The sequence below is a fragment of the Culicoides brevitarsis genome, chromosome 3, assembly GCF_036172545.1.
Source record: "Culicoides brevitarsis isolate CSIRO-B50_1 chromosome 3, AGI_CSIRO_Cbre_v1, whole genome shotgun sequence".
NCBI classification, from domain to species: domain Eukaryota; kingdom Metazoa; phylum Arthropoda; class Insecta; order Diptera; family Ceratopogonidae; genus Culicoides; species Culicoides brevitarsis.
The window spans coordinates 33140278-33342160 of NC_087087.1; the positions used below are offsets into that span (position 1 = coordinate 33140278).

A 201883-nucleotide genomic window follows, 5' to 3' on the forward strand; every position below is an offset into this window, starting at 1 on the left:
TAAAATGATTAAAAATGATAAATTAGAGCCCTCTGATAAATTTTTATCCATTTGGAGCAAGATTTGACAAAAATTGCTTTGACACAGTTTTTGACACAGTTTTTTTTCTCTTGATTTAGTTTTTAAAACAAAACTATGTCAAAGGAAATTTTTTTTTTCAGTTTCAATTTTTTGGCAGTTTTGAGTTATAAAATGATTAAAAATGATAAATTAGAGCCCTCTGATAAATTTTTATCCATTTGGAGCAAGATTTGACAAAAAATGGCTTTGACACAGTTTTTGACACAGTTTTTTTTCTCTTGATTTAGTTTTTAAAACAAAACTATGTCAAAGGAAATTTTTTTTTCAGTTTCAATTTTTTGGCAGTTTTGAGTTATAAAATGATTAAAAATGATAAATTAGAGCCCTCTGATAAATTTTTATCCATTTGGAGCAAGATTTGACAAAAATGGCTTTGACACAGTTTTTGACACAGTTTTTTTTCTCTTGATTTAGTTTTTAAAACAAAACTATGTCAAAGGAAATTTTTTTTTCAGTTTCAATTTTTTGGCAGTTTTGAGTTATAAAATGATTAAAAATGATAAATTAGAGCCCTCTGATAAATTTTTATCCATTTGGAGCAAGATTTGACAAAAATTGCTTTGACACAGTTTTTGACACAGTTTTTTTTCTCTTGATTTAGTTTTTAAAACAAAACTATGTCAAAGGAAATTTTTTTTTCAGTTTCAATTTTTTGGCAGTTTTGAGTTAAAAATGATTAAAAATGATAAATTAGAGCCCTCTGATAAATTTTTATCCATTTGGAGCAAGATTTGACAAAAAATGGCTTTGACACAGTTTTTGACACAGTTTTTTTTCTCTTGATTTAGTTTTTAAAACAAAACTATGTCAAAGGAAATTTTTTTTTCAGTTTCAATTTTTTGGCAGTTTTGAGTTAAAAAATGATTAAAAATGATAAATTAGAGCCCTCTGATAAATTTTTATCCATTTGGAGCAAGATTTGACAAAAATTGCTTTGACACAGTTTTTTTTCTCTTGATTTAGTTTTTAAAACAAAACTATGTCAAAGGAAATTTTTTTTTTCAGTTTCAATTTTTTGGCAGTTTTGAGTTAAAAAATGATTAAAAATGATAAATTAGAGCCCTCTGATAAATTTTTATCCATTTGGAGCAAGATTTGACTAAAAATGGCTTTGACACAGTTTTTGACACAGTTTTTTTTCTCTTGATTTAGTTTTTAAAACAAAACTATGTCAAAGGAAATTTTTTTTTCAGTTTCAATTTTTTGGCAGTTTTGAGTTATAAAATGATTAAAAATGATAAATTAGAGCCCTCTGATAAATTTTTATCCATTTGGAGCAAGATTTGACAAAAATTGCTTTGACACAGTTTTTGACACAGTTTTTTTTCTCTTGATTTAGTTTTTAAAACAAAACTATGTCAAAGGAAATTTTTTTTTTCAGTTTCAATTTTTTGGCAGTTTTGAGTTATAAAATGATTAAAAATGATAAATTAGAGCCCTCTGATAAATTTTTATCCATTTGGAGCAAGATTTAACAAAAATTGCTTTGACACTTTGACACAGTTTTTTTTCTCTTGATTTAGTTTTTAAAACAAAACTATGTCAAAGGAAATTTTTTTTTCAGTTTCAATTTTTTGGCAGTTTTGAGTTATAAAATGATTAAAAATGATAAATTAGAGCCCTCTGATAAATTTTTATCCATTTGGAGCAAGATTTGACTAAAAATGGCTTTGACACAGTTTTTGACACAGTTTTTTTTCTCTTGATTTAGTTTTTAAAACAAAACTATGTCAAAGGAAATTTTTTTTTCAGTTTCAATTTTTTGGCAGTTTTGAGTTATAAAATGATTAAAAATGATAAATTAGAGCCCTCTGATAAATTTTTATCCATTTGGAGCAAGATTTGACAAAAATGGCTTTGACACAGTTTTTGACACAGTTTTTTTTCTCTTGATTTAGTTTTTAAAACAAAACTATGTCAAAGGAAATTTTTTTTTTCAGTTTCAATTTTTTGGCAGTTTTGAGTTATAAAATGATTAAAAATGATAAATTAGAGCCCTCTGATAAATTTTTATCCATTTGGAGCAAGATTTGACAAAAAATGGCTTTGACACAGTTTTTGACACAGTTTTTTTTCTCTTGATTTAGTTTTTAAAACAAAACTATGTCAAAGGAAATTTTTTTTTCAGTTTCAATTTTTTGGCAGTTTTGAGTTATAAAATGATTAAAAATGATAAATTAGAGCCCTCTGATAAATTTTTATCCATTTGGAGCAAGATTTGACAAAAAATGGCTTTGACACAGTTTTTGACACAGTTTTTTTTCTCTTGATTTAGTTTTTAAAACAAAACTATGTCAAAGGAAATTTTTTTTTTCAGTTTCAATTTTTTGGCAGTTTTGAGTTATAAAATGATTAAAAATGATAAATTAGAGCCCTCTGATAAATTTTTATCCATTTGGAGCAAGATTTGACAAAAAATGGCTTTGACACAGTTTTTGACACAGTTTTTTTTCTCTTGATTTAGTTTTTAAAACAAAACTATGTCAAAGGAAATTTTTTTTTCAGTTTCAATTTTTTGGCAGTTTTGAGTTATAAAATGATTAAAAATGATAAATTAGAGCCCTCTGATAAATTTTTATCCATTTGGAGCAAGATTTGACAAAAAATGGCTTTGACACAGTTTTTGACACAGTTTTTTTTCTCTTGATTTAGTTTTTAAAACAAAACTATGTCAAAGGAAATTTTTTTTTCAGTTTCAATTTTTTGGCAGTTTTGAGTTATAAAATGATTAAAAATGATAAATTAGAGCCCTCTGATAAATTTTTATCCATTTGGAGCAAGATTTGACAAAAAATGGCTTTGACACAGTTTTTGACACAGTTTTTTTTCTCTTGATTTAGTTTTTAAAACAAAACTATGTCAAAGGAAATTTTTTTTTCAGTTTCAATTTTTTGGCAGTTTTGAGTTATAAAATGATTAAAAATGATAAATTAGAGCCCTCTGATAAATTTTTATCCATTTGGAGCAAGATTTGACAAAAAATGGCTTTGACACAGTTTTTGACACAGTTTTTTTTCTCTTGATTTAGTTTTTAAAACAAAACTATGTCAAAGGAAATTTTTTTTTTCAGTTTCAATTTTTTGGCAGTTTTGAGTTATAAAATGATTAAAAATGATAAATTAGAGCCCTCTGATAAATTTTTATCCATTTGGAGCAAGATTTGACAAAAAATGGCTTTGACACAGTTTTTGACACAGTTTTTTTTCTCTTGATTTAGTTTTTAAAACAAAACTATGTCAAAGGAAATTTTTTTTTTCAGTTTCAATTTTTTGGCAGTTTTGAGTTATAAAATGATTAAAAATGATAAATTAGAGCCCTCTGATAAATTTTTATCCATTTGGAGCAAGATTTGACTAAAAATGGCTTTGACACAGTTTTTGACACAGTTTTTTTTCTCTTGATTTAGTTTTTAAAACAAAACTATGTCAAAGGAAATTTTTTTTTCAGTTTCAATTTTTTGGCAGTTTTGAGTTATAAAATGATTAAAAATGATAAATTAGAGCCCTCTGATAAATTTTTATCCATTTGGAGCAAGATTTGACAAAAATTGCTTTGACACAGTTTTTGACACAGTTTTTTTTCTCTTGATTTAGTTTTTAAAACAAAACTATGTCAAAGGAAATTTTTTTTTCAGTTTCAATTTTTTGGCAGTTTTGAGTTATAAAATGATTAAAAATGATAAATTAGAGCCCTCTGATAAATTTTTATCCATTTGGAGCAAGATTTGACAAAAATTGCTTTGACACAGTTTTTGACACAGTTTTTTTTCTCTTGATTTAGTTTTTAAAACAAAACTATGTCAAAGGAAATTTTTTTTTTCAGTTTCAATTTTTTGGCAGTTTTGAGTTAAAAAATGATTAAAAATGATAAATTAGAGCCCTCTGATAAATTTTTATCCATTTGGAGCAAGATTTGACTAAAAATGGCTTTGACACAGTTTTTGACACAGTTTTTTTTCTCTTGATTTAGTTTTTAAAACAAAACTATGTCAAAGGAAATTTTTTTTTCAGTTTCAATTTTTTGGCAGTTTTGAGTTAAAAAATGATTAAAAATGATAAATTAGAGCCCTCTGATAAATTTTTATCCATTTGGAGCAAGATTTGTCAAAAATTGCTTTGACACAGTTTTTGACACAGTTTTTTTTCTCTTGATTTAGTTTTTAAAACAAAACTATGTCAAAGGAAATTTTTTTTTTCAGTTTCAATTTTTTGGCAGTTTTGAGTTAAAAAATGATTAAAAATGATAAATTAGAGCCCTCTGATAAATTTTTATCCATTTGGAGCAAGATTTGACTAAAAATGGCTTTGACACAGTTTTTGACACAGTTTTTTTTCTCTTGATTTAGTTTTTAAAACAAAACTATGTCAAAGGAAATTTTTTTTTCAGTTTCAATTTTTTGGCAGTTTTGAGTTAAAAAATGATTAAAAATGATAAATTAGAGTCCCCTGATAAATTTTTATCCATTTAGAGCAAGATTTGACAAAAATTGCTTTGACACAGTTTTTGACACAGTTTTTTTTCTCTTGATTTAGTTTTTAAAACAAAACTATGTCAAAGGAAATTTTTTTTTCAGTTTCAATTTTTTGGCAGTTTTGAGTTAAAAAATGATTAAAAATGATAAATTAGAGCCCTCTGATAAATTTTTATTCACTTGGAGCAAGATTTGTCAAAAATGCCCCTGACACAGTTTTGAAAAAAAAATCTAAATCAAGCATTACTCTTGATAAACTTCAGACTCATAAAAAATATTTAAAATTAAAAAAAAAAATAAAACAAATTAAACCGTCAATACATAAAAATAAATTTCAAATCAAAGAGGCCCATACCTTATTTCATCGCCATCAACCCGGAAATGCGACAAAAATCCGAACTAACCCCATATAAAAAATCCAAATAAATTGTCACTTACCTTCAGTCTTCTTCCAGTCTTCAATCGCATCGGTTCCTAAATTTATTTTTTTCGCAATTCCCACAGGATTTAAGCCATCCAGGCACTTGGAAATTGCAAAACATCATTTCAGTTGTGACGACAGCCTCGAAAAACCCAAAAGTTCATTGATGAGCAGTCCCAAACACGGTAAATGCGGCTTTTTTGCATGTAAAGATAAACATTGGACCTTGTAAATAAACAGCGACTTTGTTATTTACAAAAGTTCATTGCTCCCTTGCCGATAAATAAATTACTTGAGAATTTATCGATGACCAACGTTGCCAATTTCCGTGCGCCCAAAATTTGTTTATTTTTATTTGGCGAAACAAATTAGCGCTTCATTGTCAAGGTTTTGCAAATTTCTCATTATTATCGATTAATGAGGTCATATAAAAGCAAACTAAATGAAATTAAACATTTTGCGAATTATTTTTAGAATTTCTCGTGTGGCACGTTTTCGAAACACACATATTTTGTAATAACTACCTGACAATGACCTTGATGCTATGCTCTGCATAATAAAAATAATTTAAAATTTCATTCGTCAATTTTTAGTGTCGTCGTCGTCGGAAGATGGAATTTTTCGTCGAAAATTAGAAGGAAGAAGCAATGAAAAACGAGAAATGGACCGAAAAGCCTGCAGCGCAGTCCAGCAATTGCGAATGAAGATGCAAACGCAGTGGGAAAAACTTCCATGGGAGAGACTCAAAAGTGTCAAATGGAAAAATGATCGAGTTACGAAGCAGGGAGCTGCTTATGTGCCCACAGAGGTAATTATTTCTTGGCAAGATAATGTGAATTTAGTTCCGTTCTAGGCGGAATTCGATTAAATAATCGCCAATGAATTATCTTTTCGTCACTGCGCGACAACATGATGGTTATTATCGATAATTCGGTAAAAACGAGACTTGTTGACGATTGTTCGATAACAAATTAATGAGGTGATACTTGATTGAAATCTAATTCGCGGCAATTATCGCGTTGCTTGTTCAAGAGATTAGTTAATAATTGAATTGATATAATTTGGATTGCTGCAAATTATTTTAAAAAATTTAATTTGATGAATTTATTAAAGAATTTGAGCTCAAATTGAGCAAAAAATTTAAAAAAATTAAGATTGAATTTCTTATTAACTTTTTAATTTTTTTTTTTAATTTTTTAATTATTTAAAAAGATTTTTAATTTTTAAAAATTTCAATTATTTAATTTTTTTTAATACTTCTAATTTTTATTATTTTAAATATTTTTTTAAATAATTGATGTCTTACGATATTTCTAAAAATTTTTACATAATTTACTATTTTTAAAATTTTTAATATTTTAAATTAATTTTCGTAATTAAAAATTTCATTAAAAAAATTAAATTAATTAATTTAATGAAATTTATTTAATTTTTTCTGATTTCTGAAAAAAATTAGAAGAAAATTTAAAAATAATTAATTTTTTTTTTTAAATTCTCTTAAAAAAATTAAAAATAATTCAAAAAAAAAAATAAAATATTTAAAAATTTTTAACTAATTTTTTTAAATAAAAATAAAATATGAGAAATTATAAAAAAAATTAAAATTTAATAAAAATTCAATATTATTTTTTTAAAATTTATTTTTAAAAAATTAAAAAAAAATCCATTTGAAACATAATAATTAATTAATTAGCTGATACTTGAATGAAATCAAATTTTGCGATAATTATCATGTCACTTATCTCACTTTTAGTAAATAAATTAATTTATGACGACTTACTCACCGTTTAAAGTTCCTCCAATTCATTATTTGCGACACTCGATGTTATCTTATCAAAATTTTTCATTTTTTTTTTTCACTTTTTAACTAATATTTCACTTTTTTTCCAGATCGAACACATTGCGAATGTAATTTCTCACGGCATCTGGATAATTCCGGCATTTTACGCGTTCCTGCATCTCCTTCTTCGAAGTCAGAGCTCCTCACAAACACTCGCAGCAATAATTTACGGCATCTCCCTCTCGTCCCTATTCTTCATTTCCACATGTTTCCATAGCGTTCATTATTGTGCGGAGCACACGACGCTCAAAGACACCCTTCATCGCTGTGATCGCGCCATGATCTACATTTTCATCGCCGGTTCGTACTACCCGTGGCTCAGTTTAGGCGATCCGCTTCACCCGACGATCTGTTTCGCCTTCAAATGGGCAATTTGGATCCTTGCCGCCCTCGGAATCCTGTATCAGCAATTGTATCACGAGCGTTTCAAGACTCTCGAAACCGTCTTTTACGTCATCATGGGCCTCGGACCGTCTGTCGTGATAATTTTGTACGGACACGAGTTCATGGGCATGTCGGAACTCAAACTGGGCGGATTAATTTACATCTTGGGCATTGCGTTCTTCAAGGCAGACGGCATCATTCCCTTTGCGCACAGCATCTGGCATTTGTTTGTCGTGCTCGCAGCTTCCGTGCATTATTATGCGATTTTGAATTATTTGTATCCAGACTAAAAGTGAATGGAAAATTTGTGAAAAAATTCTGATCTCAATTTTTTTAAGGAATCGTGTGCAAAAAATACTCAACATCACACCGAAAATTAATAGTTCAACAGTAGTGCCAACTAAAAGACAAAAAAATAAACAAATAGTAACTAAAAAGCTTCCTCGTTAAGCTTTCCAAGAAAAATTCACCGATTTTTAGAAAAATATTCGAATTTTGACCAATATTGTTAACGATTTCATAGAAACCAACAAACTACTTATAGAATTAAGATACAAAAAAAAGAGTGAAAACTTTTTTCAATACTCGAAAAAATGATCGAAGATCGAGATTATTTTTTGTAGTTGTAGAAAATACGATTTTATGTTATACTATATGTTTTCTGTGAGAAAATCTTTATTTATATGTGCAAAGAAAAAAAAATGTCTAGAAGAAAAAAGCTAAACTAAATACTTATGAATAAATTTAATTTAATGAAAAATTGTAATTACGAGTTTTTTATTTTTACATAAAATTCTATTAAAATGTATCATTTTATGAAAACAATATTTTTGATATGAAATTTTTTAAATTGAAAAAAAAAAAATAATTATATTTTTTAATATTGTAAATTTTTACTTTTTTTAATAATTTAAATTACTATTTATTAAAAAAATTTTTCAATGGGTTTTTTTTTAAATTCTTGATAAATTTCGTTTAATTTTAAGTTTATAAAATATTTTAGTTTTTTTTTTTCAAAAAATTAAATTTTTAAGCGTTTTTATAATTTTATTATTTTTCTAAGTTTGCCTTTTTATTTTTTTTTTTTAATTTTTTTCCAAAAAATATTTTTTTTAATTTAATAATATATTTTTTATTCTCGTTAATTTAAATTTATACAAATAAATCAAATTTTTTATTTAAAATTTTTATTTTTTAATATTGCATTTTATTTATTTTCTTAAAAAAATTATTTTTAAAATTTTTGGTAAATTAATTAATTGTTTTTTGTTGAAAAAAAATTAATTTATTTAAATAAACTTAAATTTTTATTCATTTTATTATTTTAATTAATTTCGTTAAAGTTTTAAAATTTTTTTGTTTGTTTTTTAATTTTATTTGTTTTCTTAAAAATTTAATTTTTAAAAATTTTCTGACATTTGGTATTTAATTAATTTATTTATTTTTATTTTTTTTCTAACACTCCTTTATTTTTTCCTCAGTCTAACAAAAAGTTTCAAAATTTCAAAATGTAATTTTTATATGACTAAATTTTTAGTAAAAAATTCTATAAAATAAATCAAATAAAGACTAAAATACCGTTTAATCAACTTGAAAAATGAGAAAATTCAAATTCCAATATCACTTCCATTATTCCAGGCTGGATGTCTGTTTCTATACGCATACACGGTACGATGATGTCTGTACGTCGCTACAGAAACCCGTATGTGAGCATAGTGTTTGTACAGAATTTTTTTCTGTGAGCTGGGAAATGTACAAAATCATTTTCTGTGAACTGGGTCACGTACCGACATTTGATTGTGACCTGGTCGGAAATTATTTTCTCTGCATTGGGGTGCCATGAGTGGTTTGAGTTCCATTACTCACCATTTCCCATTATATACCGGTAACTGTAAACCCATATATTCACCAAATTCACCATCGCCTATGTCATGCACTGAAATTCAAAACAATCACACATTAGTTGAAAATCAACCTTTGTCTGTTAGACATCTTTCGTTCTTGCGTTCCTTATCAGACAAGGAATTTCTCATCTGATCGGGATTAATTTGAAAATTTTAAATGTTTACAAGAAAAAAAAAATATGCGGAACATCTGAAAAATACTCAATTTACATAAAAATCTACTCGGCAAGTGAATAAAAAGTGAAAAAAGTAAAAATAGAGAGTTCATAAAATTTAATAAAAATAAAAATACTCACAGTGTTTATACTTGGATTTACTCCGTTCTTCATCGTCTTCTGTTACAACATCTCCTCAGTGCGACGAGAAATAAGAAGAAGAAATGTTTTATGAGATGCTTTTGTTTTGATTATATCATCAATGCACACACGTTCAACTTGCAATGAAAGAAAATCTCTCCATTGAAGAAAAATAGTGAAAAACGTAAAAAAAAGTTTTGTGGCTTGAAAAAAGAAAATAAAATAAAAAAAAAGTTTACATTAGGAATTGGTGTCTAATATAAAGGTTTAAAGAAAAAAAAAATAGAAAAAAATTTAAAATTAAAAAAAAAGTTACACAAAAGGTTTAAAAAATAAAATAAAAAACGAGAAAAGTACTAATTCCAGTTTTATTGAAGCAAATATTTGAACAATAAAGAAAAGTTTGAATTAATGATGTAAAAAACTTAATGGAACATTATACGAACTACTTTAAACTTGACGATAAAAAATTATAGTTTGTACTTGTTGGTTGAGGTAAGTTTGTCAACTAATATCAACTGATTCCTTGTTAAAATAAACAAGTTTGTTGATAAGATTTTTTTTTATTTTTCGTCAATTCTTAAGTAAATAAGTAGCCGGCAAGCAATTTCAAAAAAAAAAAAAATGTCAAGATATCGAGCTCAAACATGAATTTGATAAAAATAAAAAATGTGTCAAATAATCAATTTTTATAAAAAAAAAATTGTGTTAGTATTTTTTTTCTTACTGCATTTCGAGGAAAAAATGTGATTTTATGCTGGAAATGTGTCTGTAGGAATTAATTTTTTTTTAAAATATTTTTTAAAAAATTTTTATATTTTTAATTTTAAATTTTTAGAATTTATCAATAAAGAAAAATTTATGAGGAGTTCTGAAATGAGCCAAATTCAATTTTTTGTCAATTAACTCAAATTTAAAGAATTATAAAAGGTATAAAATGGGCAAATTTTGCAATGAGGAGTACAAAAATGTGAAATTTTTGTTTTTTTTAAATGAAATTCTAAAAAAATTTTGGCTTAGTGGTTGATAAATTACTTTTTTAGAGTCCTGAAGAGTACAAAAATGTGAAAAATTTGTTTTTTTCTAATAGAATTCTTAAAAAATTTTGACCTATTGGTTGATAAATTAATTTTTTTTAGAGTCCTGAGGAGTACAAAAATGTGAAAATTTTGTTTATTTTAATGAAATTCTTTAAAAAAATTGACTTATTGCTCAATAATTTATTTTTTGGAATCCTGGGGAGTACAAAAATGTGAAAAAAAATATTTTTTGACGAAATTCTTATAAAATTTCGACTTATTACTCAATAATTTAATTTTTGGAGCTCTGAGGAGTACAAAAATGTGAAACAAAAATCTTAAAAATTAAGAAAATTGTCTCAAAATGCGGTTAAATGCCCCGATTTTTGAGAAACAATGACTCACAAACATTTAAATAAAATCCGAAACTCTAACAAACGATAAATTCATGTCCAAATATTGTTGACGTTGATGTGGTTTCGTCGAATTGAAAATTGAACATTATGATGACATTTAATGGGATCAGGTCTTTTGTTTGCATAAATAATAATTTAATAATAAATAATCAGCAGATTTGGGTATTTAATGAACTTGCGTTTGTTTGGTTTTGCCGGTTGACAGATTTATAAAAAATTTTTCGCTCGACATTTTGATTAGAATTTAATTAAAATTTATTTTTCCTGGTTCAACAATGTTGCATGCCCTTGACTTGTCATCGTCGTCACTTTGAGTCGCACTGATTTTTTTTTAAATTTCTGTCTTATCTATTCGTTCTGCCGTTTCTTACGAGTGTAATGTCATAAATTTAAATGATGATCATGTTATTGCTCATTATACGTGTTTTAATTGGAGTGATGTTGTGTTTATTGTGAATTTTATTGAGTTATTTGTGTTTTCTCTTCGACAAGTAGCGGTCTCTTTAATCTTTTTTGTTTTCATTTCAAGTGACTTGCATTATGCCGAGTCTATGAATATATTTATTAGATCAGTTCAGTAATGTATGATGATGAGAAATGTGAGTGATTTTTAATAAAAGAAGGCGATGGTTGATGGTTACTCAACCTGAAAAGAAAGGTTTTGTGTGAAATTTTTACTTTTTGTTGTTGAAAATTAAAAAAAATATTTAAAAAAAATTTATAAAAAAATTTTTTATTTTTAATAAAAATTTAAAAATAAAATTTTTAAAAAAATAATTTTGAAAAAAAAGGTTAAAAATATTTTTATTTTTTTAATGTTTAAAAAAAAAAAAAAAAATAATAAAATCAATAAAATTTAATTATTTAAATAATAATAATTTTTATATTTTAGAATAAAAAAAAATAAAATAATATAAAAATATTAATAATTAAAAAAATAATAAATAAATAAAATTAATAAAAAATAATTAAATTTTTACGTAATTAATTAAATTAAAATAAATTTTTAAAATATGTATTAAGATTGAAAATTTTATTTGTAAAATTTTTTTATTTTGAAAATTTATTTTATTTTTTTTTTTAATTTAATAAAATTGTAAATCTCAAAGTTTTAAAAATTTAATTAAATTAAATTTAATTACCTAAATTAAATTATTTAAAATAATTTTTATTAAATTAATTTTAAAAAAATAATTAAAAATAATAATTTAATATTTTTAGTCCTGAAATTTTATCAAAAAATATTATAATATAATAAAAAAAAAATAAATTTTTTAGTGAAAAATTATAAAAATAAAAAAAAATTAAGTAAAATTCCTCATAAAATAAAATTTAAATCCAACTTAAAGCTGCTACTTTAACTGCCTAACGAATAATTTCTCATGATATTAAAACACAAAAAAAAAAATAAATTGATGTCGAAAAAACAACACAAGACTCTCATTCATCACGTAGCTGCTCAATGATGGATCTGGATGTAACAAATTAAATTATTATTCGTACACACATATTTTTCCTCAAACACATACATCATCATCCGCAATCCACAACAACAAGTGACTAACGTTCGAATTCGCACGACCTACGTAACATTTTTGCTCGCAAACGGCAAAAAACTCGCCGTAAAGTTCATGTCTGTCATTCCATTTATGAGAACGCGATGCAATTTTTTTTTTCGTTGTTGCGATGCATTTCCAATTTTGATGTGCGATGTGATGTGACGTGAACAGATAATAACAATTAAAATTAAAATTAATCATAATTGTGCCGCATGTTTCACGCAGAAAAAGACGAATGAATAAAAATTTGATTGGATGAAAGTAAAATGTTACAAAACAATGAGATTAACTCGAAAAAAAATACGACTTGGAGATTTTCTGATGTTAATGGCATGATGACGATGATTGGAACAAGAAGACGTCGAGAAGCAATAAAAGCATTTTTACGACCAACTTATTTTATTGCCTTTTAACGGAGGGAGGTTCATGTTGAGTTCATGTAAAAAATCAAAACTTTGTAACTTTGTTGATTTTTTTTTCGTTTTATGAAGATGGGCCGTAATTAAAACGAAATTTACACAAAATTTGAATGAAAAGTGTTTTGTCACCTCATATTCTAAATCATCATGGAGCGTGACCTGGGCAAATACAATGAGAATTAAAAAGTTCATGATATGGCATAATTTCACCTTAGCTCGTCGTTACTGCGTTATGGCAGGTACATGATTTGAAGTAAATTAATTTTATCTTTAAGGCAAGTGAAATTTTTAAAAATGTTTCATTTTTTATCCTTAATTTTTTTTCAGAAATAATTTTAAAATTAGAAAAAAAAAATTAAAATAAATTTAAATTTTTATAATTTTTAATTTTTTTTTTAAAAATTTTTTAATTTTTAAAATAAATTTTTAATTTTTAAATATTTTTATAATTTTTAATTTTTTTTATAATTTAAAATATTTTTATAATTTTAATTTTTTTTAATTTTTTTTCTAATTTTTTTTTTTAATTTTTTAAAATTTTTAATTTTAATTTTTTTTTTTATAATTTTTAAAAATATTTTTTAATTTTTAAATTTTTAATTTTTTTTAATTTTATAATTCTAAAATTTTTTTTAATAATTTTTATAATTTTTTAAAATTTTTTTATAATTTTTAATTTTTTTTTATAATTTTTAATTTTTTTTATAATTTTTAAATTTTTTATAATATTATTTTTTTTATTTAAATAATTTTAAAAATTTTTTTAAATCAAAAAATCCAAAAATTATTATTTTTATTTAAACTTTTAAATTTTTTTAAAAAAATAAATTAAGTAAAAAAAAGTGAAATATTTTTAAAAATTGCACTTGCCTCATTATGATGTTTTTTCTTTGAACCTGTAAAAAAATCTTTAAACAGGAGTAAAATAATAATAATATGTTCCAGGTACAATATTACAACAAAGGTTATATAATATCGTTGGATATGTTATTAAAAACACATGATTTCTAAACTACACGAACATCAAAGGTACACCAGATTTCGTAGAAGAAGAAAGAAATCAGGAAGAAAAATAATACTGAGACTAATCCATGAGTAAATAAACAAACACACATTACATGCCTTTTACAACGTAGGTAAAACCTTCGTTGGTTCGATAGACAGAAACTTTTGTTTTTTTTTCGTTGTACGAAGAACAAGGCAACATGCTGATGATGAATTACGTTTCATTTTAAAATCATGTGTGTGTCTTATGTGCTGCCTGCGTCGACGTCATTTGAGTTTCTTTTCAAATTATTATTTACTTTATCAAGTTTTTGTTTGTGGATGTGGGATGAACGTTTAAATCATCTTCGGTTTGTGTGTGTTTTGTTCTGTGTTGTACGTGTGGCTTGGCTGGTAGATAATCATCAATTTTTGTTGTGAAGGAAGGATTTTTGGGTCTTTGGATCGATATTCTTGCGATGTTCTTTATTTGTGTGACAAAAAGTTGATGATTATCTCTTTTGTTTGTGGATTTGTCAATAAAGTTGTAAAAAAAATAATTTAAAAAAATTTATTGGATTAGTTTAGAAAAATATAATTTTAATTAAAAAATTTAAAAAGAATTAATTAATTAATTTTTTTTAAATAAAAATTGAAAGAAAATTATTTTAATTTAAATTTAATAAGCAATAATTAAAATTAAATAAATTTAAATTAAAATATTTTTTTCTTTCAACTTTTATTTAAAAAAATTAATTAATTATTGTTAAATTTTTTGAAGACCCAAAAACCAATTAAAAAGTAATAAAAATATTAAATTAAAATTTAATTTTTGACTCACTAAAATTTTTTTTTTTATATTTCTTTAAATTTCAATATTTTTTATTTTTTTTTATTATAAAATAAATTCTTTACGGAAATTATATCAGCTTATTTTTAATTTAAAAAGAAATATTTATTTATTTTTTTTAAATAAATTAATAAAATTAATGAAATAATAAAAATAAAATAAATAATTAAAAAATATTTTACAATAAAAAAAATTGATTGGATTTGAAGAATTTATTAAAAATTTTAATTTTATGAAATTTGAAATAAATTTTTTTTAAATTTAATAATAAATTAATTACTCAAAAAGAAATTAAAATTTTAAATAAAAATGAAAAAAATTAATTAAAAATTTATTGAATAAATTTAAAATTAAAATTTTAGTTTTTACTCACTAAAAAATTATTTTTCGTGATTTAAAAATTTTTTTAAATTTTAATATATGTATTTTTTATTATAAAATAATTTTTTTTAGGTACATTTTTAAAATTAATTAAAAATAAAAATTTTTAAATTTAATAATTATTTTACAGTAAAAAAAAATAATTAATAAACTTAAGAAAAAAAATCTATACTCAGTTTTAACAAATAAAAAATAAATAAAAAAAATCATCATTAGTCAGTAAGAAAGTTTCCTCATCGTCTTCGATCCCAAACTAACAAACCACACAAAATAGTAATATCTCACAAAAAACCAACGAAAAGGACATCTATATTTCATTTTGTGTGTCATTTGTATCGTCCTTACTCCGTCTCGTATATCACAAAACAACAATTAATTGTGTCCTTTTTTGTGCCATTTTTTCTCTTTCTCTCCACATTCGTCTTTCTTTTCCTTCTTCTTCGACGACGACGACAAAAAAAAGTTTCAAGAGATCTTTCTCCAATACGATTTTTTTTTATTTGTTTGTATTTTTTTTGCTATTAACATTTAAAAAGGACTGCAAGTGACGTCAATTTTTGTGGTTTATTTCCTAAACTGCTTCCATATGCTGTGGTCCGTAAAATTTCACATAATAATGATGTTTTATACATTTTTTTGTGTTTTGTGGCAAAAAAAAAGCTGAGAAAAAATATAAAATACTACTTAGTGCGATAAATAAGAAGAAAAAGGAAAATTAAAAGAATGAAAGCCTTAAATTTATGTCACTGGTCGTTTTTTGTCGTGTGTCATCATTTTACGAGTTAAGCTGGAAAGGATAGTTCAAGGACGTCTTTAATGGATGATGATGCTTCTGATGTCACTAATTGCCTTTCTAGATCTTTATGAGGCTTTTTTGTGTGATTTGTGGTCAATTCTCGACTCTTTAAAGAGAAATTTCTCTCTGAAAAGCAAAAATTGAAGCAAATTTCCGCATTCAATTACTCTTCCATTGTATGACATGACCTTTAAAACTTTGTTCAACTCACTGCCATGTCTTAATTACGACCTTTCTTCTTCTTTCTCTCTCTTCATCATCGGCATCATTCACATGAACCTAACCAAGCAAGCAAGCCATAAAACAAAAATAAAAAGGGATCTGCCTCAAAAATTATAGTAATCTTATTTTCGACACGTCTTAGTTGTTATTATTATTATTAAGAATGATGATGGATAAAATGCCAGTAACAAGAAAAGGAAACAACAAATAAATGTGGCATTTTAAATCAATTTCATCGTTCGTTCGTCGGTTGGTTTTTTTTTTCGACAAAAATATAATTATTGAAAATAGACACCGAAACACGCCATGGCATTGAAAAATAGAAATTTTTGAATTAGCAAGAAAATAATCGATTGGGTCATATTCAAAATTTAAAAATTAAATTTGCTTAAAAAATTTAAAAAGATAATTTCATTAATTTAAATAATAATTTTTTTTTAAATTTTTAAAAATTAAAAAAATTAATTTAAAAAAAAAATTAATTAAATTATTATTTGAAAAATAAAAAATTATTTTAATTTAAAATTAATTTAAAAAATATATAATTTTAAAATTTTTTGAAGGTAAAAAAAATATTAATTTTTTAAGGTTAATATTTTTAATTAATTTTATTTAAATTTTCAAAATTCTTAAGAATTATTTTTTTTTAATATTAAATATTTTACTAATTTTTTATTATTAAATTTATTTTTTCAATAAAATTATTTTAAAATTAATTTAATCAAAAATTTAAAAAAAATCTAATTAATTTAGAAATAAAAAAATAAAAATTAAAATTATTTTAAATTTATTAATTAATTAATAAAAAAAAAATTTAAAAAAAATTTAATTAATATAAAAATTATTAATTTTTAAGATTAATTTTATTAATTTAAAATTTTCAAAATTGTTTATAATTTTTTTTTATTTAAATTTTAATTATTTATTATTTAATTTATTTTATAAAAAATAAAATTAAAATAAAAAATTAAATTAAATTAATTTAAAAAAAAAATTTAATTTAATTCAAAAAATTAATTTAATTTAATTAAAAAAATTATTTTTAATTTAAATTTTTGGGTAAGTTAAGTTCTGTTTAATTTATTATATTAAAATTTTTCAAAATTATTTAAAATATTTTTTTTTTTTAAATTATTGTTTATCTGGAGAATTAAAAAAAAATTTTTAAATTAAATAATTTAAACATTGATTAAAAATTGAATTTGGCAGTAAAAACAATGTAGCACATGAAAAATTCAATACAAATAATTTCAAACACAAATTAAAGGGCGCCTCATGAACTGACAATTTAATTGCGCGGCCCGTTACCCATCTCCAAACCCGAAATTAGTCAAAAATTTGCCTACATTTATTTTAATTTGTTGAATTTGTTAATATTTTGCGCAAAATTCTCTTAAAATTTAATTTAAAGCACGATTAACACATGATTCCTCGTCGTGCGTAAAAAATTTTTAATCTCGCTTACAAATTTATTTATAAATGTACATGGAAGTGATCGTTAAAACTCTATTAGAGACTTTTATGGCTGCTGCTGCCTTTTGTTCTTCTTCATCTTTTCATTTTATTTAATTTTACATAATCTTCTTTTAAACCTTTTTTCTTCTTCATAGAGAAAAAAAACCGGAGCAACAATCGTGTCTCGGCGTAAAAATAACCTTCCTCATCATCATCGCATCAACTGCTGTAAAAGAGCGAGAGAAAGAGAGATAAAGACGTTCTTTTTTTTAATGTTTTAATAATCCCTCCGGTATCTAATCAACTTTATTACTGCTAACATCATCTCATTTGTCGCCGCGTTGATTGTTGAAATTTTTCGTCTTTTTTTGTGAAAAAATGAGTCATCGGAGCGAATGTGAGCTAATCCCGTGACGGCGCTTCTTTTGACATGCGAGTACAAATTACGTCTTAATACAGTGTGTAATTTTTCCTGCCAGAGCAGAAACAAACGATGAACTTTACAGTGTGAGAATTTTAAAACCAAACAAATCCTCCTCGTTTATTTACATGTCTGATGCACTTTTTAATTGTTTCGTCGTTGGGTTGGTGCTAAATGCTAATTTTTATGGAGTCGTGCGTTTTGTTCTTGAGCGTGGTGTGGTTTTAATGAGAATAACTAATGGAAATCGAGGAGAATTTGTTTGTGCAAGTAATTTGAGTGCTGGTATGAGCTCGTTGGGGAGCAAATTTTAATAATTTTTTTTTTATTTTTTTCTTGCTTGAAAAAAAAATTCATTTAGAGGAAAATTTCGTTTTAAAAAAAATTATCAATAAAAAAAATTAAATTAAAATAATTTTTTTAAGTTAGAAATTTTTGGGCAATTTTTGACTTAATATTTTTCAAAAAAATTAAAAAATTAAATTTCTTCTAAACTTTCAACAATTCTGTAATTTTTAAGGCTTTTTAAAGGCAAATTTTAATTGAGGAGTACGAAATTGTGAAATGAGGAGTACTAAAATGTAAAATTTAATTAAAAAAAATTAATTAATAATTTTAATTAAATCTTAACAATTTTTTAATTTTAAGTCCTTTTAAAGCAAAAATTTTAATGAGGAGTAACAAATTGTGAAATGAGGAGTACTAAAATGTGAAATTCAATTAAAAGAGGTTGAAATTGATTTTTTTTCCTTTCAATAATATTTTTATCAGATTTTAAATCATTTAGGCTCAAAAACTACTCTTTTAATTATGAGGAGTAACAAAATGTAAAATGAGGAGTATAAAAATGTGAAATTTTTATAAGAAAATGTCAAAAACTAACAATTTTTGAGTAGTTTCGACCTATAAAAATTTTTTTTATAATTATTTTTTGTGACTTAGACATTCGTAAATTTTTTTCTTCAACTTCTTGAGACAAATTTTATCAATTCCTCTTAATTTTTTAAACATTTTATAATTTTTTTTACCAAAGTTGAAGAAGTTTAAGTTTCAATGTCTCCTCATTACCGATCAACTCTCTCCAACTTTAATTGAATTAAACTCCATCAATGAATGAAGTTGTAATTAAAAACGAACTTCTATTCAAACACTTTTTCATTGCATTAATTTAACGTTTCAAGCCTGTCTGTCGTTAATAGTTACCTCATTTACCTTCTGCAGAAATTATTCTCATTACGTCGTTGTTTCGCCGCTTTTTCGCTCATTTACGACTCTTAATCAGCTTTAATTTGAATATGAATTCGGAAATAATTAAATTTGTGTGCAAGCACTTCAAAACAACATTCCGCGCCTTCATTAAAAGGAATTACGAAGAAAATTGAATCAATTCCCTCGCGACTTCTTCATCGATAAATCGTCATTAAATTTTATTTTTTTTTCTTTTTTTTCAGAAAAATTTTCCGTCAACACTTCAGAGAGAAAGGAAATCATCAAAGTGGACTCAATGCATCATCTTCAACGGTGAAAAAAAAATTTTATAAAAAAAATCGTGAAAATAGACGAGATTGAGTGCAATTCAAAGGAAAAAAAAAGTAAAAGAAATGACAAAAGAGTAAAACCGTAATAAAATTTAATTTTGTAAAGAAAAGTCGTAAAAAAAGTGAGAATTGATTCATTGTCGTTGTCGTCGTCCCTCATTGTCATTTATTACGTTTGGATGATACTTCCCAATTTAACAGCGTGAATTTTTTTTTGCTATGCGAAAAAGGGGAGACTCCGGACAAGAATTACTCCGTAAATGAAGAAAAATAATAATAATAACCGTAAAATATACAGAAAAAAGTCTCATTTAAGAAGGAAATGAAAATAAATTCCTCCAAGGCAGTGAAGTTACAAAAAGTTAGGTAAAAGTGTAAAAAAATTGCATTTCCCTCGTTTTTTCTCTCCTTGAGAAATCGTGCAAAAAATTATTTTTATTATTAATAAGTCTCCGACATCGTCATTAAAAGTACTTTCTTAGTGAAAAAAAAGGATTAAAATTAGCATAACTAACGTTCTCGTGTCAATCGAGAGTTAAAAAAAAAAAAAAAAAAGTGACAAAGCTCCTTTAATTAAACTTTAAAATAAAAAAAAAGGATTTGAATGGCACAGTTGCTGTAATTTTCAGTGCAAAAATGGCTTGCATGAATTTCATCATTTTAAAGGTACGTATCTAAAAATGAACGATAAAAAATTGTTTGAACTCGCCGAGCCACAATGTCTAAAAGTGTCGGCGGTTATCTTATCATTTTTGTGTCAATTTATTCCAAGAAAAAAATTGTTTGTAAAAAAATCAATATTTTTCATACATTGAAGTGATAAGAGCTCCTTTTGATATTCTTCGTTTAAAAAGTAAATGTAAATGTTGTCACTTTTTGAAATATTTTCTTGAAGTTTGCTGCGGGAAATTTAAAAAAAAAATATTTTTTTTAAAAATAAAATTAAAATTAATAATTTAATTTTTTTATATATTTTTTAATATTAAAAAATTAATAAAAAAAAATTAAAATTATTTTTTTTTAATTTTAAATTTATTTTTTTTAATAAATTGATTTAATTTTTTCTTAAATTTTTCAAAAAAATATGAATTTAAAAATTATTTTTAAATTTAAACGTATTAAATTAATTGATTTAATTTTTTTAAAATTAAAAATTAAATTATAAAAAATTTTAATTTTTTTTTTAAATTTTTTTATTAAATTTTATTAATAATTTTTATATATTTTTTTATATTAATTTAATTCAAATTTTAAAAAAAAACAAAAATTTTTTTATTTAAATTTTTTTATGTATTAAATTTTTTTTAAATTTATTTATTTATTTTATTTAAAAAAATTAAAAAAAAAAAAATAATTTATTAAATTATTTTCAAATTTTTAACGTTTTAAACTAAAATTTATTTACATTTTTTTATATTAAAAAATTATTCAAAAAAAATTTAAAAATAATATATTAAAAATTTTTATTTTTTTTTTTTTTAAAAAAAAACCATTTATATAAAAATTTTAAATTAATTTTTAAATTTTTAATTTTTTTTTTAAATTTTATTTTTTTTTTAAATTTTTTTCAAATTTCCCGCAGTTGATAAATTTAAAATTCAGTCTGGCTTTAAAAAACATCAACATAACACATAACGTAAGATTGCGTGCCATTTTTCATGCTAAATATTAATATTGTCGTTGTGACACATGACGCCGAGCACGAGGAGTAGGATAGAGATAAACCGAGCATCTGTTTCACTTAATCCAATTCATCCTCTTACCAGCCAAAAATATCGTAGACACTTTTACGATATGTCAAAGTTTTTTTTTTGTTTTAAACTTGGGATTTCTACATGAATTTGCAATATCTTACGATAACATGACGTCGCGTCGTGTCGTACGGAGGAACGCAAGTGCGGCAAAGCCTTTTTCGTTCCCCCAAAAGAATAAAATATTGATGTTATGTTGGAATATTTTCATAATAATAATAATCAAAATAGCTCTTATAATGTACTGCAGTCGATTTTTCTCCAACACTTTCCGGAGATCGATTGAACGAGGATAAAAAAAGAGAAATTCATTCCCAAAACGATGAAACTATTTTCTCCTTTTCTTTGCCTTCGTTTTTTTTTTACTAAAGGGGTAAATGTAAAAAGTTTTTTGCAATAAAACTGAGAAAACATGTGTGGTTAACATCAAGTGGGAGTTTAACTTTCAGAGTTGGAAAAAGTTTAGTTTATGAAAAGTGGTCATGATGCGTGTCTGAGGTAATTTTTCTTATATTTTTGTGAAAATTTTTTGATAAATTGACTTTTTTATGGCTAATTTTGATAAAAGTTACTCAATTTTGAAGTATTTTTATCAAAAAATTTAAAAATAATTACCCAATGCACATTTTAAATTTTTTTCTGAATTAAAATTTTTATTTTACTACAAAATGTACTTTACAAATTTCAAACCACGTGGTCTACTTTTACATTTTTAATAAAAATTTGGGCTCTTAAATGATTTTTTCATAAAAATTTTGAACAAAGTGACTCAGCCCAATGCAAATTTATGTTTAAGTCCCCATAAACATTTTAAAATTTCATCCCAGCTTGTAATTTATAAAAATTGAACCACGTGGTTTAAGAAAATGAATAATTTTAATAAATTAATTATTTTTTTTATAAAATAATTTATTAAAATTATCAAAAAAGGATAAAAATTCGTAAAATTTATTGAATTTTGTCCTTTTTGCTCTTGGCAAAATTTTCATCCCTTCACAAATCCCTTTTCCAGACATTTTTTTAATCGAATAAATTTCATCACTCCCCGACTTTTAAAAAAAACGTCTTTCTTTTTCCAATTCATTAATATTTAATAAATCATAAAACGATACAACACCCTTTTCTTTTCTTATTTTTTCCCGTGTTTCTTTGTCGTCTACCAGAAAATCCTTCGTTTTTCCTTCTTTTCTTAAATTTTTTTTCTCCTGCCACTTCAAAACTTTATGCATTTAAGCCGCTCACAGAAGACGACAAAAAATCAAGATATCAGATTTTTTTCGCAGTTTGATAAATTTCAAGTGCCTCGAAGCGATACAAGATGATACGTGTCGTTTAAAAGTTTTGCGCGCGATGAATTATTAACATAAATATGACAGGAAAAGGAATGAACTTTCTCAGTCATTTCTCTTCGCGATGATCGTATCTACCGTGGGACAATGTCAGATGTTACAATTGTCTTATTATTTAATCATTTTGCATAAACTTTCTTCGTTTTGCTTTTTGCTCGAATTTTGCCCACACTCAAGACACAATTGAATTGTCATGTTCTTTGCGCTCTTTTAAATCTACAGTTGAACAATATCAATATTTTTGTTTTAGTTTCGTGTGTTATGTAAATACCAACAAAAGATTTTCTTTCTGACAGAGATTTATCGATTCATAATCCGGAGAGAGCTTTTCAAATATTGACCCAATTTCTTTCCATACTTTTCAAGTGTTTTATTTTGTGTGGGAAAACTTATCGATCATCGTCTGAAAAAAATACATCAACGCACAATAGATGCGGACCACTTTTTTCTGTTGTTCTTGCCATGAATGAATAAACTTCATTATTTCCTTTTTATTTCTCGTGTGGATTGTGAAATACAAAAGACGTCACGTCTTTCATTATGTTCCATAACTTTGATATATCACTTAGTCATGAGAAGAAGAAAAAAATTGAAAGAGATTAGCTTTAGCTTGAGGCTTCTTTGATTAAGAGTTGATCGAATGTGTCAAAATTTCGCCAATAGACTTAAAAATGCTTGGATTGGATTAAATGAAAAATTCTGAATGAAAATTGTTACAGTTAAGCCCTCAATGTCTTCAAGGTTATTTGAAGGACATACCTTCAAACGTCAATTTTTGAGTATTCTTTAAGAAAAATTTTAAGCTTTCTTGATCCTAATTTAAATTGTTTAATTAAAATCTTTAAAATCCGGCTTTTAAAGTTGTTTAAGAATAAAAAACGCCTCTAACGGCGAGAATTGGAACTAAAATTTACAAATTTTCAACTTAGAAGATTTATTTTTGCTAAATTTAAAGAATTTTTTCTTAATTCAATTAAAAATTAAACTTTAAAAATTCAACTGCTGATCTTCAGAGGGCGCTGCGATCGATTTTGAAAGTTTTCGCAGCGCCTCTACTAAAATGCGTCTAAATTTGGAACTAAATTCAAGTAAGATTTTGGCTTAATTTCAATTATTGAATAGCCAAAAACTTACATGAATCATGATCTTTGAAAAAGTTAGTTCCAAAAATAGACGCATTTCAATAGCGGCGCTGTGAAAAATGTCAAAATCTACCACAGCGCCCTCTATAGATCAGCAATTTTCTCGTTTTGAATTCTAAAAGTATAATTTTTAATTAAATTTAGAAAAAAAATCTTTAAATTTAGCGTAAAAAAGGCTCTAAAGCTAAAAATTTGTAAATTTTAGTTCCAATTCTCGCCGTTAGAGGCGCTTTTTATTGTAAAACCATTTTTAAAACCGGATTTTCAACTCTTATAGTTGATAACTCTCATCGTAATGCGATTTAAAATGTAACAAATGATTGATACTCTTTTGCCATTTATGGTTCTCGCTTCGTAATTTATTCAATTCAATATTGTTCAAAAGTAGTAACGAACAAGCGAGATGAAATAAATGAACAAACAAGAAGACAATAAAGCACAAACAAGCTTTTGTTTTCATTTTATTTTACATTTCATCCTCGCTGTGTGTCGCTGTGCCTCCAATCCACTGAGTAACATGAGTACAATAATAATAATGCCACGCATTAAAATCATCAGCATCATCAAAAGCCGGCTTATTGTGATTTATTTTGCGTTGTGTTTGTTTATTTTCGTGTCTCTTCGCTTCGCTTCTCGTCGAATGGACATGCAACTCCTTATTTGAACGCCATGCATATTTTTGTTTATGACTTGCTACTCTTTCATTTTCGCTGCTGCCGTTAGAGCGGAGAACATTACAAGTTGTTGTTATTTTATGACAATCAATCGTTTTGTCGTTCTCGCATTTTATTTATTTAACGAGAAATTTTTCGTGTTGTCTGTAAATGGATCGTGTTTTAAATTTTTGGATGCTTCTTCGTCTTTTGCTTCATGACAAACATGATTGATGATGATTACCGAAAAAATGTGTTTGAAGAATGTCGTGTTTGAGCATGAGGATGGGCTGCTAATCGATATTTTTCTGCGGAAAGTACTTTTACATCTGTCGTGAAATTGAGAAATTTCTTGGCAGTTTAATTCGTATGAATATGAAAATTTTATATTTTTAGAATAATTTTTGCCATTTTTAATAAAATTTATATTCAAAGAAAAATTTTTTCTTTTAATTAATTTTTAATTTAATTTATTTTTTTTTATTTTCGTTATTGAAGTACTCTAATGATTTTTTTTTATTTTTTTTTATGAAAATTAAAATTAATTAAATTTTAAAAAAATTAAAATTAATTAATTTTTTTTAAATAAAAAAAAATAATTAATTAATTTAATTTAAAAAAAAAATTAAAAAAAGCAAATTAAATTAATTTAATAATAAATTTTGCAAAAAAAAAATTTTTTTGTAGTGTTCTCAATATGTCTATATTCAAAATCATCAAAACTCATTCAAAAAAATTTCCGCATTTTTTTACGTATTTTTTACGTATTTTTTTACGAATTTTTATATTATACATGTCAACATGTACATAAGAAAATACTAAAATTTTTTAATGAAATTTAATTTTTTTTTTGCAAAACTTTCAAAAAATAAAAAATATTTTTATTTCATATTTTTTAATTTTAAACAAATTATTTTAAATAATTAAATTAAATAAAAAAATTTAGTAATTTTTTTTTTGATTTGTGTTAAAAAAATAGATTTTAATTTAAATTTATTAAAAAAATAATTTTAAAAATTAAAAAAAATATTTTTTTAATAAATTTATTACAAAATTATTATTTAAAAATTAATCAATTTTTTTATAAATTTATTTTAGATCACAAATTAAAATACCTTAAAATTTTAATTAATTTGACAAGAAAAAATAAAACTAAGAAAATAAGTTCAAAATATTTAAAAATCTGATAAAATTCAATAGAAACGCACTAAAAAAGAGCCCTACAGCGACGACAAAGTTGTTATCTCGTAAAATTCGTTTATCGATGTTAAACAACGCTGTGTGACACCTGAATTTATTAACAATTATTTTACGATAAATCTCGTCTTTCTCATCATGTTTCACGTTAAACGTAAAATTTCTCCCATAAAGACATAAAATTATTTAACGAGCTTGTAAAATACGACGTCGCAAGCCCCAAAATTCGTCAAAATTTATGTGTTTATAGAAAAATATTTTTGGTAATTAATTCTTAATTACCGCAAATTAATAGCTTTCTGTAATCCGCGCGGTGTGGAATCTTTAATGAAGAAAATGTCAAAGTAATGATAATAAATTTAATGGCGTTGGTCCCGAAAAAAATAAGCAAAGGGGTTAATAAAGGCGGAAATAATTTTTTTATGTCTTCAGTTACGATTCCATTACACAAGAAAAATAAAAATTACTTGAAAGAAGCAACAAACCTCCATTTAGCCATAAATTACAGAAAAAAGCGATACAAATGGAATGTTCGAAGTTCAGAGGAAGGAAAACAAGAAAAGGAGAAACGAAGATGAATTAATGGTTAAACGTTTCTTTCATGCGAGCGCGCAAGTAAGCATTATAAATGTTGGTACATTAAAAGGCCCCGAATATTGAATGAATAATAAAATATAATAATAATTGGGGAGGCGTGTGGCGCGTATTAAAGATAAATAATTTGATTTATCGCTTCGAAAAAGTTGCACCTCGCGTCGTTTGTTTGCCTCGTCATATGAACTAATTGAATTCTGGCATGGGTTGAAAAAAGGACCACACTTGAAAATGTTTTGAAAGGCATTTTTTATTAAAATTTTGAAGAAAATTTTTAAATTTTTTGTCTGTCTTTTGTAATTTTTTTTTAAAGTTTTTTTTTTTTGATATTTTTTTGTCAAATAAAAATTAATTATTTATTAAAAAAATTTAACTGACAAAAAAATTAATTTAAATTAAATAAAATTGAATATTTTTAATTATTTTAATTTTTTTTTTTCTATTAAAAAATAAAACATGAATACAAACAAAAACAACATAAAAAGATAAATACAAAACAAAAATATTTTAAAATTTTTAATAAAAAGTCTAAAATTAAATTCAATTTTTTTTATATTAAAAAATTGAAAATTTTAAAACTTATAGCAAAAAATATATTTAAAAAAATACGTAAAAAATATATTTAAAAAAAATAAATATGAAATATTTTTTTTTATTTTATTATTTTCGTATTGCTTAGATTTTATCATTTATTTAAAAAAAAATTCAATTGTTAAATAAAAATAATTTATTTTTTTAATTATTTATTTTTTTTTTACAATTTTTTAATTTTGAATAAATTTAACCTTTTTTAATCAAAAGTTTGAAATAAAAATTCAAAATTTTTAAAAACTAATGAAAAATATATTTTAAAAATAAAATAATTTTTTTTTCTATTTTTTTTTTAATTAAAACAATGCAATGATTTTAAAATTAAAAAAAAAAAATAAAATCAATTTAAAATTAATTAAATAAAAATTTAGTTAAATTTTTGAAATTAATTTAAAATAATTCAAAAAATTTAGAAATTAAAATTTAAAGGAAAAAAAAACAAAAATACGCTCAAATCCATTGAAATCCTTTCATAAAAACTTTCCTTTCCCAAAAAAATCCTTTAAATCCCTTTTTCCAAAGCAAAACGACAACGCGACGCTGTATTATGCAATAAACCCAACAATGTCAAGCATCTCCCGGAATTTATCTAAATTAATATCTCCCTTTCTCGTGTATCCCATGCACGCGAAAAAGTGCCTTAAAATGACATAAATAACTTTTCCTCGAGCGAGACTGTTGTTTAAAATTAAATAAAATCCTCCGGTACGAGATGAGACACAAAAAAGCAGGATAAGATAAATTTTAGTATGTGTATGAGCAAAAGAATAAAAAGGACACATATGGTCCAACATGAATCTGAACGACTGAAAAAAAAGTGGAAATGACAAGAATTTATCTTTGTACCGAATAACATTTTGCTGTTTTCCAGAAATTTAATTGTATATTCATGAAAATAAAGACAACGCAGCAAAAAATCGTTTCGAGGGATTCGTTTCTTGATGAACCGTCACCGCAAAGGGCATTGATTGTAATTCATGCGGAAAAATGGGACAAACTTACTTTAAAATTTTTTCAATAAGGTTTTTTTATGAAGAAATCCTTTTTCTTTCGGTCGAAAATAATAAAATGAACTTCCATCTTTTGCATGATTGCACAAAAGCAGCTGAAACTTGTCCAGAAGAAGAAGAAGAAAAATTCAGTAAATAAATTTAAAGCACGGAAATAACAATTTTTATGCTCGCTCATGGAAAAGTCGGATGAAAGAAAGAAATAATGGATAATCGCATCAAATTTTCTACCGTTGTTAAGAAGGAAATAACATCCTCTTTACGCTGCTTTCAATTCTAAAGAAGAAAAATTCTATCTCTCCCTATGGGCGAAAAACGGGTCAGATTGATGCCTTGAGAGATCAGGTTGACCCCTCAGGAGTCAAATTCCCTTGGGGAGTCAATTTGACTCCTGAGAAGTCAACCTGATCCCTTAAGGAGTCAATTTTACTCCTGAGAAGTCAACCTGATCCCTTAAGGAGTCAATTTTACTCCTCAGAAGTCAACCTGATCCCTTAAGGAGTCAATTTTACTCCTCAGAAGTCAACCTGATCCCTTAAGGAGTCAATTTTACTCCTGAGAAGTCAACCTGATCCCTTAAGGAGTCAATTTTACTCCTCAGAAGTCAACCTGATCCCTTAAGGAGTCAATTTTACTCCTCAGAAGTCAACCTGATCCCTTAAGGAGTCAATTTTACTCCCGAGGAGTCAACCTGATCCCTTAAAGAGTCAATTTAACTCCCGTTATTCGCCCATAGGGCTCATTTCTAAAGAAAAATTCTCTCTTGGTGAATGCAATTTTCAAAGATTTTTTTTTCAACAAGAAAAGATACTTCAACGGAAAAAAATATTTTTCTCAATTGTCATTTGAGCAAAAAAAAAGTTTGACATTTTTCGTTCGTTGTTAGTCGGAGAAAAGGCATCGTCGTCGTAACTGTCGAAGAAGTAAGAAAATATAAAGTGAACTCCTTTATCCGCAGCAAGTGCATTGGATGCATTTATGTGAAAATATAAGGAGATAAAGCACATGTGTGGTGCCATCAACCGTGAAAAAGTTGATATAAATTACATTTCGAGAGAAAATTTCATTGAGGAGCAAACCCAGCAATTTTTTTTTTTGACTTTAAAAGAACCTCTTGAACATTCATGTGTTTCACTTTTCAACCAAAGAGCATCAAAAAGGTACAAAAATGCATTTTTTTAATTCACAAAGGAAATTTTTCAACTGTGGCTTTGATTATTCATGCAATTATTCATGCCTTTGTAAGTTCTGTACTTCAGAAAAAAATCACTTTTAATGCATTTTCGCCTTTTCAACCACTTGTCACCTTTGAACTTTTTTTCTTTTGGATCAAGAAATAATTTCCGGAAACAATTCATGAGAAAGTTCTTCGAAGAAAGAAGTTTTGCGTGATAATTATTTAATAAACACCTTTCGCGTGGCATGTTTTATTCAATACAAATAATTGATTCTCACACATTAGATTTTAATTGTCTTCTCACTCTTTTATGCATGAACAACGTGCAAGAACTACAACTAGTAATTTGCGGGAGATTATGACTTGAAAGAGACGGGATCCGTTAGAAAATATAATTAATTGAGATGTTTTCGTCTTTTGTTTGTTGTTGTTTATTGTGTAATGAGAGAACAAGCAATTATGTTGTCAGCACGAAAGGAAATTTATGATGCAATTGAAGATATGAGTCACAAGAGTCAGATAGACAACAATGGATGGGAGGTGTCAATTTATTTTTTTTAAAGAAGAATTTACGTTTTTATTGTATTTAGTTTTAAAATTAAGAATTTTAGAAATAAATTTTATTTAATTGAAAAAAAAAAAAAAAAAAAAAATTTAAAAAAAAATTTTTTTTTTTGATCTAAGTTGAATTTCGAAAAAATTTTACTTAATTTAAAAAATAAAAAAAAAATAAATTTTAATTTAAAAAAAAATATATAAAAAATAATTTTAAAAAATTTTTAAAAAATTATTTTTTTTTTTTTTCACTTTTTAATTTAATTTAATTTAATTTTTTTATTTATTTTATTTTTTTTTGTTTTAAAATTTTTTTTAAAATTAAATTTTTTTTTAAATTTATTTAAATTAATTTTGTAATTTTATTTTTATTTTCATTTTTTTTTTAATTTTTTTGTGATTTTCAATTATTTTATTTTAATTGAAAAATATAAATAAATAATTAAAAAAGTCATAAAAAATTAATTTAAAAAATTAATAGAATCTAAATTTCTTAAAAATATTATAAATAATTTTTTTAAATTTTTATTTAAACCATTGGACCCGTAACTTCGTTCTACCAAAGAAACTTTTAAATTGGCGCGAAAAAAAAACTTCTGAAAGTATGCAATGAACCTTACTTCAATAAATTTTAATTTTAAGCTCGTTTGGGTATGCAATGAACCTCACACATCATTTTCTCAGTTTTTCACTAAATTTCTGTTACTTTTTTTAATTTTTCTTTTACACAAACCTTCCTAAAGCTCAAACCGACACATTTCAAATGCTTTTAAAGAATTCCGTAAAGTAATACTTGAGTTATAGCATTTCAAAAATTTGTATGGATTTTCATAAATCGACTTTCAATCAATGACATTTCCAGATATTAACTAAAATTTCTTAATTTCCTGTCATTTCGAACAAATTTCCTTCTCTTAAAGTCTCTTTTGTAAACCAAAAATAAGTTTACCTTAAATTTCTTCCACAAAAGCCTCAAACCTATTTCAAGCCTTACCGTTCATTCAAAATTGAACCACAAACAAAACAAAACAAAAATCCAATATTCGTAAAAACAAAACATGAGACCCCTTATCAATCCTGATACATCTTTAAGCCAATCAAATATTTTATTGTTATAAGTTATTGGATCCCAATTCTGTCGTTTCATGTTGCGAATATTGTTTCTCTATTTTTTTCTTCGTTTTTTTTTTTGTTCAACCATTATATTACTTTATAACATCCATCCAGTGAAAAAAAAACACGAGGATTTGTTGCTCGAAAAAAAAATAAATAGAAGGGATTTAGAGATATTTTTACTTTCGAACCGCATGTCACACTTATGCCAATTTTTCTTTCATTTTATTTTATTATCTTGACAAACGTCTACTTTTCTTTCTCTTGAACTTTCAGCGTTTATCTGTTTTTCCGAGAAAAAAAAGAAATCTTTAAAGTTTTTTTTCCTCTCCTCAGGTTATTTGCGTTGTCTCACAATGAAATAAAATCAAATAACTTTACATCAAATATTATCATTACAAGACGATTGTTGTCTATGCCAAGGCCCAAAATCATCAACTTTTATTGTTATGCGATTATTTTTATTTTTCTGACCCTGTGTTCTTCGAATTCGTTGACGACGTAATAATCGTTAAATCTTTCGGGCAAATTTTCTTCATTAAACGTAAATTTTTGTTAAAAAAAAATTATTTGCGAAAAGGTCAGAATTGTTGTCATGTCGTCAGGAAGTAACTTCTGTGTAAATACGGAGGAAACTAAAAGTGCTTGTTTTTCTTCCTTTCCCTTTTTTTGTTGTTCTTTTCTAAAATTTCTTTTCCGTGCCGCGCTACTGTGAATCGGTAGAAAGTGAGAAACAGATGGTAGTATCGTGCGCTCAATTTTATATATTTAGCAACATATGTTTGAACTAACGTAAAGTGTAAAATGAGTAAGTTGGATTTTATGTTCGATTCCAGTCGAGTTGAGTTGAAGTGTGGAGAAATAACAGGAATTTTGTTTATACAAAACATTGTATAACGCTGGCATGTGGCTATCATGTGTCAATCAGACGGTAGAAATTCTCTGTTTCTATTGCAGCTCGTGTAACGGCAAGTCGATGATGTTCTGGATGATGTGCAATAATAATAAAATAATAATATTTTAACTTGTTTTGAATAGTTTTCAAATGTGGATCGGAAATTTTTTCTATTTTTTATTCTACTGAGGAACATTAAAGTCATCGAAAAACGGAAGTAAGATTTTTACTTTCTTTTACTTTGAATTTCTTACAGTTTTTTTTTTATTTATTTTATGAAAAATAAATAGAACAAATTAAAAATTAATTTAAAAAAAAATTAAAAAAATAAAAAAAAATATTTTTTTAAAATATGTTTTACTTTTTTTTAAAAAAAAATTATTTTAATTTTTAATTATTTGTTTTTTTCAAATAATGAATTTTTAATATAATAAGTATTTTATTTATTTTTTAAAATATTTAATTAATTTAAAAAGTTAAAAATTTTTTTAAAAAAATATTTTTTCAAATTAATTTTAATTTTTTATATCAAAAATTATTTTTTATTTAAAATATTTTTGATTTAAAAAGTTCAAATTATTTTTAAAAAAATATTTTTAATTAAAAAAAATTATTTTAAAATAATTTTTAAAAAATTAAAATATGAGAAAAAATATTTTTAAATAAAATGTTATTTTTTATTAAAAATTTTTTTTAAAATTTTTTTTTATTTAAAATTAAATTCAATTAAAAATAAATAGTAAAAAAAATAATTTAACAAAAATAAAATATTAAAAATAATATTTTAAAGTAAAAAAATAATTTTTTAAAAATTAATTTTTAATTAAAAAATAATTTTTTATATCAAAAAAAAATAATATTTTTTTTATTAAAATATTATTTATTATTTATTTTTTTTTAATTTTTAAAATAATAATAATTGAAATAAAATATTATTTTTGATACATTTTTAAAAATAAGATTAAATTTATTTTTTAAAGCTAAATTTCTTTTTTTATAGTGAAAAAGTTTTAGCAACAAAAAATCGTTGCAATTTTAGTACATCTTCATCTTCTCAGCTCAATTTATGGGAAATATTTACTTTACAAAAATTTGTTTACTCAAAATGATTGTTTGGATAACATTCACAGTACATTTCGAGAACATCGAGTTACATCCATCCACAGAGAGTCGTAAAAAAAAGTTGAAAACATGCAAAGCATCAAGTCCAATGTGGGTCCGAAAAATAATTTATTATAACATGTTCTTCCATAAAATTTGCTTTATTGTCCCACAAATGGATGAACACGAGCATTCGGCAGTGCAAAAGGGTTGAATGAAGAGACACTTAATCTTTTTTTCATGCATTTAAATGAGGATATGTCCCGGCTCGTACCTCCTGTCGTCGTCGTCGTCGTCCCAAATAGCACATCACTCATGTCTTTGCACGTGCACACAAGTTTTAACAGTTCGTTTAATTTACATTTTAAAGTCGGTCAAGCAACAAGGAACACCTTTTTCCCCTCTGAGCTTCATGAAAAATGAAAATCACAAAAATTTCCTTTGGAGACATGTAATTAGGTTGACGTGACATATTAAAGAGACAACGCAAGAAGAAGAGAAGGAAAGGATATTAAAAACTCACATGCCGTCAAATTTTAATATTTTTATCTACATTCCAGGCGTCGTCATCGTCTGTGGCAGAAGAAGAAGAGAATCACAACGATGATAGATGACATAAAAAAATATTTTGTTTACACAATAAGGGTTTAGGAATTCTTTGTTATCGTATACTCTTGCTTGGCATGTTGCTTTCACGATGCTGCGGTGTCTGATGTGTCTCTTTCAGTAATTGTAATATCAACCGCAACGATACTACGATACACAAGTAGCAAGGTAAACAATTTTTTTCCTCTGTGATGTTTATCATCAAGCAGTCATCTGCACGGAAAAAAATGTCGTAAAATCTTTATCCTTGCTTCGTGTTACTACTATCGGGTTGGCATCATAACATTTATCTGGATCGGATCTCATATCATTATTGCTTGCAATATTCAATCAAAGCCTGAAATTGTATCGTATAGTTGGGGATATAATGAGGGAATGAAGAATATATTCGGAGCATGATATTGATAATAACAATAAGATACATTTTTGGATGTGATGAATGCGAATGAAATATTTCTGCCAATTTCGAACAAAATAGTGGCATTTTTCATACGTTTGGAGTGTGAAGTTTGCAACGGATTTTTAAGTAAAAAAATTTTCGTGAAGAAATAATTTTTACAATTTTTATCTGAATATTGAAAAAAGTGCCAAAAAATAATTTTAAACATATTTTTAATATTAAATATACAAAAAAATAAGTTAAATAAATGTGAAAAAGTGAAGTGAGTTAAAAAAAAAATTAAATTTAAAATTAAGTGAGCTTATATCAAAGCAAGTTAAGCATTAAGAAAGTTAAAACTGAGTTAAAGAAAAAAATAATAAAAGCTTAAAGTGAAAAACATGTTTGAAAATTTACAATAGTGCTACATTGTCTTAAAATTGTGCCTCATTAAAAGTGCCCATAAGGCATATCATTAAATAATGTACAATTATGATGCAGTAAACTTAAAATTTATTGATATCCGGTCTGATATAAGAATTCAAGCCTCCGATACGCTTCTTACAAATGTTCCAAATGGTCAATACTACAATCATAATAAAACTTAATACCTGAAGATAAAGAAATCACATCTTCTTCAATGGACTGCCGATTAACAATCAAAGGTTAAACTTCAGCTTTTACATAGGATGCACCAACAAAAAATTTCCAGCAAAGCAACGTTTTAAACTATAAAGACTTAAGAAAAGGATTCAGTCTCTAAGGAAATATTCATGAATGTATTTAAATTTCTTAAACCAAGTAAAGAATCAACCTAAGTTTGAACAGAATTATCCAAATAGCTTTCATGCTCTTCAACAATTTCTAAAAATCTTAGGGAATTTTTTGCAAGAAGCGTTTTTTGCTTAATTTGACATTTTTAGACGTTAATAAGAAATAAAAATTTAATTTATCAAGTTAAAAATTTTAATACAGAGTTTCAGATTAAAAACTTTTTAAAAAAATTTTAATAATAAAAATTAAAATTTAAAAAATGTTAACATTAAAATTTAAAAAAGTTTTAAATTAAAAAATAAAAGATTAATTTTTTTTTACAAGTGCAATTTTCACCCCCATTTCTCGAAACATTTTAAAGACAGAAACATTCAAGAAGAAGAAGAAACGCGCGTGAAAAGCTATGTAAAATATGTTCTAATATCACGTCACTATTATCTTCTCTTCTATATCTCACGACACAACAAACACTCTTTCAACTCTTTCACATTAAAATAATGCTTGCAAACGAACGAGGCGAGATGCCTGTCAAAATTTGCATAGAGACAAGATTTTTTACGGATAAAATATGTTTTTGTCGTGTGTTTAAAATATTTTGAAAAAAAATTTTCAATTCCCTTTTGTTGGCAAGGAAGCCATAAATACTCATTTAGCAATAAAATTTAAAATTTCACACAAATCACCGATTACTAAATCCATCAACAACTCGTTAAATTACGTTCATGCAAATCATGATAGAAAAAAAAAGAAATAAATTGATTTCTTCCTTGCTTGCATGTGTTTCATGCATTTTCCGTTTAACGAAAGAGGTGCACTAAAGACGATTACCGTATGCATGTCATGTGCTTCCCATTTAATGTGACGTTTAATGAATTTATTCGTTTTAGCTGTTAGATGGATGATGATGATACGATGCGATGAAATGACGGAGGAGAGACAGCCTTTTGCATATATATTAAATGAAATTATTTTTTGTGTTGTTGACATGAATTAAAAAGTGGGAAATTTCTAACTATCGAGACAACAACAACAACAACGACGAGCGCTGTGAGAACAAATATTTAATTAATATAGCAATAATAACATCGCATCTTCTTCTTCTTCTTCTTGATTCTCGTTTCTTATATACGGAAAAGTGACATAATGTTTACATTTTGCATTATATTAAATGTGAAATTTGCTTTTAAAACGTCGTCGGGTCGTCAGGCATGCTTCATTACTTCTTGCTCGCTTTATCGATGCAGTTTTTCTTTCTTTTCATTTCTTTTTACTCTATCTCGAGTCTCGTTGAGAGTTCACTTTACTGAAGTTTACTTAATGAAGCGATATAATGAAGAAAATATTTATGAACGTTTCCACTCTCTTGTAATATTATAAATTTAATTTAATAATTTTCAGAAAGAGACTTTTTCCTCGACGTCTTTTCTTCTTCTTCTGTTGCTCAGTGCTAAGTCGAAGACATTCCTCGGTGTAAAAAGTAAATGTATACAAAATGTCTTTTAATTTAGAGAAATATTAAATGTCGTAGGGAGAAGGGAGATTCAACTGTTCTTTTAAAATTATACAAAAAATTAAATTTAGCGATTTTTGTTTCAAAAAGTTATTTTAAATTATTTAAAAATTAATAATTAAAAAAAATAAATTTTAATTAAAAGAAAAATTTTTTTGATACAAAAAAAAAAAAAAAATAATTTTTAAAAATTTATGGCCTTTTAAAAAAAAATAAAAATTAAAAATTTAAAAAATTATTAAAAAATATTTAAAAAAAATTATTTTTGAAAAATTAATTTAAAAATTAAATAAATAATTAAAAAAAAATTTAAATAATTAAAAAAAAATTTAAATAAATTAAAAAAATCATTAAAATAATTAAAAAAAATTAAAATAAATAATTAAAAATTAAACAAAAAAAAAATAAATAATTAAAAAAATAATTTAAAAAAATTAATAATTTATAAAAAAATAAATAATTGAAAAAAAATTAAATAATTTTTTTTATTTAAATTAATTAATTTTTTTGAATATTTTTTTCATTTTTGAAGTTGAAGATCCTTTATTACTTTTTTCGCACAACGACACTTTCCTACAAAATTTATTCCTATTCACGAATTTTCCCAGTCGAATCATTTTACATTTTCTTTTTCTTTATTTTATTCATAATAATTTTATTCTGCTCCATACGAAATTCCATCTCTACATGGAGAAACGAATGAAAAAATAATAATAATGACGTTAAATATTATATTTTTCAAGTAAGTAAAATTTTCATTGAAATAAACAAAGCAGCGGCACTGACACAGAGCAAGAAGGGTATTAAAATGTCTCTTTGTGTATACAATTTAAATTAAGTCACTTGAATTAATTGTTTGTTAAAAGTTTAATGTGTGCTGCGTTTTCTCATGCCATTGCCATGCCTCGAGACGAGAGACGAAGGAAAGGCGTGTGCATGCAGATTATCATATTTAGCATAATAAGCACAATTTTTTTTGAAACATTGGGGATTTGTCACACACATTTCCTTTTTTTGTTTCATCTTGATGCCAATCACGTTTAAAATTTCAATTTTTTCTTGACATGTGTTGTCAAATTATTGATTTTTATGTCATGTGTCAAGCAATTTTTTTTAGAAATTATTCTTGAAAAAAATAAATTATTTGATGAATTCAAGAGATAATTTTTTTTCAGAAGAAACCGCCTTTAACATTGACTCGAGACGAGATTTTATCATTTTTTTCATTATTCTGATTATTATTATTTATCATCTCACAACAAATGCGAAATGCTGCCAAGACTGTCTTTTTTATTTCATTGCTTGATGTTTCGCTCGCTTATGAGGGAGGAGTGTATTAAAAAATATGAAAAAAAAGAACAGGAATTAAATGATGTGTTTACTACTCATTTTTAAATGTTCACTTTTTTATGCGTTTTTTCATCATATTCATCATGAAAGTAATTTTTGTCTCATGTGACTGCCTCTGATGGATTATTTTTCTGGATTGACATGTCTCGTTGGTCACCTACCTTCACATTTCATACAAAAAAGAGGAAAAGGAGAAAAAATAGGAAATGATCCTGACACAAATTTAATGTGCCAGAAGCAGATTTATTTTTTCCGGAGACGTTTTCAGGAAATATTTATAAAAAAATTGTTGAGATTTTTTTTTTTTGAGAAATCATGAAACAGACAGACTTGAGGAATACATTTTTTTTATAAAGTAATGCAGATTTTGTTTAATTTTTTTAGCGTGAATAATTTGGCGCCATTGTCATGCATTTTAGCTCCGTATGCTTTTGATGCCAAGGAGAATGTTCTTGGCAAAAGATTACGAGATTATGATTTTTATTATTTCTTGTTTTTTATTATATTTAGTGCTAAGAGTATCTTAATTTTTATGAAGTCTCTTGCGGTTGTAAAGTATCTTTTACAGAGCTTCAAGTGCAATATTACTGTGTATTTATTTTAATAAAAATTTTAAATTAAAAATGTGAAATTAAAAAAAAAAAAATAAATTAAAAAAAAATTAATTTAAATAATTAATTAAATTTTTAAAAACTTCAATATTTTATTATAAAAAAATATTTCAATATTTTAGGATTTTTTTTATTCTTTATTTTATTTTTTTTTTTTATTTTTTTTTTATTAAATATTATTTTAAATTAAATTTTTGAAAAGAGTAAAAAATTTTTTTGATAAAGAATTATTTTTTTAAAAATTAAATTAAATACTTCAAATAAACCATTTTTTTAAATTAATATTGAAAATTAGTTTTAAAAAAAATATGTAGGTAAATAGATATTTTTTCAAAATTTTAATTATTTTTTTAAGTTTTTAGCAAACATATAACTTTAATTTTTAAAAATTTCAATGATTTATTAAAATTAATATTTCATAGTATTTTAGAAAAAAAAAATTAATTTCAAATTTTTTAAAAATTTTTATTGTTTTTTCTTTTAGGTATTTTACTAAAAATTAAAACAAAAAAAAATTAAAAAATTCTTAAATTTAATTTTTTATTGAATATTTTTTTTAAATTTAATTCTTGATTTAATGTTTAAATAATGAATTATTTTTTTAGAAATCAAATAAAATATTAAAATTAATTTTTTTTTAAATAAATTTTTCAAAATATATTTAAAGAAGAAATAAATAAATAAATTGTTAAAAAAATGTTTTTTTTAAATTCATCCAAAATTATATTTATTTTTTTTTTAATTTTTAGTCAAATAATATTTTATAATATTGGACAATATTTTACAAAAGAAAAATAAAATTATCCATAATTTTTTTTTTGCATTTTTAACACTTTTTTCGAATTTTTTTAAAATAATAAATTGTTTTTTTATTTTTTTTTAAGTAAAAAAGTTCACAAACACTTTAATTAACTTTTTTTTTCAAACATTTTTCATTTCAAGTCAACAATTTTTTTTTAAATTTACTTTTAACCCGTTGTACCAATCTCACTCTTACATTTTGTGGCTTTTCTCGTCAACCCCCATTCAAAAAAAAAAAAAGAAAAATGTCCTGTGTTTCTGCAACCGAGAAGGAGCACTTTCGAGATTGAAGTGCAACAAATTCTCGTTTGTTTTAACAACATTTTAAGTGCTTTCCTCTTTTGTTCTTGAAAAACATCGTCGACATCATCTCACTTTTGGTCTACGTTGCATAATAAATGTGTGTTTGCTTGTTCTTGAAAGTAGAACAGGGAACATAAATTTTCTTCTGCTCTGTCGCTGCTGTTGCTTGATGTTGCTCTCAAGCAAAAAAAAATGTGTAAAATTTCCAGACCGACCGTAAAAACTACAACAACAGCAATTTGTCGTTGACGACGTTGTTTTTCATTTTTTTTTTTTTTTTTGCTTTGTCAGCAAAACAAACCACGACCTTTCTTTTTTTTTTGCTTCAATTCTTGAATAATCCGCCGCACTTCATCATTTCGAATCCCCTGTAATTCATTTGCATTTAATTCGATATAAATTTATAGATTTTGCCCCGAATGTAGATTTATTCCAGGTAATTCATTTTATTTTGTGTGTCTGTGTAAAAAAAAAAATAAAAAATGGGACACGCAACACACCTCTTCAGCAATTTTTTCCTCTCTTCTACATTTTTTTTTCAATCTTGCGTTCGAGTGGGAATAAAATGGGGCACGGAACATTGTAAATAAATAACAAATGTTCAATTTGAAATAATTGCAAAGAGGCGATAAATACCGAGAAATCAATAAATATTTACATTTTTTGTGCCTTCGTTCGTAAAAAAACACACATTTTAGAACGAACGGCTTAGTTTGATTGAAAAAAGTAGAAAAAAAAAGAATTATGGGAATTTAAATATCGACAAAAATTTCAATTTAATGGAGAAATATCGTTTGTAACTAGTTGCGATGAAAAAAAAATTATGATTATCGAAGTGAAAATCCATTAGAGGATCCTCCTGAAATGATGATCGTAATTTGATTGCAATAAAAAATGCCATTTTGCCATCACACGCCGCACTTTTGATGAAATTTTCGTTACATTTTTGCTCATAATCAGAGCTAATGGACTTTTTTTTTGCTGCGATACAAAAATTGGTGATACGTGCTTTGACTGAAAAATTTTTAAGCAGTAATTTTTTGGATCTTTATTGATGATTGGATCGAAATTGTATTGCAGTAGCAATAAACATTTTTTTTTTGGTGTAAAGTTTGGAATCGAAACTGTGATTTATGAGTTTTTTCCTCTGTGAACTTTTTTTTTAATGAATTGACTTTTTTTTTTTGATGAAACTAATTTTTTTCTTTTTTTTTTTGCAGGTAAGAAGCGTTGACTCAGAATTGTCAATTGAGTAAGTAAATCCATTAAAAATGCAAATTCAATGCAAGAAAAGTACATTCAAGTCCATTATCGCCTCGTTATTCAAGTCCTTTGCCGGAAAAAAGCTTTTCTATTCATGGTCGAACAAAAGAAATTTCTTGCCATTCAGCAATTTTTTCACAGTATTTTATTATTATTATTGCTGCATCAACGAAGTAGCGCAGACAATGATGAGTAAATAATGCAGTCGGTCCTTTACTTTTGTTGTCATCGTTGTCGAACCTTTCGTTCGGAATTTTTCTGGAAAATTTCCATTTCCTTCGACCTATGTTTCATAATAAAAAATGATACAAAGCAAAAAATATGAAAAAGTTTCGTTGAAAAAAATTTACCAAAGAAATTATCGCATTTGAGTTTTTAAAAAATTTAAAAATTTTGTCCCAATGCACATTTTAATTTTTTTTGCCCAAATTTACATTTAAACTTTTGTCCCAATGCACATTTTGAAAATTTTCGCCTCAATTTATATTTTAATTTTTTTTCCCAATGCACATTTTGAACATTTTCGCCTCAATTTATATTTTAATTTCTTGTCCCAATGCACATTTTGAAAATTTTCGCCTCAATTTATATTTTAATTTCTTGTCCCAATGCACATTTTGAAAATTTTTTCCTCAATTTATATTTTAATTTTTTGTTCCAATGCATATTTTGAAAATTTTCGCCTTAATTTATATTTTGATTTCTTGTCCTAATGCACATTTTATATTTTTTTTGCCAAAATTTACATTTAAACTTTAGTCCCAATATACATTTTGAAATTTTTTGCCTCAATTTATATTTTAATTTTTGTCCCAATGCACATTTTGAAAATTTTCGCCTTAATTTATATTTTAATTTTTTGTCCCAATGCACATTTTGAAAATTTTCGCCTCAATTTATATTTTAATTTCTTGTCCCAATGCACATTTTGAAAATTTTCGCCTCAATTTACATTTTAATTTTTTGTCCCAATGCACATTTTGATATTTTTGACCACTTTTCATCGCAAAAAGACATCAAATCCTTAAAACCGCATATTTTCTCTGAAATGCGGTAAAAAAGATAGAAATGAAGATCCGGGCAAATCACGTTTCATCATCTTTCGATCAACATAACAACACTCACTGGATTAATATTTGATGAAAATTATTATATTTTTTCTTTCGGGCAGGCAAAAAACATTTTTTTCCGTTCATTCTCAAATCTGGTCACGTGCGATCCATGACAAAAAATGTTTTCCTGTCTTGTATGCCAAAAATTAGCCTTGAATATTGTCATTATATGACGGAAAAGTTAATAATTTCATCACCTTTTTCCTCGTCGTCCCTTATTTCGTTTGGTCAGAGCAAAAAAAAAAATGAACGCTGCAAAGCTAATAATGAGGGACAGGCATAATGAAGCGTGTAATCAACCTTGTCTCAAACATTCCATCTTATCACAATATAAACTAATTTTGTGCCAGAGCAAAAAAAAAAATTTTTTTATCCAAAAGAGAAAATTGCTAAAATTACCAAAGTAAACGATACAAAATATTTTTCTTCCTTTAATGGAATTTTCCCTGAAATGATGAAAAATGATAATAATTTTATATTTTTTTCCGGTCTGCCTTCTATTTATCTATTTTTAGTCCAAAATTGAATCAAATCAAATCAAATATTGAATTGGATATTTTATCGGCATGTTACACGGTCATTTCACTATTGATTTTGGGCCCGAAGATAAAAATTTTCGAAAGAGAGGAGAAAATTGTAAGAATACGAAAAATTATCATTAGTTACGGTCCGTTGCCAATTCAAGTCGCATAATAAATATTTACTTTTTAAATTGGTTTTTAAATTTTATCTGATTTTGATACATTTTAAGCATTTTCCTCTTGTTTCATTCGATTTTTGGTAATTTTTTTCTCTAAAAACACAACAATAAAATTCTTGAGGAAGATAAAAAAAATATTCAAAAAAATGGGAAGTCAAATAAATGTCAAAATGAAAGCAACATGGGACATTTATTGGTTTTCCTCTGTTTTTCATGTTTTTACACAAGCCACTAACCAAAATGTTGTTGTAGGCATTGTGCAAATGTAGAGAAATGCTCTGGTTGTCATGTTATTTAAAGAGGAATAAAAAAAAAACAAAAATCTGCCAAAATATTTTAATTCTGGCAGAGATGAACCTTTATCAGGATTTTTTGGGGATTTAATTGGTAAAATAATTATTAAAAAAAATTAAAAAAATAGAAAAAAATAAATAAATATTAAAAATTAAATTGAAAAAAATAATTAATTAAATTTAATAAATTAGAAATAAATAAATCTTAATTTTTATTTATTTTCTTCTAAAAATATTTTTCAAAAAATTAAATTTCATTATTTTTTTTTTATTAAATTTAAGTCGTCTAAAATTTGAGAGATAATTAAATATATTTTTTTTTATAGAATTAAAAGATTTTTTTTTTAATTTTCGAAAATACAATATTCGAAAATCTTTTCAAATTTTCGAAAAATATTTAAAGATTTGTGAAAAAGTATAAAAATTAATTTTTTAAACAAATAAATAAATTAAAGGGTTAAATAAAAATAAAATGAAACTCAATTTTCACTTTTTTATTCAAATTTCAATTTTCGAAAATTAAATGTTGAAATAATTTTCGAAAATTAAATGATCGAAAATTTTTTGAATATGAAATGTTTAAAATTTTTCGAAAATTGTTTGAAAATAAAATGTTAGAAAATTCTTCAAAAATTAAATGTTTGGAAATTCTTCGAAAATTTAATGTTCGAAAATTTTTTCGAAAATAAAATGTTTAAAAATTTTTTCGAAAATCTTAAAAATTTGAAAATTTTTAAAAATTTTTTTGGTATAAATTTTTTGAAATATTTGAACTTTTAGAACTTAAATTTCGAATTTCAGGCAAAACTTAACAAAAAAAAATTTTTAATAAAATTTTTCGAATTAAACCCTTTTGAACCCCATTTCACTACTTGAACTATGAAAGCTACAAAAAAAATCGAACATCCAAAACATGACAAAAGTTAAATAGGTTAAACTGTGCACTCATGCTCAGCTCATGTTTAAACATCCGAAATGTCTTGGGGGATTTTTAATTCGTTTGGACAGATGCCAACCGCAATTACATCCATTGGCATGACATTCCATGACGCGTCGAGGACTTTTTAGTTGGTTGCCCGAAGTGCTGTTTGCTCGAGCATCGACACTCGAAAAAAAAAGTTGAATCGTTTTCAGTTAAAGTCAAAACATCTCATCAACTATTAAAGTGTCGGGTGAACGTGCAAACGAGCGAAAATTGAAATAATTAGACGTAAAGAGGGGAATTAGGAAAGTTTAGCAACGAACGAAGGAAAAAAAGTAAAATAATTACCATAATGATTATTACTCGTTCGTCGCTTCTTTTCATAAACTTTTCTAATGAAAAATGCTGGAAACGGACTTTGGGGAGCTCTTTATGATGATGCCTCGGAAAACTGCGGAAACAAAACAATTTCTTTGTAGTGCCATCATCATCATCATTATCACTCACCGAGCCATCTTAATGCCTATTTATCGCACCAGTCGACCATTTTACGTGATAAAACTACTCACATCGCAGCTCCATTGTGTTATTACACCTTTTTGTTGTGTTTTGTATCGTTGTCTCCCCTTTTTTCCATTCTTTCATTTTTTTTCTCACTTTCTTCCCTAATAATCGTAAAACACACATTTTCCAACGAGATATTTGTGCAATTTTCCCTCATTCTGCACATTTTCGTGTTGCTTGTTATTACAATAATAATACTAAAAACGATTGTATTGCATGCCAGTTGAGCATAATAATTTTCTAAGGTGCTTGCAAGTGTCTTGTCTGACTACCTATTTCGTATCTCATCATTTGTCGGAACACACAATGAATAAATAATAATAATAAAGTGTGGAAATGTCGCTGCGTGATGAATAAATTTACAGCAAAAAAAGGGTTGGAATTTGATGAAATTCCATCATTTTTATTGCTTTTTCGTGAAATTTAATTTTTTTCAGTTTCATATTCGAAAAAATTTAAAAAAATTTTTAAATTAAAAAAAATAATTTAAATAATTTTAAAAAATATTTGATGAAAATTGAAAAAAAAAAAAATAAACATTAAATTTAACTTTTTTTAAATCGAAAACATTTTAAGAAAGTTTTTAGATTTAAAAAAAATCTTTTAAAAATAATTTTAAAAAAATGTTTGATTAAAATTAAATTAAAATAAATAAATTTTTAAAAAAAATAATTTTTAATTTTATAAATTTAAATTTAAAAATTAATTTTTTTTTATTTAATATTTTTTTTCTAAATTTTTAGTGAATTTAAATAAATAAATAAAGTTTTAAATTTAAATTATAGATCTTTTTGCTTTTTAAAATTCAAATTTGGGTTTTAATTTTAATGAATTATTTTTAATAATTAATTAATAAATTATTTTTAATTATTAAAAAAAAATAAAAAAAATTTAATTTAAAAAAATTAAATAAATAAAAATTTAATAAAATTTAAAAAAAATAATAATAAATTATTATTTCAGAATTTTTTACATTTTAATTTTATTTATTTTTTTTTTTAAATTATTTTTTTAAATTAATGAATTAAATTTTTAAAAACTCTTTTAAAGCTTCATATTGAGTTCAGTCAACAAAGGTCAAAGTTCTTTTTAAAAAAATCTCATTAAAAACCTTTTTACCAAAAATTGTCAAAAAAATGTCACAATAATTGCACAAAATCCTAATTTAATGCACAATTTTAACGAACTCAAAGCTTCTTAAAGTCTTAAAACTCAAAAATTCAAAAAATAAAACTCACACACACGATAAAGAACGATAAAATTTTGCATTCGCATCAAATTCTCCGTTCTCTGTTTACATTCATTTGCATAAACCATGACGGAGATAAAACAGATTTGAGTCACAAAAGTACCGCACAAGAACTTTTTTGCTTTTTGCCGCCTCTCAAGCCAACTATTGTTAAAACATTTGTTAATTATTTCAAAAAATAAAAAAAAAACATTCCTTGACGTGTCCTATTTCCGGTCGGGCGTGATTGTTATCGTGCGACAATGAAGGAAGGATGTGCATCTGCACCGACATCGACAACTAACTTGGCTTGACACAGAAAATGGCGTTACGTAAGACAAGACGACCGACACATAAAATGATTATAATAATAAATGGACGAGCATATCAAATTGCTGGCTATCCATTAAATTGTGTTTATTTGCAACACGTTCGGCATTTACAAGGAGCGATGGAAGGTTGTTACATAAAATAAATTGGATGATGATATTCTGCAATTAGATTAAGTGTTGCAGCAAGTAATGTGATGGTAATTGGGAGAACGGATCGTTCACTTCAAGGAGATTTTGATGGTTTTTGATGTGAGAAATTAGGAAATATGTTACATATTTTATAATATTTTGAGAACTTTCACTAATTTTGAAAATTTTAAAAAATTTTTAAAAAAACATGTTGAAACAAAAAAAATATAACAAACTTCTACATTAAAAAAAATATAGAAAAATTTATTTGAAAAATTTTTGAAAATAAAAAAGAGTCAAAATTTTATTTTTTTATATTTTAAATTTCTTATTTTAAGAAAATTATTTTTTAATTTAAAAAAAATCAAAAATATTTTAATTTTTTTAAAAAAAACATAAGAAATTTTTTTAAAAAAATAGAAAAATTTTCAAAAATAAAAAAAGTTAAAAATTTTAAAATAATTCAAGTTAATTTTTTAATTGTTTTAAAATATTTTATAAAATTTTGAAAAATTTTTCAATAAATATTAATAAAAAAATAATTTAAAAATTTAAAAATAATTTCTTTTTTAATTAAAATATTTTTTTTAAATTTTTTAAATATTTTTTTAAAATTTAATTAATTAATTTTCCAAAATTTTAATTTTTAATTTTTATTTAAATTAATTAATTTTAAAAATAATTTAATTTTAAAATAAATAAAAAAAAAATTTTTTAATTAAATTCTTGAACTTTTAAGTTAATTTTTTTTTAAATCAAAAAAAAATTTAAATCTTAAAATAATTCTGTTAAATATTACTAACAAAAAAATTCAAGTGCTGCAATCGAAACCCGTAATAAAAATCATAAGTTTAAGCAGCATGTTATCTCCTCAACGAGCAAAAAAAATACTAAAAAATAAATCATCTCCACACTCACGGATTTTATTACAAATAAATTGTCATCTGCATATATGAGATAGAAAAATCGTCGACGCGACGCGATCTGCCGATAGGAGATATTCCAACACGTAATTTAATGAGAAAATAACAGTGTCAAATGCTTCTAGCGAGCATGGAATGTGATAACGGAACCAATACAACTCCAACATACGGCACGATATCAATAATATCAATTGACAAGAATTGCCTGCTGTGTGATGCTTTTTATAGATTATTATATGGAAAAAAATAAAAATCGTAGGCAAATTGTGTGTTTATCATGAAAAAAAAATTCACTCGACTCCGGGCATAGAGTGACAATTTTTGTGGAGATTTATGCGAATTTCAACGAGCAAAAAATATGCAGTCTAGTGCATTAATCCAGACTTTATTTCAACGGCGGCATCGTTGTAATGTTGCCTTTCTGCTTATGAAGAGATAAACAAAAATTGAAAAAATTGCAATTTCTCGAGTTTTTTTCATAAAAATATTGATTGCCATGAGCTCGTACTCGAAAGCCATCCATTCATGTCATAATTTAAAAGCAAAGCGATATCTAACAACAACAAATAATATGTCACTCTTTCTCGTTTTCCGCTTTTTTTTGTTGTTGTTGTTGTAAATGTACTTGTCTGAATATTTTTCATATTCGCGGAAAATAATCCTCGTAAAATTTTTTCAAAGCCTTTGTTTTATGAAAAATATTTTTTTTTTTCGAGAGTTGGGTGAATAACTCGAGAAATGGAAAAAGGGACTTGACCCAATTAAATATTAAACAAAAAAAAAATGTTTTCATGTTCATTTCAACTCAAAAAAAAAACATAAAAACGAAGAAATAGAAGATTTGCGTGCCTTTTTATGAATAATAAATGCCAATGACTGCGCTAAATTGCACAACTGAGCCAATAATGTGCCAACCATAAATATCAAAAGAGAGTCCATGTTTCGCAAAACAACTCGCCAGTTTTAATGCATTTTAATAAATAAAAAAAAAAACAGAACAGAAGAATGGGAGGTCGTTGTACTGAAAACTAGGAGAAACATTGTGTACTTGTAGGCAAAAAGAATAAATTTTAATGCGAATGCAACACAATGCGTATTATTATTATTATTGAACGAAACAAAAAAAAAGTATTGAGAATAAATTTGAAAGAAAAAAAAAGTATTAAGAAGAAACCACAGCATCGACGCGGAGTACATGAAAAATAAAAATTAATGAGAAGACATTACGCGTGTTTTCTATGGATTGGGAATTGTAATTTATTTGAATGAAGTTGGCACTTTTATTTGTCTCGATGGAGTTACAGAATCGATTTTAAGATTTTAAAATTTTTTTTTTAGATTTAAAAAAAATAAATTAATTTTTTAATGATTTCTCATTATTTCTTATAAAATATTAAAAAAAAATTTAAAAAAATAATTAAAATAAAATAATTACAAAAATAAAATTAAAAATTAAATAAAAAATGAATTTAATAAATTAAAATAATTGGAAAATAATTTGATGTGAGATATTATTTTTAACTCCAAAAATACTAAAAAAAAATTAATAATAAAATTTTAATTTTTAATTTAAAAATTTTTGATATTTGTAAAAAAAAAAAAAAAACCTATTTTTTTAAAAAAATTCTAAAAATTTTCAAAACAATTTTCTTAAATTTAAATATTTTTTTTAATTTTTAATACGTTATTTAAATTTTTTTAATTTTTTTAATTAATATTTTCTAAAAACCTAAGAAATTTTAAATTTCAAATTTTAAAAAATTTTAAAAAATTTAAAATTAAAAAAATTTGAAATAAAAATTAATTTAAAATTTTTTAATTTATTATTTTTAAAAAAGAAATTTTTTTTTTTAATTATAAATTTATTTTTTTTTCAAAATGTTTTAAATTATTTTTGATTTTTTTTTATTTAAAATTTTTTTTTAATTAAATTTTTTTTTTAAAAAAAAATTAATCAAAAAAAAATATGAAATAAGAAAAAAAAAGTTTGCTTTAATATAAAAAATAAATAAATAAATTATATAACTATATGTTCTAACATTAATCGACATATTTGTGGTTAATAATAAAAAAAATCATCAAATAATGAAGAAATAAAAAAATTAATAAAACTCATAACAAAATGATTAAACCACAAAACGATGGATAAAAATGTCATCTTCATCTTTATTTCTCTTGTCAAGCGTCTCTTTTTAAAAAAAAAAGTTTGAAAAAACATCAACTTTGTATTTTATTACTGTCAACTTCTCATATATGTGGATATTTATTGACATTGATTTATGTCTCTTTATTTCATTTAAAACTTCATTTTTATTGAAGTAATTTTGAATTTTTTAGATGAAACTTTAAAAATGCCTCAAACCATCTCTAAAACTAACAAAAAAAAATCTGACCATATGTGACTTGATTTTTTTTTCGTCGTCGTCGCTTAAAACTAGACACCGCGCGATTATCGTTGTTATTATTATTAAAACACAATGCACCAACACGACACAATATTTGCAAAAAGATAAAATAAATACGCGAACAATGAAAAAAAATCGCTCGTTCGCTGTCCTGAATAACAATAAAAAAAATTGCGAAACATTTTACATTTTTTGTGATTTTTATTCTTCGTCGCAAAATGCACGCACGCATCCCAAACAAAATTAATCGTTTTAACAATAAATATCGCGAAGAGGCACAGCAGCGTCAGTGGCTTATCCCCCAAATCCCACATATGGACTGCATTAAAAAACGTGCAATCGGCAACACGAGTTTTTGTGTCGCGAACGGGATTTTCGCACTTTTTGTCTGTCTCGTCGTTTTAAAAGCGCTTGCGATCGTTTTTTGAGCGAAACTGGAATTTTGACTTTTAATTCCGCTTTTTTTTCAGTCAATTGCATATAAATTTTTGTTATGTTACACATCTGTTTGTCGTGTGCCATTTGAATTATAATACCTGAACAAATATCGCACGCACCGAAAAAAGTAGCAAATGGCAGCGATACATGTGTTTTGTTGCATTTTAACACAGAAAATTTAGTTAAACGAATTATTCGCGAAAAATTGTGATTTAAAGCGTTTAAAGTGGATTTGTTTTTGAAAGTTGCTTGAATTTGCAAGAATATTCGATATTCGCCACTAAAATAATTTTAAAAAAATAGAAAAAAAAAATAAATTTAATAATTAAGTTATTTAAATAATAAATAAATATTTTAATAAATTTTAATAAAAAAATTTTTGCAGTAAATAATTAATTGAATTTAATTTTTTTTTAATTAAAAAAATAAAAATTTGAAAAATATTAATTATTTAATTAAAAAGTATATTTTTTATTCATTTTTTTGTTTAAAAAAAAAATAAAAATTATTTAATTAAATAAATAAATTAATAATTTAAATTATAAATAAATAATTAAATTAAATTAATTAATTTAAAAAATTTAACTAAATAATATTTGCTAATTTTTTAATTAATTAACTATTTTTTTTAATGGAAAAAATAAAAATTTTAAAAATTTTTTTAAATATTTTTTAATTTTTAATTAAAAAATATAAATATTTTTTTGCAGTAAAAACAAAGTAGAATATAGAATAAAGTACAAAAAAAAAATAAAATGTTGAGTCACCTCATATTATGTCTCACTTTTTTACGCGGAAAAAAGTTAAATTTATGATTTGTCGCGTTTTGCCATTTAAATTTATTTACATGCTTAAAAAAGGTACTTGTGTGTGGGAATGGAATAATTTTTTTATTTTCTTCTTTATCGCTCCTTCGTCTTACGCTACAATTGTAGCACTTCCGCCTCTCCTCGTGTCAAACGCCGCACTTGCTATTCCATTTTCGTCGCGTGATACCGCAGTAACTGCTGCAAATCCCGATTCTCCTGTGATATTTTTAACCACGTGTTTCTTCAGTTCCAATGATTTTGCGATATCGACATCAAAGTCTCGTTCATGCTGCACGTACATCGGAGCAAGTTGATGATGAACTCTCGGCGATAAAACTGCTTGTTCGAGACTCTGGTTGAAGTAGAGATGATTCAAGATGGTCAATAGGGTTGAAGTTGTGATTTTTGTACCGCCAGCAGCTCCAACGACAAGTCGAGGGTTGCCTTGCTTATCGATGATGACGGAAGGAACCATACTTGACATTGGTCGTTTACGGGGTTGAATGTAATTCGAAGGAGATGCGGGTACGCCAAACTCGTTAACTGTGCCAGGCGTTGAAAAATCATCCATTTCATCGTTCAAGATTATTCCTGTGCTTGTTGAACGAATTCCAGCTCCAAAACTGAGGAACGAAATTTAAAAAAAAAATTAAGATTTCATTGACTTTCAAAATATTTGAAAGAAATTATATCAAAATTAAAAAAAAAATTTTTTGTTACATTTTTGATAAATTTATAACCAAAAAATGTCAAATTTTCCTTTGAAATTAATTCAAAAGTCAAAATTTTCTTAATTTTTCATAAAAAATTGAAAAATATAAAAAAATTATGACTTTTGAACTTATTTTAAGAGAAAATTAGAAATTTTTTGGTTATAAAATTATTAAAAATTTAAAAAAAAATTTTTTTTTTAATTTTCTAAATATTTTGAAGATCTTCAAAAAAAAATTTTGATCTAAAAAAAAATTTCTTACTAAAGATTAATTGTACTTGTCGCAGCAACAGCATCTCCATTAGGATGCAAAACCGAAATATGAGCAGTTCCATGATCATCAGGTACATAACTGAAATTGGCGCCATAATGTTCATAGTCATTAAACGTTTCAACGTCACTTATTAAAGAACGCACGGAATCTGCATAGTCTGTATTTGTCAAATTCGATAAGAGCTAAACAAGAAAAAAAGTGTCAGCAAAAAATTTCCGACGATAAGATAAAAAAGGAATTTACGTCTTCAATTTCTACAAATGCTCGATCACCGAGATGCGACCTTCGTGCGTACCCAAACTTGAAACTTTCGATAATGCGATGCATCGTTAATTGGTCTTTATCTTTCAGATCGTATCCCGATAAGATATTTAGCATGAACGTGAGTAACACGCCACTTCCCGGGAGAGGTTGGGAATACAAAGTCAATCCATCTCGCAAGTTGCTTTTGTAGGGTTTGTCCCATTCGATCCTTGAAGTAAAGTTAGTTGAAGCTTTTATTGAAGTTTCGAAATATTTCTTACTCATATCGCAGCATATCTTCTTCTGTAATGATTCCTTTCAAGCTTTGAATGTCTTTAATAAAATCTTTTATGAGACTTCCATTTTTCGAGTAAAGTGCATCTGCTCCTTCAGCTGCCATTATTTCCAAAGATTTTCCTAATTTAGGTCTTTTCAGTAAGTCTCCTTCAACCCAAGTCTTTCCCGTTTTTGGATCGATGAAAATTTCGCTCATTGTTGGTTCAGCTAAGATTCGTTTCTCACGAGATTTCAATGCTTCAGCGAGAGTCTTTGATACAACGTGTCCTTCTTTACACAACTTAATTGTTGGTTCCAAAATTTGCTTCCATGGTAATTTCCCATATTTTCTGTGAGCTTCCCAATAACCTTTCAACTCTCCCGGAACAGCAACTGCCAAACCGCCTTGACTTGAAGCTGACGGATCATTCACGAACATATCTTCTGTCGCAGCAAGCGGTGCCATTTCTCTCGCATTCAAGGTCTCAACGTTGCCTGTTGCTTTTGTGTAAATTACCATGAAAAATCCTCCTCCGAGTCCCATACTTTGAGGAGCTGAAACTCCATCGCATAAGAGAGTAGCGATCGCAGCATCTACTGCACTTCCATCTTGGCGTAAGATATCAGCTCCGATGTTGGCGCATTCAATACCATTTGCCGAAACACCTCCTTGACCATGGACAACAGAATCACTCTTAGATTGGTTTTGAACGACAACTATTGGAACAACAATCACAATTGCGAGAATTACAAGAATTGCAGTTAAACATATCGCGATTTTAGTTTTACTCCAATTTGCAAAAAACATTTTTTTTCGTAAAATTTAAATTTGAAGAGATAAGCAAGACGTGTCAGTACAAAACGAGCTGTATCCAAAAACTGAGTAAATAATTGTTACCGAATAGTAGCTAAGATGTGTTCCTCTCTCTTTCTGTCTCGTATCCCTTTAGAGACCAATGAGATTAAATATCAGATAAAATAATTAAAATTAACCTCCAAAGAGCTTGTGATAAGACACTTTCGATTGTTAATTCCGACAAATTAACGACGGTTGTTATCACGATGATTATCGTAACGATTAACAAGCATAGAAAAAAGTTTGTGATAACAGTCGGAGGTTTTTTTATGTCGACACCAATTAATGATGCAGCGATAATAATTGTTGGTGACTTATCAAATCTTTATTACCTGTCGTTATCGTTTCTACGTGGTAATACATCATTTGGGAGAAAACTCACTGATTATACTTGAAATGATAACAAAAGCCTGTGATAACACATTTTTTGAGTGGCTTGTCAAGATGAGGCGTTATGTTATGTAGTAGGAATTCCCACTCGATTTCTTAATGACGTCTCTCTCTCTTAAAATTTTATTGAATTATTAATCAGTAAAGTTCTCTTCTAATACCATCGAACTTTTGAATGTTTCTAAAGGGTAGTTCATGATTTGTATTTGAGTTAATTTGTTTCTCAATTGGAAAAGTAAATTTTTCGTCATTCCAGTCAGTGAGGTAAATTCTTTGAAAGAATTGTTGGCTGTTAAGTTCAAAGTTTTTTTTGGGATTCCTTGAAACATTTATCGTTCTCTAAGTATGAGCATAAAAATGGTAACAACTGAACATCTTCTTCTCTGTATTAAGGTTCAATTCAATACAATTTTTTTAAAAGAAGATCTTGTCACTTCAATATCATTGTTTCTTTATGATGTTCTCCTTTTAATGCCAAGTACAGTTTCTGTACCATTTGTTATACAAATTCTGCGATTGTTCTAGCTCTCTTGAATCTCTGAGGTTTATTTTGACAATAAGATTGTTTAGAAGGCTTTTTATTTTTGAATTGAAGATTGTTTTACCTGTAGAATGCAATTTGGACTATTTTTGTTTTCGATGTTTTCTTCTTTAAGGTTGAAGGCATAATGATTAATTTTTTTTATTTTTTAGGAAAAATGTTTGAACCCAGATTCTTATGATTTAATTTTTTTTGCCGTTAAACTACTTTTAAACTAATATTAGATTCTCTTATTGGATGATTCGTTAATAATTTTGGGGTATCAGTATTTTTTAGTTTCTTTATAAAATTTGATATTTTGAAAGCTTCCTGTAAAAAAAAAAATAATTTTATTACATTTTGAACTTTAAAATTTTTTAAGTCATAACTTAATATCTTACGTTCCTTAACTTAAGCTCCTTTGAAGAAAATGATGACCTACCCTTTAAAAAATATAATTAAATTATTCGAGTCTGTCGTTCACCGTTTAAAAACTTTACTTTACAACATAAGTAGAAACATAAACAGACGAAGAAACTCCGAACGATCCCTTCTCATGAATTTATTAAAAGCTTTTAACCACACTTTTGCTCCAACACTCTTCATTTCTCTCGTTCATTCCATCCTTCGTCGTCGTTTCGTCGTCAGTAAAATGGAAAGTCAAACAAAAAAAAATATTGGTTAGAAAGAATAACAGAGAGACGGAAAATGTTCATCCTTTTCCATGTTTATTATTCCAACAGACAGAGCAACTTGTTCATTGAGTTGCAAATGAAATACTTACGCTTCCGACTAAAGCTGTAAAAACGCCCTGTACATCATCTCGTGTGCTTTATGGTTGCTCCCTGCATTGATGTGATAAAACTTAATCATCTTATCACAACACAATTGACAATTTTGTATGAATATGCAAATAAGGTTCATTTCACGACGTCGTAGTTATTACAAAACGACTCAAAGTCAAACGAGGCCAAAAAGCTTTACAGAAATTAATTATCGCCATTTAATTCAGTGAAAATTTCGTTTGGTGACATTCCCTTTAAAATGCGACATCTTTAACATGTACTTGTAGATTTTCGACATGAAAACTCGAGTACATGCAAATCTTCTTGAAAACATTTTCAAAACTCCTCTTATACAATATTTGCATAAATTTACAACTTTTGTTCGTTTTGTAGAGCGTTTCGCCGCAACAAGATGCGATTATTAAAATAAAATTCAAATTTCGATTCCGGTCAAACTCATAAAACGATCGGGTCACCAAGGTAAAAATTTTACAATTGGACACGCAATCAAGCGTATACCAATTCAATTGCATCGCCAGAAGCACAGAATATTGGTCTAAGAAGACGCAATAACCATTCAATGAACTCTCACAAGTTGGTCGGCGCGCATTTGAATATGTACAGGGGAATTATAAAGTACTTACCCGACGTCGTTGTTGTTTGTTGCCTTTGGTTTCAATTTAATGTTGTTATAAAATGTTGTTGATCGTTGTCGACTACCGCTTTTTTTGTCGTTTAGAGACATTTTTAGCCAGCATTTTGCCTCGCAGTAGTTCACGTACCAACGGAATTTATGAAGAATTAAAGCAATTTATTTATTTACATATACTCCAAATACACAGCTAGACGTTGGAAAACTAGCAGCAACGTAGCAAAATCATAAATCTATATTAGTATGGAATATTTTTTTATGTTTTTTGCTGTAAGTCGATTACATGAGATGATACATGATATCAAGGGAAGAGCCGGAGGAGGAGGAGGAAGATGTTATTATTATTTCGTGTTTTTTTTTCGTTTCTATTGAGCGAAACAGAAGCATGTTAAAGGCGTGAGAGAGCCTTTCTTCGTTCTGCGCTGTAATATTTAGCTATGAAATATGTGTCGAACGTGGGATATTTATCATTTTTTTCATACATGAAACTTTTTTTTTTAAGCTGAAACGCGGCTAATGTAACACGCTTGTTCGATAATTTAAAAGGGATTTCAGCAACGAGATTTTTCATAAGCAGAAGCATGAGAAGCATTTCTAATTTGCAAGGATTGAATTTTAATTTTTTTGAAGTAATTGAGACATAAATAGCAGAAATTCAATTTTTTTATTATTTTTTTTTTCAAAAATAATTTTTTTGATCCATTTGGAACAAGATTTGACAAAAATGGCTTTGACACAGTTTTTGACACAGTTTTTTTGCTCTTGATTTAGTTTTTAAAACAAAACTATGTCAAAGAAAAAATTTTTTTTTCAGTTTCAATTTTTTGGCTGTTTTGAGTTATAAAATGATTAAAAATGATAAATTAGAGCCCTCTGATAAATTTTTATCCATTTGGAGCAAGATTTGACAAAAATTGCTTTGACACAGTTTTTGACACAGTTTTTTTGTTCTTGATTTAGTTTTTAAAACAAAACTATGTCAAAGAAAAATTTTTTTTTCAGTTTCAATTTTTTGGCAGTTTTGAGTTATAAAATGATTAAAAATGATAAATTAGAGCCCTCTGACAAATTTCAATCCATTTGGAGCAAGATTTGACAAAAATAGCTTTGACACAGTTTTTGACACAGTTTTTTTGCTCTTGATTTAGTTTTTAAAACAAAACTATGTCAAAGGAAAATTTTTTTTTTCAGTTTCAATTTTTTGGCAGTTTTGAGTTAGAAAATGATTAAAAATGATAAATTAGAGCCCTCTGATAAATTTTTATCCATTCGGAGCAAGATTTGACAAAAAATGCTTTGACACAGTTTTTGACACAGTTTTTTTTGCTCTTTTTTTTTGCTCTTGATTTAGTTTTTAAAACAAAACTATGTCAAAGAAAAAATTTTTTTTCAGTTTCAATTTTTTGGCAGTTTTGAGTTATAAAATGAATAAAAATGATAAATTAGAGCCCTCTGACAAATTTCAATCCATTTGGAGCAAGATTTTTGCTTTGACACAGTTTTTGACACAGTTTTTTTGCTCTTGATTTAGTTTTTAAAACAAAACTATGTCAAAGAAAAAAAGTTTCAATTTTTTGGCAGTTTTGAGTTATAAAATGATTAAAAATGATAAATTAGAGCCCTCTGACAAATTTTCCATTTGGAGCAAGATTTGACAAAAATTGCTTTGACACAGTTTTTGACACAGTTTTTTTGCTCTTGATTTAGTTTTTAAAACAAAACTATGTCAAAGAAAAATTTTTTTTTCAGTTTCAATTTTTTGGCAGTTTTGAGTTATAAAATGATTAAAAATGATAAATTAGAGCCCTCTGACAAATTTCAATCCATTTGGAGCAAGATTTGACAAAAATTGCTTTGACACAGTTTTTGACACAGTTTTTTTGCTCTTGATTTAGTTTTTAAAACAAAACTATGTCAAAGAAAAAATTTTTTTTCAGTTTCAATTTTTTGGCAGTTTTGAGTTATAAAATGATTAAAAATGATAAATTAGAGCCCTCTGACAAATTTCAATCCATTTGGAGCAAGATTTGACAAAAATTGCTTTGACACAGTTTTTGACACAGTTTTTTTGCTCTTGATTTAGTTTTTAAAACAAAACTATGTCAAAGAAAAAATTTTTTTTTCAGTTTCAATTTTTTGGCAGTTTTGAGTTATAAAATGATTAAAAATGATAAATTAGAGCCCTCTGACAAATTTCAATCCATTTGGAGCAAGATTTGACAAAAATTGCTTTGACACAGTTTTTGACACAGTTTTTTTGCTCTTGATTTAGTTTTTAAAACAAAACTATGTCAAAGAAAAAATTTTTTTTCAGTTTCAATTTTTTGGCAGTTTTGAGTTATAAAATGATTAAAAATGATAAATTAGAGCCCTCTGACAAATTTCAATCCATTTGGAGCAAGATTTGACAAAAATTGCTTTGAAAGTTTTTTGCTCTTGATTTAGTTTACAAAACAAAATTTGTCAAAGAAAAAATTTTTTTTCAGTTTCAATTTTTTGGCAGTTTTGAGTTATAAAATGATTAAAAATGATAAATTAGAGCCCTCTGACAAATTTCAATCCATTTGGAGCAAGATTTGACAAAAATAGCTTTTACACAGTTTTTGACACAGTTTTTGACACAGTTTTTTTCTTGATTTAGTTTTTAAAACAAAACTATGTCAAAGAAAATTTTTTTTTTTAGTTTCAATTTTTTGGCAGTTTTGAGTTAAAAAATGATTAAAAATGATAAATTAGAGCCCTCTGACAAATTTTTATTCATTTGGAGCAAAATTTGACAAATAGCTTTGATTGTAAAAATAATTTTTTCCATAAGAAAAAATGTTTTTTAAAATAAAAAAATAAAATAAATAAAATAAAATAAAAATCAATTAAAATAAAAAATTGTAATTTTTGTCTTCAAATTTTTGTAAATTTTCTATTTTTGACAAAAATTTATTTTTTTTTATTTAATTCATTATTTTTTTATTTATGAAAAAATCAAAAACTACCACAATTTTTTTCAAAAAAAAAAATCTTTAAAAAATCCAGTACCAATCAATAAATTTAAAAACGCTCGTAAAATCATTAGTTGGAAATCCCATTAAATTACTTACTCGAATCGAACTCGTCCATATGTTACAATTTTTTTTTCGACGCAACAAATTTATATACATTTTGTACTATTTTTGGTGCACCCAACTGCAATAAAATAAAGTTATTTGGAGACGACCGATCGTGATTCATGCTCGAACACACAAAAAGTGGGCGATATTCAATAAATTTTGTGCCTCATTGCAAAATTTCACTCGAGTGGAAGTATGTACTTGTTGAAATTTTTTTTTCGTTGTGAAAAAACCCAAAAGTACTGTAATGAAGTGAGTTTTAATTAATGTTTTAATTTTTTTTTCATAAATTTTTGCATGGAGCGTCAAGTTTAAGAAAAAGTATTTAAAACTACTCCACAGTAATAATTATTATTATGTTTTATCGGCTTTTAAAAACTCGTTGTGTTGTTCGGGAAACTTAATTAAAAACTTTTCCTATTTTATTTATTTTTAAATTAACTCAAGGGTATCATCGCATCCTCCTTGTGCATTGAGAAAATTTGCCTCCGAGGCAGTAAAATGTTTTTTTTTATAGAATTGTCGCTAATTACTTCTGAGAGATGCCTTTAACCCTTAAATCCTCGCTTGGTAATGCGACTCGAAATGTGGTCACTAATGAACCAGCAAAATAATTGCGCGCCACAACGTCATTTAATAATCCCATTTATTCTATTTTCCTAACATTTTATTCGTTAATCCAATTTAAAACGGATTTAAACCTCATTTCGATGCATGTTTTATTGCGTCAGAACTTCATTTTAATTCAAATAAATTTTTCAATTATTTCGCGATGCGTATTAGAAATAACGGTATGCGAAAAACATGACAATAAACAACATTTGGGCGAGTCGCAGTGTAATTAAAACAATCAAAAGTGCGGTTTTTGTGAACAAAACTAAATTTTTATACAAAATTTATTGAATTTAAAGTTTCATTTTAATTTTTTTTTTATTTTTTTCTTTTTTCAGGTAAGCCGAGACTAAAATATTGTGTTTACTTCCGGATTGTAGCAGAATTTATGCAAGTGTTTTTTTCAAGTAAGTCATAAATAAATTTTAAAAGTGCAAAAAAAAACCATCAGGGGATTTTTCTTTGAGTTTATTCGAAGAGTTTAAGAAAAATACGAAGAAAGAAAATGATAAAGTGTTGCTTGTGTAAAATATTTTTTTTTTTCGAGAAAGGAGGAAAATTTACAAGACAGACGAAGAAAAATAACAAATCGTAATCAAAACACTGAAGAAACATCAAAGGAGTGTCTGGATGAATTCCCTTTTGCTTTGAATTTCACAGAAGTTTATTCAGTCAACACGATGCGCCTTGTGTGTTCATGAATAATTTGTCTTCTGTTTCGGATTTGTCTTGTCATCGAACGAAGCTATTATCACAAAAACGATCTTTCTTTAAAGATTCGTTCGTCAAAAAAATTTTTTTTTTAATTTTTGTTTATAATAAAAAACGTGCCTTTTTTCATCGAAATGCAACATATGACTTGCTCCGCTTTGATTTCCAAGTGCATCAAAACAAATTTATTTAATTTTATTTGATGTTCAATTTCACTGTTAAATACACAAACAATTGCAGCAATACTGAAAAAAAAATTATTTCGATTTTTTTTTATTTTTTTGAAATTCAATGAGAAAAAAGACGTCACCACAACAACTTTTGTTATTAAATTTTCGTTCAAAAAAACAAGTGAAACTGACGATGCGAGATTATTTTATTTGAGTACTTGTTGAAAATATATCAGAATAACAATCTAACATTATTTAATATATGAGATGCAGACATTGTGCTGTGTTGTGTTGTTAGATCAAAAACACGAGAGTAGAAGAAGAAGTCATACAAACAAACAAACAAATAAAATGTTTGATAAAATGCAATATTTTCATTGTTGTTTGAAATTATTTTATTTTATTATTACTTTTATTCACTTTATTCAATTTTTAATGAATTTTTTGAAGAAAAAATTTAGTTTTGAATTTTTTTATGTCTGTCTGTTTTTTTGAAATAAAAATTAAATTTTCCTTAAATATTGGTAAATATTTTAAATTTTTATTTGAATTTTTAAAAAATATTAAAAAATTAAAAAAAAAAAAAATTAAAATAATTAATAAAATTAATTTTAAATAATAAAAATTAAATTTTAAAAATTAAATTAAAAATTAAAAATTTAAATTAAATAAAATTAATAAAAAATTAAATTTATTGAAAATTAATTAATTATTTAAAAAATTATTAATTAAAATTTATAAAATATTTTTTAAAAAAATTAAATCATAAAAAATATTAAAAATTAAAAAAAAATTATTAACGTTAAAATTTATTAAAATTTTTTAATTATTTAAAATTTAATTAAATCAAAAATTAAAATTAATTTTAATTAATTAATTTTTTAAATTTTTTAAAAATTAAAATTATTAAAATTAAAATTAATTATTAATTTAATTAAAATTAATTTTTTAAAAAAAAATTATAAAATTATTTATGATCAAAAATTAAAAATTTTAATTCTTAGTAATCTTTCATAAATAAAAAAAAAATTATTTTTTTTTTATAATTTAAATTTAAAAAATTTTTAATAAATAAATAAAAATTAATTTTTAATATTTTTTTTAATAAATATTTTTTAAAATAATTTTTAACAAATTTTACAAAATGCGCTTGTTGAACTAAAAATAATTCAAATACAAGTAAAACTTTTTTTGATACAAGCGATTTTTATTATTATAAGCAAACATCGAGCCTTATTTGTATTCTTAGTCATTCAGCGACGACGACAACGACGAACAAATTTAATAGAGCGAAGAAATAGAAAAGTTCTTTTGTTCCGTTTCGAGTAACTTTTGATTATTTGTTCGCTTTTGTAAATAAATGCACTTCGCAAACAATATTTTTTCTGCATTTAAATGTGTTTTATTTTAATTCAGAGAAAAAATATAAAAATATGTTTGAGCAATCAAATTGACGTTGTAAGAATTCTTTTTCATTCAGCGACACAAAGAACCCGATTTTTCTATTATTATTTTACTCGAGAGAGAGAATTCATGATTGATTCGATTAAAATTATTTTATGGCAACGTCAATCAAAGGAGCATCAACTTAATTTTTATTCATTCCGTTTTTTGTTGTTGATTTTTTGCAAAAAAAAACAAACAAAACAATCAAATGACGCTCTCACAGGTTCCGAGAATCGACAGCAAAAAACTGCAGCATAAATAAATCAAATTTTCCTATTCAAATGATGTGACAAAAGTCAATCAACTGTTCCAATTGTTTTCATTGAGAGGAGACCAATACATTTATGAACCTTTCTTATTTTCTCGATTGGATTCGATTTTGATTTGATTTTAATTCTCTCTTTCGTTCGTGCTGTTTTTCCGCATTCGACCTATCATCGCCAATACCTTTCGTTCCTTGATAAAACACACAAAATATATAAAACGCATCACATTTCAATCAAATAACAAATTAAACATGTGTGAGCATCAACATCAACTCTCGAACGTGCTGACATACAGGAATCACGACAGGCATTAATTTGAATTTATATTGATAGAATTAAGTGGAAAATGATATGATTTGAGATACATTTGACCCTAATTTGATATTCACTCCTCCTGGCACGTTGGATTTGGTGCATTGTGACGTGTTTATGAGACGAATTGATGAACTTTTAATTAAGAATTATGCTTTTGTGGAAGCGAGATTTTAATTTTGTACTGAATTTTGATGATTTTTGAATATTTTATTTAATAATAAAGCAACGCCTTAAATTAAAAATGATTCAATTCAGCATTTTAGAGTATTGGAAAGTATCAAGAAGCTTAAATTTTACTGATAAGTAACAAACTATCACGATTTAAAGTAATTCTCAATAAGCTATCGTTAAAGGAGATTATAAAAAGGCGTTGCCTTAAATTAAAAATTGTCAAATTCAGCATTTTAAAGTTATCAAAAGTTTCAAATTGAAAGATGAGAAGCAAACTCTTACGGTTTAAAGTAATTCTCAAGAAATTATCGATAAAAAATTTACAATAAGGCGTTGCCTTAAATCAAAAATAGTCGAATTTAGCATTTCAAGATATCGAAAAGTATCAAAAAGCTTCAATTTTACAGATGAACAGCAAGATCTTACGGTTAAAGTAAATTCTCAATTAAAAAGAAACTCTCGATGAGAAATCTATAATAAGGCATTGCCTTAAATTATTTTGTAAACCAAATTTTGAACATTTCAACTTTTGTAACTTACAAAAAAGTCACAATTAAGAAAGTATGAGGCTCATTAGCTTTATTTTAACATATTTTATGGTTTAAAACTTCAAATTTACTTCGTAAGGCGACGCCTTAAATCAAATATTCATTAAAATGACATGAAAACCATCAAATTTTCTTTCATAAATTGAATTCTAATTCAATAAATTTCACTCTCGTTGAATCCTTTTTCATTTTTCCAACATAAAACATTGCGAATCCCGTAATCTGCGCAAAATTTACGTCTCCCATCCAATATCCCACATTATCATTAATATTGATGTGTAATGTAAATAAAATCGATGCAATCACGGAACACGAAAAAAATCTCCGTCTCTCAAGGGAAATATTTACGTGTAATCTAAAAACATCCGGAAAAATCTCGCTCCAAGGCATGTGTTCATGTGTGCTTGCTGCCTTCGATGATAATGACACTTATTTACATTAACAGCCCACAACTGACAATTTATGCGTTATCGTGGCACATACATTGGCACGCAAGAAGACACACGAAAAGCAATTGTTTCACCATCATCATCCAGATGAATTCTATTTTGATAAGTATGCTGCTGCTGTTTATTGTTCTCGTTCTCGTGGGTTGCCTTACGACGAGTCAATATTGTCAGTGAGTGAAATGGAGGCAAAACCAATGTCATAACGTTACAGAAATAAAGTGAAAGGAGAAAAATAAAGGTAAAGGAGATGAGTAAATATGCGTGTGGTTATCTGTCAACATTTTTTCAACTTCAAAAATGGGATAGAAACAGACTCCATAAGGGAAATGTTCACCCTCGTTTCTGTCGATTACACGAGGAAATGTGCAATAAAATATTATTATTCTTTCATTTAGCTGATGATAGTTGAAACGGGAAAAGCAATATATTTTCTTCCTTTTTTTGTTCTGAAGAAGATTGGCTGGCATTGTTGTCAACTTAGTGCCAACATTACAGAAAATTACCAATACCACAAACATCCGACTACATTGCCAAATACGAGAAAAAGATTTCTTCGAGGTTTTTTCTAAATATTTATCATTTTTGTGTCGATTTTTCTTTTTTTTTTAACGACAAAGATTGTTGAGTCATCAAATTCATTGCCAAAAGAGACTTTTCTAACAGCGTCGCGTCGTATTAAAGATTTTAACGTCAATTTTGGGTTTTTATAACATTCATAAATAAATTTCCAAAGAAAGAAGCATCTTTGTATTAGACAATGAGCACCTGATGCCGCTTTTTTGGGATTATTTTTGTGATTTATAAGACAGAAAAAGCTTTTATTGAATGATTTACAACAATTTTCTGTTAGACTTCATAATACGAGGTAAACTTATTTATCAAAAGCCTAAAAAGAGAGAATTAGCAATTTTCTTACCTGAAAAAATGACAATTTTGAAAAAAAGTAAGGCAACGCTTTAAAATATTTTTTTTTGTATTGTGCCATTCTGTTCTTCAAAATATGACAGAAGGATCAAAATTAACATTTAAAAACAAAATTTGCATTTTTTTATTATGAAATAATGTAAATTTGAGTAACTTTTAAGATATAAGGCAACGCCTTAAAAAGAACATTTTTGAAATTTTACGATTTTAGTTCTTTAAAAAATGTCAATAACTTCAAAATTTATGTTCAAAAACAATATTTGCATTTTCATGTTAAAAATTAAAGAAAATTTCAGACGATTTTTTGATATAAAGCAACGCCTTAAAATAAAAACTTAGGATTATTTTTATTTTTTGACCATTAAAAAATATTTAAAAGCTGAAAACTTCTTTAAATAGATTATAAAAAATTTGACAAGGCACGATATTTTGTTAAGAACTCAAGAAATTTGAAAAAAGGCGACGCCTTATTTTTTTAAATAATCAACTATTAAGTTTTTAATTAGAAAATTATTGAGATGTTTGATATGTAAAATTTTCCAAATAATTTACGACAATTTTCAATTAAACTTCACAAGTACAAACCTGAATTTTCCCACATACCAAAAAACACTTGTTTATCTCGAAACTTGTACAAACAGAAAACTCAGCAACATTCGTCGTTTTTGCGATGTTTCCTTTAGACAAAAAAAAAATGTTAAAAGCCTTGTAGTGTTCTCTTCTGTTTTTGCACGTTCCGCCGATGCGATGAATAACAAGAAATGTGTGTTAAACAAGAACATTTAGCTTGTTTTCTCGCCGGACAATTGTAGAGAATATTTGCCGCACCGCAACAAGAGAATCAATTAGTTTTCCGGGCGGAACACGATTAAAAAATATCTTTTTGCGCGAAAAAAAGAAGTTCAGTTTTGCTCCAGAAAGATAGGTGTGGCAGCAATAAATCTTCTTATTTGTGCAATAAAGTATCACGCTGTAACATTAATTACTGTAATTTCGTGTATAAATTACACACGGAACGCGCAAAAAAAGAGACAAAAGGTGATAATTAAATGCACATCGCGCGCGCAAAATGCAATTCGTTCGGTGCATCGTTCGCTTCTTGCGCCGATATTCGGTAAACCAGCAACAAAGCAATAAATAAAATAATACGTGAATAAAAATAAAGCGAAGAGATAAATTGCTCACAATGGAATTCATTCAACTTTTTTCTCTTTTCCATCCTTTCGCTGCCGTCGACTGTCGGAAATAAATGGCATTTAATGAGAAAATCAAATAATAGGCAAATAGTCGAGGTAAAAACGGAGTGATAATGAACAATTGAGGTGTAAACAACCGAGTTTGTTTGCATTTTACGATTCAAATTCGACGATAAAGCGTAATTTTGTGCCAATTTAGTCATGGTTTTGTTTGAAAGCGAGCGACAGATGAAATTGAATAGAAGCATGCATCCAATTTACGCGAATTATTGCATGTACCTTATTATGAAATGAGCTTGCCCGTGCTACAAAATGCAGCGTAAGCACAAAAAACGGATTGGTAAACACGTTCATCGTTGAAGAGTTTTTGCTCAATGAGATGCAAAAGTGTTAAAATGTGAGAAATTTGTGTCTCGAAATAATTTAAAGTAAAAACTTTTGACTAAAAATGATTTTTTAACCACGTGACCTAATGCACATTTTTTGATATTTTTGTCCCAATGAACATTTTTTGATATTTTTGTCCCAATGAACATTTTTAAAGCTCACATCGATTCAATTCTAACCCCAATGCACATTTTAAATTTTTTCCCAATGCACATTTTTTGATATTTTTGTCCCAATGAAATTTTTGTATCGATTCAATAATGCACATTAAAATTTTTTGACCCAATGCACATTTTAATTTTTTTTATAAAATTTTGTAAAATTTTTACTTTTTGACAAAATATGCTCCAAAAAACTTCAGGTATAAAATTTTAAAGTATGCGAAACACAAATTTATCATACCATGAAAAAATTCGTTAGCTTTAAATGGCTTTCGGTACAAGCTCATGTACAAAACCCAAGCGAAGCCGCCGTTTTGTCTATGTCGCCTTATTTGTCGTCACAATAAATAAGTTTTCTCTTCTTTTTTCATCTCTCTTTTAAATTATTTCATTTTATTGCCGTAACACGACTATTCAAGGTACGAACAATTCGCTTGAAGGATCCAATATTGTTAAAACTTGTTATTTATTTGTTGTAACAATTTTTTTCTACGAAACTTTGCTTGTAATTTGTTCAATTGTTTGCTTACTGCAGATTCTCATCTTCCTTTTATTTGTTCACGAGGCGCTTTTTTACCGCATGATTATCTAGATCAAATAAAATTAGGTAGATGGGGGCAAAAATATCCTGCCGAAAAAATTTTTCATTTCTTGTCCCATGAATACTTATCAGGAGACAGAAGAAATGAACAAAAATTGCACAGCACATTATTCAATTTTATTGGCAATTGCTCTCAAATTGATGCAATTTATTTTATATTTTTGTTGTTTCTTGAGCAAAAACACCTCTTGTTGTTTTTCCTCCTCGTAAAATCGATTTGGAATATTTTAAAGTGTTTTGAATTTATATTGGAAGTCGTATGAATGCCATGGACAAACTATACGAAGCATAGGAAGCACAGAAAAGTGAATTTATAGTTAAATAAAGGACTATTCAAGGCGACACGTGTCATAAGAACTTAGCAAATATTAAAGCAATAAATTTCAAAGGTGTCAACATCTTCGCACTTATTAGGGAGAGTTATTCTGGTGTCGCAGAGTAAATTAAACATGACATCAAAGAGAAGTCGAAGACGCAATTAAATTTGAAATTGATTTGGATGGGTTTGCAAATTACGCGGTAGGAAGGTAATTTTATTGGAAGGTAACTTTAATTATGAATTTTAAATAATTTTGTTCCTTTTTAATTTCAGTTACTTGAAAAGTTACCATTGAAGTACTTTCATGGATTTCAAAGACATTTTCGCTTAAAAATCTTGACAATTGACATCAAGTTTGCTATCTACAAAACACTTATAAGAACAATTGCGTCGTTTTTCAAAGTTTCATAGTTTTATCAATTTTCTGTGAGTTTTTGAAGCTTCTTTGAGATTCTGAAGATCAAAATTAATCAATTTTGAAAATGCTTGGTTTGAATTAATTGGAAAAATTGATCATTCTTGTAGTTAAAGTTTAAAAGGTTTCAAGGTCATTTCAAGGACTTACCTTTTTTTGAATCCATTCTTGAAGTTTTTTGAACCCAAATTCAAGCCTAAAGGTAAACTTAATAAAACTTTGATCATTCCTTTAGTTAAAGTTCAAAAGTTTTCAAGGTCATTTGAAGGACTTACCTTTTTTTTGAATCCATTCTTGAAGTTTTTGAACCGAAATTCGAGCCTAAAGTTAAACTGAATGAAAATTTGATCATTTTTGTAGCTAAAGTTCAAAAATTTTCAAGGTCATTTGAAGGACTTACCTTTTTTTGAATCAATTCATGAAGTTTCTTGAACCAAAATTCAAGCCTAAAGTTAAAATTAAACCTTTATAGCTTGATTTTTCTCAAATTGTTAGATATCCTTCAAGGCTTATTGCTGTACGAAGCTCATTCAAATTCCGAAACTGCAATGAAAGCACTTCATAATGATATTAACAATGTTTGCTTCTGATAGATATCCTCCATAAATTTACATTCCACTTTAGTCTCTCTCTCTCTCTCGTTTTATCTATAATAATTCTATACATTTCCCGCTCTCTACTTGAAAATATTGTCTGTCTAATACATCAGACTTGTTTATTTAAAGTTGCTGTCATGTTTTGCATTATCAAGCACTTTTCCATGGCTCTGTGTTGACTGACCAAAACATGACTATTTAATACGATTACTACTAACAAGAACACATCAATGGCGAAACGAGATTATCTCGGACTGTGATGCGCCTTCTCTCTCGACAAACACTCGGTGATTTATGATTATTATCATTATTATTGCTATTGTACATCTTCTGTTCAGCACCTTGTTCCTTCATTCACAGATCGGTTTAAATGATAATTTCTTTAAATTTATGATATGGAAAGAGTATTTTTTTGACGATTATCATCGCTATTAGCAAGACTTTATTGAATTACATTTCACATGATTTAAATTTCGTGTGGGCTGAAAAAAATTCAAGAATTTAAAAAATTAAGAAAAAAATATGAGATCACGAGATTAAAGCATCTGCATCTGAATTTTCGTAAATTGTTGAGTAATTAAGAAGGAACTTCATTCAAAAATTTTTTTGAGAGTGTATCAGAAAGGGCCATCAATTTTGTTGTATTTTCTTTCTTAATTTCTTTCAATTTTTATTCTAATTAATCTTCGACGGAGATCGAGAATTTTTTTTCGGGGACAAAGCGCCGCAATAATTTAACATCTGCTACGACATGCGATCCAAATACCTTCGTCATTTTTTTTTTTAGTTTTTTTTTTTTGTAAGTGAGACATTTTTGTAGAGACATCCCATCGCGTTGACTTAGGGTTCTGTTCTGAAATGCAGATGTAACAATTTAACAATTTCTTGTCTAGTAAGTCGAAAACAAACAAACAAAAAATTTAAACGAAATAAAAGTTAATGAGCGGCAAATTCTTTGCTTACATGGTTTCTCATTAATAACGGGACGACGAGCGCGGCGTGTTTGAAATATCACTCGGGAACCCCCATCGATTATTGTTATTTTTTATGTCGGAATACCTGTTTTGCGTGTAATTTTTATTTTATTTTTTTTTGTAGTTGAGATATGTGTGAAGCACAATAAATTACAATAAATTTACCCTCGATATAATTTGCGTTGTTGGTGTTTCTTACAATCATCTGGTCTCTTTTTTATTACTTAAATTTTTTGTTTTTTGAGAAATTCTACCAAATTGAATCCTGAAAAAAAATTAAATTAAAATTTTAAATTAGAGAAAAATAATTTTTAAAAAACTTAGAAATTAAAAAAATAATAAAAAATATTAAATTAAAACTCTTTAAAATTTATTAAAAAAATATTTTTAAATTATACCAATTTTTCTTAATATTTTCGGAATTAAAAAATAAATTTTTAAATAATTTATTTAAAATTAATTTTTAAAAATAAAATTTACATTAAAAAATAAAATATATTTTTAAAAAAATATTTAAAAAAATTATTTCAACAAATCAAAAACCAACAATTAAAAATAATTTAAATTTTTTAATTAAAAAAAAATAAAATTTTCAATTATTTTTTTTTTATTTAATTTTATTCATGAAAAAAATTAATTAAATTTATTTTAATTATTTTTAAATTAAAAAAATTAATTAATTTTTTTTATTATTTATTTTATTTAATTTTATTTAAAATTTAATTAAAATAAAATAAAATTTAAAAAATTTAATAAAATAAATAAATAAAAAATTAATTAAAAATTTTAATTTAAAAATTATTTTAAATTATACCAATTTTTCACTTAAAAAATTCAAAAAAATTAAAATAAAATTTTGAAATAATTTTTTAGAAATATTTTTGAAATTAAATTAAATTTTAAAAAATATTTCAAAAATTTATTTAAAATATTGTTTAACAATTTTTCATTTAAAATTAATTTAAATTAATAAAATAAAAAAAAAAATTAAAATACTTAAAAATTTACCTTTTTCTCGCAAATTTTCTAATAAACTATAAATGCGTCATAACTTTGCCTCAACCTCCGAGACTTCAAAGACGTTCCTCCTATTTCCCCCGAATTGATTGTTGTTCAAAATGTCTTCCATTTCAATCAATAGCTCCATGATTGTCTCCACGTGCCTGCGGGGCAATAAAACACATTCCTCAATAAAGAAAAAAAGAATATTCTTACGTCAATTGTTGTCGCGCTTCCCTCAAAAAAAAAAAAAAATATGAGAAGAAAATTGACAACAAAAGAAAAGAAAGGGAAATTGGCTGAAATACCTCAAAGTAATTCCTTTTGATTGCTTTTCGTACCAAAAAATATCGATATTCAATCTTTTTTTTTTTTGTGTTTACGACACAAATTAATGAAAAAGTTCTTCTTTGGCAATAAAAATGTTTGATTAGTTCCGAATTGAGTTAAATCAAAACTTTTTGACATCTTCATTAAAAAATTCTCGTTCACTTATTTCATCAACTCGAAACTTTTTGTCAGGGGGTGACTTTTTATTATTTTTTCCTTGTTTCTGTTTGTTTTTTGTTTTGAGGACAAGATCTTATCACACCTCTTGTCTTGTCTTGTTTGTTCAATTGTGACCTAATAAAGATGTTTGTAGAGAAAACCTGACAGCAAAATTATGAAAGAAAAAGTTTTTTGTTTTCCTTTGAAAAAAAGTTGAAAGAAAAAGTAGAACAAAAAAATGAGCTTTAAGTCGATTTTTCTTTTACGACCTCCTTAAAATCACAAATAATTAGATAAGAAAAGAGAAAAATTCGTGATTTGCTCCAATGGCGTGGAAATAATTTCTTTATTGGAACATTACGAAGGTCAATGAAGCGATTATCGCCGGATTTGTCTCTCGTCTTCATCCAACTTTTGCATCTCTTCAATCATAAAAAACGAGCAAAAATCGAGTACGACCTACTAACAAAGCAATAAATCATCAAAATAACGGCACCCCGTACTTTTTTTATGATGATGATCATCGCACGATAAAATTATGTGAGTGTCCTCTTCATTCGCTTCGCGCTGCTTTTGCAACAATAACAGCGACGATGACTCGATTTCCTTTTTTATTTTGCGCTTCTTCATGTAAATTTTTCGTTGTTTTTATTTTCGTAGGTAGATGCTGTGACTTTTAAATTTTTATTGTTTCATGCTTAGACTTTTTTTTGTGTCAGACATAACATCAGGGAACGGAGACAGCGTTGGGAGACGACGACGTTAATTTTAATAAATATTTATGTGCAACGAAATTGGCACTTTAATGAGAAAAGTTTATGTTTAAATTTAGAATAGCGAGGCGCGAGTAAAGTTGGTTAAGGGTGAATGGCGGATGAGTTATGAGTAAAAGGAGACGGTTGATGAACTGATGTAGTGTTGCTAATATGGGAAAATTTTTTTTTAAAGCTTTTAATTATTTCATTTTTTTTAATTATTAAATATTTTAAGTCAAAAATTTGATTTTTAAAAAATTATTCAAATTTAATTATTTTTAAAAATGTATTTTTAATTCAGAAAAATAGATAAAAATTTATTTCCGTTTTTTAAGAAATTTTATTTTATTAATAATTAATATTTTAATAAATAAAAATTTTCTCAAAAAAAAAAAATAAATTAAATTTTATTATTTATTAACTAATTATTTTTTAAAAATATTTAATTAATAAAATAAATAATTTAATTTTTTTTTCTTCTTAATTATTTATTTTATTACTCTATTTGTTTGTTTTTTTTTTTTGAAAAATATTTTTAAAAATTATATTTTGTGAAAAAGTTACATTTTTTTTATTTATTTTATTTTTTTATTATTTATTTATTTATTTTTTTTAATTAAACGTAAGAAATTTTAATTTTTTTAACATTTTAAGATTTTTAAATTTTTTTTTTTTAAATACTAAAATAAATAAAATAATTTTTCAAAAAAAAAAAAATAAATAAATAAAATAAAATAAAAACATAAGAATTAAAATAAATTAAATTAGTTTTTAATTAAATTATTTTATTTTATTAAATATTATTTTTAATAAATTGTTAATATTTAATAAATTAATAATAATTAATTTTTCTTCTTATTTATTTTTATTTTTATTTTACTTTATTTGTCATTAATTTTTTATTTATTTATTTATTTTTTTTTTTGAAAAATATTTTTAAAAAAAATTTATATTAATTTTTTTTAATGAAATTTCTCGTGTTTCCATTAAATATTTTTACTTATCATAAAAAATCAAATTATCACAAAAACAAATAATCTTCTTACCTTAATTTATATTAAAACACAACTTTTTGCTTCCAATCCGATCAACAGGCTTTTAATTAACTTTTTTAATCCACATTTACTGAATATTTTTTATTTTATCTCATCTTCACACCGAATTACAAAAAAAATTCAAACGACGACAACATTTATTTTTATTTAATAAATAAACAATTTTTTATTGATACGCAAATTTTTTGCTTCTTTCTGTTTTTTTCATATAAATAAACATTTTTTTTCCTGTTCGACTCAAATATCACACGCCATGTGTTCTGATATGCGCCGCAATCTGTGTCCTGATGTGACAATTTGTTATTTCATATTAAAACAATTATCGAAAATTGAATAAATATTTATATTTAAATGAAACACGTCAGAAAGATGCAAAAAAAGGAAATTCGATCTTTTAAAAAAATTTGAAAAAAAAAAATAAAAACAAACTACGTCACAGAAGACAATCAGAAATTAATAAATGATAAAAGTTTGCCAGAAGGCACACAGTCGGTTTTCATTTATCACGACGACGATTGAATTGCAAACGACAAAAAAAGATAATTAAATTCCTTCCAGCTTTTGGGCTTTTCATCATTTGGTAGCAGAGTAAAGCGAAGATGATGAATCATTTTTAATTAACAAGAATCCGGAGCAGCAACAAAAAAAAATTCTCAAATAAATTTTTTTAGTCTGTTTCCGATTTTATTTTATTATTTTTTTTTATGAAAGGCGAAAAAAAATAACAACAAAAAATTGTCAATTAAGATTCATCTCACATTCGCATTCACGAACAAAAAAAATATCTTGATTTTTTTTCATTCCCTTTTGCGATATTGAGATGACTTTCCGCCAGACTTGACCTCAGAATTGCTCTTCCTTTAAAAAAAAAAGTCATACCGCCCACCAATTAAAATAATTTCACTTTCAATGACTTTGTGTCGGCAAAAGGAGTCAATTAGCCAAAAAAAAAAAAAGAAGAAAAAATAACGAGACATCTTTTCATTTTCCATTCCAGCCACGAATTTCGTTTAGGTCTGTATCAGATGTCATTGTTCTCTCATTCCATCGCAACAAACAAACAAAAAAAAAGTTGAAAATGTGTTTTTTTATCAACTAAAGGAAAATTTATGAGACCGTTCTTTTTTCAAGTTTTTTTTTTTTTTTTTTGATAATATGGAAGAAAATGTTCAAATATTCATGCCACGTAAATTTGTTTTCTTTTTCCGTTTTTTTTTGTGTCTAAACCAAAGATGAAAATATTTTGATCGGATTTTGGAAAAAAAAGGCAACAAAAAGTTTTTCTAATGAAATGAAGGAGATCAGACGAAATGAGAGAATAAACAAAAATTTTCTAATTTAGTTATGAAAAGGTAGAGTGTTTGGATAAGGTGATTTTTTTCTTTTTTTTATTCAATATCGTCGTCTTCTTCATTGATACTAAAGTGATGAAAAAAATGTCGAAGGATGAGTTTCATTTCAATTTTAGGTTTCAATCAAGCTTACTATTCAATATGAATTCGATGAGAGAATTATTTTTTTTGTCTGTTTAATAAGATTTTGATAAATTTACAAATTGAAAGATTTTTCTTTTAAAAAATTTTTAATTTAAAAAAAATTATTAAAAAAATTTAAAAATTTAAATTTAATTAATTTAATTTAAATTTTAAAATTAATAAAAAAAAATCTTATTAAAAAATAAAAAAAATTAAGATTTAAAGAAATTTTAAAAAAAATATCAGTTTAGGTACTAATTTTTTTTTTCAAAATATTTAAACTTTAATTAAATAAAAAATTAAATTAATAAAACTAAATTAAAAATATTTTTTAAATTTAAAAATAAAAGATTTTTCTTTTAGAAAAATTTTAATTTATTTTTTTTTTAATTTTAAAACTTTTAATTTTAATTAAATTTAATTGTTTAAGATTTAAAAAAAAAATATAAAATAAAAAAAAATTAAAAATTTATATTTTAATTAAAAAAAAATATTAGAATAAATTTTTTTTAAAGTGTTCTAATTTTTTTCTAAGAATTAAAATTTTAATTAAATAAAAATAATTAATTAAATTAAATTAAATAAAGTTAAATTAATTAAGTTTAAAAAAAAATTAAAATAAATATTTTTAAAAAAAAAATTTGGAAAACTCATCAAATTTTCCATGAATTTTCCAAAATTTAAAAAAAAAATATTTTTTATGAGCAATAAATGCTCATTAAATCCAACATTTTGACTATTCACCAACCTGTTTCTGCCGCCTGATTGCTTAAATTACCTTATTTTTGCATATTTTCTTGTTTCTTTTCGCACGCCGGGCAATTGCCCCATACAGTGTGCAACATTAACAAGCAAAAATGATGTAAAGCAGACGATAAAACGATAAATAAATCAATTTTCAGCAGCTACTGAATCCACGATCTCGTACAGCAAAAATTATTTTATCATTATAATCACGATGCGTTCCCTCCTTAATTTTTCACTTCTTATTTTTTTTCTCCTGTTGTTATTATTTGTTTGATCATCAAGATAGAAATCATCTTCTTCGGTGCAAAGAACAAGAAGTAATATGATAAAAAAAATCAATGAAGAACATGATGATAAAAATGTTTCGTTCACTTTAAAGAAGGAACGTTACCGCTTTCTTGTTTGTTTGTTCGTTCGTGTTGTGTATTGCCTCCAAATTACATTATTTACCGTAAATGAAAGAAAAAAAAGGCAAAAAAGAAGCCAAAAGGAATCAAAACAAGAAAAAAATGCTTAAAGCGAAAGAATTCGTAACGAAATTAAAGATGTACCGAAAAAAAATGCGGAAAGAAAAAAAGAAAGAAAAGATTACAATCACGATTGCCATTGACTTTTAAATGTCAGAAAAATACAAGGATACAATTTACATTTCAATCGCGACAAAAATGTTCATCGGACTGTGATTCGATACTTTTTGACAAAGAAAAAAATTGATTCTTTTCATCAATAATTTGTTTCGAAACATTTAATTTCGCACATTTTTTTTGCAAAGAACGAGGAAAAGAATCAAGCAGGTAACGGTACATAAGCGGGAACAATCGTCATTGTTGTCGACACTGTTGATGTTGAGGTAAATGAGGCAGCTCATGCTGGGCCTTTTATTGCGCGACATGACGACTTAAGATGACGAACACGAAAAAAAATCACAAAGGTTCTGCGAAACTTGAAAGAAATGAGAAAGAAGAAGAAAAGAAATTCAATTGTTATCAAAAAGAATTCCTTTTAAAAAAAAATATTACAATTTGATTTCCTTTTTGACGAATCTTTCAACGTTCAAAAGGTTTCAATTTTTATCACATTTCGAAAAAAAATTGAATTTAGCGAGATTTTATGAGCGTCATTAATTTTTTTAAAAAAGTCACGTGGTTAAAAAAATATTAAAAATTTGCATTGGGAATATGTATAAAATTTGAAATTTTTTCGATCAAAAGTTTCAAATACGCATTAGGACTTAAATTGAAACCCAAGTTCAAATAAATCGGAATGTTCTTGGGACTGAAAATTTAAAATATTCACTTAATTGATCACGTGGTTAAAAAACTCTCAAAATGTGCATTGGGATGAAAATTTAATTTTTTTTTTGGAACGAGAGCTTTAAATGTAAATTAGTTTCAAATTTGAAATTATAACTCAAAAAATTGAAATGTTCATTAGGGCAAAAAATCAAAATATTTACTTTATAGGTCACGTGGTTTGAAAATTTTTTAAATTCTTTTAGCAAAAAAATGTCAATGAATTTAAAAATTTTTTCGATAGAAATTGAATAAAGGTCAAAATTTAAACCAAAGATCTAAAATTCAACAAATTAACAAAGAAAAATTAACAAAATTTATATTTAATTGGTCACGTGGTTAAAAAATTTTTTAAAATAATCTTTTAGCAAATAAATTATTATAATTTTGAACGTTTTAAATAAAAAATCTAATTAGAATCAGAATTTCAACTAAAAACATAAAATTCAAAAAATTTTCATTGGTTCAAATCTAAAATTTGCAATTAATAAGTCACGTGGTTTAAAATCAAATTCCGTTAATATCTTCAGAATTTCTTCTAACGACAACTTTCTACAATATTTTTTTCAATTCTATTGCTTTTTTATTCAATTTCCGTTGAAATCCATCAAAACAGTAGTCTCAAAGTTGCGAGAGGGAAAACAATTGAATTTCATCTCGCACAGTAGTAGGTCACTTTGATGACTCCCGTAATAACTCCAGTTATGAGCATACCGCTGTGAACAATATTGGAACATTATCTGGATTCACACTTTTTTATAACCAAAAAATCCCTACAAGTACTCTCGATAAAAAAAGCAATTAATCAAGAAATTGGGTCAATTTATCGAATCAAACTCAAATGCAGGACGAAAAAAATGTAATAAAGCCGCAAAACATTTCCCAACAGAAAAAATGTTTCCCATAATAAATTCATCAGTGGCAGCGATGCGACATTTATAATAATTATTTGATTAATTGCCACCCCGAAATATTTATGAGATGCCGTCAAAAGTTGTCACTCACTGCTTTTCGGCATTATTAATACATTTATTTGTTTCGCTGCCGAGCATATTAAATCTTTCCCATGAATTTATGTTCCAACACACTTTTAATGAAGCAGCGAGAAAAAAAATAAAAATAAAACTTTCGTATTAAATTATCTGACTTACAGACTAATTTATGATGAAAATATGATCTAATTATTGTGCAACAGGGAAAAAAACAGAAGGAAAGTATTTTGCACACTCACTGGATTTCTGGCAGCGAGTAATAAAAACAACGCACGACATAGGAAAAATTAATTTAAATGACATGACATGACATATCGTTCCTATTTATAGGAGAGAGAAGTGCGTGCTGCTGCGCTGTGTCATGTATCATCAGTAATAATTAATGAAGAAAGTTCCCGATAATGAAGAAAGATTGTTATTTCTCGTGTTACACGTGCATCTGGGGGGAATTCATGGTCAAGGTTGGTAATCTTACGGGACAGGACAAGATTTAATTTGTCACTTTGCGTTTAATTCAATGTGACAAAGTTGCTTCCCCTTTCTTAATAAGAGAAAAAAAATTTTTTTTCATTTATGAAAAAAGAAGAGAATTAAATAAATGAATAAAAATGCATTTTTAATGATGTTGAAATTGATAACAAAACGCGCCCGCCAACGTTTAAAAATTAATTCAAGCAAAAAATAATGAGAAAGAAAAAAAAATAAAAATTATTATTATGACACTTTTTATTACGGGTTTATTATTATAAGCGACACTGCGTTAATCCTCACTTATAATAAATAAAATAGTTTAAACTTTTAAATTTAATGAGCAGATTTTATTCAGTTTTAATGGGGTTTAAATGGTCCAATTTCGAGCTTACGAAATACTTTTTCACTCTTTTTTTCGTTTCTTTTGTATTTTTTGATGTCATGCCAAGCAAAATAAAGGCACAAGACAACAGCGATAATACGCGTAAAATCATAAATAAATTCCACATTTGATGACTTTTGATTATATTTATCGAAATTGAATGTGCGAGGAGGCGAAGAGACAAGCCATAAAGTGTCATGACAGAAAATCTACTGATTTTCTTGCGAAACGGCGCACAAAAGAAATATTGAATGTGAAAACTCAATGAAATGGAAAATCAAATAATGTGGAAATAAATGACAGCACGAGTTGACAATATGTGAGAAAGAGTCTTCTTTCGGAAATTTAGAGTTGGATATTGAATTCAATGACCATAAAATAAATATTTTTGGATGAAATATTTGTTAGAGAATTTTTTGACGCTGATTAATGCATTTTAACATATTAATGAGAGAAAAAATGTTCGTTTTAAAAAAGTGATTAATTTTGCTCCATACAAACATTTTCCACTAAATTAACTTTTCAAACAAATTCGCGTGTGTACATTTTTTCGTTGCCTCTTCGGTCAACGCAAAAACCAGAAAGAACATACTACTTTGTTATTAACTCTAAATATACGAGACTTGTTCACCGACGACTTCATCACAATAACAGCTCAGAGTGCTGTTTTATGTTTTTATTTTCGTTTTTTCTTCTTTACTGAAATGTAAATACAAAGTACATAAATATAGAAGACGAAAAAAAAAATTACATTAAAAGTGTTAAAAATGATGTTCAAAAGTCTACATCTACAATACTAACTACACGGTTTTCCGTGTTATGTTATTTCACACATGTTTAAACGCATGCCGGCATAATAGGCAGGAATGCATAACGATATGGTTGAAGGTTGAGAAGTGAATTATGAAGTATAGTTGAAGACACTGGCTAGTTGAGTTTACATTTTTTTTAAACAAAATTCATAGTAAAAGAAATTTTCTGAAGAAAAACGAATAGTAAATAATCTAGTTCGCTTACACTTATTACATGATGAATACTGGCAGTTAGTAAAAAAGTGTAAAGACTCGACAAAAATGATATGATATGAGCGCTTTTTTTATATCTACATTTGCTTAATAATCTCTTCGTTAGAAGTTTCTTTTAATGTTTTAAGTAAATTATTTCCTTTTACAAACTCTTAACTAAAAAATTTTTAAAATTGAACTTTTTTATATAAGAAATTAAGAAACTTGTAATTTTTTAGCTGTTCAAATTTATCAATTCATTTGTAAAGTTCCATTGTTGTTCAAGTTTTGATATTTTTTTCCAAGCTTAACTTCTTTATCTTTGAAGAGATTTTTTCCGATCCTTTAGAAGGCATTTAATTGAACATTTTCTCATAGACTTTTTGTGCTTCTTTTGATAGTACCTGAACCTTATTTATTATTGAATGCGTGTTGAATGCATGTTGAATGAATGCACTTATTGACTTTCGTAGGTCATTTAGCAACTGCTGATACAAATCGTCTGGTATTGGCTTTATACAACGCTTGATCGAGTTGTGGGACATCGGGATTCTTTTCGTCACATCCTTACTTTCCAATCCAAACTTTTTCATCGCCTTAACGATTTCTAAACAAAACGGCTTAACAATTTTTTCTGGTATACCGTACGGGACTCCCGCTAATTGAAAAAAAAGCATTGAAATCAGTTTATATTACTCTATTTATAATGATGCTTGGTCCACAAATATATTTAACGTGTTCATATGAGTTATTTAAGCTTCTGGGACCATCTTTATGCTTTATAATTTATGCTTTGGAATTATTTCAGAGTTTTGTCCATTAAAATGTTCTTCTTTGCTGATCCAAGATTTTACTTCGATAACCGAAATTCAAGCTTCATATCATTTTTAAGGATAAACAGACAGACATCGAAGTCCTCCATAACGTAATTTTCTTCTAAAATGCCCTTCTGAAACGAAAGAAAAATGAAATACAAACATTAAATATGCAGTCGATTACTTTGCTGAGTGAGTCTACTTGTTTATACCCATCGTATATTCTTGTGCCACGCTGCAATGATATAAAAAAAAGATTTTAAAAAATAATAATAGTAGAACCATATGTTGTTATTTTATTATGCCTAACACACTTTCAGCTAAACTTTTATTACGGAAATTATTTGTTATGAAATTAGAATTACACACAATTATTATCTCTCACTTGATAAATTTTCAGGATGTGAATTTCCTACTTACAGTCAGTCCTTACTCCATTCTCATCCAAGATGGTTGCTTACTTTTTTACTACTCTTCCGCATATTTTACACGTCAATAACTCCGTTACAACTCAACTTGACATATCCTTCATTACCTTTGAAGCGATTATTGGAATCCTCACACTCCTGATGTCATTAATTGTTTTAATTATATTCTACAGTGAACGCCATCATTTTAATGAAGTTCGACATTATTATGTCATCTCATTAACATTTTCTGATTTTCTATTTGTGCTAATTGGAATTCCCGTGTCTGTTGGTGTTTCAATGGGATGGCCCGCAAATCGTACAGGTTGTTTAGCGGAATTGGGAATTTTAATATCAGCTGGTTTAGTATCCGTATTTTCGATAGTAATGGCATCGGCGGATAAATTTTGGGCTGTTTCGTATCCTTTTCATTATTTGAATAATGCAACGATGAGAGTGACGAAAATAATTATTGGATTTACATGGATTTTGGGACTTTTAATGGGATTTTTACCAACTTTTGGATGGAATAACCTGAAAAAAAGTTCTTTTGAGAAATGTTATTATATGGAAGTTATACCGAAATCTTACATGATTTTCCTGCTTGGAGGAATAATTGTACCAAGTTGTCTCGTTTTGATCTATATCTATACAGCAATTTATCACATCTATCGAAAAGCTGTAAGAAAATTTTAAACTAAAAAATTACAAATTAAAAAAAATAAAATTTTCAGACCTTAGCTCCCGGAACATCAATCTTACCAACAGGTTTATTCAAAGCTCGTGAAATCCCAACCGAAAGAACTCGTTTATTCTCAAGTACCGACAGCTTCGGAGATCCTAATCCCGATTTCGAGGCAAACCGAAAACGAGGAGTTGGTTGTTTACTTTTCATTACTGTCTTCTCCTTCATTCTATGTTGGTTGCCTCTCTACATGATCGACGTATTGTACGTTACAGTTCCCAAATTCAAAGTAAACGAACACTTGAAACATTTCCTCATCACGTTACGTCATTTAAACGCCTTAATTGTGCCATATCTCTATGCCTATCACTTGGTAGACTTCAAGGAAGCTCTGGCGAAACGTTTTAGCAGAATCAGAAGATGGAAACGAGTAAAGCTATTATCAAAAGTGATTTCACCGCTGAAACGAAGAGAAGGAAGAGAGTAATGTTGTTTGCAAAAATATACTTAATTGAATTAAATTTTAAGGTAAAACTTTTAGTTTAACGAAAAACATGAAATACACTTGAGATTTTTTTTTTCGTTTTCTGTGAATATTTAATCACTCTTAAAAGAAAAAGTTTTACCTGTGTTTGGTCTCCAGGATATAATCATCACTTCAGACACTCTCGAACATTAACAATAAAAAGTAATAACTTAAATTGAGCATAAATCAGTCTGTGAAGCTGAAAAGGAAAAGCAAAAATTATTATAGCAAAAAAAAATAAATAAATAATAACAAAGTTTTTAACTCCTTTTAGCAAAAACCGAGACAAAAACTCAACATAACACGAACGATATTGTCTTAAAATTCCTTGTTTAACATTTTTATCTTGAAACAAAAAAAAAATGTTAAATTCAAGTGTCCTATGAAGATAAAATTTGCATGCAATGAAGCTTTTTTGCACAGTTTAAATTGAAAATATTACAATATTGTTATTGCACTCTCTAACTTTGTCTTTTCCCGAAAGTTATGAAATGAACAAGCTACAGATGACTTTTAGATTTTAGCTGAGAGAAAAGTCACAAATTTTCATCTGACAGCACTTTCTAACAATATTTTACTAATAATAATTTTTATATCATTTTTTATAATTTTTTGCTTTTTTAGCATAGAAGAGTTATTAAAAGTTTGCTATGATTTTAAAACGAATTTAAAGCAAGAAAAATGTCAAATAATTTTTTTTCTACATTTAGTTTTCTGATTTTGTGGTTCATTGATGCACTTAATTTATTGCAATTTGAGCAAAAAAAAATTCTACTTGAATGCCCATTGAAGTACGCTAATTAATCCTTGTTTCAAATTAAAAATTCCTTCCTACGATTTGAATGATTGATTAGCTTTTAACAAAAAAAAACTGCAGCAAAAAACGGGAAAAATTCGAAAGTATTGTAATTACCATAAAATCCATCCGTTCGCAAATCGTTCGTTATGAATTGCTTCCAACATCGAGTACTACTAAAAAAAATTGGCATTCGATTCGTTTTTTCATATTGCATCGATGCTGCATACAAATTAGCTCCGTTGTTGTAACTCCAGCCCATAAAAAATAGCAAAGAACGATTTTTGATGTGTGTCAGGTGATAAGCCAAAAAAAAAATTGAAATTGCTCGTAGTTTGTTTAACTTTTTTTTATTGTTGAATAACAATTATAATTCTTCTTTTTTTTCGTGCTCGTGCCAAAAAACTGGTCAGGTGTGTCTGTTACGTGCCTTATCTCTGATTAATTATAACGCTTTGTGTTCCGTTTTGTCTTCCAAACACAAAACACGGTTGGTGGCGAATCAAAGCAAAGCACCGTTTAATTATGGAAGTGTCATGTCAGATTTATGATCATTTAATTGCTGCAAGCGATTTAAGCTGTGGTTTGTTAAGTCATTCCGTGTAATATTTCACTTGTGTGCGGTTGTTTGTACGGATACGAAGAGAGAAAAAAACGAGAGAAAAATCCTTTTAACGTCATTATAGATATAAAGAATGCTGAACGACATGCAGCAGTCATCCGCTAAATTAAAGCAACTTTGTCTTGGATTTTCTTTGACGTTGGATCAGTTTGAGGAGTTTATGTTTCGCAAATGAAAATTTTTGCGAGATGAGAAAAAAATCTTTTAATTTAAGCCTAAAAAGGTTCAAGGACTTTTGAAGGTCAAATGTTCAAAAAAGTTGAACTCAAATTTAAAAAAGTTTTGAATCAACCTGATTTTGTCATAAAGTGAAGGTCTTGAAAAAAATCAACCTTCATGATTTGTCAATTAAGTTCTTCTTTTGAAGGTCAATTTTCAAAGAAGTTCAACTTTAGGTCTTCTTTCAACCTTTTGTCAAAAATTGTTCGCTTTCGATTTCAAGGGCTTTTGAATGTCAATTCTGAAAAATTTTGACTTAAACGTTTAAAAATATTTCGCAAATGAAATTTTTTGCGAGATGAGAAGAAAATCTTTTAAATTAAGCCTAAAAACCTCAAGGACTTTTGAAGGTCAAATATTGACTTCAGCGTTTTAAAAGTTCTCAGTTCGTAAAAAATACTTAAAAATCCGAAACTTCAATTTCTCACAATGTTTGCATCTCTTTTCCTTTGTCAATGATCATTATTTTACGTTTACTTTTTTTTGCGAAAGGAACGAAAATCAAAGTAACTTTTTTAATTTAAAATCCAGGATTTTGTTGGATTATTACACAAACCAAAGATAACTCACAAAGAAATCGCAGATAAACTTGGACATTCTTTGGCTTGAGTGTAGTTGAGTTGAACAAACATACACAAATTATCGTAAACGAAAGACTTTCCATCAACTTTTTAAATAAGAAGATTTTCTGCATAGAAAGAATTCAAAAGATTGCGAAATAAATAAACAACTTTAATAAAGAAATCAAATGCAATGCAAACAAAAAAAAACCGCAGAAACTTTTTTTTACCATCGTCAAAATGATTGCAGCGAATGGGATGATAAAGATTTTGTCGCGACAAATTGTCCAGTTACCAGTTGTCAATTTTTCGGTCATTCACCGATCCACGATGGCGTCTTTTAAATAATCGGCACGCCATTTTATGAAAAGAAACCAAAGGAGAAAAAAACTTCACTCTTAATTATTTTTCCTCCTTTTATTGTTTTTATTATTTATTATAATGAAATGAGAAAAAAAGGATTTAATGAAAAAGTTTTTCCTCGCGTTTTCCGTTCAAGAAATGAAATAATTTCCGTACATGATGTGGTTTTTTATTAAATAAAAAATAATTTCCTCTATCTTCATATCACATTCACATCACATATTCACCTCAGAGGAGGACTTCTCATCATCACATAAACTTTTAACGTAAGAAATTGTTTGTTTTTAACCGCGAGTTCTTTGCTCCCCAGTTTCTGCATTCATTATCCTTTCAACGATGGAGCAAAGAATAGGGAAAAAATCGCAAAGTGGTTTTTAAATGAAATTATTTCTTATATAAATAAATATTCTATTATGGAAGCGAACGTAGCGATACTTGTTTGAGTAGTTTTATTAATTATTTTATAATTATTAAAAACGTTATGAAAGACGGCGGAACGAACGATGTTTGTTTATTTATTTGTTATTATCGTCGAGGATTTTTGTCCCATTCCAATGAAAGGAAGTCGGGGAGAAATTATTTAAAAATAAACAACGGTAACTATTAAAAGTCGTCGAAGCGGAAATCTGCGAAAGAAAATGCAAACAGCAATTAAAATTGATATAAATTTATAGAGTTATTTTTAAATAAAAATTTAAAGATCTAGTTTAATGACTGAAGAAAAAAAGGGAAGAAATTAAGTAAATTGACCCTCCAATAAATTTTGTTTAGTTTTTGCTTGGTTTGGATTAATTAGAAGATTTTCCTAATTTTAAATAATTTTTAATAATGTCTCAACATTTTTTTTATTTTTAAATAATTTTTTTTTTGTTTTTGAATATTTTTTTAATTTTTAAATAATTTCAATTCACAAAAAATCTTTTTTTTTCGAAAATTTTTATTATTTTAAAATCTGCTTATTTTTAATTTTTTTTTTAAATTTTTATTTTCTCGAAAATTTTTTTTTTTTAAATTTTTTAAAATTTTAAATGATTTTTTAAACAATTATTTTTTAATTTAAAAATAATTTTAATTGACATTTCATTTTTTTTTTTTAATTAAAAACTTTTTTATAATTAATTGAAGTTTTTTTAAATTTCAAATAATTTTTAATAATAATTTTTTATTAATTTTTTTTAATTTTAAATAATTTTTAATAATTTTTTATTTTAAATTTTAAAATTTTTTATTTTTATGATAATTTTTAATTTTTTATAAAATTTAATTTTTTAGATTTTTTTTTTGAAATTTTATTTTTTTTAAATTTAAATTTTCATTTCAAATTTCAAAAAAATAGGAAAAAATTAGACTTTATAAAAAATTATCGTAAAAAAATTAAATTTCCATGAAAAATTATTCAATGACATTTCAAGGTCATTGTCCTTTATAAAAATTAAATTATTGTTCATGGAATGAAAAATTTCTTTTGACGTTGAATCAAAAGGTCACGCCAAGTCATAAAATTAATTAAAATAATTTTCGCAATTCAATTATGCGTTGATAATTTTATTATTTCATTAAAAACACCAACAAACAATTCCAAACATCATCATTTCACTCGAGATTTCATTGTTTTTGCACAACAAAGCACTTGATGTTCACAGGACTGAATGACTGACTCCAGTTATTATTATTATGAATGAATTAATAGATGAATAAATAGTTTGTGGCATTTTCTGTGTTGAAAGTACTCGAAATTTGCATAGTTGAGATTTTGTCAGATCAGAAATATTAATTTAAAATTGTTTTGTTCATTGTTCTCCGACTAAAGCTAAAGAAAATACGAGAGATGAAGGACAACCACTCGAAAAAAAAGTTAAGCAAACTTATTTCTTGTGGTTGAGCAAAAAGTAATGCGATAAGGAGGGAAAAAAGTTACAAGAAAAAGTCTCATTCAAAACTTTTAACTAGTTCAAGAAGTGAATTAAAGAAAAGCTGCACAATAAACCTTCATTAAAGTCGTTCCCCATGCAGTTTACGATTGCACTCGGATTGCAGTGGCATCCCATTGGGCAACAAAATTACGATAATTTCGCGTTATTTGCCCATTCAGAGCATCATGACCCAAAAAAAGACAAAACTCGATAAAATATTAAAGCAAATAGAACGCAACACGTCGTTCGCCGCAATAACTTGAATATTTCATGGCATCACATGCTCCATGGCAGGATATTAATGTGCTCGTTCTTCGCATCATTTACGTTATAATATATTGTATTACGCGTTATTATTATTATTTTATTTCATTGCAATAAAATTCTGGCTCACTGTTGATTTTTGCCGTACAAAGTTTTCATGTCAGACCACTAAATGATGCACGAATGAACGAATTTTTAATTAGTCTCGATAAATATTTGCCGAAGGATTCAAACTCAAGAGGATCCATCAGCAAGTTTATTGAAGTGAGTGGATTTATGAAAATTTTAGAATGAAATGTGAAAGGAGAGAAAATTGTTGAGAACAAGCGAAAGTAATTTGTTTGGTGATGTGATGCGGTTGCATTCATTAAAATATTAAAATTCACTTTGCATGCAATTATATTTCTATTTTTGAAAATATAATTTCATTTTAATGATTTTTACCTCATCTCTGCACTTCATGTTGAACTATGCGAAAAGTTCACGTGATGCATTTTTTTTTTAATTTTCATGAATTCTCGATTTTTTTTAAATTTTTTTCATTACAATTTTTCACTTATTTTTTTGGATATTTTCATAATCTTAAATTTTACGATTTTTTTTATTTTTAAAAATTTCGAAAAATTTACTCAAAAAATATATTTAAAAAAAAATTTTTTAAATTTATTCAAAAAAAATAAATTTTTTATGGGATTTTCATGATTTTTTTCTTCATTTTCAAAAAATTTCAATTTTTATTAAATTTTTTATTTATTTTTTTTTTAATTTTTATTTTTTTTTTAAATTTTTTTTTTTTTTTTTTTAATTTTTAAAATAATTTTTATTTTTTTTTTTAAATAAATTAAATAAAAATTTTTTATTATTTTTTTTTTATTTTTAAAATTTTTTATTTTTTTTTTAAATAAATTAAATAAAAAATTTAAAATTTATTAATTAAATAAATTAATCGATAAAAATTAAATTTAAAAAGAAATTTATTTCAAGAAGAGAAAAAAATATAAATTTGGTGAAAATTTAAATATTTGTGAAAAATTTAAATTTTTAATGAGATTTTCAATTTTTTTCTTCATTTTCAAAAAATTTTAATTTTTATTAAATTTTTTATTTATTTTTTTTTTAATTTTTAAAATATTTCGTAAATTTAATTTTTTTTAAATAAATAAAAAAATAATTAACTTAAAATTTATTAATTAAATAAATTAAATTTTTAAAAAAAATTACTTCAAGAGGAGAAAAAAATTTGGTAAAAATTTAAATATTTGTGAAAAAAAAAAATTGGCTTCAATTATTTTATTTTTGCAAATATTTGAAATTTATTTTTTTTTTCTTTTTGAATTTATTTCTAATTAAATAAAAAATTTATTTAATTAATAATTTTTTAATTAATTGTTTTTAATTAATTATTTTTTTTTAATTTTACTTTTTCGGAAAAAAAATCCAAAAATTTACCGAATTTTTTTTTATTAAAAATTTAAAAAAAATCACATTTTAATTACGAAACATAAATTTTTCACAACATTGAAAAATATCCTTTGCAAATTCATCGCACATGATAAAATATGAACGCGAGAGAGAACGACTGCAACCATCATAATAATACTCATTATAGTAATTGTGGAAAATATGCGCGTTCAAAATAACAACGATAATAACAATCATAATAATGAAAATATGTTTGCACATTTCACACATATGGCGACTGGCTGCACTTGCTTCACTTGTTGTCTGGCATGATGTTGAAAATTTTTTTTTTTTTTTTTATTCACAAAAATTAATCATTTTTTTTTCTTTATTTCTTTTCAGGTAAGGAAGCTGATCTCTGAGTGATTGTCTCGCCAAGCTGTTAGTCAAGTAAGCGATTCATTACGAAAATTAAATTTCGAAACAACAACCTCATATATCATTTCCACATGCCTAAAACACACGAAAAAATACAAATTAAAAATCCCTCATAAATCAGCCAAAGCCAGACCATTACCGAAAAACGGGGAACAACCGCATTCTACTATTATCATAATTGTTTCGTCGCTATTTTTTCGTCGTTTTAAGTAATTGCCAAAATCACTACCAAACCAAAAAATTATCATTATGTGTGGTTGTTCAATATTATTGCCATTGTTCTGCAATAAAAAAAAAAGTAGACATCAGTTGTCCCCTTAAATGTTGGTCTGGCATGTTTTTTTTTTGTTTTGTTTATTTATGTCTGTTTGTTTATTCGAACACCGCAAAAAAAAAGCAGACTCGCAACAGATATTTATCCTGAAATCGCCTGCGGGATATGAAGAGTCCCCAAGGGATGGTCGACGATGGCGACGAACATTACAATAAATTGTCCAAAAATAACTTCCATAAAAATATTCTCTTCTATTTAGCGAAAAACGAGGAATGGGAAGGAATTTTATTACATTTTTGTTGTTTTTTTTTTGTTTGACCACATACACGTGAATTGTCACGTTCTCATGCTTTATCATTATTTTATTGTAAATGGCATGACTTATGGAATGTGAGAACAAAAGAAGAAATGTCGAGTCATGAGTTTTAGTTGGAAGTACGAGAGTAAGTGAGTGGTAAGTAATCATAAAGATTAGTCCTTGTTGTCAAAATATGATGAACAGAAAAAACTCACACTCTTCAATACAATTTGGAGTTACAAGGATCTTTTTTGAAGGATCTTTTTACAGATGATGTTGACCAATCAGCTTTAAATGTCAGATAGAATTTCAATACGACGAAGAATTATTTCTATCACATACAGTAGCGATCATAAGTATTTTGCAGAAGGCTTTTTTTATACAAAACCCTCAAAATTGGGCTCTAATGAAAAATATTAGTTGCTTTCGGAAAAAATTTTCACATATACGTTTTTGTTATTCAAATTTAAATCCTAACAAAAACGTATAAACGAACAAAAATACCGAAAGCAACTCATATTTTTCATTGGAGCCCAATTTTGAGGGTTTTGTATGAAAAAAGCCTTTTGTAAAAAAAAAACTTTTGATCGCTACTGTAGTTTGAGGTTATAATTATTAATTTTTCGATTGATTTCTTTTGATCTACATTTTTGGGTCAGTTTTTGTGCATGTTTTCCTCATTGGCACAATCTCAGAAACCAACATCATCAGAGAGGGTAAGGGGCAAATCACTAACCTCTGGGATCTAAAAGACCTTGCGAATCGACGAACCAGATGGCGACAATTCGTGGACCGCCTTTGCTCAACATGACGACAGTCTCGAATCTTCGGATTAGAGACAAGGCGTAAAGTAAAAGTAAGTTCCTCATTGGCAGTATTGTGTCAGCAGTGCTACTTCAGTATATGATTCTTAAGGATAACTTTTTAGAAAGAGAAAGTTTCGTGAGTCGATCGATGATGATGTTACTACTCGTTTCATTTTGTTGTATTCGTTTAATCCTTTGTAATAAAATGAGTTCTGTGCTCCATTTGTCAAGTAATTTGGCAGTCTAAAATCACTTCTTCTCCGAAGCTCATATGTTTGAGCTTTCTACTTACCTGATTTTTGTATTCAGCAGTCATGTTATATTTAATTGTATTATACTTACCTGTTCAGCAAAATAAACAACTTCAATTAAAAATTGTCGTTGGTACTCCAAAAGTTGACCTTAACCTTCAATTGCTGAATCACTTCGTTGGGATTTCCCATAAAACTATCGTCGAGTTGCTTTAAACAACTTCAAGTAAGAAAACTCTTAACTTAAGGTCATCTGTAAAAGTTCATTCGCATCAATAAAGAAATTCTCATCCATCAAGGTTGAATACCTCCCTTTTAAAAGCTTAAAACTGTTTCTTTCCTTACATTAATGGTCCATTGGTCATTAAACTATAAACACAAATAAACAAGCAAAAGGTTACTCACCCAACGAGACACGTATGAGACATATGTTTATTGATCATTATAATTCACGAAACGTGCTTAAAAACACGACGACGCTACGATGTATGTAAAGTAGTAGCAAGGTGAACCATTTCTTCCTTGTTACTTTTTTTTAATATGTAAGATTCATTCCTTCTTTCTGAGTCATATTGTTCGGATATTCAATGAAATTCGCAATGCGCGGTTATTAACATGACAACAACGAAGTTCAAGTATGATTATGTAACAGGTTTTTTCTGATTCAGAAGGTAATTATGCGAGACGTGTATAAAAAGAGCTTCAATCTCAACGACTCGATTTAGTATTGTTTGTACCTTAATTCAGTAACTTCCGGAGTCTTTCCTTAAGTTTTTAAGCAAGATGTTTAAGTTATTGATACTCACTGCTTTGTTAGGAGTTTCCTTCGCAGCTCCTCAATTCTTCGATCGTAAGTTTAACTTCTTCAAGGTCTTCTGAAAGTTCTGAAATTTTATCCCTTCAGCTTACTATGGATCTCCTTATGGTCGCCCAAGATTCTTCAATCGAGGTTATCATCCAGCTTTGGGTTATAACGGAGGTTTCTATGGAGGTCCTGAAGGTTTTCACGGAGGTTCAGCATCTCAAGCTCAAGCTGAATCCTTCAACCATGGAGGCTTCGGCGGAAGTAGTTCAGGAGCTCAAGCCAGTGCTCAAAGTTCAGGACATGGACTTGGGGGAGGCAATTCAGCAGCTCATGCTCAAGCTAATTCCCAATCCTTCAACGCTGGCATCCCGGGATTAGTTGGCGTTAATGCTGGGTATTCTCAAGCTCAAGCTGGATCGCATTCAAACTCTGGAGGCGGTTTGTTAGGCTTACTCGGAGGCTCTCAAAGCGGATCTCAAGCCAGATCCGAAAGTTTCAACGCTGGAATCAATATTTTGGGTTTCAATGCGGGAATTAGTTCGTCCAATTCGAATGCCAATAGTTACTCCAACTCTGGTCTATTGGGGGGACTTTTCTAATTAATTGTGTGCCAAAAGTGTTATTTAGGAAATAAAATTTTATGTTACGCTGATTTTTTGAGTGGCTTTTCCCCTTTTTTGAATTGCTTTTAATTAATTTAAAAGTCGTTGAATCAAAAAATTGAAGAAATTTAATTACAAGTCGTCTCCATCGAGTCTTTGAAGTAAAATTTTTCCCTTATCATCTTCGGTTAATTTCATTAGGACTCCCTCCCTCCCATTTTCTTTTTGAATTCTGCATCATTTCCGACGAGCAGCGAGTGTTAGTTAATTATTTATTTTATGTCGCAAAATGTTTACTCCCCATCACTTTGCACACGAAATGTAACACAAATCATAGACGAGTCAGATATCGACGAGCATCGTGTGAAAAAAAGGTTCCAGCTGTGTAATTAAATTAATTATGCAAATGGATGTGATAACCTAATTTTACAGTAGAGAGCGTTCTTCCATCGCCGAGAAAAAAATTAAAGCAGCACAAAAAAAATTGTATATCATCGTAAAAAGATCAAAGGGAAAAATGTTTTACACTAAAAATAAAAAAATTCACCTTCACGGTCGTTTTTTAAACTGTGTTCTGGATTTTTTTTTTCTAAAGGAACCCCTTTAGTGAGTGTTTTTATGTGGGAAAGTACATCAAATACGTACTTGACAGTTTTTTTTTTGTACTTTGAACTACTTTTTCGCATGACATAAACAACGAAGGTAATTTGTTGGTGTAAGCTTATAAGTCATAAAAGTTTTATTAGTACACTATAGTCGGGTAAAGGATTCACTCAAACACTTTTCCGGTACTTGTCTTTAACGTTTTTTGGCATGAAACGTGAAAATTTTCATTTTTAAGAGTTTGAAGGACTTAAGTGTATTTTTAAGGGTTAATTTGTCTCTTTTTTACAAAAAAATAATTTTTAAGCATATTTTCGATAATTTTAAAAAATATATATTAATAAATAAATTAAATAAAAAATAAAAAAAATTAAAAAAAAATAAATAAAAAATTAAAAAAAAATTTAAAAAAAAAAATAATAAAAAATTTAAAAAAATTTTTTTACTTTAATTTTTTTAAAAAATTTTTAAATAAAAAATTAATTAATTAAAATTAATTAATTATTTAATTATTAAAATTTTTATTTTTTTTAAAAATTTTAATTATTACAAAAACAATTTCACAAAAGCAAATTGAAAATATCCTTCTAATAATAAAAATAATAATATTTTTTTCAAATTTATTTTTTTTTTAATTTTTCCTGAATTGAATTTTAAGTAAATTTTGAATTAAATTTTTTACAAGTTAATTTTTCAAAAAATTATGGAAAAAAAAATTAAATAAAAAATAAAAATCATTTAAATTTTGATGAATTTTTTCGAGTCCTTTTAATAATCGATATTTATTTTGTCACTATATTAATAATTGAAACAGTTTTAAATTTAAAAAAAATAAAAAAAAAAAAAAAAAAAAAAATTAAAAAAAAAAAAATATTTTTTATTTAAAAAAAATGAAAAAATTACATTTAATACTTTTATAATAAAAAATTTAATATTTTTCAAAAAAAAATTAAAATAAAAAAAAAAAAATCACTTAAAAGGTTTTCAACTTCTAAAAAAATAAAAAAAATAAAAAAAAAAAAAAAAAAATTAAAAATGAAAAAAAATAAATTCACAACGGACAGACTTCATATATTAAAAAAAAAATTTTTTTTTTGAAAAACTTAAATCTTTTCTTCACGCGTATAAAGGACTTTTTTACGACTTTTAAATCTTCTTTCTTTTACTTTAGTTTTCTTCACATTACCGGAAATTTTAACAAAATTTTTCCCCATTTTACGCGTTTTTTACTCTCTTTTTTATTTTTTTTTTTGTAAATAGTTTTATGATTCATGAATTGCTTTGCTTCCGTCTTGGCAAAACTGAAGATACTCACTTCCTTATCTAATCTTGACATGTCATGTCAATCCCTTATTCTATCAGCAGCTACTGTGGGAATTTAACGCACAAAACCCCCCTTTGTCTTATTTCCTGTCAAATATTGATGGATTTCCTCCTCTTTTCCGTATTTTAACCGAAAATCGATCGAAATTTGGATAACCCAAATATTTTTGAGTAAATATGTGAAAAAGTTATATTGAAAATTTTTGTTTGTTTGTGTACCTTCGATGTTTGTCGTTATTATTTACATTCTTGATGTAATTATGATTATGTTGTTAAAACCGCCGTGAAATTCATTATTCGTCCCTTTATTTGCATATTCACATTTTAATCACATTTCGTATTTTATCGCACACAATGAAAAGGGTTGATATCATTTTTCGATGAATTTCGATGCGTTATCGCGATAAAACAATTTTTTTTATTGCCGACAATGTGAACGAACAATCGATACATGTCATTAATGGTGTAATAAATTGTGCGTGTTGCTGCATGGCATTAGTCGGCAAAAGATCAAATAAAATGTTAATTGTTGTTGTCTGTGTTTGCGAAACGAAATTTTCAACAATTGAACCGCTTCATAATATTTCCGAATCTATCGCATCGAGAAACAACTGTCAAGGGAAAAAATATACATAAATCCATCCTATTCCGATACCGCACAAATAAATCTTTATTGACCCAAATCAACATAAAATTTCACGTCATCGTGCTTGTCTTACGAAATTTTCCTCGTGCGATGTAAAAACGGGAAATAAAAACGTCGTAAAATAGCGAAAAACGTACGGAAAAATCATAAAAAGCACATAACATTTCAATTGTTGTTTTGTTACAACTTTTGTCGGATTTTCGACAATACGACGTTTGCATAGAAAAATTTTTTTTTGCAAGAAATTCTCGAGCACTCAAGCCTCGTAAATAAATAACGAAAAATAAATATCCAAAAATCAGCAAGTTTTCATGTTAACGGCCTTTCATGCCGATTATAAGAGACGACAATTGTATTTTTGAGGCACAAAAGGCGGTTAAGAAACTTGTTATCTCAATATTTCAGTCTGAGTTTTGCTTTTTAGAACTGAAAAGTTGATGTAAATTTCTTTGTTGTTGTCGTTGTTTGCATAAGTCATGAAAATCTGCATGAAAATACGAATGAAATTTTTTAACAACTATTTTTCATATTGTAAAATGTGAAAAATTATAAAAAATTTTTTAAAAAAAAAATTATAAAAAATAGTAAAAAAAAATATTTTAAAAAAATATAAAAAAAAATATTTAAAAAAAAAATTAAAAAATTATTTAAAAAAATTTTTAATTTAAAATTTAAAAAAATATATTTTAAAAAAATATATTAAAAAAAATATTTAAAAAAATATATTAAAAAAAATATTTAAAAAAATATTAAAAAAATATATTTAAAAAAATATTTATTAAAAAAAATAAAATAATTTAAAAAAAAATTATTTAAAAAAATATTTTATTTAAAAAAATTATTTAAAAAAATTATTTAAAAAAATATTTAAAAAAAAAGAAAAATATTTAAAAATATTTTAAAAAATATTTAAAAAAATATTTTAAAAAAATTTTATTTAAAAAAATATATTTTAAAAAAATTATTTAAAAAAAATATTTAAAAAAAAATATTAAAAAAATTATTAAAAAAAATATAATTTTTAAAAAAATTATTTAAAAAATATATTTAAAAAAAATTATTTAAAAAAAATTAATAAAAATCTATTTTTAAAAAAACTTCTTTAAAAAAATATATTTAAAAAAATTATATTAAAAAAATATATTTAAAAAATATATATTAAAAAAATATATTTAAAAAAAATATATTTTAGGAAAAAATAATTTAAAAAATTTTATATTAAAAAAAATAATTTAAAAAAACCGTTTATATTTAAAAACTCTTAGGAAAAAAATTTATTAAAAAATATATTTAAAAAATTTTATTAAAAAAATATATTTAAAAAAAATTATATTAAAAAAATATATTTTAAAAAAACTATTTAAAAAATTATATTAAAAAAATATTTAAAAATTTTTACTTACGAAACATAAATTTTTCACAATATAAATAGCAGTAGTATTGAAAACTTGAAAGAAAAAACCTTGAAAAAGGGACTTTTTGTCATCATCATCCTCCGAGCTCTTCATTGATATTCTAATGTAATGTCATAAAAAACAGAACGATGTTTACGATTGAATAACAACAGCTCTGCCAATAAAATATGCGAATGACACAATTTTTTATTTTATCTGTGGGATTGCCATCAAAAAAAAAATTACTTGAGGAAAAATAAAATTTAATGGGAAAATTATGAGAACTATAATTCGATTTATTGACACGAATGTCCATTACAGAAGACGATGATGATGATGAAAAATAATGAAAATTCAATCCTTTTTCCTCGAAGCAAGACATCGTTTGTAAAAATTTTTCCTCAGAATGTTTCAATAATTTATCAGGATCGTGTGGCATCAATATGCGGTGTGTCGTAAGTAAGATGAAATATTGATGCACGTTGGCTCAAAACACAATCTATCACACATCATCTGACGCAAAGTTATGTAATTCTCATGCATATAAATTATTTACGCCTTTATTTCACTCATGCCAGCAATTTACTCTCGAGCGCAGGCAATATTTGTGCTTGGCTGCCAAATCAATTGGAACTCGGAAATATTTTGTGGTTCTTTACATTATTCACATCATTAGACACGACACCGCACACGAAGATTGGCAAAAGTGAATAAACTTTACTTGCTTCCTCTTTTCTCTCTCTCGGAAATTTATATATTTAATGAAAATGTCTAAAACCGATGGGGGTTACGTGAATAGCGCGTTATGTAAATTTTCCCGAAAAATTTTATAAAGGACGCACTTTTAAACTTCATTCCCGAAACATTGGGAACACCTGTGAATTTATGTGTGAGTGCCACGCAACAAAGTTTCGGTGTCGGGAATAATAATATTTAATGCAAAGACTTATAAATAGACAGACATTAATTTTTGGAACACAAACATACGTCGTGTTAGTAAATTAGCTTAAAAGATTAGAATCTTCTTGTGTTGTTTTAAGGTAATAAGGAGGAAATGGCAACGAGGGTATCAGCTGTTTAAATATTAGAAGAAAAAAATTGAAGAAGAGATTTTAGCGAATAAAATCAGTTTTAACTTCTCATTGACTTAATATAATTTTTTTTTTTAAAAATTATGAAGTTAGACTCAAAAATTTATTTTTTTTTTAAATCCTTATTTTAGTATTAGAAAAATTAATTTTATTCATTAAATCTCAAAGTTTGTTATTTTTAGCAACTTTGAGTAAAAATATTTAATTTTTATGTTCAACAAATTGATTTTAAAATTTTTGAAAATTTTAAAAACAAAATTAAATTAAATAAATAAAATTAAATAAAAAAAATTAAATAAAAAAAAAAATTAAAAAAAAATCAAATAAAAAAATTAAAATTAATTAAATTAAATTAAAAATAAAATTAAATTAAAAAAAAAAAAAATTCAAAAATAAAATTCATTAAAAATTAAGGGATTTTTAAAAATTAAATTGAAGGAAATTTTTTAATTAAAAAAAATAAATAAAATTAGCTTAATAAGAATTTAATTTAATTAAAAATTAATTTTCAAAAAAAATAAATGATATATTAATTAAAATTATTGATTAAAATAAATTGTTGAATTTAAAAAAAAGATAATTTTGTATCTTAAAAGAAAATAAAGTTATTAAATTTTAAACTAAATAATTAATTAAATTTAAATTAATCAAATTATTTTTAAAAAAAAAAAAAAAATAAATTTTTATAAATTTTAAAATTTTTTAAATAAAATCTATCAAAAATTTAGGAAATTTCGAAAATTAATTTTAAAGAAATTGTTATATTAAAAATAAAAATTAAAAAAAAAATGGAATTTAAAAGAAAATTAATTAATTAAATTCCAAATTAAATAATTAATGAAATAATATAATCGAATTTTAATTTAACTAAATTTAAAATAAAATATTTAAAATTAAATCCATTAAAAATATAAATTTATTATTTTCTTGTTAAAAAAATAAAATTTATTATTTTTTGCAAAAAAAAATTAAAAATTATTTATAATTTTGTTTTTTACTTACTAAAATTTCTTCAATTTTTTTTTACCAAAAAAAAACATTTCCTATTCGCTAAAAATATTTTTTCTCTCCATTTCATTCCAAATCCACAAAAAAACGAATTTTTATACAATCACGTTCATAGAAATCCTCGAAAACTTTTGCGAAAGCAACAAATTACCTTCGCGAGCAAAGTTCAAACCGACAAAAAAAACATCAATTGGAAAATTGTTCGTATGGTATTCCCAACTTGCTTAAATAACACGTCGTTCATAAATAACTAAACTTTATTACCTGTCTGTCTATTTTCGTCTTCTTATTACATTTCTTACGGCACAAAATAGCGCGACGCCTCGCGAGATGCACACCGGGTTATAAACTTTTTATCATATGATGCACTCTGTTAAATAACTTTTTTGGCTCGAAACTATTTTAATAATTTAGATCCTTGACATCTTATCATATTTTACGTGTTGGAATACTTATTAGGCAATTCGGAGTAAATTCCATTATTTTTCCCACTTTTATTACGTTAAATAAGTGTCAAACTTTATCTGCATAAACTTTGGCTTGTTACATCGGCGGCGGAGAGAGGGCGGAATGACGTTCAACATAATTTATGCCAAACAAATTTAGGTGTCACTCGAATGCTGCTAATAAAATCACAATTCACTTGATGTGACGTGAAATTTTCGCTTCCTACGCGCGCAAGAGTGAAAAATCTACAATCACGGATTGACAAAGAATATTAATGGACGCGCTTGTAAAAACATGCCACGTAACATCAAAATAAAATGAGCGCCGATGATTTTGTTGTTTTTCATCCACGTTGACATTATTTTACTCGTTCACTAAACAAATTTTTTTTTCACTAATGTGACATGCATATTATGTTGTGCTCGTCTAATTTTGTCGTCGTACAACGAATTTTGACACTAATTTTATGGGTGTTTTGCTTTTAAAACTTAATATTAGCGTGTCATGTCGTGTCAGACATTTATTGACCAGTTTTCGTGACATCGCAGAAAATTAGATGAAAATTACTTTGATAGCTAATTCAAAAATAAAATAAAATACAAATAAAAAAAAAATAAAATTAAAAAAAAATAAATAGAATATAAAAATTTTAAAAATTTAAATTAAAAAAAAAATAAAATTAATTAAAAATTAAAGGAATTTTTTAATAAAAAAATTAATTAATAAATTAAATAATTTATTCACTTAAAATAATTTTTATAATTAAATTTTAATTAATAAAATATATTAAAAATTTACTAAAAATTAAGCAAAAATTTAAATTAAAATAAAATTTTTAAATTTTACAAAATTAAAGAAAATTTTTAAACTTAAAAGAAAATTAAAATTAAATTTTAAATTAAATAAATAATTTAATTAAAATAAAATTTTTAAAAAAATCCAATTTAAAGAAATTTTAAAAATTATTTAAAAATTTAAAAAAAATTATTTTAAATTAAAATAATTTTAAAATAATTTAAATTTTAATTAAATTAAATATTAAAAATTGTATTAAAAATAAAAAAAATAATTTAAAAAAATAAATATTTTAAAGGAAAATTTTAATAAAATAAAAAAAAAATAAAAAAAAAACAATTGCAAAATTAAAATTAGATTAATTAAAATTTCATTTTAAAATAATTTAATATTTTTCAAAGAAAAAAAATTTTTTTAATCAAAATAGTACAAGAAAACATCTAACCAAAAAATCTTTTGACATGACAAAAGATAATTAGATTTCTCGACATTTCCTGTTCTCCGTGTTGTTATCAATGCAACTTGATGTCGCTACATTGCTGGGACGCCATCCCGGATGTCGTTTATCGCGACAACAGAAAATCCTTGCAAATGCATGTCTTGCCACGGCGCGAAATCCCTTCATATGATACGCATACAAAAACGGGTTAAACACACTATTCACGTGTCGCATAATAATCAGCGCATTTATTCCCATCAAGGAGATATCGACACTCTTCGGCGAAAGATATGACACGATATCGATGACGTATAACGGGATCCAACAAATTCCGAAAAAGACAACGGTAACAAAAAGGACACTTGTCGTGCGGATTTCACGATTTCTTAATGGATCTCCTTGATTTTGGTTTAATTTGTTGATGTTTTGAACGGATTTTGATCTTTTTTGAAGCTAAAAATAAAAAAAAATTAATAAAAAAAAATTTAAAATTAAGAAAAATCACCGTTCGTTTAAAAATGAGATAAATTCGAACGTAAAGGACGATCAGAACAAGACTGGAAGGCACGATAACGCCAAACATCAATACCAATGACATCTCTGCGGGAATTACTTGCGTGAAATAACATTTAAATTCACGATAACAGCTTAAAATTAAAAATTTTGTTGAAAAATATTGAAAAATCAATTAAGGAAGTCAAAATTTACATATGTGTTTCATTACTTTTGCAATCAAAAATGCGATCATTTTCCTCAATTGCTTCAATTTCATACTCTTGAGTGTTATTACGATACCATATCGGAGGTTCGTGTGGAGCTTTGTTCAATCCCATCGAAGGTAACCATCCAACTATCGTTCCAACGAACCAATGAGCCAAAATATGAACTAAAAGTAATTTTTTTAGTAAAAAATTAATTTTTAAATAAATTTTAATTTTAAATAATTTAATTTTTTTAAATTTTTAATTTAATTTAATAAATTTAAAAAAAATAAGAATTAAAAAAATAAATTTTAAAAAAAAATTATTTTTAATAATTTAAAAATTATTTAAAAAAATTTTTTTTAAATAAAAAAAATTTTTATTTAAAAAAAATTTAATTTTTTTTCAATTTATTTATTTAATTTTTAATTTATTTTTAAATATTTTTATTTAAATTTAATTTTAAATTAATTTTAATTAAAATTAAATTAAAATTTTTAAATAATAATTTTAATTATTTTTTTTTAATTTTTTTTTTTTAATTTTTTAAATTTTTAAATTTTTTAAAATTTTTTTTAATTTTTTTAATTTTTTTTTTAATTTTTTTTTTTTTAATTTTATTTTTTTTAAATTATTTTTTTATTAAAATTTTTTTTTTAAAAAAAAAATTTAAATAAATTCAATTTAATTTTAGGCAAATTTTGATCAAATTTTCAAAAAAAATTACTTACCATTGGCCCAAAATTCCGTAAATCTCGTGGAAAACCATAACGGATGTGCCAACGAAAGATATTTCGCTGTCGAAGCTGCAACCAAAGCCAACACAGAAATCATCCCGAAACTCGTTTGAATCGAAATAAAGAAGAGACACCAAAATCGATTATGCGGCAATCCAACTGACACGTAAATTGTCGTTGGCATTCCAATAATTCCCATCAACAAGTCAGCCCATGCCATCGAAACAATGTACTTGTGAATAATTTTCTGCGACTCATTCTTCTGCGTGTCACTCCAAAAAACCAACAAAACGATCGCATTTCCAACGATGGTCAAAACGGTGCAAACGATTTCCGTGTAAATGTAACCAAAATCCGCTTTTTCGAAAAAATTCACATCTTTGTCGATGTACAGCGAACCCATCACGTGTTTTCTCGCCAAAGGGCCCAACAAAACTGACCTGTACCCATGATAAGATGCCGGAAAGTGACACATCACAAAGATGACTTTTTAGGTCACGCATGTCATCGGCAGGCATTTGCCTCACACAAAACATCCGCAAGACAAAGGAAAGCGTTCATTCGCACAAAGGCACATCGCTTTTATTGTCATCACGTGTGTTTGTTGTTTCTTCATTGTTCCTCCGAGCAGTTGTGATTATTTTAAAAGGATGCAAAAAAAAAAGTTCAGCCATGTAAGAGGAAGAAGTCTTGTGTGGCTTGATTTATGGGCCAATGTTTGAATGGGAGCCAAGTTTTCGGGTAGCAGGCAAAAGGTGTTGTAGCAAACACCTCATAAAAGTCCCATTTCTATTCATAAATGTGTGAAAAATATGTCAATTTATCTTTTAAATACAGAAAGAGATAAATCTTGAGCTTTTGTTGGGTGCTTTCTGGTGTGCGACAACAACTGTGTGTGTCGCAATGTGTTTTTAACAGGAAAATTTTACGTGTGGTTTTGCGAGAAAAGGACTCGTTTTTACTTAAAATGTTCCTTTACCAATATTTTTATAATTTTTTTGCTTCTTTTTTTTTATTAAAGAAAATTATTTTGAGTGAATTTTTTTAACATAATTAAATATTTTTAAAAAAAATTATTTTTATTATATTTAAATTTATTTATTATTTTTTTTTATTTAAATTTATTTTATTTTATTTAATAAATTTTTTACTTAATTATTGTAATTTTTTTAAAACTAAAATAAAATTATTTTACTTAATAGCTATTTATTTTTTAAAATTATAGATTTATTTTTTCAACATTGAATATTTTTTTTTTATTTTAATTTAGGTAATTAAATTAAATTTCAAATTAATTTAAATATTTCAGAAATTTTAAAGAAATTTATTTAAAAAAAATATTAAAAATTTTCATATAACTTTAAACGAATAATTTTAATTATTTTAGAATTAAAATTAAAAAAAAAATTAAATTAAATTCATTTTTAATTTAAAAAAAATAATTTTCATAAAAAATTCGAAAAATAATTTAAAAAAAAAATTAATTTATTAAATTTTTAATTTAAATTTTTTCATTAATTAATTTATAAATTATTTTTTTTAAAAATTTAAAAAAAATTCTAAAAATCTAAAATCTAAATTCTAAAAAAATCTAAAAAAATTTGAAAAATTTAAAAAAATCTAAATAAATGAATGTTTTATTGAAAAATATAAAAAAATTTTAACCTAACTTAATTAATTTAAATTAAAATTTAAAAAAAATTTAAAAAAATTAAATTAAACTTTTTCTAATTTTAAAATAATTTTAAATTAAAATTATTTCTATTAAAAATAAATTTAATAAAAATAATATTTAAATTTTAAAAAAATTTAAATAATTTTTTTTTTCTTCAGAAATTTGTAATAAAATTTAATTTTAATTTTATTTTTAATTTTATTTTTAATTTTTTTTTAATTTTATTTCAGCTTTAAAAAAAATCAAAAATTCAATTAATTTTTTTTTTCACAAAATTTCAGTTCAAAACCACTTTTGAAGATATAAATTCTCCCAAAATATTTCATTTTTTGAAAGCAAGTAACCAACATTTATCTTTTTTTTTTGCTGAATGAAAACGAAAGCAAACACTCATCCAGTGAAACGAGCCTGAATGAATTTCTCAACTGTAAAACACACAACTCTCTAAATGGAAAACAAACAATAATTACGAAAAATGCACAAATAAAAGAAAACTTTGGGTGCAAAAATCAACAAAAGATAAGAAAACTGTGTCACCTGGAAATAAAATGCAAATATTAATAAAAAATTTCTTCTGTTGAGAGATTCTAATTAAAAATGCACCAAAGCATTGCTTCTGGCTAAAAATTTGTTTCACTTTGGAATTTACCAAACAGAGAAAATCAGCAAAGTACTTAAAATTCAATCAATTCTTTACACATTTTGCCTCCTCTCGTGCTCGAGCAAATTATCGACTGTAATCAAGTGAAAGGATAAATGGCGTAGAACAATTTACAGAACATTTATGTCTGTCTTTCGATGCGGAGAACGGCAAACGGAGGCATTGTTGTAATTGCAAACATATACTTAATTCCGAGAAATGTACGAGAAGTCTACGAGGAAATAAGATAAATTGAATGGAAATAGCAAACACACATAATCGCTTCCATTGTGGTTGATTGTTTGGATTACGACAAAGTATTTTGGGGAGTAAAAAGGGGGAATTTCGTGTCTAGTCTTTGGGGAGTTTGCTCCAATCAACGAGAAAATTGAAGAAGTCCGATTTTTTTTAATAACTCTAAAAGATTCGGGTCATTTACATTTTTTTCCTATTCAAATGTGACGAAAAAAATCCTTTTTTAGAGACTGAAAAATGACTTCCGATTTAACTGATGAATTGTTTCCATTTAGAAATGCGAATTTTTCCATCTCAACATTCATCGGGGGAAAAAAATGTTACGGAAAAGTTGCAAAATAATTGATGTAGAAGTGTTAACGGCAAACAATAAACAAATTGCTGTCGAAAAATAAACTTTTTTTTTTGCACCGTAAAAAAAAGTTTCGCAAATCGATTCAAACTTTCGCCTTTTGTTCGCAAAACATCGAAAATCTCGTACTTCTGGATCGCAAAATGTCACCCGTTGATGATCCGCCTCCAGTTTTTTCCCATTCGTCATCGTCCTTTTTGCAACAACAAATTAATTTTCGTTTTAGGGCTTTTTTGAATCCTTTCATGTGATAAGCGTACAGGAAGGGATTTAGCACGGAATTGAAGTGTCGCAGCACGATCAAGGCGTTAATGGTCTCTATCGTGATGCTGAGACTTTGGGAGTCGAACGAGAAAAAGACGTCGATGATGTAAAGAGGGACCCAGCAAATGACGAAAAATAAAACTGTGATGAGAAGGACGATGGTTGTTTGAAGTTCGCGCGTTTTTTGGTCCATTTCTTTGGCAGGAGATTTTCTGAAGGGACAACAGCACTCGAATAAGGAAAGAAAAATGTGACTCCAATCGGGTTTAAGGGATGAGTTGTCGTTTCCGTGACTGCGATTCATCTGAAAAATGAAAAAGGAAGGAAGTTATTAAAGAATTTTTATCAATTTTTATTAATTTTCTGAATAATTTCGAAATTTTATAGAATTTTTCACTATTTAAGATGCTTTAAAAATTTTCATGAATATTTTTAGATTTTAAACTTTAGATGTTTTAATTAATTAATTTATTTATTTAATTTATTTATTTATTTAATTTATTTATTTATTTATTATTATTATTTTTTTTTTTGAAACGTCATGAAAAATTTATTTTTTTTTATTTTTTAATTTTCGAATTGCTCAAAGAACTTTTTTTTTTATTTTATATCACTTTTTTGGTTTTTTCGCAAATTTTCAGATTTTTTATGAATTTTCATAAGATTTTATTTTAATTAATTATTATTTTTAACTTATGAAAAATTTTTGAAAATTCGAAAAAAAAAAAATTTCCGGATTTTAAAATTTTATAAAAAAAATAAAATATTAATTAATAGTTATTTTTTTATTTATTCATTTTTTTTTTTGTAAAAACTCATGAAAAATTTTTAAAAATTCGAAAAAAAAATTTTTTCTGAACTTTGAATTTTATAAAAATAAAAATTTTATAAAAATATTAATGAATAATTTTTTTTGTAATATTTTTTTTTTTTTTTGTAAAAACTCATTAAAAATTTGTAAAAAATTCGAAAAAACAAAATTTTTTTTTGATATTTAAAATTTTAGATTTTTAATGAATGAAAATCTTACCGTCCTCTTAAAAATGAGATAAATCCGGATGTAAATCCATATCAACACAAGACAGGATGGTACAATAACTCCAAACATCAGTACACGTGACATTTGCTTCGGCACGATGTCATTAAAGTAACATTGAAAATCGTCACGGAAACATCTACAACCAAAAATTTCCCTTTGTCAAAAATTTTCCTTTGAACTTTATTTTTTGGAGGAATTCTTACATGTGCGTTTCATTGCTCTTGCATCCATAAAATTCATCATTTCTCGCAATTTGTCTCTCACTAAAATCATTCGTATTGTTCCGAAATTGCACAATTGGTCGTTCCGGTGCATTATTCAATCCCATGGAAGGCAACCATCCAATGAGCATCCCAACTAACCAATGCACCAAAATGTGACTCGTTGCCCAGAACTCATTGAAGCGCGTCGTGAACCATATTGGACACGCCAAGGAGAGATATTTCGCTGTCGAAGCTGCAACCAAAGCCAACACGGAAATCATCCCGAAACTCGTTTGAATCGACAAAAAGGCCAGACACCAAAACCGATGCTGCGGCAAACCAACCGACACATAAATTGCCATTGGGATGCCAAAAATGCCCATTAACAAGTCCGCGAGTGCCATGGAAATGATATATTTGTGAATAATCTTTTGCGATTTGTTCAACGTTCGTTCGCCCCAATACACGAGCAAGACAAGAGCATTTCCGATGATTGTTAAAAAGGCACAAAGGATTTCTGAAGCGATGTAAGCAAAGTCTTCCTTTTTGAAGAAGTCACGATCTTTGCCTTGGAACAAAAGATCGTCAGAAAAATCTTCTTCAGAACTCATTTTTTCGTGTAAGAGAAGTTCGCGAACGAGAAACGACTGAAAGTGAATTCGCATGAAAAGTTTTTATCATCGACAAGCGGAAACTGATGCAGATTATCGCTTGAACTTATCTCTCGGTGACTCTCAAGTTTTTTAGATGCAGAAAAAATTAAACAAACGCGGAAGAGTCATTACCATAATTAGTTGACGAGTGAAATTCAATCAAAAGCCTAATATTTGATATTTTTGTTTGACAAATACACTCGGATGACTACTCAAGAAGTTTACATATCGCATTACGTACCAAGTCGGCAAATAATTAGGTAGCACTTGAATTTGATACTTCACTGTCTCATTTGGGTGTGTTCCGCTAATAAGATGACATCACTTTCACTCAAAAAATTAAAATTTTTAAAGAAATTAATCACATTGAAATTCTTTAACGGATACATTTTCATTTAAAATCATCCAAAGTTACGTGAATTTGCGGAAAATTTCTGTTTGTTATTCGTTGTCGGAATTTAAAACAAGAGACACATGAAAAGCTAAATGAGTGTAAATTAAAAACATTTTGAACATATGGCTCGGGTAGAATCTGCGTGACAGGACGGAGGAAACATCAGCATTCAAACGAACAACAAACAAGCAAACATACAGAAATTACATTATTTGCATACAAATTCAATGAATGCAAATTTCGTTCTCGGAAAAACATTCCTTTTTCTCACATCACGAGAGAGAGAGAGGAGAGCATGCGAGAAAAAAAGACAAACAAGTGAAATGTTTGCTACTTTTTACCACATAAATCTATCCTCAGCTATTCTGTTTGTGAGATGAGACAAAAGGTCTTCTGTAATGCAAACGAGTCGAACAGGGGAGGGAAATTGAGTGATTTTGAAAGATTTTTTCACGGTTTGACTCTTAAGGGCTCTTGTTCATAAATACCGTAAAGTAGATAAAGCTTAAAGAAAAAATTTGTTAAAATTCAAATGAAACGGAAAAATGTAGATAAATTAAGAGAAAGCTAATTTTGAAGTTAAGAGAACAGAATTTCCCTTTTCTGAAGTTTTTTTTTTTGTCTCATCGATTTTAAGTGCTGCTTTCATTCAGTATCATAAATTTCGTTTTACTGGCATTGACTTTCAATTTCGACATTTTGAAGTAGTGAGACAGTGATTCGAGATCCTCGTTGATTTGTTGATTGAATGTTTTCTGTATAGATCCAAAAATTGTTATAAATTCATCATAAATTGCCAAATAGGTTTATGAAGTGTTTTCATTTTTTATGAGTTTCTTAATGACCTGAAAAAAAATTAAAGAAAAAAATGAAAAATTTTTAAATTTAAAAAAAAAATTAAAGAAAAATATGAAAATTTTTTAAATTAAAAAAAAAATTAGAAAAAAATGAAAAATTTTAAAATTTAAAAAAAAATAAAAGAAAAAAATGAAAAATTTTTAAATTAAAAAAAAAAAAAAAAAAAAAATGAAAAATTTTTAAATTAAAAAAAAATAAAGAAAAATATGAAAATTTTTTAAATGAGGCCCTTTAAGCAATTTCCATTGAAGAAACGTCCCTGAACACGAACGCCCGAGCAACGAGACAAAAACTTTGTTGGCATCCAGAAATTTTATGTTGTTCATTTCATTTGATATTTATTTAGTTTTGAGACTTGATTGTTTGTACTTTACTTTTTTGTGTTTTGTGACCGACCATTGGAATATGGTAGACGACGCAAACAACATTAAATTGTTAACTTCTGTTGTTTTGTTTTTCCTCGTTTTTTCTCTGTTCGCAAATGGAATGGAAATGACATGAAAAGTTAGAACAATTGTTTTCCAATCTTTTTTGCCTTTAATTCTAATTATGCTTATTGAATAATTTTTTGAGCTCGTTGCATTTTCTGTCGTCAAACACTTGATTCGTGACAATTGTGCACAAATTTTCCTTCAAACAGTTTTTATTGCAGCCATTTTCTAATGCTGGCTCAGCTAATTTGTACCGGTATTCCCAATATTTCATCAGCAAGTCTTTTTCTTTGGCAAAACGAGTTACAAGAGCATCAACACTCCGCGGGGACAAATCTTCGACGCCATATTCCTCTTTGAAGGAATACATTTTCTGCCAGTGCGGGACTGAATTCGCTTGATTTGCATCCGTTAAGTTGTAAAAGTAGGTGACTGCCTCGACAATTTGCTGCGAAAAAGATAAAATGAATGTGGGTTACGAGTTGCAAGAATGCCAAGGATACGTACGAGTGTCTCTTTATCGACGTGATAAACGCGATAATTGGGATTAACGTTCGTGTAAGTAACGTGACTGCCTCCATTCCATGCCACATTGATGGCTTTCGAGATATCGTCACTTTTGTAGAAGACATTGAACTCTTCGCGATGCGTATGTCCGTTGAACTGCCCGGTGATGATGTGATAAAAGCGATCGATGAGTTTCTGATATTCACGTGCCCACACGTAATAACAACTTGTGCCGCCTGGCGGTTGATGCAACAAGATGTGAACTTTTTCGCCAGCCTTTTCAGCAGCCAATAACACGTCATGCAGCCAATTTAATTGAACGGTATGCTCTTTCGGGTGATACATGACCCACCAATTGACGTTGTAACAAACGTTGTTATTGAGTCCGATGACACGAAATCCAGGACGAACGAGAGTTGTGTAATAACCGCCGCGTTTGAGAGTCAATTCAGTGCTTTGGGGAAGGAATTGACGCCATGCTTTCGCGATATATTCGTACAAATAATTCATTGAGAGACTTTCTTTTGTGATTTCTTCGGGAGAAAATCTGAAAATTTCCAAAATTCATAAAAAAAATATTTTAAAAATTCAAAATAAAAATCTTACATATCAACGGGATGCGCTTCATGATTTCCCAAAATAGGAAAAACTTGCTTTCCCTTAAACTCGGAGGCCATATAATCGTCAAATTTGCGTAACACGTCAACATTGAAGTCGAATGATGTCTCCCAAATTCCGTGATCGACAGTATCGCCTGTGTAATAAATGATTTCAGCATCAGAATGTTCAGTTTTTATGTGTTGAACTAAATCTTCAACAGACTCCCATGGAACATCGCAATCGTAACTTCCCCATCGTCCTGCTCCATCAGCAGCGTTTTGTGGTTTTCCGTGAGATTGGCGGCAACATGTTGGATCGTCACATTTTGCTAAAAAATATTAAAAAAGTTAGTTTTGTGAGAATTTTTCCCATTAGATGATTTTTTTAAAATTGATTTTTGATAAAATTAATTTTTTTTTATATTTAAAAAGGTTTAAAATTTTTTTTTTTAAATTTAAAAATAATAATTATTTTTTAAATATTTTTTTAACAAAATATTAAAAAATAAATATTTAATTTTTTTTTTTTTTTTGAAAAATTATTATTTTTTTATTTTTTTTATAAAATTATTTTTTTTTTAATTTTAAAAAATATTTATTTTAAATAATTTTTTTTTAAACGGTCATGGAAATTTTTTTTTTTTTAAAACGGTCAAGGAAAAATTTTTTTATTATTTCTTTAAAAATCAAGGAGGACAATAAAGAGTAGGTATGTAATATCGAAATGCGGTATAGTATGTCGTTTAATTTTTAATTTTTTTAAAATAATATTCATTATTATTAATTAAAAAAATTATTATTTAAAAATTATTTTTTTGTTAAAATTATTTTAATAAAATTATTTCAATTTTAAAGTAAATTAAATTTTAATATTTTTGGGTATGCAATGAACATTACATTACATTTTCTTAATTTTCACAAATTTGACTGTAGATTTTCGAAATTTTCTTGTACAGAAACCTTCTGTTAGCAAAGACGAACATATTACAAAAGAACCCCAAAGAGATTTTTAAAGCAGATTTTGAATTATTGCGTTACAAATACATTACAAATTTCAAAGAGATTTAAAAATTCTTACCGTTATTTCCAACCACATATCGCGGATCGTAATGAACATCCGTAATATGAACTATTTTGAAAGTTTCTGGTTCTTTCTTCACACTAACTTGACTTTCCTGAAAAAAAAATTATTTAAAAAATGAATTTTTTTTGAAAATCAATTTCTTACATTCCACACAGGATAATTTGGATCAACTGTGATATGATACAAAAACTCCGGTTCGGTAATTCTTCCGCAAGATCCATGAAAGGCAAACGCGCAAAAAGTACTTGCTGTCAGCTTCGGTTGATTATCGATCACAAACAAAAGTGATTCCAAATTAATCCGAATCAGGCCTTCGCAAGCTGCTTTTGACGTAATTCTCGCATTGACGCAAATATCGATGGCAGCTCTTTCGATATACTCGTCCGACATGTGCAACACGCGGCGATAATTGAAAAGTGTTGGAGCAGCAATTCGACATCCGTAACATGCCAAATCGATTTTTGGTTGGGGAATGTCTTCCAAATTCATTCGCATGAAATCCGAGGGTGGTTTTAGTTCGTCATAAAGTTCCAAGAGACGCGCTGAATGAACGCCATTTTCCATGAATTTGAGATGCTCTTGGTAAAATTCTTCCCGAAGATTCTCTGAAAATGGTCAATAAAGCAATTAATGTGATAAAAAAGATTTCTTTTTGGCAACTCACCTATCTCATCATCAAATTGCCGATATCGGTAATTCCGATCTGCCGCTAATCCATTGTTAAGTAGGCAGATCGCGATAAGAACGATTGATGTGAACATCGAATTTTTTTCTCTGATTAGCACAGGAGTGACTTCCGTTTGCAGAATGAATTCGCAACGGAACGAACGTGCCATTTTATAGCTAAAAACTTTTCTTATCAAACGGGGCTTATCATTTCAATTGTGTGTCATATATCTATAGTAATCCAATTGTTATTTTTTTCACATTCAATACTACTTTTGCAATAACGAGGACAAAACGGGGAAAAAACAGAATCAAAACAAATTCTGTCATCGGCAACATTTTTTTTTTTTGTTTTCAATTTGAAACACAAATAATTTAATTAACAAATTGAAATGTCAATAACGTCAATTATGCATGAAAATAAATAAAATGCTGGTTTTTATTTTACAATTTCGATTCGGAACAAATGGAGTTTAAATAAATTTTTTGTTTTTTTTTTAAATGGAAGTTAGTCAGTGAGGGTGATTTATCGCGTTGAATGCACAAAATTGAATAAAAATTGAGATACAAATCCACGAGTGTTTGATTTTCGGTGTCAAATTACGAGTTAGAGGGTTACGAAAGGTGAAGATTTTAGTGCACGAGTATTTAATCAGATGAGTAAATAATGAAAAATGATATAGAGCGGCAGATGCATGGAAGTTCAAATAATTTATCTTTCTGAAAGAAAAAAATAATATAAATAAAAAAAAATTAAATTAAAAAAAATCTTTAAATTTCAAATTTGAAAAAATCTTATAAAAAATTATATTAAATATTTTAATTAATTTTTTAAAATTTTTAGTTTAAAATAAATTTAATTTTTGATTAATTTTTGTGAAAAATAATAATAAAAATTAAATAAATTTTTCTTTGAATTTCGAAATTTTTTAAAAAATTTTCTTGTATGGGAAAATTTTTAAAGCATTATATGAAAATAATTTTTAAATATTTATTCGATTCATTTTTTAAAATAATTTTAATACGGAAAAAAATAAAATAATAATAAATTAAGTAAAAAAAAATATTTATTAATTAATTGTTAAAATCATTTTTATGCAAAATATTAAAAAAATAAATATTTTGTTTTTTTTTTATTTTTTTTTTTTTCGTAGTTAAACGCTTTTTCTCTATGGGTGCATTCAAGAATGCCCATCGATGGACATCAATGATTTTTTCCAAAATTTTTTTCATTAATTCAATTTATAAAATGGATTTTTTTTATTAAAAAACATCAAAAATCGTTAAAATAAATCATTCAAAAATATTCATCAAAAAAAATTTAAAAAACAATTAAAGAAAAATCATTTTTTTTGCAAATTTTTCTCTATTTAATTTTTTTTTATCATTTTATATTTAAAAAAAAATAAATTAGTAAAATAACAAATTAATAATTAATTTTAAAAAAAATATATATAAATTAAACAAAATTATTAAATTATTTGTTTTTTTTCATGAAGAAATTGAAAATGTAAGATTTTTGGATTCATATATTTGGGTAAAAATAATTAAAATTAATTAATTAAATTATTTAAATATAAATATTTATTTTCCTAAATGAAAATTAATTTAAGTATAAAATATATTAATTTGAAAAAAACTAATTTTTTATAATTTTTAATTTAAATTTATTTTTTTTTTAAATTAATTTTTACTACTTTATATTTCATTTTTTTATTTTATTTTTTATTTTTTTTTTTTTTTTTGTTAAAAATAGAATTTCGAGTTGAGAATTTATTTTAAGAATTTTTTGAAATTTAAGCCAATTCAGTAAAGAAAAAAAAATAACTTACCTCTCATAAAATTAATTTTTTTCTATTTTTATATGTCTTCTTAACTCCCCTTTTCAACCACATAAACTTTTAAAACTCGACTTAGCAACATTGTATCTCCCTCTTACCACAATTCCATTCCTCTCCAAACGACTTTCAAGTAAAATTCCAACCTAATTATGTCAAGAAAAGAAACAAATTAATCCATCGTGTGTGTCTGCAACTTCTTTTCGTCTTCTTTTTTTGCCAAACAACTCATTTATTTTTCAAAATAATGCGCAATAAACAATTTCTCTTTCCTTAAATTTCGTTCATTGCATTATTCGCACATTAGCTTAAAAATGTTTACTTGCATTGTTTCCGAGCATTTTATTGAATTTACGACGACGGCGTGTGTGGCACGCTGTTGTCTGGTCGGAAAATCACATGTGTTTGTCGATTATTTTCATCACTCAGTCACGGAAAAAGACACAAACTAGCAATTTGTTAATTATCATGCTTGAGAGACGACAATTTTAAATTGATTTATTTATAATGATGAAATTTTTCTCAGCTGCGAGCGATTTGCTGATTGACCGTTCCCGGCGATTTAGGAGGCAATGAACTGCGATGACACAAAAGTATCTCTCGTGTCGGTAGAAAACTTTTTTTTTTTTTCATGGAAAAAAATAAAAGTTTGGGTGAAATTGAATCAATTTCACATATCCGTTCGACCACCTGAGGCCAACTTAATTGAGTTAAAGCTGTTTGCGATACATGTTAAGCACATTTTTGTTATTCCACTCGGATGGTTTATTGAAAAAGTTGCTAATTTCGTTACTTTTCAACTAACAATTTTTTTATTTTTTTTCTCTCGTTGCAGGTTAACGGAATTGATGTTAGTAGTTTTCCGCATGAGGATGCTGTGCAAGTATTTTTATCGGCGCCCGAACCAATTGTGGTAGAACTTAAACGGAGAACGCCCTCAAATAGTGATACGCAAAGTAGTTTGAACAGCAGCACAACCAGCTCGAGTCGAAGTAGTGATGCGACTTCGCAAATAAAACCGCAATTTACGACGACAAGTGTACAGACAGACATCCTAATGGGACAACAGCAGAGTAATGGTAACAATAATAATAACAATAATATCAACAATAATGGTACGCAGCAGCAGGATTTCTTCTATGATGAGTCGCCGACGAGTGATCATCCCGATGATGAATGTTTGCCGCCCGATATTGACATTGAGGTAAGTTTTTTTGTGATTTTTTTGATAATTTTTATTTGAAAATGTGACCCAATGTGCATTTAAAATTTTTTTGAATTTTTGCCCAATGCAAGTTTTTTTACTTTTTTTTTGACCCAATGTACATTTTAAATTTTTTCGAAAAGCAAATTTTAAGCTTTTCCCAATGTATATTTTGAGTTTTCTCTCAATTTTTGACCCAAAGTTTATTTTGAGTTTTGTCCCAATGCACATTTTCAGTTTTCTATTTTTTTGAATTTAAACCCAATGAACATTCTGAGTTTATACCCAATGTACAATTTTGGATATTGCCCCAATGTAAAATTTGAGTTTCCTCCTTAATAAAAATTTTCAGTTTTTTACCCAGTGTACATTTTAAGTTTTTCTCCCAAAGCACATTTTGAGCTTTCGACCCAATGTAAAACTTGAGTTTTCTGACAATTTAAATTTTTTGACCCATTGTTTTTATCCAAATGGAAATTTCGACTTTTTGACCCAATGTACATTTTAAATTTTTTGTCCCAATGCAAATTTCAAAATTTCTCCTTAAAGTTTATTTTGAGATTTTTTCTCTAAATACATTTATAAGATTTCTCCTACTTAATATTTTGAGTTTTTGACCCAATATACAATTTAAATTTCTTCCTCGAATGAAATTAAAATTTTCTCCTAATGCACAATTCAAATTTTCAATTCTTTCTCAAAATGCGTTAAAAAAAAGTTTTTTTGTTAATTCTATCGCGTCATAATTCTCATTGCATGAGGGTCTTTCGTTGGATAAAGATCAAATTACACAGTTATAAAGTTTATTTAACTCATGTGTCGTTTATATTAATAAGTGTGGGGACGACAGGGATCGACCATTATTGTTATTATTAAGTGCACTTTATCTTTATTCTCTCCAACTTGACATCAATTTTGTTCCGTAGATATATTGGAATAAATTTATAGCGCACACTTTGCATGCACCGTACTTCAACTTGGCATCGTTTAAATTCATTAAAAGACTTAAAACAGCGCCAAAAATTGAACATCCCATCCATTATTTTTCTATCATCAACTTCTCCATAACAATTTCAACAGACACAAGCCGAGTTTGCCTGTGTTTTCGTTATCTTTTTAATCCCACTTTTATTCTCATTTGAATATTTTTAGTCTGCCACACTCGCTCATTTGAATAGAGAAAAATAATCGGTTATACTCCAAATTGACAGTAATTAATTTATTCAATTTTTTTTTCACTCTTTTCATTCATTCCAAAACTCCCATACTCACACATGACGATGAGCATTGTTGAAAATTTGTCAACATAATTAATTTAATATTATGCACAGAAAAAAGGGGGAACCTGATGATTTTCGTCAATGGTTTAATTTGCATGGAAAGAAAGAGTTAAACAAAAAGGGGAGAAACGACCATAACTTGACTTTAAAATATTTCTGCATCAGTAAATAACGACCGCCAACAACGAGAAACGACAATTTAGTTCTTTATGTGGTTTAAGTACTTTTTTTTACACTCACCCGATCCATTAGGATTTAATGTTTTGCCGGATGAATATTTTTATTACACCTCTCTAAAAAAACACAAAGTTTTCTGCGACATTGCAATAAAAATGCGCGTGTGGTTAGCTATCATTCCAATCTCACAGAAACTTGGAGCAAAATAACAGGAAAAATAGGATTTGGCGACGACACAAGAGGATAATCTTTACAAATTTCATGTTTTTTTGTAAAGTACCGGAAAATGCAACTTGATGTTTAGAGAGTTTTTGAGAGGAGATTGCACTTTTCACACCTGAAAGTTTTTTATGAAAGCCAATTATGTCGTCTTGTTATGTTGTTAATGTAAGCAAATTAGCAGGTAAAGTTGAGAATTTGAGAACATTAAATCATCATGTCATTTTCTTTTTTAGAGCATTTTGAAGAAAAAATCGATCTTTAGAGGAGTTTGATGTCTGTCCGTAAGTTTTTGAGATATTTAATGAAATATCAGAAAACTTGAGAAATAATCTTAAACATCAGAAAAAAAAACTTCAGACATAAAGAATTTAGAATTGAAGAAATTGTTTTCATCTTATCATCAAATACTTGAGCCTCAAGGCCTTGTACAATCACAATAGATCTTCGAACCGTGACAATGTATCCTGAAATTTAACCTTAACTAATTACATTCATGAAATAATGAAGACCGAACATTAACAAACTTAAACATCATTTTCTGTTAATACTCATGAAATATAAAGAACATACAATTATTAATAGAACAACAAAAGTTAGCATCAAGCCTGTAATGAACAAAAATTGTATTAAATCGACAATTTCTCTATAGCCAACAAATTAATAAAGGAGTTTACAAAGCCTTAACATGAAAGGACAATAACAGTATGAGCATCAACCTAATGAAAAATGTTAGACGAAGACATTGGAAAACTTCAACTTAGTATGAAAGCGAAAGTTCGACCAATAGAAAACAGAAGATAGAGATAGAAGATATCTAAGAAGATAGCAAAATGAAGATCCAAACCTCTCTTAAAAACTCGTTGATGATCTGCTATTAGAAATATCAGCTACTGATCCAATTAATTATGTTGTGTATGAATATAAATTGTATCAATATTAAGGAACATAGTAAGGTCAAAGTTTCAAATTTCCAAGTTTCTGAATCGCTTCAGAAGTTAGTTGCTTCAGATCATCTACCATCAAATTTTAGCTTAGAGTATAGTCCAATATTATATCTAAAACTGCATCTTATAAATCTAAAAAAAGAAATAAGAATAGATTAATCTGATTCTATGTTTTAAAAAAAAATTGAAATGCGGTAAAAAAATTATAGAAAAGCGCTCATGTCAATGAAAGATGACACATGAAAGTCTTATTGATTATTAAACAACTTTTCAACTCACCTTTTTTACCCAAATTTCCTACCACCAAAAAGTTGATTGATTGCAATTGAAATGAATTTGATACTTTACAATGTTTCAAACGCAAATTACAGTTTGAATTTCATCTCAACACACCCCTGCAATAAAAGTATAAAGGTAAAAAAGGAGGCGGAAAGATATCAGATTACTTTTCCCAAACACATACTAATGCCTAATAATAACAATATCAAATGAGATACTTGAAAATCGAGATATTAAAAGCCTCGAGGTATTGAAATAAATATACTGACACAATAAATACAAGTTGAAATATTGTCAACGCTCATTCCTCTCGGATTTGAAAGGTAACTTTTTTTTTGTATGAGACACGAGAATTGGAAAAGAAGAGATTAAAGCACGTACCATAAGAAACGGAGCGCTCGTGCATCACGTCACAATACACAACACAAATGAAATCATTTTCCTCAGGGATTTCCAAAGACTTCCCTTGAATTTTCTATGTGACTTTGGGCTTCACGATTATTATGGATACGGATTATAATCACCCGTAGGTAGGGATTGATTGATTGCGGATAAGACGAAGCACATCGTCAATGTGTTTACACATTTTAATAGCTTTTTCTCTCAATTTTGCCTACAAGAAAAAAAAGGTTGATCAAACAAAACGTAAAATTTGATATTTACATAATGAAAAATTATCTAATATTGGGAAAAGTAGAGAAAAATTGATCGGTTCATTGAACAGATTGAAAGATGTTAAATAAATATTCATTTTAAATTTTTCCCCATAAAGTATGCGGTGTCACATAAAAGTCTTACCTGTACCATTGTAAAATATTTTTCATACGATTTTCAATCAACTTCAACAAAAAAGGGGAGAATCCTTGTTGCAACTCCACAATGCGGCGGCATGAAATGAGATTATAAAAGAAGCCGGAAGTGCGTTACATTTGTCATGAAAGTGATTTTTCTTGCAAATTTCAATTCAGCAGGGAGTACATATGTTACAATATTATTCAATATTTCACCTTTCCATCTTAAAATTTGCGAGAAATTTGCAATGAAGTAAAATAAAATTACTTTGCTGTCATCGCAAATTTCATGTCGACGAAAAGTTAATTGAAAAATGTCGTCTTCCGAAAAAAAATAAAACAAAACGTACCTTTGGGAGCTGTTGTTTCTGCGCTGTGTAAATGACACTTTGCCTGTCTTGCACTTTTTACGTCAGTTTTTCTTGATGAAACGAGAAAAAATAATGGACAAGTCTGAAAAAAAAAGAAGGAGTTGCAAAAAAAGAACGACGACGTGAAAATGACACGTCATTATTAGCTTGATTCATCAACAACATCAAGGAGTTGAAAGGAGTCGTCTCACACTAAAAGCTTTGATTTTTTTTTTTTTTTTTTTTTTGAAAGAAAAAAAGAAACCAGATGCTTATTAGTTGTGAAAACGCAATTTCCTCTTTTTTTTTACTTTCACGATTTTCTGTTGTTCTCGACGTTTTTGTAGTTCCTTTGATCTTTGAAGCATTTGAGGAATGTTAATTTCATCTGCAGTGACATTCCGGAAGTGCCCCTCCCGAAAAAAATTGTTATTTGGCAAATAGATAAAATTGCATAAAATTAACAGGGGACCACTTGAGTCTGATTTAATTTTACATTTTAATAAATAATTGTCATGGTCTTGGCACTTTGCTCAATGTTTTTCGGCATGAATATGAATTTATTTCACAAAAAGTTCAAAGGAGACGCTTTTCATGCAAATTTTTTTTCATTTGATCCTTTTTTCTTCCTCCTCCTGCTTTGCTTCATCATCATTATAATAAAATGTTTTAAAATATTTTTCTCTAAAAAAAAAACAATATGCCTTTTAAATAATATAAACAAGAGAAAAAGGGAGGAAAAAGTGAAAAATTAAAAAGAATATAACCACAAACATGCTTTTTGTGTGCATTATTCCATTCCATTACCTCGTACTTTGCTTCGAGGGCGAAAATTCAGACGATGGATAGATGGACTTTCATTTTCATCGCTTCAGCTTCTATCGTCCTAATCCTGCAGTAAATTACATTTTTAAAGCCTAATGTTTAAAATTCATGAATCCAAACTATTTCCATAAAATAATTTGAAACAGGGAACGCCACAATCTCATTTGCAGAGTTATGACACGAACTTTTAACAGGAAGAGACACTGAAATTGAATTCAAAATTACACACAGGCAGACCACAATCTAATTTTTGTGGATTTTAGGAAAATTTCGAAATAAGACATGAAAGCAACAAAAATCCTGGAATGATGATGATGATGATCAATTACGGATTTTACTGTGTCAGAATTAATTACGGGCAGGAGGAAAAAAAGGCAAATGTTGGCAGGTAATATAATGGTCAATCAACTCGACGGAGATTAATGACAATGGGATCATTTGTTATTTTCGTTTCGAGTGCAGGTTGTTCGGTTTTTTGCATTTTTTGTTTGGAGAAGTGGTTAAACTAGATCATTAGAGCGAATTTGAAGAAAAAATATATCAATTGTTGAAATTCATAAAATTTAAATTTTCGATTTTAGAAATTATTTTTTTTACAAATTTTGACTTATAAATTTTTTATTCATTTTTAATTAATTTTTTTTTTTAGTTTTCTCAATTATTTTTTTTTTTTGAACATAAATTAATTTATCTAATCTAAAAATTTCTAAATACCTATTCTAAAATTTTTTATTTTTCAAAATTTTTTTTATTAAGTTTCTTTAATTTTTGAAAATTTTTTTTTATTTATTAATTTTTTAATTTATTTTATTTTTAATTAATTTATTTTTATTTTTATTGAAAAAAAAATTTATAATTTTTTTTGAGAGATAATTTTTTTTTTTAATTTATTAAAAATTTTTTTATGATTTTTATGATCAAATTTTTCATAAATTCATATTTATTTTTATAAAACTTTTAATAAATTCTTTAATTCCTTGAACATTAATTTATAATATTTTTTTTTATTTTATTTAATCAATGAATAAATATTTTATTTTTATTCAAAAAAAAATATATTAAACTTTTTTTTTATTTTTTAATTAAATATTTGAAATTTTTAATTTTTTAAATCAAATTTTGCACAAGTTTATTGAATATTTTTATTTTTCTAAAATTATTATCAAATTTCTTTAATTTTTTTTTTTTTTTGAATTAAATTTTTTTTTTACTAATTAATTTAATTTAATTTTTTATTTATTTTATTTAATAAATGAATTAATTTTTTTTTTGTTCAAATATAAATTTATTAATCAATTTTTTTTGAAGTTTTTTTTTAAATTACAATTTTAATCAATATTCATAATTCTTTAACTATTTTTACTAAAAATTTATTTTTTTTTTTTCAATTCAAACATTTTCATAAATATTTATTATTTTTTCAAATTTAAAAAATTAAATCTTTTAAGTAATTTTTTTTAAATGTTAAAACCTCATGTCTCATAAAAATTTCAATTTAAATAATTTCCTCAAAAAAAAAAAAAGAAAAAAACCAAACAAAAGTCATCTTCTTCACAACACTTAACCTAACAGCTCTCCATTTATTTCTCTCTTTTTTTATCCTTCTGTGACTCATTCGCTTGATGACTATGATAATGATACTCCTACAGATGATAATAATGAAATGGGCTCCATTCACATTAAAAATTCAAATGTGGAAAAGTGTCAAGGCACACATCCGTGTGTCGTCTACTTTTGTGTCATTAAATACAGTAACTGAAAGTGTTTTTATGTTCCTGTGTCTCGGCTCGACGAGACATTTTGTTTTGTTGATATTTGAATAGCCTGCAGGAGTTTCGCACCCCAAACAGAAGATGTTTCGTCGAAAATTTCGGAGGAAAAGTCACCCACAGATAATCGTTTCCGGTCTGACAAAATTCAATGCCTCGGGATTTTTCAACAGATTTATTTGTACAAAGAAGAATTTTTAATAGGGGAACTGTATTTGGTGCTTTGTTTGATTTAAAATTGATTTATTTTCGTCGAAAGGAGGAAATTTTAAATGCTTGTTTCCGTTGAATCAGAGACGGATTTATTTTTTTTTTTTTTTTGTATTAATTTTAATTTTTTTTAATTAAATTTTTTTATTTTAAATTAAAATTTAAAATTTTTCAAAATTAGATGAAAATTTTAAATTTTTTAAAATTAAATTAATTTTTTTTTTAAATTAAATTAACAAAATTAAAATTTAATTTAAATTTTTTAACTGAACAAAATATTTTAAGAAGTATTAAAATTTTAATTTAATTTTAAAAACTTTAAATTTTATTTAAAAATTAATTAAAATTAATAAAAAAATTTATTTAAAAAAAATAAAAATTTTAATTTAAATTTAAGTTTTTGTCCATTTTGAAGATTTTTATGCTCTTCAGAGTACTTCAGTCCCTGCATTTAATCTTTTGTGAAAAGAAATTTTCATCAATTACGAGCTCATTGAAATAATTGAAGGGATTTTCGACTGAATGGAAGGTAAATGCCGAAAAATTGTAAGGCAAGGCACTTGAATGATACATCATTATCCCGAAATCTCCTCAGTAAGCCTATTTAACTGACCATAAGATGCAACTGACGTTGTCTAGTCGTCGTATTGCTGTCTGCGGAGAAGCTATATAAAGCACCTGTCCATGAATGGATCCAAGTGTAATCCATTTATCATGACTCTTCACCCGGCATTCAAGAACTTTTTTTCGCCACACATGCATTAACTCTCGTCTAAAGTAGATTTTTGAGGGTAAAGGTAATCATCATCTACCATTTTTTTATTTGTTCGGTGTCGTTCTCGGAAAATTTTTTGATATTCATCATTCATATTCGTTACTCATTCAAGCATTATTCGACTTTTTTTTGTGTTATGCGAAGCAAATCCCATCACAGAAAAATCCACAATTGTACTCGACTCGTAATAGTATCGCAGAGAAAACTTTGATTTCTTTTGTGCTCGTCAAATGCAGACACAGAGGAGAAAATATGGCTTTCAAAAATTTATTACTAAACCACAATCATGATATATGACTTCCATGTGTGTGTGTGTGTCTCTGACGGTTATTCATCCTTGTCTGCATTTCGTTTTTGGCTTCATTTTGCCGCAAAAAATAGATTTTTATTCAATTTGAACAGAAAAAATGCGCTTAAGTTGGGGTTTTGTGCAATTTTTGGCTGAAAGAGGATAATAAAATAAAAATCTGATTTAATATTTGAACGTATTTTGGGGCAGATCAAATCAAATGAAAAACCACATATGCTTACGAAGGCTCTGAATAATAAATAAAGCAACAATGCCGTCATCCTGAATGGAAGTTGTATCAATTTTCCTCTGTTAGTTGCTTCTGTGTCGTTCGTCATGGGAATGAACTAAATGGAAAATTCGATTATTTGCTTGAGAAATCTGAAAATATTAGAAGTTTTGTATTATAAAAGTGCTTTTCTGAATTTTAATAAAAAATTAAAAAAAAATAATTTTTTTATAACACTTTTTTATTTTAGAAATTTAATTAATTTTTAATTTCTTAATTTTTTTATTAAATTTTTTTTAAATTTTTAAATAATTAAAATAATTTAATTTTTTTTCTTTCTATTTAGTATTTTAAAAAAAATCCTAAAAATTAAAAAAAAAATATTTAAAAAAAATATTAAATGAATATAAAAATATATATTTAAAAAATTAATTCTTTTTATTAAAAATTTGATTTTAGTTTAAATTTTATAAATAATTTATTTTAAAAAAAAATAATAAATTAAATAATTGTTTAATTTAAATAGAATTTATTTAAAAAATTAAAAATAAAATATCTATTTTATAAAATTTAAAAAAAATAAATTTTAAAAAATATTTAAGAAAATAAAAATCTTAAAAATTATTTTTTTATTAAAATCTTATTTTTTAAACTATAGAAATTAATTAAAACAAAATTTAAAAAAAAAATTAAATTTAAACAACAAACCAAAACAACAAAAAATTCTAAAAATAAATTAAAAATATATAATTTATTTAATTAAGAAAATATTTAAAAATTAATCTTTAAAAAATTATCTAATGAAATAATTTTTAAAAATTGCAAAAAAAAAATAATAATTATTTTAAAAATTTTTACAGTATAGAAAACATTTTTTTTCATAATTTTCTTTTAAATGTAAATAATTAATTTTTTTCTTTGAAATTTTCAAAAATTTTTTCTTAATTTTTTAGAAGTTTTTATACAAAATTGACACTTTTAATAACAAATCCATGATTCTTTTAAACAAAATCCTTTAAAAAAATGAATTGCAAAGAGATTAGTTGGTATCATGAGACTTGTCAATCACATTTTTTAAACAAATCCCGTATCTCATCTACATTTATGACACGAAACTTGCACAAAATAAACATTTTAACGTTGAAATGGGTCCTTTTTCATAATTTTTCGTGTGTAAAATTTCACAAAAACAAATTTTTCATTCAAAAAAATTCAATTCTTACCTTTTTCTCTCCCTTTTTCATTGCAGGAAATCACCCTTCGCAAGACAAAAAGTGAAGAACGCATCGGTCTAACTGTCAGTTACAGCTCCGCAAACGGTTCGGGCTCTGATGACACCGAAACCTGCACCGAGGTCTTCATCACAGACATCATTCCCGAAAGTGTTGCATTCCGCGACGGGCGTTTGCGACAAGGCGATCAAATTTTGCAAGTAAATGGGCGTGATGTCACCACAAAAGACGAGACAGAGTCACTTTTCGCCGAAAATCGGAATGCTGTGACACTGCTCGTGAGTCGTTGTTTGTATTCCGACGACGATTTCTTCGAGGAAGATTTTCCGCCTCCTCCGCCGCCCGAAGAAACGGCTGTAGATCAAACAGATTCGAATCGCCTGTCGAACGGGAGCCTTATTTTGTCGCAAGACGATCCGTTGCATCACAAAAACATCAAAGCGCAAATGGAGATGATGAATCAGGAAATTGCCGCCTTGGATCATCGTGTCGAAAATGCATTCCTCGTCAAGCACGATCTTCAGACGTATCGTCAACCCGTGGATTCGAGTGACGGCGATGCTTCCGTTGTCGATCAAAAGTTGTCAAAACTCCAAATTTCCTCGAACGGCAGAAAACCTCCGCAATTTCCGCATATTCCGGCACCGCCTCCAATTGACAGCGACACGGAACACATTTACGAGACAATTCCCGAAGACTCGGAGTCGGAGCCGATTTATTGTTCGCCCTACGAGTCGAGTGACCAAAGCATCGTCGAACAATGGCTCAAGATGAATGGCATCAATAACAACCAAAAGCAGGTTTTGTTGAAGAAAATTGCCACAAATGGCGGCACGGGAATTAAACAATCGCCGTCGCAAGAGACAAAATCCTGGCAGAAAACGACAAAAAGTAACTCGAGTGGCGAAGAGCATGAAAATAGCTCGAGTGCTTATAATACGGGCGGGTCGTGCAACAGCAACAATCATCTTACGTTGGAGCTGAATTTCAGTCCTGACAAGGATATGAGTCGATCGACGATGGTTTTGTGCCCGCAAAAGGAGGCGAAAGTGTCGCAAGATGCCGCCAAGGATTGCAAACAGTGCATTAAGCATCGCAGCAGTTCGAAGGAAAAGTCGCCGAAACACGCGAAATCTTTTGTGATGTCAAACTCTACAAGTCAAAGGTTAACTAGTCCAAGTGCGTCGAATTTTGTGCATCCACAGAGCACGTCGTTGCCTGGTACGCCAATGTCGCCAACAGGCCCAGGTGAGAATTATTTTTTTGATTTTTAAATTTTTTCCCCCTGTAAAAAGTTTAAAATTAAACAAAAATAAAAAAAATCATTAAAATAAAATTTTTTCTCTTAAATTTTTCATGAAATTTCTTTAAAAATTTATAAAAAAAAAATTATTTTAACATTAATTAAAATTTTTTAAATTAGTTTATAAAAAAATATTTTGAAAATCTTACCAAAAATAAAATATTAAAAATTTTAATTATTTTTTTATAATAATTTCAATAAATTTAATTCACTGATTTAGACAAAAACTATTATAATTTTATTTTTTTAATTTTAAAAAATTTTAGACCATTTCAAGTTAAAAATTGAAAAAAAAATTTTTTTGAAAAATTTTTAGAAATAAAAATTAATTTTTAAATTATAATAATTATAATGTTCAATTAATTATAATTAATTTTTCATTAATTTTTAAAATATTTTCGAAAAATCAAATTTATTTTTAATTTCTGCTTGAAATTATTTAAAATTTAATTAATTTAAATAATTCCTTATTTGATGTTTGTGATTTTTTTATTTTATTTTATTTTTTTTTTTGAATAATTTTTTGTATAATATTTTTTTAAGTAAACTTAATATTTTTTTTTAAATTTTTTTAAATAATTTTTTTTTTATTTTTTAAATATTTTTTTAAAATAAAAATATTTATATTTTTTTTTTTTAATATTCTTTTTAAAATAAAAATTTATATTTTCTTTTAAAAATAATTTTTTTATTAATTTTGACCAAAAAAAATTTTTTTTACCTTTTTCTTTTGTAAAAAAAAAAATTTAAATAAATTTTTAGTTTTTTAAATAAAAAAAAAAATTAATTAAAAAATAATTTTTTTACAGATTTCAAAGATAAATTACCAAAAAATAGTCTCAACTCGGCATCTGTTGCTTCCTCGACGATGTACACGAATATGGCAAATCTCCATCAAACGATGCTCCTGCAGCAAAAAATGTTCCGACAAGCGATGGTGCAACAAAACACGATGAGCAACACTAAACATTACACGGCACCCAATTTAAGTCAATATCAATTCGTCAGTGGACAACAAGTAAGAAAAAATTTTCTCTAAAAAATTATTTTTTTTTAATTCCTTCTTTTTTAGACATATCGCACGAGTTTACAGCCCCGCACAAACGAAGAAAACATGGTCTGGAAAGTGAAAAGACGTCAAGATGGCACGCGTTACATTGTTCGTCGTCCCTGCAATCGCAGCAAAGTCTTACGGGAACGCGCCAACAAAATCGCCGAAGAACGAAATGAACTCACGACAGAAGATGACACCGTTTCGGAGATCAAACTCGGGCGTTTTTGGCCCAAAGAAGATCGCAAAAAGCACTTGGAAAAGGCAAAAGAACGTCGAACGCGACAAGAAGCGATGATCGCTGCAAAAAATCAACAATTAGCGGAACAACAACATCCCGCGACAAATGGCCTACCGCCAACCATTCCAAAGAGCAAATCAGCAGAAACGCATCGCAAGCCATCGACGATCAAGAGACAAACCAAAAATGGAGAACCGGAAAAACCTCCTGCGTTACCGCCGGCAAATGGAACTGTCAAAGGAGGAATTTTGTCAGTGACAACCGTGTAAAAAAAAAGATCTTTTTAAAAAAACTCAAAGAGTTGCAAGAAAAAAAAACATAAATTTTAATGTGATAGAAAAGTAGAAGATAAACTTTGTTGTCTATATAGGACCGTTATTTATAGGAAAAAAAAAATAAAATAAATAAAAATTACTTAGATGAGATTCCTTCAAAATCTCAAGAAAAAGTGGTTAATGTACTGTATAAATAAATATTTAAAAGATTTTTGCTACAATTAAAATATCAAAAAAAAAATTATCCCCCAAAAAATAATCATTATGCTTAAAAAATATCCTACTTTATTCTCATAAAGTTAATTTAAATTTGAAATTTTTTGTTATCCATAAAAAAATTATAGAAAAAAGTCTGGAGACTTAAATTTACTAAAACTTATCTAATTTATATGCAATTAGACGATAAATAATAAAGAAATAACTGAAAATGCTTAACAAATTGTTTTTCTTAATGTATTATTTAATTAAGCTTCAAGGTAAGTACAAATATTTAAAATTAATAAAAAAAATAAATTAAAAAAATATAAAAAATTATTTTATAAAAATTAAATAAATTTTCTTCAATTTTTATGAATTTTATAAAATTAAATTAAATTTTGAATTTTATATTTTTTTCATTTTTATTATTTTTTTTATTTTATTATTAAATTTAAATTTATAAAAATTAAAAAAGGGTTTAAAAAATAAATTTATTTAAATAAAAAATTAAAATTAAAAAAAATTATTATTATATTATTTTTTTAATTTATTTTTTATTTTACAAACAAAAATTTAAAAAAAATTATTTAAAATAAAAAAATAGACAAAGTAGTCGTCTAAAGAACGACATACTGTACCGCATTTCGATCTTTTTTGTACTCCTCAAGTCACATTTTCATACTCCTCAAGTCACATGTTCATTCCTCTCATTTCACATTTATGTACTCCTCATGACCATTTCACGGTTACATACACCTCACAACCCAAGAGACTGCCCACAGACCTTCAGGGTCCTCAAATAACTAAAAATTAGGTACCAATTTTTGAAAATTGAGCTAGATCACGGTTCTCCGTCTCAAATTGAAGGTTTTGTCTTTAGAAACAACTTTTGTTTTGGACTTTTTCTAAATTTTGCGTTTCCGATGTACAGGAGCCATTTAAAGATGTTAGCAAAAAAATTGATGAAAAAAAATTTAAGTCAAAATCCTCTTATTATGAGGGCTCACTTACCGATTTTTGAAAATTGAGCTACATCGCCGTTCTCCGTCTCAAATTTAAGGTTTTGTCTTTAGAAACAACTTTTGTTTTGGACTTTTTCTAAATTTTGCGTTTTCGATGTACAGGAGCCATTTAAAGATGTTAGCAAAAAAAATTGATGAAAAAAAAAAAATTTAACCCAATGTTTTCAAGTTTCCGATCCTCTACCCATTTTTCAAAATTATTTTGTCTTTAGAAACAACTTTTGTTTTGGACTTTTTCTAAATTTTGCGTTTTCGATGTACAGGAGCCATTTAAAGATGTTAGCAAAAAAAATTGATGAAAAAAAATTTCAGCCAAAATCCTCTTATTATGAGGGCTCATGTACCCATTTTTGAAAATTGAGTTAGATCACCGTTCTCCGTCTCAAATTGAAGGTTTTGTCTTTAGAAACAACTTTTGTTTTGGACTTTTTCTAAATTTTGCGTTTCCGATGTACAGGAGCCATTTAAAGATGTTAGCGAAAAAAATTTATCAAAGTCGAGTTTAATACCGCATTTTTTCTTCGAAATGCGGTAAAAAAAAATTATTAAATTTTTTCAATTCAATTTTAAATAATTTATTTTACAAATTTTATTAAATTGTTAAATTTAATTCAAAATATTTTTTTTTAAATTATTAATTGAAAAATTATGAAAATATTATGAAGAAATTTAAAAAAATAATATTTTTGAACTGTATTTTATTAAATTTCAAAAATAAGAAAATTAATTAATTTTAAATTAATTGAATTAATACATATTTTCGAATTTCAAATGAAATACATATGAAAAAATATAAGATTAAATTAAAATGAATCTTTTTTATCTTTTTTCATATTTTATTTGAATATCAAAAATACTAATTCAATAAAATTATTTAATTTTTTAAATTTGAATTAAATTTTTTTAAAACATTTTATTATTTTTTTTTAAATTTAAATTTAATTAATTAAAAAAAAATCATAAAAATTTAAAATTTATATATAATTTAATTTTTTTTATTTAAATTAATATTTTTTTTATTTTTTAGATAAAAATTGTTAAAAACTAATAAAAAAAATTTTAAACTAAATTTTAATAAATTAATTATTATTATTAAATTTCAAATAAAAGAAAAAAAAATTTAAGACGAGAAATAAAAAATAAATAATTTTTCTTAATTTAACGGTAAAAATTTTCTAATAAAAACTTGAAACTTGCATGAAAAGCTTGTCTCGTTTCCATTTTGAGACGAATAAAAGTGATAACCAAAACAAAAAAAAATTAATTGCAAAAAAGTGTCTTAATAGCTTAAGAAAATTAGACATTTTCTAGTTTATTTTAGTCTTTTTACCCCTCAAAAAATGTCTCTCTGACTACCTGAATCCCTTCCGCTACTGAGTCTCCATCCGCCAGCCATGGAGAATGACGAAAAAAGCGCTAACCAAGCAAAAACAGAACCATCTCCGGAAAAATCTGCTTTTCAGTCGGGCGATTCGTTCATCATCAACCCTTTGGATGACCATGAAATCGGCTATTTAGACTCTGAAGGTGAGGAAATGATGAACCGACAATCGTCAACAGCAAATACAGCGGAAGACTTGTCAACCATGTCTGCGGGAAATAGCGCCCAACGTCGATGGTCCTTGAACTTTAGTCGAAATAAAAAGTTTTTGTATCAAAAGACTGTCAGTTTTAAGCCAGCAAGGAGATTGAGACGTAAGTTTTTAACATTTCTCGCCAATTTTTAAGAAATTTCAAGGATTTTCTTCGTTTTTAGGTTCCTTTGACAATCCGCTGGGTAGTCAGAAGTACGAAAACATCGAAACAATCACGGAAGACTTCGAACAACACGAAGAACTAATGGAAGACTCGCAACTCGCCGAGCAATTACGTGTTCAGACAATTCGTTCCTTGCCGCAAACGTTATCCGTGAAACGCGAAATTCGCGCAAATCTCTCAAAGACCATCGGGCGTCGTAGTAGCGCCAATAACTCGGGAGATTTTTGGAAACATTGCAAAAATTACGGAAAACTTTTGTCGAAACAGCTTCAACGACGAATCGAGCATACCGGAAATCGTTTCGAATTGTGGTACGACTCCTTAAAAACTGTCGAAGGGCATTTTGGAAGCAGTGTCGGAGCATATTTCCGATTTTTGCGCTTTTTGTACATCACAAACGTAATTTTGGCGGTTTCGATGATCGCTTTTGTTGCTTTTCCCCAATGGTTGTTCAACAATACGGAGAATCCGATGATTTGGCGCCCCAAAAATGTCACGAAAAACGAAAGTCAGATCTTGTTGACGCCGGAATTGAATAATTGGGCAAAATATGAAGTCGTCATTCCAGAAAATTTGACTGTAGAGACGTTAGAAAGTAAAGTAGATGAGAAAAAATTGACAAAAATTCATGAACCGATTTATTTTTCGGATATTTTTACCGCTTTGGTAAGTTTTTTCCCAAAAATTTCAATAAAGCTTAAAAAATTTTTTTTTTTTTCAGCACGGTTTGAAGTCATCAATAATGTTTTACGGATCTTATACCAACGAAACGTTCGCTTTGAAGGTTTCCAACTACTACAGCATGCCTCATGCCTACCTGATTACCACAAGTGTCTTATATACTCTTGTTTTTACGATTGTTTCGATCAATGTAGCGCGCTCCTATCGTCGTAGTTTCATCGAATCATCGGGCGCCATCCATAAACTCTTTTCACATCGGATTTTATGTGCATGGGATTTTAATTTGTGCTTCATACGCGGCGCAAAAATGAAGAGAGATGCAATTGTGCAGGACTTTCGCGATTTGTTGGCGGAAGTAAATGCAAAAGCGGAAGCTCCTGAGACGAATTTGCGACGTTTTTATGGATTATTGGCACAATTGATGGCTCACGTGTTAGTTGTGTTGCTAATGAGCGGCGTGGCGATCGGGGTTTGGATGCTTCTGTTGAGTCGAAATGCCGGAAGAATTGACGATAGGCTTTTTTCGGTATTTTATTTGCCGATTGCGGTTAATATTATTGTCAGTTTCTTTCAAAATGTCTTCGGATGGATTGCGAGGTGAGTTGTTTTTGTGATTTTTAAACCTAAAAAAATTAATTAAAATTATTAAAATTAATTAAAATTAATTAAAATTAATTAAAATTAATTAAAACTATTAAAATTAATTCAAATTATTAAAATAAATTAAAATTAATAAAATTAATTAAAATTAATTAAAATTATTAAAATTAATTAAAAAATTATTAAAATTAATTAAAATTATTAAAATTAATTAAAATTAATAAAATTAATTAAAATTAATTAAAATTATTAAAATTAATTAAAATTATTAAAATTATTAAAAATTATTAAAAAATATTAAAAAATATTAAAATTATCAAAGTTATTAAAAATTATTAAAATTTAAAAAAAAATTAAAATTAATTTAAAATTTAATTTTTTCACAGCATGGAAGAATATCACTCACCCGGAACAGTACTCCATATCCATCTCTTGAGGAATTTTTTGCTTTTGGCATCAATTGTTGGTCCCCTAACCCTATATTGGATCGAAGAAAGTCGCAATATCCATTGTTGGGAAACTGCCTTCGGACAAGATATTTACCGCATCATTGTCGTCGATTTGCTCTTCAGTTGTTTGGGTGTTCCGTTCTACTATGCGCTCCGTTACGTGCTTCACAGACAATTTCCACACAATTTTTCGTTGCCGCCATTCAACATATCGCATGCTTGCCTTAAATTAGTATTTAGCCAAACACTTACGTGGCTCGGGGTTTTGTATTCGCCGCTGCTTCCGCTCGTGCTTGTCATCAAAATGGCGATTATTTTCTACATCAAGGTAGGATTTTGGGATTTTTTTTAATGAAAATTATTGAAAATTTAATTTTTTTGTAGAAATATACTTTGATCAAGTTTTGTAAGCCGCCTCAGAAGCTATGGCGCTCAAGCCAGACACGAACTCTCTTCATGGTTTTGACTTTTTTGTCACTTTTTAGTGCGATTGTCATCAATTGTTACATCGTTACTCAGTGAGTTTTTCTTTTTTGATGAAATTTAATGAAAATTTTTATAAAAATTACCTTTTTCAGAGTTTCTGTGAGTAAAAATTGCGGACCGTTTCGCGGAAGTGAAGAAATGGTCGAAGTTCTTATCAAAGATATTGATGTATTGAAAGATGTAAGTCCCTTTTAACCCAAAAAAAATAAATTTTTTCAACTTTTTCATGAATTTTTAGGACAATATGTTTTGGAGCATCATCGCATCTCTCACGAAACCCGCTGTCGTTGCCGGAATTCTTCTCACAATGACCGTCATTGTTTATTATTTGCGCGCCAAGTCACGAGCCCACACAGAAATGGTCAAACTTCTAAAGGAAATGTTGTATTTAGAGGCTCGCGATAAGGCTTTTCTCATTTCCAGCATCAAACAATTGACGAATAACAGCGGATTTTTGCTCGAAGATGCGGATTTTGTGTTGCGGGGCAAACCTTATATGCGTCATTCGCGTAATAATAGTTGCACAACGTGGGTTTTCACAACTTCGCCGAGTCACAGTAGGAATCCAAGCGGCAATAATCCACGTAAATTTATTTTTTTCATTAAAATTTTTTTAAAAAAAAATTAAAATTTAATTTTTTAAATTTTTTTTAGATATCACAACAACTACAGTTGTCAATCACAAAGTAAATAGCAATCACGCCAGCAATGGCAACAACAACAACAACAATAATAATCAAATTATACAGGAAATATCTGATCCGAAAAATGTGTGATACGTGTAGCCAAATTGTACCAAAGACCAAAAAAAAAAATTTTTCCTGATATTATTTTAAAATTTTTTTTCGCGTGAACTTTGACCAAGTAACTTCTCTCAGCAGCCACGAGAATTTTTAAAAAGGAGTATTATTTGTGTGTCAATTAGATAAAATTTACATGTTAGGAGTGAAATTGCAATATTTTTAGATGATAAGAAGAAAATCGAATCGTTTTGTGAATTTTGTTGTACCTACAAAGAGAGCAATAAAAACAATGAAAAGCTTTTGCTTTATTATAAAAATAAAATGAAATAATAAAAAAAAATCTATAAATTGCTTGTTTCTTCACTACTTGATGAAGTGTCGTTCCTTGGCTCAGTTTGCTTTGAATTTGGTCCGAAATAGCACAAGAGGATTGGAAGGAAGATTAAACCATGAACAGCTCCAATGAGGACCATGCCAAGGTACATTTGGAAGTAAAAGACACGGAAAATCTGCAATTTTAAAAAAATTATCAGTTTTTAGTTGAAATGAAATTTTTAGATCTTGAAATTGAAACTTTTAGATCTTGAAATAAAAATTTTAGATCTTGAAATTAAATTTTTAGATTTTCGAAATGAAATTTTTCGAACTCGAAATGAAATTTTTCGAACTCGAAATGAAATTATTCGAACACGAAAAAAAATTTTCAAACACAAAATGAAATTTTTTGAACTCGAAATGATATTTTTCGAACTCGAAATAAAATTATTCGAACACGAAAAAAAATTTTCAAACACAAAAAAATTTTTCGAACACAAAATGAAATTTTTCGAACTCGAAATGAAATTTTCCGAACACAAAATGAAATTTTTCGAACACGAAAAAAAATTTTCAAATACAAAATGAAATTTTTTGAACTCGAAATGAAATTTTTCGAACTCGAAATGAAATTATTCGAACACGAAAAAAAATTTTCGAACACAAAATGAAATTTTTCGAACACAAAATGAAATTTATCGAAATCGAAATGAAATTTTTTCTAAAAATGAACTTTTTGTGCCTTGAAATTAATTTTTCTTCTACATTTTGGATCTTACCTGTGACTTAGCAAATGCCAAAACGACAATTCCGCTAAATTTGGTCAATGCTATACCCGAAAGGACACTACTTCCTGTCTTTGTCAGCGTATAACTCGCTCTTTCTCGTCGACTTCCGCTTGTTTGAGTATAAGACCATACAATATGTGACACAAATTCAACGCCAATTCCCACACACTTTAAAAAAATTAATTTTTTAATTAAAATTCTCATCAAAAATAAAATTTTCTACTCACAACTACTAAATTCACGAGCGAAATTGCATTTAGCGAGATATTAAACATCCACATTAGTCCCAGCATGTTGATCAAAATCAATCCAACCATATAAACAACCATCAAAGCCGAGATCAGATCAAAGCCTGTAACGGTTAAAGTTGTCACAAACACCGTGAGTAATGATAAGCCCAGAGAAATTGCTACATCCTTCCACATTGTCAAATATTGCTCGTAAAACACGTAAAAAACGCTGTAAGGGAAGACTTCGACGTTTTTCGCGTTTTGTTTGAACATTTCATTCATATTGGCAGCGATTTTACGAGCTTGGATAAGCGCTGTGTAAAAATCTCGTGAATTTTTTAATGGAGTATGGTAAGTCATGAAGTACGAATCTTTGATTTTCGGTTCACTTTTGGGATCGTAAATAATTCCGTCGGCATAGACAGCTTTTCCGCCTTTGAAACATGAGTCTCCGGGAAGATCAGCAAGAAATAAGGGGAAAAATTTGTCAAAAGTTTCCGCAGTTGGTCGAATTCCGTTTTTAGAGAGCTTTTTAACGCACTTTTTGCATGTTGAATCGTCTGAAAGTAAAAAATTTTAAAGATTTTAATTTTAATTTTATTCTTTTTACCTGAATTGCTCGAACAAAAGTCTCCGGAAGGCGTTTCTTTGCAACAATCACTCGATTTTATCCAATCAAAGTAGTCATCGAGCCAAGAATTGGAAATTTTAGCAATTTTTGACCTAAAAAAATTAAATTTCATTAAAAATTTCGTCATTTAGTTTCAAAACAAAACTATGTCAAAGGAAAATTTTTTTTTCAGTTTCAATTTTTTGGCAGTTTTGAGTTACAAAATGATTAAAAATGATAAATTAGAGCCCTCTGATAAATTTTTATCCATTTGGAGCAAGATTTGACAAAAATTGCTTTGACACAGTTTTTGACACAGTTTTTTTTCTCTTGATTTAGTTTTCAAAACAAAACTATGTCAAAGGAAAATTTTTTTTTCAGTTTCAATTTTTTGGCAGTTTTGAGTTACAAAATGATTAAAAATGATAAATTAGAGCCCTCTGATAAATTTTTATCCATTTGGAGCAAGATTTGACAAAAATTGCTTTGACACAGTTTTTGACACAGTTTTTTTTCTCTTGATTTAGTTTTCAAAACAAAACTATGTCAAAGGAAAATTTTTTTTTCAGTTTCAATTTTTTGGCAGTTTTGAGTTATAAAATGATTAAAAATGATAAATTAGAGCCCTCTGACAAATTTTTATCCATTTGGAGCAATTTGACAAAAATTGCTTTGACACAGTTTTTGACACAGTTTTTTTTCTCTTGATTTAGTTTTCAAAACAAAACTATGTCAAAGGAAAATTTTTTTTTCAGTTTCAATTTTTTGGCAGTTTTGAGTTATAAAATGATTAAAAATGATAAATTAGAGCCCTCTGACAAATTTTTATCCATTTGGAGCAAGATTTGACAAAAATTGCTTTGACACAGTTTTTGACACAGTTTTTTTCTCTTGATTTAGTTTTCAAAACAAAACTATGTCAAAGGAAAATTTTTTTTTTCAGTTTCAATTTTTTGGCAGTTTTGAGTTATAAAATGATTAAAAATGATAAATTAGAGCCCTCTGACAAATTTTTATCCATTTGAATCAAGATTTGACAAAAATTGCTTTGACACAGTTTTTGACACAGTTTTTTTGCTCTTGATTTAGTTTTCAAAACAAAACTATGTCAAAGGAAAATTTTTTTTTTCAGTTTCAATTTTTTGGTAGTTTTGAGTTATAAAATGATTAAAAATGATAAATTAGAGCCCTCTGATAAATTTTTATCCATTTGGAGCAAGATTTGACAAAAATTGCTTTGACACAGTTTTTGACACAGTTTTTTTGCTCTTGATTTAGTTTTCAAAACAAAACTATGTCAAAGGAAAATTTTTTTTTTCAGTTTCAATTTTTTGGCAGTTTTGAGTTATAAAATGATTAAAAATGATAAATTAGAGCCCTCTGACAAATTTTTATCCATTTGGAGCAAGATTTGACAAAAATTGCTTTGACACAGTTTTTGACACAGTTTTTTTTCTCTTGATTTAGTTTTCAAAACAAAACTATGTCAAAGGAAATTTTTTTTTTCAGTTTCAATTTTTTGGCAGTTTTGAGTTATAAAATGATTAAAAATGATAAATTAGAGCCCTCTGACAAATTTTTATCCATTTGGAGCAAGATTTGACAAAAATTGCTTTGACACAGTTTTTGACACAGTTTTTTTTCTCTTGACACAGTTTTTGACACATGATTTCTTGATTTAGTTTTCAAAACAAAACTATGTCAAAGGAAAATTTTTTTTTCAGTTTCAATTTTTTGGCAGTTTTGAGTTATAAAATGATTAAAAATGATAAATTAGAGCCCTCTGACAAATTTCAATCCATTTGGAGCAAGATTTGACAAAAATTGCTTTGACACAGTTTTTGACACAGTTTTTGACACAGTTTTTTTTCTCTTGATTTAGTTTTCAAAACAAAACTATGTCAAAGGAAAATTTTTTTTTCAGTTTCAATTTTTTGGCAGTTTTGAGTTATAAAATGATTAAAAATGATAAATTAGAGCCCTCTGACAAATTTTTATCCATTTGGAGCAAGATTTGACAAAAATTGCTTTGACACAGTTTTTGACACAGTTTTTTTTCTCTTGATTTAGTTTTCAAAACAAAACTATGTCAAAGGAAAATTTTTTTTTTCAGTTTCAATTTTTTGGCAGTTTTGAGTTATAAAATGATTAAAAATGATAAATTAGAGCCCTCTGACAAATTTCAATCCATTTGGAGCAAGATTTGACAAAAATTGCTTTGACACAGTTTTTGACACAGTTTTTTTTCTCTTGATTTAGTTTTTAAAACAAAACTATGTCAAAGGAAAATTTTTTTTTCAGTTTCAATTTTTTGGCAGTTTTGAGTTATAAAATGATTAAAAATGATAAATTAGAGCCCTCTGACAAATTTCAATCCATTTGGAGCAAGATTTGACAAAAATTGCTTTGACACAGTTTTTGACACAGTTTTTTTTCTCTTGATTTAGTTTTCAAAACAAAACTATGTCAAAGGAAATTTTTTTTTTCAGTTTCAATTTTTTGGCAGTTTTGAGTTATAAAATGATTAAAAATGATAAATTAGAGCCCTCTGACAAATTTCAATCCATTTGGAGCAAGATTTGACAAAAATTGCTTTGACACAGTTTTTGACACAGTTTTTTTGCTCTTGATTTAGTTTTCAAAACAAAACTATGTCAAAGGAAAATTTTTTTTTTCAGTTTCAATTTTTTGGCAGTTTTGAGTTATAAAATGATTAAAAATGATAAATTAGAGCCCTCTGACAAATTTTTATCCATTTGGAGCAAGATTTGACAAAAATTGCTTTGACACAGTTTTTGACACAGTTTTTTTTCTCTTGATTTAGTTTTCAAAACAAAACTATGTCAAAGGAAAATTTTTTTTTTCAGTTTCAATTTTTTGGCAGTTTTGAGTTATAAAATGATTAAAAATGATAAATTAGAGCCCTCTGACAAATTTTTATCCATTTGGAGCAAGATTTGACAAAAATTGCTTTGACACAGTTTTTGACACATTTTTTTTTTTTTTCTCTTGATTTAGTTTTCAAAACAAAACTATGTCAAAGGAAATTTTTTTTTTCAGTTTCAATTTTTTGGCAGTTTTGAGTTATAAAATGATTAAAAATGATAAATTAGAGCCCTCTGACAAATTTTTATCCATTTGGAGCAAGATTTGACAAAAATTGCTTTGACACAGTTTTTGACACATTTTTTTTTTCTCTTGATTTAGTTTTCAAAACAAAACTATGTCAAAGGAAATTTTTTTTTTCAGTTTCTAAAATGATTAAAAATGATAAAATCCAAATTTGACAAAAATTGCTTTACAATTTTTTGGCAGTTTTGAGTTATAAAATGATTAAAAATGATAAATTAGAGCCCTCTGACAAATTTTTATCCATTTGGAGCAAGATTTGACAAAAATTGCTTTGACACAGTTTTTTTTTTCTCTTGATTTAGTTTTCAAAACAAAACTATGTCAAAGGAAAATTTTTTTTTCAGTTTCAATTTTTTGGCAGTTTTGAGTTATAAAATAATTAAAAATGATAAATTAGAGCCCTCTGATAAATTTTTATCCATTTGGAGCAAGATTTGACAAAAATTGCTTTGACACACAGTTTTTGACACAAAGGAAATTTTTTTTTTCAGTTTCAAGTTTTTGGCAGTTTTGAGTTACAAAATGATTAAAAATGATAAATTAGAGCCCTCTGATAAATTTTTATCCATTTGGAGATTTGACACAATTAGCTTTGTGACCTTTTTTTTTTTCTCTTGATTTAGTTTTCAAAACAAAACTATGTCAAAGGAAATTTTTTTTTTCAGTTTCAATTTTTTGGCAGTTTTGAGTTATAAAATGATTAAAAATGATAAATTAGAGCCCTCTGATAAATTTTTATCCATTTGGAGCAAGATTTGACAAAAATTGCTTTGACACAGTTTTTGACACAGTTTTTTTTCTCTTGATTTAGTTTTCAAAACAAAACTATGTCAAAGGAAATTTTTTTTTTCAGTTTCAATTTTTTGGCAGTTTTGAGTTATAAAATGATTAAAAATGATAAATTAGAGCCCTCTGATAAATTTTTATCCATTTGGAGCAAGATTTGACAAAAATTGCTTTGACACAGTTTTTGTCAAAGGAATTAAAAATGATAATAGAGCCCTCTGATAAATTTTTATCCATTTGGAGCAAATTTGACAAAAATTGCTTTCAAAGGACAATTTTTTTTCTTTGATTTTTTTCAGTTTCAATTTTTTGGCAGTTTTGAGTTGCAAAATGATTAAAAATGATAAATTAGAGCCCTCTGATAAATTTTTATCCATTTGGAGCAAGATTTGACAAAAATTGCATTAAAAATTTCTAATTTCAGGTAAAAACTCACCGTTCAGAGTCTCTAACAGCAGCATTTATTTGTCCAATCAACGAATTCGAGTTGCATTTCAAGCCGCCGCAGATTAAATTTTGATCAGATTCTCGTCGAAAATCCAATCCAGGCTTCAAAACGAAATAAACGGGAGGTCCAACATCCAAATATCGCTCCAAATACGAAAAATATTCCGCGATATACGAATCTTTGGGCATCGTGATGCTTTGTTCGAGTCCCGGTTCAACGAGAGGCGTCACAAAAATCGAAAATGCAGTCCACAGGAGCATCGTGCCCATTGCAGTAACTTGAATCGGCTTCGACATCAACAACGGAGTGAAAAACAGGTCAAACATCTTTTCAATGACGCCTCTTCCGCTTTTCACGACATTTTTTTGCAGTTTGCTTTGACAACAGCACATCACATCGAACCGTTGGGCGCGAAATCTTCGTTCATCGAGTGCGATAAGTGCCAAAAACGCCGTAATTTGGAACAAAAAATCCAATAAAATCGCTACAGTCGCAAAATAAGCGAAAGTTTTCACTGCTGGCATGTTCGAAAGTGACCCGATGCTGAAGCAAAAACATTCCGTCGCTGCTGTCAGTAGCAAAGAGGGTCCAACTTCACCTAATGCGACGCCCAATCCCGTTGGAATGTCTTTAAAAGTCTCTTTATCTAAGCGATTGAACGTTTGAACAAGGATAAAAATGTTGTCAACGCCAACTGCCAACACGAGAAACGGGATAACTTCGATCGTTAACATCGTCGTCGATACTCCGGTATATCCAAAGACCCCCAAACTGCACAAAACTGATGCCATAACGATAATTATCCCGCCAGCAGCTAAAGTTATCTTTGATTCCATGAAAAATGAGTTCAGATTTCGAATTCGCCCGAGCGAGAACACGATATATAAAAACATTAGCGAATAACTCACGATAACGGTTAAAAACTCCGCGTTCGACATCTCTTGAATGCCATCCTCGATGGATCGTTCTGCCTTGAAAACAACTTTAAAATGGGGATTTTTGTAATTTGACAGGAATTTGATGAATTTTTCTTCCCATTTCATCGCTGGATGCAACAATTCGGGGTCTTTGTAGTTCTTGACGATGATCGTGATGGACAAAAGTGTCGCCAAATTGTACTCTGGAGGGCTGTTTTTGCTTTTAGCCTTTGGATAGCCGCCTAAAACTAACTCTGGAATGGCGGGACCTCCCCATGATGACAGGCAATCTTGATGGAAAGGGTTTCGGATGCACGAAAAAAAGCCTTCTTGGAAATCGTAATCGTCGTCGAGGGTTTCATCGTCACTTAAGTAGCCAAAAAGTGATTGGACGACGCAGTTTTCGAGTTGAACAGTGACATTTGCTTCCATTATAGGTGCGTAACATATTTTTTCCAAGCCTTCGCCTTCAGCTTGACCTAAAGAAATTTTTTTTCGAAAAATTTTTATCATTATTTTAAAGCAATTTTTGTTTTTGTTGTTAGTTTACAATTTTTGAGTGAATTTTATAATTTTTTTAAAATAAAAATTTATAAAAAAAAAATTAAAATATAAAATTTAAAAAAAATATTAAATAATTAATTTTAAAATTTTTTTAATGAAAAATTTGGTAAAAAATTCATTTTTTTATACATTTAAAAAAAATATTAATTGAGAAAATTAATTCAAATTTTTTTAAAAATTTTGCCAAAAAGTTATGAATTTTTTTTTTAACAAAATAATTTTAAAAAATTTAAGATCTTGTATCGGTTTTTGACAAAAATTTAATTGTTTTAAATATTTTTAATCAAAAAAAAAAATAAATAAAAAATTTGAAAATTAAGAAAAAAAATTTAAAATTTATAAAAAATTATAAGAATTAAACAAAAATTAAAAAAAAAATTTTGAAAATATTTCAGATTTTATGTGATTTTTTTTATTTTTTGATAAAATTTGATTAAAAAATTTATAATTTGAAAATTAAAAAAAGATATATTAAAAAAATTTAAATAATTTTTAAATATCTTCAAATTAATAAGTGAAAAAAATAGAAATTTTATTTTATTATATTTATTTATTTTTTTTTAAATCAAAAAATGTAAAATTTATTTAAAAGTGCAAATTTAAAAATTTTTTAAAAAAAATAAAAAAAATTTTAATTTAAAAAAATTAAAAAAAAATTTTAAATTGGAAAATTTTTTAATTTTTTGTAAAATTTTGTCAAAAAAATTATGAAAAGTTTATTTAAAAAAATAATTGAAAAATTATTTATTTAAAAAATTTTTAAAAAATTTAATAATTTTTTTCATGGAAAATTTTAAAAATTAAGCAAAAATAGAAAAAAAATTATTCAAAAATAAATTAGGTTTGAATTGAAATTCATATAAATTTACAAATTTGTAAAAAAATTACCTAAACTCAAAATTTCCTGTTGAAATTTTTGCACTTCTTTCAGGAAAGTAACATTAAAAGCAGGCCCATATGTGATATTTTGTCCCGTTCTACTATCAAATTGCGTGAAATTCTGCTTAAAAATCGGCTTCACGAAAATTTGTTCAGTTCTAAAGAACGGTCCAAACGTCGCATCAAAATATTCCTTTTGTTGTCGTGCTTGACTGTCATGCGCTGCCCATAATTTAACTGGATCTGTCGTTACTTCGATGAACATTGCTCCGATACTGAGCGGAATTACCACTAAAATGAACAAAAAAAGCACTTTAACGGGGTTCTTTGCTACAGTTTCGCCCCATTTAGTGAAAAAATGTTTTAAAAAGACGTCAATCAATGGAATTCCCTTCATTTTTCCGATACTGGAGCGCGACATAAAGTACAAAATGGCGGGAATGATGCCCGTGAAGATGATGACGACGAGTAAAATGTAAGTAGTTTGTTGCATGAAATCCATTTCCGGTTCAATTTTTTCCGAAATTTCATTGTTGCAGGTGATTTGACAGTCGACGCAGGAACAAGCGAAGGAATTTTCGTAACTTTCGTTGCAGCGTTTCACGGGAAACTCGAAACGGCGGCGTTTGTCGTGCGAAATCACGTAATTTATCTGGTAGTCGTCGTATCGGCCCATGTAAGCGAACCATTTTTCGGGCGTGCAAGTGAAGGAATTCTCGTCGCCGCATGCAGTTTCCATCACGGGACCTCCAGTGAGTGACAGGATGATGCCTTTGCAACTTTCGTACGTTTTTCGCATGTATTCGTAGTCCAAGTGCAAGGCGACGGTTTTTGCGCATTTTCCGTCTTCCGTTTTTTCGGCGATTTTCAGGAATTTATCTTGATCCGGCGAACACGTGATCGCGCAAATGGACTTTAGGATGTTTTTCGTGCACGTTGGACATCTCCCAAAAGCGGCAACAGCTCGTTGGAACTTTCCATTGATCACAACTAGTTGCTCAGACGTGCAACAAACTCGCGTGCCATTTTCTATAAAAACTCTTGATTAATTGGAATGCAAGGCGAACATTATTAAATTAACTTACTGCCGTCGCGGTAATATTCGGGGCAAATTTCTTGCAGAATTTTCAGCGATTCTTCGGTTATTTCCTCGCCACGGATCGGCGGTTGCGACGAAATTGTGACATGAGGCCCGCAAACGCCCGAGACGATGCAATCGCTCCGTACGAGCGTCAGACGAGCGAAAATTATCAAAAAAATAATAATTGGACGAGACATTCGGTGATCTTTCAACCTATTTCGTTATTGATCAGAATGACAACTGACTTCAGTGTCTACTCTGTCTCATTATTAGACCTAACGAGAGGCACGAGTGTGTTCACTTTGGCTTACGCAACGAAAGTGATTCAGAATTTCTCGATCGGTTTGTATGGCGGCAGATGAATCAATTTGAATTTTTTAGGGAAATTTTTGTCTGTTGATCGTAAAAGTTGGAGAGATGAATACACGCCAAGTTAATTTTTGATCGATTTCAAGTCTAAAATTGAATAAAAAGTCATTCTGAAGATGATTTCCATTCATATTTTCTCAATTTTCGAACAAATAAAATTTTTCACGATTTTTCCTCATGCTGAATTAAAATCGTTAAATTTGCTTAAAAATTCGGCTTCGAACATTTTCATTCTTCCTCATGCGTCAATTTTTCAGCAATTTCAAGCTTAAAACTGAATAAAAAGTCATTCTGAAGATGATTTCATTCATTCTGAAGATGATTTCCATTCATATTTTCTCAATTTTCGAACAAATAAAATTTTTCCAATTCTTCCTCATGCTGAATTAAAATCAAGTCAATTTTTGAGCAATTTCAAGCTTAAAACTGAATAAAAAGGCGATGATTTCCACATATTAAATTTTGAACAAAAAAAATAACTTTTGGTGCAAGTCAATTTTTGAGCAATTTCAAGCTTAAAATTTGATCTTTCAATTTTCGCCTCATGCTGAATTTTCAATTTTTGATTGATTTCAAGCTTAAAATGAATAAAAAGTCATTCTGAAGATGATTTCCATTCATATTTTCTCAATTTTCGAACAGCAGCTGAATTAAAATTCTTAAAAAACTGAATAAAAAGTCATTCTGAAGATGATTTCCATTCATATTTTCCTCAATTTTCAAACAAATGGATTTTTCGCGATTTTTCCTCAAGCTGATTAAAAAATTTGCAAGAATGAGCAATTTCAAGCCGAATAAAAAGTCATTCTGAAGATGATTTCCATTCATATTTTTTCAATTTTCGAACAAATAAAATTTTTCACGATTTTTCCTCATGCTTACTTAAAATCGTGAAATTTTTTGCAAGTCAATTTTTGATCGATTTCAAGCCTAAAATTGAATAAAAAGTTGCTCTGAAGATGATTTCCATTCATATTTTGTCAATTTTCGAACAAATAAAATTTTTCACGATTTTTCCTCTATCTGTCTTAAAATCGTGAAATATTTTGCTATTCATTTTTTGAGCAATTTCAATCTTAAAACTGAATAAAAAGTCATTCTGAAGATGATTTCCATTCATATTTTCTCAATTTTCGAACAAATAAAATTTTTCACGATTTTTCCTCATGCTGACTTAAAATCGTGAAAAATTTTCAAGTCAATTTTTGGCAATTTCAAGCTTAAAACTGAATAAAAAGTCATTCTGAAGATGATTTCCATTCATATTTTCTCAATTTTCGAACAAATAAAATTTTTCACGATTTTTCCTCATGCTGAATTAAAATCGTGAAAATTTTGCAAGTCAATTTTTGAGCAATTTTGAGCTTGAAACTGAATAAAAAGTCATTCTGAAGATGATTTCCATTCATATTTTCTCAATTTTCGAACAAATAAAATTTTTCACGATTTTTCCTCATGCTGAATTAAAATCGTGAAAAATTTTGCAAGTCAATTTTTGGGCAATTTCAAGCTTAAAACTGAATAAAAAGTCATTCTGAAGATGATTTCCATTCATATTTTCTCAATTTTCGAACAAATAAAATTTTTCACGATTCTTCCTCATGCTGAATTAAAATCGTGAAAAATTTTGCAAGTCAATTTTTGAGCAATTTCAAGCTTAAAACTGAATAAAAAGTCATTCTGAAGATGATTTCCATTCATATTTTCTCAATTTTCGAACAAATAAAATTTTTCACGATTTTTCCTCATGCTGAATTAAAATCGTGAAAAATTTTGCAAGTCAATTTTTGAGCAATTTCAAGCTTAAAACTGAATAAAAAGTCATTCTGAAGATGATTTCCATTCATATTTTCTCAATTTTCGAACAAATAAAATTTTTCACGATTCTTCCTCATGCTGAATTAAAATCGTGAAAAATTTTGCAAGTCAATTTTTGGGCAATTTCAAGCTTAAAACTGAATAAAAAGTCATTCTGAAGATGATTTCCATTCATATTTTCTCAATTTTCGAACAAATAAAATTTTTCACGATTCTTCCTCATGCTGAATTAAAATCGTGAAAAATTTTGCAAGTCAATTTTTGAGCAATTTCAAGCTTAAAACTGAATAAAAAGTCATTCTGAAGATGATTTCCATTCATATTTTCTCAATTTTCGAACAAATAAAATTTTTCACGATTTTTCCTCATGCTGAATTAAAATCGTGAAAAATTTTGCAAGTCAATTTTTGAGCAATTTCAAGCTTAAAACTGAATAAAAAGTCATTCTGAAGATGATTTCCATTCATATTTTCTCAATTTTCGAACAAATAAAATTTTTCACGATTTTTCCTCATGCTGAATTAAAATCGTGAAAAATTTTGCAAGTCAATTTTTGAGCAATTTCAAGCTTAAAACTGAATAAAAAGTCATTCTGAAGATGATTTCCATTCATATTTTCTCAATTTTCGAACAAATAAAATTTTTCACGATTTTTCCTCATGCTGAATTAAAATCGTGAAAAATTTTGCAAGTCAATTTTTGAGCAATTTCAAGCTTAAAACTGAATAAAAAGTCATTCTGAAGATGATTTCCATTCATATTTTCTCAATTTTCGAACAAATAAAATTTTTCACGATTTTTCCTCATGCTGAATTAAAATCGTGAAAAATTTTGCAAGTCAATTTTTGAGCAATTTCAAGCTTAAAACTGAATAAAAAGTCATTCTGAAGATGATTTCCATTCATATTTTCTCAATTTTCGAACAAATAAAATTTTTCACGATTCTTCCTCATGCTGACTTAAAATCGTGAAAAATTTTGCAAGTCAATTTTTGGGCAATTTCAAGCTTAAAACTGAATAAAAAGTCATTCTGAAGATGATTTCCATTCATATTTTCTCAATTTTCGAACAAATAAAATTTTTCACGATTTTTCCTCATGCTGAATTAAAATCGTGAAAAATTTTGCAAGTCAATTTTTGAGCAATTTCAAGCTTAAAACTGAATAAAAAGTCATTCTGAAGATGATTTCCATTCATATTTTGTCAATTTTCGAACAAATAAAATTTTTCACGATTTTTCCTCATGCTGACTTAAAATCGTGAAAAATTTTGCAAGTCAATTTTTGAGCAATTTCAAGCTTAAAACTGAATAAAAAGTCATTCTGAAGATGATTTCCATTCATATTTTCTCAATTTTCGAACAAATAAAATTTTTCACGATTTTTCCTCATGCTGAATTAAAATCGTGAAAAATTTTGCAAGTCAATTTTTGAGCAATTTCAAGCTTAAAACTGAATAAAAAGTCATTCTGAAGATGATTTCCATTCATATTTTGTCAATTTTCGAACAAATAAAATTTTTCACGATTTTTCCTCATGCTGAATTAAAATCGTGAAAAATTTTGCAAGTCAATTTTTGGGCAATTTCAAGCTTAAAACTGAATAAAAAGTCATTCTGAAGATGATTTCCATTCATATTTTCTCAATTTTCGAACAAATAAAATTTTTCACGATTCTTCCTCATGCTGAATTAAAATCGTGAAAAATTTTGCAAGTCAATTTTTGAGCAATTTCAAGCTTAAAACTGAATAAAAAGTCATTCTGAAGATGATTTCCATTCATATTTTCTCAATTTTCGAACAAATAAAATTTTTCACGATTTTTCCTCATGCTGAATTAAAATCGTGAAAAATTTTGCAAGTCAATTTTTGGGCAATTTCAAGCTTAAAACTGAATAAAAAGTCATTCTGAAGATGATTTCCATTCATATTTTCTCAATTTTCAAACAAATAAAATTTTTCACGATTCTTCCTCATGCTGAATTAAAATCGTGAAAAATTTTGCAAGTCAATTTTTGGGCAATTTCAAGCTTAAAACTGAATAAAAAGTCATTCTGAAGATGATTTCCATTCATATTTTGTCAATTTTCGAACAAATAAAATTTTTCACGATTTTTCCTCATGCTGAATTAAAATCGTGAAAAATTTTGCAAGTCAATTTTTGGGCAATTTCAAGCTTAAAACTGAATAAAAAGTCATTCTGAAGATGATTTCCATTCATATTTTCTCAATTTTCGAACAAATAAAATTTTTCACGATTCTTCCTCATGCTGACTTAAAATCGTGAAAAATTTTGCAAGTCAATTTTTGGGCAATTTCAAGCTTAAAACTGAATAAAAAGTCATTCTGAAGATGATTTCCATTCATATTTTCTCAATTTTCGAACAAATAAAATTTTTCACGATTTTTCCTCATGCTGAATTAAAATCGTGAAAAATTTTGCAAGTCAATTTTTGAGCAATTTCAAGCTTAAAACTGAATAAAAAGTCATTCTGAAGATGATTTCCATTCATATTTTCTCAATTTTCGAACAAATAAAATTTTTCACGATTCTTCCTCATGCTGAATTAAAATCGTGAAAAATTTTGCAAGTCAATTTTTGGGCAATTTCAAGCTTAAAACTGAATAAAAAGTCATTCTGAAGATGATTTCCATTCATATTTTCTCAATTTTCGAACAAATAAAATTTTTCACGATTCTTCCTCATGCTGAATTAAAATCGTGATAAATTTTGCAAGTCAATTTTTGAGCAATTTCAAGCTTAAAACTGAATAAAAAGTCATTCTAAAGATGATTTCCATTCATATTGGGTCGATATTTGATAAAACAAAAAATAATAGACCCTCAGCATTAATTTAAGCCTTCAAAAATGTTACAATTGTCAAAAAAGACAAAAAAAAAAAATTTTTATCATTAGTTTATATATATTTTAATCATTATATTTAATAATTTATACAATTTTACACAGATATCAAAGCAATTTGAGTATGAGAGGGCTACGCTTTGCATCATCGTCATCATCACTACTAACCAATTTCTTAAGTTTAAATTTCTCTTTTTAAAGATTTTCTTCTAAAATTTAATAAAAAACTGCTTTTAACTACTACAACATTTTTGCATTGCTTTTGTTTCTTTCGTTTTTCGGTTTCGATATTTTTTTTCACTTTTTTTTTCAATATATAATAAAATATATTCTCTAATTTGCTTTCTTTCTCTAGTTTTGTCACGGGAATAGATTTTTGTATCCAAAAAACAGTAAAAAATACCTTTGATTAGTGAGTGTGTGTGCTGCGGTGAAAAAGTTCGCCCCTTAAATTTGAAGTTTTTTTAAATTTACGTTACTTTTAAATGTATTTGAAAATTAAAATGAACAGATTTAATTTAATTTTATATTTTTTAAACAGGCACTAAAACGTTCTTTTATTGCTAAGTAGAAGTTTGTTTCTTAAAATGTTCCGTCGTCCCAGGAACGCATTACGAATAAAAATTTTGAGTTGTCTCCAAATTTGCTAACTGATCACAATAATTGTAGTCGTCGTTAAAATTAGGCAGTAGTTACTTGGGTGCGAAGAACGATTGTTGACTTAATTGGCCTCGTGTGTTCGTCGCGTACAGTTGCTGCTGGAAATTGTGATACTGTTGAGCGTAATTCGGATCGTTGGTGTTCGGGGGTCCGTTGCCGGGTCCTCCTGCGGGATTTCCGCCGCCTCCGGGATATCCGCCTTTGAAATTGGGCGGCATTCCGCCGGGATTCATGCCTTGCATCGAGGGCGGCAAGGGTTGCGTTGGATCGCCAGGTCCCTTTCCGCCGGGCCCAAAAGGCATATTTGAGTTCGGAAATGGCGGTCCGTTGCCCATTGGCATTCGAGGACGCATGCCACGCATCATGCCCGGTTGATTCATCATCATCGGGTTCGGATTCATGCCGGGAGGCATTCCGCTGGGATCCATTGCGCCGCTCATTGGATCGCCATTTGGGCCTCCTATGCTATCCATATTGCCGCCAGGTCCGTACATTCCGCCGGGCATTCGTTGCGGCGGCATATCCATGCTGTTCATGTTGTTCATGGGACCGCCATAGCGTTGAAGGAATTCTAAATTTGGGGGACCTCGAGGGTTTTGGGCGCCCATTTGAGGTCTCGATGGCAGATACTGAAAAGAAAAAAAAGAAAATTTGAAAAAAATTGTTAAAAAAAATTTTTTTTTTTCAAAAATTTCCGTTTTCTTAAAATTTTCATAATTTTTGGTCAATTTCAAGCTTAAAAATTATCAAATGGGCTCTCAAAATAAAAATTACGTATTTTTTACGTAATTTTTACGTATTATTTACGTATTTTTTATTTTTCAATCTTCAAGCTTAAGAACCATCAAAAAGGCATCCAAAGCACTTTTGTATGATTTTTGATCAATTTCAAGCTTAAAAATTATCAAATGGGCTCTCAAAATAAAAATTACGTATTTTCCAAAGCACTTTTGTATGATTTTTGATCAATTTGAAGCTTCAGAACGAAAAAATTTTAATAAAATTTCAAAATCTTACCTGAATTGTATTCGGCGCTGTTTGTTTCACTTGCACATTTGGATTCCCGTTGTACATGCCAGCACCCATCGGAGGTCTTCCCATCATTCGTGCCATGCCCGGATTCATGCCTCCCGGAAATCCAGGTCTCGGAGGACCTCCCATCATTGGGCCCATATTATTGAACTGATTATTCATCGGATTCATGCCATCCATGGGTCCCATGCCCATTCCAGGTCCCATGCCTTCCATTCCTCCCATGCCATCAGGACCTCCCATTGCGGGATTAAAACCGCCCGGAGGACCTCCCATCATTGCGGGATTTGCATTCATTCCTAAAAAATTTTTTTTTTTTCAGAAAATAAAAAAATTTTGAAAAATAATGAAAAATTTTACCTATTGATCCTGTCATTCCCGCAAGAGCTCCTAATGGATCGAATGGCGCAATTTTCGTTGGAGGTTGACTTGGATTTAGAGGCACGTTGTCAGCTCGTGTTCCCGGAAATTGGGATGTTGGAGGACAATTTGGCTATAAAGTTGAAAAAAAGGGAAAATTTTTATTAAATTTTGAAAAAAAAAATTTTTTTTTTGAACTTTGAAATTTTTTTTACTTTTTTCGAAGACAAAAAATAATTTCAAAAAATCAAAATATATTTTTTAAAATTTTTTTTACTTGTCTCAAAAATTATTTTTTTTAAAAAGTAATTTTTTAGAATATTTTAAATTAATTTAAATTAGAAAAAAAAATATATTTTGCTTTTTTTGAAGAAAATTTTCGTAAAATTACAAAAAAAAAATTTAATTATGAATTTTTAACTTTTCTTACATTTCCGGGATTATTGCTGCTTGGACCTTGACACTGCGACGGACTATTTGTGGCAAAGGGATCTCCTCCCGGATGTTGAGGCGTATTTTGCCCGCTATTATTTCCATCTGAAACCTGTCTCATTGGACTTGAGTTGACTTTGTTTGGATTTTTATCGTCTGCAAAATTTAAAATTTCAATAAAAAATTCAAAAAAATCGCAAAAAAAAAACTCTTACTATTATTTCCTGAATTGGGCGTTTGAACGCCTCCCGATGCAGGACTCGACGGTATTGGAAAGTTTGGTTGTCCGGAAGCATTTTGATTTGAACCTGGATTCGCGCCGGGTGTGGTGGGATAACTCGGAGTTGTTGCCCCGGAATTTTTCTTGTCACTAAAAAATTTTCCGAAAAAAAATAACAAAAAAAATTTGAACAAAAAAATCAACCAAAGAGATAAATTTTTGGATTAGTAGAGCACGAAACGGTTAAGAGACGTGGAAATGGGAACGGTACAAGATCTTTTCGAGGTTTACCTTGATGGACTCTCCTTGACTCCTGTGTTTGGCTGCTTTTGTATCGTCAGTTCTTGTCCTTCAAATGTATTTAAATACTGTATTTGTTGGGGCGATGGAACAGGCATAAGATTTGGTTCCTTACCTAAAATGACAAAAAATTTTAAATTTTTATTAAAAATTGTTTTTTTTTACAATTTGAGGTTGTTTTAAAAAAAAAAATTAATAAATAAAAAACGAGTGATGCAAAAAAAAAAAAAAAAAATTAGCAAAAAATTAACAACAAAAGTTATCATAGTTAAAATTATAAAAAGTTAAAAATTCAAAAAATTAAAAAAAAAATTAAACAAAATTTTTATAATTTTTTTTATAAAAATAAAATTTGTAAATTGTTCATAAAAATATTAAAATAAAATTTAAAAAAAAATTAAAGTAAAAAAATTCAAAACTTTTTTAATGAATTTTAGGCCGCTCCAAAATGTTTTTCAAAAGCCGAAAATCCAATGGGGCAAAATAAAAAAAAAAGTTAAAAATTTCATCAAAATTGAAACTTTTTCAAGGAAAAAAAAAATTAAATAAAATTGTTAAATTTTACATGAATTTTCTTCTATAAAAATATTTCCTAAAAATTAATTTATCAAAAAAAAATTCGTAAATTTTTAATTAAATAATATCAAAAATGAAAAAATTTGAATGAAAAAAAAATTAAAGTAAAAAAATTCAAAACTTTTTCAATGAATTAAATAAAATAATAATTAAATTAAATTAAAAATTAATAAAAATACTTAATTTTATTTTTTTTTTTTGAAAAAAAAAAAATATAAAAAAGCAAATTTTGGAAAAAAATTAAAAAATGAATAAAAAAAATAAATAGTAAAATAAAATAAATTTTTTTAGAAAAAAATAAATTTAATTCAAATAATTAATAATAATTAATAAATTAATTAATATTTTTAATTAATTTTTTATTTAATTTAATTAAAAATCTTCTTGAAAAAGTTTTGAAAATTTTTTTAATTTTTTTTTACTTTAATTTTTTAAAATTTAATTTAATATTTTTATAAACAATTTACGAATTTTATTTTCATAAAAAAATTATTTAAATTTTATTTAATTTTTTTTTTTTTGCAAATTTTAAGATTAAAATAGGGAAAAATTCAAAATTTTTTTAAGATGATTTTTAAATTAAAATTTTTTTCTTCAAAATTAAAAAATAAAAAAAAATCGTTTTTAAAAGAAAATTATATAAAAAATTTTCATTTGAGTAATTTTTTAAAAAAAAAAAAAAAAAAAAAAAAAAAAAAAATTGAAATTTTTGAAAAAAAAATTGATTTTAATTTAAAAAAAAAACTTTTAAGAGATCTTACCTTCATTGTTGACTGTTGTACCGCTATCCGATGTATCTTTCATACTCGCAGGCGCCGGCGACATGTGTGCTGATCCCGATAACGGCGTACTCGGATTGCTCTGATTCATGCGATGAACAGCTGGAGATCCATGCGACGGGGACTGATGTGGTAAATTTCGCGGAGATGCCGCTGGCAATGATAACGGATTGCTGGGACTGCCCGGATTGGGACTTTGGAGATTTCCCGTGAGCGGCACAGACGACGATCTGCCCTGATACGGAGGCGGAGGTCCTCCCATTTTCTTATTGAAACCTCCGGGCGGCGGTTGACCTCCGGGATTTTGCTGCTGCTGCTGCTGTTGTTGTTGTTGCATTTTATTCCATTCCATCTGTGCTTGCATCCCTTGCGGGCCTTGCATATTTGGCGGCATATTCGGCGGTTTATTCATACCCATTACCATTGAACCGCCCGACATATGACCTCCCATCATGCCCGCATTATCCATATTTCCCATGCCGCCGCAATTCATGTCGCCCATCATACCATCGCCGCCCATCATATTCGGTCCTCCCATCATATTGCTGCCCATTTGTTGTTGTTGCTGCTGTCTAAACATCGGATTCATGCCGCGAATTTGACCCATCGGCGGTCCCGTCGGACAATTTTGCATATTCGGATTCATCATTGGATTTCCCATCATACCGCCTTGCATGCCGCCCATCTTCATACAACTATCGGGAGGTCCTCCAGGTCCCGGTGCGCCGCCCATTTGATTCATTTGCTGCTGCTGCAGACAATCAGGACCTCCGCCCATTTGTCCTCCGTGCTCTGGGCCGCCGAAAAACATTTTTTGCATTGCCCTTACCTTGGCAAGTTGTTCTTCGCGATGCGCCCTTTGTTGCGGCGTCAAATTTTCGTCGGGAATTTTCACGCCTTGCAAGCCAACGGTGCTATTTTGCGGACCTCCAATGAAATTCGGGCTCATCGGAGGCATTCCGTCGGGACCGGGAGCGTGATTATCGTTCGCGCCGCCTAAAAAATGATCCGGATCGAGATTTGTGCTGTCGCCCAAGAGATTTGCCGTGTCGCCATTTTGCGCGAGACTATCTAAACTTTGATCCCATGCCCCGATATCGGCATCTCCGGCCCCACTTAAGATATCATCCATGCTCGGCGTTAAAAAGGACGAATTATTTTGCTGTTGCTGCGGATTTTGCATCTGCGGATTTCCCATTTGTGATTGCTGCATTTGATTGTTGCTTGCTGATATGTTCATGTTGCTATTTGGCTTGAAGCCTGTCATATTATTATTGTTTACGCCTTGCCCGCCCGGATTCATCATCATTAAATTCCCGTTTCCGCGCATCATTTGCTTCTGTTTCGCCGCCGACATGTTCGCCATGAACTGATTCGGGTTCTGACGATTGAACTGAGCCAACTTTAGCGGATGTTTCTGTCGAAAAAAATTTTTTTACAAGAAAATTCATGAAAATTTCTTTAAAAAACTCACTTCTAAGAACTTTTTTGTTCCCGGTTGTGCACAATGATACGCAATAATCGACTGAAATTGTCCATGGAGTACCGCTTCGGCTCCTTTATTCGCCAACATTGTCGAAAAAACGAAAATTTGACTTTGTTGTTGCATGTACTGAAAGAAAAACGGAAGTCAATACGAAAAATTTCAAAAAAAAAATTAAAAAATCCTACCTCTGCATTGTTACATTGTTTACTATTCGAATTTTGCGCATTTCCCGCCTGCCCGGGTTGTTGCTGTTGATTTTGTGGAGTCCCGCTGCCATTATTTGCACTATTAGCTTGTCCGAAATTGCTTCCGGGATCGGATTGGGACGTTTCTGTGCTCGATTCTTCCTTTATCATCGTCGGATTTCCCGAATTTGGCGGCGTCATGTCCTCTTGTTTCACTAAAATGCAATAAAAAGTTGTGAAAAATGATTTTTTGTGAAAAAAAAATTTTGGTCTGGACAAAACAAATACCTTCACTCTTGATGGCAGGCTCCATTGTTTCCTTTTTATCTGCCGCACTCGCGCTATTTGGCTCCATTTTTACGGGAGTCGTGGATTTTCGGTCTTCCGGTTCCTTCTTGATGCTCGATGTGCCATCTAAAGCGGGAAATTGCACGATAAAAGTGAAAAAATGCTCAAATTCCGCAAATTTCAAGTCATAAAAATATTTACCTTGTTTGTTAGCGTCGGAAATTTCCTCTTTTACGCTAATATTGCTATCACTGCCCGACAAATTTTGCGAACTGTCTGATTTGCGCGACGCGTTTTCCGTTTTGTCCGCGTTTTTGTTTTTATCTCGCTTTTCTTTTTGCATTTTTCATTGAATTTTCCGTAGAATTTCTGCTTTGACGCTTGACAAAAAAAAATTTGATGGGCCTGCTAATGCAACTTTTTCGGTACGTGGTCGCTACGACGAGCCTATTGCCTGTACGAGGTATACGAAAATTTTATTACTTCACTCCTGTACGAGTATACGGAAGGAAAATGGCGATGAGACGAATGAAATTGATAAAATATTTGAATTTTTTGCTAATTCAAGCATTTTTTATGAAATCCCAGTGCAAATTTTAAATTTTTTTGACAAGCCCAATTGAAATTTGGATTTTTGTTGTTTACAGGAAAACGTTTTCCGGACAATTTTCGTGTTTTTTTCACATAAAAAGGCCCGAAAAGCATGGAATCGTTGTTGGAATTGATGCGACGGCATCACGAAGAGCGCGAAAGACTCGTGAAATTGATGACGGAAGAGAATGTGGCGAAAAAACAGACAGTTCGGGATCAAATTTACTCCGAGCATCGCATTAAAGCCTTGTTGGATGTAAGAAAATTGATTTTTTCTTAAAATTTTTCTGAAATTTGAATTAAAAAAATTTTTTTTTAGCAATACCAAGGAGCAACAAAGGCCTTGAAAGACTTGTACGAAGACGAAACTGAGCGAAAAGCTGAAATTGCCGCGTTATCCGGTCCAAATGAATTCAACGAATTCTACTCACGGTTGAAGCAAATCAAGGAATTTCATAAAAAACATCCGAATGAAGTCAGTATCCCGTTGTCGGTTGAGTTTGAGGAGCTGCAAAAGGCATTCCAGAACCCCGAAGCGATGGCAGCTCTCGTGGATTTCACCGACGAAGAGGGTTACGGGCGTTATTTGGATTTGCACGAGTGTTTTGACGCCTATATCAACATCAAAGGCATCGAAAAAGTCGATTACATCAAGTATCTCGAGACGTTCGATCATGTCTTTGATATCCCGAAGGAGCGAAAAAACTCGGAATATCGCAAATATTTGGAAAAACTCTTGGATTACTTGCACAATTACGTGGCACGGGTGAAACCGTTGCTCAATATCGATCAAGAGCTCGAACAGGTCAACGCGGATTTCGAAAAACAATGGGAAAACGGGACTTTTGTCGGATGGCCCAAAGAAACGGAAAGTGCTCTTGCCAATCAAGGCGCTCATCTCGATCTTTCTGCATTTACGAGTTGGGAAGAATGCGCTTCGCTCGGTTTGGATCGTCTCAAATCCGCCTTACAAGCACTCGGATTGAAATGCGGCGGTACCTTGGAGGAAAGAGCCCAACGTTTATTCTCGACAAAAGGCATGAAGAACCTCGATCCGAGTTTAATGGCGAAAAAAGTCAAATCCAAGGATAATACGAAGGAACAAGCGCGTCAAAAAGAAATCGCGTCACTCGAATCGCATTTGTACAAATACGCGGAGCTGGTTTCGGAGCAACGAGCAGCCACGAAAGAAAATGTTCAGCGGAAACAGGCGAGAACAGAAGGTGAACGTGAGGAAAGTGACGAATCTGAGGCTTCGGCGGAGGAGAGTGAAGATGATACAGACGATGTTCCGTATAATCCGAAGAATTTGCCTCTGGGATGGGATGGAAAGCCGATTCCGTATTGGTTGTACAAGTTACATGGCTTGAATATCAGTTATAATTGTGAGATTTGCGGAAATTACGTGTATAAGGGACCGAAAGCGTTTCAGAGACACTTTGCGGAATGGCGTCATGCACATGGGATGCGATGTTTGGGGATTCCGAATACGGCGCATTTTGCTAATGTGACACAAATTGAGGATGCCATTACATGTAAGATGATTTTTTTTTAGTTTTTTTGTCAGTTTTCCTTCTATTTTGATCTAAACTTGTCAGATTTTGATTTAAACTTCTCAGCTCTTGAAAAAAAATTGTTAGCTCTCAATTTAAACTTCTCAGTTTTCGATTTAAACTTCTCAGCTCTTGAAAAAAATTGTTAGCTCTCAATTTAAACTTCTCAGTTTTCGATTTTAACCTCTCAGCTCTTGAAAAAAATTGTTAGCTCTCAATTTAAACTTCTCAGCTCTTGAAAAAAAATTGTTAGCTCTCAATTTAAACTTCTCAGCTCTTGAAAAAAATTGTTAGCTCTCAATTAAAACTTCTCAGCTCTTGAAAAAAATTGTTAGCTCTCAATTTAAACTTCTCAGCTCTTGAAAAAAAATTGTTAGCTCTCAATTTAAACTTCTCAGCTCTTGAAAAAAAATTGTTAGCTCTCATTCTTAGATTTTCATTTTAACTTTTCAGCTCTTGAAAAAAAATTGTTAACTCTCAATTTAAACTTCTCAGCTCTTGAAAAAAATTGTTAGCTCTCAATTAAAACTTCTCAGCTCTTAAAAAAAAATTGTTAGCTCTCAATTTAAACTTCTCAGCTCTTGAAAAAAATTGTTAGCTCTCAATTTAAACTTCTCAGCTCTTGAAAAAAAATTGTTAGCTCTCAATTTAAACTTCTCAGCTCTTGAAAAAAATTGTTAGCTCTCAATTTAAACTTCTCAACTCTTAAAAAAAATTGTTAGCTCTCAATTTAAACTTTTCAGCTCTTGAAAAAAAATTGTTAGCTCTCAATTTAAACTTCTCAGCTCTTGAAAAAAATTGTTAGCTCTTAATTTAAACTTCTCAGTTTTAAATTAAAACTTCTCAGCTCTTGAAAAAAAATTGTTAGCTCTCAATTTAAACTTCTCAGCTCTTGAAAAAAAATTGTTAGCTCTCAATTTAAACTTCTCAGCTCTTGAAAAAAATTGTTAGCTCTCAATTTAAACTTCTCAGCTCTTGAAAAAAATTGTTAGCTCTCAATTTAAACTTCTCAGCTCTTGAAAAAAAATTGTTAGCTCTCAATTAAAACTTCTCAGCTCTTAAAAAAAAATTGTTAGCTCTCAATTTAAACTTCTCAGCTCTTGAAAAAAAATTGTTAGCTCTCAATTTAAACTTCTCAGCTCTTGAAAAAAAATTGTTAGCTCTCAATTTAAACTTCTCAGCTCTTCAAAAAAAGTGTTAGCTCTCAATTTAAACTTCTCAGTTTTCGATTTAAACCTCTCAGCTCTTGAATTTTCACGTAATTTAATAATTTTTTTTTTTCAGTATGGGAAAAGATAAAATTACAAAAACATCAAGAACGATGGGTCCCCGAGCAGGAAGAAGAATACGAAGACTCCCTTGGAAATGTCGTCACAAAGAAAACTTACGAAGATTTGAAGAGACAAGGATTATTGTAGACTTTTTTACCGTAAAATTGACAAAAATAAAATAAAATTACTTCATAAATTAGCAATACTCGTGTTTTTATCGCTTATTGACACTTAATAAAATTATTCTGTGTGATTTTCAGTGAATTTCTTATCGCCAAATGACTCATCCAGATAAGATTTTGCTCTGATATTTAAAGAAATCCCTCGTCGAAACGAATTTTAGTCTACAACGATGTCTGACACCTTCAACAAAGACGAAATCGCGCAAAAGCTCGATGCGAGAACGGATTTAACGGATTCAGAAAAGGAAGCTGCAAAGGCAAAAATTTTCGGATTGATAAATTCTGTGACGAAAAATACTCTTGCGCGGGATGATCGTGTTGAAATAGCCAATAAAGCATGGCATCTTTGCTGCGCCTCGTCAATTTCGACAAATAACATCCAGAATGCGATTGAAGTTTACGCCAAAATCAACGATGATGGCACTCGTTTGCGTGATATCATCAACGATGCGTACAAATTATTCAATTTTATGACTCCAATTGATAATTTGTTGAATTTTATCAAAGCTCTTCCAACGACTCATCTACGAATTTGTGGAATTTACGCCTTTTTAGCTGCAGTTCGACAAAAACATCCCGAAGGAAATGTCAAAATGTTCCGTTTTGAAGAGTTTGTCACCCAAGAAATCGTTCCAAGCATCACTGAAACTGAAATGAAGCAAAATAATTTGTATGAAAGACTCCCAATGAAGGTAGAAAAACTCGTTGAAGACACTGTTCAATTCTGCGTTGAGAAAATTTTGGCAGAATCTTATGGCGAAATTATCTTTTACGGCAGAGAATGTCCCGAAAACTTGGAAAAACATTTAACGAGCATCATAAAAGCCGCTTACAGCAAAGAAAATTACGAAAAAATCTCAAATTTCGTACTTGCTCTGCCCATGGACTCGCAAAAATTGGTAGCTTTGAATGAATTAACGAAACAAATTCGCGAAAATGGAAAACCAGAAGATCTCACGACGTTGGAGGAACGCGTTAAAGTACTTGCAACACCGACTTTCGATGCAATTCTGAAGGAAATTCAAGATTTGTCCCGTACGGAAGTCACGAAAATGTGAAAATTAACAATGTTGCTTCACGACGTCTGATCAATAAATAAAAAAAAACAAAAATCGGTAATTAAAAGAAAGAAAAATACAAAAAAAATAGATTTTTTTGTTGTACATCGGCCACATGTTGCAACATTGAACATATTATCGACAATTTAAAGATGCTCTCGTTATTATTTTGTGTTTTTTTTATTTTTGAGGCGCTCTGTTTAAGTACTGAGTAATTTATAGACAGAAACAGAGATGGAAATTGATGAAAATTATTAAATAATTTAATTTAAAAAAAAAATTAATTAATTAAATAAATTTCATTAAATTTAATAATTTATTTTTTTAAAATTAAAATAAATAATTTAAATTTAAAAAAATGTATTTAGAAAAATTTAAAAAAATTATTTTTCTAAAAAATATTAACAAAAAATCCAAAATAAAAAAAATTGATAAAAAATCACAAATTTTTTTTAATAAATAAAAATTCAATTAAATTGTGTTTTTTAATTAAATAAATTTAAAAATAAATTCATGATTAAAAAAAATCTTTTTAAAAAATTAAAATTCAAAAATGTAAAAAAATAAAATTAAAAAAAAATATAAAAAATAATAATTAAAAAATGCTTTAAGAAATTCTAAAAAATAAAAAAAAAATTTGAAAAAAAATTATTAAAAAAAAAATTAATAAAAAAATATTTACAAAAATCTTTAATAAAAATATAAATAGGTATAAATTCAAAAATAAAAATATTTTATTTTTTGAAAACCGAAAAAAAATAACTCATTAGAAAATTATTAAAATTTCAAAAATCATTAAAAATTTTCTTTAAAAAAATAATAAATAATCAAAACTTTTATTTTTAAAATTATTTAATTTATGAAAAAATAAAAGATAATTAAATTTGAAAAAAAAATTTTTTTTAAATTAAATTAAAATTCAATTAAATAATTTTTTTAATTTAAATAAAACTTAAAAATAAATTTAAAATTTAATAAAAAAAAAATATATTTTTGAAAAAAAAAAATTAAATTAAAAAAAAAATTTTTAAATCAAAAAAAAAATATAAAAAAAAAATTTATTAAAAAATTAAAAAAAAAATTCGACATCCCTGCATAGAACCTCAAACCAAAAGAAAATCTGAGAAAATCTTTTTTTTTTATTCAATCTCAAATTAACTACAGCAGACGTCGATGTACATACGGGCGTAACATGAGCATATTTCAAATCTATTTTTACTGAAAATCCATTCGCCGCAGTCTCATAAAAGTATTCCGATCGCGTTCTATGATTCACTTTTTCGATGAGAAGTCACTGCTACATCTCTAGTCGAGTCTCTCTCTCGCAAGAAGAAGATTAAGAAGACAATGATCGCACCAGATTATCATCTCGCCAAGTGGTTCACTCAAGTATTGTCCGTTTACCCAAAGACATCGTTGTTTTTCGGATTCGCTGACAAAAAAAAAAGAAAATAATCGAAAAATCGCATCGACAGAAAAACTGACAGTTTTTTTTAATTCGTGTCGCGCCGCGATCTGTGAACAAAAAGAAAATATTTACACAAAGTAAGAAAAAAAATAAAAATAATTAAAAAAAAATGAGAAAATCTAAAGATAAACAAGAACAAGTGTTTTTTATGACAAATTACTTAATTTTTGTGTTGCATATATTTTAATAAAAAAAATTAAAATTAAAGAAAAATGTTAGAAATTATTACAAGAAAATTATAATTCGCTTACAGCACACAAACATTTTTTGACAGCAACACGACGAACATTATATAAAAAGCTGAAATGATGAAAAATTAAAAATCCGGATTTATTTAGGTCGGTCATTCTATGTCGTGTCGACGAGAAATTTTATTTTTATTTTTTGTTTTATTTACATTACATGCGAAATTAAAATTTGAAATTAATTGAAAACATTCACTTGTCTCGATATCGAATGCTTTTTCTTCGCGCGTTGCACAAATTGGAAAATAGACGTCGTCGCGAGAGTGAAAAGTGTTGCAAATTAATCAAATTCAAGTACAATGTGAAAAACGAACGCAAATTAATTGTGCGCCGCACAAAATTAGAATAAAAAAAATAATAAATAAAATAATAACAAGAAAAAAAATTAAGCAATCAAACATCGCTTAGATTTTTCGTGACAAGACTCGTGCTAGCGAGAAAATAAAAGAACAACAAAAACCGGTTGTTGACTTTTGTGCGACCCATAAAAAATTATAGGACTCTCGGTTTGATATTTCGTGCTGTCAACGTGCCAAAAAAAAATTTTTTTCTTCTGCGGTACAAGAAGAAAGTTGTTGTTGTGTAGCGACATAATTTTTCTTTTCGAAGATGATCATGATGATGATGATGTCGTCGCGAGAATGCGAATTAGAGAGAGAAGAAAGCAGGAAAGAAAGCGCCTGCCATGAAAATTATCATATTGACATGCGGTAAATGAACATTTTTCTCGTTTTTTCTTCAAAACAATTTTCTTCGGTGCGGCAACAGGTTTCATCATGTGTTGTTTTGAGAACCTTTGCCAATCATTCGTTATGGCGAAAGATCTTTTGTTTTGATTTTTACGTCGATTTAGAAGAAAAGTTTAAATGTTTCTGAGTTTTTCATGAGTTTTGCGGGAAAATTTTATGAATTTTCATTAGTTTTTCCAATTTTTCCAATTTTTGTTTCTAAAAAATTACGATTTTTTTTATTAATTTTCAGAATTTACGATTTATAGAATTTTTGACTTTTAATTCATAAAAAATTATTATTAAAAAAAAATAATAATTTTCCATGAGTTTTCCAAAATTTTCCGGAAAATTTTTATATTTTTTTAATTTTCCATAATTTTTTTTTTAAATAACTTTGAGTTACAATTTTATTTTTTTACGAATTATGAGAATTTTTAAACATATTTTCATCAAATTTTTCGGAAAATTCATCAAGTTTTCCCAAAATTTTCCAATTTTTATTAAATTTCTACAATTTTTTATTTTTTTTAAAATAACTTTGAGTTACAATTTTATTTTTTTACGAATTATGAGAATTTTTAAACATATTTTCATCAAATTTTCCGGAAAATTCATCAAGTTTTCCAAAAATTTTCCAATTTTCATTAATTTTTCAAAATTTTTATTTTTTTTTCAAAATAACTTTAAGTTACAATTTTATTTTTTTACGAATTATAAGAATTTTTAAAAATATTTTCATCAAATTTTCCGGAAAATTCATCAAGTTTTCCAAAAATTTTCCAATTTTCATTAATTTTTTACAATTTTTATTTTTTTTTAATTACTTTGAGTTACAATTTTATTTTTTTTTACGAATTATGAGAATTTTTAAACATATTTTCATCAAATTTTCCGGAAAACTCATCAGTTTTTCCACCAATTTCCCAATTTTTAATTTTTTTTCACAATTTAATTTAAATTGCATTAAAACCGAATTAAAACTTGAAGTTCATCGACTTTTAATTCAAACTTCGAGAATTTACGAGTTTTTTCCCATAAATTAAGAGAAAATTGTTGTCGTTCTTACCAAATTGTCTCATTTCTCATGACGTTTTCAAACAAATTTTGTTGCATCAACAACTTTCTTCATGAGCCCATAATGAAACACACACAAAAATACGCCACACTCTTAATGAGACCCATAAACAAATCTGTGACAAGCCAGTAATGCAATAAAAACAACATCTCCATCACCGCCGCCGATAAATCAACACAAATTTTTGTTTATTTCTGAAAAAAACATTTTACGACATCGAGATTTTTTTTACACAGAATTTTTTTTGAATGAATTTCCAGCCTCAGACGACAAGAAAAAAATATAAACAAAAAAAAATTCATTCAAAAAAAATTATTTCGTGAAAAATGTCCTTGAAAATCGTTCATTGGCAATTTTGTAGACAAATTTGTGGTAATTTATTAAGGAAACGGATTAGTGAACGACCACACGAGTCAAGTTAACTTCCTTGTTCTTCTTTTTTTACTGTGAAAATTCATCGGAAATGTTCATTTTTTGCTCAGAAAAATAAAAATTTAAAAAAATTTTGCTTGTACTGACCTCAAGAAAACACATTTTAATATTTTTAACGAGTCATAGTCATTAAAAAGTGATTGCCGTTCATTTAATTTTTATTTTTACGAGAGAAAATATGGAAAAACTCGCATTTTCTCGAATATCGCAATAGTTTTCGTTGTAAAAATAAACATTTCTTGCGTTCAAATGGACATCGATTGATGTTTTGACGGCACGGGCATCTGTTTTTACGTTCAATTTACATCGTAATGAGACAAAAAGTGCTTTTTTTCGATTTTCAAGGTTCATCGAAGAAGAAGAAGAAGAAATTTGCGTCAATGAATTATTTTTTACACGAAAAATTTTATTACTTGCATTCCTTGACCTTTTCGAACGACCGCAAAATTACAAAATTTATTTGTTCACACGCGAAACGACTTCGATTAAACAAATAAATTTTATTTTAAATTTTGCGGCAATTAGTTTTGATTAGAAAGCCGTCGAAAATAAAATGCATTGAACTTATCTCGGCCCATTAAAAAGTTTTTGTTTATTACGAAAATTTTCCTATTTTTCGGAACACACACACAAGTTATTATCTTCACACATCGCGGAATAAACAAAACATACGTTTGAAAATTTTTCGCAAAAAAAAAACCGAAACAATAATATGTAATATTCGAAAAGTTTTTGTTTTCACGAAATATAATTTTCTGTGCGGGAAATTTTTCATGCTATTATTTCTTTTGAGTATATGCAACACAAACCAACTGTTTACTTGAAATTATTTTTTTTTTCGAGAATAATAAATAAAATAAATTTTCAGGCCGAATCATAACAAAAATTAAACAAAAGGTTTGCATGTTTTAAATAAATTATTAAATATTATTGTTGTGTTCAGGCGATTACGTTACAAGCTCGCAATCGCATCGATAAAAGCAAATAAAGGAAAATAGTGAAGTAAAAAAGATAAAGTTTTGTGGAAATTTTTAAACTGAAATAGAAAACGCAGCAGAGATGGAGTCACCTGGGCCGCAACCTCAAATAGAAAGTTTTTCTAATCTACTTGTAGAGGTAAGTTTTTTTTGATGAACGAATTTTAATTGGTTTTATTTAATGAAATTTATGAAAAAGTAATTTTATTATTTGATAAGATAAAAAAAAAGTTTCATAAAATAGAGAATAAAATTCTCTTATCTAAATTATTGCAAAATTTTTAAGAAAAATATCTAATGTCGAGAATCTAAAGTATAATATTTTTTTTATTGTTGGTACAATTTTAATTAAAACTCAAATTAAATATAAAAATGAATAAAATAAATTAAAATAATTTTTAAAAAAAATTATTAAATTTAAAAAAAAAATAAAATTTAGATACCTAATTAAAAAAAAATAAAATTAGAAAAAAAAAGAAAATAAAAAAAAATTATTAAAAAAAAAAATAAATTATTAAAAAAAAATTAAAAAAAATTAAAAAGAAAAAATAAATTAAATTCAAAAAAAATAAATAAAATCTAATTAATAAAAAAATTAAATTAAATAAAAAAATATATATTAAGACTGAATAAATTTTCAAAACATAAATTAGGTATTATGAAAATATTTAAAATGTTCTTTAAATTAATTTATTGCAATTTTTTTTTGAAAAACATTTTATTTTATTTTTTTTATCAAAAATATGAAAATTTGAAATTTTTTAAAATTTTTAATAAATTTAATTTAATTTTATTTATTTTTTTAATATTAATATTAAACTAAAATAATATTAAAAATTAAAAAAAAAAAAAAATAATTATTATGCTTCTTGTTACTCGATATACTTCTTACCTAATGTTTTGAAGATCTAATAATCTCTGATGAGAAAAACTAAAGAAAAACTTACAAAAATTAGCGAAATTTATCAAATTAACATCTGTGTTAAGTGTAAAATTGATAATTGAGAAATTCAGAAACATTCTTTAGAAAATAATGTTCATTGAAAGTCTAAATTGAGAGATTTTCAAAGAAAAATTTTATCAAATATTCGATTTTTGGCTCGTTTTTTGAACGAAAAGTGTTTATTTAGATTAACTTCATAATTTTAATTGATTTTAAATTTGATACTTTAACATTGGATTTTTATGTTATACCCCTATTTTGATCATTTTCATTAACTTTGTTGTCAAAATATGTAATAAAAAGGCAAAAATTAAATTTTATTTTTTATAAAAGTCACTATGATTTTTAGAAATTGTTTTTTAAACAAAAGCTGCCAGATGTAGCTAAAGTTTGAAATATGGGTACCATAAAATATTTTTTTTTATTTTCAAAAAATTCAATAATTCATATGAAAAACATGACAAATATGAAAAATTTTTTTTTATTTTTTGAAAATATTTTTTTGCATTTTTGACAAAATTTTACGAAAACTGAGTTATATGAGAGATCAATAAATCTCTATAAAATCCAAAATTCATGTAAAGTCAAAAAAATAATTTATCTAAAAACTAATTTTAAATAGACGTTAATTGCAGATAAAAATCAGAAATAATTGTTGAAGAGTAAACTGTGAGTCAAAAATGTCAAAAATCATGAAATAAATTGAATTGACCTTCAATTCTTTCATTTACAAAAAAAACTTTGAATAAAAATTTTTTAATTATTTTTTTTTAACTTTTTAAATGATTTTTAATAAAACTTCTCAAATTTCACTAAAAAATAATAATTTTAATTTTTTTAATTAAAAAAAAAATTAAATGGAGACGCCTTGCAAAAAAATTCCGCATCTCCTAACAAAATTTTAACTCATTAAGAACGAACGCGTTAAAAAACAATCAAACTCATTATTAATAATTTACAACATCGTTTCTTCTATTAATTCACAAATCTAACGATAACGACCGACATACACGACCCCAAAATCTCGCGTCGTCGTGCTAAATCGTAGCAAACGCCATCAGAAACATTTCTAAAATTAAAATTAACGAAAAGTCGCGTTAACGGAGACCAACACACTGAAAAAAGTGCGCAAAAGTCGATGCATGAATTTCCCCGAAACAAAGAGAGATGCGATGGATGGTGATGTTGCAAAACTCACACGGAGAATTTTTCGTTAAAATCGCCTCGGAATAAAAAACTAAAAATCGCGCAGTTTTATTTTGTGTTTATTAGCGTGAAGAAGAAGAAATTATCACACGCAAATTTTTTTCGTTTATTATTTTTTTTTTCGTTTTAGTTTTGCTTGTTTGTCCTAATTTTCTTATAATTTGCGATAGTTTTTTTCGAATTAAAAAAAATGTTTAAGCAACAATCGCTGAAAAAAAGTTACATGTCTTCGCGACAAACGCACAGTTTCGAAAGTTACAGCAGTAGTTCGTACTCTCGCAAGTTCGAGAGTAACAATCTGCAAAAGTCAAATAGCATGGTGATGGATAAACGAGGCTTCAAGCCATCCGATCGGCATGATCCGTTTGCGCGAGATTACCTGACAAAATTAAGCAAGAAAATGTGGCATTCGGTAAGCTACGAGAACAATTTTCGAATTTGACTGACATGAAATTTATTATTATTTTTATTAAAAGGCGAGGGCGATTTTTGAAAATGTTTCAGTTTACATTAAAATTTATTTTTTTTTAAATTATTTTTTAATTAAATTTTATTTATTTTTTTAAAAGATTTTTTTAATTTTTTATTTTTTTAAAATTATTTAATTATTTTTTTAAAATAAATTTTCATAAATTTGCAAAAATAATTTTAATTTTATAAAAAAAAATTCGAAATTTTATTCTGTAGTTCAGAATTTTTTTAAATTATTTATTTAATTTAAATAATTTTATTTTATTTATTTTTTTTAATAAATTTTTTGACCAGGTACCAAATTTTAAATAGTTTATTTGAAATTTTTAAAAAATAAAAAATTATTTAAAATTATTAAAAAATTAAAAAAAAAATTATTAAGAAATTTTAAAAAATTAAAAAAAAAATAATTATTTTAAAATTTTTAAAAAATTAAAAAAAAAATATAAAAATTTTAAAAAATTAAAAAAAATAATTAATTTGAAATTTTTTAAAATAAAAAATATTTATTTTTTTTTATTAAAATTTTTAAAAAATTTTATAAAATTTGTTTTTAAAAAAATTAAAAAAAAAGATGCAAAAATTATTAAAATTTCTTAAAAATTGTTTTAAAAATCTAAAAAAAAAATGTGAAATAATTTTCAAAATTGCACTTTCCTCATTATATTATATTTTGTTGTTGTTATTTTTATAAATATATACACAACACATGAGATGTTGTATTTTTAGATGACGGCATTTCTTCATTCTACGCTAAATAAATATTTTAATTGTTGTAAAATTGAGTCGCAAAAAAATTAAAAATATTGAGAGATCCAGATTTTTTGGAAAATTTTTTTAAAAATTTTGTTGAGTCATCGTGTGACGTCACTTTTCGTCACAAATCATTGCGAAAGACGATAAATCGTGTAACAATTTGTAAAAACATTGAGATAAAAATAAACGAGAGTCGTTTTAAACGCCACCTGCTCGTATCTACGGAACGTTTCTTGTTATTTCAAGTGTTTTTAAATATTTTTCTTGTTTTTTCTCATTGCAGGATGAAAACAGAAAACAAAAAATCGACTTACAGAAGTTGTTTACGCCCTCGACTGACTTTGAGGAGATCAAACCCGGCAAGAATCGTAAGTTTTTTGAGTTTTCAAGTCAAAATTCGTTTAAAAAATGAAAATTTTTCAGGTAAATTGTATGCGTCGTCGGCATTTTGGGCGCCTGGCGTGCATCCCACGGTCGAAGATCAAGTTGAGCTCGCTCGCCGAATATCACATTCGCTCAGTGACATCAGCAATCAACGTTCCAAGGGTCAGTCCATGTACATAAATCGCAAAAAGCGCTCCGTCAAGTGGGTTCACACGGATGGCAATCAAAACGAGGAGACATATTCGTACACGGACACAAGCAATCGCGTGAACGATCACGAAGAACGCTCGGAACAAACAGAAATCACAAGCAGCGGACCAAAAAAGGTGCCTTTGAAGTTGGTAATGAACCCCCAAGGTACCCCCAAGGACTTTTCGTCGTTACAAAAGTCGGAAACGATGCCCATTTTGTCGCCTGAACCGATTATCAGTGCATTGAAGACTCCTAAAGAGAAGGGTGAGTTCGAAAATTTTTCAATTTTTAATAAAATTTAATGAAATTTTTGATTTTTAGGAGCTGAATTATTTGCCAAGCGACGCAAAAAGTCCGACAAATGGATCATTGACGACGAAAATCCAGAAAAACGTACGACAACGCAGTCACAAAATTATATAAACACAAGTACATCCGTGCAAGAGTCGTATAACGAGAGTGCAAAGAAGATTGAGGAAGCAATTGAGACAATTTCACAATCGATTAACGATATGACGCCCATAAGTAACAATACGCCAGCTCCGGATCAGCAAAGGAAGCTTGATACGCCGGCGTCGTATGTAGCAACGAGCTTGGTAAGAGTTTTTATTAATTTTTTTAAAATTTAAAAAAAAATTAATTTTAATTTTTTTTTATATTTTTTTTTAATAATTTTTTACTTTACTTTAACTGAGCAAATTATATTTAAAAAAATCGATTTTTTTTTTCATTTAAAAATTTTTTCCTTCAAATTTTTATTTTCATGTGAAAAATTCTTTGAAACAATATTTAAAAAATTAAAATAATTAAATTTAATTTAAATTTAATTTCACTCAAAATTTTAAAAAATCTTGAATGAAAAAAAAAAATTTTTAAGAAAATTTTAATTAATTTTAAGAAAAAAATTTTTTAATTTTTAATTTTACCTGAGCAAATATTCATTTAAAAATTTTTTCTTATTTAAATTTTTTCAATTTTTTTAAAAAAAAATTATTTTTTTTAATATAATAATTTTACTAAATTTTTAATTTTAATGAGCAAATTGTTTAAAAATATTTTTAAATTTTTATTTTGATTTTTTCCTTTAAAATTTTAAATTTTATGAGAAATTTTTTTTTAAATTAATATTATAATTTCGTTCAAAACAAAAATAAAATTCAACAAAAAAATTAAATTTTTAAATAAAAAAATTTTAATTATTTTTTTTTCTGAGAAAATTATTTTTTTTAATTTTTTTTTAAATTTTTTCTCACTAATTTATAATTTTTTTTTTTTTTAAATAATATTTTTTTTTTAATTTTCATAAAAAAAAAATTAAAAAAATCAATATTTTTTTTATAAAAATAAATGAAATTTATTGAGAAATTCTAAAAATTATTTTTCTCACAGGTCTCACAATCCCCAACGATCATCCCATATCCGCGATACCAAGGATTGGCATACAAACCATCGATTCCCCAAGGCTGGAACGCTCCTCCAATCAAACTCTCCATCGGTAAGTCCCGTTTCCAAATACATTTTTCTGCATTAACAGCTTTTTTTCGCTTCAACTGCTTCAAAAAAAAAAAAATTAACCCTTAACTCCATAGAATTAGAAGAACCTTTCGAGGACGAAACGCCCATAAAACTCTTCAGAAAATCATCCGTAAAAGCTGCGGATGACGAGAACAAAGAAAATGAAATCCCCGACGACGACACGAGCCTCAAAGAAGAACTTTTGAAGGACGAACAAGAAATTCTCGAGATTTACGAAGACCTTGATCGACATTTGAAATTAATTGACGACGATCATCGCAAATCGCTCTGCGAGTCTGTGGAAACGTCAAATTCGCGTCGTGAATCTGTGAATTTCCCCGATCCTCCGAAGCCGCCAGAGATTCCTGTTTTTAAGCCGATTAACGTGTTGAAAATTTTGAATGAACCGCCTCCGCCGTTGCCCGAGTTGCAATTCAATTTGGAAGTTGACGACGAATCCGGGACAAAAAGTACGAAAGAAGGCACTGCTGAGGAGGAGGGAGACGAAGAAGATCCGGATTATCCGAAAATTTCGGTGAAAGAATTGATTCATACGTTTGAAAATGTTCAGCATCAGCAAAAAGTTCACGTGCGAGAAATTGACCGGATGATCAAGGAACCGAGCACGGAAACGGAGAGTTCTGAAGGCAAGATGACGAACCCTGTTTCCGAAAAAAAAATTTTTTTCTCGTAGATTCGTCCTTAAAGCGTTTTTTTTTTGTTTTAGAAAATTTTTGTAACTAGGCGCTTATCTGCACTAACAATTTTTTGTGTGTTAAAAATTTTTTGAACTCTCTTTGAACGAGATACGAGAGCTTTGACAGGCCATCGATGCTTGAATCCCAAGTCACTTCATTCGACGGTCCAAAAAGTCATTTTTTCTTCATTTTATTTCAAGTTTTGGTTGATTTTCGAAAATTTTCCTTCAAAAAAAATTTAAAATTCAATTTTTACAGTCCCCAAATACTTGCCTCTTTTCACGGGGCAACAACAACCGACAGTTCCTGCTGTTCCTGAGCCACCGAAGATGCCCGAAGAGCTTCCAAAGTCATTTGCGCCGATATTTGCTCCCGTCGTACCGCGCTTGGAGAAGTCCAAATCAGTTCCTGACTTGCTAAAGGCGCCTCCAGCGATGCCAATTCCCGAATTTACGCCCGTTGAGCAAAGACCAACGCATGAAATTGTAACAAAAGCACACGAAAGTCTCGATATTGTCAATAAATTGATCGAAAAGCACGAGAATCGGATCAAAGAGAGTCAATGTGATGTCGTACCAATGCCTAAAAATGTGTTTAATGTTGTAACTAAGAACAGTTTTAACAATCACGTCGGTGAAAGACAAGGTTTGATGTTCAATGTTTTAATTTACATGCGAAATTTAACATGCATAACATAAAAAAATAACAAAAAATAATTTTTATGTACCAAAAAATTATTTTTTTCGTAATTTATTAAGCAAATTATTTAAAAACAAAAAAAAATGATTTTTTTTTTACAAAATTTTTAAGTTTGGATTTTTACTTTTAATTTTCATGAAAAAAAAAAAATAAAAAAAAATTTATAATTTAAATTAATTAATTAATTTAAAATTTTAAACTTTTAATTTTTCAAAAAATATTAAAAAAAAAAATCAAATAATTTATGATTTTAAATTTTACAATTATTTTTTTATACTTTTTTTTTTTAATTTTAATTTTAATTAATTTAATTATTAATTTTTAATTTGAGCAAATTATTTTAAAAAAAAAAATTTTTTTTTATTTTTTTAAAAAATTTTTAAATTAATTTTTTTCCTTCAAATTTTTAATTTTTCAAATTTTTTAATTTTTTTTTAATTGAATTAATTTTTCAAAAAATTTAAAAAAAAATTCTATAAAATTCAATGAAAAAAATTAAATTTTTAGAAAAAAAAAATACTTACATGACAAAAAATTAATTTTTTTTTTTCGTAAATTTTTTTAGGTAATGGATATCCTGAACCAATCCCGGAGCCTCCAAAACCCGTTGAACCGCCAAAGCCATATGAATTGACGATCCCCGTGAAACGCGATGCCTTGAGCAACATCTCCCCGTTGCCTTTCATCCAAAATCCTTCGCCGCTTCCCACGGGAGTCACTGTTAAATTGCCCGAACCTGAGCCGCCAAAGAAGCCCGATTTCTCGTACGAAGCATTCTTACACAATTCGCCGCCCGAAGAATATAACATCCCCGAAGCACCCAAACCGCTCGACTTGTCGAGTCTAATGAGTTACAATACGGCACCGCGTGGATGGGGCGCCGCCAAGGAATATTACAGGCCCGTGCATCTCGGACAAAAATACGATAACATGGTCTATTCTGATTTCTAAAAAATTTGAATGGAAATTTATTTTAAATATTTAACTGGAAATATTGTCGTTATTTGTTACTTTATACGTTTTTATCACACATTATTTTTGTAAAAGAAAAAAAATTCTTTGTAAAATATTATTTATTAATTTTTAATTAAAACGAAAAATATTCAACCAATTTCGTATACTATCGCGGAAGGGTCACTTACGTGTTTGTGTCCTAATTTTTTTTATACGTGTAAGTTTTTGCCTTTTTCTTATATTTTGGATCAGATATTAAATGTTAAATTGAAAAAAATAGTTTTAAAACTAATAAATTATTGTAAATTATTTTATGAAGCCATGGAGTGTTTTTTTATTATTGATAAACCCGAAAAATTGATGTTATTTTAATAAATATTTAAATAAAAATTATTTTATGGAATATTGTATTTTTTGATTTTTTTTTATTAAATGATTTTTGATCGTCGAAAAAGGAAAGTAGCTCAATTTTTTTTTTATATTTTTTTCAGCAGCATTTAATAAAAATTTTAAATTAATAAAAATTATTTAAAAAAAAAAAATTATTTAATAAAATATTTTTTTTAAATTAATATTCAATTTTTAAAATTATTATTATATTTTTTTTTTATCACAAAATTAAAAAATTTCTTGATTTTTACTCCTTGAAATATTTTTTGTCAAAAAAAAAATTGTTTTTTTTTTCAAATAAAAAAATTAAAAATTACAAATTTTTTTAAATCAAAAAATTTTAATAATTTTTTAATCCTTGAAAAAAAAATTTTTTTTCGAAAATTAAAAAAAAATGCAGCAAATAAAAAAATAAAGTAAAATGTATTTTTTTTAGGTAATAAAAAAAAATTAAATCTTTTTTTTTAAAAAAATTTAAATTTTTAAAAAAAATTTTTTTTTTTTAATTAAAATTATTTTTAAAATTTTAAAATAAAAAAAAAAATTTTTTTTAATCACAAAAATTTCAACAATTTTTTAATTTTAATTTTAACAAAAATTTTCATAATTTAAACAATTTTCTTTTAATATATTTGCAATATTTTTTGAAAAAATAAAAAAATATTCTAAAATTTTACAATTAAAAAAAAAAAAAATTATTAAAAAAAATTCATACCTAAATTTTCTTCCTACAAAAAATTTTAAAATTTTTTATAAAAAAATTAAAATAACTTTTAATTTCATTATTTATATCATTTTATTAATATTATTATTATTTATTGTTAATATTTTTATTTTATTTATTTTTTTTTTCATTCATGATAACTAAAACATTCATTAAAAGGTCCAACTATTAATATTAAGTCCTATTTTCTAATGATTTCACTTATCTTCTTTTTTTTTTTGATTTTCATTCATTTTCATTTACGTGAAAATTTACCAACTAATATTTTATTTTTTCGTATTATTCACCAATTTTATTATCAATACACTTTTTTGCATTTATTTAAATTTAAATTTGAAAATTGAAATGAAAATCAAAACTTTCACTCTTCAATTTCATTTTTTTTTCTCAAAAATTTTTAAGTAAGATATTCACAGCTTTGGAATTCAATACTAAAAAAAATATTTAATTAATCGATATTTAATTTAAGGATTATTTTTTTATTTAAGTTTTAATACGAAGACATTTTTATTTATTTACGATAAGTTTTTTTTTAAGTATATATTTTTTTAAAGAATGATACATGTTTATTTCTATGGGTTTTTTTAATACTTTTTTAGTAGTATAGTTTATATGTAACAAATATTATCATTATTTTTTGGTGTATTTTTTCAAAGAATCCTCTTTGTCCATTACTGGGATGCAAAATTTTTCAATATTTTATTTTTTTTTACACTGATGACTGATATATATGTTGGAGAGGAGAAATTTAAACATCGGGATGTAAGCTTTTTTTAATTTTTTTCTTCAAGTTGGGGATTAACAAGGAACACACGTTTAAGTTTTTGCATCTGCTAAAGTCTAATTTTGCGTTGACAAGTCTACGGCAGGATCTCCTTCGTGTTCCCGTTCGTCGTTGCTGTCATAATTCTCCTGATTCGCCTCCTGCTTTATTGTGGGATGATGATTGTGAGGCGTTCCGATGTCAGACATGTCGACATCGCTTGCCGCGTGATTATGATGATGACTGTGATGATGATTTTTCGTGGAATTCGTTGAAGCTCGAGAAAATTTTCTAAAAAAAAAATTTTTTAATGAAATTTTCGAAAAATTTAATGGAAAAAGTACCTTTGACTATTCCGTGAAGCAGATCGTGGCGAAGAATTCTGAGATTCGCATTCGTAACGATCAGATCGTCCTCCGTGGAAATTCATTCCGTACGGAATATTTTCATCCAAGACGTTTGATGGGCATGACCAGAAGTTCTAAAAAGATTTTTTTAAATTTTTCATAAAAAAAGAAATTTTTTTTCAAACTTACTTGAAAATTCATTGGCAAATTATCCGGATACATGTTTGCCATTGGATTCGCGCCAGATGGAGGATTTCTGTAAAATTTTTAATTTATTAGAAAAAATAAGAAAAAATTCATGCATTTTTTTAAAGATTTTTTTAAGAAAAAAGTTTATTAAAGATATTAAAAATTGAATTGAAGTAAAATTGAATTTGAAGAAAATTTTAAAAGAGATCGAAAAAGAATTTAAAAAGAGTCGAAAGATGAAAAAAGTTGAATAAATTTATGAAAAAAATTATTTAAAAATGTTAGGCATGCAAAAAATTTACAAATGTTAAAAAATTTTAAAAAGATGAACTCTGAAGACTTTCAAAAAAATTTTATAAAAAAATTAAATTAAATTTAAATTTATTTATTTTTGATTTAATTTATTTATTTTTTTTAATTTAAAAATTTATTTTAATTATTTTTTTTTAAAAATTTTTAATTTAAAAAAATATTTTTTTAAAATTAATTTAATTTAATTAAAATTAAAAAAAAATTTTTTTTAATTTAAAAAATATTTTTTTAATTAATTTTAATTTAATTTAATTATTTTAAATTTTAATAATTAAATTAATTAAAATTTTTAAAAAAATAATTTTTTTTCATATTTTCTAAATGAATTCTAAAAGTTTTCAAAGTCCATTAAGAGTTTAAAAAGTAGTAAAATATTTAAAAAATTAGTTAAAAATTTTTGAAAATGAGCAACATTTTATTTTTTTTCTTTGAAAATCTAAAAAATAATTCTGATAGTAAAAAATTTATAAAAAATCAAAAATTTTATTAAATTTAAATTAATTAAAAATTAATTCAATAAATTAATTATTTATTGATTATTTTATTTATTATTAATTAATTAAAAAATTAATTTTAATAAATTTAATTTAATAAAATTTTTGAATTTATTAAATTAAAAAATTTTTTACAATTTTTTTTTCAGAAAATTTATTCGAATAATGTTGCTTATTTTCTTATAAAAACATCAAGATATTATTAAAAATTAGTAAAAAATTGAGTTAAAAAGATTTTTAAAAAGAGGCATGCAAAAAAGAAGCACAAGAGAAGACACAAAAATTATCATTCTCTTGTGCTTTGATAATAAAAATTTGAATTAAATTTAAAAAAGAGTTAAAAAGTTAGTAATAAAAAAAGTTTCAAAAAAGTTCGCTCTCAACTCAAACAATTTATATTAGATTTATGCAACAATTCCTTTCATATTTCGAACTACGTGAGACTTGCGATGTGAGAAAAATTACAAAAAATAATAAATTTCTAATGAAAAAACTCATAAAACGCAGAGATAAGCCATCAATTCAATTTTTCATTTCTCGAGAAATTTTTCTCCATTTTTTTTTTATTTTTTGGCGAGTTGCTTACTGTGAGTTCACATTATTCGTGGGAGGATAATACGGATTATCCGATGGTGATGGTGGCTGTTGTCCATCGGCATTCGGTTCGTATTTACGGGGTCGACCTCGACTCAAATGGCGTCGCTTACAAAATTCATTATCGTCTACCATCCAAAAGGATCCGAAATCATCTTCATATCTCACAAAACATTTATGCAGCGAAAGGTTTGTTCGAATTGCATTCTAATAATTTTTTTTTTCGATTTTTTTTTTAGGGTAAGACAGACATGAAACAAAAAGTCATTTAATGCAAAGAAATTTTTTTGAAAAATTAAAATTTATGCTCATAATGCGTTTTTTCGACGAAAGTTCAACAATAAAAGGGGCAGTCGGAAGACCCCGTTACTGAGATACGCCTTGAAAAAACACATGAACAATTTTTTTTTCGAACAGGGACAGAACGACTAACGAATGGAAAGAGGTTCCGACTAAATCTGAATTTTTTTTCAGACTCTTGAATGACGTTTCGCATGAAATTTACGACAAAACGTCATTCAGACCTCCAAAAATTATCAAAAGAGACCAAATTTCGCGCGAAACTTACCTTGTAACCCTACACGAGTAACACGGAATGTGTGGCAAATGCAATTAAATTGAAAAGAAAAGAATTAGGCCAATTAAGCGTTTGAGCAAAAAATTAAATTTTACAAAAGTTTTCCAACTTCCGTCGAAAAATACACAGTTTGAGCATAATTTTCCCACAAAACTTATGTTATTAGTGAAGAAAAAGTTTTAAAGTACCAGAAATAGGTAAAATTTTCGAGTGAGAGAGAGAGCGCAAAATCACACACACACACACAGCTCTTCACACAATAAGGATAAAAATTTTATATAAAAATGTTTAAAATGTAAAAGTTAGTATAAAAATTGTAAATTGTTTAAAAAAGTTATGTTATTATAAAATATTATTATTATTATATTAAAAAAGAGTTTTCAAAAAATTTCAACTTCGAGTAACAATTGTGGTTCATTTGTGAAAAAAATGTCATTTGAACTGTTACTTGAAGTTTAGTTGGTTAATTAAATTTAAAAGAGATTTAAAAAAGTTTAAAATTACGTTTGTGGAATTTGTTATAAAAATCGAGTTTGAAAATAGATCAAAAAAGGTTGTTAGTATTTTATTTTTTTTTTGTGGTTTGATCAAAATTCGCTATTTTTTTGAGAGATTTTTAATTTTATATAAATTAGTTTAAAAAAAATTTTTTTTTTTTCGAATTTTTAATTATTTAAATAAAATAAATAATTAAATAAATAAATTTAAAAATTATTATAATTATTTTTTTTAAATTTATAATAATTATTAAATATATTTAATTAATTAATTATTTTATTTAAATTTTTATAAATCAAAAAAATATTTATTTAATTTTTTTCTAAAATTTATTTTTAATTAGGTATTTAAATAATTAATTAATTTAATAATTTTTATTTGTTTAAAAAATATAATTTTTATTATTTAATTTATTTTGTTAATTATTTATTTTAATATATTTTTTTAAAATAATAAAAAATTATAATTGAATTTATAAAATAAAAAAAAAAATTAATTAAAAATTTTAAATATTTTTATATCATTTAATTTAAGTTATAAAAATATTTAAAATTAATAAATTATTTAATTTTAATTTTTTAATATTTTAAAAGATAATAAATATTTTTTTTTGTTAATTTAATAAATTTATTAAAAATTTAACTTATTAAATTTAATTAATTTTTAAAATTAATTTTTAATTTATTTTTTTTAAATTTTAATTTAATTTTTTAAAATTTTAATTTAATTTTTTAAATTAACATTTAATTAATTACTTTACTTTATTTATTTTTTTTTATTTTTAAAATTAAGAAATAATTAATTTAAAATCTCTCAAAAAATTTTCTGAGTCAATTTCCGTTCGTTTTTATCTATTTTGTCAAATTCGCTCATTTTGATCCCCACATTTTGTCAAAAGTTTAATAATTATTATTCAAAAAAGAGATTTTTAAAAAGGAATTTTAAAATAAAGTTTAAAAATATTTCATAAAAATAAGTTTTAAAAGAATTGTCAAAAAAGAAACAAAAAAATTTTCAATTAAAAAAAATGTCGAATTTATCCGACGTACCCAATTGGCGAAACTGCATTTCTCAGCATGAGTGCAGTCGAATTTGCATTTGTTGCTGATCCGCCGGAGCCCGAGCCGGATGTGCATCGTTGAGGACGTCGCTTATAAAATTCGAGCTCGTCTACGGTCCAAACGGCGCCCTTTACGTTCTCCACGCGCATAAAGCACTTATGCAGTGAGAGATTATGACGAACGGCATTCTAAATTTTAACGTACGTGGATGTGTTGTTTATTTATCAAATCGAATATTTTTTTATAGCATTTTTTTTAAAATATTTTTTAAACATTAACACGTTTTATGAAAATAAATAAACAAAAAACAAAAAAAAAATTAAAATTATGAAAAAAAATAAATAAACAGCGGAAAAAAGTGTAGATTTTTTTTTAAATAAAACAAATTAAAAAATGAACAAAAATTTCAATAATAAAAAAAATTCCGTTGATAAAAATTTTTTCCCGTTTTACTTACGGTTTCGTTGAACGAACCCATTTTTTAATTTATTTTTTGTCATCTCTCACACTTTTTCACAAAACCCTCTCTACCTGTGAGTTCCCTTCGATCGAAAACTTACCTTCCAAGTAGCGGCATTGCGTCTAAAGTAACAAAATGTATTTTGAAACCAATTATAAATTTCGTTAAGGGTCAATTGTTTATCGGGTGACTCAATTATCGCCTGAAATTTTTCAAAATTTTATCAAAAATTGTCCAAAATTGTAAAGAAAAATTTTTTTTTGGGATTTTACTAAAATTCACTTGCCTGTCTGATGAGCGAAGCGTACGTAAAAGGAGGTCTCACATCAGCATTTTTGTAAAATTCTCGATTTCGTTGAATTTCTGTCGTGAGAAGAGAAAGATATTGGTCTTATGCAGATTTTATCTTCAAAATTTTCTTTAAAAAAATTTTTTTTTTTTTTTGTTAATTTTGTTAGAATTTTTTACCTTGTTGGACATCCAATCCAGCTCTTTCTAGCATGTAAGGGAGTCCTTTAGACATTTTTTTGTTAGTATTGAAAAAGGGAAAATCTTACATTAATGTTAAAAAATTTAAAAAAAAATCCGTGCAGGGGTGGCAAAACTTACCCCGAATAAGGGACTCACCTCCAGAGAGTGACATTGCCGATTTGTCGCTAATTCGTCGTCGCACGGGCCCAAAACTCGGAACAGGCGATGCGGGCGGCGAAAGTTTCGATGAAATGTGATTTTCGCGAAATTCTGCGTTTTTCTTCGATAAACGTTCGTTTTCTTTTTTGCGTTGCTCGTTTTCTTGATGTTGCTTCAGTTCGTTCTGTTCGAAGGCTTTTTGTCGTGAGATCTGGAGATGTTGAATCATGGCTTGTAAACGATCCTTTTCCTTCTTTAGCTGTACCTCGAGTTGAACAACGACTTGCATTTGAACACGGATTTGCGCCTCGGAGCATTCGTCCATCAAGTGATCGCTGTTCAAGTGGCTAAAATGGGAAATTTTCATGAGAAAATTGATTTTTTGAAATTTAAGGACGATACAAATTTCGAAAATGTTTCCAATTTAAATTTTTTGACAAATTTTCATGAGAAATATCAAAAAATTTCAAAATTGTTCAATTTTTGGTAGATTTGTTTACAAAAAAAAAAAAAATTAAATTTTGATAAATTTTTTTCTAACAATTTTTTTTTTAAAATTTCATATTTTTGTACGTTAATGGTAATGTATTTTTTAATTATTATTTTTTTTTTCTCATAAATTAAAAAAAATTACACTTTTGTACGTTAATTTTGATTTTTTTTAAATTTTTATTTTTTTTTAATTTTTTTTAAATTAGGTATATTATTTTTTTTAATAAATATTTTAAAAAATTATCAAAATTAATAAAGACAAAAATATTTAAATCAGCATAAAATTATTGTTTTTCTTTTTAAAATTTTTAATAAAAAATTACCAAAATTTTAAAAAAATTGTTAAACAAAAAATATAATAAACTTATTATTTTTATATAATTTTACATTATTTTAAACTTATTATTATTATTTTTTTGTATTTATTTTTTTTTTATTTTATTTTTTTTAAATATTAATTTTTAATTAAATTTTAAACAAAATAAAAAAAAATATTGAATTTTATACTAAATTTAACGAAAATTTTTATCTTTTAAAAAAAAAGTCATAAAAATTTCGAAATTGTAAAATTTTAAATATTCGATATTCATAAAAAATTTTTCAAAAAATTAAAATTCAAAAAATCGAAAACATTTTCAATAATTGTAATGTCCTAAAACGAAAACTTACCGCATAAAAGTCGCAAAATCATCAAAAGCTACTTCACAACTGGGCCATTTGCATGTTCCATGTCCCTCGCCTGTGCTTCCAAACAACGGATGAATCGACGAATCAACCTCATCCATCATCGCGGGGTTTCCATTCAAAATTGGCGAATGATTCACGCCATTCAGCATATGTGCAAGCTCGATATTCTTCCCAAGCAGTATCTGCTTCACCAAATGCCCAATTTTATCGTTGTTTGGAAATTCGGGATTCGCTTGAGACTCGTGATAGTGATCGGTGGTTTGTTGTCGCAAACTCTTCTCGGGCATCAAACTCGTGGGAGGCGGTTTCTGATTGTGATTCGGAAAGCTGAAATCCTGTCTGGATTGCGCGCCAAGCGGTAAGTTTAAACCTTGATGCATCATGTATTGTCGTTGTACCATTTGCATTTGTTGCAGTAACTCTTGATGCTGTTGCTGAAGCAACGCGTTTTGTTGAATCTCCTTTTTCGCGGCAGGTCCTCCGAGCTTTTGGGCATTCAAAAAGTTCGATTGTTGCAGTAAATTTAGTTGGATTTGCTCTTGGAGTGACGTCATGATTTGTTCCAAGCCTTTGCCGTGCATCGGATGCGTGGGAGTTGTCGGAGGAGGAGGAGCAGTTTGCGAAGTCGGAGATGTTGGCTTTTTTTGTTGCTGCTGCAATTGCTGCAAATAGTAGGAATGACTTCGCACAAGTTGCTCCAGTTGGTTCGACGAGAAGATATGCTGCTGAAGGAATTGTTGCATTTGAAGGTAAGGAGGTTGCTGGCCCGCCGATTGTTGCGATGGCGAATACGAAACTTGATTGATGTCGTCGTGACTCGATTTTAGTTCATTATTTTGTGCGACGCCCTTAACGAGTTCACTTTCGCTCGAGAAGCTGTGATGCGACTCGACGGGAGATAAACGACCAGATTCTATAAAAAATTTAAAAATTTACTTGTTGTTGATTACTAATATTGTATAATAGCTTATTTTGACAAATATTCGGTTCGAGGTCACACAAATATTTGTTCAGTTGATATTCGGAAGAAACAAAAACTTATGACGACGTTTCATAAGATTTTTTTGTTCAAAGTAAGTCCTATTAATTTTTTTTTTGTGAAAATATTCTTCTTTTTTTTCAGAAGAACGCATTTTACCCAACAGACCAGTTTTTGTTTATTTTAACCATATTATTAATATAAACAACAACAAAAAATATTTTCAAGGGTTTATTTAATTTTTTTTTTTTTTCGTAATGTTTATCTTTAATTTACTGCGAGGAGAGGAACATGCACATTACAAGAAACAAATGAGGTAAGAATTTTATTTTTTGACGAGTTTTAAATGAAAGTTCTTTCTTTTAGATTAATTTTTTATTTTATTTTATTTTTTAGGAAAGGTAAGAAGCAACAACGGAGTCTGTAGGAAGGAAGAAGCTATTTGGATACTTAAGTTGAAATAAGATAAAAATTTCAGTAAAAATATGTGTCAACGATTTGACTATTTACAACCATGGTCCCTAATTGTCAAGTTTGGAAAACTGTTTGAACAAATTTGGAAGCATCAACTTTAGTATATTTCAAAATATAAAGCTCCTTATCCGGATTTCTTACATGAAATTAAAAAAAACTTCTATTGACTTGATACACATTGTGGCAGTTAAAAAGTGAAGCTGACAACAAATTGGAATAATATATGCAATGAAACATTCTTCTTCGTATGTTCCAGATCTGTTACAAAAAGTACATTTTTCTAATAAGAAGATACTCGATAATATTCATTACTGCTAAGAGTCTTAGATAACATTGACGAAATCTTGGATATAGTACTAATGCTCAGTCTGTCATGAAATCTAAATTAAATTACCCAAAAGATTAGCTGTCATTAAGGAAAATTTCAAAAATGATTAAAAAGCTCTCATATTTTAGAAAGAATATTCAAATTTTACTTTAAAAACGAACTAATTTAAGAACATTGAAGTTTTAGCATATTCTCAGTTTATTTTTCTCATAATGTTATAATATTAAAAGGAATTCAGTTCAAGATGAATATTTTCAGATTTTTTATAATTTATCAAATTACAAACTCCAACGTTTCTGTTTCTTTCTAATAAGTTTCTATTTTTTTTTTTTAAATAAGATTTTGGTTCAAGCCTTCAATTTAATTTGATATGTTAAGCTAATTTAATATGTTATAAAAATCTTAAAATATTCCTCTTGAAATTGGGCAAAATTGAATTTTAATTACATATAGAACATATTAAGAAATCTATCCCTTTCCGTGGCCAAAATTTTTTCGATTTTTTGCGCGTTTAGAAATTTCTCTTAAATTCAAAAATATTTTTTTGTTGAAAAGCTTGAAGCCTTGGCTTTTATGTTAATCGCTGAACTTAAAGTTATTGAAAAATAAGTTTTTCCAAATTTTGAAATGTCCTCCTCTGTGGACAAAACATGGAAAGGGATAAACTGTGAATTATAATCGTAAAGTCATAAGTCTCAACTTTCAAAAATTCCTACCCAACTTAAAATTTTAGACAAAACACATGAAAGATTCATTTGTCTGCAACAATGTTCTTCCCGTTACAATGTAAAGATACCTTCAGGCAAAAAAGTCCGCGAAAAATAATAGAAAAGAAATAACTCACCCTTTTTATGATGATGATTATTGTTTATTAAATTATTATGTTGATTATATTGTTCGTGATGATTATCCAAGTCCTCACTATTTACACTATTCCTTACACAATTACTGTCATCACCATTAACTGTAGTTATTTCTTTTTGCTGTGATATGTATTTATGACTTTTATAATTATTATTATCGTTTTTCACATCACTTTCATCCTCCAAGTCATCATCTAATTCAATTTCTTTCCTTTTGTTATTATTCTGATTATTTTGGTTATGCTTCTTGGCATGATTTAATTTATACATGAGCGCCGTTGAGGGCGAATTTTCATGATTTTTGTGCAAATTCTCGTCATCCGAGGGATTTAAGTCGCCATCATCATCGCGATCGTCACTGGAAGAAGTTGCACTTCTCGAAGGCGATACGGATAAATTTATCGCCTCTGCACTATTATTTTTATGATTATTATTATTATTTAACACTTTTGTATTGTTGTTATTTTGTTTCATAATTAATTCGTTTTCCATTTTGTTCTGCACATTTTCGGTATCGTCACATTTTTCATAGATCTCGGTGAATCGCTTTTTGCCTACGATCCAGTCGGGTTCCTTGTCAACTGGAGTCACTCGATCGGTGCCGCCGTTAAAGTGATTCTACAGCAGCCAGAGAGAAGGGAGAGAAAGAGAGGAAAAAATTGTTTATTATTCACTTGTGTAAATTATTATTGTTGTTTTAATTTTTTAAATATACAACATTCGAGCAGCAGTAGCAGCCAACAACGAACAACAACACAACTAAACATCATTTCAACCGTCAACAATTTTTTTTTGTATTTTTTCAACGAGAGTGTGTGTGGATGATATTTTAAAATATAAAGTCTAAACAAACGTTTGTTGGAAAAATTGTATACTTGTTTGCTCATGAATTAAAATAAACAACAAAATATTTTTATTTTACAATGCGGACGTGTATTTAGCGTGCTAGGGTGCCGTTTCTGAGAAATGAAACACATGAAGGGTTCGGAAGATGAGAAAATTTCCATTTGAGACATCCTAAAAGAGCGAATCTAAACATTGCTAATTAAACTTTTTATTGGTTATCTTGTTTACTCTTGTGATTTTCTTTTTTTTTTTTGTTTAAATTCAAAACTAAACAATAAATTTTATTTTTACGGTGTCTTGATATTTAACAGGAAAACACTTTTCCAAACAAAAAATTTTATTTTATTTTTTTTTTTTTTTTTTTTGTAAAAAAAATTATCACCATTGAATATAAAGTCGAACCTGTCACTAAAAAAAATTTTTTGACACTTGTTTTTTTTCAGTCCTTTTGATAAAAGTTTTTAAAAAAAAATAAATTTTCCAATCAGATTTTTTTTTTCGTACACATACACGAAACTTTTTCACAGAGAGGAACTTTTTTCCGTGGCGATCTGAATGACGGAAATGTTTTAACTAACAGACTCTCTATAAAGTGTAAAACTAAACAACTAACTACGAAACTCGCCTGTCTGTGTGTCGTACTATTATTATTATTATTGTATTTATTCACAACCGCACCATACATACCTACGTCTCTTTTCGAGACACACACAAACCGAGCTCGAGAGAAGAAGAAAAAAAATCAAATAAACAAATATAACATATGCGTTTGTACTTCTTTTTAATAAAGTAAACAAAATATAGTATAAATAAATATAAATAAATACATTTGTTGGAAAGAAAAAAAAACGAAGGAATGGCTATCAACAATTAGGGTAAACAAGACTCGGTACACACACAGAGCAACTCGCATTACATTGGCACCAAGTTTCTTTCGAAAAAAGTCTCAACTTAAATAATTATTATTATTTTTATTTGTTTCTTAACTTATGCTAAACTAAATATTTTTTCGAAGCAGAAAAATGTACGTGTTATTTCTCCGAAGTGTTTTGTCTGCGCCGTTGGTCACACCAACATTTTTTTTTTCAATAAATAAATGTATTTTAACGCACAAAAAATCCGACGAAAGACACATCATAAACAAACATAAAAATTGAAATAATGTGATGATTTTTGTTTTGTCATAAAATGTTAATGCGATTCATGGTAAAACATAACGCACCCTTTTTTAATTATTATTATTTGATGTTAAAATAGAAAAAAAAAGTGACGTGATGCAATTTTTTGTTCTCAATTTAATACTTTTGTTAATAGTCATTAATACCTAAATTATAAATAATGTGCTAAATTTATTAATTTTTTTTATTTATTTATTTTTTATTTATTTATTTTATTTTATTTTTTTTTTTGATAAGAAAATTTTTTTAATTAGCTATTTAATTTTAAAAAAAATTAAAAAAACAAATAATTTTTATTGTAATTTAAAAAAAATCATCCAAAAATTTCGTAAATTTAAAGTTTTTATTATAATTTAAAATTTTTAATATAATTTAAATAAACATTAATTAATTTTTTAATCAATTATCAATCATTCTTCGAAAAAAAATTCTTTAAACTTTTTAAATTAATTTTTATTTCTTATAATTTATTTTCATAAAATTAAAGAAAAAAATGCATATAAAAATTTAAAAAAAATTCTTGAATAAAAAATTTTAATTCTATTTTAAAAAATTATAAAATTTTAATTTCAGATTGAATTTTTACTATTTTTTTTATTTCACAATAAATTAATTTAAATCACTTAAAAAATTGTCGTCAGTTTTGACGTTTGAATCTTCACTAATTTTTTTTTATTTAAAAATTCTTTAAATTTTCATATTTTTATTTTTTTTCGTTTATGATAAAGCTACTTTTTTAATTTAATTTAATTTTAAATCTTTTAAATAATTTAAAAAAATTAGCAATTTTTTATTATTGTCATAAAAGAATTTATTTTTATCAAGCATTTTGCACCGTTGAAAAGTTTTTATTTTTAGATCTTTCTAATTAATTTTTTTATTATTTTTATTCGAAACATACACCTTTTAATTTTTTTAATGTATTTTTTTTCTAAAACTTTGATAGGAATTATTTTTTAAGTTGAGAATTTTTGGAAATATTTCTTGAAATTATAACAATTAAATTAAAAGTAAAATTAAAAAAATTAAATTTATAAAATTAAATATTTTTTTTTCTTAAAAATATATTTTTATTTTTTTGCACTATTTTATCAAATTCTATTTTTATTATTAAATATTTTATTTTTTCACATTTTTTATTCGAAGCATATTACGATAAAATATCAAATTAAAATTTTTTCACAAAATCTTTAAAAATTTATTAATTGAAAAGTTATATTTTTCAAGAAATTATAATTTTGGATTATTTTTTTTTTTTAATTTTTCGTAAAAAATAAATTTATTAAAATTTTTTAAAAATTTATTTTAAATTAAATATTTATTTTTTTTATGAAAATTATATATTTTAATTTTTTTACACTATTTTATCGAAGTTTAAATTTTTTTAATAAAAATTTTTTAATATATTTTTTTTTTTATTTTTTTATAAATTCACTTTTAAAATTAATTTTTTATTATTATTAATTTTTTTAATTATTAAAATTTTTTAACACACAAAATACAAAAGTTGAATGAACCTTTTTATTATTTTTATTACCCAAAATTATTGAAAATCGTTCACTTCACAAGTTTTTTTGTCAAATTCACTTTTGGTCACTTGTTTATTTATTTATTTTTTTTTGTCAAATTTTAATTATATTTTTTATTATTTCTTGTTAATTTTTTTGTCGTCGTCTCCGATGATGATGATGTTGCGTCTGACTGAAAAAGTTGGATGTACTTTGTATTTTTATTTATTCCGTCACTTGATAAGAAATTTTATTATTTTTATTGTTGTTTTCTTTGCAGCGCCCGAGAGCGAGAGCGAGAGGAAAACGTCGCCGAAGCCGAAGAAGAAGAAGACGGAAAAAAGCTCACAGTTGCACTGCCGATGCAGTTGTGAGTGAGTTGTTATCGCGCGCGCCGCACACCTCATTGCAAGTAGAAAAGTGTTGTGATGCACACTTTATGTACAACACAAAACACATAAGCAAGCAAAACGATAAGCAAAGCAGCAGCAAGTAAGAAAAGCAAAGCAAAGCACAACATTTTTCAACAATAAAACAACATCTGTGTGTGGATGGCGTGACTGGCTGGCATCTTGCATCGATGGCTGCGAATGTCTGTAAGTTTTGTGCAGCGTCTTTCAACGTGCAACGTAACGCGGCAAAATAATAAAATGCATATTAAAACTCCCTTTTACTGCTCTGTATATAATAAATAGAGGTGCGCACAATATTTTTTTAATTATAAATATTTGTGTACATTTTCTTCTTGCATATCGTCACTCGATACGACGAGAGCTTTTTCACACACACACAAAGTAAAAGCAAAGTAACTCGTACATTGCTGCAGGAATCAGGATACGCGCATGTACGGGGCGTCGCCCGACATCTAAGGGCGTTAGTCAAAATGCTTCCAAAGAGGTGATTATCGTATTTGTGCACAATTTCATATATATTTTGTTGTATATATTTAAGCTTTATATTATTTTTGCACAACATGATCCACTAAATCGTACATTTTCCACACACAACCTTCCTTCGTAACTCGTTTTATTATTATTTTTCTTTTTTTTTTTTTTTTTTTTTTGGCACATACAGACGTTTTCATTGAACATGTTCGATTTTTTTTTTAAAGTTTTCGTCGTCTGCACAGTACTCACACAAATCGATGTTGTGCATCCTTTTGTTTTGTAGAAGCGGGTAGAGAAGTTTTTTCTTCGTGTTTGTTTGAAATTAGCATGGAGGAGATAGGGGGATGGGGGTGCAAAATCAATTGAGATCGATAAATAAAATTATAATGGAGACGTGTTGAAATTTTTTTTAGACGAATTTGCATTTATAGAATGTTACATAGTGTAATTGTGAGGGTTTTTTTATTGGAAATTTTTAATTTTTTCATTTTTTTTTTGTTTTTAATTTTTATATTTTAATTAAATTAAATATTTTTATTTTTAAATTCATTTTAAATTTTCTAAATTTTTTTTTTAAATTAAATTAATTTTAATTTTTGTCTTATTACTATAATATTATGATTTTTCGAGAAAATTAAAATTAATTATTATTTTTTTTTTTAATTTTTTAATGCAAATATTTTTAAAGTCTTTAGATGAAAAAAAAAATTAAAATGAAATCTTTGAAAAAAAAATGTTAAAATATATATTTTTTTAAAAATAATTTATAATTAAATTATTTTAAATTGTTGAAACTTTTGCTTTAAAATTCAGTCAGTTCAGGGAAAAATATTAAAATTAGGGAAAATATTTAGAAAATTAAATTATTATAAAAAATATTCGTTTAATATTTGTCTATTTTTTTAATTTTTAAATTAAATTTATCAAAAATAAAAATTATGATTTTACAAGACTGTAAAACAAATAAAAAATAAGATTTTAAATAATTTTTTTTTTTAAATGTTTATAAATTGAAAAATAAGAAAATGAGTAAAATTTGATGAATGTTAAAAAAAATTTATTTGTTCAAAAAAAATTTTTTTTTTTGTTAAATAATGTTTAATGAGGATATTTGATTTTTTTTACTTTCAAACACCCACTTCAAAAATTTAAGATTTTAGAAAAAAAATAGAATTAAATTAAATTAAATAATTAAAAAATTAGTAAATGAAAATTTTTCATATTTGTTAAATATGTTAAATATGTAATAAAAAAAATGTAAAATATTTTTTTTTTATTTTTTTTTCGTTAATTATTTCATTAAATAAGTAACAATTTGTATCTTTCAAAAATACAAAAAAAAATTTATTCAAATTTTTATAATTTTTTGAATCATGAACTTTTAAATTTAATAACATTCTTAAATTTTCATATTAAAAAATATATTATTTTAATAAAAATATTTTTTTAAATTAATAAAATAATTTTCTTAATAAAAAATAAATTTTTTAAAATTTTTTAATTATTTTTCATAAAATTTTTAAATTATTTTTTTTCATTTGTTAAATTAAGAATTTTGTGAATTTGTAAATTTTGCATAATAAAAAATCTTATTTTAATATAAAAAAAATTTATTTATTTTATTTTTTTTTAATTTAATTTCGAATTTAATTAAATTACTTTTATAAAATTTTTTAAATATTTTTTTTATAATTTTTAAAAATAAATAAAATTCAAATATCCTCACAGAAAAAAAAATTAACAAAAAAAATTTTTTTTTTTTTTCAATAAACATTTAAACAACTCGTTCAATTTTTTTTCTTTTTATTTTTTTTAACACAATGTTGCAAGTTGCACACACACATATCACATATAGGGATCGTCACCATTACGCGACACAATAACAAATAATAATAATAATAATTTCACACTCGCATTTTCACGCGCGTTAAATATTTTTAACAAATAAATATAAAAATTCATAATTTTTTTCTTGTGTCTTCTCTGTGACTTTCAACATTTTTTTTTTCATATTCTTCAACTTGGAGGACTCTATTACCTGCATTTCAAACCACCTTGCCTCTAACATGTTAAATATTTAATTTTTTTTTTGTTCGATTCGTTCGGTTTTTGTTATTTTTTCTTCTTCTTTTAAATAAGATACACTTTGCTTATTATTTATTTTTCGTATTAGGTGACAACGACGACGACGATGTTGCATGTGTATTGATGAAGTGATGTTTACTGCTTCAAGTAAATAAAAAAAAAATTTTTTTTTGCTATTTTACTTTAAATGAATGTTTTCTGTACTTTGAGCTGCTTATTTTTATTTATTTTTCAATATAATGCTTTTTTTCTATTTTATTTATTTTTTTTTTTTGTTATTTGTTTATATATTTAAACAGCGTCAATAGCTTTTAGTTGTCTACTTTTTTTTTCACTTAAATTTTTTTCTTGCATTTTTTTCACGAAGTCAGGAAAAAAAGGAAAATCCCCCCAAAAAACGTGTGTTCATCACACAAAGTCACAACAAACACTAGATATAACAAAAATTTTCCAGACGATACAATTGACTTGTGATGCGATATCAAGTAGCGGTACGCGAAAGATACATTCGCAAATAACAACAACAACAATACGTGCGTCGTTGTCGTCGTGGGCTGGACGATTGAGTCCTTTTCCTTTGAAATTCAAATGAAATGCAGTCGTTAATTTTTCCCCCTACGCGATTTTCTGCGCAGGCGACGCGATTTTCCACGAAGAAGTACGAAAATGTGCGAAAAAAAGCGGAAAATCTCGTTGAATGAAGACGAAATAATGAAAAATTAGTCTAAATTTATCCTGACACATTATGGTAATGTAATGTAACAAAAGGGATAAGGTGATGATGATATCTTCTTTGCTGTCCTTGTCCAGTTTTTGTTTTCTTTTCTCTTATCGCAAGATTTTTCGCCCTTTAAAATGCGAGACATTCTCTTGAAATGAGTCATTTTTCAAACAAAAATCGAGTTTCAAGACGAATCTTGTTACATTTTATGAATGAAATCTTTTGTATTGGGCAGAAAATGCAACATCGACAATTTTTTTTGTTTATTTTTGCGTCATAAATGAACCCTTATCGAATTTTGTTTTGTTTATCTGTTTCGTATTTTTGTTTTTTTTTTTCAAATAAACAAATCGAAGACTTTAATTTTAAAAATTATTTCATCAGTCTAAGTTGAGGTCTCTTGATTGAAACATGTCATCTTCTAATATTTTGGTCGCTTTTATTGAATATTTGAAATATCTTTTGGAAAATAGTGAGAAAGATGTTTCCATCAAAGGCGGAGTCTTATTTAACATAATTATGTTTTTGACGATTTTTATTGTCACGGATGCAATTTTTGTAAGTAATTTTAATGAAATATTTTTTTTTAAATGTGAAAAAAAACTGAAATTAATTAAAATTTTTTAATTTTTTTTTTCAAATAGATTGTTTGGAGATTCTGGTTCCATGCAAAAGGACTCATCGTGACTTGTTATCATGCTGGCAAAAAATGTGTCAAAGGAAATGATTTGATCGTCTGAAATTGGATGAGATTTTAAGACATTTTTGTAAAAATGAATGAAATATAAAATTATTTTTGTATTTAATGTGAAATTTGTGTTAAAAATTTTAATTTTTTGAGTTATGAGGGAATTTTTTAAGGTAAGTTTTTAATTATAAATTTTTAAATTTCAATAACGTCATTCGTTTTGAACCCAAACTAAAAATTTGTTACTAAAAAATACAATTATTTTTAATTTAATTAATAATTTTAATTTTTTATTAATTTAATTGCAATATTTTATGTTAAAATCATTTTCAAATTATTTTTATTTATTTTCTTCTAAAAATTTTTAATTAAATTAATTCAATTTAAAAATTGTCAATTTTGCAAATAAATAATAATCTTAAAGACTTTTAAAAATTGTTGAGTTAAATAAATTTTATTAAATTGGAAAATTATTTTAAATTTATTAAATTTTATTATTTTATTTTATTTTGAAGTTTATTTTTTTAAATTTTATAACTTTTTTTTTTTATTTTATTAAATATTAATTAAATTAAATATAATTTAAAAAAAACAAATTTAAATAAAAAAATCGAGTGAAAAACATCCGCGCATCTTATGAAATTCGAATTATTTACATTTTTCTATGTTATTCAAGAAGAACAATTCTTTCACTCGACTTTTCGTTAAGAATACTTTTTCACCCGAGTGCCTCAAATGTTTTTTCACTCGACTTCGACTTCTGTTCATATTTTGTACTGTTTGTACGATGCGCCATACTTACGTACAAAAATTTTCACCCGAGTTCCCTATTTATTGATTTTCTTCACTCGACTACCTTTTGTAACATTTAAAAAAATAAAAGCAAAAATTTTTTTTTAGGTAATTAATTTTTAATTTTTTAACATATTTTTTGAAAATTAAAATAAAAAAAATTAAAAAATAGAAAAATTATTTTTAATAATTAAATAATTATTTTTTGACCAAATTAAATTTTTTTATAAAATTTTCGAACATTTTCATATTTTTTTTCTTTTGATTAAAGAAATTTAAAGACATCTTTTAATTAAATTTAAAAATAATTAAAAACAAAAATATTTAAAATTAAATTAAAAAAATTACCGAGAAATCGAGTGAAAAACATTCGCACGAAAATCAAATTACGTTTTCGTTAACGTTTAATATTTGTTCGCCCGATTATTCAACACGAACATATTTTTCACCCGAGTTTCTCAAATTTTGTTTCACCCGACTTTTGTTCAAATTTTTCCTTGCATGTACCAAGCAGATACATGTTAGATATTATCTTTAATTTTCAAGCGACAATATTTTTGTTTATAGAATTTGAATAACTTTTTTGTGCGTAATAAATGAAAAAATCCTTATCGCATTTTAATTTGTTTATATTTTTTTACGACCAAAACTGCAGTCTCCAGAAAAAAAAAGGAAAAATTGCGTCAGTTTAAGATGAGTTTTCTTGATTTAAACATGTCGTTGTCCAATTTTATTAATTTTATTTGGTTCTATTTCTACCAAAAATTAATTCTTCAAGTATATGAAAATTTCTTCAAGGATGTGTTTTGGTTGATACTTTTCATAGTATTTGTCACTTTCATCTTTTCATGTCTTGGAAAGGTAAGTAAAATTTTCAAATATTTGTGAAAATTAAAACTAAACAAAATTTTACTATTTTTTCATTAGATGTTTTGCAAGTGCCTCAAATCTCCCAAGAAAGACGATAAGGTTTTGAACGTTTGAAATGTGAAATTTGAACGCAACAATCAACTTTATTCGAATGAATAAAATTATTTTTTTTTCAATGTGAAATTTGTGTTAAAAATTTTTCAAATTTAAAGGAATTTTTTAGAAGGTAAGTTCAGTTAATTAATAAAAGGTAAGATTTTTAATTGAAAATGCAAAATGTGTAAAATTTTAAAATTATTGAAGTAAGGTAAAGTTTTGTTATACTTTTATTTTTCTTTTATCAATTTTTAAAATTTTTTTTTTATTAATTATTTTATATAATTTATTTTATGATCTTCCTTTTTTTATAAAAAATATAAATTTACGAAAATTTACGTTTAAATTTTTTTTATTTAACAAAATTTTTTTATATATTTATTTTTTTTATTTTTTTTTTATAAATTTTTTTATATTTATTTTTATTTATTTAAAATTTTAATATAAATTTTATTTTAATTTTTCTTTTTTGTTAATTTTATTTAATTTAAATTTAAATTTTTAATAATTAAATAAATTTATTCAAAAATAATTATTAATATTATTAAAAAATTAAATTTTTAATTATTTAAAAAAAAATCGAGAAAGCTTTTCTTTCTTTTTCGTTAAAAATTCAATGAAATAAATAAAAATAAGTCAAAATGCTTAAGCTTCAAAAATTTTAGCTAAAAATTTGAAAAAAAATATTGTAAAAGAAAAAATGATGAATCGAGTGAAAAATATTCGCATGTAAATCGAGTAACGTTTTTCTTTACCCGAGTGCCTCAATATTTGTTTTCACTCGACTTCTGTTCTTTTTCTGTATTTATGTGCGTACAAACCAAAATTTCACCCGAGTTCCTTATTTATTTATCGATTTATGATATTCCATTTCAGAAAAAAATCTAAAATAAAATAAAATTAATTAAAAAATATAAAATTCAAATAATAAAAAATTTAATATTTTATCTCATAAAAACCCAAAATTCCTCTAAAAATCCTCATTATGAGTCACATCCAACCAATAATTTGTCCAAAAATTTAACGAACTTTCAAAACCGGCTTTTTTGAATCATCATCCAGAGCTGTGAAGTTGTTGACACCTGCAAAAAAAATCATTCTTTGCTCAAAACGTAAACAAACAACATCTGAATTCGGGACAAAAAGAGAAATTTTTTAATTAAAAATGGAAAACAAAATGAAAAATCTTCCATTCATACCGCAAGATATCCTCGACGACTTGGCGAGTCGTTTCATCATCAATATTCCAGAAGAGGAGAAAGCCAATATGGTTCGGTGAGTCTTTTGAAACTTCCTTCAAGCAAGATTTTTAATAAATTTTTCAATTTTTTCAGTGTTTGTTTCCAAATTGAGCTCGCCCATTGGTTTTATCTGGACTTTCTTTGTTCGCACAAGGAACAAAAACAAGACAAAAAGTTGCCGTCGTGCGGCATGAAGCAGTTTACGTCAATAATCTTCCAGCATGTGCCGTTTCTGCATCCGCAAGTCCCGAATTTGGACAAAATTCTCGAGGATTGGAAGCAATACAAGCTCTCGGTGCCCACGTATGGCGCCATTTTGATCTCCGAGAACCTCAAAAGTGTCTTGCTCGTGCAAAGTTACTTCGCCAAAAGCTCGTGGGGCTTCCCAAAGGGCAAAATTAACGAGAATGAGGATCCGATGCATTGCGCAATTCGTGAAGTTTACGAAGAAACGGGCTACGATTGTTCCAAAGGCATCAAAGAAAATGATTATATCGATCTCATCATTAATTTCCAATACACGCGATTGTATCTCGTAACCGGCGTTTCGCTCAATACAAAGTTTCAGCCACGCACGAGAAACGAAATTAAATGTTGCGAATGGTTCCCCGTCGAATTTCTGCCTTCCAACAAATATCAAGTAGAAGCAAAAGCCAATCTTGGGATCGGGCCGAATTCATTTTTCATGATTTTACCTTTCATCAAACCCCTGAAACGCTGGCTCAAGGAGTTTGAACGTCGCAAAAAAGACGAAAACAAGCCTTCTACAAGCAAATCGACGACAAATCGTCGAAATCGCATGCAACCAAATTTCGATGCGACGCCCGAAGCACCGCCAAGCATCGAAAAAGATCGTCGTCCTCGTCCCAAATCAACCTCAGAAGAGGGTTTCAAGCTTGCCAACTTTGAAATTCCTCAAAATGTCGCAGTTCCCAACATTTACGGGTCGCCAGCGCCTCCAACAGTTACTCAAGCATTGCCCAGCGGAAGCAAACAAGAACCCCGAAGACGTCGTCTCGTCTTTGAAAATAAAAATTTCAAGCATGAAGAAGCTCCGACGACACCAATAACGATCCTGCAACGACAACCTGAAAAAACCTCGACGCCAATAACGCTTAAAACGGTTGCGGAACAACCGAAAAAATCATTTAGTGAGGCCTTTGCGGAAGATGCGAAGAAAATTATGGCGCGAGAATTCAAATTTGACAAACAGAAAATTATGGATTTGTGGCATCGGACGATGATAAATACAGCCAAAAGTGGATTGTAAATAGTATTTTTTTTAATTGTACAAAATTTTTGTATAGATTTTTGTTTTAGACGAATAAATTTAATATTTTTACTTTTTGTCGAAAAAATTTCAAGAAAAATAAAAAATAATTTGTAAAAATTAATTAAATATTTTTTTAATTTTAAATAAAAATAATTTAAAAAAAATTGAATAAAAAAATTAAAATTAAATTAAAATTTTCTATTAAAAAAATATTTTTAAAAATTTTTTAAAAATTTTAAATTTTTTTATAATTAATTTAAATTATTATTGATTTATTTTTTTTTTTAATTAAATTTTTTTTTATATTTTTTTATTATAATTTAAATTATTTAAATTTTTAAATTTTTTTTAATTTTTCTAAATTAAATATTTTTATTTATTTTTTATTTTTTTTTAATTTTTCAAAAAAATTAATAATTTAAAAAATTAAAAAAAAAAAATAAAAAAAATAAAAAATAATTTCTAAAAAAATTAAAGCAAATTAATTAATTAAAAAAATAAATTTAAAAATATTAATAAAAATTTAAAATTAAAAATAATCGATTTGAACCAAAATTAAAATTTTTATTAAAAAAATTTTTTTTTTTTTATTAAAAATTTTTTTTTTTTATCTTATTTAAATTATTTTTAAAATTTTAATTTATTTTTTGAATATTTTTCAAAATTTTTTAATATTTTTTTTTAATTTAAATAAAATTTAATAATTTAATATTTTTTTTATTTTTATCAATTTAATTTATTAATATAATAATTATTATTTATTTTAATAATTTTTTTTATTTTTATTTATTTATTTTTTAATTTTTATTTTTATTGAATTATTTTAATAAAAATATTTTTTGACAAAAAATAATTATTTTAAAAAAAATTTAATAAAATAAAAAAATAATAAATTTTAATTTAAAAAAAAATAAAAAAATTAAATAATTAAATTTTCTTACCTTAACGATAAATAAAATTTCCCATCATTCAAATGTCTAACAAGATCTCCATGCCAAATCCTATCCATGGGACTCGAAAAACCATTTTTGGCCAAAAACAACTTTACTTAAAAACCAAAACTTCATTCATACATTCATTTATTATTGTATTAAGTATTGAGAGCACTGCATGAAAAGTCACATCGGACAATAATAGCTCACAAAAAACACGAAAAAAGTCCATTTTTTACCACTTGACTCGACAAATTGACGCGAAAAACATCAAAAAATGCATAAAAAGCTAAAAAATCAAAAAATTATGTGAAAATAAATAAGAAAAAAAGCAGAAATGTGATGATGAAGTGCAAAAAAATTAAAATCTAAAAAATTTGTGTTTATAATTTTCTCATTTCAACAAAAAATAAAAAAAAAAATAAATTCAAGATAAAAATAAAAGGTTGGCGTTGCAATAACGATAAGCAGAGAAGAATTAATGAGAAAAAATGATAAAAATATCATCAAGAAATAATTGTCGACAAAAGCGACAAAAAATCTTGTGTTAAATATTTTTTGTACGCGATTTCTTCGGTTAATTGCCAGCAGAAAGAAAAAAAACAACGAGAGAGAGAGTGAAATGAGTCCATAAATAAATAAATAAATTACGGAAAATCGAATGTCTCAAATACTTAATTACAACATCATCTCTCTCTATTTCTTACACTTCTAATATAATTATTATATTATGGCATTTCGACTCAATTTAGTTGGTGTTTGTACGATATCAGTGTAAGTTTGCCAATTTTTTTTGCCATTCTTTCATTTCACTTACTACAAGACGAAAACTGAGGCGAAAGAAGAAACGAAATAAGGTCAATTCCGGAATCTTTCAATCATTCGCACTGCTTTTGCCATTAATTTATCGGGATTAAAATCTAAAAAGTTTTTTTTTGTTTTTCATCGATTTCCGTGTTTTTTTTAACTTTGTAACGAAGTTCGTTCATGGCACGGAATTTGGTAATTTTTAGTATGAGCTCATCAGTTACAAGAAATTACTTGCGGAGAACCGGTTGGAATGCGTTTTCGGGTCAAGGTTCGGAAACGAGATTTTTTTTAATGATGGATGGAAATTTCTCATTTACTTGACACATTGAGATGTAAAATGAAAAGACTTTCGTGGGAGGTCGTTATCTTGAAATTTTTTAACGAAATACTTGAAAGAATTGTTGACCTTGTTTATTGCCGGTTTGAGCGTTCGATGACTTTTTAAGTTTTTATTGTTTAATTTTTTTTTATTTTTAGAGGCGATTTTTTTAAGAAATTAAAAAAAATTTGACTTGAAAAAATTCTAATGAAAATTTATAAAAATCTGAAAAATTATTTTTTTTTAATTTTTTAAAAGTTAAAAGTTTTTCTTGATAAAATTTCATTTTGTTAATGAATTTTGACAAGATATTTGTTCAAGCGTACTTTTGAAGACTAAACAATGTATCTTATCTATTGAAGAAGATATGATTAAGACAATCGGGTTTATCTTTTTCGGAATTTTGGATTATTTGATTTCTGAGTATTTTGTCAGTTTTTACATTTTGTGTTGTTTAGTTTTTAATTTTTTGAACTTAGCTCTTCAGATTTTGACTTTAGCTCTTCAGTTTTCGATCTTAGCTCTTCAGGTTTAGACTTTAGCTCTTCAGGTTTCAATTTTAGCTCTTCAAATTTTGACTTTAGCTCTTCAGATTTCGACTTTAGCTCTTCAGATTTTGACTTTAGCTCTTCAGATTTTGAATTTAGCTCTTCAGGTTTTAATTTTCAGATTTTGACTTTAGCTCTTCAGTTTTGACTTTAGCTCTTCAGATTTTAATTTTAGCTCTTCAGATTTTGACTTTAGCTCTTCAGTTTTGACTTTAGCTCTTCAGATTTTGACTTTAGCTCTTCAGTTTTCGACTTTAGCTCTTCAAATTTCGACTTTAGCTCTTCAGATTTCGAACTTAGCTCTTCAGATTTTGACTTTTACTCTTCAGATTTTGACTTTAGCTCTTCAGATTTTGACTTTAGCTCTTCAGATTTCAATTTTAGCTCTTCAGATTTTGACTTTTACTCTTCAGGTTTCAATTTTAGCTCTTCAGATTTCGACTTTAGCTCTTCAGATTTCGAACTTAGCTCTTCAGATTTCAATTTTAGCTCTTCAAATTTCGACTTTAGCTCTTCAGATTTCAACTTCAGCTCTTCAGGTTTCGTCTTTAGCTCTTCAGATTTTGACTTTAGCTCTTCAAATTTCAACTTTAGCTCTTCAGTTTTAATTTGTACGAAAATAAATGAATCTAAAGAGACAAAAGAGACATTAAAACAGAAGTCTAACATACTTCACTCAATTAGTTTTAATTATTTACCTTTGCTATCGGACATTGCAATCAATCAAAAACTTTTGTTTTTTTCCGATAGTTTTATCAACGACCTTGATTAGATAATTAGATGTTTCACTGCGAAAAAGTAACATTTTCGTTATCATTAGATAAATTTGACAGACAGACGACAACTTGTAACTTTTCTCTTCGAGCAACGCAGAAAAAGAAGCGATAGTAAAAGTTAAATGTTGTCCTAGTTTTGCGTACAGTTTCGTACTTAGTTTCTTTCTTCTTTTCATTCATTCATTTTTTTTCCTTTCACATCGTTATTTACAACTTTTTTCTGTGTGTTTGTTTCTTTTCAGTATTTTTATATTGTCGTTGCTGGCAAGTTATCGCTTCACCTCGACGAGTTTTACGACGGAGTATTTTAGACCGCGCGAAGGCGCAGCTCTCTTGAGAAATACCAAAAATTACAAGTCATACAACAATTACTACAAGCATCGGTATCAGGATGGGGGCGGGGGCGCAAATGGCTTTATGGCGCCGGAAAATGCGACAATACTGATCGAGGACATTCTAAACTACCAAAGGGAGAAGGTGACTGAGGAGATGCTGTATTTCGAGTATCCCGATGGCAAGCATGGCGTGCGCGCACGCAAATTGAGTGACTTAACGCCCGAATTGGGCGGCAAACCGATGCGCAGCATCATTTTTACGACATGGCGCTCCGGGTCGACATTCCTCGGTGATATTTTGAATGCGATGCCGGGCAACTTTTATCACTACGAGCCTTTGTTGCACTACGAAATTGTGCAGATTCGCGGAGCGCCGTACGCGGGCAAGGCTCTCGAGCATTTGCGCAAGTTGCTGACGTGCAATTACACGGATATGGAGGATTATCTGAATTATGGGAAGGAGCACAACAACTTGTTTACACACAATACGCGACTTTGGAAGCATTGTCGACTTTTTACAAATTACTGTTTTATACCGAAATTTTTGGAGCCTTTTTGCAAATTGTTCCCCTTGCAAAGTATGAAAGTTGTGCGACTTCGTGCCGCATTGGCGCAAGTGCTTTTGGACGATCCAACGCTGAATGTGAGGATAATTTTGCTGATTCGCGATCCACGAGGCACGATGCAATCGCGACGGCATCGGGATTGGTGTCCCGGGCAACCAGACTGTGATCATGTGCCGACTGTGTGCGCCGATATGGTAGCGGATTATCATGCGGCGCGAAATCTCACCCGATTGTATCCCGATCGCTTTCACGTGATCCGCTACGAAGACTTGTCACTCAATCCGTACGACATGACAAACCGCATTTTGGCGTTCTACGGCCTGCCCATGGACGAACAAGTGCAGGATTTTCTCGATTCGCACACGAAACTCAATATCGGGGGTGTCAGTTCGACATTTCGCGACTCAAAGTCGGCACCCTTCCATTGGACCAAAGAACTCGACTTTGACGATGTCGCCCAAATTCAGGATCAGTGCACCGAAGCCATGAAATTATGGGGCTACAAACCCGTAAACGACCCCGATGAGCTCCATAACAACTTCAATCCGCTACTCGACTTCAAACTTAGCGCCGCGCCAACGAAATCCTCCTGAAAAGTCATCTAAATATCACTCGCACAAAAAAAAATAAATAAATAATTAATTAATCACGAAAAAAGAGATAAAAAGCTTTAGATTACCACAAATTCACTGACAAAAAAAAAATGACACAAAAAAAAATAGAAATTGAGGCGAACGAATGTTATGTATTGATTATTATGACTACCTATAGATCGATTGTTGATAATGTTAATAGAAAATGGATATATATGTTATTTAAAAAGTTTATTACTCAAATATTACCCTGCAAGCTGGTCGGTGATTTAAAATGACATTTATTGTAATTTAATAATTTTAGATAGCTCTCATTTATTTTAATTATTTTGTATAATTTTTTGTGTTTTATTTATAAGGTTACATTAGGTACCATGATGTTATGATAATTATAAAAAGAATTTATGTTTATTTTAAACTTTTTTTTGTTTTTTATTTTTTTTACGTGCAATTTCCCTTTTACAAAGTTTGTTTACTCTACGTATGTGCTTACTACTTGAAACTACTTTGGTTTGTCAATAAAGTGGGTTTTTTTGCGATTTTCTGAGAAATTTTGACAATTTCATTTTGTTTTTTTTTTTTAATTTAATTAAATTTCTTCTAAAACAAAATTTAAAAAAAATTAAAATTAATTCATTGAAAAATTAAAATATAAAAAAAATAATAAATTTTTATTGATTAATTAATTATGAATTTTTTAATTTAATTGAATAGAATTTATTTAATTTAATAGAATTGAAAACAATTTAATTAATTATTATTTATTTTTTTTTAAATTTTCTTCTAAAATAGAATTTTGAAAAAATATAATTAATTGACTTATAAAAATTAATTAATTAAATTAAAAAATTAATTTATTTAATTAAAAAGTTTAATTAATTAAAATTACTTAATAAAAAAAATTTTTATTTTTTCAAAAAAATTCTTTCATAAAATTAATTTTATATCAATCCAAAATTTTTATTTTAAAATTTGACGTAAATAATGAAGTTTATAAATAAACATCAGCGATATTTTTTTTATTATTTTGATCGTAAACGAAAATCGATTTTTTTTCAAATATTGAATTATTTTAATAAATAATAAATTCTTTTTGATTATTTAAAAAAAATTAATTAAATATTTTTAATTTATTTAAATTAAATAAAACTTATTAAAATAATTTTTCATTTTTTTAATTAACTTTTATTTTTTTTAATTTAGAAAAATTTATGTATTAATTAATAAAAATTAATTTAAATCAAATTATCAAGAATTATTTAAATAATTACAATTTTTTAATTTTTTTATGCAAAAAAAAATTAAATTGTTGAAAATTTTTCATAAAATCGCTTATCAAATAATTTGCTTATCTCAACTACTTACTTGTTATCTACATATTTCTACAAAAAAAAAGTCTTTCCTGAGTTAAAAAGAAAAAAATAAAATTTCCGCCAATTGAAAGCCGCTCGACGACAGTTGTTTATCCAATATATTTTTTTCCTCGCTCTAATCAATTTACCAGAATTTTTTTATGTATGCAACGAGGAAAAAAAACAGAGCAATAAAATCAAACATAATATTAGACATTCAGTTAGAAGAGGAAAAACATGTGCTTGCAGACAAACTGCACAACACCGCATCCATTTAAAATTATGTTGTGTACATTTTGACCCAGAAATATTGATTTATACAATTTTCCGTATCCTACAAGCAACACAACACAGAAAAAAACAACGAGGACATCCAATGCAATCATCATTATGTTACCGAAAATCACCTAAGTCTACATATTTTGTGTGTTTTTTGGCAGACGACACGATTTGGCAATGCGATCGAACGAACATGAAATATTTCGCCAATGGGTTATGGAAGGTATGATATTTGCAGTTTAGATAACGTTAAGTAATTAATCTTATTAATTAATAATCGGGCGTTTTGAGAGGTTGGTGTTGAAATATGTGTAAGAAGAGGCTGATAAAGTAACGATATGGTTTCAAATTTTACATGGAAGAGAACTTTAGATGATAATTTTTGGTCAATATACAAAAAATTGTGATTTGAGCAAGATTTTGGAGCTTTAAATTATTTAAATTAAAAAAATTTTTAATAATTTTTTTTATAAAAAAATGAGCCTAAAATATAAAAATTTTAATTTTAATTAAAAAAATAAAATTTTTATATTAATATTTTTTTTTAATTAATATTTTTTTATTTTGAAAATTAATTTTAAATCTTTTTTAATTTTTTTTAATTAAAATTATTTAATTTTTTTTTTATTAAAAAATTGATAAGTAAAAAAAATATTATTAAATTTTAAACTATTTTAAATAGGTTTTTTTCTTTTTATAAAAAAATCTAAAAAAAAAAAATTTTAAATTAAATTAAAATATTTTTTTACGTTTTTTTTTATGATAATTGATATGATAATGATATTAAAAATTTTAATTTTAATTAAAAAAATAATTTTTTTATATAATTATTTTTTATTTTTTTTAAATTAAAAATTTTAATATTTCAAAAAAATTAAATATTAATTAATTTTTTTTCAAATTTTTTATCTTAAAAAATATTTATTTAAATAAAAAAATATATAAGTAAATTTTAAATTTTTAATAATTATTTTTCTTATTCATTTTGAAATTTTTTAAAAGATTAGAGAAATTTTTTCAAAGTTAAAAATTTTTAAAATTAATTAAATTAAAGATTTCTTGCAAAATTTTCAATTTAATTTTTTTAAATTATTTATGTTACCAAGGAAAATATTAAATATCAATTTAAAAAAATAATTTTCGCTTATCTCAAAAGCCCTAAATTGCACTTTTTTTCTCTCTTATTCATTTAAATATGAAACGTGTGTCGAATGTAACGCCATTACCTCTAAACCTGCATCGATAATTGATTTTTGCAGTTCCATCACGCAAAAAAAAAACTCGCGAATATCACGTCTCTTTCCGAACAAAAACACCAATTCAAACGAACACGACATAAAAGGGCCACCTGTCTCACTTTACAACTTTCAAGGTCATTCGTCTTCTTTATTCTATTTGTTTCCCCGGCAATTTAAATAAAATAGAAAAAAAATCCGATAAACACAGCACAATAATTGCACGATTCATTATTTATTTATAAAATTTTTACCTCTCTGCAATTTATTATTTTATTTATTGATTTTAAATTCCGTTCTCAGTTAGTAGCGGAGAAAAAATATCACGTAACATTAGATAATTATCGTACTTTTTTTTTAATGAAATGAATTTGTGGAACGGATATTTGATAATAGATCTTTGCAGCAAAAACCATTCATGTCTCTTTGAAGTAGCTGAAAAAAAAATTCAATATTAGAAAAAAAAATAAAAAATCATGAAAATTTAATGCCCCCCCGTTAGATGTGACTGAAAATTATTTTATAAGACAAATAAAAAAAATGATGTGATTAATCAAAAAATAAAAAAAAAGTTACTCTTTCAAAAAAAAATTAGAATTAAAAAAAACAACGATAAAAAAAATTATCAAAAAAATGTGTAACACAATAAAAATCGCTATATCAACACAAAAAAATATATCTGAACAATACATAACTGTAATAGTAATAAAAAATGATAAAATAATAATTATTACATAAAAAATCTCAAACAAAAAAAACTAAACATGAGAGAATAGAATCACGAAACTAAGCTTTTAACTTGATTTTTTGCTACATCACAAAAAATTTACAATTGTTTTCTATTTTTGGCTACATAGAATCACGAATGATAATAATCACACAGAACGTGATCCGTCACACAGTGCGCGAGAAAGAACAATAAACACGACATCAACAATAAAAAATTACAAAAAAAGTGAAAGCTTGGCGTCCCCATGTTCTTTCTAACGGAATAAAATGTAATGAAGCAAAATCGAGCTCAATGATAATTAAAAATAAATTAATAGTAATTATTAATTATTATATAGGAAAAAAACGTTGAATTTGTACATATCGTACGCATAAGTTGTTATCAAAGAAATAAATAAAAAAAAAGACAACATGAAAAAAATTTGTAATAAAAAAATAAAACACTTCACAGTTTGTTCGATTGATGCAAAAAAAAAATCACGGTTTTTATTCGATTTCACAATGCAAAATTTTGTGATGATTTTTGTTGTCTCTGAGGAATAAAAAAAATTGTGCTAATTTATTTATTTATCAGTTTGAATGCAGAGATTAACAATAAAAAATAATTTAAATTTTATTTAATTTAAAAAAGTGTGCGAATTGGACTTGTTAAATTTTTTTTATTGAGATAAATATTTTTTTATTTTTCAAAAATACCTATGTTAAAATTATTTTATTTATTTTTCAAATAAAATTTCAAAAATTCATGACAGAAAAGTTTTAAAAAAATAATTTTTTTCATAAAATTTATTTTTATTAAATTTTTTTTAAATTGGTTATTTTTTTTATTGAACTTGAACTTTTTATTTATTGAAAAATTTTTATTGATTTTTTTATATTTTATTTTTATTAATTTTTTTAAATTTTTATTATTTTAATTTTTAATTGAAAATCTGAATAAAACACAAATAAAAATCAAAAATTTAAAAATATTTTATTTTATTTTTTTTTTTTTTTTATTCGATTTAATTCATTTTTATTTTTTTTAAAAAATTAATTAAAATATTTTTTTAAATTTTTTTTTTACTTTAAAATTTAATTTTATTCATTTATAAATTAAATAAATTCATTTAAAAAAATTTTATTAAAAAAGTAAAAATAAAAATATTTTTTTAATTAATATTTTTTTTCTATAATTTGAAATTTAATTTAATTTAATTCTTAATTGATAAAATTCTTTTTAAAAAATTATTTTAAAAAAAAATATTTTTTTTAATTTTTTATTATATTTAATCGCTGCATTTAAAAATTACTTCCCTACAACTTAAACAACAATTTATTTAATATCTAAAGTTTTACTTCTCAATTATTTAATTGAAATAAAAGTTCTCATATAATAAATAAACTTCATGTTTTTTTTTTGCAAGTAAATTTTATTACTCGTCTATTGTTATTAAAATAATACAAAAATCATTACAACAATAAAACATGAGTAATTGTCTATTTTTGTGTGCAAACGTGAGCTTTTATTTATTCATCTTTATTCATTACGAGCACAAGCCATGAATACAGTTAAGTTCTATTTATCATGAGATTTTGTATCTTAAAAAAAATAAAATTTTGGTTGAAAAATTATTTTTATTTAAATCGAAAAATTAAAAAAGTTTAAAAAAAAATTTTTTAACAAATTTGATAAAAATATTTATTCAGCATTTTTTTCTATTGACTTTTTTGATCTCACAATGCTTCAAAAAAAATGCGTCTTTAGTCCAAAAACTCAAAAAATAAAAAAAAAAGTTGTATACTAAATAAATGAATATTTAGATAGTGAGATTAATAAATTATTGGACTATTTTTGCGAAAAAATAGGATAAAAAATTAAATGACGTAATGAAGAGTCAAACACCACACAGAATTATTAAATAATAAAAAATATGAAAAATGACAATGACACAGGTTTTTAAGTGGTTACGTTAAGTATTTTTTCTAGTAATGAGAAATAAAGTGAATTGGAAATATTAATTA

The 201883-nt window shown here is 26.6% G+C and overlaps 13 protein-coding genes across 18 annotated transcripts; 7 read left to right on the top strand and 6 right to left on the bottom strand.

Moving 5' to 3' along the window:
- The first annotated feature begins 5012 nt into the window (after positions 1-5012).
- On the top strand, positions 5013-7909 carry LOC134834304 (monocyte to macrophage differentiation factor). Its single transcript, XM_063848926.1, has 3 exons — positions 5013-5158; positions 5567-5781; positions 6864-7909. Exons 1-3 carry the CDS (start codon positions 5140-5142, stop codon positions 7485-7487), a joined length of 858 nt encoding a protein of 285 aa, XP_063704996.1. The 5' UTR covers positions 5013-5139; the 3' UTR covers positions 7488-7909.
- Positions 7910-19950: 12041 nt separating this feature from the next.
- LOC134834696 (E3 ubiquitin-protein ligase PDZRN3) lies at positions 19951-124147 on the top strand. The gene is made up of 6 exons (XM_063849444.1): positions 19951-20123; positions 111294-111458; positions 111606-111662; positions 121052-122282; positions 123147-123355; positions 123410-124147. Exons 1-6 carry the CDS (start codon positions 20094-20096, stop codon positions 123896-123898), a joined length of 2181 nt encoding a protein of 726 aa, XP_063705514.1. The 5' UTR covers positions 19951-20093; the 3' UTR covers positions 123899-124147.
- LOC134834663 (glutathione hydrolase 1 proenzyme-like) lies at positions 50053-52403 on the bottom strand. The gene is made up of 4 exons (XM_063849402.1): positions 51548-52403; positions 51267-51495; positions 51012-51205; positions 50053-50660 (listed from the first exon to the last, which is right to left on the bottom strand). The coding sequence occupies exons 1-4, from the start codon at positions 52348-52350 to the stop codon at positions 50147-50149; spliced, it is 1740 nt and encodes a 579-aa protein (XP_063705472.1). The 5' UTR covers positions 52351-52403; the 3' UTR covers positions 50053-50146.
- On the bottom strand, positions 101953-103558 carry LOC134835136 (adenosine receptor A2a-like). The gene is made up of 3 exons (XM_063850004.1): positions 103429-103558; positions 103217-103361; positions 101953-102490 (listed from the first exon to the last, which is right to left on the bottom strand). Exons 1-3 carry the CDS (start codon positions 103551-103553, stop codon positions 102008-102010), a joined length of 753 nt encoding a protein of 250 aa, XP_063706074.1. The 5' UTR covers positions 103554-103558; the 3' UTR covers positions 101953-102007.
- Positions 105655-108749, bottom strand: LOC134834162 (sphingomyelin phosphodiesterase-like). Its single transcript, XM_063848731.1, has 6 exons — positions 108619-108749; positions 108099-108559; positions 107949-108045; positions 106878-107199; positions 106272-106818; positions 105655-106212 (listed from the first exon to the last, which is right to left on the bottom strand). Exons 1-6 carry the CDS (start codon positions 108713-108715, stop codon positions 105877-105879), a joined length of 1860 nt encoding a protein of 619 aa, XP_063704801.1. The 5' UTR covers positions 108716-108749; the 3' UTR covers positions 105655-105876.
- A 2259-nt stretch (positions 124148-126406) lies between the features above and the next one.
- On the top strand, positions 126407-130127 carry LOC134833301 (transmembrane channel-like protein 7). The gene is made up of 8 exons (XM_063847579.1): positions 126407-126819; positions 126881-127548; positions 127604-128160; positions 128550-128940; positions 128997-129130; positions 129191-129278; positions 129337-129682; positions 129753-130127. The coding sequence occupies exons 1-8, from the start codon at positions 126519-126521 to the stop codon at positions 129872-129874; spliced, it is 2607 nt and encodes an 868-aa protein (XP_063703649.1). The 5' UTR covers positions 126407-126518; the 3' UTR covers positions 129875-130127.
- On the bottom strand, positions 130120-139788 carry LOC134835530 (NPC intracellular cholesterol transporter 1 homolog 1b-like). Its single transcript, XM_063850410.1, has 7 exons — positions 139596-139788; positions 138520-139539; positions 136139-137546; positions 131785-131897; positions 131172-131734; positions 130936-131112; positions 130120-130350 (listed from the first exon to the last, which is right to left on the bottom strand). Exons 1-7 carry the CDS (start codon positions 139786-139788, stop codon positions 130183-130185), a joined length of 3642 nt encoding a protein of 1213 aa, XP_063706480.1. The 3' UTR covers positions 130120-130182.
- A 4906-nt stretch (positions 139789-144694) lies between these two features.
- LOC134834722 (protein BCL9 homolog) lies at positions 144695-151331 on the bottom strand. 2 transcript variants are annotated; one of them, XM_063849475.1, is made up of 11 exons: positions 151159-151331; positions 150958-151083; positions 150670-150884; positions 150473-150610; positions 148981-150415; positions 147635-147692; positions 147339-147493; positions 147122-147279; positions 146692-146824; positions 146317-146630; positions 144695-145928 (listed from the first exon to the last, which is right to left on the bottom strand). In XM_063849475.1, the coding sequence occupies exons 1-11, from the start codon at positions 151298-151300 to the stop codon at positions 145332-145334; spliced, it is 3471 nt and encodes a 1156-aa protein (XP_063705545.1). In that variant the 5' UTR covers positions 151301-151331; the 3' UTR covers positions 144695-145331. The 2 variants fall into 2 exon arrangements, with proteins under 2 accessions (XP_063705545.1, XP_063705544.1); XM_063849474.1 differs by having other exon boundaries at positions 147635-147758.
- A 264-nt stretch (positions 151332-151595) lies between these two features.
- On the top strand, positions 151596-154569 carry LOC134833072 (splicing factor 3A subunit 3). Its single transcript, XM_063847253.1, has 3 exons — positions 151596-151804; positions 151868-153083; positions 154386-154569. The coding sequence occupies exons 1-3, from the start codon at positions 151661-151663 to the stop codon at positions 154517-154519; spliced, it is 1494 nt and encodes a 497-aa protein (XP_063703323.1). The 5' UTR covers positions 151596-151660; the 3' UTR covers positions 154520-154569.
- A 2439-nt stretch (positions 154570-157008) lies between these two features.
- On the top strand, positions 157009-168725 carry LOC134833668 (titin). 5 transcript variants are annotated; one of them, XM_063848073.1, is made up of 9 exons: positions 157009-157157; positions 160507-160679; positions 164200-164284; positions 164340-164756; positions 164814-165088; positions 165882-165987; positions 166082-166654; positions 166964-167350; positions 167970-168725. In XM_063848073.1, the coding sequence occupies exons 2-9, from the start codon at positions 160623-160625 to the stop codon at positions 168353-168355; spliced, it is 2286 nt and encodes a 761-aa protein (XP_063704143.1). In that variant the 5' UTR covers positions 157009-157157; positions 160507-160622; the 3' UTR covers positions 168356-168725. The 5 variants fall into 5 exon arrangements, with proteins under 5 accessions (XP_063704143.1, XP_063704142.1, XP_063704144.1 ...); XM_063848072.1 differs by having other exon boundaries at positions 157015-157157; positions 160432-160679; XM_063848074.1 differs by lacking the exon at positions 157009-157157 and adding an exon at positions 157589-157650.
- Positions 168726-170121: 1396 nt separating this feature from the next.
- Positions 170122-179555, bottom strand: LOC134835531 (forkhead box protein P1). Its single transcript, XM_063850411.1, has 10 exons — positions 179202-179555; positions 176559-177489; positions 175395-175744; positions 175236-175280; positions 175054-175130; positions 174868-174969; positions 172164-172378; positions 170772-170838; positions 170580-170716; positions 170122-170526 (listed from the first exon to the last, which is right to left on the bottom strand). The coding sequence occupies exons 1-10, from the start codon at positions 179488-179490 to the stop codon at positions 170313-170315; spliced, it is 2427 nt and encodes an 808-aa protein (XP_063706481.1). The 5' UTR covers positions 179491-179555; the 3' UTR covers positions 170122-170312.
- Positions 179556-190008: 10453 nt separating this feature from the next.
- On the top strand, positions 190009-191489 carry LOC134834500 (m7GpppN-mRNA hydrolase). Its single transcript, XM_063849205.1, has 2 exons — positions 190009-190166; positions 190226-191489. The coding sequence occupies exons 1-2, from the start codon at positions 190057-190059 to the stop codon at positions 191400-191402; spliced, it is 1287 nt and encodes a 428-aa protein (XP_063705275.1). The 5' UTR covers positions 190009-190056; the 3' UTR covers positions 191403-191489.
- Positions 191490-192517: 1028 nt separating this feature from the next.
- LOC134834127 (carbohydrate sulfotransferase 5) lies at positions 192518-196588 on the top strand. Its single transcript, XM_063848678.1, has 2 exons — positions 192518-193111; positions 195033-196588. The coding sequence occupies exons 1-2, from the start codon at positions 193068-193070 to the stop codon at positions 196282-196284; spliced, it is 1296 nt and encodes a 431-aa protein (XP_063704748.1). The 5' UTR covers positions 192518-193067; the 3' UTR covers positions 196285-196588.
- The last annotated feature ends 5295 nt before the right edge of the window (positions 196589-201883 follow it).

What these genes read in the sequence shown, in the direction of transcription:
- LOC134834304 (XM_063848926.1), top strand. An exon ending in CTGCTTATGTGCCCACAGAG is followed by an intron (nt 5,782 to 6,863) that starts GTAATTATTTCT and finishes CTTTTTTTCCAG; the next exon opens with ATCGAACACATTGCGAATGT.
- LOC134834696 (XM_063849444.1), top strand. Translation starts at nt 20,094, where the DNA reads ATGGCTTGCATGAATTTCATCATTTTAAAG. An exon ending in CGCCCGATATTGACATTGAG is followed by an intron (nt 111,663 to 121,051) that starts GTAAGTTTTTTT and finishes TTTTCATTGCAG; the next exon opens with GAAATCACCCTTCGCAAGAC. An exon ending in AATGTCGCCAACAGGCCCAG is followed by an intron (nt 122,283 to 123,146) that starts GTGAGAATTATT and finishes ATTTTTTTACAG; the next exon opens with ATTTCAAAGATAAATTACCA.
- LOC134834663 (XM_063849402.1), bottom strand. Translation starts at nt 52,350, where the DNA reads ATGTTTTTTGCAAATTGGAGTAAAACTAAAATCGCGATATGTTTAACT. An exon ending in GAAGATATGCTGCGATATGA is followed by an intron (nt 51,496 to 51,547) that starts GTAAGAAATATT and finishes CTTTACTTCAAG; the next exon opens with GATCGAATGGGACAAACCCT. An exon ending in CATTTGTAGAAATTGAAGAC is followed by an intron (nt 51,206 to 51,266) that starts GTAAATTCCTTT and finishes TTTCTTGTTTAG; the next exon opens with CTCTTATCGAATTTGACAAA.
- LOC134835136 (XM_063850004.1), bottom strand. Translation starts at nt 103,553, where the DNA reads ATGGGATTGAATAATGCACCGGAACGACCAATTGTGCAATTTCGGAAC. An exon ending in AAGAGCAATGAAACGCACAT is followed by an intron (nt 103,362 to 103,428) that starts GTAAGAATTCCT and finishes TTTTGGTTGTAG; the next exon opens with ATGTTTCCGTGACGATTTTC. An exon ending in ATCTCATTTTTAAGAGGACG is followed by an intron (nt 102,491 to 103,216) that starts GTAAGATTTTCA and finishes TTCATTTTTCAG; the next exon opens with ATGAATCGCAGTCACGGAAA.
- LOC134834162 (XM_063848731.1), bottom strand. Translation starts at nt 108,715, where the DNA reads ATGTTCACATCAATCGTTCTTATCGCGATCTGCCTACTTAACAATGGA. An exon ending in CAAATTATCCTGTGTGGAAT is followed by an intron (nt 108,046 to 108,098) that starts GTAAGAAATTGA and finishes TTTTTTTTTCAG; the next exon opens with GAAAGTCAAGTTAGTGTGAA. An exon ending in ATATGTGGTTGGAAATAACG is followed by an intron (nt 107,200 to 107,948) that starts GTAAGAATTTTT and finishes AATATTTTTTAG; the next exon opens with CAAAATGTGACGATCCAACA.
- LOC134833301 (XM_063847579.1), top strand. Translation starts at nt 126,519, where the DNA reads ATGGAGAATGACGAAAAAAGCGCTAACCAAGCAAAAACAGAACCATCT. An exon ending in ATATTGATGTATTGAAAGAT is followed by an intron (nt 129,279 to 129,336) that starts GTAAGTCCCTTT and finishes ATGAATTTTTAG; the next exon opens with GACAATATGTTTTGGAGCAT. An exon ending in TCCAAGCGGCAATAATCCAC is followed by an intron (nt 129,683 to 129,752) that starts GTAAATTTATTT and finishes AATTTTTTTTAG; the next exon opens with ATATCACAACAACTACAGTT.
- LOC134835530 (XM_063850410.1), bottom strand. Translation starts at nt 139,788, where the DNA reads ATGTCTCGTCCAATTATTATTTTTTTGATAATTTTCGCTCGTCTGACG. An exon ending in GCTGTTAGAGACTCTGAACG is followed by an intron (nt 131,898 to 136,138) that starts GTGAGTTTTTAC and finishes TAATTTTTTTAG; the next exon opens with GTCAAAAATTGCTAAAATTT. An exon ending in CTTTTGTTCGAGCAATTCAG is followed by an intron (nt 131,735 to 131,784) that starts GTAAAAAGAATA and finishes TTTTACTTTCAG; the next exon opens with ACGATTCAACATGCAAAAAG.
- LOC134834722 (XM_063849474.1), bottom strand. Translation starts at nt 151,300, where the DNA reads ATGCAAAAAGAAAAGCGAGATAAAAACAAAAACGCGGACAAAACGGAA. An exon ending in TACAACAGTCAACAATGAAG is followed by an intron (nt 147,759 to 148,980) that starts GTAAGATCTCTT and finishes TTGTCATTTTAG; the next exon opens with GTAAGGAACCAAATCTTATG. An exon ending in GCCCAATTCAGGAAATAATA is followed by an intron (nt 147,280 to 147,338) that starts GTAAGAGTTTTT and finishes TAAATTTTGCAG; the next exon opens with ACGATAAAAATCCAAACAAA.
- LOC134833072 (XM_063847253.1), top strand. Translation starts at nt 151,661, where the DNA reads ATGGAATCGTTGTTGGAATTGATGCGACGGCATCACGAAGAGCGCGAA. An exon ending in GCATTAAAGCCTTGTTGGAT is followed by an intron (nt 151,805 to 151,867) that starts GTAAGAAAATTG and finishes ATTTTTTTTTAG; the next exon opens with CAATACCAAGGAGCAACAAA. An exon ending in AATTGAGGATGCCATTACAT is followed by an intron (nt 153,084 to 154,385) that starts GTAAGATGATTT and finishes TTTTTTTTTCAG; the next exon opens with TATGGGAAAAGATAAAATTA.
- LOC134833668 (XM_063848071.1), top strand. Translation starts at nt 162,880, where the DNA reads ATGTTTAAGCAACAATCGCTGAAAAAAAGTTACATGTCTTCGCGACAA. An exon ending in GCAAGAAAATGTGGCATTCG is followed by an intron (nt 163,102 to 164,199) that starts GTAAGCTACGAG and finishes TTCTCATTGCAG; the next exon opens with GATGAAAACAGAAAACAAAA. An exon ending in TCACGTCGGTGAAAGACAAG is followed by an intron (nt 167,351 to 167,969) that starts GTTTGATGTTCA and finishes AAATTTTTTTAG; the next exon opens with GTAATGGATATCCTGAACCA.
- LOC134835531 (XM_063850411.1), bottom strand. Translation starts at nt 179,490, where the DNA reads ATGTATAAATTAAATCATGCCAAGAAGCATAACCAAAATAATCAGAAT. An exon ending in TAATCATCATCATAAAAAGG is followed by an intron (nt 177,490 to 179,201) that starts GTGAGTTATTTC and finishes AATTTTTTATAG; the next exon opens with AATCTGGTCGTTTATCTCCC. An exon ending in ACGAATAATGTGAACTCACA is followed by an intron (nt 170,839 to 172,163) that starts GTAAGCAACTCG and finishes AAAATTTTACAG; the next exon opens with AAATCCTCCATCTGGCGCGA.
- LOC134834500 (XM_063849205.1), top strand. Translation starts at nt 190,057, where the DNA reads ATGGAAAACAAAATGAAAAATCTTCCATTCATACCGCAAGATATCCTC. An exon ending in GAGAAAGCCAATATGGTTCG is followed by an intron (nt 190,167 to 190,225) that starts GTGAGTCTTTTG and finishes CAATTTTTTCAG; the next exon opens with TGTTTGTTTCCAAATTGAGC.
- LOC134834127 (XM_063848678.1), top strand. Translation starts at nt 193,068, where the DNA reads ATGGCATTTCGACTCAATTTAGTTGGTGTTTGTACGATATCAGT. An exon ending in GGTGTTTGTACGATATCAGT is followed by an intron (nt 193,112 to 195,032) that starts GTAAGTTTGCCA and finishes GTTTCTTTTCAG; the next exon opens with TATTTTTATATTGTCGTTGC.